At 37.8% G+C, this 223,159-nt stretch overlaps 8 protein-coding genes and 1 non-coding gene across 18 annotated transcripts; 6 read left to right on the top strand and 3 right to left on the bottom strand.

Annotated features, from left to right (window-relative positions):
- Window positions 1-1,055: 1,055 nt before the first annotated feature.
- Window positions 1,056-81,849, bottom strand: EVI5 (ecotropic viral integration site 5). 8 transcript variants are annotated; one of them, XM_068406980.1, is made up of 20 exons: window positions 81,720-81,849; window positions 68,979-69,208; window positions 64,654-64,846; window positions 61,439-61,663; window positions 60,435-60,509; window positions 59,656-59,781; window positions 58,681-58,824; window positions 57,574-57,663; window positions 57,369-57,466; window positions 55,864-55,924; window positions 53,905-53,958; window positions 51,449-51,481; window positions 50,736-50,882; window positions 43,795-43,929; window positions 41,490-41,630; window positions 40,811-40,969; window positions 38,935-39,081; window positions 35,514-35,609; window positions 23,689-23,784; window positions 1,056-2,314 (listed from the first exon to the last, which is right to left on the bottom strand). In XM_068406980.1, the coding sequence occupies exons 2-20, from the start codon at window positions 69,125-69,127 to the stop codon at window positions 2,009-2,011; spliced, it is 2,475 nt and encodes an 824-aa protein (XP_068263081.1). In that variant the 5' UTR covers window positions 69,128-69,208; window positions 81,720-81,849; the 3' UTR covers window positions 1,056-2,008. The 8 variants fall into 8 exon arrangements, 7 of the variants coding, with proteins under 7 accessions (XP_068263081.1, XP_068263082.1, XP_068263084.1 ...); XM_068406981.1 differs by having other exon boundaries at window positions 64,657-64,846; XM_068406978.1 differs by lacking the exon at window positions 81,720-81,849 and adding an exon at window positions 4,644-4,690 and having other exon boundaries at window positions 2,232-2,314; window positions 68,979-69,204.
- A 2,771-nt stretch (window positions 81,850-84,620) lies between these two features.
- On the top strand, window positions 84,621-92,242 carry RPL5 (ribosomal protein L5). Its single transcript, XM_068406987.1, has 8 exons — window positions 84,621-84,740; window positions 85,656-85,725; window positions 85,821-85,936; window positions 87,445-87,579; window positions 88,168-88,370; window positions 89,318-89,495; window positions 91,342-91,430; window positions 92,079-92,242. The coding sequence occupies exons 1-8, from the start codon at window positions 84,738-84,740 to the stop codon at window positions 92,176-92,178; spliced, it is 894 nt and encodes a 297-aa protein (XP_068263088.1). The 5' UTR covers window positions 84,621-84,737; the 3' UTR covers window positions 92,179-92,242.
- Window positions 89,044-89,138, top strand: LOC137666892 (small nucleolar RNA SNORD21). The gene has a single exon (XR_011048709.1). It is a non-coding gene; the product is annotated as a small nucleolar RNA SNORD21 (small nucleolar RNA).
- Window positions 91,418-111,684, bottom strand: DIPK1A (divergent protein kinase domain 1A). 3 transcript variants are annotated; one of them, XM_068406984.1, is made up of 6 exons: window positions 111,408-111,684; window positions 110,002-110,097; window positions 98,337-98,471; window positions 97,942-98,049; window positions 97,079-97,255; window positions 91,418-95,730 (listed from the first exon to the last, which is right to left on the bottom strand). In XM_068406984.1, the coding sequence occupies exons 1-6, from the start codon at window positions 111,459-111,461 to the stop codon at window positions 94,918-94,920; spliced, it is 1,383 nt and encodes a 460-aa protein (XP_068263085.1). In that variant the 5' UTR covers window positions 111,462-111,684; the 3' UTR covers window positions 91,418-94,917. The 3 variants fall into 3 exon arrangements, with proteins under 3 accessions (XP_068263085.1, XP_068263087.1, XP_068263086.1); XM_068406986.1 differs by lacking the exon at window positions 110,002-110,097 and adding an exon at window positions 99,869-99,911 and having other exon boundaries at window positions 111,408-111,462; XM_068406985.1 differs by lacking the exon at window positions 110,002-110,097.
- Window positions 111,685-128,975: 17,291 nt separating this feature from the next.
- MTF2 (metal response element binding transcription factor 2) lies at window positions 128,976-156,433 on the top strand. The gene is made up of 15 exons (XM_068406043.1): window positions 128,976-129,333; window positions 139,450-139,648; window positions 139,792-139,873; window positions 141,379-141,474; window positions 141,850-141,950; window positions 142,300-142,448; window positions 143,698-143,793; window positions 144,897-144,965; window positions 145,798-145,921; window positions 149,204-149,271; window positions 149,666-149,836; window positions 150,494-150,602; window positions 150,798-150,856; window positions 150,994-151,098; window positions 153,239-156,433. Exons 1-15 carry the CDS (start codon window positions 129,329-129,331, stop codon window positions 153,591-153,593), a joined length of 1,788 nt encoding a protein of 595 aa, XP_068262144.1. The 5' UTR covers window positions 128,976-129,328; the 3' UTR covers window positions 153,594-156,433.
- Window positions 156,434-161,805: 5,372 nt separating this feature from the next.
- On the bottom strand, window positions 161,806-171,014 carry TMED5 (transmembrane p24 trafficking protein 5). Its single transcript, XM_068406859.1, has 4 exons — window positions 170,759-171,014; window positions 168,178-168,275; window positions 167,304-167,487; window positions 161,806-164,849 (listed from the first exon to the last, which is right to left on the bottom strand). The coding sequence occupies exons 1-4, from the start codon at window positions 170,948-170,950 to the stop codon at window positions 164,631-164,633; spliced, it is 693 nt and encodes a 230-aa protein (XP_068262960.1). The 5' UTR covers window positions 170,951-171,014; the 3' UTR covers window positions 161,806-164,630.
- Window positions 171,015-171,229: 215 nt separating this feature from the next.
- CCDC18 (coiled-coil domain containing 18) lies at window positions 171,230-194,935 on the top strand. Its single transcript, XM_068407117.1, is given in 26 exon segments — window positions 171,230-171,296; window positions 172,060-172,121; window positions 172,360-172,424; window positions 172,615-172,771; window positions 173,014-173,151; window positions 173,153-173,182; window positions 174,155-174,264; window positions 175,140-175,268; window positions 178,200-178,296; window positions 179,070-179,191; window positions 180,732-181,041; window positions 182,327-182,430; window positions 182,540-182,700; window positions 183,347-183,567; window positions 184,342-184,452; window positions 185,283-185,411; window positions 186,192-186,326; window positions 186,890-186,967; window positions 188,442-188,558; window positions 189,910-190,077; window positions 190,547-190,689; window positions 191,145-191,308; window positions 192,142-192,355; window positions 192,981-193,080; window positions 194,177-194,293; window positions 194,750-194,935. Coding segments are annotated over 26 exon segments (3,435 nt in total).
- Window positions 194,936-200,885: 5,950 nt separating this feature from the next.
- LOC137666650 (retinol dehydrogenase 8-like) lies at window positions 200,886-207,934 on the top strand. The gene is made up of 6 exons (XM_068406783.1): window positions 200,886-200,982; window positions 202,124-202,285; window positions 203,532-203,711; window positions 204,811-204,904; window positions 206,599-206,782; window positions 207,701-207,934. The coding sequence occupies exons 1-6, from the start codon at window positions 200,886-200,888 to the stop codon at window positions 207,932-207,934; spliced, it is 951 nt and encodes a 316-aa protein (XP_068262884.1).
- A 2,180-nt stretch (window positions 207,935-210,114) lies between these two features.
- On the top strand, window positions 210,115-221,429 carry DR1 (down-regulator of transcription 1). The gene is made up of 3 exons (XM_068406784.1): window positions 210,115-210,798; window positions 216,317-216,480; window positions 219,276-221,429. Exons 1-3 carry the CDS (start codon window positions 210,579-210,581, stop codon window positions 219,420-219,422), a joined length of 531 nt encoding a protein of 176 aa, XP_068262885.1. The 5' UTR covers window positions 210,115-210,578; the 3' UTR covers window positions 219,423-221,429.
- Window positions 221,430-223,159: the final 1,730 nt, after the last annotated feature.

Here is a 223,159-nt window from a genome sequence, read left to right as displayed (position 1 = left end):
CAGATGCTCATTGGCAGGAAAAAAGGCAACCGTTACTTGTTAGGGAACAAAAGCGCTCCTGATTTGGTTTTGCATCCATGAAATTTCCAGCAGGGATCAGAATCAAAGTCGGCTAACCTGCCTCAGAGATGACAATTTCCACAGGCTATACTGGGAACTACGTATTCACTAGTATGATGTGGGGAAATTTTGCAGAAATACTGAAACAAGTTCAGTAGGAGCTGAAGAAATCAGTAACCTGGAATTTGTGACCTTTACAATTTAAATTAGATTGCACCTGAGCAGATAACACTGTTGAGAGCCCCAGAATGTGCTTCTTCCATGCAGCCTTCCCTATCATTCTTTGAACATGTTATCTCCTCAGTTGTGCTGTTTGTTTCTGAGGACACATTCAAAATAAAAGCAAAGGAAATGCCTAACAGGACTAGCAGATGCACTCAGCAGTATGCTTCCACACTTCTGCATTTTTAAGTAACTACACTGCTGCTCATGAGTAGCAAGATGGTTAACATGTGCTGAGTATCAATACCAACTTGTGCACAGCTTTTTTTTTTTTTTTATTAATAGAACAGTTGCAAACATTGCTAGAAAAGAGGTCTTAAGGATTGTTTAATTGCATAAGATGCCAATAATAGCTGCCATAAGAATATTCTTGACTAGAATGTGTCTGAGAGGGCAAGTGAGTGTTCATATGACAACAGCAGAATATCTTGCTCTGTTCAAGAAGGTAGGGGTGTTTTACTGGATCTCAGTTTTCAGGAGAAATGTTGAAGCTCATCAGAAGCAGAACACTCAGCCCAGCTCTTATTGCTTCAGTGAATCACAGCTATTTGGTGACAGGACCAATAGCTTATTTCCTAGATAGCTCTGCAATATAAAATGGTAAGACGACTGAACTTACATATTTTTACTGCACTGACCATGCCTTCATTAGAACTAAGACATGAATAATTTTTCACCTTATTTGAACTACCACTCTGACCTAGAGCCAGCAAGTAACTAGGCGGTAACCAAGGGCTGTAAGCTTAGAAGTGACTGAACAGTAAATGCTGCAACCTTGTTAAATCATGAAAAATTTATTTTCATTACATATATATGAAGGTAAAAGATTTCAGTCAATAGTGTTTTGAACAAGCATTTCCAACACGAACCTGTTAGTGTAGCTAGGCTGAAACTTAATGTAAAGTTAGTGTTTTGCATTTATTTAGTAATTCATTTCTAGTGTGTATATACAGAATTCATTTTCCTGTTAGAATACCAGAGACAGTAATATTGCAACATTTACATTCCTCATATAAAATGGTGTAATGTACATTTTCAGCTTGGTGTTGACATATAAATATGTACAAAATAAACATTATTGTAATTAATATATTCAGACAAGGTATTATTTAGCAACATCAAAAGCAGATGCACAAGTGAAATTGGTGAAAAACACCTTTATGACATTAGTGACCATTAGTTGCATATATGAAGTAGTACAGATAAAGGCTCCTCTTTCAAGCCTTCTGTGTGCATCCAATAACTTTAGTAAAAACAAAAGTAATCAAGAAGCATAAGATAATTATGTATGTGTCATGATCAGATGGTTTACTACAGTCCACCTTGATCACAAATGGATAACAATGTAAAACATACACATTTGTTCAGAGCATAAAATATTGCACAAGAGCAATTTCTTTTGAGGAAAATAATTCCTGTGTTTGTGAACAGCAAAAATGGTTCTTATGCATTAAAGAAATTATATATTTGCAGTTTCTAAACCAAGGAACATTCAGTAATACTGTCAGAACTGTCATCCATCAACTTCTTCCCAGCCTGTTTTATGGCAATGGCATGTCACTAGCAAGATTTGGCAAAGAGAGAAGGCAGACAGTACATGTGTATATTTATCACAGGCCAGACCAGATCCACTAGTTACCTAAACCAACTGCTGGATAGTTTCAGTTTTCTGACAATTTCACCCTTAAAGAAGTATGAAAGTCTTCAATGCTAGTCACAGTGATAATCACACAGTAGTAGAATAAGATTCCTTTCTTCTCTGCTTGGAAACCCTTTTGTCTGAATTCCCAGTCTGAAGGGCTCTTTCCTCAGTATCACTGTCACTGCTGTCTACAACTCTGTGATCCAAAGCCATCTGACCAGTCCTCCTGTGTAGATGAAAGTTCACCCCACTCTCCTGTATGGAGTTAGTTATAAAATCTTCATCAGAAGAATGAAATGATTCATCATCTCCTGTGAAATGGTTGACAATATGAATCCCATCAAAAGTGGGTCGGTCTGAGAAGTCTCTCTGGCCTTTTAGACATCTGATCTGTTAGAAAAAGCAGAAGTTAACAGTTAATCAGAGCTGAAGAGTCCAGCAGTAAAAACCCCCACATTTCTAAGAAATGTCTCACTGAACCCTTACTGGATTAAATTAAATGCTAGATCTAGAAGTAGCACATTCAATGATCACTTTGAAACTCAGCTGGAATCAGAACACAATGTTTTCTCACTTCTGGCTGCCCAAGCAGAAACCTTGAAACAATGTCTTAAATAGTATTTGGAATTTTCCAAAATTCTCCTTCCACCCCCAGAGCGTTTCAGTTTTAAGGCTTAATAATCAAGGTACTTAGAATCACTAATGACAGATTCCTCCAGGCTATTTACTTTCATATCCCCATTCTAGAGTGGCCTATTTGTTTTGACAGCACTTTTGGCCTTCACATCTTACTTTTACAGCTCTGTTCTTTCCCTTATCACCTAACTTCTCACTTAAGAAAAGTCCTCCCTCAATCCCAAAGAGCAGGGTCCCAAGTGAATATTGCCAGTTTCACACAGCCACATAAAAAAACCCCAAAAAACAAAAAACAAAAAAACCCCAGAGAATGTGCTTAGTTCTGTCTACACTGCAAGATCAAGTGTTTTTACATTATCTAGTTCAGACCCAATGAGATTTCAGATCAAGAAGCATGAAAGAAACTTCTCTTTGTACGGCATAAATAGGTTGTAGTTTCAGTTTTAAGAAAACATCAAACAACACAAAAGTGATTGTCAGACCATGGACAGATACAATAACATTTTAATTCAAAATGCACCGTGCAGTGATAAACTATTAGGACCATGCATTCAAGCTATTAAAAAGTAAAACCTAAAGCTCTGAAGTCTGTCAAGTCCCCTGTTAATTTAGTGAAAATAACTGCAACTCATTGAAGACATTCCTGAGGTTGTTTTTTTTTAGAATTTCACTTTTGCTAGCTTTTAGTAGCAACTACCTCAGGGTCTACTTAAAACCTGAGAGTATTAACATAAAAAATCCTAAGGATACAGAAAAACATTAAAAATGCATTACAGAAACTTCCTAATGTCACTCTGGAAGCTTAAAAAGGAAGATGCACCAAGTGCTATTTTGTAAGTGACTTTTCACAGTAAGAGACCTGGAAAATAGAAAGAAGAAAAAGCCTGAAGAGCTTCTTTACACAAATCTATTTGATGTTTCAGAAATCTGAAGCAATATTCACTTTTATGATAAATAAAAAGTGCATATAGGTCCTTGCTATTGACACCAATAGAAGATTTTACCTGTCCATTTGGGGAAGAAGGAATCTCTGTACTTACCACGGGCTTGTGCAAAAGATGAGAATAAAAATAAAGGGGTTGAAAAAAGATCAGAAGAGTCATAATCATGCTAGAAGCTATCAAATTGGATGTTAACAGCATGTAAAAGTTCCAGCTTTTAATATATAGCAAAACATTCCTGGTAGGAATATGGGTACATGCTGTAGATCTAAACCTTAGCTGTAACTACACGTGCTAATGTTAGTTTTTTGCATTTTCTTCACATACACATAGGCTGCAGGTGTTTCATGAGGAACTTGCTTGTGTAAAGGCAAGCAAAACACAGTTACACACTTGCACAGCATAATTCATGATGTAAGCTAAATCAGCTTATGTCAAATATTAGATACTGGACAGTAACATGTATCTGAAATAAATAATTTTTACTAGCTTATATACCTAGATACAGAAAGCCTGATACAGAGATTCTTGTGTTATTCAGAAATATTATCCCTAAGAATATCCTGCAAAACAATCAGATTAGCTGCCAGATGAAGTTTCCAAAACAGCTATCAATTTTAGTCACTAAGAAAATAAACCATAGAAAAACAAAACAAAACCCAACAATTTCTCTCCACCCTCACCACAGAAAAAAAGCTCCGCTGTACAAGTGACTACAAATTTCACATGAGAGTTAGAAATTATATGCTTTTAGGTCTGCTCACAGTTAAGCCATTGGTTCACCTTAAATTATAAAGCTGATACTCAATGTTAGTTGTTTTGAACATTCAGAAAGCCAAGTCAATGACCCCAACTGTTTTCCTGACGACTTCAACATGATACCTTTAGAAGAATGTATTTAGGTAACATGACAAAATCATGGCTTCATGGTTTTAGGCTGTGAAGTAGCCTTTCCAAACACCAAATGAGAGTCTGTGGAAAATGCTGTTGGTGAAAAAATCATGAATAGACACAGCCTTTGCCAATTCCTAAAGTGAGTCTGGGAAAACAGTGTGTTCATTATCTTTTGTTATTGTAATGAAAGGATGCACAATCCGTGACCTTGCAGAAACACTTCTTTTCACCTGCAGCTTTACACTTGCCTGCCCTTTTTCTCAAGTACTTCTCACATCCAAGGGGAACCAGACTGCTAGGAAGAAACAAGAACATACTGTAGAGAATATATGTGACAAGTCTATTGATGGTCATATATTTCCGTAACTTCTCTGTCTGCTTGAAAGATTGCCATCTCAGCCAGAAGCACAGATAAACTGTAGCACAGAATTTCTTTGTGTTAGGGGGATCGACAGGCTGGATAGCAACACTGCTGAAAACTACATGGGGGTCCTGACACAGAGAAGGCTAAACGTGAATCAGCAGTGTCCCCAAGCAGTGATGAAGGCTAACAGCATACTAGGCTGTCTTGACAGGGGCCCAGCCAGTACATCATGGGAACCGATTCTTTGCATCTGTCCTATTCTGCACTTGCTCCCTCACTCCTTCTGCAGTACAAGATATTAATGAGTAGATTCAGTGGAGAGGCACCAAGACAGTTAAGGGGCAAAAGCTTATGCCTTAAGATAACAGAGAACTGGTTCTTTACTGAAATGCATGGTGGGAGAAGAGACGTTCGTCCTAACACAAAACACAAGGTTATGTTTGAATATGAAGGGAAAATAATTGCTACAAGGTTAGTTAAGAATTAGAACAGCTTGTTCAGAGACTGTGGACTCTCCATCCTCGGTGGGTTTCAACACCCAACTGACAAAGCCCTAAGCAACCTGCTTTGAATTCAGTGTTGATCCTGTTTTGAGCAGGCACTTGGACTAGAGGCCTCCCAGGGTCCCTTGCAACCTGAAAGGCAGATTACAATTCAGTAACGTGTGAAAAGCATGGGCAGTGGGATGCATGTTACTGTTCTTAGAGCAGCCATTTTGAGTTTGAAAAATTGAAATGCTTTGTACCTGCCAAAATTACTAAACTTGTTAAAAATGTAAATGCTGTCATTTGAATCCAAATGCCTTTACATTAAATGTCAGTACATTAATTTATCACAAAACCTAGTCTTCAACAGAATGTTACTTTTATTTTACAGTTAGAAATCTGTCACTTCAATCTTGAAAATACTTCAAACAAGTTGTTTTTCAATTGAAGGTAGAATCTGATTTGCATCTTAATTTTTTTTTTAAACATGACCATTGATGAAAGCAACTAATCTTCAAGAAATTAAAAGTATCCAACAGAACAGGTTGGGAACAGCTGTGTACTATTTTCAGTTTTGTGCAGTTTCAGAGTTGAAGATACTTTAGGGGCATCTCAATCTAATGAAGGAACCTGACTTTCTGCAGTTTCTGTTGCAGCAGAAAGGCTTTGTAAGGCTTCTCAAAACATTTGGAACAACTTGTAGACAGCATGTGCTCCAATGCAATTAGATACCAGTGGCTAACGCCAGCTTAAGGCTCTAAAATAGAGGTTTCTTAAAATGAAGAGTTTTGTACTCTCATGTAACTTTACAGTCTAGCAAGTGAGGTTCTGCACTTCCAATAGAAAAAACAGTATCTTTTTTTTCAAGATGGGAACATAAGTGTCTTACTGGTTCAGGGCAATGGTCCATCAGCCTAATATTCTGTCTCCAACAGTGGCAACAGGACTTTTATGTTTTGTTTTTAAGGGAAAGCATGTGAATATGACCCAATTTTTGCAATCCATTCCCTTCATATTCCCAAGCCCCCACTCACTTCTCCAGAAACTGTTGTAACAGATCGAGAGTGCATCTCTTCCTAGCTGTTTCAGCATCCATTCATAGACCAGTTGTTCATGACTGAATTTTTTTTTTTTGTTTGCTACCTCCACAGCTTCCTGTAGCAGTAAGTTCCAGAAATTCCTTTATTTGCTTTAAACTAATCTACTTGTTTCAGGAATTGCCCACAAATTCTAGTAATGCAGGAACAAGTGGTAAAAAGCAGTTCTGCAGTCATGATTCTGAAACTTAACGTTATAATGCCTCTCTCAGCCTTTCTCTAAAACAGATGAGTTTCAAGACTTTTTAGCCTCTCACAAACATGCAGTGCTCAAGACCGCTGATAATTTTATTTGCCCTTTAACTTCCCTACAGACCTTCTTTAAACTCTCTACACCCATCTTGAGGTGTAGAGACCAGTCCTGCACCAAGGTTTTGTAGTGGCAATATAAACCCCTTTAATTTGTTTTTAATACACTTCCTATTGATGCCCAACATTGTCTTGTCTGTTTTGGCTGCTGCTGCACACTGAGCCAATGATGTCAGAGGACTCTCAGCAACAACTCAAAAGTATCTTTCCTGATTTATAACTACCAATTCTGTGTTTGCCATCGTGTAGGTGTGGCTTAGATTTTTGCAATTCGTGAATTACCTTATTCACATTGAAGCTCATCTGTCACCTTTTTAAGAGAGACTTCTTGAGATTCTTGCTGTCAGTGTTTTATTTAAACATAAAAAAAAGAGTTTAAAGTAGGAAGTAAAGCATTATGCCAAGATCTTGTCATTCATGTAGCCAAGCATATCAAGATAACAGGAAATCCGACTGAGGACTCGGGGGGGGGGGGAGGGGGGCATGTGGACCCAAGTCCCCCCGCTCCAAGTTCTTATCATTTCACCTGCAGGGAAAAGGACAGCCATTTTTCTTGCAGCCATGTTGAGCAAACTATGGACTTACACCCCAGAGTCCGTCACTTCTGTTCTCTTCTGTACAAAGAGCCAGTATTGGTTAAAGCCTTTCAGTTTTGGGTCTGGCCCTCCCTCATGGGAAGGGAACTAGACCTCTGTCACCCCAACAAGTGACATTCAAATGAACCTTGGCCATTTCTTACTGCTTCAGTTTTACAAGAATCTCAAATCTGATCACATCTGTAAACAAAACAGGTCTGGTAAAACCACATGTTTTAATTCTCAAATCCAGGTCATATTGTCTAGATGACTGCAGCTTCAACTCAGTTTTCACTACAGCACATTCACCTGGTCTTTAGGACATTTCAAAGGGTTAATAACATTATGTGACCAAAATGTATGTCATCATTATCCTTTCAAAAGCCAGCTAAATCAAGAACAGAATCTTAATAATAATGTTTGCATTTATATACCTCCTTGTGCCTAAAAAATTCAGCATATTAAAGACAAACTATATGTCCTACTGGTCAACGTATAAAAAGACTTTAATTGTACATACTCTTAACAGGTAACAGTGTACTTTCACAAATTCAGAAGAGCTGAAAAAAGCCTAACTTTCTTACCTGATGCTGACTGCCTCATCAAGCCAGGCATGAAGGAGAGACAGTAAAGAAAAATTTAGAAGTTTTAGTACAATTCAAAAGTTCTTCCATGTTACACATAGAATACTTTGAAGGGTGCTAGTCAGTTGGCAAGCAAGTTATATTTCTAAGCCCCATTGTTTTTTTAAGTAGAGAACATAGGTCAAATTTCCAAGTGGGACTTTGTGAGAGTTCTGCTTAAGCTCTGGGAGACATTTTTAATTTGTAACATGTGAAGTTTTTTTAAAGCTAGGAATTCAGCGATGGAAAGAAGTCAAACTAAAATGTTACTTTCTGCTCCCTTTAAAGGGCTTCAGTGACTAATTCTTGAAATTTACTCAATTCTGAAGTAGTAAATAGTTTTAACAACCTTGCCAATAAATATTCAATCACTTACAGTAGGATAAAAAAGCAATACACAAGTGTGATCAAAATATAATAAAAATATGACCACTGCCTTTGGTGAGTGGTCAAAAAATTGGTTTTGTCAGAAGGTAGTATGTTAAATTTTTATTTAAAGAATAAAGATACTGAATTCACAGTGTGTTTACTTATAGCAAGAGGAATCTAAAAATCAGAGTTCCCTCTATTTGTCTTCACCTTAGTAACAGTAGGAAGTCTTAGTAAGATTTCCTGCTTAAAAACCAAACATGATTCAAAAGAGAACTAGAATGTTACTGAAAGTATGTTCTAACCATGTTTAGCTGAAGAGAAACAAGTCATAAGCGTTTTCAAATACCTTTCCTATAATTCAAAAAAAATTGTCAACTTGGCAACATAAGAGAGATTTAGAAGTCAAAGTCTAATTACAAGCCAATTAAAAATATCAGTTATGATCTATTAAGTTATAATCACATTTAACATGAATAAAAGCAATTTAATTGGAGTTCTTAAAAATTCCTGAGACTAATGGTCCACAGCATCTAATGGGACCCTTATCATACTTAACAGTTGACTCTTACTTATTGCTGACTCTCTCCCATTGTGATGAGATCACTCCAGTTTAAGGCATACACTAGTACACTATCACTTCTTTAAAAAAAGCTCCCAGTAACTTCTTTTGGAAAAATGCTTATCTCAGAAAATGAAGTAGTCACAGCATCTCAGACTGAATTAATGGAAAATACGTTGTAATTTGGGAGACGAGTATCAGTCCAGACAAATACTATGTCCAGTAGCTACTACAATGCAGAAGCATTTCTGCACATGCACACAAAAAGAATGAATAACGTTAAGGTTGCAGGCCTTTTCGTGCTACTTTTTCACTTCCATGAACACAAGCAACTCCTTCGATATCTTAAGCTTTCTGAAGCCCATTTTTAAATATACGGTTGAACTTCCACAGTGAGCCACATTCATACTGAAACTATCGCAACATGAACACTGCACAAATGGAGACATCATGAGCTAAATGAATAGTTGCAGAAACTAATACTAGCAATCCATCATCTAAAACAATTCTCAGCAAGTTTAATGGCTGTACAGCTACAATGCAAATGGAGTTTCTGAAGTTCCCCAACAGAATCAGCTTCCTTATATGAAAGGGACTGCTAGGCATGCATTGTGACAGAACTGTATCAGAGCATTTTAATGAAAGCCATTGTTTATTGATCTTTGAAAAGTCTGAGATTTAAGAAAAGCTTATGTATGGTTTAATATATCCTGTAATAAAGAAAAAAGTTTAATGCAAAAACAAACCAACTTTAAAGACATTCTTCATTTTCCTCAAGCATGGGACAGTTTTTACCCAAATATGTGGATCATATGCAAAAGACAGAGGATAGTCTTTTGAGAGCTTCCTGACAACTTGTATAGCTCTCAAGATTATATGTAAAATAAGATTATGTGTAAAAATAAGTCAACAACACATACTGCAGAAGATACAACATTCTTTGTTTTGAAACAGTGACACATTCTCTAACAAATTTTAAAATAAATTTGAAAAAGATATGTTAAATTAGAAATGTGCTATCATTGTAACTGTATTAGGACAAAGCTCAAAGTTGTGGCTTTTATTTCAGTGTCAGTGAATTTCCTGTTCCACTTCAGTTAATTTTTTTTTTTTCTAAAGCCACAGCTATAAATGCAGCCATAATTAGGATTATTAACTTGTAAATAACAGCCACAAGCAATGCAGACAAGGGTCATTCTTGGAAATTACTGATGATTCAAGAAGCCCAAACCAACCAGACCAAACAGATACCGAATCCAGGAACTCCTGTTTACTCTGCTTGCTCCCATTACCTGATCACCTGTTGTCCCTCCTGAGGAAGAGGCCCTAATACCATGGACTCACAGTTAGAAAGATAACAGCTGAGAGGGACTGTACAGGCTTCTCATCCCTGAAATCCATATGAAAAGCTGCAGAGATGGCCACTCCCATATCTGTTACTGAAGTCATTTTGGTTTCTCCAATGCCATATCTACCTCTAGAGATTTAAAAACTGAATTAGAATACATTTTATAGACCTCAAAAGATATGTAAGGAGTATGTGGAAAAAAAAAAAAGGGTAGGGGGGTGGCCAGAAAAATCACAATGAACTGTTTTTTCCTTTCACTGTGAGGCAGACATGGAAGAGACCTGCAACAATCAGAGATATCCTTAGTAGAGAAATTCAGGAAATAAGTTACATCTTCATTTACTGCTTTCACACAGTTGTCTTTTTTTTTTTTTTTTTACAATAGACAATTATATTCTCAAATAGGAAGCGTTACTATGCTGTTCTCTTTACTGGTTCTTTTGTGTCAAAATTCAAAAAAATCCCAGCCAATTAGCTAGATTTTGTTGAAATCAAGTTGTTCAACACATTCTAATGGGTTGTTGAAGAGTCATGGACATAAGGAGGAAAGTGAATACATTTAAAATGCATTTTAAAACTCTGGAAAACTATTTCAGGGAAGTTTTACTACAACACTAACATGGACAAAAATATTTTTTCCCCTTTTAGTTCACCTAAACTACAAATATTAAAGTTAGCCTAAATTGCTTGGGGTGGGGGTTTGACATAAATTTGGGGTTTAGCAGACTGGAATCACCATTACATAGCTTTATGATTTGTCTTTGCTTTTGCCTTCTCCCCATACCTAAAAGAGATGTTTGTAAGGCAGTACTCAAGATTCTAATCAGTTAAGCAAAATCAAGCAAACTGAAATTGCTGTTTAAAAAAATTCCAGTGCATTAGGTACCGTGACTTAAGAAAGCAGGAAATGTCTTGATCATGCTTACAAATAACATGCAGTGAGAGCATTTCAAGATCTGTTTGCAAAATTGCTTCTTTTGCTTAATAGTTAATAAATCATAATTGAACATTTAATTTATAATGGAGACTTTTTTTTTTTAAGACTTAGTTTTGTCTTTGATATCCTTTAAATGTGGAAATTTCCTTGTCTAAAAATTTTCATGCAGCAGAAGTTTCAGTCAGATAAACACAATGCTGATTTTTAGGGAGTCTAGCAATGACCTTTTAAATGAAGTTAGCCAGTCCTTGTAGGATGAGCCAAGCTGCACTCCGCTATACTCAAGACTGTCTGGGATCCTCCTGAGCACATTTGGCCATTTATTTGGGACTGAGTTTAGCATGACTAGAACAGGAAAAATGCACAATCAACAACGAACCCCTATAAGAGTTAATGATTCTAGAATAGTACAAGTTTAGTGTTTTCCATAAAATAGTATTTCTAAAGTATATAAAACTATAAAATAGTTTCCTAAAGAAAATTAACTCTGCTTTGTATGGATGAGTTCAGAGCTGTATTTGCTTCCTCATAGCATTACCTCATCTGCCCACCCAAACAATTTTATAATGCTCATACCAAGATAAAAATCAGTTGACAAAAATTCTTGGAGGACTTGGTAGAGTATTTGGCTCATTTTGAAGTGTAATAAAATGAATTTTGGAGAAAAGTTCATTTGATTTGTTAGGCGTTTTAGGACAAGCAAAAAGAAGCAGATAGAGAAAATTAATTTTATATTACTTTCAGATGGGTTCAAAGGCAGCCGATTTGCAGCATAACTCAATGGTAGGAAGACAGCATCTGTCCCTACCCAGTTGTCTCCAGGGTCTCGTGTCTGAACTTCTTGATCCACACTATCTCAAAACAGTACAACTGTTTCTGGAGTTCATAAATTGAATTCAATCTAATATAGTTGCAGTATGATCTATCCACTTGTTACAGCAATCCCAGCAAAACACCTTGAAACTGGCACCAACAGAAGCTGATCAGATGTCAGAGCAAGTATTAAACTCCAGGCTTGATAAGCCTGTTGTGGGCCCAAATCAGAACAGCAGTGAATGACAATATTATATACCCAAACAGACCTAGGCTGCTTTTTTCGGTTGTACCAATATGGCTGCTATTCTTAAAAGATAAAAACCCAAAGAGTCTCTGGACTGAGATTTTTTTTTTTTTTGGTGTCGTCTATAGTGGGATTAAAAGCAAGTCATGAGATACTAAAACATTAGATGAATCTGCCCCACTCATCATTAACTCTTTGGAATCTAAGCTCATGTATGTGATTAACTACTAAATTCTCCTGTTTAAGGAAAGAACTACCTTTGTTTTTGAAACTCGTACTTTCAAAAGGATGACCCGGAGTAACACACTTGTATACAACCTAAAATATTTCTCTCAAATCAACTTTGCTGACCATATCACTAGACAGAGTTCAAACCCATTGCAGTGTGTCGTAAGTGAAAAGCAAAAGAGCAGCAAGAAATTTCCAAGACTGAGTCACTTCAGGCTTCTGGGTTTTTTAACAGCACTTAAATATTTGGCCTCTGTTTTAAACTGCCAGCTTCTGTAAGTTATATCCAGTCTCACAGTAATATAAAATGCTTTACTAAATCCCTATAGATGTCAGGAAGTTTAAATAAAATCTATGAAATAGTTTTAATTCATTAAAAGAAAGCTCATCTCCAGTTGTCCTGGTATTTATTTCATATTGCTCTGAATGTACTCTTACATTCCCTGACTTAAGCTTTTATAAAAAGTGGTTTTTCATCATTATCAGTTAAAGCACACTTGAGCCAAAAGGAAATATGATGTTAAATGTATGTTGTATATCAGTTTTACAATAGACGAGTCTGCTGTATTGTAAACGTGACAAAGATTAAAACTAGAAACAAGCGTTCAGACCAGAAGGTTTCCAGTGAATCAGAACAGGAAACCAATAAAGCGATCAATGGGAGGTCATGACTTTTTGATCACTGCACTATATGGTTAAAGAATCTGGTTTTGATCTAGTGCCATGTAATCAAATTAAACTTTGAAGTTCTTTATCAAATATGCAATTGAAATAGCAACAGCACTAAGGAAGTACCCAACTTTTAAACTATTTTCAAAAGAATTCAGTCTTTGGTAACTGTAAGTCAGATTTTATCTATTGAGGGAATTTTACTCAGATCTGACAAGTTTGTTGTAGTGAGCCTGTATGCAATTCCAAAAAAAGTTCTAAGCTGACTTAGCCCTGGGAAGTTTCTATAAATAGCTAGTTGGTAGGTGGAAAGAAAGTTCCCAGAAACTCTTCCTACAAGAAGTTCTAATGAAAGTGTTTATTTGGACTTAAGACATGGCAACAAAAATATTTTAAAACAGCAGCATAGTCACACTGAATGTACTGCAATTATTATATCCAAGGAACTACCTAAATCTCAATGCTCCTTCTTCCTAGAGCATGCATCTATAAATACAAAAAAGTTACTGAAACCTCAAGCATTAACTAGAATGTACTGGCTGATACAGAGACTGAAAATGTACCCATTATAGGCAACAGTTACAGGAAATGATCATTTCACACTTTTACTCTGTCATTTTAAAGCAAGAGTTAAACACAGCATTTTTAAATGGACTAAGTAACATTTATTTTTGCCTCTGATTGCAGAAACTACTTCTCACTACCCTTTGAGGACAGACTACATCACTGTCCTGGTTACACCGATTTAGAGGTTTCCTTCATTCTCATGAGAGATGGAAGATACTTTGTTGATGGTGGTGTTACTGGGGGGAAGGGAGAGGAATTGACCTTACCTGATGCAAAGATGAAGATGGAGTTTGTGGCCAAAGATTTGTGGAACAGAGTACCACCATTATGGAATTAATGCTACCTTTTTGGGCAAAGGTAACATGTCTGTGTTAATTACACCAATTCAAAATTAATTGAATTTAACAACTGATGTTCATAAAATATACAGAGATTCCATTGTGCAATAACATTTCTGCCTGTTGATTGCTTAGCTAAGCCACACAGTTTCTAAAGTTCATTGTTTTATTAAGGGCAGTGTAACTAAATTGGAGAAAGTTATTGGAGAATTAAGACTCCCAATCTGTTCAGTCTCACACTTCTGTAACAATCTTGGTATTACCAAGCCAGTATAGCATCTCTGACTCTCAAAAGACAAGCTGAATTAAAGGAATAAAGCAATTTACTTTTCTAAAGCATACAGTATATATTTAACTATCCTGTGTAGACAAAGCTGCTACATTAGATTGGGTGTTTGCAAACCACATGACCTCACAAACGCTATCTTATCACATCACAGGTTCCTCAAACTGACCACAACCACTTAAATCAGACTCTGCCAGCACAGAAGCTCTGTAACTTTGACACGTACTAGTAAAGCAACTACATTTTTAGCTGTCCAGCAGCCTTGCAAGAACTTTACTTGTGGGGAGGGAAAAATCTGATGGTCTCTTGTCCAACTGTGCTTGCAAGATATGGTAAAAGAAAAGCACATGATTTATTGTGCTATAAACTTCCACCACAAGTTGAAATGCTTACTTCGTAAATCTGAGGGCTAACATATTTCCTTTCGGGGACAACATCTCTTATCAAGAAAGAAAACATTTATAGAGCCACATATTTTGAAAGCATTTGTCTAGTAAAACAAACTATTAGGAGGTGTTTGTGTGATTCTAGTTAGTATTGAGAAACAAGGGCTTTGCAAGAGTTAATACAGTACTTTTAAACATTACAGTTTTAATGAGAACTATGAAGTGAGAACAATGTAAAAACTGACTGAAATAAATCCCACAAAGATTAGCTGGTTTTATGAAAGTAAGTAAAATGACAATTGCCAAGAAACATATACACATCTGCCTGTACTACACTGGAAGCATGTAGTACACTCCTTCCAGAAGAAAGGGGGGAAAAATAAGTTGGCAAGAGACTGAGTGGAAGAGCATTACATCTAATTATAAATTTTACAGGAAGAGTACTAGGCCTTTTTGGACTTGCTGTTCTCTCCTTAGTTCCGATGAAAAATGTTACCTGTTTCTGTTTCCAAGATATATAAATGCTGATAAATCTAATCTTCCCTCATTCTCATTTGGCCACGTGATCTGATCCACAGCTAGCCATCACCCTATAAATGTCTTCAGAGGCAAAGTTCAAAAAAATTCTAGTAGGTTGAACTTTAACTAGAATTCACTTTCCCCAGTTAATCCTCCTATCTCCATCACGCAAACCTATGTACAACTCATTCATAGCTTTAAAGTTACTAGAAGATGTGCCCACACTGCAGTCATGACTGCAACACAGAATAGGCACATCCAAACCAAGTAGCTGGACACCAGCAGTCCAAGTACAGCAGGATGAAGCTCAGAGTTATTTACCCTACTTCTGAATGTAGCCTAGTGGTGCTTCAGATAAGAGAACATTTGATTTGGTAAGCGTTGAATTTAACTCAAAGGAAGCCTAGTACCAAAATTAACAGAGGAAAGGAATAATGCCCAGGAGCTAGGAATGCTTCTAGAAGCAGCCAACCCATCTTGTGCTACTCCAGTGGGCCACAAGCAGCAGCATGATTCTGTGCTCATCTATGACTGATGCAGGAGTCATCATTTAGCTGCTTGTAAAGATACTCTCTCATCTCCTCAGGGGACAACCTGGACTAAACCATGCTGGGGACCAGAACCATTCACTGTACCATACTGATTTAAGATTATTAGCTAATAATAAAAAAACAAGGGGGAAATAATTTGGCAGTTTCTAAACACAGCTTACCTACCATACAAGTTTATGGTATTTAAGACCAAAGGAACTGTTAATGTGGTTTAAACTTTGCTCCTGCGTACTAGAGTGCATTTAATTTTATTTAGGTGTTGTATTATGTGGCCTATATAGGTGTTTTTTTAATCCTTCACACTGATGGCTGTTTACTTTCCCTTCTTCATTTTAGTTTCAGCAGTGAAAGCCTAGAAAGCTCACCTAAGTTGCAAAATATATCCTTAATTCAACCATATTACCAATTACTCCTTTGGTCATAACTTATAAATTATTTATCCTCAAAGTAATTACTTAAAGTGTCTTGAATTTTATTTACACAAGCAAAATCTTTTAAAAGCACAGTATTTAATCTCCAACTTTTATATCTCTTTTCATTAAGCCAATCTTAAAATGTTAGCTCACCAGGAGCAAGATCAGACCACAAGATAACACCTATATCAGAACCTTACTGACTGCATTAGGTTCTTAAAACATAATATCAGATCCATTCCTAGATAAACTATATACATGTTGGGAATGGAAGAGTAGTAAGCTAGTGGTCACTACTTGTTTGAATAGCCATCAAGTTTTCAGATACTGAAAATGGGAAACACTTCAAAAAAATTCCCTCCTTTTCTGCATTGTTAATATGCAAGAATTTAATCATCAGAATTTCACTTGAAGTTACTATCATAGCCTTTTAAAAGCCTCAAAAAATTCTTTCAGCAGAATGATAATGCTCCAGTCATCTGTCATCTTGTTCTTTTCCATCAGCCATGCTGAAATACTGTTAACATGGGCAGTTTGCAGAGGGTTTTCTGTTGGGCCACACTAATATAAGGATTTTGTTCTTCATTCAAATACCAAAAACACATGCATAACATTTGCACATTAGACAACAATCTCATCCTTGTTTCTTCTCAAAGTATTTCAGGTAATTATTTAAGAGTGTATCTCATTACAGAGGAACAACTAGGAGAAAACTAGCTCCGTATTCTGTTTCTGACGTTGGTCAATAGCAGATGCCTGGGCAAGAATGTAACAATAGGCAAATATGTAGTGGTGCTTTCCCAGAATGTTCTTCCCAGCCTCCAGCAAGTAGCACATTTTTCAATTATACATGTGACATCTGTACATCTCCAGGGATTATTCCCCCACCCCTCCATGAATTTAGGCAGTTATTTTTTTCCAATCTGTATTAACATGGATTTTATTATGTGGAATGATTTTGGATCTAAAGGAATGTAATCTTTTAAATTTGCAAAAATCATATTCTCTAGTGTTTTTTCAATAACTCCAGTTTCATTTGAAGATCCTATCCTTGCATTAAGAGAAGTGAAAAATGCTCCCTACCCATCTTCATCCCACTTACAGTTTGAATATTTTACATCCCACCTTCAAAATTCCTTGGATAAAAAAACCACAACCATTTACTAATGTTATCTAGACAGCAAAAGTAGGTGAGTAGGAATTAGCTGATCCTCCTCCTTAGGGTCACAAATTGCACTGGCTGCTGAAGGTGACTAGACAACACTTAGAACAGTATGAGAAGAAAAAGCAAGGGCACAAAGAAACAAGTCACTTTATTTCAAAACTTGCTATTTTGCTTCAGTTATCTTACCTGGTAACTTTGTATTTATTATGCTTTTAGCATTAGTTCAGTCAAGTCCTAATTCAGTCAGGTTTTTGTATCCTCTGGGAACAGCAAGAGATATAGGAAAGAAACATCCCAGTATCTTTTGAAAGCTCTACTCAAATCTAAGACAAAAATTGCAGATACATTCCCAGAAACCACCTTCTCTCCTCCACAAGTCTGCCTTACTGTATAGAGGTCTGAAACCTTTTATCTGGAAATCATTTTTACCTAAGAATATAGATCAAGAGCAAAAGGTGCCAGGATTATAAAGAATACTTTGTATGTCAAAAATGCCAAATAATTTGTCAAAAAAAAAAAAAAGCATCACTAAGCTTTGAGTATTCATCAGGTCCTTCCGAGCTAAAAGCAACTACTGGATCCCTCAAGTACAGGAAAACGTTGTTAAAAACGGATTTTAAAGAGCTGTCTTCATATTCCTGCTTTATAAGGAAAAAATGTATGCTAAGTGAAGGAAGCACTAAGTTTCTGTATGTTGCTGCTGCCCTTCATAAAGCTGTCAGCCAATGCAGATAGCCAATACACAGCAGAATCATAGCCTTATGGAATAACGCTCCACAATCCCAAATTGTAGAGGCTACTTGCTTTTGTAGACTTGAATATATATTAGGCAGAATTTAGCTTTTAATATGAAAACTGTCATAAGATTAAAACAAACCTACATTTGAAATACTGTAGTAATATAAATAAGAAACTGAAATTTAACAGGGAAACAAACTCATTAAAGCATTCCAGGAGACACAAAAATCAACTACCAGTATGACAAAGACAAACTTTACAAAGTTTCACTGGAAATACAATTTAAACTGAAGCACTTCAGTCCTAAATCACAAAGTCGGTAAGACTGGAAACCACTTGCTTTTGTCTCCAAAGGTGTCTTGTGGTCTGCCAGCGTAGTTTGTGGGTAAGCATGTCAATTCTAATCTTTTGTACCACTCCTGTAATCGAGGTAACACATACAAGCCTTGCAACATCCAACAGGAAGCAGAGACAGCTGCTGTGTAATATATACAAAGTGACTGCATGAACAGAGGGGTAGTGCATGAAATGCAGAACTTCAGTTTATAAATCATTTAATTCCATTCAGTTTGAATTAAAAGTAAAGAGTGGCAAACTACAAAGAACCTCCTCCTTTTTTCCCCCCGGATGTTATTTAAGTTGAAATGAGTAAGGATTAGTTCAAGACTTACCTGAGTGGGTTTTTCTTAAACCTTCAACTTCACTTAATGGAAACTCGTAACAGTCCAAACTGTCTATGTATTCTTTTCCACATACAGCAACTGCTTTACTTCAGTACTACCTACTGAAGTGGGATACTCTCTTGAATAGTAAAAATGTTTCACAAAAGTTGCTTTCACTTAACTTTTCAGTGTTTAATCAAAGGGAACTTCTATGAGGTACTAGCACTCCTTGTGCAGCCTGAGAGTATATAACCCACCGTACAAATCTTGCAGTGCCTGTATACTCATCCCGTGTATGTTACATCAGTTAAAGCACATAAGCTGTAAGGTCAAGTGACAGACTACAGAGCTCACCAGACCTTATTTCTCTTGTGCCAAAGACAGGACAACCAAGCTTGTTACTGACAAGAGTAACAAAGTTGCTTCACAGAAGCTGCAGCCTGTCAGGACTGCACAATGGAAAAGCATTTTAAGTTAAAAAACTACCAAGACAGAAGAAGTCAAGAATGCTGTAGAGAGCGCTTTAAAAATGGAAGGAAAATGGAGGAAGAAATAAAATGCTAGGTGGAAAGATTTCAATTAATGAAAAGAATAAATGGCAATAGGACACAAATTTCTGAAAAGGCAAGCAGAGTGTCTACGTCTAGTGCATATTAAAAGCTCTGAAAGTAGTTTATATCATGACTTCCTGTTTGAATCTGTGACAATCCTCAAAATTTCAGGTTTTCACACTTGTTTCAGCATTCAACAATAAAGCCATAAGGCATAAGCATCTAACAACTTTGTGCCCAATAAAGCAACTCAGCCAATCTGAGGAAATGAAGCGCAGCACTAATCTGACACTAAATATACATAACTTTTTGCAGGATTAGCTATTGACTAACTAGAAATACTGCAGTCTCTGAGTGTCCTTTCATTATGCACCAGCTGTTCTTCAAATGTTGATAGGTTGTGTAAAAGATTAAAGGATAGCTGTCAGTACCTTTCTAGGGAAGGAACATAAAAATGACTGACATAACATTTACTGAAGTTACAGTTGCAAGTTAATAATAATTGATTTACATGTATGTGAACTCTGAGTGAAGTTATGGTTGCACTGAGGAATTTAAGTATGAATTCAGCATTTTACATAGTAATGTAAATTATGTTAAATATTTTTATTCTAACCCATATTTGGTTACTCAGGTTAGTGCAAAGAGCTGCATGTGAGCAGATCTAACACAGTGTGCATAGAGCAGAAGTCTACAACATAAGTCTTGTTACAACGTTCTCAAAGCTCGAGCTTTTGTCTGTTTGCTCTCCTGAAGTGTTCAAATACAAGTTTAAGACCTACTGTGAAGTAGTCAATATACAATCCATCTTACCATACTACAGAAATCCACTAGTTAGGTGTAAGAGGAATCAGGCTGGTATCTTGTTAGAACAAACTAAAAATCCAATACAGTAATTACATTTATAGTTATTTTACGTTATTTGAAAGGTAAGAAAAAAGGCATTGCCTTTTTCTATGTAATTTACCTTGTACATTTAATAGCAGTATGCCTAACTGATTCAGTTTTGGATGCCATACTACCAGTTTCCAGTATTGTGCAGTTTTACTCCATAAGAGAAACACAACAACTTGAATTTACTATGAATAAGTCTTCTTATAATATGATTTGAAGACTGACTGTAGCAGTACTATTCCCACATGAGTAAGAAGAGCAGCTGAAATTCATACTTTAGGCTGCAAGCTGCGCCATATTTAAGACGCATGCAAAATTTTGAGCTCAGAAAGGAAGACCAAAATTAATCAATGGACTAAGATTATGACAAAGGGCAATTGGCTGGAAGTGTTTAAATGTATAAACAAAACTTTTTAAAAATAATCATCTTAAATTGTAAGCAGAGCTCTGATATGTAGCTGATTTAGGTTACCACACTGGAATGGGCGAGAGAATTATCTGAAATCTGAGTGTCAAACTTTCCTCCACTACAAAGTCAAGAGGTGTCACAGCAGCAGCCTGTTGCACCTGTGCCATAGTAACTACCTCCCCTTTTAGTGGAGAGGATTCAGCTTTAGGCCCTGGGCAGCAATAGTGAGCTCTCTTGGCCATTCTCTGGTGTTTCTTATTGGTGTTCCAGCTTTGCGCTGCCCCTGGCTACTAGCCTGGCTTGCAAACACTGATGGAACAGTAGACCTTTCACTAGAACTCTGCAATTAGGACAGATAGTGCTGTTGCCACATCTTGGTACCATCACCGTCTGACGGATCATATCGCAGAACAGAATTACATTATCTACCTCCTGCAGGTTCCACTGATACAGGAACACATGCATTCAGATTGCTGGCCAAATACATGAAATAGTGTTTATCAGAAGGCCAGAATATAGACTTAGCTTGCAGTTACTTATATTAAATATAGGATCTGTTCATTATTTTGTTCCATCCTTCAGATGGAGAACCTGCAGTTCTTCTGATGTAAACTTCTGTAAAAACGCAGTACTGGAGAGGAGAAAAAGAATGTTCAGTAAGCAGAATCAACATTGATGGCCATGCCAAGACATTTAATAGTGTTTCACATCCATCCTACTCCTACTTTAAACTATAAATCTTACATTAATTTATGTCCAGTTTAAAGTTCTGCAATTACAATATATGAGATGGCAACCATGCAGTCACCAAGGACTCTGTTCCTTTACCAGTGCCTTTTACGTGTTAACCAGTTGGGAGATTGCGGTCAGCATGTCACATACACCATCACCCTATCTTCAGGAAGATGAATTTGCAAATTTGCAACGTTTCTTTTAACTTTTGCAGAAGTAGAATCAAAAAGCAGCTAGCCAAAAAGCAAAGAGCATGGTCATTAATGGATCTGCACATGAAGACACTTCAGTGCAGATGTAAAAAAGTTAGTTTATTTAATTGGTATTGACTAAAGTATACTAATCCTAACATTTCGCACTTGAGGGCAAACATTTTTGCCTCTTCCTATTGCCATTTTATTCAGGTTTTGCTGTTTCAGGAAACACTGCAAGCAAAATTCTTTACTTAGCAGCTATGTTAATCCAAGATTTAATTATTATTTATTAGCACCAACTTGCCTATAAATACTATGTACATTTCAGACGACCTTACATAACCTCAAAATCAGCCCAGCCGGTTATGCTCAAAGTAAAGGATTGTGCATGAAGTATTACTTTCCCTCCAAAGTTTTTATTTAAAAACTAGACAAGTAGATATGCAACAGTAAGGGGAAAAAAGTAAACAAGGACTTACAGGCTTTAAGAAACTGTACGGAAGCATTCAGAAATGCTGCCAAAGTAGAACTTGTCTACTACATACAGAGTTTCTTCCTACTGTTTCTATCTATCCTAGAATGAGATACTTTGTTCCTATAGCGTCTACCTAGTTTGGAAATTAAAAATGAAGCCATAACAACACACACATCTGGAAGAGGAGTGCTCTTCTACAAGGAATTACTCAAACTGTACTATTGTTGAAATTCATATTCTCCCTAGCTGAGATTTTCTTTCAATCGAATTGTAGTGCTCATAAAGATTTATCTAGACTTAACTGGATAGACTAGGATTCATTGGTATTACTCAGAATTATCATTGCTCTGTGAGCTAACGAACCTCATCTTCATTCCAACCTGTTCACATAAACTTATACACATTAAACACGTACACAATTGTATGCTTTCATGACAATTGATTTGCTCAGCCAGGCATATGACAGATGCTTGTGTAGAGAAGATTATGCAACAGTAATTCTACTTTTCCCCCAAAGCAGTGGTTTCTTACCTTTTAAACCTACACTGAGCAGAGGAAAAAGTCAGTACATTGCCTTATTTATTCATGATGCAAAATATCTGGCTTTCTGGGAATTCTACAAGCCATTTACCTTCTCATAAGGAACAAAGCAAGCTAGTTATAGTCCTTTAATGGAAAATGACAGGTTATTGATTTTTAAATTTGTTTTTAAGTGAGCTTAATGATTGGTAAAGGTGCTGGACTGATGGCCCTAGAGACTATCCTCAATCTATAGCATAGACACCATTCCAAGATCCTCCACTATGTTATAACTCTCAAGGGATTGGTCCTAAAAGGTTGAATCCACTAAGATTGTTATGAAAACACGACCTACACTTAAATAAGGAAAAGATGTGTTTATTTATCAAAAGCAAAAAGGCATCAAACAAATAATTAGTTTGTATTGCTCTATGATACTATGGTTTTAAGCAACACTATCAGAGCTGTGTATTAGAAGGCATATGGAAACAGAAGCAGACTACAATGCAAAGATGACTGGGCATTTTGCACACAGTGCAGTATTAGGTAAAGATATTTCTTCACAATGCAGGATGAACTGAAATGAGCCAGTGAGCACAATAGTTACATAAGCCTGAAATATAAGGTTTCAGGACCTTCTGATCTTTTTAACTAACAGAAAGTTACTACAACTATTAAAGCAAGGAAGTTTGAAGACAGATATTTCATAGGTTGAAGGTTTCGGCCGTTTAAAACTTTGAAAATCTGTTAACTGGTATTAAGCAAGCATCCTTTTTCTTTTTAAGCAATCTCAATACACTACCACATAAAATTCATCCTCACAACAGCAAGAACCAAAAAAATCTACACATGGACTCTTCTACTTGTACAAATGCAGTTTAGTTTCTAACCAAATTAGCCTTAAAAGTTGTAGCACATAAAGACATAAAGGGGCTTATTTTCATGCACACAGCTCCAAATGCAGTAAATACAACACAGTGAAACATGATCAGCTCATGAAATTAAGGAAAAAACCAAGACGCAACATAAATGCTGATCTCATTTAATGTCAAATTATGTAACTAAGCAATTTTTTATCCTCTTACATCCCAGGATAAGGGCAAGATTCAGGTATAAGAATTAGTTTTATTGCATTGATTTAAAATAACATAGGTTGGCAAAATCGGGTACTGAAGCTGTAATAACTATTAGATAAGCAAAACCTGCTACAAATGAAAGACAGAACAAAAGATGCAAGTGATCAGAGACAGTAGTATTTTATCACTTACCTCATGATGCAGCTCAGCTATCTGATCTTTCAGTTCTCTGATGTACTGGTTAGAATCAGATTTATTAAGCTGCCCTTGAATTTTTCCTTCTTCTTTCTGTTTTGGTTAAAAAAAGAATCTTATTCAAATTATTCACAGATATACTATATTAAAAATCTTATTTTAACTGTCTGCATATTTTTGTCGTGAACAGAAGCTGTTCACAGACACCATCCAGCACTTTTCATCTGGTCAAAGTTACAGCAGGTATCTAGGGGCATCAGTAGCTCAGACCAAGTTGACCCTCTCAATACTAACCATAGTACAGGCAGATTCTATGGAGGAGCATGAAGAATTAACAAAGCTTCACAGATGGAATTCACATCCAATGTACATAAGGTAGCATATGCAATGTAGTAAAGCATCCCTACAGAATACTATCAATATATGGAGCATACCTTAGTGTAAATTATTTTCACTAATGTAAAGTTTTCATTTAGTAACAAGGAACTTCCCTTTGTCTCCAAATGACAAGTAAATAAAACATGTTCGTTCTTTGCATTGTAGGACATGCACTGGGGAACACTACATATGACAAGCTTTTTTCTCCCCTAAAAAAAAAGGTGTACCATGTAAAATATTGTGGTATTTATCATATAGGAGTTCCAGAGAGCATACGTGAAGAGAGGTATGTCCCCCTAGCACCGATACTGTGAGAAGTGTGGAGAAAAACTGGCAAGTAAAGAAAGCCAGAGATGAACAGGAATGTGATATTTCCCTCATTTGTCAACCAAATGCAGCTCTTAAGTTTCAAGGTGCTCAAGAAGGTGTAATCTGTACTCAAATGCCTGCAACACTAACTTTCAGCTTGTCTCTAAAGAGAATCCTAATGTGACTGAACCAAACGTGGCAGATCTGAGATAAATAACCACCCCTGATGGAGAAGACAGCCTATGTCTTCAGTTTGCTACTAGTAGGTCAAGAGCAGCACTGTTTGGGGTTTTTTTTTCCATCTGAGTAATTTCTGAAGCAACCACCATCTTTAGAGGACAGAAGCACCTTGATTTTATATCAGTCTTTACCTCGACTGTAAGTCACATACAACCAATATATTACAGAAATACAAATACAATGGCAATATCTGTTTTTTCTACCTGTAGCTCAGTTTGCTGAAGTCTTAATTATATTTGAAGAAAGCAAACAGTTAATTTCAACAACAGGCAAGTTCAAAGTAATTTGCAAACAGAATTTAAATACCTTTTAAAATGAAAGGTGTCAACTGTTCTTCAAAATACAAGACAAAAAGCTTTAATGGAGAGGTTCTTTTAAAGCATCCCTCTGAAATATCAACACCAGGACAGAATATGTACCAGGACATTAGGCGGAAGGACAACATACCACCTTCGAAACCCTGTTGCTACAGTAAGAGAATAACCTTGAGCACTGTCAGTGTTGGCAATCTCAAAGCCATTTCTCCAATTTCAGACTTTGTTTTTCTTGCAGCAATGTATGCACTACAATATTACTCAAAAAATAACTTTGCCATATTCACTATTAATTCACAGAATCTGCAACAGAGGCACAAGATCCTTTAGTCCATAGTTCAATATTGAAACTAGTATCCAAGGCAACTTATGGCTCAAATTCACAAAAAAATTGATTATTAACAACATTACTAATCATTCCTGTCTGTCCTAAATAGGTTAAAAAAACCCCCAAACCCGTCATCTCTCTTTGCAAGGATAATTATTGGTATTGGAGAAACCAAACCATAAGCAACATAACCTGCTGACCAAAAATAATGCTCTTTACATCTGTATATAGAAAAAGCTTCACAGCTGTCAGAAACTGATTCCAGACAATGAGAATGACCTGATCTCTTGTGGTAGCAGGAATATATGGGAGAAATGCTCGTCTGAGTCCTTTCCCTCTGTTTGAAACCCTGACTTTTCCATTTAAGCCTCTTGTTCTATGGACTCCAAATTTCTATGTAACCATACATTATAGTATCAAAAAGCAAGAGTAAAGCAAGGTTTTACCATAAATAGAAGATAGGTGCCATAGCCCTTTTAAAATGAAAGTGTAATAAACAGCTGAGCTTACATTCAGACTGGGTTCACAAGAGGGCGTGAAACAGGCGTTCCCAAGTTAAGTCAGTATAAACTAAGAGAAGAAGCAATAACATTTACTAGCTTAAGTTTGGCACTGCACAAAAGCTGTTAGTGTATACATATAGAGTATACCATATTGGGAGTTACACACTACCATTACATTTAAGTGGCTTTATTGTTACTTTGTATGCCATAAATAACACTGTAAATTTAATGCAGATATCAGAATAATTTGACATGTAAATTTGCTCATGGAAGAACTGACTCTAGCTCCAGTCAGTTGGAGCTGAATGTAGGGCATAAGCCTGGCTTACAAGATCCTCCTTAGTGAAGGGCAAATAAGTTTCAGTTTTCCTTTCAGAACTTACAGATTTTATAAAGCTAACAATTCACAAAAATGCATTTAGCACAAAAAAGGAACCCTGCAATGTCATTTTCTACAAACATACTTTTCAAAGAAAAGTCATGCTGTAACTTCCTCTTGCAACATTCAAAAGATTAGAGGTCACAAGCTGATCTTTTTAACTGGCTGCAACAGAAATCAGATATTTCTAGCTAACTAAATAAGCCAATGTTCTATAAGCTACAAAGTCTTGTCTACAGTGTGTAAATTGGAAGGATGACATAGGAGAAATTTTAGGACAAGGTATCAGAGTCTTCTTCATAGCTGCTGTTCATCTCTCTAAGCAACAGCAAAGATATATTCTACTTCTTTTTTTAATAAGCAAAATTGATCATGCCATTAATTTAGTTACTTAAAAGACACTCATGTAGGTGCAAGTAGCAAACCCCTGGAAAACACGCAGGTGTCAGACACTATAGCATTACAATATTTTTAAATTCTTATCAAAATCATCTAATTTATAGAATAAATAAGTAGACAGCTGAAACTTTATATATTTCAAATGAACCAAAACACTGTTTTTATATAAAGTAGTTTTATCTGTCAGATTATGATCTTTAAGTTACAAAGCATTCTTTAAAACCATAAGAAGAGATTGATATTTCTCATTAATACATATATTTATTTTCATACAAGTACAAAATACTACTGTGATCTGCAAAAGTGTTTAACTTTCTAGTCACATTCCATATTTGCATTAAGTTCAGATTACTTTCTAGCAATTTCCAGCTTCTGACAAGCATTTGTTAATCAAAGGCAAATTTTAATGTGAGCAACTAAACTTTGGTAGTAATATTCTTTAACACTAGTTTTTCATTAGGGCAGCTTGGCAGAAGTCAAAAAGAAAAAACTGCTGACAGGAAAAACTTCAACATGGCAGTTCCTTTAACATTAGAGAAAGCAATATAACCAGCTTTCCCTACTCCCTGTTAGAATATTTTCTCCTAAAAATTCTGTAGTTCTAGATTTGCTTCTCAACCTACCCTAGATTATATAAAACATTATCTATTACTTCCTTATTACCATAAAAACCTATTTCTTACTTTTTTTATCAAGTGATCTTAATATCATCTCAGAGTCTCTTTTAACGAGTATGGTCAGTGTGTGTGCATCTTGAGATAGTGAAAACCTCCACCACTGTAAAACAAACCCTACATTCTGCCCCCATGCAGGTTAGATTCCCGCTTGTACATCATAATTCTAGATGACATTAGCTGTACTTTGGCACTAATCTATATGCCACTGCAATTGATGAAAGCCCCAGAGACAGCAAGCACACCCATGCTCCAAACATTTATTGACACACACAGAAACTGCACAAAAGATTTTTATGTTCATGTTTCATTTAGTAGCTTAATTAAGAAAGCTTGAGCAGCTTCAGCTTGGATTTTTCAATTTCAAATAGAATACCATATTATATAGATATAATTTCTAACTCTTGAGACTGACCTAGTCAGGAGGCAACTGAGAGTGTTACCAGAGTTACCATTTGTTCTTAGTTCAGAATCTGAATTAAACTTGGCCAAGAAATAGAGGGGCAGGGAATTAGCTAGGTTGCAAGCGGCATGAAAGTGGGACAGAAATTGAAAAGTGCAGATACAACGGGTACTGAATGGAACTGAAACAAAAGGTAAGGACCTTAGACAATACCACTAATGGATTCTTGCAGATTTCATCTTCAGCCCACTATCTGCAGGATATGGTTGTTGTATTTATTTAGTTAGCTGATGTAGTGCAGGGCAACTGAAAATAATAATCTTCCAGGAATAACTACTAGCCCTCTATCATTCATTTGCTTCTCTGCAAGGCATGTTTTCCATTTTTCCTGTTCTGCTGCTGCCATGCTTCATTTTGCTTCCAGGTATCATAACCCTCTGAAGAACAGATTAATTCATTTCTCCTCCAGAGGGTTCAACAGTTTATATCAAAAAGGTTTCTAGGCTCAGGCAGGAAGAAATCAGTCTTGTATGGATTAAGCCTTGCCTGGCCTCAGCCACCTCAGCCTAAGAACCAACTATGGCAGATGGAAACTCAACTATTGAGATCAAAGGATAACTTGGATTGAGGAACAGAGGGCTACTTGCCCAAAGGACAGAAGCCTGCACTCTCCCATGGTCCAACCCCAGCAGCCAGGGAGGTCAGAGCCCACATTCAGGACATTCTTGATATCCTTATTTCTTGTCAATCCTAATTTTATTACTACTAGCTTCTTGCTTCAAGTGTTGAGCCATGCAGACGTGCTGGAAAACATAAGCTATCAGGATGGATTGATTTGGCAAGTCTTTCACAGCTAGCACAAATTAATCTCAACTCTCTTAAACAGGAAGGGTGCTCAAGGGCAAAGGATGTAAAACCTGTCTTCTGTAAAACCACCAAGAAAAAAAAGGAGCTGACTGCCCGGCTCAGTGCCCTTCTATATCCTGAATCTGGCTTTAACTTTCCATTTTTAAAAATACCTAAAATCTCAGGGTTTCTGTTTCCATTAAATTACATTTTCATATGCTCTGGCTGTAAACTGGTCCATCTTCCTCCTAAGTTACTAAACAGCCCCACTGGCATACGAAAAATTAAATTGCTTTCACATAACTTGAGTTAATTTATTGAAGGCTTCCTATTGTAGCATTTACTTCAATAGGAACCAGGCATTTCACTCTGAATTGGTTTTATACTGTGCTTGAATAGTTCTGTACTACTGTGCTTGAGTAGTTTTGTAATTCTGAAGAAAACACTCACATCAACCGTACTGGTTCAAAAGTGAACGTTAAGACACCACCTACAATTTAAAAGTCTTTAAGGTCTGAACATCACACCTTTTAAAAGGAAACGGCATAAGCAATTAGTAACCTCTCCATGTTTTTTTTAAAAAAAAAAAATCTAAGATTATACACATAGGATGTAGGTTGTTGGTTTGTTTTTTTGGGGGGAGCACTATTACAGAAAATCTGTGGTATTTGGGGAGGTCACAACACAAAGAAGAATAGCTGGTGTCTAGGCAAATACTAGCCATTTTAAGTTTAAAAATGAATATACAACAAAAAAGCCAGATAACATATCAATAAACAAAGTATGAGTATTATCAGAATAGCAAAATAATGAAAGCTAGCCAATTCTGGAATCTAAGAATTTTCTTTAAAAGAATCTTGCAGTCATACGTGAATGAATCCCTACGTCAATTTCCCTGGGGTACCGCTTCTGCATATTGGCACCGAGTGCCTACCTTTTCTTCCCAGAAATGTTTTTAGAAAAGTAATGCCAGTTGGTGTCACATTGTACTTAAAGATCCATCATCTCGATTTTACTGCTTTAGAAGACTAATAACTCCCCCTAGTCTTACCATCTCTTCCAAGAGAACAGCTCCATCAGCACTAACAGGGTTAGAAAACCCTGTATCAGGGAAACAAACACCCTACTGGCCACCTATCACCTCCACTCAAGGAAAAGGTACTTGTAACAGTGTAAGCAGCCAGTATGCAATCCAACCTCCTGCCTCAGAGTCCGTGTGTAGAGAGGGCGTAGCACGAGCAGTGGAGCAGGAAATGCGCCCTACAGATCAAAAAAGCAGCTGCTAAACCAGAACTCACTTAGGCTCCTTCAGTCTTGGAAGCTCTCACCTCTCATCCTGCTCTGAAGTACTAGAGTTACTGTACTTGTGTGCATATCAAGAGCTACTCTGAGAGCTCCTGAGAAGAAAAATCTGTTCCCCAAAAATTTGCTTCTTAGAATGAGGAAAAATTCTGCCCACCAAAAAGTATCAGTTGAAATTTGTGGTTGTACTATCGTACTTAAATCCTCCTTTGTCTGGCTTTCTAAGAGAAAAACAGCTTTTCTGTACCTTCAAAAGAAGTAGCAGCTAGTCTCAAGAAACACACCTGATGCCTACTGAGAACTGCTGAGCATGTGGAGACCTTCCAAACTCAATCAGCATAGGACCAGGATGCACAGCTGGCAACACAAGAGTGCAGGGATAGACTGCTTCAAAGAATTCTGATCTTAAATACCTGAAACCATTACTGCATAGTACCCCCCCAAAATCAAGTATAGCAGTCATGATAAAACAAACTTTAAATAATAAATAAATCATTGGAAACCACCTGGAACACACTGGAGGCCTTAAGCCTGCTTTTGCCGCTCGACCAAGAAAGGTCTAAGATACAGAAGATTCCTGTAATTAAGTTTCAGTTGCAGGTGTTTCATACCAAGAGAAGCACAAGAAAAGTTTTCTAAAACACTCTTGATGATCACATCAGAAGTAGGAAACGAAATGCAAGTCAACAAGAAATTAGACCATTTTAAATAACAAGAAATTGTCTGGAGTTGTCTTCACTTTAATAACTGCGAACTTAAAAATACAGAAAAACAAAAGCAATGGTTTTATAGGCAGCTAAAATCCAGGCACACCAGACAGCTGTTGATCCTCAGATAACGGTGTTTCATCTTTACTAAAAAAGTGTCCAGGGTAGCACATTTCCCTAACACCCTTACTTCGAGCTTTTCTGACTTAAGAAATATTTACTTGGTAACAATCTGTCTCAGCCTCTTTTCAGGGCAGGCTTTTAAATTCTTATTCTGTGGCAAAAGACACTGCATTAAAAATGTAAATGAAGTTTATTCAGAAGGGTAAATGTGGTAACTAGTGTCCTTTCAGTGACTTTACAGTGACTCATTCTAGACTTTCAAAAAACACATCACTAACATTACACACCACTATTGATAAGAGTAAAAAAAAGTTTCCTGTAATTTGAAAAGATGGAAACAATTTCTTTACTCAACAGTCAGTACTTGGAAAAGTTATTAAACAGAGGTCATAGAAAGGCTTCATTCTAACGAAATAGTGCTAAAAGTTTAAGCTGTGGGGGAGAGAACTAGCACAATCATGGATTTCCTTTACAGTTGTTCTCAAAGCAGCTTTGACATGGTTAGAGATAGGGTAAATGTGACAAAATTCTCTGAATATGCCAGGAAACAGATCAGGAGGAAGTGATCAACCTAACAAAGAGAAGAATGAATTCTTATAGTTTTTGCTTTAAGATTACTCAGACCTAAAACCAGTTTTCTATATTACAAGTGTGCTCTGTACCTCCCCAACCCAAAGCAGCCATGGGTAATTTTAAGAGGATGCTACAAGTCTGAATAGAAATGGAGGGAGAGGGATTAAACTGCGGAGCAGAGATTGCAGCTGACCCAGCTCTGCTTTGAGGGAGCTGGGGTTGTTTAGCCTGGAGAAGAGGAGGCTCAAAGGTGACCTTATTGCAGTCTACAACTACCTGAAGGGAGGTTGTAGTGGAGTGGGAGTCAGCCTCTTCTCCTGGGCAACTAGCGATAGGAGAAGAGGACACAGCCTCAAGCTTCGCCAGGGGAGGTTCAGGTTGGACATTAGGAAGAATTTCTTTTCAGAAAGGGTTATTAGACATTGGAATGGGCTGCCCAGGGAGGTGGTGGAGTCACCATCTCTGGATGTGTTTAAGAAAAGACTGGACATGGCACTTAGTGCCATGGTCTAGTTGACAGGGCGGTGTCAGGGCAATGGTTGGACTCGATGATCCCAGAGGTCTCTTCCAACCTGATTGATTCTGTGATTCTGTGATTCCTCAGTCTGTCTAGACTTTCACTGGCCTAGTGCTCCTTACCCTAGCCAGCTGATTGACTCTAGCTTGTAACTGATTTAACCTTGACTGAATTTCTCTAAAGTCTCTTTTTCTCTCATTTAGTCTATTCTTCTTTCAACTATTGCAGGGAAAGATTTTTTTTTTAAAAAAAAAAGAAACCAAAACACCACCAAGGGACCAGCAGGACTGCCTATATGCGATCAGAAGGAACACTTGCTATTAGGCCAGAAGTGTAGTGAAGCTTGGTAGGCTTTTCTTGGCAGCTTTAGGAAAGCACACACAAGCTAAAAGCAATAGAGTTTTAAAGGCTTATATTAAGAAGTTAAAAGCATTTGCTTGTTGCAGTTTGAAGCTATCAGACCAGTTCAGCTGAAAACAAGAAAGACTAATTCCCTGAGGAGACAAACCTGAGCTTTTGCTGATTGGCTATGGACATAAAGGGAGACAATATCCATTCCTTAGTCGTGGCTGTCGATATCTTACAAAAGGATGGGACAAAAGGGATCAGACAGTGCATGTAGCTTGGCCAAAACAAGTCATATAGTTATAGGAGGTGACCCTCTAACCTTTGTGAAAAAGCAGAACGTATCATATTGAAGAGAACAGCTTCTCCCCAGTGTGGAGGTACAAAAAATAGCAGCCCACCCATCCAAAATCCATTCTTCATTTACATCTACTATTAAATGATAGAACTCTCTCTGTCTCCCTCTCTGTCATTACTACTAACAAAAACTAAGAGTGACCCAGAAACTGTGATTTAAATCTAGCATTTGTGTGTGTAATGTCAGATCAGTTCTTATGTGGGAGTAGTGATACTCTGCGTTGCAAATTTAACACCAGAGTCTTGCACCTACACCTACATGAATATTTAAAAGAAAACGGCACAATTTAGATGAAGCATTGCTATGGACCATGTGGACCTTGCACTGAATCCCTAGAGCTTCTTAGAAAAGCACCATCCCCTTCAAAAAAAGGAAGGTTATGTGGTAAGTTAGCTTCCTCTCTTCATCAGCTTTGAAACGGTATGACAAGCAGACCTATTTGTGATGCTCCATATCAAAAGCACAATTACTTTGAGACTGACACCTACGTTTCGAGACTGGCTACATATATTTATGGTATTAAATATTGCCTAATAATTAAAAATAATCAAGTCGTTAAGGCAAGCCCAGATTAAAAGGCCCTCTGCTCCCCACATCAGGTCGCAGCAATTCCACTGAGAAGCTGAATGGAAGAGAATGGGAGGCAGCTCTTTCTCCAATGAGGAAGAAGTTACTTAGATTTTAAATTTCCTTAAGAAGCGGCTTTTGTTTAAGCTCTATTATCAGTTGCATGTTTTATAGTTTACAGGCTTTGGGAGTTAAGGCTTTCCAACTCCGTTATTACTTTTTTTTTTTGGTGCAGGTGTTTCTGAGGCCTTTGAGCATGAGTACCCAAAAAGGAAGTTTTGATGGTAAGTTTCATATTTGCTGGCAAAACACACTGGTCAAAAATACCTATTTGCTTACAGACTCTTACAAAAAAAAAATCTGTCACAGGCCAATAAAGGCATTTCAAATCACATCTAGAGTGTCAAAAATAAATAAATTGACATTAGAGGAACTTATTTCTACTATATCACTTTTGTTTTAAATGTCTTAATACAGTTCACACTCAAAACCTGTATTTCACAACTGAAGCAGCTATACTTCAGGCTAGTATAAGCCTGAGATCAATAGTTCACCAAAAGCCTAGCAGGGCAAACTCATTAAATTAGAAACATGAATCACTGCCACAGAATGACTTCATACTCCAGACTATATACAAAGAAAGCACAGCCATTCTCATTTGTGCAGAAAATCAAGAATCTTACTAAGAGACTACAGATCAATAAATCATTAATAGGTGATCATCTAAGAACACCAAAATATTGGAACTTGAAATGCACTTCAGTAGGAAACAAAAAACAAGGCCACCTAGAATATGAGAAAAACGGAAAACATAACTAAAGATTGCATCATGCAAAGTAGTAATTGTGAAAAGGAAGGAGAGATGATGTGGATAAACAACCGAACTGAGACAGTGCAATATCGTGATAAAACAGGGACAGTGTAATCTTTGGATGTATTAGCCAGAGTCACAAAATAGATTACGTCCTGCACTTAACTACTTTACCTGTTTCATGACAAGATATTATAAAATTCTGCATGCAATTCTGGCACCCACAGCTTAAGCAGAAATACGGAAAGGTAATAGGAGAGCACTATAAAATGATTGAGCACTGATGATTTGATCAGTCAAACAACAGAAAACCAAGTCAGATGTATTTACATTTAAAAATTAGCTCAATTCTAATTGGCTATCAGAAAAGACAACTGATCATTACGGGATTCACCATTTCTTCATTTCATAAAATCAAGACTAGAGTACTTTTTGGGAGACTCCTATTAGTCAAACAATGGAAGCAGGATGGCATTTAAAGTCTGTGCTAAAGTAAAAATAATGCAAAATGAGTACTGGCTCCTCACCTACAAAATCACATTGTTTGAAGTAACCTTTAAACTTTTTTTTTTTTCTTAGTAAAATGCTAACACATGAGTAGAAGATTGATCTAAACTCAGCTATTCTGTTGTTATCTTACTAGATAATAAATGATTCATATGCAATTCTTACTGTACTTATCTAAGTATTTCTAATGTACTGATCACAGCATTATCTAAGCATTATGTGATCAAAAGAAATGATTGCTTTATCTTTTAATAAATTTAGTGCCTGCTGCACTAGAGGAAAAATATTCAAAGTGAAAATTCTTTATTTAAGCTCCATTAAATTTATTCGTACATTTCATACATGAGATGAAAAAGATGCAAGGAGTTGAGAAATCATAGGGAAAAGAAGGCTTTGACACAATACAGTAAAATCACCACCTTGAAGTAAAGACTTCAGAGGGAAGATACACTATCAATGTCAGTTAAAAAAAAAAAAAGGTAAACTAGAGAGTAACCAGCTTGTAACTTAGGAATAAAAACCAAGAAAACCTTTGCAGATAGGTGCAGCAGAATTCAGACAGGACAGTATAGGAGTATAGGATGGACAGACTACAGTAAGACATCACAATTTCTCAAAGCCAAGAAAATACAAAGAACAGTCATTTCTAGTTCTCTCATCAAGGGAGCAGTGAGTTCATGGGACAGGAAAGCTCCAAAAGGAACTGAAAGCATAAGGAACAACACCAAGGCCAAAGGACGCAACTTCAGATCCTACAGTGACATGGTAGCAGTAAATAACATTTCTGGTTTCAAGACTCACATATAGGGAGTAAGAGTTTTACAACAAATCCTCCAACACTGATGACAGCAGAAGAGTAAGCATGGAAAAGAATGGTTGCTGGAATCAAAATGTGTGCATTTTTTGGACAGAGGATGTTTTCAATCTCATCTATTAATTGATAAAAATTACCAATTACAAGACAAAAAACAAAAACGTAAGTCAGAGTTTAAAAGTGTTGCCTGTAGCACGGTGCTTGCACAGAAGCAATTATTAACAGTCACAAGTATGCCTCTAAGATAGATTTAAGGCCTTTGCTTATAAAGGCGGCACGTTCAGCGATATAGCATTATCCCACTTCGCAAAGCAGTGCCTTGTATTCACAGTAGGTTAATAAGGAAAGAAGGTGGAGGAAGAAAACAACCAAAGTACAAAAAGTAATCAGTATCAAGTTACACATTTAATATCATCACTTGTTACCTGGATTTCTAATTCAGCAATATGCTGTTGGAGTTCAGCCACAGCTGCAATGCGGTCTGCCTCACGGAGCCGTACTGCCATCACTTCTTCTTTACTCTGAAAGAAGTAATAGATTGAAGCTAACAAATAATATCAGTTTCAGGTGATTAAAGACTGTGCACTGCTTTTACCCAAAAGCACGTAAATAAAGACGATTTAATACACTGCTGTGTGAAATATCATACCTATTGATAAGGCATATTCTAAAGAACCCAAATTTATTTTTAACCCATAGAATTGTGTAATCATCTAGTATCAATTCTAAACTATAATAATCTAAAAAAAAACCTACGTAGTTTTGAAAACATGCGGTTATCAAATTTTCAGGTCCAGAAAACAGCTGTCTTGTGTTCCAGAAATGTTATATTGTAAATTAACAAAAAGTATCAACATAAAAAAAAGCTCATGCTTCAAGTTTTTACTTTATATATAAAGAACCAACAAAGCAACACAAGTTACTTACTTCATCATTCTGTCTAAAAAAATAAATTTAAAAAAACCCCCACAAAACCACAGATATTGTCAACCTTATCTTAGTCACAGTATATAAAAAAGATTTGCAAGGCAGTTTAGCATAAAATTCTAATGCCCATAACCTACAATCAGACTCATGGTGTAAGTTTAACCTGTAAGTTTGCCTATAAATGACAGACAATTTGAGTTTGGACAAGAGAGAAGGAAATCTTATTTCTCTTTTATGAGGCAAGTCCTCAAGACTTTAGAGCACAAAACAGTAACTATTATGTTGTCAGCAGCTTGGTATAACCACAGAGAGAAAACAGTGATAGATATTGAGTGAGCAATACTTTCTGCTAGAGTGCAAATAATTCCAGGGATGAGACAGACTAGGCTCAGGTACACCTATTTTTTGGCAGACTGCTGTAACTCTGCAAACTGTAGTTACTGTAAATCAGTTCCAGTATTTCAGTTACTTTAATGTGTGCTTCAAACTCACAGTACTTAACCACCCGTCATTAGACAGTTTGGTTAAGACTGAATTGAACATGCCAAAGCTTATCTATAGTAGCTCCTTGAAAACATGCTGTTCGTTTTACAAAAGATTCCTGTAGTGAAGGTACATCATCTACAAGATCCAATTAACAGCATTTGTAATCAGTGGAGTCAATTTCAGAGGAATCCATCAAGCGCTAGCCAAAGTTTAGCCATTATTGCTAAATTCTGCTGTGTGATTGCTCGCAGACTGGCTTTGTTTGACTTTGGTATCTGAGATGAGTCAATAGCGTTGCTCTAGATGGCACTGATGCTTTATCTCTGAAACAGAGCATGTTCTCAATAATTACCACAAAAGCTGATATGGTAGGAAAGAAAAGACTGGGATGGGGGCACAAATCTTACGTTGTAAACTCTTTAGGGAAACTGATTAGAAAGATCAGTGCTGTGTTTCAAGAAACAATTTGAAATTAAGTCTTTGCTGTAGAAGCAGTAGTCAGATAAAAAGGGAAAAACATAACAGTACACACCAGTGACAGAAAACAGTTGCCGTATAGGTGGTATGAGATGCAACTTGCCACAAAAAGATTAATTTCTGCTTATGTATTTTAAGCTTTCCTTTAAAGAAAAATACAAGCTCTGGAAATAATGTACCAGTTCTTTCTGCATAGAAAAAACAATTGGGGAGTTGAAAATCCAAATACATCTTTTTTTGATACACCTATTAAAGTAGACATATTGCTGCCTGGCCAAGATGTAGTGACAGAAATAAAACTTGAGCATGTTTTCAGATGACTTGAAAAAATAGGAAGAAAAATCAAACATCAGTTTCTAATGGAATCGGGATTTTGTCTGCATTGCTCCATGACATTATTACCTGAAAGGTTACTGAAACTTCCTTGATCAGTTTTTAACACAAAGTTGTTATATCAGTAACATTAAATAGCTTAAAGACCTATAACTATGGCAAAACTAGCAAAAATTGCCAATTACAAATTACACACTATGGCTTTGAGTAATGAACACAAGATCAGAGGTTACTACACAACTAAATTGCCTAGATTTATGCATTACCTTGGAGAAAAGAAATTACAAGAAGAAATGAAAATCTGTAAAAACAGAATAGTGTGATATTACAGCAAAACTATGCATATTAATAAGAATGTAATTTCATCTCCAGGCTATGTGACAATGATCAACCACTCCAACTACACTCCTGATGCATATTGTCCACAGAAGCATTTGATGGAATTGCAGCTAATGCAGTCTTTGGGGTACGTATGGTGTTACAAGCAACATGCCTGTATATTGGATAAAACTGAAACACAAACACTCAGTAACAGTGTTCTGCATGAAGGAGAATGGAAACAAGTAGTGCACATAAAAAAAGGTTTAGTTACATTGAAGGCAAAACTAAGATGTGATCATTAACAACAAAAAATAACAGCATCTGCTCTCGAGTCAGCAATTCACAGCCACAGTTTAATAAACAGTATTCTGATTATTCATCTCATATTACAGAACTATTTTTAACATACTAATAAGTATCCTATTTAGAAATTACTGACTGTTCAGCACTAGCTGATTTCATAAAGGACTATTCATATGTCTTATTTCCAAAAGATTTAAGTAAAAAATTGTTTTCATGTCTCTAGCAAATTATATCTTAACTGTAGTAATTTGTCAGCTAACACTGCCCTTTTTTGACGTAAATATCAGTGGCAATTTCAGGAAAAATTTCATCCAAGTTAAGAGAAAAGAGCTTGTAAGACTTGTCCTTTATTTCTTGTCCATATTACATGTGCACAAGTTAAAGACATAAGTTACTAGTAAATGGTTATGGATTTAGTTACAAAATTAACCAATTAAATCCAAGAATCAAATATCAGATTGGGCTCTCTTTTGTGCATTGACAGTAATAAAACAACTCTTTTGCCCAGTGTTCTTGGGCTGTCCCCTTACAGTCTGGTTACGATTAGGCAATAATTACTGTAACACTCCCTTCTGTAGACCTCTCCATTCAAATACTACTTTTACTCCCTTTTTTTTGAACAAAAACTAATTCTGCAGTAATAGTCAGTGTTGAAGTCATGAACCTCTTCTGTCACTAAAGACAACCAGAGTACACAGAGATCAGAATCTGTTGTGTAAGAGTGTCTTTTGGTATATTATACAGACACTTTTCTGAGTAGAACCACACTTTAAAGTAAAAGTTTATCTTTGCGGGACCACAAAGCAGCAGCTGTGTCAAAACCTCAGGTGATTTTTGTGAGATGGTAAATTCAAGATGATATTGTTGAATCAGTTAAAGAAAGTTTTGGTTTTGCGATTTCTACTTCTCAATTAAGACAATTCTATCCAACAATAGCAGACAAGACTAAAACGTACATATACATTAGCACACGAATAGTCTGTTCATGATGTTGTTTACCTTGCATTCAATCTCTGCTTGTCTACGTTTTGCTTCATTCAACTGAGAAAGAAGTCCTTTGTTCTGTGCAGAAAGATACTGTACCTTCCCCTGTAGGTTGGAAACCTCTTGCTCTGCCCTTTGTAAATGGTTACTATTGATCTGATTCTGAAATTTATGACAAAAAAAAAAAAAAGGAAAGAAAATGCATGTTAAGGAAAGATCTTTGATATTAATTTAACTCCCTGAAGCCTGACAAAAAGACTTATAGATCATTTACTACAAAAAACTTCTGATGAAAAAGCATTCAGAATTTTCTAAGTGTAAACAGAAAAGTTTGCATGACATTTGGTTTATGACCAGGATATTCAAATTGTTCTTAAACAACAGATGACTCATTGTAAGAACATTACTGCAAAGCTCCTGTACATCTGTTTTTCTCAATCTCTTGCTTAGGTAAGGCAAAGATTTTGTGAACTTGTATCCCAACTACAGCAACAAGCTGATGCATCCAAGAAACATCAGGTATGTCAAAAATACTATGTGCACATTTCTCTGTTCAGTGAATTCCTGAAAGTAACATGGCACCTTATTTAAGATCAGTGCGTTGGTACAAGTCATACCATTTTTATGTGAAGCTATGCATAGACCAGTACACAACATGAGAACCACTGCACTTCTGTCAAATGATAGCTAAACAGCACAAGCATATACAAAGACTCGATGTGTAACACTGAAGTGAGAAGTACCTAAAGGTCTTGTGACTTAATACGCGTAGTCCAGACAGCAGGATACCTATGCCCTCTACTGACTAAAATAAATACACAAATAGGGGAAAAGCAACAAAACAAAAGCACACATTAACTGTAGTGAAACAGTATTAACACTTCAATGAAAATTTTAAAAGTTAAGGCAAGAGGAAACTTTTATTCAGTTGGTATAGAAAAAGTGGTGCCTCTGTCAGAAATAAGCCACCATGTGCCTTGCAGTTAGGTCATCCCTCTTCAGTAGCACATCCTTACGGGCTCTCCTTGTTTCTAGGATTGCTGAAGCTTGTAAAGTTTGTTTGTTTGTTTGTTTAGCTTTTTAGGATGTACAGGTCTCCTTTAAGTAACAGGTACATTTAGCAGGTATTTCATGGGAAGACTTCTGAAAAGCCTGATACAAATCCTTCTCAATCAACAGCACATTGTGCTTATTGATTCAGTTGAGAGTTCACTAATATAATATGAACTCACCAACTTTAGTACACTTTCGTTTCAGATTTGTTTGCTTAATAACAACTTATTCCCTAGTTACACAAAAAAGATCTTGGCAGACAAGTTATTTTTGTCTTTTCTGCACAAATCTCAGCAATGGTGAATTATGCTTTTCTGGCACATGAAAGGTAAAGCTTCTGCTAAAAAAAACCTGACAACATGCAGCTGTTTTGCTGAGAGTCCACAGTTTAGTAACCAGATTCATGACCTCAACAGATAATCTAGTATAGGCAACTTCACCAGAAGAAAGACAACACTGCCATTTAAAGAACCAGAACTACTATCATCAGAATCATCAATTAGGTTTGTGAAATTTAAAACACCTTAAACATACATTTGTTGTTACACCAGTTAGAATTTAATGAATTAAGATTCACACACATTCAGAAAGTCTACCAGTTAGTCCAAATGAGAAATTCAGAAAGCTTAGTCCTGGAAAAGACTAAAGAAGAGACGTAAAAGTAAGTTGGATTGTATGCACTAGATTCTCCCCGCTAGTCTAACAGCATTTAAAAAGTGCATTTTGGAACTAAACTCATGCCTGTAGATGGTAAAATATCATCATCCGCTATCTACCATTTGACACCAATTTGGCAGCATGCAGCTCAATTCACACATGCTAGTGTTCAATAACATACCTGTGTTTCCATCTCCATCATTCTTTGTTTGGTCTCTTTCAGTTCAGCCTGAGTTTCTGCTTCTCTTAATCTTACTGTCATCAGCTCATCCTGTAGCTCATTCACTGTGTTTTTTCTGGGAGGATCTCTCCATCTTCCAGTGGTACGAGCTAGATGACGCTAAAAAAATAGCATGCCGTTGCTCATAATGCCTAATCTTTCCTGGTGTTCCCTTATTTCATTTAAGGTCTCATATGTGGACAAGTTGCTATAGTGCTCTTGTTTATCCTAAAAACTAGAAACCCATACAAACTTAGAATAGATGATTAAAAAGCTGAAGACAGTCATTCCCAACTACAGTAAGTCAGCGAATTGCAAGTATATCCTGAGCCTTTTGCCTATTTCTAGCCTTATTAACACTTAGTGAAGTAGGACTACTGATCAGGTACTTCCTTTCTACCAGAATGGTTAGCTGGTAGCATGGGCCCTCTGCCACCTTTAACAACTAGGGACCAATCTCTAACATACTTTTGAAGTAAAGTTTCTGGTGGCAGCTGTATTCAAAGACTTTCTCACCTCCACAGCTTGATCAACAATCACTAGTTTCTACTTGATCTCTACATCTCAAAATTTAGTAGTCCTTTGCTTTATCATCATTCATTGAAAATAAAAATTGTTAAAAGTGTATTGGTGCCCATACCTGCCAGTGTTCATCCAAATCTTTGACTTGCTGCCTTAGCTCTTTGAGACCCATCAGAGCTTCTGCTTCTCTTAATTTTACTGCAATCAGTTCTTCTTGTAGTCTAGCAACATTTTCCTCATCAGGGAGAGAGCTGTTCCTCTGCAACAAGGACCATCCTCTTAAGTATGTATTTAAATAAAATTGTGCTTAGTGAAACCCACTCCAAGAATACAGACATGGAATGATAACTCTTATTACTAACCAAACTTTCTTAATTACACATCCCTTGCAAAATAAAATCCCTCAGAAATCTAAGTTCCTGGATATAGTAAGTGTGAATAAATATCTTCCAACTGCCAACTACATAAAAAAATTGACATGATAGTTTTAGGTATTCTGCCTTCCCCAGATGGTATCCCTAACAAAGCATTATTTACACTATTTTTTGCATATCATCAAGAATATGGAGAGAAGTCTGAAAGATTGAGCTAGCTGATAAAAGTAAAGCAAATGAGGAACTGAAATTACACCTTTAGAGTTACAACTTTTATTTAGACTTACAGGAAAAATAATAAATGGAAATTTTGGGGGGGGAAGCAGCTCATCTGCCTTTGAAAAGAATACATATGTCAACAAAGGAACCATCCATTAATACTTATAAACAACAACCAGTCAATAAAAGGTCTTACAGATGAAAGTGCATGGATGTTTTTCAAAAACACACGAGGAAAAAGCAGAAAGACTAGAGGAAGCTAAACAGAAAACAGGAAAACACGTGTCAGGAGTGACCTAGGGAAAGTAAAACAGTGATGAAAGTATAATAATGGAAGTCTGGGAAAGAAACAGAGGAGAAGACAAAGGACATAGTCTGCCTAACTACAATATCCCCACACTGAATCATTGCTCACCAGATACTCAAAGTCAAACTGTGCTTCATCACTTTCTACTGTATTTCTCAGTAGTAATTTTCAGTCAAATCAAGTATTTTTGTAGATATGTAATACTGTGAGCGTTACCAGGTTGAAAGTAAAGTACATTAACAGAACACAGCACAACAGCCATTTATTGGCATCTCTGTGTTTCAAATCATGGGATCCAAGTATTGGCAAATATAGGAAGCGATAGGGTGTGTTTCTGAATGTTTACATTACTGTCAGTATAGCCATGCAAGTCTTGGGTTATTGAGCAGAATTTTCCCAGATTACATGACACACCACTAACAGCAGTAAAGAGCTGCATGGGTAGGAATTTGAGGGAGTTAACTTCGGTCACTTTCTCATGTGCCTAAGTTTATTATGGACAGACTGAAATACTACTTTACATCTGGGTTTGTCTGGTACACTGGAATTTCCCCCACTGCTCCAGTTTTCCTTCACATTTAAGTTTTCAGTGTATGCTGTCTTTATGCTGATGAAGGTTAAGTAAGGAAGTAGTCTCTTTTTGAACTTTGAAAAATACCTTAGATCCTGAATTCTTACCAATGTTCAGTACAGTAAAAACTACCACGCTACTAGCCTGTCAGACTCTCATCAAGCCCCTCAGATAATTCAGAGTAAACTCGACTGCAGTGGGTGAATCTAATTAGCCAGTAAGTTCTGGCCACGTTCCTGAGTATACAGCTCTTCAAAATTTCCATGAGGAAACAACTTCCAAAGCCAATACAACAGGATCTGAATCGCATGCTTTATGTTAGGTCAATTAGTGGGTTTTTTCTTTCCTTTTTTTTTTTCCTATTTTATTTTGCAGTTAGGTTTTTCTTCAAAGAAAGGTAAATGTTTGACAGTTGGTTTGAGTACAGCTCAAATTCTGGCATCAGTAAGTTGGAAGCTGGGATGGCACTCAAAAAAACAGTAGAGATTTTGATAGTAAACAGTGGAGGTATTCTTTCCCTGCCCATAATGGGATGAAGTGGGAGACACTCAAGAACTCCAGACCTGGGAACGATAATGTTGAACTCTTTCCTGCTCCCCTCCCAAACTATTTAGTTTCACATCACCTCAATGCTCACCCTAAGCCTACTGCTTTTGTTGCAGGATATCATTTTGAAACAATTGATGTTTACTGTAAATACTCCGCCAGAATCCAAGTTTTACACTGCAGTGGGCTTCAGGAACAGGAGAAAAGCGATCTGTTCTTCACAAACCTTTCCCAGTGCAAACACATCTTAGTGGTTTTTTTTGCTGTATTAACTTCAGGTTTGAAAAGCATCTTGCAGTCATGGAAACATAGAAGAGAAGATTCTAGAGCAGTTACGCAAAGAATTACAGGGACCTGTATTCTGTTTCTAGTGCTATTTTATACAGAGGGTCCTGGTTTGGTTTACCTTTTCCATCTCTAGAACTTTATCTTGCATCTCCTTCAGGGCACAATGGGATTCTGCTTCACTCAGCCTGGCTTGGACCAGCTCTTTTTCCAGCTGTAGCACAAAGTCTTCACTGTATCGTGAACTGCATTTATGCTACAAAGTTTGCAGAAATATGTTTAGTATGAAGCACAGATGGTTGGAAAGGGGTCTTATATGCTAGATCTGGAGTGAAAAGTACATTCAAATGCTTAACATTAGGAATACTAGCTTCAGAACAACAGAAGTGCTTACCTTATACAGATCTACTAACATGTCCACCCAGACCGCTAACAATAAAAACCCTAATGTGATGCCTCTCAAACAACTACATCTCCACACAGCCAAATGTGTAAGACCAAACTGAGACCCCTGTTAGTACTGATGAGCAACAACTCACACTTTTCTCTCATTGCTGCCCAAACTGAAAAATTATCAAAGGATCTGTGATTATTTTGTGATATGCAGAAAAAGATGCTTAGGAAAGACTAGCTAATTACAGAGTTAACACCACTATCTCTTGATCCCTACTCGCTTAAACTCAGATTCAAAAGAAGCCTTCCATAATCTTGGATTTAAAATAAAGTATGCTTCAATGCACTTTGGTTTGCCCCTTTCTTCCACTCCAACCCTTGGCTCCCATTTTCTCACACAGTTCTGCTCGAGTAAGTTAATTCACCATTAACGTATTTCTTGACTGTTGGTTAGCTGCAGTTAAAAGTGAGATCTAGCCTTTCACTTGCTAAAGCACAATTTCATGAAACTGCATCTTTCAACAGATACATCCAACTGAAGTCATACTAAGCATTTGTATTCAAAAGCCCCACTTAACTTTTTCCTCCAGTCAACAGTTACAAAACACACTTTCTTTCTTTCTTGGGTCACACTAAAATTACTCGAGATTCACCACAGGTTGTCAGACTTGCTTGACAGGCCACGCCATCCTAAATCAGCATTTAGATTTCTGGTTTACAAAAAAATATGGGTGCTGAAATCCCCAAAGCGTAGTTGCCCAGTCACTGTGTATGCATAGCTACCCTGAAAATTAAGCTTAAAGGGAAATTTAATACATCTTTGGTGCCATAACTACATTGTGAAAAATAAATACTATACTTGGATTCATAGATGAAATTTTATTCAATTAACAATGCAACTTTAAAATCCACAGAGTATTAACTGTACTAAAGATACAACTATTTCTTTACGTTTGCAAACAATTTACTTTTCTGTATCTAAAAACATTTTTCATTTATTTTTATACTTCTGCATGCCAACTAAGCATTTCATCATGACTTACAGTACAATCCAAATTCAAAATCTACACTAACCTTAGTGTTAAAATTTATTGTATTTCTTCTATATATATCTACAGGGAGCTATAACGGAGGGGATATATACAAAGCATTAAAAGGCAAATATAGCTGATGCAGGCAGTCTTCAGTGTCACTGAGACTATCCATTTAAGTGCTCATCCTACTTAACTATGCAGTTGAACACACACAGAATGCTTAATGTACAAAGATCATAGTATATTTAATATTAATTTTCCCTTATACGATACTAATTTAATTCATATTATTTCCAACCCACACAGTGTCTTTGCCTCAGCAAGCAGTGGAGGTAGCCCTGATTTGAGTGTAAGGAGAGGATGGGTGGATAATGCTGATGCATTTCTACAATTGTTCCACATGATAGGGGAGCATGAGTAGCATACATAACACTGTGCAGACACAGAGAACAGGCAACAGCTCTTTATTATTCCCTGGCTGTTCATTACAAGTTCATCAAATGATACACACAGCAACTTAAGTGGACTCTACATTTCTTGTTCCAGATTCTGCTTACGATACATACGGAACAAGAACGAATGCAGTGTGCTTTCCTCAGGTGCGAAGTCCTCTTGTACTTTCCAGGAAATTGAGAGAAAACAGCAGATTTGAAGAGCTGAATACATCCAGATTTTGCAACAATATGTAAGTGTACTCTAAATAATTTTGGACTACAAAAATCTAACTGATGTTTGTCAAATAATAAGTAATGGAGAGTACAAGAAAAGTTACACATCCAGTTTCAGGCACAAGTCATGCCTTCTTTAAATCTGTGTTTAGATTTCACCTGCTTAAGGAATATGTTAGGAGTACTTATCTATTTAGCCACAACAAACTTTAAATCTGGTCTTGATAGACTGGAAAAAAAATACAGCTAAGATCAAAAGAGATTTAAAAAACAATATTCAGAGTTGTGATTTTGCTCCTTAAAAAAGCAACACACAATTTTAATAATTTAGTATGTAAAAGTAACACAAGTTTATAGTCAAAACAATGTTTGAAAACTTCAAGACTGACTTTAGGAAAAAAAAAAAAAAAATGTATTTGCCTTAAGCCCTAGAATTTGTGACAAAACACACAATGTGGATCCAAATTTCCAGGCACCAGCCAAATGATTTAACCACAGTAACACTGTTTTTTTTGGCTGTGTTGAAAAGATGTCTGTAATATGAAGTGCTAAAAATGTAGTTCTATAGCTATTTACTTCTGAAAGAAAGTAGTCCTTGCTTGGCTTCACACAACTGGATCTATTTTCCTGCAACTTTTCTTAAAATCTCAGAAATATTAAAATTGCAGAGACTGACACAACCATTCCTAATATTATTTTGGCTGATGACAGATTATTAAACATAATTATCTACATTACAGAATGCTTTTCCAGTACTCTGTAGTGAAGGGCACCTAACAGATTGTTCAGCAGCTGCCCAGCTAACTTTGTTTACACATTTAAGCACTAACTGCAGTACTTCACTAAATACAGTATTTTTTTTCCTGCTTTTTGGTTGCAAATCAGAACATAATATAAAAAAAAATATATTGTAAAATCAAGTGAAGCCTTCCATAAGATTGCAACACTCATTTACAAGCATATATTCCCTATATCATTTATTATGTTCTTAATTATTATCAGACATTTTAGCATGAGTTCCTGAAAAGAAACTACGCATGATGGAGTTGCTGTAACGATAACCAAATACACAGCTATAAATTACCTTGCAAAATGCATATGCTTCCATCTGAACATTTAGTCAATTAAAATTCTATCTTCACATAATACAGTTGAAGAGCCTTCTTAAAAATAAGATGTGAAGCAATTTTAGCTTGAACTGCCTCTCATTTCTCAGATTCAACTTTCAATCAGACTGATGAACTGGGTAATCACTGAAAATTACAGTATCCCCGGGAAAGACCAAGATCTGTGTTCTGGAGGTGTATTTAACCAGCAGAAATCGTTACATTATTCATTTTTATACATCCAGCAGAAGCTACCTTTCTCATTTAGAAACCATAGGAGAAAAAGAACAGCAAAAAAACCTTCAGCACATAATTATCAGGAGTAGGTTAGAACAGGCTGATTACTCTCACCCCTAACTCCTCAAATACCATCCCTCTTAGCATGCCTCAAAAGAAAACCTTTTGTATTCTGTTGAAGTCAGGCACAACTTCCTCTGTGCAGTTCTTGATTTACTAGCAGTATGAGGAAGGAACCACCTTCCTCTTAATCTTTTGGTTACCCACCACATCTAGAAGCCTTTGGCAAGTTTCTATATTTAAAGATTAGACATGCCAAAGACAGATTAGTACCATTCTCTTCAAAACCATTCAGGCAAATGTTCAGGTAGCTGAAGCACTGAACTCCAAGAGCATCAGAATATTATTAGCTTTACAATTCTTTTTTCCTAGTTACCAATATAAAAACCTGTACGGGTTATTACACTGTTTTTAAAACCTTACACTGACAGCATTGCTCCCTACTAAGATGTAAAAATTCACATCCAGAGTAAAATATCTCAAACATTATTTTCCACTTACTTTTCCCCTTCCAAATGACCTTAAATATATTCAGAAATACGTAGAATATATTTGATGACAATATGTGATTTTTCTCAATGATCATTAGTACTATTTTCAGGTCGTCTGGGAGAAGTACTATAGCAGAACTTCTCTTCCTTTCACTAAGAAACAATGGTAAAAAGAACCTCTCTAAGTAGACTCAACACTTTGTAATAAAGTAATTCTGGTTCAACTAAAAAGTCCCTATAAATACTTCAGCACAGGAAAAATCAAAGTTGCATGTGATTTGGGCTTCTGTGTGTTGGACTTCAGGAAAAAGAATACTCCTCTACCCATCTCTGTAGTCAGCCTTACAAGGAAGTGCTGCAATAGAGAATTTCTTCATACACACACACATCCTGTAGGCCCCTTCAATACTTACCTTTAAGCCATCCAACTTGTGATATCAAATCTCATAGAACAGATAGAATAAACCCTAGATTATATTTAAATACAAACGCATAACCTTTTTACAAAGGATATGTTAGCCTTCTTAGAAATACTATGGTTTAGATAATATTTTTGCTACCAACAAACCAGAAAACCCTACTCTTATTTCTCCTGCATCATGATTTGCAAGTAAAAGTGGGTTGTGCTTTGTTTTTTTTTTTTTAAATCCCATGGAGTTGTTCAGAAGAGGCAGCTGCAAGTATCCTTAGGCAGTTCTTTTTCATACATTCCTACTCAGAAATTCATACCTGAACTTTACAGTTTCTGTCATGCTGGAACAGACAACTCAAGATTGGAAAAGATGTAGATTATAAAATATGTAGGATAGATGCCATACCTTTAAATAAGTACAGATAAACTATGTAGCCATTTATAAGTTCACTGTGCAATCATTTTTGCTAATCTTAAACAAAACTGAAATAATTGGAGGAAAAAGAAAACATTAAAGCAAATATTCATAAGACAATACTGAAGAAGAGTATGGCCAAAAGCAAAGCTACTGGCACTAGGAAGTGGCAAAAACATCTGTGTATTCTAAAGTGAAATGCCAAAATGCAAGAGCAACTGATATATTTCCAGTAGGTGGTGCCCTAAGTGCACGCAGCTGTTCACAGTTGTTGCTTCTATTTCCATGCTTCGAAACAAAATTAAAAGCCTGTTCAATTACAAATATTACTAATGCAGCAGAATCTAGGGAACTACTAATTGAAACCATCTTAACACTTTCACCACGCTGTCCAAGTTAATCCAAACAGTCCTCAAAACCACAGTACTACTCCTTACACTTCAAAATCAGTCAGTTACTAGGCACAAATCCCTCTATAACCACATGGGTTTACAGCCTCAGTTCCAAGCATACTCAGACTATTTCCTATAGTCATGTTCACACTTAAGTGGAGGAAAACAAGGCTGCAAGCATGCAGGGTAGGAAGCGCAGCTCTTAAATTAACTGCCCATTCTCACATTTTACTTACTGTCCACTCGTGCAGCACCTGTCCAATCTTCTGCCCTCACAGCTCCAATCCAGCCAATTTTGCAATCCACAGTTACCTATAGTTTTGCTCAGGACCAGTTCCCATGCCTAGACAACCTGCCAGGCTTCCCCATCATTGCTACTTAATAAGGTCCCCAGCTTTAACAGTCATATTACCCATCAACTAACAAATACATCAATATAGCATTTTAGTCTCTTAACTTTTAATTAAGTACAGGTAAGTAACATGGATGCCTCCAAAAACACATTCCAAAAGCAAGTGTACTATTGTAATCAGACAGTTGGCTACCAAGTCTATAGAAATTTCTCATTTTATTTCACTTGAAAGATCATAATATATCTAAAATTTTGGAAAGCATCGCTAGAACATCCCCATCTTCCTAATCATCGTTTCTTCATTTTTTTCCCCTAAAGAAATTGCTAAAGTTAAATAAAAAGCAGCATTACACATAACAGAGTAACCGCTCATTACTAACTCCTTACAACTATTCTAAAAGATGTACCTTTTTTACACTGAAATGCATTAAACAGACAAATAAACTATTTCTAGAATGTTACATTTAAGTTATGATTCAGTAAATTTCATCTCCACCTTCCAAGAGAAGATACAAGTATTTCCAGAGCTTTGGTGGATGATGCATAGAACAAACTGCCATATTGCCTGTAAGGGATCTGGTAAGCACCTGCAGTTCTAAAAAGTTGTATATCATACACCTGAAATGCCCAGGGCTTCATACACGTACTTGGATACCACTTACTTAAAACAATTATGAGCATATTCACATCAACACTGCTAGTGCACGGTTTATTCAGCAAGTAAAGATGCTGAAGCTGCTTCCCTTCCTCTCTCAAGAGAGGATACTGAGCACTTTGTAACTTGCTTAGAGAAAGTAACTTCAGTCTCATAGTAACAGTCTGAAGTCTTGCACATTATATTACCTAAAACACATAGTACATACACAGTACTACATACAGCTGCTAGAAGTTATTTTCCTGCTCTATCTGCACATAAATCCACACCTTTTAATAAAGTCCTGCAGTTCCAAACTCAGGGACAATACCCTTCTATTTTTGAAAGCAGCAAATTTAAGCATGCTAGAAAAAAAAAAAATATATATATAGGTACACAGAAGAAACATTAACACAGAAGAGACTGACTTAAATGAGAAGCCAGGTAAAGGCATTACGAATCAACTCTCAAATTTGAGTAGTCAGAGTGACACCATTTGCAATGGCTAGATCCTTAGCATTAGAAGCTACCAAAGGTTTTGTGTGTGTTTTTTTGTTAGCATTTCTTTGATGGTAGGGGGGTTTAGGGTTGGGTTTTTTTGTTGTTGGCTTGGTGTGTTTTGTTGTGTTTTGGGGTTTGTTTGTTTTTTTTTTTTTAAAACTAATAACTTACATCTATCCAGGGTTATGAATCTCATCTATCAGTAAGAACAGATCAAAATATCACTTAGTCCTATTTGTGTAATTTTAAGAATGCAAATCACAATGAACAAGCATTTACAAGGACAGCACAGAGACCATGTCATGATGAGGAAAAATAAACACAAGTGGGTGAAAATGATGAGATGATGTGCTGCCAGGCTCCTTACCCATTGCTGCTGCTGTTGGAGCTCCCTGATGGTATTCTCAGCTTGCTCCAGCTTAGTAATGGCCTCATCACTCTGCTGTTTGATGGTGGCCAGCTCCCGTTTTATGAGGTAGTTTTCCTCAGCCTCCTGGGCCCTTGTCACTTGTCCCTTAGGACATAATTTTTTTTTTTTTTTAAAGCAATTGAATACAAATCCAAGACAGACTGCCTTTGTGATGCTTAGCTGCTTATTTCATCAGATTGGTTTTGCAAACAGCATGGAGTACAATTGGTAGAAATTTTAGGACAAGGTACTACTAAACAGCTGCTGTAGTACTTTATTACAGAATTCAGCACCGTTTAGCAAGCACAATTGCGTACCTGCATTCAATGAAATTCCTTTCATGCAATATTACTCAGTTACATGCACAGATTTAAGTTTGCAATATTCAATTTCAGTGTTAATACAGTGTCATAGAATCCATTTGTCACAGGAATTTGTACCAAAAAATTACATTAGGTTAGGAAAAATATTATAACGTGCAGGTATTTGGTTTATATATATTTTAGTAAACAAAATTAAACAAGTTTCTAGCACGAGATTAGCTCTATATTTATTCCAAATCAGCAAGGCAGGGATAGAGTACAGCATGCAAATATGCATGCATTAAAGCAGTTTGGGGTTTTTTTGAGAGTAGGAAGAGAGTCATACAGTAAAACACTAAAAGACTATACCTGTATCAATCTATCTGCCAAGGAAGCACTTTCCTACAAAGGAAAAATTCAGATAGGAATGAGGAAAAGGAAAACCAAAACACAAAGGGGTGATAATAGTGACAAAAAAAGACAAGAGCTAAGAGAAAGAAAATGCCCAAATTCTACCCATTTTATGTACAAACACTTTTTTGCAAAATTAACAACTCTTCATATAAATTAAGGCAACTCAGCCTGAAAGTCCCAGGAAGCAGCCTTTTCTGCAACAGATTTAACACAGTCCATCTTTGATACAAAAAGGTCTCAAAGCCAGATTTCCGTAACACCGAAAGTTCACCTACAGGAGACTGTGTATTTTTATCTGAATAGCTTGCTTCCCTAATTAACAAAAGCTACTGACACGTGGTCTGATACGATCTAGCAGATGGATGCAAGAGGTGGTCTATGGTCCCTCCACAACATGAAAGGAAGGCATCATTTGAGCACAAAGGAAACTCCACTAAGCACTGAGGCACTCATGCGGAACTAAAGCTTCCAAGATGTCGAAGCAGGAAAGTTAAATGGTGCAAACTGACAGACACAAGTAGAAAATTTCAACTATGACAGCTAATATTTTGTTTTACTGAACACTTGTAGTAACTCAATTGAGCAGTTCATAGATTCTCTTTCCTTGCCAAAGTTTTTCCAGAAAGAAATTTTCATTTATGCACACTGATAAGCACTACATTTCCTCCCCCTCAAGTTACACATTTAATTAATTTCTGCTCTATCACCCTTGAAAGCAGTCAATTTTTTCAGATTTTACAACAGAGAACACACCTATTTGCAGACCATTTTCTCCTTGGAACTTTTATTAAAATTAAAGTTTGAACTGTTTGATAAGAGCTATTACTCAGAAGTTAAGGTAAGCTGTTTGTCATTAAGGTACACTAAGGAAATCACAAATAAATCATATAGGTTAGGATGACGAAAAACTTTTAAAATAAAAATAAGTTTCCAACAGAAGAACTGAATGTGTTTGTTCACACTGTATGATCTGTTTTCCAGACACTGTGATGATAATGACCTTCAGAAATTATTAATAGATAGTATTTTCCCATTTTGAAATGTTTTAATTCCAGTCAGAATGGAATACTCTGAAAGCGAATTCTGAAATTTTAAGTACAGAATTCGCAAAAGCACCAGCGTCTGGCAGTTCATTGTGGACTTCCTAATAAAGAAAAAAAAAAAAAAAATCTGATTTCAAACCTCTGCAAGTTAAGTATAAAACAGGGGTATTTACTATTATAAATTTGCCAGAAGAGCACTGAAGTGATTCACTACAGCTTTAAGCTTCTTAAACAGAGTCTGCTCTTTTCAGTTAATTTTATCAGTACTTCAACATTAGAAACAAAGATGTTTATAAAATTGTATTTTTGGTCACAACTTTCACTACATCCTCATTATGTGCGTTTTTCCAAACTAAATTCAGAAATCAATTAATTAGAGTTTGACTCAGATTGACTGTTTTTCCAAGAAACTGTAACGGATTTAACATCTGAAGTGTGACATCTTTCAATTATGTCACTCTAAATTCAGTCTTTACCATTTTCTTCCCTGTGAAACATCAACAACTGTTTGAAACTCATAAGAGCATTCAATTTAATTTGTTGAAAGATAGTTGCTATTTATGGGTAAGATGGACAAGAATGTGCTTATTCTAGAGCAGATCCACTCGGATGCAATCTGTCACAGGAAGCATGATACCAGAATATAGGAGAGGCCATTGGAGAACAATGCCTGCATGTTGGCAATGTATTGACAACAGTTATCACCCATACTTTTAAAGTTACATCCAGTTACAAAGAAGCCTAACAAAACTCTATTCCAGACTAAATCTGTGAGAAATAAGTCTTAAAAGATATTCCCCCCGCCATGTACCCAAAATTGCTACAACAATCAAAACTGTGTAAAACAAATTAATGGCAGCAGACTTCCTGTACTGAATGTGAATGCTGCAACCCCCTCTACTGCTGTATTTGCTAGCGATGAAATAATCTGCCTTCATCTCCATCTCTCTCTGGTCATTGGTAGGTCTGTCATTTTGCTCCTATGTAAAAACACTCAGCAACATCAGATTTTCAAAACTGAGGATTCTCTCACAATAACCTCTCTTCCACCCAAGCAGTCCACTATTTCATGTAGTCTTCTGCACTTTGAACAGATGCTTCTAATTCAGAAAGAAAACAGTACAACAAAAGTTGGGTATGTCAAAAGGCTTGATTTCATATTCACTAAGAGCCAGACATAACCTTAAACATTTACAAGCACTGACCCTAATTGCTTTGTTATTGCCATGCTATTTGGCTAAGTAAACACCATAGATTAGCAGGAAAAACAGTAACCTCTAATTCTGAGATTCCCACTTCATGTAATAAAATTGCTATCAATTTAATTATAAATTAACACAGATTAAATCTAATCACCAACATACTTACCTTTTCTAATGTTTCAATGCGCTGTTTTAGGAGTCTGTTTTCAGTTCGTAACCTCTGGAAGGTAAACAGTTCAGAATTGTATTTCTCAAGTAACGAACTGGAAGTCTGATAAAAGCCAAGCAAGCTAACAATGTTTATATCACATCTATGAAAATCAATATAAATACAAAAATAACTAGTGACCTTTTTAACATCCTTTTATATGATGTACTAACTCAAAAGATTAAACAGCTTGATACAGCAAAGATGAGAAGAAGCCTTGTGTTATATGAAAGCATCTGTGTTGCATTAGATGAAAGCAGCATTTCTGCAGGTGAACCACAGGGCTTAACCACACATCAGACCTGACAGTCTCCTCTTCATCAACAGAGCTAGACACAGTCTTCATGGTTAAAGGACATGAAAGAGCACTCCCTGCACTAGGACAGGCTAGTGAGATAGCTGCAAGGTTTCCTTCCTTTTCCTCCCAATGATTTATGTCAAATTATATAATATTTATTTAATCTGTAAGGTTTTACTGAGAGTTATTTACCTCAGATGACCCAGACATGAGAAAGGATTGTACTGAATTACGTATTTTACCAGTACATTTCCTATAAATTTTAGGAGTCAGCATTCAAATAGAAGAGATCTGTATCCCTAAGAATAGAGCCACAGATATCAGTTCAGTAATGCTTTACTCAGCCAGGCTAAGATGCAGGCTCAAGGTGCTTGTTTTTCCATCTCCCTAAAATAGCAGAGCTTCTTAGCAGAAGAGAGTAAGTTAGAAATGGTTTATATAAGGTCCCAAAGCAGTGCCTAGAAACAGACAGCTCTGGGTTATTGGGTTTGGTTGGTTGAGGTGTTTTGTTTTGGTTTTTTTTGTTTGTGTGGTTTTTTTGTTTGGTTGGGTTTTTTTTGGGGGGTGGGGGGAGGGCAGAACAGAGAAAGATTTGAAATAAGTTAAAATATTAGAATCTGAAGTTACAGTTGTCTTTCAAATTATTTTATTCTGTCCTATTCTGCAGAGAGCTGTCATTTGAGTCCTGCAAATCTTCTGATTTGAGTTGCCATTACAGCTAACTGCCTTACTGCGTGTTCAAACAATAACAAACTGCCCAAAAAAGTTTGGAACACCTTTGTTCCCAGGTGCAGTCACTGAATTTTTCTGAAAGAACCAATGCCTTAGAAACTCATATTGAAAGGCAAAATGATGAGCAGTGGACAGGAAGAAGGCAGGCTGTACCTTGCTCCCTCTACTAAGCTTTGTGTACTACACTTGCCCATCATTTCTCCCATTGCCTTTTCTCATGGAACTGGCTAAAAACATGACACAAAGAAGCAAATCCAGATCAAACACCATGCTGTAAAAAAAAATGTGGAAAAAAAAAAGCAGCAAAAGCCTATTTATGTCACAAAAGCAAAAAGATGCAGTGATTAAGTACATACAGGAAGTAGGTCAGTTAGGAAAAGGGAAAGATAAACTGCACTTGCAGGTGGTTTTTTTTCCACATTATGTATCAACTGGAACAGCTCCAAAAGAAAAAGTGACTGCAGACAGAAGACACTCAATCTTGGGTCCAATGCATAAGAAAAATCAAGATCTCAAAATCAATGATAAACCACTCAAGTGCATTCTATAACTCTATCTTAACATGTGGTTTACAAACCTCCTGTGTGGAACATCTACATCCAAACCAGCAGATTTGGAACCTCTGGTAAATGAGGCCATCTGTAATCAAGCTTTAGTCAGCAGAAAACAATGAAAACTAAGTACAGCAGTTGTCCAAAGATTTTTCTTCAAATGCCCAAAGTCTCAATTTCACTATAAGTGTCCTTTATGAACAGGCATCCCAAATACAAATGCTGAAAGAAAAGAATCTGTGGGCCTCAGTTACATGTCCTGCTACAGATCGAATATGTAAACCTACATCTAGGAATAAAACTAATCCATAAATAAAGTTGTTGAGGCTCTCTTACTTTAATTTCAACTTGTTCTTCCATTTCTTTTGTCTTTATTGTAGTATATTCCTTTTCTAACCTAAAAATTAGAAATAGTGAATTATGATTAGAAAAATTGTGGATAACTTACTTGTTGGTGTAATACCTAACGAACAACAGTAGAACAGAGATACAAATTATTGATATTTCCTCCATGTAAGTGGCCACTTGAAATGCACACCTGTGAATATTTAGACTGGACATTAGAACTAAATTTAAACACAAAGACTTCTGTAGGTATGAACAGACTCTGAACCAGCATTCTGAAGTGCAGGTTTGCTTGTATACATTTACAGCAGCAATGATTTGGAGCTACTCTGTAATAACCACTCAATGTAATTATACAATAATCAATTCAATGGGTTCAGCCAAAAGAAAACAGAGCTTGGAAAGCTTGGAAGACAGAAAGACACAATGAGATTTGAGACAAAGATCTTACACATATAAAACAATTTTGGTTCCTCTCCAGCAAACCACAGAATTGTCCCAGTTGAAAAAGGTGGCAACAGGAAGAAACAAGCTGAGATATACAAGGCCTCTACAGAAGGCAACCAAGGAAGTTTAGACTCGGAATGGTAGGATTTTAAACTACATACATTTATATTGGCTTTCAGAGAAAATATTTTTCCTGAAAGCTTTGTTACTAGTTCTGTTTTAGAGAAGACTGCTCATGCTACAGCACTGATCATAGGCTGCTGACAGAAGGATTGGCAAATTCCACTTGAAAGACCCTAGCACAATCTGCAGTGCAAGAACAGTGAATGTACAATATATTACAACCACCTGGAGAATTGCCACACTTAACCCTGGAAAAGCACAGTATGTGCAGCTTGGCTTATCAAAACATAATTTACCAAAGGCAGAAAAGAGAAGACATGCAACTAACCTTAAAAAAAAAAAAAGTAGTTTATGCTCAGGATTTTGAACCCCAAATGAAAGTTCTTTTACAATTATCAATGATATTACAAAGTTTCACCAATTTATATTTTAAACAGCACTAAACTTGACCACACATGCACTCTTCAGCACTGTGAATACTTTTGCAATTCCCGAGAACTAAAGTCTTAAGAATTTAGGCCACATCACCAAGTTTAACCTCCTTTCCCTACTTCACCGTCAAAAAAACAAACAGTCCCTCCCCCTAAAAAAAACACACACACACACCCCCCCACTGCTTTTTTCTATTCAGATCCTGTTTACAGAAGTGCTGTAATTCCCCATAACTTGCACCTTTCTTCAAAAGCTTTTTAGGTTATTTTTATAAATGTGTTATAGCTTTATTACATTTAAGAAAAATGGCAAATACTGCTTTAGAAGAATTTTCTTGCAGACAGAACATCAGTTTTAACTGTTTATAGTATAAAACACCAAAAAAATTAAAGATGGAAAATTCAAAATGATATACTGAATAACTAGTTTTAAAGTTAAACAAACAGTAGCTCTTAGCAACAGTATAATCTATTTTCTCAAAATGTTATACCTACTTTTTCATCTTTTTTGCATTGTATTTGACTTGGTAAGATGCTTGGATTAATTTGTCTGGACCACTGTCAAACTGATGTGGAATGACCTTTTGAAAGTGCTAAAAGCAATCAGAGCACAAGATTACATATAATTAATAGCTGCAAGGAAATACACACACATTACACATTTCAGACATCTCTTACAATTATTATAATCTTAGTTTACCTGTAACATTCCTTCCATGTCAAGTTGCAGTAATTCTGCTTGGTTCATCTGAAGTACTGCTAAACCTACTCGAAATACTATCTCTAAACCCTGAAAACAGAAGTTAAGAAATATCCAGTTATTCATGGCATTGTCAACAGGACAGAACGATTCTACCACTTACTAACGTTGGAAATCTCACCCAGTTTCTCCAACAATCAAAGGGGCTACTGAAAAAATCTCTCAATAAATTGGTTCTGGGTTTCTTATTTTGTCCCAAGAACAAGTAGTCTGGTTATTTGTCCCGATGCCAGACCTGCCCCCTCAGAGAGGCTAGTGCTGAGGTAAAAACTCTTGAGTGACAGGTGTTCTCTATGTCAGCTTTATCAAGTGTTAAATATACATAGCACAAGAAAACCCAGGTACTTCTCAAAAAAGCCATTTTAATTTCAGACACGGTACAATGCAGTTCAACTATTTAAACAGATACAAGGGAATGTCTCACTCACATATACTCTCTTGGACACTCTTGAGTGTAAGAGGAAAGGATCCACCTTTGACTTACTTGATTGCAGAGAAAGACCATAAATGGACCATAAGCTTTGGTTTGTTACCAGTTACAACCACGCAAAGCTCTAATCCTGAACACCACTTAGCTGTCTTCATGATAGTGACACTGTGTAGTTCCATAAATTTATTTGGCTATTGCTCATCATCTGGAGAGTAGAAGATGCCAACACTCCCTCCTCTTGGCCTGCATATCCCCATGGAGCTTTAACTTTGGCCTGAAAGCAGCATTACTTTCCATTCCAAACTTACTGTAATACTGAGAAACTGATGTCCCTGCTGTACACAATGCTATTGCATTGCATCCAGAACTGACAGATGTGGTACCTCTTCAATAGGCTTAGAGTACAAAGTTGCATACAGTATCTACATACAAAGATTTTGTTGCTCTTCCTTGACAAAACTACATGCACAGACATCTTCCCCTACAAAACAACCTGATAAGCATAAGGACGAAAAAGCAAGAGTATTTACCCATCATAATGGGATTTATACCATTACCTAAATAACTGCTTTTAACAGCTACTCTTTAAATGGATCATATGAGTATTGAGGAGTTACCTCAGACATAAAGATATCAAATATTCTTGTTGCAATTGGTAATGGAAAAGTTGTAAGGAATATAGTTAAAAACCATGACGACGCATACATAGAAGTGTGGAAACTCTGAGACTGAAAGTGCACATAAAGCTCTGGAAGATGCTCCTGGAAAAGAAGAGAAAAAAGAAATACACATTAAGATTCTCCTGGTAGTTTTAGTGTGTCCATGTTTTTGACAAATTTTGAATAAAAGAAGAAAATAATTGCTGTTTAGTACAGACAGCAGCTTCGTAACACAGGACTAGAAAGGATATTACTCATCATTATGAAGAGCCATGCAACAGCAGTCCCAGTATAGAATGCTCTACAGCAGTTCGCCCCTGCAAAGCACAGATTACAAAAATACTTCCTAATCATAATAGGAAGTCCCAAGCTTGTGAATCCCTAAGTCACATCTAGAGTGGGCTACAAAAAAAGAGCTGCAAAGATCTAGGGTATGGACAGAGACCTCTGTCTTACTTGCCACCTAACATCCCACCCCTGTTAGGAACTGGATCACAAAACACAAACCTATTTGTCTCTATCAGCCTGACCAGGAAGAAAGTTTTCTGTGCCCCAAATCTGAACACAATTTTAATTCTAATGTATGATGGTATCTCCCAGTTTCCATTTTTGAAAATAGCTGTAAATTGATTATGGAGACATTGACTTTCAGAATCTTCAATCCAAACAGAATAAGACATTCGTATGCTTAAAACTATAGCAATACACATCCTCATGCTTCTGTGTTTAAAGCCAGTCACTGTCTGTCAAAGGTTAAGTAAAAAGTACTTTAAAAAGTAGACCAGCCACATGCATTTACTTCTGAAGTTCTGAAACTAGCTACTGTCAAGAGAACAGCCTATTAGCCAACAGACATGCCTGCTCTTGAACTGTAATTCCCAAGCTCCTTATCAATAGTTACTGAAGATAAAGTTTGATAGATTTTGTATGTACCTGTATCATGCATTCAAACTGGTACATACAAAGTCCCAGTTCAGCCATGCTTGGTTTAAAGAGTTCTCGTAGTCTGTAATCTTGCATTAATTTAACAAACACACAAAATGCCTCTTCTTCTGGCATCTATAATTAAAAATAAAAAAGCACAATAAAAACTCTGGATAAATGTAAGGATATATCAGAGTAAGTGCCTAGGAGGGTTTAGGGTTGGGTTTTTTTGTGTGTGTGGTGAGGTTTTTTTTTGGTTTTGAGTTGTTTGTTGTTTTTGTTTTAAGGGATTTATAACCAATTACTGTAATGAACTTTTGTATATATTGAATTCTATCAAGTGATTTCTAAACTGAAATGGAGGCCTGCAAGTTTCTTAGAATATACCCTACTTTGTCATAAAACAAAAGGCAGTAATTCAAAGGCAGCTTTAAGATTACCAAAATCAGCTGTGAAGTTCCACTTGGACTCTGAGGCAATTCAGTGTAACAGAATTGAAATGAGAAGTTCATTAATAGTTGAAACAACATTCACCAAAATAGCTTGCAAGTCTGCAATCCTACCTTAGCTCTGAGAAATAAAGTATTCTCCCACTCATCGATAGCATCTTCTTGACAAAGAGAACCACAGAGAATAAATCTCATTTGATTTGCAGAGTAAACAGCTGCCCTTGACAATTCCATTGTAACAAAATGACGAAGGAAAACCATTATAAAAATTCCCAATAAACCACCATGATATATTACGCAGGGATTTTAAGTGTTCACGTATTTTAATACCATGTTTACCTGCATAAGCAGTAATCCAACTATAAAAGCGCTTCCTTGACAGTATCCAACCTCACGATCCACCAAAGAATAAGCCTGGGAAATAAAGTTTTAAGACTCTCAATTAAAACCTCATTATCAATAAAAAGTGATCATAGTTCATGCTGTTATTTTGCTAATAACTTACTCTTCCTCTCCCAAGTCCAGCGAGGACAGATATTCTATTCAGAAGTTTTAGCCAGATATTCTAGTTGCTACCTGCTGCTAGCAAGGGGTATGCCAAAACATAACAGACAGCTGGCATGCAAACCGCACAAGGCCGCTACTTGCGTAGGAGATAGACCAAAGAAACAACAGTTCTTCTCAGAAAAATTATGTGCTGCAGTTTTATGTACAGGTGGAGGAAATGGGGTGACCTCCATGCATGTTGCATTTCTCTTCATTTCAGAGTTATGGAAGTTACTATGATTTGGAAATCTGCCAACAGTTGAAACTATGTTGTATAGAAAAGTCTGTCTTTCAAAATTTAAGCTCTAGTGCAATGAAGACAAAATAATGCAAACTTAATTTTACAGTGGCGCTCTCATTTTGTGCTTGGGCACTGTAACAACTGCACATTAGCTTGTACCTGCTATTTCCTGCTCCCACTTGCAGGTTCAGAACACTTGAAAACTGAATGCTAGTTCTGATTTACAGTGTTCTTGTCTTGGTCAACATGGTTTACTTCACAGCACACTTTATTCCATTATACTATCAGCAGTTAGCATGTGACTGTTCTAATGCAAACTTCATAAGTTTTTTAAATGTCTTATAAAGTAAAATCACTAACTATAGGAATACCACATTTGAAAGCTATCTTTGAAACTGGAATGTAATTTGTTAAACTATTCGTGTCAAGCAGACTAATTTTAAAAACATGAACACATGAAACTGATGCAATTTCAGTATGTACAAGGCAAATTATTTTCCAAACTTTAGTGCACATTCTTGCTAATGGATTTTCAAGGGCCAAAATACTGACTCACCTTCATTACATTGAACAAGACCTCCTGTCCAAGGCTGTCTTTTTCTTTAAAAAAATCATGTTCGGGGTATGTTCTAGCAATGTCCCTTCTTATTAATTTCTCACAAGGAGATGTCATTTTCAAAAGCTCTGAATACTGATCCTTAATTGGCATGCTTTGAGCACTGCATAAGAGTTGCCAAACAATTGCTCTGAAATGATGAGGTATCCCTTTTCGAACAAGCTCCTAAAGCACAAAAAAGACACAAATTCATTTATATTTCCTGAAAATATAAACATCAGCCTGAAGAACAAAACACTTCAGCATATTAAGTTCCTCACAACTTCAGATACAAACCAATCGTATAGTTTATGATGCGTAAACCTCAATTTTAGCCTAATAGATTGTCAGCTAACAAAAGCAAGCAGAGTCAATCATTTTTAGTGGCTAAATTAGCTAATGAAGTAGTCCTCTATTCATAGTCAGCTACTTCAAAAATGGAATATTCAAGTAATTTTAAACAAGAACTCCCATGAGCCAGAATTTAATACAGTTATTTTTATATTTCACAAAAGATTACTGAAGGTAACATCCTTAATTACATTTGTAGTGATTGAGAAATAAGAAATCACCAATTAAAAATTATTTCCAAGACAGGTAAATGATAAAAAGTGGAAATAACTGCAGCACAGCCAACTGCAACAGTAAGTATGGCACAGAAGTCATTTGACAAACTTAACAAGTTGTTTCTAATTTCTCTGGTGTGCCAGTATTTCCAAGTTCTCTTTTAAGAAAGTATTCAAATGTAGGTTCAGACACTGGACCAAGAAAGCATTACATTTACAGCTACTGAATTTACTTTATCTTCCCTGAAAAAAAATCATCTAGGTATTACACAATTCAAACCTTCCCAGATCAACAGATCCAAGAACCTGGTACTTGTCTTTTCAGAAAGCACAAGCAGAAAGTAGTCTTGTTGCTTGATCTGAAAACTGAGAAAAAAAAGTATAAGTCAGGAAGTTTACAGACTGTCTTCGTGGTACTTTCTGCAACTTGGATCAGTCTGACCTAGAAGATCGTCTCTTCAAGACAAGAGTGTTCCTTTAATAATTTTTTGTACCTTAAGAACTGTTATCAAGCATTCTGTCTCCTAAAGGATAGTTTCTTTCACCAGTATTTATTCTGAAGCAACAGTAATCTCCTGTTCTGCAAAGCATCCTCTTTCTCCTGTTCTTTCCAAATCTCTCTCCTACTTCTCCAAACTAAGATTAATGAACGCAACAGTGATAACTTTTAAAGAGACTCCTGCTTTCAAGTTTTGTTTTTGCTAAGCTTGAACTCCACTGCAGGAGTTTTGCATCACTGACCTCAATTTTCTATTATACCTACAATCTCCAGCCTTCTTCAGAACCACCCTAGTAATGTCATTCCAACTATTTGTCCCATCTACGACACAACTACGATGCCCTGTGTTATTTCAGAAAAGATTTCCAACTCCAAGACAACCACCCTAACACATCAGCTTTCCACATCTGTCTCTAGCTATCATTTGTCAACAACACACTACCAGACTGCAGATCAGTCATCCTAAAGCCTCCAGGGCTGCCAATAATGAAGCATTAGCAAGTGGTTTCTTGCTTTAAGTTACCATGGACCTGCTTGACAGAATAACAGGGTTAATCCCTCTGAGAATCCTAAAGAAATGGCAGGAAAACACACCTACTAAGCAGCACTAAAATGGTGCTATTCTACACAGTATTATGCACACTGAAAGGCAGGACTTACGTCATCCTTCAGAATCCCTCCATGAACAGGAAGCGAGTTCTGAAGTGGATCAGAAGACATAAGGATAGAAAACATCACCTGTGCAGGAAGGTATATATACACCTATGTCTAAAACTTAAAAAACTTACCAGATACCTAGAAACTTAAGACCAGCTTTTACAGCTGTACCTACTGGCACAATCAGGAAATAGGTATGGATGTCCTGGTGTTCCATCGTAAATGCAGAATGACACAGTTTAGGCTGACTTTCGACAAACAAAAAAATATTGAGAATTATTTAACCAGCAAAGGAAAACTCACTAGCAATATAATTAGATATTTACTGAAAGTTAGTCAAATACTCCCCAAATTATACTTGGCCAGCTGTAAAAAACAAGTGACACTTGTGACACTTGAAAATGTTCAAATGCAGGCAGTTCAAATGAACTCTATCCAACCATATCTACTTATTACCATCTCACTTCTGCTTTCTCTTGCCAGGTTCATGTGCCCTTCTTTTCACAGTCTTTCGGGAACACCTGTCCAGAAACTGTTTTCCCTATGCAAGCAGGAAGTCCTGAATTCATTTTCTTCCCTTGTTTCCTCTCTCAAGTAATTTTCTCTCTTCATAACTGCTTCACATAAAAGATACTTTACTTTAGCCCATTGTTCTGCCTTCCCACAACCTATTCATACACACACATTTCAAACTGCTCAAAAGACCCTGAAATTTGTATTCTGCACATAAAACTACAGACTAGAGTCAATAAAGAACTAAAGCAGAACAGACTTGCCTACAAACAAAAAATCCCACGCTGCTGTACTTGCTGCCTTTGAAGCATGGATATGCTCAAATGCCCTAGATACTTTTTAGTTTGAATTTAAAGTATAATTGAATGCCACTCTGTACGTGCCCACGACTAACCCAGCCTGGACACACACTGCTCAAAGTTTGTCCGATCCCCTCGGAATTTAAAAAACTACGTGTTCTTCTGCTTAAGGTCATCCCTGGAGCCAACACACTTGGCATGCACAAAAAACTAAACTCATCAGAGCCTCTTGCAGTAGAATTATCAGCTCTTCTAACAAGAATGCTTTAAAAAGACAGCTGCTCAGTGGGAAAACAGTCATCGCATCCAGCCATCAGATGCCCTTAAGTGGGTTTTCAGTAATTCCATTTTGGAAACATGAAGCCTGTGTTCATGGGAATCTCTCATTAGAGGGAGACTGAAAGCTTTGGTATTCAAGATACAGTACATGCACCTAGTTTTGAATAAGAGACATTTGCTTGGCAAAACTGTTACCAAAGTCTGGTAACAGTTACACAGGAAGCACTAAGGCTTAGGGATGGAAGAAGATTCAACTGGAAGCTTCCATTACATATTTATTAAAAAAAACAAGGCCAACAGGAAGATAAAACAGTATCACTTATATCACATTACAAATATATCCTAAAAAAGTGTCTTTACTACTACCTTAACTTGCTTTTCTTTCTTTTTCCGTACATCTTCCCATTCATTCACAATTCTCCCCCACAGGATCCATGAGTCTTCTTCAAGATGGCTGAGATTGCTAGAAGCTGATGAACTAGATACAAGAGAAGATCCACTATTTCTTCTTGACCCATTTACTGATCGCAAGGATTTGCTGTCTGTTTCCAAGAGTCTGCAAAGAAAGCACACAAAAAACCAAATTGAAGCTCTTCTAATCACAGGACCACACTATTAATTGTTTGTTCAGAAGTCCATTCTTCCAACCTCTTTACAAAAGAATGCACCCAAAGGTTCAGTGGAACAGTTTTTCCAACATCCATTTGTACTAAATTTGAAAAGAAGAACTGGTCAATGTTACTGTTTCTTCTTGAGATCTCAAGTAATTCTGCAGACAGAAGCACTGCTCACATTGCAGCCATTTAAGAAAGGGATAAAAATGTCACATCATGCATCAACAGCACTAAGAGAAGTGAGATTTTAATACAAGCGTTTTGCGGTCTCGTGAACTAGATCTTAACACATAAAGATAACAAACTAGAGAAAGTACAGAAGCACTGCAAGTCCAATGCTCTTTTCCACATTCATCAATTGGAGATCAATAGCCCTACAGGGAAGATGTGCAGATTTTGTTTTGCGGCATAAGTACCAGCAAGAGCAATGTGATTTTACTAGCAACAAAAAACCCACAGCTGTTGTGCATTGGACTGACAAAGAGAACATAAGGAAGTTAAATATCCTTAATGATAGTGTCAAATGTTAAAGTGCTGCAAAAGAGACAGTAATTTTCAAGAAAAGACAAAAGATTAGCCTCCTAGAAGTCTACTTGATTACACTTTTTTTTTAATTGACAGTGTAAATGCAGACAGAATAATTAAAACCTGGAGCAATTTTAAAACACCTGACATTTGCTGACAACTGTTCACAAACCAACATGGTGTTTTAGAAATGCATGGGAAAAATCTCAGATCTAAAGAATGAGGATCAGGCAACACAAGTGGTTACTACAGCTCATGAATGCATAATTAAAGCCTGGAGTTCAGATGTGAGACCCTCTGGGGTTATCAGGGAGCAAGGTGTACATAAAGATATGCCAAGTGGTGGACAAGTTGCTGAAGACACTTCCCTGTTAGCTGGTTGCTATGGCCATCAATTTTGCAAGGAACTGGGGACTCTGGGCCAAAAGGCATGCTTTGGTTATCCTCAACTAATATGGAGCCCCATAAGCAGGGGGAAATTTTTTAGACCACATGTTAGGTAAGAGCAGGAATTCAGACTAACCTGAAAAAGTGTTTTGCTATATCAGGAGTTTCATTTGTGCTTTAATTTCCAAGAATTCCAACATCTGTAAATCAGAGTGATCTGGCTTAGTAATTTCTCAATGCACCTGCACAAAAGCTAACATCTCCCCACCGCCCAGCATTTCATCAAGATCAGGTTAGGTTTTCAATATTTAATAAATTATAACCTGAGTTATATTGTACCTGAGATTGTACAAAAGTCTCAGCATACCTACAATGTTTAAGCTCTCTGCTACGACAGAGATTTATGCCAGCTTTCCCTGTTCCCTGCTTTCACCTACTGGTGTTTACAGAAGTTAGGGAAAAAAATAATGTAATTCATGAAGACAAGTACAGTCTCTGCAACAGTATTTTGTTTGGAAAAGGGTTAAATAGTAGTGCCTGGGGGGGGGGGGGGGGGGCAGGGGGTGGAAATCAAGCTTTTTCAAGACCAATTTTAATTTAGTCCATATTAAGAGAAGGCAGAAAATCTTGTTTTGAGGAAAAAAATAAAAAAAAAATCCATTTTTAATGTTTAGAAACCCAGTCTATACTGATCCATAATGAAAATCTACAGTTTGGAACTCCTCCTCTCAATCTGAGACAGTGCCCAAAGATCAAATTCAAAGTAATCACACAAGCACAGAATAAACATTAAGATTATAAAAATAAGGCTCTCACTAGTAACTTTCAGTTTTCACAGCTTTCTCTAGAAGTTATGCTAAGTTTCTGTAATTTGACCTTACCTGGATAAACTCATTGTCCTTAGATTTGAAAACGGGAAGTTCTTTTTACAGTAAGTAGTGAGCTCTGTAGCGTTTAGTCACTGCTTTCTTTCACCTAAAACTTTTATAAATGATTTACTAATGCCAAATAGCTCCACCAGGACTCTGGACTGAGCTACCTCATCGTTCTGGGGGGACTTTCAGTATAATTGGATTACAGAATGCTACAAGACATAGCCTGATACAATTTGAGCTCTTTCCATTTCTACCTGTTTAACTAATTCGTAGTGTCCTTGACACTATTGACATAAAAGTCAGGAATGAAAAGGAAACCTTTAAAAAATCTCCATCAGCAGCAATTCTTCCAGCAAGAAGAAAGAAGAATAGTTCCCTGTGTTCAGAGTACAATTCCTTGTCAACAAAGTGCCACTGTGCTAAAATGCAGATTCAAACTGTTCTGAAACTATGGTGCACCCAGCATAATAAGAGCATCAAATTTCTGTATTGAAGTGTTGTATCTCAGGAGAAAAGGTACACTTGACAGGATAGCCTCTAATTCGAATTCACACAGAAGACTACTGTGGGATTGAACAGGTCTGGCTAAAATTAAATAAAACCAGACCAGATTTGCTATCTTATTTACTGAATGAAGAAAGACAACTTGAAAAAGAAAGGCTGGCAAGCCCAAGCTCACATTCTTCTTTCAACACACAAACTAGTTTAACCACAGGGCTTAATGAGATGACTCTACATGTAAAGACATTACGCTCTCACAGAGATAAGCAGTCCAAAGAACAGATATGACTGCTTTTCAAATAAAAGTTAGTCACTTAGTTGTGAACAGAGCTGAATGCCTCAGATTAAATGCAAATTAGCTTTCTTAAAAGCACTCTCTTTTTCTTCTTTTGATAAATTTTCATTTGCTACTAGCATAGCAAAAATCACGTATGTGATTCCAGAAGCTGCCTTCCATTCTCAGTCAAGAACTAGACACATATAACAAATTCCCCGTACATTGTATCGCTATTAGGCTGCAGAATGCCAACATGAGAGAAGATATGCCAGGTGACAATGGCATTAGCCCTTCCTCCTCCCAGTTACTCTTTTCCTCTACTGAAAGTTACTACCCTCATAACTGAATCAGCAGAGTAAAAAAAACACGAGTTCCTCAGCTGCCCCAGTGCAAAGCCCAGCGTGCTCGCAGAGGCTGGAACAGAAGCTAGTTTGAGCTAAACTATCAAACTCTGTGCTTCGCTACAACAAAAGGGATAGCAGTCTTCAGTAGGTATCAAAGCCCTGCAGCTGTCTGATGAGCCTAAAATCTATCTGGAGCTCAAATTCTCCTTTAAACTCAACCTCTCATGAACTACTGAAGCACACTTGTCAAATACAACCAAATTTTGCAAGAGGTCAGATGACTTTAAAGTCCTGCCTCGAGAGTGCAAATAAGTACGGGTTCTGGAAATCCGACATTAAGAAATCATACAGTCCAGTTTTATTTCCTAGTGAGACTGCAGATTTGCAATCACTGTGCATGTCAAGAGCAACTGATCCAACTGAAAGTTTAATCTTGAACTGTAGATGGTGCAGATAAATCCACACTCAGGGAAAGGCTGCCAAGAAAGCAGTTGCTTACTATACAAAAGAAAAGCCAGGATGAACAGAAAAGACTGATTAGGAATTTACTTTTTATGAAATTAAGACATGATACATCTGCCGCCACTAGCATAACAGCAGGATGCATCTACTATTTCTTGTAAATAAAGATGTCTGAACACTGTTCCATCTCTGAAGAGAGCAGGTTATATAGTGGAAAGCAAGAACTCAGTAAAAGTGGGAAAAAAATAGAGAAAATGGAATTCAGAAATCTTTAACATTTCAAAAAGCTAATACAAATTATAGTTTTTCTCTAAGAAGGTGAGAAGGTTATATGGAAGTTTCATCCCTGAGATACTCTATTTTAAATATGGTTGGACTTGATCTTAAAGGTCTTTTCCAACCTAGATGATTCTATGAAATTGGACACTAAAAATCACACGGCTCCAGTGTAAATTCTCAGGATCAGAGGCAGCTATAAACACTCCTGTAAAACCAGGAGAGAAACACCTTTTAGAGTTCCACAAAAAAAGAACTTTTAAAAACGGCAGCACAAAAATCCAAGTGCTTAAACCTTGGGGCCTTGAAATTGAAATGTGCCATGAAGTTTTACCTAGCCCCCTTTAACAGCCTCTATGCTGGAATTGCAATAAACCAATTTTAGTCTCATTACTATACTTTGAAGACCAAAAGGTTTTCCATTCACCTGTTCTGTTCCTCAAGCTTAGCGAGTAATTCTAAGTCATCTGGACTCAGCTGTGCTGGTGAGGATGGTGATAACGCAGGTGTAGACAGAGTGGTAGAGGAGGATGTAGTGTGTAACGAGGCAGATGGACTTGCCACCTGACTGGCCATTTGACTGACGGTGTGCGATACAGTGTTCTTCACCCATGAGAGAGTAGACCTCAGCTTTCCTGCAACCTTGTCTGTCGCCACCTGTGATGACAAAAAGAGGATGCAATAGTTGTCTTTTTTAAATACTTTTTTCCATAAACCTGCTGTCACTCATGAGAGGAAAAAGAAAAAATATACAATACGCATGAAGTGACATTGGGATTATTTCTCCAGAACACCCAAGGCTGTCAGAAGCAACACAAGCATCAACAGCAATACAATTACAGAAGTAGTAACATGCAAGTATGCTGCTAATCCACAGACGCAGAGGAATTCCTGACATATACTCACAGAGCTCATTTCTGCAGTACAGAAATACCACAGGATCCAGGATCAGCTCAGACTTCCCATTCCAAAAATAAATAGAAATAAAAGCTTATTTTAAAACATCTTGATAAGATAATAATGGCACAGAAACTGTAGAAAAACAGATACAGAAACAGTCAACTACGTTACTGATGGACACTGGAGCAGTACAAGTATATATCAGTGTAAACACTCCAGACCACCCACTGCTCACCTTCGTTAACCCCTACAGTGGCAGGACAGAGGAGCAGCGGCACCACATTTGTAATCTACACCAAAGCAAGGGATCCTCTAGTATCTGCCTGCCAGCATGCAGAAAACGGTCACAAAAAATTTATGCCCATGAACCTACAGCAGCTCCCGAACCTCTCACATTAAAGGCCTCATGCTGCCAGCTTTTTTCCTTCCTCACTTTGTCTTCAGGTCACTCCTATACCAAGTGTCCTTGACCCCTGATCCCACTGCCAGTGCCTGGACGATCCTGGGGTTTGAGAGGGGTCCTGGACAAAAAGCGAGAGGTGCTATTAGAGCAGAAGGGAGCTCTGACCAGACAGGCACGGAAAATACAGGTCCAGGAATGAGGAGGTTAATTGGGGCTGATCATAATCTGCTGCTACTTCTTGACCAGTGTTATGGGGTAATGCAGCCTAACAGAGTCACTGATCACTAGAGAAGAAAGAACAGCAGCCCGGGAGGGATTTTATAATGAACCCCTCACTAGAGCTTCCTTTAGCAACTGAAAATGTAAGAGGCTGTGACCTGCACCGATTCACAACAGAGTTCAATTCCTCCCCTGGCCAAACTCAGAGAAAACCTAGAAGCACCTTAAAGAGCTAGCTGCCTAGTGAAAGGTTAGAACTTTTCAAAACCAAGGTGGAAGAGGAACTTCCTTTGAAGCAGTGCTGCTGGTGACTATTTATTTTGATCTTTGCCAACTTCCTCAAAACACTGGGAAGTCAATGGTTGTCACAAACAATTCTGCAGTATAGCCTGCACAATAACTGCTAAGATATTAAAGACACTGAGCTACAGGAAAAAAAAACACTTTACCTAATAGGTCCTCTAATAGACGTTAATTAAAGCAGAATTTCAACTGGAAAATTAACTCCATCTCAGCACACTGTGTATTTATCTGAAGCACAGTATACAGACTGAGTGACTGGTTGCTAAAGCAGAAGCTGTTATTTAGATACAATGCTACAATAAACTTTTGTGAATCAAATCCAACAGTATTTTATTTTCACGTCATATCAAAAGGAAGACACACTGAATGCTTTCAGAAAACAAGAGGAACACTACAGACCAAACACAAAACACTGGTACTCAATCTCCCCACTTCCTCTCCACCAGCAATATGATACTTAAGAGCTCTCCTAGAGGACTGCAAAAAGGTTTTCAATTTCCATATGTTTAACATTCATTCTGGAAACAGTAACAGATTTTGCTAGACATGTTCAGTTGTGGGGATACAAACCACAGGCAGGAATAGTAAGGTCCCAACCTAAGCATCAGAAAGGTTCCAGTTGGCTGCTTATGTCACTCATGGTCAGAAAAGCTCAGGTATATCAATGTTTTTTAAAAAAAAACAATACATGATCTTTTAAAGATAATCTTTGAAAAAATCACTTCCAGTACTAGCACTTGACACCATCTTTTATACATGAAAGGAATAAAAATTGCTAGAGGTTTCAAAATCTTAAGTTTAATACATGCATTAATATTTCACTCAGTCAATATCCTTTATTCTCTACTGCTATGAAAGAATAAGTTATTGCTGTTTCACTTTGAATAAAATAGCATTATGATAAAGGTAACTCCTACATCCCACTTAAGACTGATTATTTTCTTAAAGGCTTTAAACTGCTTAAAATATGACAAGTAATGCAACTATTCCAAAAATACATGCTGGCAGAAACAGGGCCAGTCTTAAGAACACAGCACACATGACTGCCACACGCAGCAGGTTTTAAGAGTCGCCCATTCTAAGAATCTTACGTAGAAATATTAGAAAAGCAGTGACTTTGAGTAATACCCTATGTGACAGAAACAGGAAGAGAAAGTATACAATTAATTTTTGTCCCTTTACAAAGTAAAGTAACTAGGAAGACTTACGGTGAAAAAGTAAATCCAAGCTGAGCCTGGCTTATGCATTATGAGGCTCATACTCCACGTTAAGACAGCTGAAAGCAGAAGGTGGGGTGGGGGACAGAAATCTGGAATCTTACTAACATTCATTCACCAACACATCCCTAGGCCTGCAAAGGTTTGTAGATTTCACCAATTATGTGAAGAATACTAAGAAAAAGTATGGCCAAGAAAACCATGCAAGACAGCACTTAAATGAGAACAATGGGTCTAACAATACTCCTGTTTCTCAAAGCAGTTCAGAGTTTCATTAGAATGTGTTCAGAGAATTAGTACCAAAAAAATTCCTGGTCTGAAAGCATTAACTCCTGTAACAAGCAAAATGCACAGTTGCAAAGAGCAAATGTTTGAAGATCAAAAGGCTCACAGTGAAGTTTGTATCAAAAACACATGAAGAATTCGTTTGGGGAAAACAGTACGGCAGTCATCCAGGGCCAAGCTAATTTAAGAAAAAAAAATCGTGATATAATAGGTAACTAGTCAAACCTACACCCCTTTTGCCAGGCTTTTCCAGGGTTTCCTAAAAATCTAAAGCCAGCTCTCAAATTGTCAGCAACAGTGTAGACTCCTGGACCTGGACATGAAGGCATTTAGCTATCAGTTCATTATCCCTTTCCCTAAATAGGGCAGAGTAACAGGATTTTAATATTTCTTCATTTCATCTATGTTAATTTCAAAATTTGTATTCAGTGACAGAAGATTTCATAGAGTTATTCTTTAACAAGTGACTTAAGGCCTTCCAGAAAACAGGTCACTGGAATTTGAAAATGAGAAAACCTTTTAGGAGCAACACACCAGCATTCCTATCAACACGCACACAGTGCTCCTACGCTTGCCCTGCCAACTCTTTACCCATCTCTTAATAAAGAATGAAAATCCCTGCTATGTGTTGCAAGCTTTTCAGCTCTGCGTACACCATTCAATCTAACAGGGTAGCTGTACTTACCCATCACTAAACCACAGACCACTGCTACTTCCCACCTTCCTGCTGACAATCCCTGCAACAAGAAATCCGTGTCCCACTACTAAGACAATACGTATACATAGCACAGAAATGAATCCTACTGACTCCCAAGAGATACGCACCTCTTTCGCCTGGCAGCGCAAAGGAAAGAGCTGAAGGTTTCACTCTAGCCCCTTCAGAGAAACTGGGGCTCCCCAATTAAAACTCACAGAGCTATCAAGTTGTTGAAATTAGTCCTTCTGCTTTTAATTACACCAATGAGAATAAATTCAGTATGAATGATGGCAGATACTTTCACTGGGTATCACCAACTCCAGGAAACACAGGAAAATCTGGATGAGCGTTTGTTTTAACACCTCCCTGCTTTAGAGATGGGATTTCGTTTAATACAGCATTCTGGAAAGACTCAAGAAAGCCAGTATCGTTAAACCTTTAATTTTTTCTTTCTATTTTTGACAGTCTCCTCAAGGCTTTCCTAAACAAATGTTTCTTTTAAAAAACTGGTTATTATTTAACCAGTGATACTTCTGCAAGCCTACAGCAGCGTCTCCCTTTTGGCTACAACAATAATGCTCTGCAGTTATGAAGTGTCCTTCACTTTGCTGCTCTTGATTACTGTGTAAAAGAGATCATAGTCACACGCTCAGCTGTTTGTAGCAGTAAGAAGGACAGCCAGACACACCACAGTGCCTGTCCCGAAATCTTAGCTAGGTCACAGTGATAAGTCTATGCGACAGGACTTTTGCCTTTGCCACCATCTTCTCTATGCGTATACACCTGTGCTGCTTCCACTCTGCTCGGCCTTACCTCACCGCTGAAGCACTCGCACTTGTACAGCTGCTCTACCTGGCGCCCTCCTGTGCTACACCGGGTACCGCAGGCAGCTCCAGCCCAGCCTCTGCTCCCTAAGCCCCAGCCCTTACCAGGTCTATGCCAGCTCTCCATCCCTTCGGCTAACCGGCTCTGGCTGGAAGCCCCCAGTTAACAGCTCAGCTCACCTCAGCCAGTTTTTCAACTATGCAGAGAGAATCGGTTTCCTTCTTACTCCTCGCACTTTTCAGATGCTGAAATTCAAGTTACATTTGAAGAGTACAAAAGGTAACCTACATTGCCTGGGAAGCATGCCAAATCATTGAGAGCACCATCAGGATGGTGCTTTATTAATTATTATTAATGTGTGACCAAAACCAGAGTCAAACCATTTTAAAACGTGCTTTTTGCCCCAAAGGGGTCTCACTCAAGAACCTGCCAATTAATCAGACTTTGAACTCAAATGCTGCTCCCTGCCCACTCCCGGGGACACCAGCACTTCCCACAGAAGATGGCCAGGTCTGGAGACAAGCAGGCAGGGGTACACAGGGAACCAAGCAGGCACCATCCAGCTCCAAACCAGGTATACTCATTCAGGCTCCAAGCCATGTTAACAGCTACACTGCTCTCAGTTTGCCAACAGACCAACAGCACAGGAAGAGTTTGTTTGCATCTGCCTGCCTAAGACCATGTAGCTATCTCCTAAACAAACATGTGAATTTTGAGTTTTAAAACACTGATCTTTAAAAAGATGTGGGGGACAAGACTTAATTACTAAAGGCTTTCTACTCTGCTGCAGTTTCCAGTGAGCAAAACAGAACTACCAGCAATTCTCACCCATCCGGCCAGTCATCAGGCAAGGCGCAGACCTGTCTGCTGTGTACTTTAAGCTACTGCAAAGATAATAAGTGTTTATATTGATATTATACACAACACATTGATGTGCAGTTTATATATGCCAATTAAAATACATAAAATTCAGTATCTCAACTTTGTTTAGTATCTTTAATTAGCTGCTAATTACAGCGCTTTATTACCAAGAGGAAGTACAACACTCTGTTTAGATTTTTGAGTTACTCAGAGGAACACTGCAGTGGAGCAGCACATGAAATATTTTAAGTAAGGCTAGCTGAAGGCAGACTGCAGCATCCCATGTTACAACAATTATATAAATCCCTTTCCTGAGAACCCCAAGGTATTGTGCAGCGCCTTACAGTAAGCTCAGAAATGTTACCACCACATATTTTTGCATTTGCCAGACAGACAATATTTTTTTCTCTAAAAAAGTCTATTTAGATTTCTTTTAAAAGGGTATTTCACTGTATACACTGAATTAGCTTAATACCTATATTCTGCATTTCCCTGAGGAAAATCTGTACTAAAATTAGATATCTTGATTACCCAAAATACTGTCTCAACTATTCTTACCATATGACAAAGTAAAAATAACTGGAAGCCTTACACAAACACTACTGTATATATTATATGCTCTGTACTCTTTGTTCTCTTCCTGAAAAGAGAAAGAAATGAGAACATCCAGAATATAGGAAGTAATCCTCATACTATTCTACATATAAAAAGAAGTCTCACATAATTGGGGTTGAAATTATATATGTGGTTTTCAAGCCAGTAATATAGCATTCCATGGACCCAGTCTCCTGCTTGCTTCAAAAAAGTTAATAACATTCTAATTTCTGAAGAATAAATCAAACTGACTCAGTCAATGACATATGCAGGAGAGGCAGCTGGTGACTCAGCCTGTTATCATGCTTCCTGACAAGCTAAAATCCTAATTTAGCTCTCAAACATGGTTTCACTATAAGCTTCATCTATATCTTGTACACTACAAATTCATGTAACTGACTTCTGCTGAAGTCTGAGGAAAGAGTCCTGATTTACTCTCATATTGCTGATTTTTCTTGTAATATCATGTATATTGTATATAACAATGGTCAGGAATATCACAGCTAGCATTCACCAGCTTCCATTTCACTTGATATTCACTAGCTCTCCAAGTCTTCCTGATATAAAGAATAAAGCAGTCTAACATATTAAGCTATCAGAAAGCTTTCTGTAGTATCATTTAGTAAATACACATTCATTAAAAGCTGTCTTCACTCTCACGTGCTGCAGTTTTGATGGTCCCGAAACCTTTGAAAGAACCTTGAACATACACAACATAACAACCTAATACATAAGATGTAACATTAGTAACATTTCTACTTCCTTAGAAATGTTGTAGTGATCCACTAAAGGCCAAAACCACTGCTCAAAGTCACATGAACAACATTTCAATCACTGACCAAATTGCACTGAATTCTATTTATTTCCAAGAACAATTCCAGGTTTTTCATCACCTCTGAAGTGCAGTGTGGTTCACAACCTGTCAAGCATTGTCCCAGTACGCTAGCTGAGAAGACAAACCACTGTGCTTTTGCAGACACTATCTCCTGTCCATCTAGAGATGGTCCTTTATCAAACAAGTTTCAAATCTCACATAGGAAGGTAACAACCCTCAGGAAACCATCGAGACTTTCTTTCAAGGGGAAAAGAATCAGAATCAGATACACTGCTTTTGTACAAAAGATAGCTGAGAGCTCCTCAGAGCTGCAAGAGAAAATACTGAAGGACTACAGTAAAAAACCTTTAACAGGGAACTTCCTTTGTTTCTTTGTTCTCTTAGACCTCGGTTTGGAAAACATCTTTGTATCTGAAGTTCAGCATGCCAAGTTACACACACATATACTTGAAGGACCATCCCCTTGGCTCACAAAACAGGGAAGAATCAGATTAATCAGCTAAAATAAAGAACAACTGCAAAGTCAGTTTGTTTCTACACTAGATGGGAAGATTTTTTTTTCTTTTCAATAAAATGGAACTCAATCATTTCACTGGAGTTAAGTATCATCAGGCATTTACAAAAAAGTAACACACACTGCAGGACACATCTGTTTATCATTAAAGCTCCTTTCTACAATTTTTACTCTCCTACTCATTCCCCAAAGCCTAGCTTCCTTAATGTTACTTTTAGCCAACTTCCTCCTGGAAAGGAGCCAGAACTAGCATCTAAAGTACATTAGGGCAAAACCAAAGTATATGAAGGCAGTTAAATATACTAAAGCCTCAGGTCCATATTTTAGAAGTGAGAAACAACTAAGTCGTATTTTTAAATGTTCAATGAGCCTTAATTAAAATCAATGTTTTTAATACAACTCTTCATTAAAAAAGTACACAAAATTTGCAGAGTTAAATTGGTAAGTTTAAAAGGATCCAATATCTGACAACATGAAAACACACCATCCCATGCAACATTTGTTTTTATGTACTAGCGGCTGAAGTATTTTCTAGGTGTAATTCTCCTTGTTTACAGAGATTAGATAAACTTACACCACAATCTACAGGCTAGACCCAAAATGCTCATCTCCCATTTACCAAGTTGTGCATGGTTCCCTTTCCAAAGAAATGTATGAAATGGAGGAACATAAGCATGGCCGTATGGAATATGGTAACACTGGAAACTTTATTACTCACTAGAATTCCAAACCAATCAGGTGACAGAGGTTGGGGAGAGCCTACCTTCAGGATATTACTCTTCTTTCCTTTAAATGATCAGCTAAAAGGTCAACTTTCTATCAATTACACCCAAATTCAAGAGAGTAAACCAGTTTCTAAATGACCAGCTGATAACCAGCTTTACTTGTGAGCTACAAATTCACTGCAACCTGCAGCTGCTGACAGAGAACAAGAAATAAAAGGCAAAAGTTTTAGAAGTGAGAAGTGTGACCAATTTAGTAATTTCCACATAGGAAAGTTGTCTAAGCTGTTCAGTAAACATAGCAGATTTAAACCCAAGTGCATACATCAACAGTCAATTCTTCTAACACAACCCATGCCAACATCTGTGGTCTTGCAGTAACGTTTAATTTTGCCCACCAATTTCCTCAGTATATCCGTGACTTGTCTTCACAAGCACTTACAGTGTGACTTGAAGCAAGCACATTCTTGTGCCTATAGAAGGGTCTTCCTCCATGCTGTTAAGGCCTGCAACAGTGATCCTGCAGCCTTTTCTGAGCACAGCACTTAGAGAAAACTAATTTTCCTCAGTTATTGACTAAAGAAAAGGGAGATGGCTTTTCAGAGAGATGACATACCTACTTATCATCAAACAAAACCAGTTATTTTCTGATTAGTTGACCACTGACTTTACACTCTCATTTGGAAATAAGGGCCTATTTACCTCTTTCAAAAAGACCTACTAGTAGAAAAAGGCAAGGAAGACCAATGAAACACAGATGATTTTTAGTGCCAGTCTGACACCAAAAAGATTATGTAAAAATCCCAAACCCATTCTATCATGGGTCTGTAAGTGTCTGATTAGGGAATTTTAACTCACCTCTGTCATTTTGTCTTTAGAAGGACTGATCACAATTCTTTTTCCAAAGGGCTGAGAAATACTTACTAAAGCTTCAGCCAAATGCATAACATTCCACCACTAATGCATTCCAAGGGAGAAAAAAATATTACTTTGCTTAATAAATACTGGTTTTTAGCTCTGCTGTTTCAGAAAGCATGGAAGTTGGAATCTCTTTTTACTATGCCTCAAAGTAGTTCACTGTTTGAACTATATATATAATCAAGAAATATACCTGAAAAATGAGAGATGTAAAATTAACTTATTCTATGCAATGTCACTCCCCATAGTGATGTGGACAGTACATGTCTAAAATGTTAGGTTTTGGCTAGCTACTAGTTTTTGACACCCATTTTAAGCGACATTTGGTAGTTTTACCCTTCTATAACAAAAATAACAGTAAACTCTTCTAACATCCTCTTAGTTACAAGTGCACAGTCAACTTCTGGCAACAGCAATCCACTACTAAAAGACTGGCCCCATCTGCCAGTCTGATGAAACCAAAGAAAAAGATACATAATTAATACAGTATAAGATACTGGTGAGTCAGAATTCTGTACCATCACAAGATAATTACACTTTTTGAATTAAAAAAAAGATCAACAATATGTTATGATGTCATCAAACAGGTATTTAATGCTATGCTAAGAATCACTAAGACTTAATCATGACAGTAGGGCATAAGAAAAGTCAGGAGTTTGAGAAGTTCAATAGCTTACCACGTAGCAGAACACATTATAACAACCTGTTACCAAAACATTAAGTTTGGGGTTTTTTTGGGTTGTTTTTTTTTTTTTTAAGGATTAAACTCTGGAAGTAAAAATAAATCAGAAGTTACTTGCAAAACAATACAGCTCAGACAAGATGACAGATTTTGGTAATAAAACCCATCAGAGACAGAAAAATTTGTTCAGACAAAAGAAAATAAAGATATTTGGTGGTGGCTTTTGGCTGCTTCCCAAGTTGGAAACTTAATACAAAAAGGTTGTGTCCCCAGTCATTCTATCACACCATCTTACTTTTTGTCCAGAATAAAGCCCAACCCCAAATGTGCTTCAACCCCAAATACACAGTTATGCAGTCTGAAATAACACAAAGACCACAGCATGATCCCTGCCAGCATGACCAAAAGGAGATCCCACTCTTCATTGCCTGAATCCTATAGCAGGCTCAACTCCTCTAGGCCCTCCCTGAAACACCACTTTATAGCTAACTGAATAGTTTCCAGAGTTCACAAAAAGTTTAACAATATTATAAGCAATTAAGGAAAAGCTACTATTCACTAAATCACTGCTGCTACCTTGTGAGAATACAGTTTCTGCGTACATACATACAACAAAAACACAGTGCAACTGCGTATAAAATGAGCAAAGCAAGACAAGAGCCCCTGCACTATTAATAACCCACTACCCATTTATTCCAGTCACCACTTGCTGGAGAAGGAAAGGACGCACCTCAACTACAGACACTTAAGCAGACAAGACTACAGCGAAAGCAAGACAGTATTCACAACTTAAAGGAATCAAAAGCTTACCAACAGATGATATTAGTTGTTACAAATACGGAAGACATAAGGCTTTAATTCAGTGTGCTGTCTACAAACTTAAGTGATGGATATTCAAGAGCTTCAGAGAATATATCTAACAACTCAAAACTACAAACTCCTATAATATTTACTATTTGCTGTTTTTTTTTTTCTAAATAATAACTGTTTTAATTGGGTCTTGGGAAAAAGTAAATTGAGTATGTAATCAAGGCAAATATAGGTTGTTTGAAAAAACAACCTTCATAAAGTCAGGATTTGGGGTTTTTTATTGTTCCTTTTCTCAGACTACCAGAAAAATTTTTCTTTTAAACTATGCATTTGACACTTAAAATGATACCTAAAATACGAAATTCTACTATATCTCTTCCTTAAGCATTACAAATGTTTGGTTTTTTTTTTCTACAAGAAAACAAACCAAGAAGAGTAAGAAAATGCAAACATAATATTAGGTATGCATACCCCAACTTAGATGTTTTCCCCCTTCTAAATCGTGATATTAGAACCTTGAATTAGTAAGGTAAACAATTTTGTTTTCCAAAATTCACTGACAAAGGACTTCTCTTCCAATTTTTATTACTACTCCATTTATTATCAGTCCTACCCAGAGAACAAACTGACAGTAACTGTTTAGGCACGTCACTTCCCCCACCCCTCCTCTACTTATAAACTTCGAAAGGCTTTTCTCCCATCTCTTCCTTTCCATGAACCCCAATTTCAACCCTTCCACTCTCCAACCCTCTCCTGCTTCGTGTTCAAAAGCAGTCAAACAAGTCCAGAGAAGACAAACATATGAAGAGCAATGGGGAAAAAAACCAAAACAAAAACCACAAAACCAAACCAAAAAATCCAAACCACCAGGCTGTAGCTCAGGAAGTCCCTAAGCCTCAGCCTGCAGGATGCTAGGAAGAGATACCAGGAAGAAGTAGGGCTTCTGCTGAAACTTTCTTCTCCAAATATCTACTCCTCTCAGAGGTACTGTTGGGCTGGGTGGACATTCAGGGACAATCACTACAGCTGCTCTCACCCCAGTTTATCAAATTCAGGCAATGCTGGTACATAATACTAAGTGCTTTCCTCCTGCTCATGCTCCTTTTTCACTGGCCATCTCTATTCCCTCTCCTCATCCTTACCTGAAAAAGAATTCGCATCTACCTATTTCAAAATAAGCCTTAAATCTTTATAAGTGTAAATATAGAGCTGTGCAATCATGATCAAAGCAGAAGCCACACATTGAAAGAAGGGAAGAGAAATAAACAGGCACATTTATGCAAAACACTTTTTAATACTATCTACCAGGAAAACAAACAAGATCCAGCTACCTTCTCCTTCAGGCATGTGAAGTGAAGCAAATTAAAAAAAATAGGAAGAGAGTTTTGAATTCTTTTTACAAACACTTTTCGAGAGAAGTAAAACATATTGCATATTGTCAGTTTTTCTCCGTATGAATCTGCCTCCTTTCTGCATCTTTTGTATGTGATCTTTGGGGGCGAAAAAAAGAAATGTCCCAGGTTGACACGAAACACTGTTTTTGATACAGTCAGCGTTAATGCTAGCTCATGCTGGAAATTCAAAATGGTATATCAACTTCACGTTTGCTACAAAATTGCACTGATTAGCAACGCTGAAAATTAGCACGAATTAGATGGAACTACAGACAAACGACACTAGGAATTACAGCTGGAATACATACAAGTAGCCAGAACATTAATATTGACTTTTTACCCTTATTATATAATCCCGTTCATGCAGCTGCAGCAGGAGGTGGCAGTAAACGCGATCTCCGAAGCAGCACTTGAAAATTCTCTCTCTCTCAAGAACGAGACACCCACAGGGCCCTGGTTTAACTTTACTTCCATAGCACCAAGGAAGCGGCCACCCTCTGCAGACAGACCCGCTTAAGCCTCCCCCGGGCCGACAGCCCTCCCCACCGCCATGCGCGGCTGGCGCCACAGGGCACTTCCATCACCGAGTTGCCAACTACCCACTCGCGCCCCCGCGGCGGCCGAGCCGCCGCCGTAGACTGAGGCACGCCGGCTCCGCAGCCGCCAAGCCGGCGGCAGGGCCGCGTACCGCGGCCTCACCCCCAACCCCGCGGAGGGAAGCGGGCTTTCCCTGCCCGGCAGCGGCGCGACGCCGCCCGCTTCCCCGCTCCGCCGCCCACCACGGCGGGAGGGCCCCGGGCCGCGGGCGCTGGGCGGGGGCAGCCGGCGGTGCCCGCGGGGTGGCGACGCCCCGCCACTGCCCGGCCCGGCCGTGGCCCGACGGGAGGGGACGGGACGGCGCGGCCGGGGTCGCCGCGCCCCGCCTAGGCCCGGCCGCGCACCGCCCCCGGCCCCTCAGCGGCAGGGGCGCGGGCCCGGCCGCGCCTCACCTTGGAAGCGTTGCCCGCGGCAGGGAGGTGAGAGCATCGGCGTCCGCCGCAGCCCACCGCCGGCCTCCGCGAGGCTCCCCGCTCCCCTCGGCGGCTCGCCGCGCTCCGCCGGCCCCGGCAGCCGGGCCACGTCCCTGCCCGCGCCGCGCGCAGGCGCAGTCTGCGCGCAGCCGCCGCCGCGCGAGGCACCCCGAGCCCCCACAGCCGCTGCCCGCCGCGGGGAGACCCGCGAGCCCAGGAGGGGCGAGGGGCGGCGGGCGGCCGCCGGTAGCGGGCCCGGCCGTGCTTCGGGGGGCCGGGGGCCGGGGGCCGGGCCTGCCGGCGAGGGAGCTGCGGCTCCCCTGGTTCACGGCGGCGTTCCGCGCTCGGTGCGTTACCCGTGTGCGGGGAAGCCGGGCAGCAAGCTGCCCTTACAGGCGTGCCGGGTCACTTACATGCTCCTTCCTTGCAGGTGCCCCATTACGGCATCACTACTGTAACAGCAAAAACCCCCACAAGCCAAGCCCCCACCTCGCCCCAAGCCCCAGCGCCTCTGCCAGCCCTGCGTGCCCCCCGCGGCACTCCCAGCCCTGCCCTCGCCGTTCACAGAACGGCTGAGCAACAACGCTGCCGCGTCACCTCGACACAAGGCAAAGACGCATCGCACCTGCTCTGTTAAGAGTGAGGTTCCTTGGCGTAGACGGAGCATCTGCCTAGGGATTTCCATAATGCCATCTGTATGTTGGGAGTTGCATATAATAACACGTTTTCCGGGAGCACCAAACAGCCTCAGGCTAGATGGGCCCTTCCTCACAAGCATGTGTTAGACACGTTTCAGCCAGACGCCAATGAGGTTACACAAACAGTTGAGAGGCTGTCTGCCCAGAGCAGCTCCCCATCTCATAATGAGCCCATTTGCCATTGTGCTTCTACAATGAAGAATAGAGACTCCTAGACAAAACCATACATAACTTTTCATTTGTCAGGATTCTAATAAAAGCTTAATTAAAAAAAAAATTCCAACACTACCAGGACACATACACTACTCTCTACTACTTTATAGCCAAATACACAAAGAATATACGCTTAGTAAGTGGCAATTGCAGGAATAGGTTATAGACAGGCCTCCAGCATAACTGTTTTTGCTTCACTAAGGCTATCAACTGTTGCAAATGACAGCAGAACGAGTACAGTTGCTCCAAGGAACCACAGAGGTGGGCCCAGTCACAGACAACAGCCTTACTGCCTTGGTCTGCAGACACAGGGAGAGGGTCCCTGCTCACAGAAGCCATTTCATCAGTCTAAGAGACTTCTTCCAAATACAGGACACTGCTCTAAAAGACCTGTGTGATACTTTGCTCTCCAGAAAATACGCAAATAAAACCACCACATACAACATAACAAAAATTGAGGAATAGCATCAAAGAAAAAATGCAAATATACTTTTTTCTATCAATAAGTGGTATCAATAAAAAGCACTTTATTAAAGCATTAAAAATCTTAGCCTTTACCTCAACAATTTCAGTGCCTCTATGAATAGCAGTCACCCTTTCAACAAACATTGTTACTGAAAGTAAGAGTAGAGATTTGCCCTGAATTTGTAAGCAATTCAGGGGTGGGGCTAATAAGTTCAGCTGGAGCCACCCTGTTTTGCAGGGTGACAACAAGCAAGAGAGCATGTGGAGGTGTGCTGGGATAACAGGCTGATTTTTGCTATGGTGATCTATTCTAGGAGCAAAAAGTTTTCTTACAGAGAAGAAAAAGAAATTGATTTTATTTTTTCTTGTTTGACAAGACTAATGGAGTCGTGCTTATGATACCATCGACCATGAGGTGTTACTCATCAAAGCAAGTAATTGCCCAGCAGTTGCCAGCAGACCCTTATCGGAGAGCATGCATTTATCTGCTAGAGAGCAGCTAAGGCAATATGCTCCCCTAGAGTTACTTTATGTAAAAATTGGAAAGTATGTGGAATTCTAAACTTCCTAAAATTCGGACTTAGATTGTTAAATAATTTCTGAAGCTAGCAGGTACCCACCTGGTAGGAACCATGCTGGTACTTGCCTGATGTAGGAAATGTTTATTATTTCTTTCATTCTTTTGTGGTTATTTATATCAAATTAATTACTTTTAAAATATTGGTCGATGTATAACAGTCAGTGTGGTGGGGTTTTTTTTGTAAAGTGAAGGAGGATAACCAGACAAATGCGTCCGGTACAAAGACGCTGCTGGCTTTGCATGCTTTTCTCTGACAATGTAAAGAAATCTGATGCCGCCTGACCTGTTTGTCCCAGTACAGGTGTGTATATATATACACAAATATATATTCTTGCTCTATTTCATCAAATATCGATTATCCCAAGCAGCTATAGTTTATTTTAGGAACAGCATTAAATTGGATTTTGGTTGGCTTAATGTTCTCATTATTTGCCATTCAATCAATCGTGAGAATTTTCCCTAGAAAATGAAGGGAATTAAAATCCTATATCGTTTCCATAATTGGTGATTTTTAAGATCAAATCTACTGATTTTTCTGTTGCAAGAATCCCTTTGCTGTGATATACCCCTTGCTAATAACTGCTTAGGCAGTTAACGAAGGAAGACTTGGAAGCGACCACCCGTCACGCGTAGGCATTGGACGGCAGCAACGGTTTTCTTCCCTAGAATTGTATTTCTCGGATCCGTTCAGAGAACTGACCCGCTGCCTGCAGACCTGCCCACAGGCAGAAGGGAGCCCATCCCGCTGCGACACCACCCGACCCCACCGCGAACGAGCCCGTGCCCGGCCGCGGCCCCGGGGCGCGGAGGGTCTGCACCGCGCGGAGAAGCCGCGGCAGCGCCGTGCGGGCGCTCCCCCACGCCGGCAGGGAGCAGCACGGCGGGCGCCGGGGACAGGCCCGCCGGCGGCGCCCCGCCTCGCCAGCCGGCCTAGGAGCTGCGGCTGCGCAGTGGGCGCGGCCTTTTCCCCCCTGCTGCGGAGCGCAGTCGTTGTGCGGAGCGGGCCCCGGCCTAGGCCTAGACCGGACAGTACCTGGCACGATGGTCAGTACCGGCCCCCGCGGGACCCGTGCGGCGGTGGGGGGGGCTCTGCCCGCCGCTCTGCGCCCGCCGCGCGGCTCTGCCCGCCCGGATGGAGCTCGATTGGCCCAGGGCCGCGGTCGGCTCCGGCGGCTCCAGCGTGGCAATGGCTGCCATCAGTGCCGAGGCCGTGCTGTAGGGTGGCTTGGGGCCCCTTGGTGGGGCCCGGCACGGTCTGGCCCGGCCCGGCCCCGCTACCGTCCGCGCTGCCGCCCTGGGCCGCGGCCTACCGGCCCGGTGCGGCAACAGGCTGGGTCGGGCCCGGGCCGCAGGCGCGTGGCGGCGGGACGGCGTGGGAGGGGGCGGGAGGTGGGCGGCGGGGCCGGGTGTGACAGAGCCCCCCCTGCCCCGCGGCAGCTGGCGCCTGGCTGGGGGGCCGGGGGGTGCGGGTGTCTGACGGACCGCCCGCCTACCTGCCGCGGGACTGCGTGTCTGAAACGCTGGCAGGGGTTGGGGAGCGATGTCAGCAAAGCTCGTGGTCTTTGCTGCATGGCGGGGGGCGGCAGGAGAAGCCGGCTCCGTGGCAGAACTCGCCAGAGAAATAACTGGCTGCGGGGCAGTGACTGGGAATGACCACGGGTACTGCTTCGGTCCGTGCAGACAGACGTTCCCTTAGCAAATACCATTGCTGGTTTTCTTTGGAAACTATGAAGTTATGGGGAGAAGCGTGCATTAGTTGCTGTGGGAAGGATAGGAATTCTGGAGTTTGGGTGGGGTTTATTTTATTTTTATGATGCTTTTTTAGTCTAAATGGATAAGTAAACATATTTTATTCCTGATTTCACTGGGGTGTTATTCATAGCAGGTTTAATTTAGTTAGAATGGTCTTGGCTTACATGGTTATATGTTAATAACATCTAGTTATACTTCTTATTCAAGGGGTTTGTGAAAGTTGTCAAGAATAAGGCGTACTTCAAGAGATACCAAGTGAAATTCAGGAGAAGGAGAGGTATTGTTAAGTTCCCTGTAACATATAATTAAATGTCATTGATGAATATTCCTACTTTTTTCATGTTTTCCACACTATAACTTATTGTTTTTCAGAGGGAAAAACCGATTACTATGCCCGCAAACGTTTGGTAATTCAAGATAAAAACAAGTACAACACCCCTAAATATAGGATGATTGTGCGTGTTACCAACAGAGACATCATTTGCCAGGTATGGTCTGTGGCACTTGCTGCCTACTTACCAGCCTTCCCAGAGTGAAATAAACAGAGGGGGATGGCTGAAGCAGCTGGGGATTCTTAGGCTTGATCTGAGCAGTTTTTATATTGTAAAATAGTTTCTTAGAGGAGAACAATCTTTAAGGTTGACACAACTTCAGTAATAAACCGTATTTATGATACAAAATAAGTTTTACGATGTTCTTCAGCAAGGTTATTCATAATGTAAGATTGTACTGTTTTAACAATGCTGAGATAAGTAGATTTTAGGGAGAGGGAAGATTTATCTGTTTTTTTTCTGCGGTATTTAAAGTGCTCTGAAAAGAGGGCCTTTTTGCTTGACTGAAGACAACAAAGTTGACTATGTGACCTGTCAGCCTGCATTGATTATTGGACTGTACCTAAAGGTGCCTTCTCTTCTGAGAGTGTTTTTTCTGTGCTGTTATGTGGATCATATGAAGCAGGTAGGCCTTATGATGGCTTTCCTGTGAGATTAAAGGAGACTGGGAAATAAGAATAGTAGGTGCTTTTTCATGCTTATTAAGTGTGCAGTTGTGTGTTGCATCACAATGCACTTCCTCACTGTGGTTCACTTTCTTGTTTCATTTTCTCAATGTTTTGACTAATTTTGAAGTTAAAAACTTAGATATATTTGTTCTATCATAAATACATGTTGTTAAGCTCAAAAAGAAGTAGCTAGAGAAGTTTAACTGTCTTGTCTTTCTTCATAGAATAATTATCTGTTGAGAACAGCAGAGAGTGCTGTTTTTACAGTCAGTTCGGATGAAACTATATGACCTTGACAAGGTTATTTTATCTTTGAAACTCAAAACAAAAATCAGTGGTGGCAAGTGCTTACATCCGACTGTGATAGTGCCTTTCCAGTGTGTAGGAATCCTGCAAAAAGGGGACAATTTTTGGATGTAGAAAGGAGGTGTGGGAGTCAAAAGGAGAAGGTTCTGGATGTGAAACGAACAGTAGAAACATTATCTGGTAGTACTGCTTGTCTCACAGGAGACCCCTGAGATTATGAAAATCTCAGACCCATTAATAAAATCATTCCATGAGGTTAGTAACAATGTTATCACAAACTCTGCATCAGATGCTTTTGCATTTTTCTGAGGAGCGTTTTATACTGTGTTACATGAGAACTACATGCAGAAGTGGGACAGCATCCATCCACACCTATAATGATTCTTTGAAAGTTTGCTTTTGTAGGCAGTTTCCTGGCCTCTTGATGTATGTGGAGAGGTAAACAAAAGTTGTTGCTGACATACATTTTCTCTGGCCTAATACAAATTTGAATTCTTTGCGTCTGTACTTGAGGAGTTAATTATGCCTTTAAAAGAAATGAAAAACACAACCCACTGAGCTTGCATGCAAAGCTCAGCAGGTTGCTGGACGTTTGTATACAGAATTCCTATTGGCTTAAAGAGATGTCAAAGAAACAATAAATCGAGCCCAGAATAACTGTGAGAACAGTAACAGTTGTTTTGTTGTCAGATTGCCTATGCCAGAATCGAAGGCGACATGATTGTCTGTGCTGCTTATGCCCATGAGCTGCCAAAGTACGGCGTGAAGGTTGGCCTGACCAATTACGCAGCAGCGTACTGTACGGGTCTGCTCTTGGCACGCAGGGTAAGTATCTATCAGGTTGTCTGGAAGTTGCTGCTCTGTTTTTCTGGTTTTCTTACAAAAGGGAAAGCCTGCTTTCTTAAGGGGCGTGTTAGTATAGATACCTGACTCTGTGGGCTTCTCTAAAGATTAATTTTTGCTCTTTACCATATAGATTTGATGGCCTCTTGTGACTGTCAAATCACAGTGAGAAGCGTGACAGCATGCAGTTTCAACTCCAGCAGCCCACTTTTAAGTCTCGGCACTTAAGTTTGGTGGAGGGAGGGAGTCAGGATAAAAATGTAAGAAATGTACCTTGAAGAGTTTGAAAACATGTAAACAGCATCCATCCATTTTCCATATGAGCTCATGAGTAAGTCTTAAGTTCACTGGTGTACCTGTTGGAACAAAAGGTTAAACTTAACAGACATGCTTACCATGATGGTTGTTAAAAGCTTTGTTATTAGTATGCAGTGCATAATTTTTGTAAAGAAATTTGTTAAAAACATGAAGATTCTACTGCAAATTCGTGTTGTAAGGTGGTGGTGATTTTCATTTTGTCAATAAATGGAAAGAATTTCAGAAGTGGTTTTTTTTTTTTCTTCCCCACAGCTTCTGAATAAATTTGGTCTTGATAAGATCTATGAAGGCCAAGTTGAAGTGACTGGTGATGAATACAACGTGGAAAGCGTGGATGGAAAGCCTGGTGCTTTCACATGCTACCTGGATGCGGGTCTTGCCAGAACTACCACTGGAAACAAAGTCTTTGGTGCTCTGAAGGGTGCAGTGGATGGTGGTCTGTCAATCCCTCATAGGTAATCTAATCTGGTCTGTTGGGAAGAATTCCTTTAGAATTAACCTGAGATGCTTCTGCATGTCATAGTCTACTTATACTGTCACTTTATGTTGAAATAATTGTGTTATGACATGGTAATGATTATGTAGCATAGGTTCTTGGGTGAGGGTTTTTTTGGTTGGTTCATTGGTTGTTTTTTAATCCAGAAGTGCAATTCTGATAGTGCTGTGGGGAATCTTGCACCTATGAAGAGATGCTATTAATTTTTTTAGCAATTAAAGAGCCATCTTGTTGCCTTTACTTAAAATCATTGATTGAATGCACTTAAGTAAATATCCTTTAGTATTCTGTTAAGTCTTTAGCAAACTGTGTGTATGTATTAATTTTACTATGAAGAGCTGTGCATACCAGGTACAAAACTATTGACATTTGCTACAGCTGTCAATACAATAGTAGGTCTGAGCAGTCCACCTGCACTTGAAATTTCCACGTGGAAGTTTTGACAATTCCTGGCATAGACTATGAATGACTGAATCAAGATTTTTGGTAGTGTTACCTAACACTGATACTACAGTTGACCGCTTCTTTCTGCTAGCAGCAGTGGGGAAAAAAACCTGAGATCTGTTGTGTATTTTCCTACCCTTTCCCCTCTATTCATTCTTGTCTAATTGTCCAGTTTTTCTGACTTGGCTGCTACATGATGATACTCCCAATGACTGAACACTGTAGTTGGTCCACAGGGTGTTCATGATGTACTGCACTGTTTCAAGACGGGACTGATGGCAGCTGAGATGAACTTAAAACTTCTATTTATTCATTTTCTGTATCTCCATTTTTAATTAGGGGGTCCTATCCCTCAGTTATCTGTAGGAGAATCTGATGTATCAGCCATCTCTTTGTGGAACCTAGCCTCTGAATTAGAGGATTTGGCAGTATGGCTTAATCTGACTAACTGCTGTTTCACAGTACCAAACGTTTCCCTGGTTATGACTCGGAAAGCAAAGAATTCAATGCAGAGGTTCACCGCAAGCATATCATGGGCCAAAATGTTGCAGATTATATGCGTTACTTGATGGAGGAGGATGAAGATGCTTACAAAAAACAGTTCTCCCAATACATAAAGAACAACGTAACACCTGATGGGGTAAGATTTATCTGGCTGGCTCCTGTGCATTAATAGAGATGCTGATGTCTTACTTAGGGCCTTCTCTAGTAATGCAAATAAGCTTGATCTGTAAAATAATGTGATTCATGTTGTATGTTATCCATGCAAAAAAAAAAAAAATTCCGTCCTTAAGGCCTCTGTAGTATATTGTAGATCTTTTGAAAGTGAGATCTCTTTTCCTGCTGTGAAGCTTAACATTCTACCTATAAATCTAAGCTTACAGGACTGCATTCTAAGCTAGACTACTTTTTTTTTCCTGATAGGGAAATTAACTCGAAGTTTCTATACACGCTACTCACTCATTCCTAATCCTGCAGCTGTGGTGGTTGCAACTGTGAGGATGTGCTGTAGGTCAAATCTGTTTTATGATTTGTGTGACCCAATAGGTTGTTCTGGGTCACAGGTGAATACAGAGTAGCCCAAGCTAGCTCTGTTGTAGAAGCTAGCATCTCATGAAACTACAGAGAGCATAATATGTCTTATTTTAGTACTACTTGGAAATTTTAGAGTATTTTGTACAGAACACTAGAAGATCTGTAAGGTTACCAAGGTGCTTCTTTCAAGTGTTACACTCCTGTCAGATGGCTTGTCTTGCTGCTTGTAATGTTCTTGCTTGGTTTCCCCAGTTAGTGCTCCTGAAGCTTGAAACAAATGTTCTCATGTCCCCTTTCTAGGCTATGGAAAACTTAACTTCATTCTTTATCCCTTTATTTCTATAGGGTTTTGTTTTTTTTGTAAACTTAACTAATTGCTAATTTTTGTAACTTAGTCTTTACTAAAAAGTAAGTAACGTTGTATTGTAAGGGACAGCTTCATCTATTTTACTAAACAAACAATATTTATAGCTTGTATTGCAATGAAGTGGGTCCAGTTATTCTTTGTACATCTGGAAAATTTTTCACAGCTGGGGTCTAGTGGTTCTTAATTAACTACCAGCAAAGGTATTCTTAAAATGGGTGCCATTATGGAGCCATAGTTGTCTTTGGGACAGAGCAGCAGATGATGGGGATCTTCTGGTACCTTCTGCTACTGATATATGTAACTGGACAGATCACTTCCATTTTCCTGTCTTATGTGTTAGAAGAATAGTCACTCAAGTACAATGACCTGCTATATGAGCTGTCAGAAATTGCTGTTTGGGTGTAGCCTCTGCTAATTTATTTCTGTTACTGCATCCTTGCGGATGATGCAGGGACTGTCATGGTTCTTGCAAGACTTGTTAATCTGTGGCTGCTTTCATAACTACTTCTACTCTTTCCCTCTTACTAAACAGCTTCGTAACGTGTAATAGAGCAGGGTCTGAAAAATGGTAAGATTACATGTCTGGTGACAGAGTTTGTGTGGAGTAATTTTGGTTTAATAAGTAAACATGAAGTATTTTATTCTAGGCAGAAGTAGAATAACTTTATAGGCTGTCTTTTAATTTAAATGTAGGGAAGCTATGGCACTGAAAGTAGACTTCAGCAGAAGTAGTATTTCAACTGCAAGATGCTAGCCTGTATTTATGAGACTTGTAAGTAGTCTGTAGTTACTCTATAGCCTTGGTTCCCTAACTGTAAAATAAGGATAAAATTACTTTCTCCCTTTAGTGTCTAAGTTGTGGGTTTGGCTATGTATTACAGTGATAGTAGGAATTTCAGTATGCTGTGGCAGTGATCTTCTGTATGAAGAAAGTGTTTTAAAGGCAACCACACAAAATTACAAGCTGTATTGTGATGAAACCTGTTTCTAGTGCATGCTCGGGTAAGGGTGTCTTGGATTTTTGATACAATCCTACATCTCAACCACTACAGAGAATTTAACAATTTTTTTTTTTTTTTTTAAGATGGAAGAAATGTATAAAAAAGCCCATGCTGCTATACGGGATAATCCTGTCCATGAAAAGAAACCCAAGAGAGAAGTCAAGAAAAAGAGGTAAAACTCTCGTACTCTTTAATATGAATGTGACTTCTCTGTTTAGGTTAAAACAAGTACTGTGATTCACATTGCAGTTGTGTCAAAACTCACATGTGTGTTAGATCAGATTAAGATACAAGCATTTCTGTAAAAATTTGTTAGGAGTTAACATTAGCAGTAGGAATCTAAAATTTAAGAGCCCTCAACTGTATAAAAAAAAGTAAAAAGTAGAGCATGCTTGTGGCCTGAACAGCTGTAACTCTTACGTCTGTATCTTCAGGTCTTAGTATTTTCAGTGTGAAAGCTGCTTCTCTTCAGGAGAGGACAGGCTCATTAATCTGTCAGTACTAACCTATTTTGATTTTTCAGGGGTCTGGGAGAAAAGAAATAAAGGCACAGCTATTGAATTGGGCTTGATACTGTCTATACTCTAAAGAGTACTGAGCTTACCCCTTGAGGAATGACACTGCTGCAATCTAACCATGCCTTTTTGTGGTGCCCTAACTACAGCCTTAAATAGTTACAAGGAAATACAGCGTGTTACAGATGTGGGATTATGTTTTAGCGTAGCACTCTTAATCACAGTTCTGGTGCACTGCAGCTTTCTTAACGACCTTTTTGCTTATTTCTGCCTTGGATATATCATACATTGTGCTTACATTGCAGATGGAACTGTCCGAAGATGTCCCTCGCCCAGAGGAAAGATCGTGTTGCTCAGAAGAAGGCTAGCTTTCTTAGGGCCCAGGAGCGTGCAGCTGATAGTTAAGACAACTTCCACAATTTTCTATGAAGCTTTGGAAAAAGTGGCAATAAATTTATTGAGTAAGCAACTGTGTGAGACTGGCTTATTAATACATCTTATAAAGATGCAGAATATTTTTTATGATCTGGATATTCTATCGCCTTAAGTTTTTTTTTCCCCCTTCGAAGTACTGTATGAATTGAACTCCTTCACAGAGGAGAAGAGAGGTGACAGACCTCAAAATCAATTCGATTAATTTTTGGCATGACTAGTATCAAAAGCCTAGATCTAAGAACTTGCTGCTTCTAATTACAATAAGATTTTAAATTTTTAGGAATACAAATGGCAACACTTTCCCTACTGTGAGTTAACTGTAGCTGATACAGGAATACATGTCTAATTGAAGTATTTTAGCTTCCTCCAGTAACTGAAGAACCATTTCCACACACTCAGCTCCAAGCTCTGGCTGCTACTGAAACAAGTACTTTCTTAAGCTAAATACTTCAGATTATTTAGTGATCACACAAGAGAATTAACTTTTAAGTTGCATATACATGCTCAGTTACAGAGGCCTTGACTTGCCCCTATCCCTTATTTTCTCCTACACCTCTGTTTCACAGGCACTTCTTATTTGTTTCCCATTAGACTTTAGTTGCTTGCACAGTTAGAACAGGAGTCAAGTAGGCTACATAGAGGAATGTTTTGCTTTAAGATCTTATAGAAGGTAAGTACTGCTATTGAAAGAGAAAAGGAGGCCTGTGATTTATTGTAAACAAAAGTGTGCGGTTTTTTTCCAATAAAAGCTCCAAGTTGATGCAACAGCAATAAAAATGAACATTCTGTACAGCAAACTGCACAATTAAACATGTTTTCCATTTGTTTAAAATACCCAGCATCATTTTGGATTCGATGATCTTTTCTGCCCCAAAACCTAGTAGCAATTACAGTCAGATTTTTCCACCAAGAACATGACCACTTTACATTTGAGTGCATTGCTTGCTACAACTAATTAGCTCGTAGTTGGAGGACATTATCAAGTTAGAGACAATAATTAGCATTAGCATAGTAATTGTTAAACTAAAAAGCTGATGTTTACAAAACACTACACTCTTAACCCAAGCTGCATACTATTACAGATGGTATGGCAAAATGACTTCATGTTGGTCCTGTACTTCGGTTTAGTCATTCAAGGAATGCATTTAATACAGGATACCTAAAGCAATTAACCACCTTTCAAATATTTAAATAAATCTTGTCCTTCTTACCTATACTGAAAACGAATTAAGGGGACAGGATTTAGACGTATATGGATGACTGCCATTAAAATCATTAAGGATTGAACTACTTCACACCTTAAGCATTTATAAATTAAACATTAACAGATAAGTATTGACCACAGTATTAAGGCGTTTTATGGTCATCCAATTCTGCATAATTGTGAACATACATGTAAATCTGAGAAACAGCAGGGATGCAGATTAAATGTGGTACAGTGGTCATGCCATGGGGAGTGCCAGGATCAGATGTTTTTTATTTACTCGAGACTTAACAACTCATAAATGCTACTAGAAAACTGACGCACTACAGGTCACTTACATTCCACCTCGTTCCTAGCTGTTACTATCTCATAGGCTTCCATTTAAGCAATATTCCATGATCCTGAACAATCCAGCTTCTGTCCTACAGTTCAGGTCTAGCTCTGGCTTACATCCTGCAATAGTTCAAGACGATTTAAGTAGCTAAATTTGGAGGAACAGTAAAGAGTCAAGACTTCATCTGCAACTATTACTCATTTCACATGTCATACAGCAGATTCATACACTATGCAAGCTTCCTTTTTAACTGATAGGACATTTCTGCTATCAGTATTTTTAAAAATTAATTAACTTCAGTTCTTATAAAATGGCTTGGTCCACAAACACCTTCCTTTTCAATATTTGCTACACCTTAATTTGTGTTAAATGGTTCAACTGACGTACAATAATAATCTACAGTTTTTGAAATGAATGTTGACATCGCTGCTAGACTGTATACATGATTTTAAGAAATGACATATTCTAAAATTCTTGGCTCCCAACATGGTTCATCTTATCAGGATTTAATTAAAAAGCACTGAGCTACTTAAACATTCAAGATGTAAGCATGAGGTAACAAGGTGTAAACAGAATCTGATTTAAGTCTCATATTACAACCTGTCAGTTCTAGAATAAAATTCTAGTTTTCCATAGTTTAAAAATTATTAATGTGCAAATTCTGCCATGCCAAGGTATTAGTAAACTTCAGTCTCACAGTTCAGTTTATTCACAACAGCAGCTTGGACTCAGACACATTATTTGCAGTAGTGGTGGTTCTTCATAAAACTACTTAGGATAAAAATCTTTTGCAGGTGTTTCACAAGTAAGCAATGATTTTCACAGAATTCTTAAGATGTTCCATCAGTTGATGTGGTGGCACAGTGAATACTTTCATCCTGTTCAAGATCTGACAAAGTGCACAGAACAGTCAAGCATGCAGGGTTTTTGTTTCCATAACACAGCACTGGAACACTATAAGTGCTTCTGGCCTCTGACCAATCATTCAGTGGCATGTTCATTATTTGAGAAGCCCTGTCATAAGGTACTGACTGAAGGGCAAGAGTTAAAGAGCCATTCATGAGATCTGAGTAAAGAAACATCTTTAAAAAATGCTGCAGATCGTTTTTATCAAATGTGGTAGGCCACCTCTAGTGGCAGGCATCAATATTATCTTCTGCTGGTAGAGAAGCTAAGAATCATTTGTATGGGAAATTTTCTTCCACAGTAAAGTTTTTAAGTTATTGAGTATTAAAGAATGCTCCATTTCCATCTGATTTGCTGTGACTTTAAGGGCAATACACAAGTACAGTTGTTTTTCTAGTTCTTCATGGATATCGGAAGGAGCACCACGAAGCAGATAGTCTTTAAGTAGCTGACAGGCTTTTGCTAAGTTTGGCTGAATTACTTCTGTGGTACATCTCATTTTGCTTTGGTCACATAGAGTTCTACAGTCTGTACCATAAATACAGTCCAAATCTGATTCACACTGACGATCTTTAATTATTTCCTTCAAATTTGTTTCTGGCACAATTTTTCTCATGTCCATCATTTTCAAATCATATTTATCATTATATCCCAAGTTTTTGGCACTTGTATCACACATAAGAAAGTTTCCATAGGGTCCATGGAAAATGTCTTCCACAAATTCTAAAAGCCCTATAGCTATTTTTGCCTTTCTTGGCCATGATGGAGTAAACCATTGGTCCATGCTTCTTCTAAAGCCAGAGGGAATGAAAAGTTCTATAATCCAGGGAAGGCTGATTCCATAGAGAGAGGTATATTCAACTCTTTCAGTCACATAGAGATCCCCACAAAAACCCATCAACTTGGGAGTATGTTCTTTATCCTGCAAGATCACCATTAACAGAAACTCCTCTAGCTGCAGAAGTGCCCATGCAGATTTCGCCTCTGGCAAAGAAACTCTACCATCTTTGTTTCCATCAGCAACAGATAGGATGAGATTAACCAGTTCTGAAAGATTTCCTTGTTCACCCAATTTTGCCTAAAAGCAACAAAGAAAAAAGATTAAGTATGATTTCATTAACTGCCACCAATCCACCTGTCATTCTACCTCCTGTTACTCTCCTCCTATGGATAGTATGGTAGGGTATGTTATGTTCTAGTTTTCATTGGTTATAGACATTACAGGACTTGCTACCAGATGCCTGAAGAGCTTCCTTTTTGTTGTTTTCAAAGGCACCAAGAACATGATCTTCTGAAAGTACTAGTGTTCTTTACGTTTCAAAATGCAAACGTTAAAATTCAAACATTGTTCTTGGTCAGATCAGTCTTCAGAAAAATCATATCGAGTAGCTTGTTAAATATTCTCTCAGAAAAAGTATGTAGAATTCAAATGTTTAGATCAGGTTTAGTTTTCAGCTGATTAAACCTTACAGGTGTAGAGAAATTACAATATCAACTACATTTTGGCCAACTATAAAAAGTACCAAGACACACTGGGTGCAAATCCCATACGATAAGCATACTGAAATACTTAATTTTGTTGTTTGATATAACCACTTGCATTGTTTCAATACAGAGAAAGAAGCCATTGCTAGACTCAGAAGTGCTGCATTTCAACTACCACCAGTGCACACAGAAAGTCAGATAAACTTTTTCCCCAAATTTTCCTAAAAACTGCTCTAAAACACCTCCTTCTCACCCATTCTTAGGGACAAAGCTACTGTAATGCATGACAACTGTCATCAGCTTTACATAAATTATATGTGTGTGCATGTGTACACATATGCTCACTTAGCTAGAATAGCATTATTCCTGTCACTGGAGAGATAGGAGCTATGAAAATAGCAAGATAATTTTAAGAAAGAAAACTCCAAATCAGTATTGGCGCAGCATCAAAGTGATGACTCTCTATTATGAAAATTCTGTGGAAGCATTAAAGCAAGAGAAATAAGTATCACATTAATATAACATAGAAAGAACTGGGAGAATGGCTGGTCATTCTGGTTAGAGATACTCCTGCTGCTCCGGTAACATGGTAACTCTTCCCAAGCATGAACAGGTTTCAAATTGTGCTTCAGTCTTTGTACCCGGTTACAATAACCCCAAAAGCAGCAAAACAATCTATATTTTTAATGTATTTCCTATACAAATATAAGTGAAAGCTGTAGACAGGCAAGATGCATACCAGCTTCTATCTGTTAAAAAGTAAGGAATAAAACCTGATAATTAGTTACTTCAAACTTCGAGATAAGCACCTCTGGAAAAAACTATTTTTGTGCTGATTATTTTTCTAACATGCACTTGAAGGCTCATACAACAGGGCATTCTCTCCAGCTGCAGGAAAACAAGCCTTTCTGACAAAATAGAATAAATAAGCATACACGTACTTTAAAAACTCCATATACCATTTCTTTGAATTTCTCAACAGTGGTTCCTCTTGTTGGTTTATCAAATAGGACTATTTCCTTCCTTGGTTCCGGGTCAGTACCAAAATCAAGTTGAGCATCTTCTTCCATCTGGCATTTTATAACACCTTGCAGATTTCCCCAGATTCCTAAATACATCTATGCAGGAAAAGAAGGGAAAAGGTAAAAAACACTGTAGAAGTCCATTACCTAAAGACCACCTGTACTCCAACCACTGCTTCAAGTGTCAAGTAGCAACACAGATTAGAAAACAGAGTCCTGCGTACAGACAATGCACGGAGCACGTTCAAGCAATGGCAACTTCAAGTACAATACACTACTGCCGGTACTTAGGAGACACTGCACTGTCAAAATACGAAGACAGCTCGATAAACAGTATATTGGCATTACTACCATCTTTGCATAGGTTGTTAAAAGGCTGCTGCTTCTATTTGGGAAGCAGGATGGCAGAGTAGTATGCTGTACAAAAGTATAGGTATTCTGTCAAAACATGGAAGGATCTGGTACATTATACAGATGTTTATAAAATATATGTATTGGAAAATAATATACCCCTCTACATATAGAAATGATGTATTATATACAAGTGTATTATATATAGGTACATATTATATATATTACTAATAATATATAGTATACCTATATATTCTCTCTATATAGGTACATTATATATCTAAAGATGCTCTGCATGTCACAACAACCAGAGTTTGAAATAATCTGTATCAAATAGACACAGCTTGCTGGCACTAAGGTCTACTTGGTGTTCTAGAGAATGACATTTCAGTGGAAAATAATAAAACTAGTTTGGATGAGTAAAGCCTTACCTGGTTTTTGGGCTTTGTTGACAAACATTTTCCAAAATACAATGTTTCTTTAGCACAAAGACTGCTACATGCTGACCCATCAATAACTCCAGTCTTGTATTTATCGCACTGAAACAGAGAGAAAAATATATAACAAATTGCCCAAGAAAGGAGGCAACAACTGTATCTCTCCCAACACCTGACTCTTGAAAGAAAAATCTAAGAAAACAATTTTAATAACCCTATACCAGAACAATGTCAAGAAACATAACTGGTTTTATCTGTAATTGGAGATGTAATCGTACTTCAACATGATGGAATATCAGAATTTCATTAATTTACATGCGGCACTGATTGAATTGTCTGTGGAATTAATCAGGACAAACACTTAAGAAAGCTGTGCTAAATATACTTACTATTATTTTCCTACAGTCATGTCCTCTGCATAGTTCTGTGTAGGTGGAGTACTGAACATATATAACCCAGCTGCCAATAAATACTACTAACCAAGAGATAAAGAGATACTTCATCCGCACATATGAGAAACGTACCTAGAGGACACAAAGAGAAAATATTCTTTGTAATTCGTTCAGCAGTAGTCAGAATGATAGAAACAAACATGATCTACTATTTCACCTTTAAAAATTTGACTTCCACTTGGTAAAATAAGCAGACTGCATGACATGGAACATTCACTTCCTTCAGTGAGCAAGACTGACAGGGGAGGTCAGTTTGACTTATGTAGGTGGAAGGAAAATTAAGATATAAATAAATAAAATAAAATGTGACAGACCCTCATAGGGCAAGCTAGGCTGCAAGAACCAATTTGATCAAAATCATAAACTGTCAGAGCTCAACCTACTTGCATTTTTCTCTAAGACCAGTTACTTTACCATGTTCCACTACTCGTAAACCAAATCCAACAGACCAGGAATCTGGTCAAAAAATAATCTGTGTTAATGTATAAATATGCAATATATATCATGAGCAGTGTGGGTATCAGGGACAGGTTCCATGTGCCCAAGTCTCCCACTCCTTCCTTGAAATGATACCATTTAGTTATGCAAGTAAAATTCCTCTGTACTAGCCTCACCTTCAGTGGTCTTTCCCATAAACGTATGCAAGACTTTCCTGTTGTTTCTGTGGCCTCACATTTACATTTTTCAATAGGGACAGAGGAAAAAAGTATTTATAAATTAAGAATTGAGGGAGAGCTAAGCGCCTTCTAAGGGAGGAGGCAGGTTTTGACCTTTTTTTTTTTTTTTCCCCTGAGTCTGGTGTGCGAACAGTTTGATTTTCATACATCAGGATTAGAAAAGAATTAGAAAGTCAGGATCAGCTTTAGCAACAGGATATAATGAAAGTGCATGAGAGCAGCTGTATTGGGTCAGCATGAGATCCACTCCTACTAGTATCCTGATCTTCAGCAATAGCTATAAATAGATGCCACCAAAGAGTAAGAACATATAAGATACATGCCAAATGTGCTCTCATTTTCCTCTAGAAGAACTTGCTAAGACAGATGTGATTTTCTGTGTTTAGTAAATCTCAAACCATTTATCTTTCATGAACTTACCCAGACTCCTTAAAAGACACACAAGCTTTTAGCATCCACAACAGCCTTTAGCAATTAATTCCACAGGTCTACTATCCACTGTACCAGGGTCAGGGACTGGACTTCATTTTGCTTATATCTGGTTCATATTAGCTTTGTTTGAGATCCCCTAGTTCATGTATTGGAAGAAATGAGTTATAAACTCCCGTCCACCCTCTCCACATCTGTCATGATTTTGTGAGCCTCCATCACATGCCTCCCTGCCACATCTCTCTTCCAGATTGACAGGTCCTAACTTAGCCGTTCCTCATAGAGAAACCATTCCGTATGTTTGGAAAAGGTTCCAAGAAAGGTAGTAATGATCAGCAGTTTTGCCATCACATACATACATACCAAGTTAACCCATCTCACACATACTAATTTCAGATGGCTCCACCTGCATGGGAGAAAAAGCACTGAAATAATTCCAAATTACTACAATTTGGTAGTACTTTTCTTAAATCACAGTAAATTGAATACCTGGCTTCAGCTTAAGTATTTTATATTTTAGAAAAAAATAATATTACTAAAGAAAACAATCTTCCACAAATATAGGAAGATCTTCAAAGATGCATTTCCCTTTCTAAATACGTAATTTATTTATTTTTAAGGGAAGTAAGATCAAAGAAGCAGTTCTAATCAGTTGAACGGTAGCTTGGTTTAGCACCTATCACAAGAACTGACTTTTTCAGACCTTAATAAAAGAAGTATAATCCCCAGGTATAGGAGTCCTGTGGTTCTGACTTTTCCACTGTAACTCATCTCATGATTTAGGGTATACTTTCACACAGGCACTCACTGTATCCAAACACTAAAGAGGAAGTGTATCTTGACCCTATATAGATCTGTAAGGAAAATCAAGTCTCGAAGAGAAGCAGGAATGCAAGAAACAATACAGAAAAATTACTAGGAAAGATGATGCATATGGCTAAGCCATTAGTTTTATATCCTATCATATTCCATTTTATAGCGTAACGATTTAAAAAAATAAATGGGTAATTGTGAAGCAAGCGGAAGGTGCACACAAAGTGGTTTAGATTGTTAAAGACAGCAAAATGAATATTCCTTTCTGTAATATACACAGCATATTCATGTACCAAAATGTCACTTAAAAATGAAATCATTGTACCCACCCACAGTAAACCATGTTTATAGAATTCTTGGTCTTCTCTAAACATCCATGAATAAGACTAAATACTAAGGTTTATCATTAAATAATGTAAAGGTATTGTTTATGCTGCCTAATAAGTACTATCAGAATTTTGAAAGGCTGATTGGGGTAGTGTAGATGTCTAACAGTTTAATGAAATTACACATCTTTAATATAAACATAGGTTAAGACCCAAACCCACACTTACTAAAAGGAAAAATTATTTTCAAAGATTTGGGCCACTTTAATAAATGAAGTGCTTGAGTACCCTCTTATTTATACATAACTATAGAAGGAAAGGTAGGAGAGAGCTGTACAGGAACATAGGATTGTCATGCTAGACTACACCAATGGTCCACCAATAAAGATGCTTTGAAGAAAATGGGTAAAAAAAAAAAAACAAACAACTCCCATCAAGGAATTATGAACACAAATTTAGAAACCAAATAATCAAATATTTCATCACAAGTTGTTGATTCAGATCATATTTTCTTTAAAATAAAAAAACCTTCTTAACTGCTGGTGACTGAAAGCTCATCATATGCATCATTGTTTTGCTGCTAGAAGCCTCTGACAGACAAACACAGGAGAAGTAAACTTTCTGTAACCAGGAGCTTGAAATGCCTCATACCCTTGGTCCCTCCAAATCAGGGCTGAGGTTAGCAAGGGGCCAGTGTTAAACAGTTAAATAAATTTGTATCTGATCTATGTTTAAGCAGAGGATTTCTGTTTCTAGGACAGCTAGGTCCTCAACTGATTTAAAATTTCAAACTGTTTTTTAGCTTTTACGAAACTAATCAAATGTTTTGTTGTGAAAAATCAGGAGTTAAGCTGAGAAAAATAAAATGTAAAACCTGCTACTGCTTCAGAGTGAACTCTCAGCCATGAGCTGAAAGCTTGGAAAGCTTATGGAGGGAGACTTGGGAGGGGTGGGAGGAAGTGAGTTCTAGAAGATGGCAACAGGATGAACAATATTACCTAGCTTTAAAACAGAGGGAAAACACAGAACTGCAGCAGATGTAAATAAGTCAGCTTTTTTTTTTTTTTAACTAGAAAGACTACAATAATTTATGAGTACTTATAAAAATATGACAACCAACCAGCATGCATTACACCCTTTTCTCTTGGAAGAAATAATCCAAGAAAGGTCAGTTCCAGAACACCCAAAGGTGATTCCAATCCACGCAGCTGCGGTCCTGCCATGTGCCTCAGCTGTGCAACCCTATTTCTTCACTCCTTCACACACAGTCACCTGACTTGATCTTAAAACTACCTAGTTAAAAGAGACAGATACAACTAACTGTTTTTATTCTGATGATAAATCTTGGACCAGATAGTTTCTTCAGCCAGTTTTTCTTTTATGATATTTTATTGGGAGTGTTGTAAGACAGGAATAATTTCTGCTATTTTCTTCAGAACCACAAAGACCGTAGTTGGAGTAACATGTAATTTCCTCTAAAGCATAGTGTCCACAATATGGATACAAACTGGATGGAGTACAAAAGGAGACTATCAATAATGCTGTGTGATTTACAGCACATTTAGAAACAGCTTAGAAAATGTATGAGGAAGCTGGGGGTAGGGAGGACAGAACGGCCAAGAAAACAAAACTGACATTAAGGGGCTGGGGAGCATCAAAAAACAAAATACCATACACAAGCCTTTCCCATTGAAAGAACACTACTAAAATGACGGAATTGCAAGACCTTTTTAGTGCCATTTCCTAGCTTGGAAAAAAAAAAAAAAAAAAAGGACAAACCACCACACCTACAGGCTTACAACATGAAGAATCACAAACTTTACTGCAAGCTACACTACTTGAACAGACTGTTGAAAAGCAGAAGTCATCCTACATGTGAATCAGCAATAAGTGAGAACTGATACTTTACCAGCGGTTCAGAAATACTTCCCCCACCACCAGCCCCTACAGAAGAGAACTGAAATCTTAGTTCAAGCTCAGGTGGACTCAGCCTCATCTATTCTTTCTTCTGGACCATTTTTTGTATTTAGTAATTTACAATTTTCACTTACTAGTTTTTTCTTTCCAGTACCCATCTCAAGCTGTTTCCTTAGCCAGTCTTAGTGTCCCCCTCTTGAACCACACATTATCTGCTATTCTTCCAGTTATATTTCCAGTCTATTTCCATCTGATTCTGCAACACTGGCCTCAGTTCCAGTCTTCCTCTACTGTCTGTCTTCCATTCTCAAGTAAGTTTCCAGCACTACTCAGTGCTTCATCCACTTCTTCAGTTTCTCCAGCACAACTTCTTTCACAGCTCTGGGAAGCCAGCAGTGGCGGTATGGCAAAGCACTAGGAGAGTGTCTCTCTCCCTGTTCTCACTTCCAGAACGAAAGGAAAGCTGTAAGCAGGGCTGATGAATTCTTTGCATAATTTAGTTCTTAGACCCATACTACACAAAACAAACCAAAACAAACCCAAAGAGATCTATTCTTACCCAGCAGATCTGTCCCAGGATGCCCAGGTTACCAGCCCCGAGGCAGCCCTCCAGCAGAGGTCTCTTGAAACACAGTTTTAAACTGAGGTGAACCAAATCAGTAGATCAAAACCATTTAAGGTACAGGATTGAGGGACCATCTCATCTGGATCAGTTGTGAGAATACAAACAGATTTTTCTCAGTCCATCTAGAGAACACAATGTGCTTTTTCTTTGCTACTTTCATACTTTCTGCTGGTTGAAGGACAGATGATACATAATAGTTTTAGCACTTACAAATAAGAGCTACTATAGTATAGTCATGTGGGTTCAATGTCTTCTGTATTAATTTATTTATTTTTATTTGTTCTTATACCACCTAAAAACTCATGGTTTCATAACCTAGAGGGTTTTTTTTTGCTGGTTTCAACATAGTAATAATTCCAATGAGTGCTCTGTAGTACAGTTCCTGAAATTATCTAACTAGGTGAGTCATTAATCTATTTTTACTTTGGCCTAACATTTCTGTAACTAGATACAGCATCAAACAGAAAGAATGACCTTCTTCGCCTTTGCAAGCACAATGAGATACAGCAGCATCTGAAGAGAGGTACAAATGCTATTTGTAATTAAAGCATGGTATTTTGATAAAATCAGATCATATTCAATTACTGACAACTATGCAATGAAGGCATATTCATTAGTTTTTTGTACTCATCTTTTTGTCAGGATTGACTTCTAGTCAACTGAGCAAACAGCTCCGCATTATTCCCACTTCTACTCCCTTGCCCAAATCCTCTGTCGAAGGTTATCACCATATAGCAGAGTCTGTAGAAGCAAACACACTTGGGCCTCATACTCTGAGAATCGTCCTCTTCATGAAAAAACATTTTCACTGGAAGTTTCCAGTAGTCAAACAAATAATGAGCTGGAGTAGCTAAGGTATGGGTGCATGCTCCCTCTGCCACTTTAGCTGTACGTATAGTAAACTAATAGAGCATGGGGTCAGAGGAGCATCTTGGACTACCCCAGCAACACCCCACAGATCTCAGCTGTTAGTCCCCTTACTAAGTACAACTACGATGTGCCAGGCTGAAATGAGAACAGCTGCGTTAACTTCCTTAACTTCTTGCATGCACACTGTCACAGAGCTAACTTAAGAAATTTTATTTTCCATCTAAAAATATACCACCAGTGTAGTGTTGTGAACCTAATCTCAGACAAAGTTTTGTCATGTATTTCATAAAATAAATAAATCCGAAACACAATCATCACACACACACAGAACTCCAGCAACGAGACTCTTGAGCATCCAAACTGAAAAGGATTTTTTTTTTTTAATATAGTTTTTAAATAGCTTATGATGTTCTACATAAATTTGCTGCCAGAAAAAAAAAAAAAAAAAAAAAAAAAAAAAGGGATCTTGTTTGGTCTTTCAGGTGTGTCCTCTTCCTTCCTACCCAACCTCCCATGCTCTTTACTCAGCCTAGAGCTGCTGAGATATATACACTATGCAGATCAAGAATGATTGGTAGTCTCCTGCTCTCCATCCAGCACTTGGCCTACAGCAGCTGGAAAAGCTGACAGATGACATTCCTATATATAAAAGCTTTTTCCAGAAATGTGGGGGGGGTTTTGTTGTTTTTTCATTGGTTTGTTTGTTTGTTTTTTAAGTAAACAGCACTATAGTACAATCATCATAATTTAAGAATTCAGTAGCAAAGCTGGGTGCTTTCTCTATCATCTCATGTACTTTAATTTTCAAGTGTCTTTCATTTATGAAGTTTAATTACGTTTCTTCAAGTTAACTTTTTTGAATCCTACCAGAAGACACCTCATATCTTGACATACCCTCTGCACATTCTTGAAGGAAACACTTTTCCTAAGAGTCCCATTCTTCAGATAAGTCTAGGTCCTATTTCTTTCAGAAAGTAAATAAAAGCACTAGTTAAAAATAAGCTAATAAAATGTTTCCAATCCAAGCATCATAATTTAATTCCTTTAAACATTTAAGTTCATGGCTTTCTCCTTTTAGCCACAAACGGGCAGGCTGCTACACAAGGCCAGGACCAACTATGCAAACCTTGGGTGGGGGTAATCAAGTTAACACAAAGTGTATTCAATTATAGCGTTTCCTACTATCTTCCTCTTCAAGACTGCTATCTATAAACAAACTGCATCCAGAAGATCTATTCTTGCAATATAAAAGAACCTAACTTGCATCTCAACAACAATAAAATTCTGTGCCAAACACATGCATGAATGTCAATATGTACAATCATGCTGATAAAGGTTCAATGTCAGATTTACTCAGCTTCTTTGGGGCAGGGTATAGGGGATCTATTCATATGGTCCAAGTCCCAGTTTACCCCATATTGCATTCTACAGAGCATTTCAAGTATTTCCTTTACATTCTGTTATCAGAGTTGGGAGACAAGGAACATAAGGGGAAATAATTTTTTTTGGCATAAAATGGATATCGCCCCAAAACAAAGAATCAAATCAAGGCAGAAGCTATAGCAAGACACATCCTTTCTTCTGATAAGCACCAAGCCTTCTGACAACTTTAAGTGCTTTCTCTTAAATGCAATTTTTAGTTTTATTTCTCCAAAGAGAAATATGATTTGCCAGAAACTATCACAATACATTCCATATTTTGATACTCAACACCACGCATAAAAACAATCGATGACAAAAATTACATCAGTACAGAGTTTCTGGGTATGTTTACTTCAACATACCAGCATGTCTTCCAGGGCTTTCTAGCTCACAGAAGCCAAATCTGGATCTCTAACTCCATCACACACTTTCAGAGATACAAAGTAACATGAGAACTTCTTTTATTATGTGGAATTCTACCCACAAACACAAAAAGATACCAAACATAATGGCAGGCAGTTTTCAGTGATTCAAGCAACATCTGTGTGAGACAGGAGCTCATAAAACTTAAAAAAAAAAAAAAAGGGTTGCAGATTATTATGAGCAAGCAACCACAAGAAGGACACAACTGTCACTTACAGATACTAAATGAAAATATATGAAGAATTATTATTCCACAGCTGCATTTAGTCTGGAAAATAAGTCTGCAGAGAACAGGATGCTTGGGGCAGAGTTTGAACAGGAAAGATAAAAAAAAAATTTGCTTTTTTCAAATTGATTTTTGTTTTTAGACATGAACCTTTCATAACTATTTAATTACCCAGTCTTTAATGAAATATTGCAGAACACCCACAGGGTGTTCTAAAAATTATTTTCACATCCTCATTTTTACAGACAATTATGACAATGGTCTTCCTAAAGCCTGTCACAAGACTCTTCTCTATAAAATGTCTTCTGTTAATAGAATTACTGAAAATTCTAATAAATTAACTTTCTTCAGTATTTCCCCACACATACATAAGAGGAAGCTCCTATGAATCAGGAATTATAGCAAGTAAGTGCTAAAGATTATCTTTCATCTATTTTAAAGATAAAATAGAGTGATTTCCTTTAGAGACAGGGCAGTTGTGTTTTTTTTCTTTAAACTATTTCTAATAACCCTAATATTGTAGAACATAAATACTCTAGCACACAAAACTACTGGTAAAAAAAAAAAGATCAATAGAAATAAATCTGTCATGTGTAAAAACTGCTTGGGAACCAAAGCTTCTGGGACAACAAACCCTCTTCATTCCTCAAAGTTTCTTGCCAACCCCTTCCATGCACCTTTGTAATATTAAACTTTAAACCAAAGTGCTATTCAATGCAATTTTGTATTAAATGCATACAATTTAGTACAATCTCTGAGACCAGCAGTGGTCTGCAGGCCTCGGGACCAGTGCAGAGTATTGACCATATTCATAGCACAGGAGAGAATACTGTATATATGGGTTTATCCAAATTTGTCCTCTTTCTCAGGCAGAAAGAAAATTTGTTTGGGACAGAAAATCCTCCCTAAATGCCATCTGACTACATCATATACTTGGCAGGAAGTTCTGGAGAAGCTAGATTTATTTAGGGCTCAGCACTGTGCCAATGCAGTCGTGTAGCTTTTGACTTGCAAGAGACTTACATCCTGCCAGTTCAGAGCATGGACAAGAGCATAAATCTGCTTACGGAGACCACAAGGTTCCACTCTCTTTGATTCAAAGGGAATTACTTTTCTAATAAGGACTTCCTCATCACGTTCAGCAAAAGGCCCTATCAATATTTGGTTTCTTCCCATACATTCCCCCTACCAAATTTCCACTTCCTCCCCAGAATCAGTCTGTGAGCAGACACACTTGGTCCACTTCATCTCAGAAGTGTCAGAACTGATGCGCATGTGCTGTACTAATGCAGCAGGGCCATGGATTTACTGAGCCTGGTTAGGTCACATGTGAACTGCACCCTGAATACAAACGACTTAATGCACATATGCTATGCAGATCGTTTGAATGCCTTTCTGAGCAAGAAGTCCCAGATAGAGATTAGGGAGCAATACATATAGACAGAGTTCCTTTGGAGTCATGACAAACTGCTAGGAAACATTTTTAATAAGAACATATTCAGGGCAACAGAAGGACTGAGAGTTCCAAAATTATCAAAACAGGAAAAAAGTGTTCAAAACCAGGAAACACAATTTCTCTTTTCTGTTCCGCTCTTCCATCAAGACTTTTAAATATGAGCCAGGGAATGCAAGAATGAAGGAAAGTACTTGTAATGCTTAAAAGGATATTATTACAGAGTCGACTTCTTCCCTCACTTGTATATTCTGCTAAGTCATGTGCATTGAATAATAATCAGACATTCATCCTCTGGAACACAACTGGAAAACCACTTCTGGCAAAACTCAAGCCTGGATACACTCCAAAGCATATGAAGAGTAGCAGAGCAAAATGTAACATAACTTGCCAGCTTTTTGGTAAATGTACTTTTTATATAAAACATTTTTATGGTTAAAGAGTATGAAAGTGTTTGTTTAGTAGTACAGAGAGCTTAATTCTGCAAAGTATTCCACACAAACATAGTGCACTAAATTTCTCCAAATCTGAGCTGCTCACTCAGTTTGTTTTACATATTAGCAATAGGAAAGAATAGATAAAAAAAATTGTAGGCTGATCATGTCAGAAATTCCATTTTGTTCTCTGTTCAGGTTGGTTTATGGATCATAGGATGCATTTCAGGTAGGCTGACATGATGTCTGAGAATATTAGCCGACGCTGTCTTGGATGCCATGTACTGGACACATTCACATTTTTAAGAGCAGATAGTGCACGCTTAAGATTATTCTAGTGTCTTCAATTATTTCTATCCCGAGTAATCAAACTGAGTGAACAAGAGTTGGAGATATCTTCTGAAATAAAATAATGACTAAGATGGAAAACAGCATGTTTCCCCTTAAAAGGTTAAGCAAAACAAAACAAAACAAAGGTACCAAAATCTTAGAGGAAATAGATGATACAGGAAATTTCTATTATGTAGGGCTTTAAAACTTGTTTATTCTTTTGCCCTTCAAAGACAGTCTCTTGTACATTACTGAATTCCATGGGACAACTCTAGAGTCTGTAAACTTGGCCCAGAATCTCCAGAGGCCAGAAAGCTTCCAAGCATGCAGGTGTTCTTTACATAATTATTACCATGCGCAATCCTGCTGGCTTGCCCTCAGCCTCATGATACAATTGCTAACTACAGCTATCCGAAAGAACTTCAGGACAATGTCTCCCAAATTTGGGACACTAACCTCTCCTTGTAAAACATAAATCAAATCCCAACAGTGTTAATCACCCAACTGTAAAATCCTATAAATGCAATTACATTTTTTTTCTTGTATTTAGTAGCATCTAAGTTTGTCAGGTTTAAAGGGTTGGGTTTTTTTTGTTTTATTTGTTATACTACTGCTACATGATTTGCAGTCTAAGCAATGGGAAAATTTTGTATTTCAGAGTTACTGTTTTGTGATGATACTTTAACATTGTCTCTGTGGGTCCCTAAACACTACCTTGTGGGCTGAGATAAGAGATCTAAGAGTTCACCCTGCTCCTTTTACATGAGCTGATACTTGGCAGCACATCCCTAGCCAGGAAGATCATCAACTGATTACCTATGGATCTAGCATTCTGCATAAAAGCTAAAGAACATGTAAAATAACAATAGAACATTTGCCGTAGAGTATCATTTGCAAACCAACTCATAGCATCCTGTTCCTATTACAGCTGGAAAGCTAGAGCAGGTATTAAGTTGTGTCTCACAAAACCCAATGTTTTATCAACTCACTTCACAACACAGTTTGCAATAAGTCTGGAACACCAGCCAACAAAATTTGGAAGTCACTCAGCAATACCTTCCATTGTACAACCATCCTCTCAGGTGTGCTACTTGAAATACTGCACAGCAATATTGCAGAAATCTTTCCATCTTGCTCATAGCTACATCTCAGTGAGTTAGAGTCTAGCATTTACTTAGAGAGCATTGGCTTCCTTGGAGACAAATCTCAATAAAGCACCCAGCAATTAATATAGTTAAACCACAACTACATTTGTCATGTATCAACAGTAACATGCAGTGACAAGAAAAGCCAATATATTGATAGCTTGCTGCCATTCTATGGATGCATCAAAAATCAACATACATTCATTGTCTAACACAGAAAAATACGTTAATATTCACAAAGCCACTATTAGATCTCCTAAAACAAAGCTGTAGAATATTCAAATGCAGCTTCCAGTATAAGAAAGTACAGTCAGAATTATTTTTTAATCTGCTATAAAAACAAATATTTCACTTCTCTAGCTTTTCTAATAAATGATCTTGCTGTCCTCCTCTTTGTCAGCGGATTTTAAAATAACATATTTTGCTTGAAAGGCCTTAAAGTAAATGTTGAGACGAAAAATGGAGAAAAATGTTATCAGACATCACCAGATAAAGATCACAAAGAGACTTACCATCGAGGCAAAGGAAGCAAACGATTTGGAGAATCCTAATTTGAAAGGTAGCATACAAATAAAAATTAATTCATCATCCGTATCAGAGGCTTTCTCCTATGGGAATCCAAATGGTGTACAAGTGTCTACTTCAGTAAATAGATTGAGAGCAATCTTTTCTGGTCTAAAATTCAAGTGACACTGACCCAGATACGCAGATACATATCATAAAACAAATACTAAAGAGAGTAAGATTATACCCGTATCTGTACCCTTTTCCTTAAATGTTACATCCCATTTCGGGTACTTCCAAGAAGAGAACAAGACTGGAAAAGTTCCAGACGAGGAAGAATTAAAACATTCGACACTTTAAAATGCATCAGGATGAAGTTTACATTTTTAATCTAATGATCACAAAGCATTTAATAAGAAATAAACAGATGATGAACATCTAAGTAGCATATAAAAGGAAATACTGTATTTATCCCCTCCAACTCAACAAATGCTCATTTTAGTAACAATTTAATTAAAATATAATGCAACAGATAAAAAGGAACCCCCAAGAATAACTCTTAACGTACCACAAGGTCATAACTAAGATTTCACAGTAGAACTTCCTGCTACATGACAGCCACAGCACTTTCAACCAAAACATCCTTACACAGATAGCTTAAGTAATACAAACGTGTACATGTATATGTAAATACAAAAGTGCGTCTATGAACGCATACACAAATGCATGGAGCAACTCGCTACTGGACAGCAAAGAAATGTACCCGGCACTAATTCTTTTAGGACACGTGAGAAAATCGAGTCTGCTCATGCAAGCTCTAGTCCATCCTCTGATTTACACGGCCCCGGCGGCAGGTGTAAAGGAGGGACATGTGGAGAGCCCACATGTGAGCTCACAAGTCTCTTATGAGCCCAAGGGGACCGAGGAAGCCGGCGGGCAGGATGCCGCGTAACAGGTCCTGCCGGCGAGCAGCGCGGGCCGCTCGGGGAGCGCGCTCCGTGGAGCTCGCTGCACCCCGGAGGCGGCAAGAGAGCCCCGATCCGACTGGCGGGAGGGACGGCAACAGCCCCCGCGGCCCCCGAGGCCGCCCGGCACCTGCTCCCGTGCCCCAAGCCCCGCCGCCAAGGGGCCCGCCGGCCGCGGCTAGCGCCTCAGCTCCGGCGCCGCGACCTCCCGCCGGCCGAGCCGCCGAGCAGCAGCGCGGCGCGGCCGAACCCCCGTCCGCCGCCAGGCGCCGGCGGGAGGGAACGACGGCCGCACCCGCGCCGGGCCGGGAGGAGCGGCGAGCCCTGCGGGGGGCGCCCGCTCCTGAGGTAACTTTGCGGGGGAAGGGGGAGCGGGGAGGGAAGCGTGCTGGCACCGGCCTGCCCGGCCCGACACGCCTGCCGCGGGGGACGGCCCGCTGCCGGCCTACCTGCGCGTAGTGGGGTTTCCTGAGCCAGGCCCCCGGGAAGAGCCGCCTCGCCATGGCAATCACACATCCCCGCAGCGGGCGGCGATCGGAGGCGGAGCGGCGAGGAGCGCTTCCCCGCCTGCCGCTGCAGCCGCGCCGCCGGCTCGGCACGGCACGGCACGGCACACGCACGGCGGCGGTGAGGGAAGAGGGAGCGAGCGCGGCGGCGGCGGCCGTCCCTCAGGCACCGGCCGAGCGGCAGCAGCTGTCAGCGGGAGAAAAGGGCGGGCAGCCGTCGCCTCCGCCGACGCCGAAACCCGCGCGCGCCGCCACCCTCTGCTTAAAGGGGAGGATCGCGGCGGCTGTGAGGGAACGAGGCGGGGCTGAGGGGAGAGGGGGCGGGGCGAGGAGGCCTCGCCCCGCCCCCTCTCCCCTCAGCCGCCTCGAGGCCGTGGGGGTGTCAGTGTTCCCGCTCCCGCGCCGTGAGGGGCGGGAATGGCGCTCGTCGAGCCGAGAGGCGCTCCCGAGTTCTCCTCAGCGCTCATGTCTGGCAGAAAGTGCTCGAGCCCTGTCTGGGGACAATTATGAAGAAGTCAGTTAATAAATAACGTGTCTCATTGATTGCGAACAGGCTCCCGTCCTTTACTGGACACGGTATTAAAAAACAGCTGCGGGCCTGTTACAGTCTAAAAAAAAAAGAGTATTTCCTCCAAAATAAGGAAGGAGTGTTTGCCTGGGCCCTTATTAATACAGATTAGGGACATCAGTCTTGTGGGGAAAGAATTATCAATGGCTCCTTCACCGGAGGATCTCTCAACGCTTCATGCACTGTGAGAAGTCCCAGCCCAATTGAAATTAGTGGAAACACCATTAACTTCAGGTAAAATTGTCCTTTCCTACAAAAGTTTTGGTTTTGTTTGGCCTTCTTGTGTTTATGACTTCCTTGTGACTTCTTTTAATGCAATGTGTTAAGCAGAGTCAAAGTCAGAAGCTGGGAGTCTCCCATTCAGATGTTCTTTGTGAGACTTTGGACAAAAAGATTATGCCATGGTGTGGGGATAAAAATAATGAGGAGATGAATGTAGCATGTTATGGCTTTTGGTGTTCAGTACGCTTACCAAAGAACGCTTCTTTGATGAAAAGACAGGTCACAAAAATACCACTGTAAGAATAAGTTACATTTATTTGGCAGGGCTTACTCTTAAGGAAAGATGTGTATCTGGAAACCAAATGTTAGGAGCTCACAAAATATTAAAACCCTGCAGAATTTAAAGAGACTTGTGCTTTAAGATTCAAGAACAGTCTGTGACTGCTTTTTGAATAATATAATCACTGCCAGAATCACTCTGAAGTATAAATCTGAAAATTAATTAGTAAGATTTGGCACTCCTGTAAAAGCAATCCTGGCTTTAATAACAGCCAGCGACTCTCACAGTAAGGGTGTTTTCTTCTCTTCCTATTCAGGCAGGCCCAGATGGCCGTGCTTTCTGCATCACCTCCCTCTACAGTTCAGTGGTTTGCACAAGTTCAGCTAGATTACGGGCCTGCAACAGAAAGGCAACGCAAGAGGAGACCACAGAGCAAACATTTAAACATTTTTGCTGAATAATCTCAAGCCATTACTTCATCCAGTGCTCTATGCCAACCCTTGGAATGACAGGCTGGGAATAATCATGAAATGTGGGTCTCCCATATGGCAGGCAAGGATCTAAATGTTTCATTCCTGATACGTCTGGATCCAAACAGTTCCTGGCATATGTTCATTAGGGGATATATTTTTCACTTAGTACATGAGATCTTAGTCATCTGTGAGAGCAGGTGCTTTATTTCAGCACCAAAGCGTTTAGCTCTTCTTCAAGTACTCTTTGTGCCCAGGCTTTGCTAAATGCTAAAAAGTATAGCCATTTCAGCGTTTTTCAGATACCTGTTAAACACAGAATTCCCAGTTAAGCCTCAGTAGAGGCACCTCCCATGAAAAGCTAGGCCATTTAAGCCAGAACAGTAACAGAAAAAGTGCAACATGCACTGACTTGGCAAAGGAATATTGTAAAAAATGGAAGGCAGATGCAGAAAAGCAACTGAGATAGAACATAAATCATACTGATGTGTTATTTACAGTACAGCCTTTCCATTCACACATGCTTTTCCATTCTGCAGTTCACACATTATTGATTTTTGTATGCCAATGCCAAAACTTTGGTATATCTTAATGCCCAAGCAGTAAAAGTTATGCTGATTTATTGCTACCTGTTAATATTTAAATTTCCTATCCAGCTATATCAACACTGAGTGTTGTTATTATAGTGATGCAGGGTTTGTGTAAGATAGAAATCAACTGCTGATTATACAAATGCAGTATTTGTCATTCATGGTGTCAAAAGGTAAATGTGGTTTTATAATACCCTCTTACCTTCACCTTCAGTTCTCTGACAACTTGGAGCTTATTACATACTAAGAATAACTCAGAAAAACCTAAAAGTGGTTACATGTGCTGAAGCGTCCAGGAATTCTGGATATACAATGAATGAAAACATTAAGACTAATGAGGAGAGGAAAACTACAGAGAAGAACCTGAATTCTTCAAGATACTCAGTATAATGTGCACCTTTATAAATATAATAAAGAATTTTATCCAATTTCTTTTGAAGGAAAGTCTGTGTTAATTGAGCAAGTAATACAGGTTTTAACATTAAACAAAAGCTAAACATTAACTTATTGCAATGGTGCTGGACTCGCTTCTTAGTTATTTGGAGCAGCTGCACCCACATAGCGATGTAACTCAAGTGCTATAAGAGACTCCATGGGAAATCCTCAGGGTTCACACTCTCTCCACCATCCTATTATATGTAGGGAGCCTCTGGCTAATGTTAATAATCACAAGACTTGTCTTCCCAATTTTCAGTCTGCCTAGCATGGCTTCCTGGATTAGTGCTCTTATTCTTTGGATATGCCTAATAAAATTCTGTGATCCCGGGCAGTACCACAGCTTTAAAGTATTACAGCACCAGTAGGAATGGAATGCCTTAGTATTTGCCAGTTACCTTGGTTTGTAATTACTTTTAATAAATGTATTTACACAATATACAGCATGACAATGGTTTAAAACAAAGCCACTTGCATTTCCTTAAATAAAGTCTACAAAAATTTAGAGGTTTCACTCTCTCTTCATATTACTCAGCTATCAAGGTGTTTGCTCAGAGATCTGTCAGGGAGTCTGTTTTTATACAGATCCTACTTCCTTAGGCTTGTCTTTGTGGAAGAGAAAGAAGATCTGGGGACACATACAACCTTTAGACCTAAACTTTCCCTCGTGTTCCCTTCAGAGTGAGATTCTATTTCTGCAAATTTCTGTGAACTCTGATTTAATTAGTGTGTTGACTTTAATTTTATCCTAATAGATTATTTCCTATCACATTCAAATTCTTAAAAATACTAATGCTTCTAGTGCATGAATAGGTGGAGCCATCTTTTACCCAGAAAGCAGACAAAACCTGTTAAGGATTCCCTTGTGGCTTAACTTGTTATAAACAAATCATTACTCTATTTGAGGAAACAGACTCTTCTAGACAGCAGGTTTAATTTCTAAAGCTATATTTATATGGTCACTTCAATCTTGCATAAATCCACCCTGCTGCAGAAGCAGATGGTGTCACCTTCTTCTCTTGCTCCTGCAGTTGGTGCTTACCTTCTCCCTTGGGTTGGCACAACCATTTCTGTTGTTGTATAAAGAACTAGATCAACGATCTGAACTAAAAACTAATCTTAATTCTTTTTTTCCTCTGAGTTAAGCTAGAGACAGTCCAATTCCTTTGATCCGTAGCTTGGATTTATGCCAGAGTAAAGTGGCTGTTTGTAACCACTGAAACTTTTATCTTATTTAAGCATATCTATATAAAAAATCATGTTTTAATACAGTCAGATAAATTACATAAATGTATGTGACTCATTTCTAGCTCTTGACTGAGATTAGATCCAACTATTATTTAACATTTAGAGATGCTGATTAATTTGGGGTACCAGTCTTTGCTTTAAGAGACACAATATCTACGGGTTTTTCTGGTATATTGTTTAAAATCCAAAATGTACTAGAAAATATTACAGTTAATAGGTCTTAATAACATAACATGTTTAGAGTAAATAGGTCTTCATAAATTCGGAATAGAAAGCTTTATATATTACAGTCCTTTGTACGTTAGAGGACTGAGGAAACTCCAAAAAGACATTGCTCAGAAGAAAAGATTGGAAGGTAGTCATTAGCTCATTAATGGTCAATTGTAAGCAAATGCTCAACAAGAGTTTGCATTTGTGTTCTCATTGTTTCAAAGTCTACAAAGACAACACAGTTCAGATTCAATCAACCAATAAAATTAAGTTTCCTTTGTACATACTTGTCCTTTCAAGTCTATTTCCTTTATTAATTGCTGGAGTTACGAGGTTCAAGAATTTTACTCAAGATTAATTGAGGTTATATGTTAAAATGCATGGTCAGAGTACCCTTGCTAGCCTTAATCTATTTCTGGTTTGGAAATAATTTTATAATTCTCAGACAACTTATTTTTGCCTAATGATTTTTAAAATGTACCCAGCTTTCAACATGGTTATTTTGCTTAATATCGAGGCTGTTTCCTTCTTTGAGTTAGTGGCAAAATAACATTATAATCTACTACGAACTTCTGTTGACACTACTTGAAGTAAAATACTTGTTTGTTCTGTTTATCTTACGCTCATGGTAGTCATCTGTTAAAAAACCCAAACATTTTTATAGTCAGAATGTTAGAGTCTTAATTCCTATTTATGGACTTTCCCATAAAGATAAATAGTCTAGCTGGCATTTTCTTAATGTCCTACTGCCATTTCCCGAAACTTCTTACCCTGAATTAGTATTTCCACCTTCCTTCTTACTTTATAAGGTAGCTCAGAGACCTAGGAAACATCCAAGTTCTAGCCCACACTCTTTAAAAGATCCTATTTAGGTTCTAAATACTGAATTCCAGTACTGAAGCTAGTAGATGCTGACATAAGAAGGTCAATGATGAGAAGGAGATGTCAGCAGAATTCAGTTCAGAAAGATGATGTTCATTTTTAACTCCTAAGGAAGTTTAGTATTGGAACAAATTACCTAACAGGGTAGTACATTTTTCAACACGTGGTGTACTTAATTAAGAGCTCTGACTTAAGTGCAATGAGGAAAACAGCTGCAATGATTTAATGCATTGCTACCCCCAGCTGTCCTGCCATCCCCTCTGCCGGAAGACATTTCCACAACAGAACTGTTTCAGTTCACAGTCCAGCATATTTGCTCTAATTGCCTGTGAATGTCAGTTCACACTAAAATGCTGGATTGTGAACCTCAGCTAGTGAGGTACAGATACGCCATACCTTCTGCCAGCAATGGTACAAAAATGTGCAGAAGAGCAACTAGAGATAACAGAGCTGCTACGTGAAGCCCTTTCCTCTCTTGTCCTCTACTACTTACACCTACTCCCATGCTGTCCTTTCTCTTCTGCCATGCAACTGTTTGTGTAGCTGAATGGTGAACTGTTTGCTGAACCTAAATTAAAAATAACCCAGAAAAAGAAAAAAGCCACATCAGTTCTCCAGTTTGATTCCGCATGCCACTCAAAAGACTGTCATATTCAGAAATGCAGGAATAGCTTGGCATTTGGAAGAAGCGTCAGAAACAGGAACTGCTTAAATTGGAGTAAGAAGAAAAGCTCTTCAAATCTGCCCTAAAACTGATGTCTCCTTAAAACATATACCCCAGTGCAGTGACTTGTTGGGCAAAGTGAATGAATCATTGTGTTATGCAGGAATTTGAACTGAACTAATCATTCCTTCAGGCCTTAAATCATACATAAGTAAATCTGCTTCCGTTCACAGGCTTTAATGAATCGAAGAATCTGGCCCTGTATGCAAGAATTAATACAATGTACCGGCATATCTTATCAAACAGTCTTCGTGATATTGGCAAAAAATTACTCAAAACATAACACTTTGTCTTACTTGTTTTGCTACATTCAAAATCTCTATACGTGAAATGCAGAAATTTTGTACTCAATTGTTAGAGGATTCTGACAACACACTGGAAAAGCAGTAACAATTAGCAGAAATCTTTAGGAAATATTTCCTTTACGAAACCTCTAATTATAAGGATTATAGATTTGTTAGGTCTAAATCCTTTTGTGCTTTTTTTTTCTTTTGGTATTATTTTATTAAAGTTGGTAATTCTGAGGTAATTTGTAATACATGAACTTTCTTAAATAGCTTATCACCCCTTATGAAGGAAGCAGCAATATACTGCTTAAATTCCAAGCTGTTAACTAACTATATGTACAGTTGATCTACTTACGTATTCACCATTGTTTTTTCTAGATAAAACAGTTTCACTTCCCTTTAAATAAACAACAAAACAAACAGACAGACAGTCAAGTATATTCCTGGCACAGAGCAGATGCCTTTTTCGATCCCTAGAGTAGGCAGTTTATTGATTGTATATTAATTAATTCCTGTAGCCTACTTTATAGAAAGTACTGTGGGATTGTTGACATAAAATATCCCAAGAGGCATAAGGAATTAATTGAATTATTTTACATTTGGCAACATCTAAATTTCTACAGTACTTAGCAGCAATTCCCACTATAAACAAAAATACTTGAATAAAGTAAAAGTATTTTATACTTAGAATGATTTTTTGAGAAGAAAAAGTGCTGTTTTAAGCAAAGTAGGGAACTGCAATGGATCAAAAACACAATAACTACTAGGTTACAGTATTTCTAAAGGTGTTTTTTTCCCTAATTGAATGTCAAAAGGCAATCTGGAGCAGTAGCAGTTTAAAACTCTCTAAGGAAATGATCAAGCTTATGCTAATATAGTATACAGTATTATATTTATCTATATGCTTCATTTAACTTCGGGGAGATAGGTATCACTGCTGTCATAGATTGACTACATCATATCAATATACTATAAAAGTATCTTGTCAAATTAGGTTTACACCTGGTTCCTGCAAGGCTCTGCGCAGCGCTGCAGCTCTCACTGACCAGTTCTGCCACAGGCTTTTTCAGCAACACTGATGTTCACAACAGAAGTTATTTTTCCTCTGCCCCCTCCCAGCTCATTTTATTTCTGTGTCACAGTCATTCCTGCTCCCACCACCTCCCCCCGCCCCCCAATCTGGATAAAACTGTTTTGAGATGGTTTTATAACCTAGACCATCAATATTATTCAATTATTTGTAATTAGAGGTTATTTTTAACTCGGATTGTTTCTGTGACGAAATTCACAGCACAGCTGAACAAACAGGTTTTTGCCTGCACTAAGGGAAGGGTGCGTGGAGAACTCCTGAGAAGGAGGTTGTGGTAGGAACTACTTAAACCAGCCCGACTGCTAATGAAAATGTATCATGGAAGTGCAACTAAAGTAATTTTGTTATTTGACGATATGATATCTGTAAGAACACAGGCCTCAAAGACGTATTTTAAGATTGCTCTGTAGGAATCTACATCAGGAAATATGCTATTTGATTCCTTGTCTTTCATTTAAAAGAAACCAAAGCTGCATTTTATATACAATTAAGTCTATTAAAAATAGCTATAATTCATCTAAATGTATAAACTATTGCAGTTAATTGAAGCATTCATTATCTCAGAAGAAACACATTGAAAATATATCTTTTGTGATAAACTGAATATATTCAGTGCTATTATGGTGAACAGTGAAACTGTTGTGCATGCCCTGAGTTCTCATTGTACGTAAGCTCAGAGCCCTCTTTCCAAACAGAGCATTCAAATGACAACATCATCACACCCAGACAGAAGTTGTGGCAGATAAAGCATTTTCTTTTGACGGAGCAGGCAATCAGACCCTTTCTAGATCTTTTGTATTACAAAGTAGCTGCACAAAAGGAGATTTAATCCACAAACCTGCATTTTCAACCCACAAAACCAATTTGGGCTTGGGATTTGGGAGTATACGTGCAAAAATATTAGTAGTGGGTAAGGTAAACTGAACAGTTCTTTGAAGACATAGAGAGTCTTTGTTAGACTTTTACATCTCTAATAAGGGTTAACAGGTAGCTGGTCAATGCAGTCATTGTACTTGACACAGGTAGTGCCACTTCTTTGAAAATATTTCAGATGACTACAGATATTTATTTTCTATTTTGTCTAGATATGTACTAAATAACTTGTTATAGTTTAGGTCAACTTTGATGTGAGATTTGTAGAGTTTTCAATCACCTTACTTTGTGACTGCCTCTATGTACACAAACAGACTTATTGTGTGCTGACATCCAAGCTGACCTCCTTTTACCTATGTTTTATCCCAGCTTCCTGTTGACATCCTGCAAATGTCCACATAAAACCCTTCTGCACAGTATTATTTGAACATAGACTCATTTACACAACCGAGGATACAGGTTTATGTCCAGTTTTACTTCAAGTCAAACTCTAACCACAACTATTGTTTCATACATGTCAGTAATTGATGGTTACAATTTGTTTTAATTTAAAAGCAGAACAAAGTGGAAACCACACAGCCAGCTTTTCCATCTCTTTTTTTCCCCATCCCTCTTCCCAGCCATCATGTATGATTTGAAGTGGATTCTAAACAGAAAGAAATTACATATTCAACCAGGGATTAATTCATACTAAATTTGCTATTTCTGTTAAAAAATGTTTTTAAATATGACCTGGATTTACAGGTCTGGCAAATAAGGGTGCCCTTTTCACCACAGGCTATCCGCTGCTAATTAAATCACACCAGTAATCTAATACAGCATTATATCTTTACTAGTATGATAGCACTGTCACAGACATTTTACATCCTAGAACCTGCAGTAAATTAAAAAGTCCTTGGAGGCCAGCACTACTTGACCTCTTGGTCTGTTTGCTGAATTCCAGGCAGGGCAAAAGACAATCAGTTCTACTTTTAGAAACCACCTGCACGCTAGCACGGTGTCTTGTTAACGCTTGCCTGCATTTCCTCCAGTCCTTGGCAAGTACGGCTCCAGAATTGTTCCTACCTGAGAAATCTGAGACAGTTGGTAAAGGTCCTGGGAGAGGCAAACTGATAGACAGTTGTAATTTGAAGGAGAACTAAACTATAGTAAACTGACTTCTGAATTAGATAATCCTCACACATACTTGGTATGCTTTCCCTTTTGTGCATTGTCTTTGTAAGTTTAATTTGTCTCAGCTTTTTAGGGTGTTTTCATGTAGGCAAGCCCTTTGAATGTAGCCTTCCTTGTCCTGAAGTTGTCTTCACACCTGCTTATGGCAGGTCTGGATATTCCCCTTTGCCTTCCTCATGGGCAGGAGGGTGGACTTTGATTTGCTGTAATGGAACACAGCAGAGCCATCAAGCCCCTGTACAGCCACCACTGCTGCCCAGGTTGGGAAGGCATGTGATCCTCAATTCCCTTGGGGATAAGGCCATCACATGATGCTTTTCAGTATCAGTGAATTCACGGGGTCAGCATGTCTACCTGGGAGTTCTGCTTGGCACACTTCTGCTTTCCTGACTGAAGAAGCAGCTCACTTGTTCCATAATCAGAAGTATTTCAGTTGTCACTTCATGAGCTGCCCATGACCATGAAACATGCAGTTGACCATCTGAAAGAGAGATGGCAGTCCATGGGGTCAAACTGAAGGTCAGTTTATGTTTCCCTGCCAGCTTATTGTAGATGTTTCATTCAGATGGAACAAAGGAAGAAATAAGCCTTTTCTCTTTGCATTATCACCTCTTCTGCTACCTTGGTTCTGTACTCCCTCCTCAATGTATACATACTGTCAGCTCCTAGGCTCCTGAAGTTACTGCTAGCTGACCTGGCTGAAAACGAACCCATTTTTATACATACATATATGTGTTATGTATACATAGATGCATAAAAGTAATGTTTTTCAGCTGGAGCACTTCACTGACCTGCCAGACCTGCGTGGCTCCTGGCACAGGGGACAGCCACCATGGCAGTGATGTCAGCAGCCCCCTGAGCAGGAGTGAGTGCAGCCTTAGATGGCAGCAGCTGCCAGGCAAGTTTGGCTGGGTCAGGAAACTGTAACCTCAGCTACAACTGCAGAGAAGAGCCAGACTCGCAGCCCCTCACTGGGGCTCGCCCCCCCACCTCCTCCGTCGGGCCAGGCCTCCCCTGCCTCTGTGAGGAGTAGGCTCAGGGGACTGAACCAGCAGAAAACGATTTACCACTGTTGTGGGGTTAGTTTATACTACTTAGTGCTATGAAGCAGGTCACTGTCATGTCAGAGGAGCACGCAAGTGGGCTCAGGGGGAGCCCTGGCAGCATGCCGGGAGGGAAGCAGCGGGACTGCCAGCCCTTAGCTCACATTAGCTGCTTTGCAAAATTCACACTTCCACCTGGCTGCAAAAGCTAGGGCAGGGGACCGCTCGGCCAGCTGTGCACATGTGCCACGTTCCCAAACCCGTCTGGGACTTCTTTGGACTTCTTCCAAACCCGTCTTTAAGTTTAGCTATCTGGTCACTACATCCATGCTATGACAACTTCAGATTGTACTGTTTGAACTACATCAATCTAGTAGAAATATAGTTCCTCTGTGTTGAAAAGGCCGTTTTTTTCTAATATTTTATTGATATGTTATAAGAATTTTACTAGCTCACTGAGGCACAATCTGGCTTACAGTATGCTTTTGCAGCCTGATGATGTTGCAAGTGAACGTACTGTTGCTTTGGGTTTACGTTGATATTTAACTAATGTTTTTAACTCATCACAAAGCATATAGCGTGAAAAAGAAAAAAAATATTGTCTGTCCTGGCAGCCCCAGATTTTAGGGACAGAGTCAGGACTGTATAGATGGGGATGTCAGTGCTGATGTGAAGGATGTCAAAACACAGAACGAATGACTGATGTAATAAGAATTTATTTTGATCCTGTTTCTGTATTATTTATTTAGCTGAATGTAGATAAGCAATCTTAGAACAGAATCTGGGCTTTCAGGCTGAGATGACATGGCATCAATGTGGAAAGATTGAAATATACGTGGGACAATAGCTATTACATTTGGATTAGCCAAAACAATGATACTTAGATTGCACCTTTTACTTAAGTATATAAAAGTTAACAAATGTAACAGTATCACTATTTTATAAGCAGCGAAAAAATGAAGTATCGAATTGATGACTTGGGTAGTGTGTTGGCCTGGGACCACTTATGGTTCTTTCTGTGCAGCCCTCTTGGACTGGCAGCAGCTACAGAAAGGGCTACTGCCTCATCTTCAGCCCCTGCAGCTGAATTTACTGGACTGCAAACAGCTGTGTTAGCAGGATCCTGTCATGCTGCACTGTTAAAAAGTATTTTGTCTCCATCTTCATCAGATAAAGACAAACAATCAAAAAAAAAAAAAAGAACATAAGAGAAGTGAGTGACTTTCTATCTGAGTGGGACTTGGCAGGTCTGCTGAAAGCTTGTGAGAAGGCCCATACTGCATTCCAGGTGGTGGGAGAGCAGAAGGAATGCTGTACTAATTCTCCCTCCGGACAGACTGATGTCCAGAACAGATTTTTCACCGCAGATGAAATGGCAATATTCATATTCTGCCATGTAACTGTGTCCTGAGGGGCTGTTAAACATTTTTTTTACTTCAGTTTAGAGTTAAGTCTGGTCTGTACTGTTACAAAATTTAACCACACAAGAGCTGGAAATTCTGCTCAGCAGACATTTTTACAGTACACAAAGGAGCATAGATGCTGACGGACAAAACCTTTCCATAAAACTGTATGATGCCACAGTCTTCAAGAACTTATGATACCACCCATCACGATGTAAAATATTTGAGACTGCAATTAGTTTTGCAAATCTGCAGAACAGAGCTGAAGTGAACGAATAAAATGCTTGCTTAGGCTTTAACTCTGAAATGCTGACTATGCATTTTAACTTTATTCACTAGAGCTTCAGTAACTGCTTTCAGATCTGTGCTTAGCGAGTAGCGGAAGGAATGCGTCACACTGGTGCATGACTGAATTCTCAGGGAGTTTGGGAACTGGAACCTCTTTCTGATCCAGGCAATTAACCAAAACTTCAAGTCTTGGCAGCTGTTTATTGTCTGAAAGAAGGTGATTATATGACCACGGCAGCAGAATGACAGTGCAGAGAGAGTAGTAAACCTCTCTTAAATTCCAACTCTGAGTAATGAGCTCATATTTTTATGCACTGGTCTCACAAGAAAAAGACAGGAAGAAAGATTACTCAGGACTACGCTTGCCTACCTTCACAAAATTCCCACTAGCTAGAATAGTAATAAGCTGCAGTTCTCTCTCAGCTGTTTTCTGGAGCTAAAATAACGCTACATATCCTCATAAGTCTTCAATACAGAAAAGACAGTATTACCAGTAGGAACACAGTAACTCATACGTAAGCACCCTCAGCAAGGCCAAACCTAGTCAAGCACTTATTTTTAACACTTCAGACCTCACTGACTGTCTTTAGGTACAAAAAAAGTATTTAATATAACTAAGATAAATGCCAGACCCATACTTTCTCTCAATAAAAGCCCTTCCCAGTCTTTAGTGAGCATACTCAAAGAAGTTGTAAATAATGTAGAGACACTATGTCTCAAGCTCTTACTATTTCAGTCCTTGAATATCTCATTCTCTCACAAGTTTTATTTTTTTCACTGTTATACATATGTGAACTGAGGGATTGCTTCTTATTCAGCCACTTCCAGCAAACAGAGAGATTTCAGCCATGGTGGGGTATGAACTGCAAATCAGGAATAACTAAGGTCTTATATTAGAATTATATCAACATTTAATAGCTTGTAAGTGCTTTGAATTGTGAACTATAGAGCACCTGAAGAACTATCTATACACCTACCAAAGACCACTCAGACATACAAAATCCTGACTTATGTTTTAAAAGCAATTTCAGAAAGGTTACACATCTGGAATAAAATTTTAAGTGAATCAAGTATTAAGGACTTTTTAATTTGCAGCTTGTTTTACATTTTTTCAAGCATCTGAAGTGTCTGCTATCAGATGCGGAGCTAACATCTGTAGTTGGTTTGGTGTTTTTTTAAGTCTTTGGTGCTTTGAGTAATAGTGCCAGGGAAGGATTTAAAGAACAGAGTTAGATTGCTAAATGTTACTTTTTAGAAGGTAAACAACCTTCTAATGGTTTCCAAGTTTAAATGTGGCTTAGCTCAAAGGCTAATAAAGATTGTGATACCAACAGATTGTATACTGACCCACACAGTAATTGCTGTTTAATGCATGTGTTGCAGAAGCACTTCAGAGACTTACAGTCAAAAATAGGACTGCAATACTCTCATTATATTCTATCTTCAAAAGTTACAAGCAGTAGATTGTTAAATATTAAGGAGATAAGAATGAAGAAATAATTACTTAGGACTAGTGGGGCAAATATGTTGTTTTTCTATACATTGAATTTAACAGAAAAAATAGTATTTGACTGGCTAAATTAGGTCAACAATGACCATGATAGTGAACACATTTAAAAGGATATTTACAGTTTAAGTTTTATCAAGCAAGTCCCAACATTCACAAGAAGGTGACGGAGTACAGGACAAGTTTTTTCAGGATTTCCTGATCTCTGAGAAGATATACCTCTATAAAAAAGACGGGAATGATAAAGTGCTTGTACTAGAAAAAAAGTGTTTGTGTGTGAAGACCAATATCAGGGTACCTTACAGCTGGTAATATTAATTTATTTTCCTCTGTATGGTTGATATATGAGGATGAAAAATTATTCATATTCTTGTCTATCTAGAAAAATATTTAAAGCTGTCTATTTTTAAATATTTTCAGTGCTATTTTTATATCTTTAATGTAAAGATAGAATAATTACTGTAATTTTATTATAACAATTGTTAGCTGGTTGTAAGACAATTAATACAAAATTCTTTATATCTTACAAAATCACGTGCCTATTTTTTAAATTTTGAAATTGAAGGTTCTTTTCTGAGTTAAGCCATAATAAATGCAGCATACGTGCATTGTCTCACTAATTATTATGTTTATGTAAAAATAGATGTACCCTGTTTATCTTGATTTAAGATAGGAAGATCCCAGGTGAGCTTCCTTGCTGTTCCCATGCTTAAACAATGCAGAGAAAACGGTCTGGGATCTAATTTTCCCTCCTTACTGAATTGTGGTCATGACAACCATCTGTACAAGGATAAGCTTTACAGTATTGTCTTGTTCAAGGGTATCATTTTGACGTTGTGTTGTGTGATACAATAAGGTAATGGAAAATAATACTGTGCAGCAGTTGGTGCTCCCATCTACATATACTGCTGACTTACACTTTTGGTTTTTGTGTGTTTTGGTTTGCTTGTTTAGTGTTTATGTGGCCATTGTGGCAAGGAAAGTATATAACAAAACATGAGCCTTTAAAAAATACGTTAATATGTGAGAGAAAGGGCCATTGGCTAAGGGGAATACTACTGTTTCTGACTTCAAATTTATCCATCTGTACTGGATACTAGGGAATTTACATTTTGAATATGACATTTAATTTTAATTTTATTTTAAAAAGCCGAGACTTTGCTTTTGCATGTCTTTATGACAAGAGCTTGCCTAACAGGATATGGACAAAAATAAATGGAGGTAAAGACAGTGCCAGGTTGTTATTCTTTAGCTCCTGTCTGAAATAGAGCTATTTATAAGATGAGATGGAATAAAGCTGAACAGATCTATTGTTAAGCAGAATCTGATAGATAATCAAAGGCTATTATTTTCCTGAAACTTCTACACAAGAAAGCCTTACTGACATTGGAGGGAATGTAATTTAATCAGGCTTTGGTCACTCTGTGCCTCAGAGTACATATATCATATGTCTGGAGTTGAAAACACAACAGGAGAGATTGCTTAAACTGTATGTTCAAATGCTTTTGAGGTATTAGTGGAAGGCAAAAAAGAAAGTAAGGCAGGAAAGTTCATTATAAAATCATGACATACAGTCCTGCCATATGTTAACACAAGAAATAACTGGTTGTTTTACTACTAGCACTGAATAGAAACCAAAGATTCTAGCTTGCTCCAAATCAAATTAATCATATATGTCTCATAGTATAGTAATTGTGGAATTGTGGAAAGAGCATTTAAACTAGGTTTTTTACACCTGCTGTTGATTTCTTTGCCCCACGTATGCCAGTGATAATAAGGATCCTCCTGCTGCTGCAAATACAGATTTGGTGATTTGAGCATTTTAACTTGAAAACCATTTGTAAAGGATCATTTGCACTTTCCAGTAAGATCTCCAACCCTGTAATAATCTGGTCAGGCTGGGCAAAGGAACAATGCAAGTGGCTCTTCCAGTGCAAATTTCTCCTCCTAGAGTACAAATTGTTGAACTTAAGTTGCCTGTGTCTACATATGCCTCAGCCATTTGATGTACTTGGTCTAGCAGATGGATTGGATGGGTAGGAGTCACACAGTCACTGCTCTAGAAAGGGGTTTCCTGTCGGATGAAGATTGAGTGACCTGCTAAATTGATTAAAAAAGGATGTTATAGTATGAGTTACTAAATTAAGGTGGGGGGGGGCAAGGTGTGTATGTGGGAGATATATGGCTTGTAATTTTTCCAGCTATCAGTAATAGCTGGCCTTAAAGGATACGGAGTTTAAAATGGTTTTATTTGGTGTTTGGCTATAAGCTCATATTGTACTTCTCGGATATTACGGGAGAAAGATATTATGTGGAATCTAGGTTGTGGGAAAATATTGATATGGTCTGCTGTTTGTAGTAATAAAGCTAATGGTAACAAGCTTTGGGAGGTACATTCTGACCTAACTAGTGCAATCCCTGAAATAGCAAACTAATCAGTTTATCAAACCCTAATTATTATTATACAACATAGGGATTTTTTTTGTGCTGCCCTCAGATAATGTGACGAGTGATGCTTTATGGATAGGATAGGGCCATGCAGCTCTGGAACTCTGCGGTGGGGTTATGCAAACTGCGTTTGGGGGCAATATTCTAAGAACAAGAAGGGTAGAGCTAGCATGTGTCTTGTTGGTCAGGAGCTTTCAGTTGGGTTTGTGGGTTTTTTTTGGTGTTGGTGCTGGCAGTTAAACAAACAATTTACATTATAGGGGAGCGATTCTACTTTGAGAAGTTTTAAGTTGTTTCAAAGGTAAAGCACGACAAGGCTGGTTAAGACCCCCCACGTATGACACTAAAAAAATGTAAGTTGTGAGGGAGCCTATTATTATTGATGTTTAATCATGTTTATTCTGTTGCTGACTAGAAAGTTTGCTTTTTAACTTAGCTAAACACTGGTTCTCACATCACTGTTGTGACTTAAAAATAGAAACTTGTATGCAGGTATATCTCAGACTGAGTGCAATTATTTTTCTCCTGCTGATGACCCTTTGCCTTTAGCGCTAGTGGTACCTGACTGCTGTTTGCTGTACGTGGAGATCTGTGAAGAGCAGCCAGGGGCCTCTGTGTCGTGCAAGTCTGTTTTTAGCAGTAGACCATCATGATTACTCAACAGGGTCTCATTAGCACATCCAGGGTAGAACTGTCCCCTAAAACTTGTATTTAAAACAACTGTGAACAAGATATTTCAATCATAAATACTGCTTTATTCTGATGTAACTAGGAGTTGGCCAGACTAAGCTGTACTCTGGTGCTCTGCCCAGGCTTCCCTCCCTGTGCCGCTTCCTGGGATGGCAAACTGATCCAGTGTCTTATTTTCAGTGGCTTATCCGGGGAGGGAAGAAGGCTTTGAGAACTCAGGCAGCGTTAAGCACAACGGAACCAGGAATCGGAAATTCATGCTCCAGTCCACCGAATTCAGCTGTTTCCCAAGCATCTGTTACGCCAGTTGGTGAGATCTGATCCAGTAAATATTTGCATTTCAGTATTGTGCAGAGGCCCGAGCAGCACAGAGCAACTGCCCGTACGGGGCTAGGGCAATCTTTGTAACGTGTCACCACTGTATTGGGCAACTGCTGCATTTAATCACAGGCACTACAGAGACTGGTCCAAGACTACAGTCTGAAAAGCTGTTCACAAAACCAAGCTGTTCTCGGGGACAGAAAGCAAAAAGCCTATTTGGCTTTGCTGACACAGCTACTGCTAAAAACAGAAACAGAGGTTCAGCTCCTCTCCTAAAATGGCAGTATCCCGATGACTGGCACTGCCGAGGAGCACCCTGTTCAGCCGGCTGCCCCCTGCCCTTGGCACCAACGACCCGGCCGCTGCAGCCTCCGGTACCCGGGCCGGGCGCTGGCCAGGCCTCGCCTCGCCTCGCCTCGCGGGCCACCCGCGCACGAAGCCGGGCTCCCCTCCTGCCCTCCCTGGGCCATTCTAAATGCCAGGGCCGGCCCTCACCGATGCGGGGAGCTGCACCACGACCCCGAGCCCGGGCAGGGGACCCCTCGGGCCGCCAGGCGGTGGGTGCGGTGGGGCGGGCGGCGCGTCCCGGTCCCGGGCCGCCTCCCCGCAGGTGCGGTGGGGAACAATAGGGGGCGGCTGGCGGAGCAGCGCGCACCCCGCGGCACTGCCGCAACGAGTCCCGGGCGGTGGGCAGGGATCTCTCCTTCGGCAAGCACGCCGAAAGTAGTTCCTCTTTGTTCCCCAGCGGCAAAGGTTCGGCTTCACCTGTGTCCTTCCGCCGCGGCGCTCTTCCTCCCCGCCCCCTGGCCCAGGAGCTGCCTGTCGGCGCAGGCGGGGCCCGCCGGGGCGGGGCCGAGGCCCTTTGTGCTCCCAGAATGCACCAGCTTCTCCTCCGCGGGAAACAAAAATGGCGAGGGGCTACGGTGGAGCCGGGCTGTCTGTGAAGCGGGTCTGACCCCTCCCCCGCCGCCTTTCCTCCGCTGCGCCGCGGGGTCCGTGCTCGGGGGGGTCCCGCTGCGCACCGAGGGCCCGGCCGCACAGGGGCGCCGGGGGAGGCTCCTGAGCTCGCTGATTTCCCTGTATGAGGCGGTTGGCACCACTGGAGAGACCGAATGAGGTGAGGGGAGGGGTGGGGTGGGGTGGGGTGGGGGCGGGCCGGGGCGGAGGGAGGGCCGGCCGGGCCCCGCGCGGGGGGGGGCAGCGCGGGGAGGGGGGCGGTCGTGCCCCGCAGCCTGGGCCGCCGGTGCCGCATCGCACCCCCCCGCGGCGGCCGCGCCACCCGTCGGGGAGAGGGTGCGAGGGGCCCCGCTGCTGCGTGGGGGGCCCCGGAGGCCTTTGGGGGAGGGGAGGGCAGCTCCCTCCGCGACGGAGGCTGGCAGGCAAGTGAGGGGTCAGCGGTGCTGTTCGGAGACCAAAACAAAGGGAAGGGAGGCAGGCCGTCCGAGCGGGTCCGTGGAGGTGCCGCAGCGGTGAGGCTGCGGGTAGGCTTGCGCCAGCTGTGTTTTTATCTTCTCGTTTAGGGATATTGTCCGAGTAGGCTGCGTTTGCTCGAGGGCGAAGGGAGCTGCACAAAAGAGGTGGTGGTGTTCGCTGGTAACTTTGTTTTTGGCTTCTTTTTTTTGTTTGCAACGCCTCACCTCTTAGTCTCTGTCAAACTAGGCAATTTGAATGCGCTTAGAAGCTTACATTTTTAGTGCACCGAAATATTTAACTGTTGCTGGCTGAAAGGATGTGCAATAATGCATTTTCTTTGGCATTCGAATTGTGTAGGAAAAATGGGTTGATACTTTTGTTAGTCGAAGAGAACAATATGATACTGTGCTGGATGCTCTGGGCACTGATATTAGTGTTGAAATATTAGGGGTTATCATCCACCCATGAAGTATCTGGGTGCTATTTAAAGGAGAGGGCCTGCATAATTAAATGAAAGGGCCTGCAAGGGAAGCAGTGTAGCGTTATGCTTGTTTCTTGAATTTCTGATAGTTAGGCCCTGCTCATGACTTTAAAAGGCCAAATACAGTCATGGATAATAGCATGATTTTCTCCTGACATAGTGTAAGGGAAAGTGATCGATGCTTTATATCTGAACTGTCAAAAGCATGGGATAATAAGAAAACAGTTTCGCTGTTTCTTTTTTTGGTCTGTAATCAGGTTGGTAAAAGTTAATAAGTTTGCCCTTTTCTTGAGAACTCAAATTACAATTAATTTGAAAGCATTTGAGGGTAAAAGAAGGAAAAAAGCTTAGTTCCTATAGTCTTAGAATATGGGTTTATAGGTTCATAGCTTTTTAGTGGAAGGCGAATAAGGGAAAACAAAGACTGCAAATGTGAAAGAATGTGTGTAATAAAGTAGCGAAAGTGAGAAGGATCTTTGCGAGGAGCTCCCAGCTGGTGAAATGTGGATCTATATTGAGGGTATAATGTAGTAATGGTTTCCACAATTAACTCTTATTTTGTTAAGTATAGATGTGTGGCTTCTCAACAACTTATCTTTTCTACTCTGGGAGGAATTTTAAATCAGATGTAGGTTGCTTCTCAATGGCTTAATATGGCTAGTTACCAGTTGTTGAGGTATACATATTTTTTTTAAATAGGTGAAAGACATACGCGCTGGCAGTTAGATTCAAGGCTGGCCTTGGATATGGTTATGCTTGTCCTTCCCTGCATTAGGAGATCAGGTAAAGTGTATGAGAAGAGCAGCTGTAAGAAATAAGTTGCAGTTCATTTCCTAGTGGAGAGTGGACTTCTGTATTCCCTGGAGATAGATGTGAATGAATATAGTACTAGAAGCACCTAAAATGGCTTTAGAGCATATTTTATGCTCCTCATGCTAGTTGTGGAGGGAAGAAACATGTGTGACTAGAAGCCAATATGAATCTCCTCTTCGTTTGTGAATTGACAGTACTTATTGTGTGACTGACCTCTGAGCTTGCTGCGGAGTTGGTTTCACCTTCTTTACAGGCCTTCCTTGCAGGAAATGGAGGGGAAGTGTGTCTTTGAGTAAAACACACTAGGAGAAGAATTATAAAACCACAGGTATTGTTGGAGGGTCGTTGAGCAGGGTGATATCTGTTACTGAAAGCACTGAAACTAGTTGAATTAACACTTTTAACAATATAGACTTTGAGCTGATTGTCTCTTCCTAGAAGATAGAATCTCTATGGAGGAGTGGAATCAAGAGGCTTAGTTTTCTTTGAGGGGACAAGAGCTGATGATGAGAGCATTCCTGATGAGTCTGGACATATTTCATTCACTAAATATCTTGGAGGGTAATAGTACTTCATGTTTTAGATTGATTTATTTTTAATTTATTTCTGTGGAATGCTCATGAAGGTTGCTGTTCTTGTAGACTAGCCTTAAAGACATTTATCTTCATGGGGTTTTGATCACCTCTGAAATCCTTTTTCTCCTTGACCCCCGCCCCGTGAAAGTCAGCATGTTGTCTGTTATCCCATTCACTGCTTGGGTGCATGCTCATACTGCACTCCTTTCGGAATGTTGCTGGGCATCCTGTATTTGGATGCTGTAGAAACCCAAAAGGCAGTTGCTGTGTTCAAGGAGGTGCTAAGTATACAATTAAGGGAAGACCTGATCTGAAAAGGTGTGTTGTTCATGCTCTGATACTACTTTCTGCCTCGCCTCTTTATGTACAAACACATGATCAATCCCAAACAAATGGCTCTTATAGTACAGGACTGCCCTACCCTATTTCTCTGCATACTAAGGATGTAAGGAAATATGTTATTCTGTAATGATCTTTTAGAAACTAATACTTCCACTTTGCATATCAAACAGAATTAAAACCCTTCTAGTTATTTCTTGAGGGTAAATGTGAGCAAGTAAAACCAAAATCACAAATGATTGTAGTATTATGGACATGAGAATGCACTTGTCCTGGTGGCTGCCTCTTTTTAATAGTATGAATCAATCTTATTAAGGACAGTCATACTTCACAGTGTCAAAAGATGAATCAGGTTAGAAGGGATCTTAGGAGTTCTCTAGTCCTGCTTGGTGTAACGTCAGCCATGAGGCCAGACCAGATGGCTTTATCCAGTCAGCTCTTGAAAGCCTTCAGTGATGGAGGCCACACAACCACCCTGGGCCCCCGTTCCACTGCTGAACTGTTCTCATGGGGAGGGGAAACCCACCAAAACATGGCCCACCCCTGCCATACCCATCAGAATCTCTTATTTTAACATGTGTATTACCTCTTGTCCTGCCATGCACTACTGTGAAGAGACTAATTCCATCTTGTTAGTCTTCTCATAGGAGCTGGAAGGCTGCTGTTAGGCCTCACTGAAGCCTTTTGTTCTCCAGGCTGAATGAGCCTGGTTCCTTCAGCCTCATCTCATAGGGCAAATGTTCCAGTCTCTGACTGCATTGGTGGCCCTCTGCCAAATTTGTCTAGTTTGATGTTTGTCTTGCACTGGGAGAACCAAAACACAGTATTCTAGATGCCATCTAGAGAGTTCTGTGTAGAAGGAAATAATCACTTCCCCTCGGTCTTCTGGTTCTGTTCCTGTTAATATAGCCCAGAATACCACTTGCCTTTGCTCACGTTGTGCTTTCCTTGGCTGAGGGATGCCTAGGTTAGAGTCCCTTTATCCTCCTTCAGTACAGTTTATGATGTGGTTTAGGCTTTTGATTGTACCAAAATACAAAATAGTGTAAAGATAAGGAGCTCAAAGTATGTCTTGTAGATGTTCTATGACATGGCACATTGGAAGCTCCATATTTGGCTACATGAAGTAGCATAAAAGGGTAGACTATAATCTATATTTGTACTGGATCCTCTATTTGAAAGAAATTCATGGCAATTTACTAATGTAATGGCCTGTTCATTTATAATTGGAACAGTGACTGTTGCAACAAATTTGCCATTATGAAAAGCAAAATGAACTTTTTCTTTTTTGAATCAGACTGATACTAAGTTGCGGCCTGGGTTGGGGTGGAGGAAGTATCCTGTTAAGTCTGTCCGTCGGGCTCAGCAGGATCTTTTGATTTGGGGGAAGAAGGTATGGTTGACACAGTGAACGGATGATGTTTGGCATGAGGTCTCATAAATGGCAAAGAAGATGCAAGGAAGATGGGAAGAAACATGTGATTGGGATCTAGTATCTCTGCAGCTGCTGACAGAGGTACTGGCTCCCAGTCACAGGTTAGCAGCTATGATGGAAGCATGGCTTGGGCTTGGTTGTGCAGTGCTGGGTAAACCAGCTAAGATTGTGTCGCTCAGAAAAGATTCATTTCCCTTTTCTGCTGCCTTCTGGCTGTGAGCGATTGCTGCTTACCTGGCTTGTCTAGTCACCAGACCTTTCTGTGAGGTAATTTAATTTGTTTAAAATGTCAGAAAATTAATCCATATTAAGGGAAAGAAAACTGAATACAAAACTTATGGAGAAGTCAGTTTGTCATTCCAGAGCTGGTGGGAGGGGAGCAAGCTACTGTATTGGATAAGCCATGTGTGAAACTGCCCTCAGTTTTGTGTGTTCTGGGCCCTTGCTAGACCTCCACCCCCTGCCCCATTCCCTGTGAGATGTTAACTGTCCTGTTTTAAGGAGAGCAGAACAGACTTCTGGTATTTTGCAACCATTCTTCATAGTTCAGCTTTCCTTAAAGTTTAATAAAAGTGTAGTTTGCCTGAACTTCAGACACAACAATTGTGGTTAATCAGCAGTAATGTCACACTTCCAGAATTTAAGCTGATTAACTCTAGTTATCGTAAGTTCTTTCACTAGATCTTCCTCTCCTGTATGATACCGTATTTTCCAGTTTTGAGATAGATCCTAAACCTATGTGAGTTGTCTTAGTAGGATGCTCTGTGGGGGGGGGGATTTCTAGTCTGAATTCACTACTCTCTGCTAAATCTGCTGGGCTTTTTAAACTCGTCTTCCCTTCAGTGTGATTTGTATTTACTGGGAATAAATGAATTTTCTGTAGGTCCCACTTCTATGAGTTGTCTCAATGGATTAAAATTTTCTCTTAATATGCTTTGAGCACTTAGTTGTTAAAATTTAGTATGTTTAAATTGGCTTCCAAAAACTATTTGTACTCATAGGGTACCTGTCGTGTGTTACTGTTGCAGTATTTGTGAATCACATAGCCATTCTGGAAGGAATTTCCTGAAACTGCATGGATTGTCAATGAAACTGCAGTCTGGCAGTGACAGTTGAGGGAGTTTGTGTCTTGAGTTGCTTGTTTGCATTTGTTCTGTTGTGCTGACAAACCATTCTGTGAAACCAATCAATGAACTGAGGTGGCTAAAAAAATAACTCTCAAGGGAGTTTTTCTTAAGAGGAGTTGTTTCACAGCTGTTGTTACAACTGAAAGAGTACAGGAGTATGAATGACCTTAACCTGGCAGTGCTGCTGAGGAAAAAGACACTTGGAAACAAGAGGGAGAGTGCTCAGTCTTTTAAATCCTCCAGCCTTTTCATATCTTTCTCCTTTTTTTCTGCTCCTTCCTTTTGTAGGGTTGCTGTGGAGATACAGGAGTCAAAGGCATCAAATGAACGTTGAAATTTTCTAACCTCTAATAAGGAGGTTAGAAAGAGTTACAAACAAGTCAGAACTAACAGAAGTCTAATTTTGATTTTGATAAATACAATGCTATGCATAGTAAGTTGTCATGGTTCACTAATCAGACTGATTTATGTAGCTTACCTTCAGAGGGAGTTTACCATTCCTGTTGACAAAGAGTGACAGCTATCTCCTGCTGCTGCAGCGTATTATAAACTAATTCATTAAGTAGATGCCTGTCTTGCTTGAGAATATCTATGGTTATGATCTAGACCCCACGGTGAAAAATCAATGAGCATTTTCAGTATTTTACAAGACCAACTTCTCAAGAAATGGTGAAAGTGCACTTCTGTTTTGAAGCCTATTTCAACATGCAAACACATTTTATTGACTTCCCTCACTAATTTCTGAAAGATTGTAGGGGTGCGTAAGTACTTTCTCTGCATTTTAAGTGCTCGAGTAAGAATACAACCACAACATAGTTGTGTTGTATTGAGTAAAGGATGTAAAGGCAAGGTAAGTTGGACATGCTGTATGACATGCAGTGTAGCTTAGTTGTGCAAGTTAAATGAGATAAAGTAGACTTTTATCTTGGATAAGTTTTTCTGAAAAGCAAGACATCTGTTGGATATTTTGGAATGAGAAGTTCTTGGGGAGAAGCTTTTAGGATGGTGGGGAAATTTTTATTTAAAGGTTACTAATTTTTTTGGTAACTGTAAAGGGTATGGTAGGAAGGTGCTGTGGAGCTAAACTTTAGGGAAGACTTGAAGCAGTTCTGGAAAATGTGGAACCTTTAAATTAATTCCAAAATTGGCAAGCAAGAGTTAACCTCCGTTTCCATTTTCACTTAACTTCCAACAGAAATTTATTTAATGGTTAGTGTGACTTTTGGTACTCCACTACAGTGGAGACAGCTGTGGCAAGACAGACGAGAAAGTTATTAACATTTTAGGCATATAGTTTTTACACTGGTCTGTGCTGAATTTCTTGTGATTTCTTGTACAGTGTTTCCAGAAGGCACTTCAGAGACACTTACGGCTTGCTAATTAAAGTCAGCTTGTTAAAACAGTAGCTCTTCCCCCTTAATCTCCATCAAAAACGTTGAGGGAATGTTTCCCTGAAGATGAACTTCTCATCCATGTGGAAAGCAACTGTTAAGCTAGCTCCAAGTGTCAGCCTATTGTGATAACTAACCCTATTTTCAGTCTATGTGTTAGATAAGCCATAAACTGCCACAGCAGGAGCTACTTCATGAGCTGTTTAGTCATGACTTCAGCAGTGCTGTCTCCCACAAAAAGAGCAATGAGGTCATTGGAGAAGTGTCTGATTTATTGGCTCAGACCTTTACTGTGTGTCAAGATCCTTCAGTGTCTGAAGTAGCTATTGTGAATTTAGGCTGTTATCTCAGTCAATGTATAGACTCATAAGTGCTTTTGTGCCAGAAAATGATGCATAACGCATTTTTATTGTACTCTGAATGGAGTTATGGGACAAACTTCTGTACTTAAAATAATGTGATATGCTTTTGAAGACTTTTTAAAAATATTAAAACTCATAAAAATAGTTGTTGATTTTTAAAATGGAAATCTGTACTAGATTATGTATAATAAATGATTAGATTGTATCTTTTTGCTTATTCTGTACAAGGTCTTTCACACAGTTTTTTCAAGAACTGGAAAAGAAGAGCCAACATCCCTGCCTTTTTAGCTGCTTTCTCTAGTTTCTTAAACCAGATAAAAAACTGGAAAGAAAATCTGTGAACCTCTAGAAGAGAGTAGTCCTGTCAAAACACTTGTTAAACTGTTTCAAGGTGCACTAGTGAATTTGCTTTAGGTGCTTTGAACTACACACAGCAACTTATTGAGCCATTTAATATGCTAAATCAAGTTCATAGATGTAATTTGAAGTATCTGAATACTTTAATACTTTGTAATGATGATTTATTGGCTGAGAATAGGTTATAGTTTCACAACTATTTCTAGGCTGTTTTGATCAAGCCTTGGCTAGCCTTTAAACATTGCTTGCTTTGTGCTAAGTTGGACATGTGTGTAGTCAGAAAGGTTGAAGGAACTGATGAAGGTAAAAGCTTTTTTTCTGCTCTTGACTGGCTGACTTCAGACACATTTGTTTCTGGCCATGTTTGGTACTTGGGTGTGTAAATGGTTGCACAGATAGATACAAGGGAGGGAGTAGAATGTGGTTGCAAGAAGTGCTAAGGGCTGGGGCCCTGCCTCAGAGGCCCTTGCAAAAATTTAAGCTACTGTACAAGACAAGGGGCAAAATCTTGCAGTGACGTACAAAAGATGGTAAGTTTTTAAATGATGAAATATTCTAAGGGTATGATGTTAATCACAATAATGTAGAAAGTGTACAAGGACTTCAAGCTACTGAGTGACTGGATAATGAGGTGGCAAATTAAATTGGTGCAAACAGAAGTAATACACAGTGGGAAGAGAAACAGTAGTCTGGGAGCAGTTAGAATGAGAACCTGCCGTTTCTAATCATTCTTTGAAATTTCTAACTCAGTGCCTGATTGCAGTGGTTTGGGGGAAGGCTACAAGTGTTATTAGTTGGAAAGGAGCAAAGAATGAAAAATGGCCTGGGCTACCGTGCTATTATCCTGTTATTGTGAACTTATTTTGAATGCCGCATGCATCCTGTCCCTTTTATCAGAGGCTAGAGTAGAACGGGGGAAAAGCAGTGGTAACTTTAAACAGCTTTCACATGAAAAGCAGCAGAATTGGTAGGATTATTTATCTGGGAAATATGGCTGGGTGGGTCTAAACATCGTTACTGGGATGTGAAGGGAGAAGATGGAAAATGACAGTTTAGTTTTCTGATGCAATGATGAAGGGTGTCAAATGAAGTGACAAGGTGCCAGCTGTGAAACAAGCCAAAATAAGTGCTGCTTTACAGGTTCAACAAAACATGTAGGAAAACTTGCAGAAGAAAATTCCATTAAGGACTAAAATATAAAAGACATAACTGCTTGACACCTTTGGATCCACAGCCTGTAAGAGACTTACACTATTTGGGAGAGGAGTGCTATTCTAAGTTTTCTGTTCCTCTGGTCTTCCCTAGTCACCTGTCTGAATATTTGTGTATTTGGGATCAGGCAGGACTTAAAGTGGTGACCCAGTTGTGCATGCGGGTGACAGAGTTATCGGGCGAGGTGGAACACTCGTCTGGCCCATTATGGCTGCTCTTACTGTCATGTCTTTGTTTAGACTTAACAGTGATTATGCTTAAAACAGTTGTCTAATTTTCTTGTGTCCAACCTTCTTGGTTTAAATTTAGTACAAAAAAATTGTTGATTGCTCTCTAGAATATTAACTTCTGCATTTTTGTTTTAAGCTATTATAATTCCAGTTTTATTTTCATATTGAACATAAATAGTAAACTTTTTAGGGAGAAGGGATTCCCTTCTCTTTGAAACTCTAGGATAACATCTCTAACATCTGAATGGTAATTATCATCAAACCATATAGGACACTGATTCATTTACTGGTTTTGTTGGTGCTTTGTGATCAATTCAAATGTTTCTGGTGCTGATAATGTACCTAAGCTATCTTGAGTGAGGTGAAACTTTGCTCTTTAAATTGACTCTATCCTATTTAACTCTATGATCTGTTCTTGTGTTTGCATCATACATTTAGTTTCTAAAGAGAAAACACATTTGAATATAGGAATGGTAACTTTGTTTTATAGTCTCAAATTCTACCTGTTACTTATTAATATTCTTCTTTGTGCATTATCTGGTCCTATTTTATAATTTTCTATATTTTACTCCTTTACTTGGAGTGATAGCTAGTCTGACATAAAAGCATATTCACACATATATAAGTAGGCTATATATTGTGGAATTGTATAAGGAAAAAATGATTGTTGATTCAAGTAATTTATGATTTTGAGTTTCATGTGTGAAGAAAGGTTGCAAGGTCTTTTGTTTTCCTTCCTTATTGTTTTCCTCTCTGATTCTAACAGATAAGAAAACTTACTTTACATGAGAAATGTAACATGTAGAAATTCTTCCTGTGCTGGAAACCTACAGCTATGCTTAGTGGCAAAGCATGATGCTGTGTTGGAGGTACCTGAGTCAGTATAGACCTTGAGTTAGCATAGTGCTCAGCCTGGTTTCTTCCCCCCCGCCCCGTGTTTGTGGGTGTTTGTGTATGTGTGTGTATTTTTTTGTTTGTTTGGGGTTTTTTTGCATTCTGAGTGAGCAACTGCAGAGTATGACGTTAATTGTCAACTACTACTCTCCCTACCAAGGTAACATAGTTAGAATTTGCTTAGGACCTTTTTAGCTTCCTTGGAATTTTGGAAAACTGCCAGCCACTGGAGTGACTAACGTTTTGCATAAGTAATCCTGCATTGAATATTTTTGATGCATTCTTTGATGCTTCTGGTGACTTCATGAAGAGTCTCTGAGATGGAAAGTTTGTGTTTCCTCATCTTCATTTACATTAGTTGATTTCATAGAAGATTTTTCTTCATATAAACTTGTCTCTTGCAAATTTTGTAGACTCTTATAGTAGCAGAGGCACTGCTGCTAAAGGTGTGTAAAGTCTGAAAACATGACCAAGTTTTTAGTTACCTGAAGTTCTGGAGTTAGCTAAGTGATTTCTAGCTGCGAATCATCTTAATATTTAAAATATATGATTTCTTACTTTAACCTAATTGTAATTACCGTTTCTCTTGCTTCCCTTTCTTCAGAGACTCTACAGCGGTGGGTAATTCACTGGTCCATAAGCGGTCTCCTTTACGTCGAAGCCATAAGACCTCAGCATCTCTGTCCAAGCTGTCGTTACGTGATGGACAGAAAGCCAAAAAGCCACTGTGTAAATTTGAAGAAGGTCAGGATGTCCTAGCTAGATGGTCAGATGGCTTGTTTTATCTTGGAACTATCAAAAAGGTAAACAATTTTTTAACTTCACTGGAGTTTTACAGTATCATATGTTGGCTAAATATTACAGTATTATTGTCTCACTTAGTATTAAATACATGCTTCTGTTTAGTCCTTTTACTCATGTCTTCTACTGTATTTTTGGTTTTCAGATAAACAAACTGAAACAGAACTGCTTCATTATATTTGAAGACAGTTCCAAATCCTGGGTTCTCTGGAAGGACATACAAACAGGCAAGAACTTCAGTGAAGTAGTCATTGTTTGGTATTTTATTTGTTTAGATTACTATATCTGTTACAATAATATAATGTAATAATTTATTTTATCCCAAAGAGCGATATAGTTTGATGGGACCCAGGATCATGAATTAAGCAAATTAAAAAAAAAAAAAAATCATTGCAGTTACTTTTTTGTTGGTTCTTTTTTTTTTGTTTTCACATGAGTGTGCATGGAGGGGAGAACACTTCTAGAAATCACATTTGAGTTTATTTGGATGGGGATAGAGTATAATACTCTGTCTTAACAGAAAACTCCAGGCCCTAATTTACACCAAGTTTATGTCCTCCTATTGTTTTCAGTTGAAACAACAAGACGTGGAAAGAAACCAAAGACTGGAAAATCCTAGGTTTGAATGGAGTTTTCACGTTTAAAAGTAACACCATAACTGTTGCACATAAGAAACCATTACAGATTTGGGAGTATTCATGTGATATAAAGAAATGTGCAATTATCAAGTGAGACATCTATTGTATATTAGCTTTGATTTTTCAGATACTTGGGGAGTAGCTAGTATTTTGATAATCTAATGCTAATGAAGCATGGATGACAATTTCAGTGGCAATTTCTTCTGAAAATTAGTTACAACTTCCTCATCATATAAAGGCAACGGAAATCTGATCTGACTCTTGGTGATTCGTGATGTTTAAACTAAACACTTCATCTGCTAACAGGAGAAACTTTGTATTCATAGTAACAAAAAAATCACCTGCTTTATTTCTGAGAAGCTTTTAAAACACTGCTGTTCTGCTTCTGTATTGTACTAGTTTATGATCTTTGATTCATTTATCCTATCAAACTTTAGTGCATGAGTATGATAATGTAGTTTAAGTAATTTGTATTTTAATCCAGATTTTTACATTGATACATGGTATAATTGGAGCAAGATGTAGTTCTGTTTCCAGTTTGCAAGCTAACATTTTTTTTCTTCCTTATACTGTGTCCTTTTGTATACTTGCAGATATGTATAAGAAGTAATAACATATTTTCTGAGTGTTGGATTTTAATGTTAAAGCACCTTGGGCAGATCTGTCAAAAAGATATGCACCAAAATGTGCATGTATTTACATGAAAAGAAGCACAAACTACTGTAAATACAAAACATATCTATCAGTTGTCCAGATAAGATTTGTTTATGCGTATTTTTTAGCCTGTATTTACATTCTTTATTCAGTTATTTAGTTTTTATTGTTGATATTAAGGAACCATGGACTGCATAGTAAATAGGCAGTATATAGCCTATAAATATCTGATAGCCTATGATAAGTAATATAAATATTTGTAACACATACAGTCTGTACAAAATGTCTGAATTCATTCTTGTTAGGAAGTTAGGTTCTGTAACAATGTTTCTACAATGCATGCATCTGTAACTGAAACTACGAAAAAAGCTATATGTGTGGTAACCATTCCAACTGCAGATGCAATCTGAAAAAAAAATCACACTTTCATCTTTGTCTAGGAGCCACTGAAAGTGGGGAAATGGTCTGTACAATATGTCAGGAAGAGTATTCAGAAGCACCGAATGAAATGGTTATATGTGATAAATGTGGGCAAGGTAACTAGATTTTTTTTTTTCCTATTTACTGCATTTTAAAAGATGTTTTGATTTGTTTTATGAAGGAGGATATTTGCCTGGCTATGACTGCTCAACTGATCTTAAATTTTATAGCCCTTACTGGCTATTAACAGCTCAGTGAATAATGATAATCCATGTTAAAGTGACTAACATCTGTTCTGTAAGTAAAGTTTATTTTTTCCACTAAGAAAAATTAAAAGACCGTTTTGAATGTGTTACCAATCTTTTTGATCAGGTTTTTGGCACTTAATAATGGATAATGCCTTACAGTTGCATTAAAATTATATATAGTTAATTCTGTGTAAGCTACTTCCGCCATTTTAATAACACTTTGGTTGATAATTTTTTATACAGGTTATCATCAGCTGTGTCACACACCAAATATTGATTCCAGCGTGATTGATTCAGATGATAAATGGCTCTGTCGACAGTGTGTTTTTGCAACAACAACAAAGGTGTTTCTAGAAAAACATTTCTTAATGCATCCCATATTGCATGCACACTTTGTTTTTTGATGTTGAAACAAAAAAATAAAAGAAATAGAATTTTTTTTCAATGATTTCTTTTTTTGTTAACTTTGATCTAAATGGAAGTTTTACATGTTGGGAATTAATATTTATTTTACTAATAGATGACATTTGTCTTTCAATTTATTTTTAAACAAATATACTAGTATTACAACATAAATACAGGTGAAACTATTTTACTTGATTATAGACAAATTTTTGTAACTTTCAAATTAAAGGATTTGAAAGTTTCAGAAATATATTGTTTTTGTAAACTAATGTATTTGTTTTGGCACAGAGGGGTGGTGCGCTTAAGAAAGGACCAAATGCCAAAGCACTGCAAGTCATGAAACAAACATTACCATATAATGCAACAGACCTTGAGTGGGATGCGGGTCATAAAACCAATGTCCAGCAGTGTTACTGCTATTGTGGAGGACCTGGAGAGTAAGTAAACATATGATATATCATAAGAACTTGTCTCCGTAATGCAGCTGTAAACTTTGGTGCTGATCCTGTAGACTTTTACTTGTGATCTTGTTAGTTTCTGTTTCTATTGTGTGTAGGTATTAAACTCGATGCAAAATAGAATTTTGAATTTTAGATATATTGGTTTTAAATATCTCATGGGAAATACATTATTAATGGCTTTCCTTCTCCCATCATATCTTTTGGTTTGTTTTCATTTTGTCATGTGACCATCGCATAACATCATAGTCCATTCTACAACAAGCAAGAACATATTTTTTTCATTGCTACTGTTAATGTGTTGAGATTGGGTGGAGCTGTTTGATCTTCTTGCAATTCTAGGCAGTGTTTTTCTGATGTTAACTCAGCTCTGTCATTAGTCACAAATACAAATTTATCTAGAGATTAGTTTATTAAATTTTGTTGGAATAGACAGCTGTCCGATTCTACCATAACATCATACCCTGGATTGCAATTATTGGCAGGGGAAAAGACTTTCTTTCCTTTTATGGCATTACAGAGTCCTCTGCTGGTCCTTTCTTACAAGAAAGGCAAAAAGAGGACTCCTTAAGCAGGTAGAGATAAATACTCTGGTGTCTGCATGGATGAGTGAATGAATAGAATAGCATTGAAGATTTGAAGTCAAGCCAAGTCAAGAGTCCCACAAAGAAGTGAAGCTTTTGTGTTTATAGTCACAGGACAGAGCTCTGGCTTGAGAATTTTGCAGACTTGGACAAACACTGCCTTCAATTTTGCATGGTTCCTTTTCTCAAAGGAGAAGCTGAAAAAGTGTAAACTGTGAGGTTCATTTTGAGGATTCAAGTAGTTGAATCCTCAGAACAAATATTTGTGACTTAATGTGACTGTGCTGTGCTCTGGAAAATAACAAGGAAGCTAATCTGGTATGTGAGAAAGAGCTTATATGGAGTTACTGGATTCTTACTATTGGGAATTAAAAGGTAGTTGGCAGAGGGAATTAAATTTTTATTTTCTTCATTTAATAACTTAAGCCTTTTACTAGGCTATCTTTTTATTGTTCTCAGTCACTCTTTTCTGGTAATGATTCATTATGGAACTTTGTTACTGAAATATCACTACAGATGACTATTTTATAAACTGTAAAAATCAGTTTGGGTCAGAAGATGCATTGCTAGTTAATTTAAACGTAATGAAGAACAACTCTCAGCAACTTTTTTAACACATTTTGTTTTTCTTTATGTTGGTGAAGCTGGTATCTAAAGATGTTGCAGTGCTGCAAATGTAAACAGTGGTTTCATGAGGCTTGCGTGCAGTGCCTCCAAAAGCCAATGCTTTTTGGTGACAGGTAAGAAACCAGCTATACTTTATGGTTGTCTTTATTTAAAATGTGGAGAGAATCTCACCTATGAGCTTTCATTAAGGCATCCCTAATACAACAGCATTTTCCAAAAATGGGGTGAGTTTTGTGTAGAAGATCATATGAAATAAAGTATCTGTTCAGGTGTCAGGAAAATGCAGTTCTTCATATCAGTTTAATGAAGGGGGGGGCAGTGAAGAGGTAACCAATGGATAGTTAAATTCAAGCTTTTACTGACTCCACTTCGGGTGGAAGTCCATTATACTATAGGTGCTGGCTACTGGGAGATTGGAAGCTTTAAAGCACACCACTTTGGGCCTATAAGTTAGATAAGGGTTTTCAAGTTCACGTTGCGTAGGTGACTAATCTCTTGTATGCAACAGGCACCATGCTTCAAGGTAGGCTGTCAGCGTGTGTGTGTGTGTGCAGTAGTAGTTCCCTGTGCTAACAGTAGGTACAGGGAACTGGAGAAAGCTGCAAGGATAGTTAGACTGAGGGGAACTCTGTACGTCCTCTGTTCATGTGTGATGAGTCGGGACGAAAGGAAATGAAAAAGAGTGCTGGTCTGTGCTTTCACTTTAAGAGGAACTTGGAGCAGTTGGAGCAGATAAGAGGAAACTGGAGAAGGGAATCAAGGAGTATCTCGTTCATTATCTGTTACATTTTCTTTTTAGCTGTTGGTTGTGCTGGAATGTATGAAGGAATTGAGTTAGGACCCAGGTCCTTTAAATGCATACTTAAACCGGTGCACAAGTTTCTGCATTTCGGAGAGTGGAGTGGGGACATTAGGGAGCACCTTCACTGATATAGTCACAGGTTGAGGGACTTTCTTAGGGAGTGTGAAACAGTGGTACCAGGATAAAATTGAGGAAGTACCTTGTATCTGGCCTGGTAGGTACCAGCACAGATTGTGGAAATTGATAAAGGAAGGTGGAGGATGAAGGGACTCTCAAATATCATATGGCTGGGTTTCTAGCCTGCTTAACTTTAATTTTTTCATAACTGGAGTGTTAAAACATTAAGAGAGTGTATGTCTGTACAGACACCCACTACCCAGACATGTGTACATATATGTATGTATATATTTTTAGGTTTTATACGTTCATTTGCTCAGTTTGCAGTTCTGGACCAGAATACCTCAAACGTTTACCCTTGAGATGGTAAGTATGAATTAAAAAAAAAGGTTGACTTGAATACATGCTCTGCTTTTCTTTTTAGTATTTTGATTCTCCATGCAAAAAAGGGAATACACTTGCTGTCTTGAGTTTCCTGAGTTGTTCTTACTGCTTGTATGAAGAGGGACAACTCTTCCTTCAAAATTTATCCTTAAATGTAGAGATATACTGCAATTGCATGCTCTTGGAATTTATTCCTGGGATTGTTCAGTAAAGTAGCAAGCAAGTACTCACTTGTATACGTGAAGATTGAGATATCTGAACAAAGTCTTTTTTGCAGGTTTAGGATCCTGCCATTAGATAAGCCAAATGTAGCAGGTACTAGAGTACACATCTTGACACGTTTTATAATAGTTTCCTTGATGAGACTTAATGTTAGTTGTAGTTTGAGATCTATGAACTAACCCGTATTAGAAATTATAGCAAATTTAGTGTATGTATATATATATATGCCAACAAATATATGGTGAAAATTACCTTGTCAAATGTTAATTCAGCAAAATACTTCCATGAATTCAGAATTGATGCATTCAAGTATGAACTTGGACTTACTTAAATAAGTTTTGGAATTTAAAAGAGCATCATGACAATGAGATGAGGCAGAGATAAAAGTAAGATTCAAAACAGAAGGAATCACTTGAGGAAGAGAAATGACAGGAGACTGCATAATGTTGTTCCCTGGATTGAGTGTTTTAAGTTGTGCTTTGTGTTCCTCTAAGTATATTGTGCTAATATCTTTTCTACTAAATTATTTCAAAGAAAAGCAATTGGAAGAAAGACTTAAATCTGTTTTTATTCAAATATTTCTGAATTCTAGGGTAGATATAGCACATCTATGCCTTTACAACCTAAGTGTTATTCATAAGAAGAAATACTTTGATTCGGAGCTTGAACTCATGGCCTATATTAATGAAAACTGGGATAGATTGCATCCTGGTGAGGTAAGTAATTGGAATTCTTTTTCTTGTTTTTCCTCAAAGTGCATACGTATGTCCTGAAAGTTAGCGACCTACAAACCGTTTTATTCTGGATGTTAAATCCTTTATTACCTTAAAATCTGGTAATTCCAAATAATGAGAGGACCATCGTTAATTTCCTTGCAGAAATAGAATGCTTTTTAAGTGGTGTATGTTTTTTCTGAGCTGTAAAATTTCTCAAGTGGTCTATGTAACTATTATTTTATTATTTCCATGGCAACTTTATTTATACTGAACTGTTTTTATTTCGTTGCATAGATATATTTTCCTTTTCTTTCATTTTATAATTGTTTCATAGTTCTCTGATATTTTCATGTGCACAAACCAGAAAATGTAAATGTAGAACTGAATGCAGAGTATATTGTGTATGAAGACACCTTCAAAGTCTCTAAGGTGTAACACATAACAAATTACTGTATACAAACACTTTCTCTTTCTTCCCTCTTCCAAACTTGAGGGTGATCAGGTCATGTCCAGGTCTAAAGATTTTGATCCTTTTCCAGGATCTGCTACTTGTTAAGGCATCTTGGTTTTAGTTCACTACTATACTAGTTATTTTTCCAGCTATTTGGTTTACTGGGCAGTTATCTTAGCATTAAAGAAATCCATTTCCTCAAGCAGACTGACTTCATATTTAACTAAGAGGAGCAGTGTAAATATTTTTTTTCTGCATGTAAGGTTGGATGCAAAATTTATGTCTAAATTCAAATTGGCATACTTTTATTAGAATATGCACTTTTTTTGTACATGAAATTTGTTCAGGGTTTTGGAGTTTTTCAATACAGGTGGCATATAACTGGTTTGAAATTTTCTTATCACGAGTACATCCTACTTTTTTTTCAGTAAATTCATACATCTGTAATCCATTTTTACTATCAGACACAATTTGAGAATAAAATGTATGTTCCTGGTTTAAATGAGTACCTACTTTTCATAAATGATGGAAAACAGTTTAAAATACTTATGTTTAGACTATGAGTGTCAATAGTTTGTTAGAAAGACAAGCAAGCACTCAAGCACTACTAAAAAACAACAATTAGTGTCATTATGAATTGACATCTGGTTTACTTTGGGATGTATGGCATCTCTTAGCTAAGTCATATCAAGTCAATAATCCTGTCATATCAAGTCTCAAGCTTTAATTAAAAAAAAGGCTGCACAAAATGTGGTAATTCTCACACCATCTTTTCAATAGAATGAAATGTTCTGGCTGTCTGACTGTGTAGTTTAACAAATATGTAAGTGGTGTTTAATTTTAACTTTTGTTTCCCTTAGTATTGAGGGAAATGTAGAAGAAATTAATATTTATTTCACATAATATAATTTTTTTTTAGATTTAACATAATTTCATGTCAGAATGACCAATCAGAGCAGCTGTGGTGTGGATGAGGAGAGTAGAGCTATCTAGCTGCCATTGACTTGGAGCACACATGCCATTTTGAAGAAGTTGAAAGGCTACAGTCCTCATCGTGATGCTCTTCCCCCTTTCCACTTTCCATCCATGCTCGATCTATGTGAAAAACACATAACTAAGGGGGAAGAAGGAGAGGGGAGATCCAAAATAAGGGAACTCACCTCTCTGTTAAGTGGTACTTTCAATTCCTCAATCAATATTTCTATACCTTCAAGGAAACTACTTCTTTTAAGTCTGAAGACTACATTTTTTAAGGGGTAGATTTTTGAATAAATGCATAAAAGCTGTGTTGAGGAAATGTTCAAGACTGTATTCTGAAAAGATTCTAAATGTCTCTCACTAAGTTGGGAAAAAATTAAGGAAAAAATTACTTCTTTGGTTCATCTGGTTTCTTTATTAAACAGAAATTAGTCACAGAAATAATAACATCTACAATATAATGGTTTTAGGGTTTTTGTAATATTCTTAACTTGCCACTGTTAGAAACGGCACTTTGGTTTCTCTCTAGCTGCTTACCAGACCGCCTAAGCCAGTAACTTTTAGCATGTTATTATTTAGGATGCAGTAAACATACGGCAGTTTTCTATAGTTAAGTGCTATAGAGTTGCACGGCCTCTGGATGGCAATGGATTGTACTGAATGCGAATGGTAAAGGTGTGTAAACACAGTTGTTACTTACTTTGGCTAAAATCGGTTGAATACCTCCCTTAATTTTGGTAGTCAGGTAGAGTGACTGTGAATCTTGCCCAAAATTGTGTTAAAAGGTTGTTTTTTATGAGTATATTTACTCATCTATGTAGCTGTTAGCACATTTAATCTTTTGAGCATTTCTATCTGTCTTCTTTGGTCAGAATTGTATTCTTTAGAAAGTATTTGAAGGTGTGGGTTGGTTTTTTTTTGAGCTGCAAATGTTGTACAGTCTGCTCTGTAGTATTCATACTAATAGTGAAACTTATAAACTGTTTGTCAGCTCTATAATTAAAGATAAAATAAGTGCAGAGCCAATTGGATATAAGTTCTGGAAATTTTGGCACGGCAACTGGAAACATGGTAGCTTCCCTGGAATTTAAAAATAGCTGTCTAAATATAAAAATAATTTTATTTTAAATTCTATTACATAAATGTTGTGTCAGCTTCTTTATAGTCACCACCATACATACTCCGCTTTATGTCTCCAATTCATAAGTATGCAATTTTTCAGAGAGAAGATTCCATGTTTTGGTAGCTTGATAGGGACTAGCTACTTCAGGCTTTGGTGCAAGAAGGGAGGTTAGACTGGGTTTTAGCAAAAGGGGCATGAAAATGGTTTTACTTTTTTTTTTTAAACTCATAACTTTTCTGGGCCTCTTTCATTTTTTTTGTATCATGTTGGCAAAAATGAGAATTAGGTCCTGTGGTAGGATTTTGGTTAATAGGATCACCAATAAAATAACTAAGTTCTTTTGTCATATAGTTATCTTCTGCTTGCAATTGCAATTAATTTGTGAGTACATAACGCCACAGGAGACTTCTTGTTAGCAGTCTTGGGAGGGCAAGCTAGTGTTATGTTCTTTGAGAATATTAACAGTCTTTGAGATATTTTTCTTGCAATTCTTTTAAGTGAAACTCAAATTCTTTGGCCTGAGCTTGAGCCTGGCATAAATTCTGTGGATGTAAATCACAGAATATATGGGATAATGATTAATATCCTTTGGGGTTAGGTAGTTTTTCACAGCTAATACTTCATAAATGTACTTCATATCCAAATCTGTAGTTACAGTAACTCAAAGTAACTGGAATCTTTCCATTACTAAAGAATTTGACAGGTTAAATGATTTCTTAATACTTCACAGCTGGCAGATACACCAAAATCTGAAAGATATGAGCATGTACTGGAGGCATTAAATGATTACAAGACCATGTAAGTTATTGGTACTTTTTGTTTTAAATGTTGTTTGCCTGTTCAATCTGATGTAGATTACAGTCCTCAGTCTCCTTTGCTCAGTCTATCTGATAATCGCTTTGGCTTCAGATAACATTTAGATTTTAAATACTGTTTCTATTTCAAACTATAACATTACATAACTATTTGAGTGGAACCCAGATCATGAGAAAAAATTTGTTTTAACTTCCATCCTTCTTCTGCTTCTCATTCTGTATTTGAGAGTGAGGATTGCATTAGGGGAAAGAGGGGAATAAAATAGCATTAGAATGAATATTTGAATTTGCATAGTTTTGTTTTGCGTGTACACTGTTATTTTAAAAGTTGCTTTTCCTGGGGTCAGAATTTTAACAATTAATTTTAAATCATCTAGGTTTATGTCTGGAAAAGAAATAAAGAAAAAGAAGCATTTGTTTGGCTTAAGAATTCGTGTTCCTCCTGTGCCACCAAATGCTGCTTTGAAGGCTGAGAAAGAACCAGAAGGAACTTCTCATGAGTTCAAAATTAAAGGCAGAAAATCATCTAAACCAATCCCTGATGTGAGGTAAAATAACCCAGTAATTCTAACAATGTTGTAGTAAATTGGGGGCTACTTTGGGTATATTTTGGTGCCTACAAAAAGACCTTTTCATTGTATAATGTATTTTTTAAAATAACTATAAAGGTGGACTATTTGGGAGAACAAGGTCTTTGAACAAATTTAATTAGCCTTCTATTAGCAGCCTTCAAAAAAAAAAAAACCAAACCAAAAACCCAAGATGAAATTTAGCAGTAAGAACAACAGAAAATATCCCAACTTTGCTGCCATTTGAGAAACAAAATCTTTTTCTTTTCTTGAGCTCTTATGCAATAATCTAACTAGAATTCTAAATGGGAGGTATGATGTGAAGTTGTGACTTGTATTAGTAAATGTACCATCTTTTTTACCAAGTGGGATCGTATGAATAAACAGCATTCAACACTTGTTCATTCCTCCTCAACATTAGAAAATCAGTAATATCACTAGAAAGATCTTGTATCTGTTTTTCTAGAGGCGAAATATGTAGCTTTCTACCTGACAATTTTGATTTACCAAATTTAACCTCATTTAGCGCAGTGTTTTACAATAGACATCTAATAGTGTATTCATTGGCAAAGGAAAACATGTATTCAATGAAAATTATCTTCAGTAATACAGAGCAAAATACGAATTTTCTTCTAGGGAATTAAGTAATGGTATAGAAAGGAAGGGGAAAAAAAAATCAGTAGGTCGTCCACCTGGTCCCTATACAAGAAAAATGATTCACAAAACTCCAGAGTCGTCTCCTCTGGTAAGGTTTTGGGTATTTTTGTTTTTCCCCCTTTTTCCCTTTAACTGGATTATCATCTTTGAAGAAAAACATAACCAGTTAATCTGAGTCATGATGTTCCCCCATTCACCCTCAAATAAAATTGATACAGCAATTAAAACTTAATTTGAAGTACTATTTTCTTTTTTTTTTTCTTTTTTTTTTTTTTTTCCTTAGGATAATGAACCTGTTCCAGTGATAGAGAACCCAGCCTTGGAATTACCCTGCACTGTTGGGTAAATTAAAAAAAAAAAAAAAAATCCCTGTAAAACACTATAATACCATGTCATTTATCTGTTTGCTTCTGAAATGTCAGCTCAGTTTTTAATATAAGATTTTCATTACATGGCAACCCTGTTATCTTGCATATCAGGAAATCTGATGGAACTGCACATTCATCCAATACCTCAGATGTGGAATCCACAGGTGCTGCCAGTATGAAAGAAACTACCTCATCTAGCATTTCCAGACATTATAGGTAATTATTCAATTACTCTATCTGCTAGAAAGTTTAAGATTTGCAATACATTAGTTTTAATAAAGTTTTCTGAAAGGGGGGACAGGAAACAATTGGTTCAGCAATACTTCACCCTTAATAAACAGAAGTTGCAGGGATTCTACAAGAGATACCTTGCCAAAGCATGACATGTGATGTTCTAAGTCTGGTTTCTTAAAACCTAAGGTTCTATTGTACTTCAGTCAGTTCTGAACCTTTTAGTTGACTTCCATGAAATCTGATCCAGGTAGCTCCAAAGAAATTACAGTCTAACAAGATTCATGAAGATAGATGCTTGGATGAGAGAGACCCAAACCAGCAATCCACACTTACAGAAAGGCAGACCATTTTCTAATAATCTGTGGCCTAGTCATTACCTGTGCTGTGCTGTTTTGTTGTGGGTGTGTTTGTTTTTTCCTAGTTGAAGCTTAAGCAAAACAAAGGTAGAAGATAAGGCAGGAGGTTGACTTAAGTTATGAGGCAGCTGTAGTAGAAGTGAAATGGAGGTAAGGATATTGCAGAACTGGTGGGAAAATAAATAGAGAAAAATGAGGATATTGCAGAGGGGTATAACATTGAGGATGTGGTAATTCACTGGGATTTGGAATAATGAGCAACTGAGACTTGGAGTAGAGCTATAAATTGCATGGGGGAATCTAAAGAAATAGGACAAAAGAAAAATAGCCTTTATTAGTTCTGCTTAAAACACACAGGGTGAGTTTTTTTTTGTGCTCACTAACTACTGTTCTTTGTTGATGTAAAATATGTAGTTAAATTACATTTACTGAAAAGAATTAAACTCCATAAACGCTTCCTGAGCTTAGTTTTCTAATAAAGGCCACAAAAGAGCTGATGTGTACCGTGAATTAATTTTAGCAGCTTTTGGTTTTGTAGGTTTGAGTATTCATATTAAAGAATAGTAAGTATGCTGTGATTTTCTACAGGCAATAGAGTATGAAAAATTTTTGGCACAGTCTTCATAAATAAATTATTAACTACAATCAACTTCTGCAAATAAATTTACTTGAACTTTGCCCTCTCTCAAGTTCAGCAAACAAGTTTCTCTTTTATTGAGGTACACGGATCCTCAGTCTACTTATTTTGTCTTCTCTGTTTGTGGTTCACACTACCAAGTGCTTTCACGAGTCATTTTTGTGTGCATTACTGCTACAAATAGTAAGTTAAACATGAGTTTTTGAAAACAGACAGACTTCTGAAATTGCTACCTAAGGACTTCAGTCACTGTTTTGTATTTCTGCCCTTTATTCCATTCTTTTTTTTAATGTTAAAAAGATGTGCTTTTTTTCCTCAGTATGTTACATAGGAGTCTTGAACATCAAAGTTTGCATACCATTTAATTTAGGACTCACCAAGCATGTTTTAGTATGTGCAAATTATAGATGTAGGTTTTTACATAAGGATTTGTATCTCGAACACTTTTAATATTTGGATGATGTCAGAAGCTTCTTTTTTCATTACCAGATACAAATCTGTGTGAGTTTTGGACATGCATATTTTTCTGGCCACATATAATAAATCTTTAGAAAATGTGTACTATAGGTAGAAAGTAATGATGTAGAATGGATTTTGCAATATCTTCTTTATATTTCAGTTTTACTTTATTGAGAAATTCAGCTTGAAAAAAATAACTGCGTGAATTCCTTTTTTATTTGCAGTCTTAACTGATATCAAGTCTCAAACTCTTTTATAGTATAGCTTTTGTAATTGAGGCCTACATGTGTGATACAGCTGTATTTTTAATTTGCAAATTTAAGCACATTTGGTGCAGACTTTTCAGAAGACAACTTTAAAAAATTTGCTCAAGAATGGGATTAAGCTGTATCAAAATAGTACTCTTAACATATCTAGGCATAAGTTAATATCATTTAGCTAACCTTTCTGGCATTTTGTTAAATTAATAAAACTTTCCTTATGTAAATAGTCTTTATTTTGTAAGTGCCATATTTATAGTCATCTATCTATAGGCAACAAGTATTTTTATCAGTGAAAAATAGAACAAAGAAGTTATGATATGAGTTGCATGGAAATAACTGATGCTAAAGCATACATTTTGAATAAGTTCCTTGAGATAATGCTGTTTTTTTTTTTTATTTTTTAATAGTCTATCTGACTCGAGAAAAAGGACTCGTACAGGAAGAACTTGGCCTGCTGCAATACCACATTTGAGAAGAAGAGGTCGCTTTCCACGAAAAGCACTCCAGACTCAAAATTCAGAAATTGTAAAAGATGATGAGAGCAAGGAAGATTACCAGTATGATGAACTCAATACAGAGATACTTAACAACTTAGCAGATCAGGAGTTACAGCTCAATCATCTAAAGAACTCGATTACTAGTTATTTTGGTGCAGCGGGTAGAATAGCTTGTGGGGAAAAATACCGTGTGTTGGCTCGTCGGGTGACACTTGATGGAAAGGTGCAGTATCTTGTGGAGTGGGAAGGAGCAACTGCATCCTGACTGTAGGACTGAACATTATGTTCACTGCACTGTCATCTGTAAGTACAGTTCATAATGCAGAGCCACGAGAGAAATGTGTCTTTAAATGTGTTTCTAAAAACAAAACAAAACCAGTTTAGCCTTAACATGTAATTGTTGTCATTACAGCTCTTGTGATAAAGACTTATCTTTTTAAAATCTGATCTGAAATTTAAATTTTTTAATCTGAACATTGTTAGATTGTTTTAGGTTGGGATATTTTGGGTTATGATTGCTTAAAAATGTGCATGGTGTTTTTTAAAAAAAAAAAAAAGACATTTTCTAGAGAACATTCCATGGATACAGTTATTGTGATTTAGAGAAAATATTATGTAGATAGCACAAATCTTTGAAAAATTTTGGTTTGTTTTCTTACCCAAATGTTTGCAGAAATGTATTTCTATTTCAATACTTTCTAGATTTCATAAGTGCAGTGTATATAATGCCTACTGAAGACTGTAAAATACTGAAGTTTTCTTTCAAAGTGTAAAAAAAAAAAAAAAAAAAAGAAAAAAGAAAAAAATATATTGAGCCTGTAAATTGCTCTGTGACCAGACTTCATTGTCGTCTTAATATATTCTTTGTGTGTGTGTGTGCGTGTGTGCATGTGTGTGTGTATATACGTATGTATGTACGCACACACATACTTGTGCGTGTATATATATGTGTGATTGTGACCTATGCAATACAAATTATGGGATTGGGCAGCTTCTGAGAATACATCCCATAATTCTTTTTTCAGGAATAGTTGCCAGTATTTACACAGCAGCATTTCTTCTCAGGCTTATTGGGTGCTGTTGCTTTCTGCGTACTAAGGAAAAGTGTCAAACCAGTGCAGTGTGTTCTGGCAATGGGTGCAGTCATTGATGTTCATATGCTCTAGGTAACATATTCCATTATTTTCCATGTGAATTAACTGTTACAAAATAATGCAGGATCTGAACATGTTGAAATTAACTCTACTAGAAATAACAATTTTGAAAGTTATTGTGGCACACTGATTGTAAATTTTGTGTCCCAGTTATAAACTAAGTTGACAGGAGTCACACACAAGATTCCTACATATCTGTAAAAACAGTGGTATTTTGATAGATGTAGTATGAACAAAGTCTATTATTGCACAGGGTCAACAAACGGTTTGTTGCCATTTGAAGTAATGTTACTGATTTTATTACCACATTACCTCTTTTGTTTTTATAAAATATACCAGGTTTTAAATTGATAAGTTTATTTTACTTTTTAAAAAAAAAAAGTCAAAAAGTCTCTTGCCAGTATTAGATGTTTTTTCTTTGTCTGCTACTTTTGAGGGGGTTTTAGCCAAAGAGTAAACAGAAGAATATTTTTACTTTGGTGGTTATTCACTGTACTGCATAAGGTTAGTTTTCTTACATGCTTACAGTTTACCACCAAAATAAAATTATGTAACACTTACAAATGACAGAGTGGTTTAAACTGTTCTGCCTGGCTTGTACTTAATTATTCCATTACTTGATTATTTGACTTTTTCTGCTCATCTTGAACATCTTGAAAAGGTGATGGGTTTTTTGTGGGTTTGTGTGGTGTTTTTTGTTTGTTTGTTTTGGTTTGTTGTTGTTGGTTTTTTTTGTTTTTTCCCCCCTGTCACTTTATAGCCAAAGGAAGCAGAGAAAGCTTTTTATCCTGTGCTTGGTTTATGGCTGGCCAGGTAATATTAGCTTTATAAAAATGCTAATTAAAAACTGCCACTTCTGTTTACCTTCACTAAAATGTGTGGTTTTTTTTTCTCACACCCTCAGCTATTAATTTAATGTTGCCTTGCCTATAGCTGCAATATTTTGATAACACAGCAACTTCATGTTAATTTTTGAATGTTTATATCTTGGGATAATGCAAAATGTAAAGCCTTTGTAACCTTACTCACACCATCGGTATCTGTCTTTATTGTTTCACTGTATCCAAGTCCTTTAATTCTAACTGAACACCAGCAGTATTTTTTGTAAAGTTTCATTTAAAGATAAATATTGGAATGTACTTGGGGACTTTAGTGGATGGGGAGAAGATATTTGTCAAACTTAAGCTGTTCATAGACTTAACTATTGTGAATGTCAATGTTTCACTTTATTATGGTGGTTGTCTTGACTCTGATGTTCAGTTTGTATTTTTGGAATTGCTTTTTTCTTAGAATTAAAAGACCAACATTAAATGTGTGTATTTTTTGAGAGAGAAGAATGAGTTTTGAATCTGTATTCTTGTGAAGTACATACTTGGTGGTATCCTCCCATCCATTGTTTCTCTATCTCTAGCTTTCCTGTTACTGTCCTGGAGACACTTGCCCTGCACATAGACTTACTAGTGTTCCAGCTATGCTTGAGGGATGCTTTGTTACTAGGTGTCACGTACTGGAAAATGCTGCAATAGTGCTGCTGAAGATACAGCTAGAGTAGTAATTAAAGCACACTTACAAATGCCTTTCTCTCATTTTATGTGAGTTTCATTGTATGTAGTAATGGAATGTCTAAAGGAAAAATACAAATGTTGCTGTATGTAATGATTTCATTTTGGTATGACTTGATCACTGTATGTATGCATGTGTGTAAATATATGTAATTCAAGTTTGTTGTGGTCACTGATTTAGAACCATTTCTATGTGTATCAGATTTAATATTTTTTCCATTATATATTATTTGTATTACAGTAGTATTTAGGTAGGTGAAGCCTCTCTTGAGGCCATTCTAAAAATGTAGGCATCACATGAACAAGACAGCAAAGAAATAACAGCATGTTACTGGTCAGAATTGTAAAATAATCATCATAGCAAACTACTTGTTAAATCATTGTTCTCAACAAAAACTTCAAGAAGAATTTTGAATAAAAATTATGCTTTTCTATGCATACAGGCATTTTGAGTGAGATTACAAAGGAATTTTTGAAAAAATCTCTCAGCATATGTGAAATGAAAGTCAATGTTTTGATTTAACATGAATACAAAAATAAACCAAAAAAGGCCTTGAAGGTGAAGACAAACAGTTGTTTAGGGAGTGGGGGGGAAAGATAAGTGTATAAACAGAAAAATGGTCATGTCTTTGGAACATCCTATTAAAGTGATCTTTAGTGTTATATTTTAAAAGGAAAATGGTGAATTGAGATGGAATATGCCAAGGCTGGAGATGGAGCAATAGTCAGTACACAGTGATAAGAATGAACTGGACAGGAGCATCAGTTCTGTGCACAGAGGGAAGAGGATGAATCTGGGAAATGCTATGCAGGTAATATTTTCAGGCTTTAAATTGTGTCACCTCTCTAGTTCCTTTACGTCTGCCTGAATGAAAAGTAACACTGAAGTTAAGAGTATGATGGCAGAGAATTAAGTTTTCTAGAAACGGAGAAAAGGGTTTAGGATAGTGAGGTGTGTTTGGTCAATGCTGAACTTAAGCTGATGGCTAAACACACAGGAGGAGGTGTCAGATCTGTTGAGATCCCAGTTTGGTCAGAAAACATAGTAATGCGTGAGAAAAGAAAATCCAAGTTGTAAACCTGGTTTGTAGAAAAGTTGATTTTGTTTTTTTGTAAATTGGATCATCTATAGGTGAGGTATAAGGAAGAGAAAGACAGGGGAAAAGAGACTCCTTTGGAGTCCCTGAAGAAAGTTGAAAGGGGAATGACCATCTTCTAGAAAAGACAGAACAATAGAAAGAAAAGCAAAAATGAGTACAAGTAGAAGCTGTGCGCAGTCCGAGAATGAGCTTGGAATTTGATGCTTTTGCTAGTCTTTCATTCCTATCGTTCAGCAATAATGAAACACAAGCTTTTGTATTGTCATGATGTTTTTGTTTCGCATTTCTGAATCCCTTAATGTTCCTCTCAGCTAGCTCATCTCTGCTATTTTTTTTTAATCAGCTTTTTTCATATTCCAGCATTGAGATCCGTATACCATAACATCAACAGTTGTTCTGGTTTTCATTGATACCAAAATATTTTGCCTTGCAGATACTAGTTTTTCAAATACAGCTGTGGCTTATACAGTTCTTTTCATGTCATCTTTCTCTTAATCTGTTCACTGATATTATTTCACTAGTGTGTATTTCCTTTTCACTTGTTCTAATTTATGTTTCCAGCTTCTGAATTTAACAATATCCTGTTCTCTTCCCATTATTAGCTATTTTGTGTTTGGCATTGACTTCCATGTGGTTTTGGTTTCCTAGTTTTCCGTTTACTTAATGTCCAGTGTGGTAGCATTAACTTGCAATCTTGACATTTGCGGCCTTACTCTAATAAGCTCATTTGCTTCAAAACCTATTTATAGCAAGAAGCTAATTAATAGTTCTGTCTTGCTCTAAATAAAGTTTGTTCTTCTGTAAGCGCCATTTCAAAATACTTCATTTGTGCTCTGCTATTCCCTAATGAATACTCACAAAACTTTTATTATTGTATTCACTCGTGTCATCCTCCAATGTGATAGTTATTGCTTTGCTCTGTACATGTTTCTCTTTCATAAACATTACTAAGGTTGCTGACTTTGTGCTTTTCACCTGTTTGCTCTAACTTGATATTTATAACTTCACAAATTAGTTGCATAACAGAGATTGGAAACCAGGAAGATAGTAAAATTCTAGAGATTATCAACAATGGTTGGAAATTCAGGGGAAAGGAAATAATGAACAATTGGGAAGGTTTTCAGGCTGTAGAATGTTAAAATACATTTGTAGTAGTAGCCAGAGGAAAAGGTAAGCCTAAAATGGGGAAGAATATAAGGTAGAGCTAAGAATTGATCAAGATAATTCAGAATTCCTTGGTTAGGGAAAGTGATGCTTTTTGTACAAAATCCACACTCAGAACTGTCTTTCTGACAAACTGACGAGGGAGGCTAACTGGCTTGTTGCAAAAAAGTATGTATATGTAAGTGTATGTAATACGTATACTTATGTATAGAAATACACAAGTCCGAGTAATACAATGAGAAATAATGTGAATGTATTTAATTACAATAGGAATTTATTATTTTTAAGGAAGTTTTTAAGTGGGCTGTGAAATGCTTGTTAAAAAGACAGCCTTCGATGGAGTGTTAAAAAAAAAATGCTAATTCAATCCTTGCCTTCTTTCCTCCCATGCTTTTTCTTCTCTGCTTGAGGTAATGAGCCCAGGTATAGTAGGTGCTCGCTCACCTGTCCCACAGTCACTCAAAGGTATGCACTGAAGCTTTGGAATGGGAACTCCTATTTTTTTGGCCACTTGGTGCCTGGGCCTGCTTCCTTCTTGCTAGTCTTGTGTGATCTTGTGGGAGAGAAGTGACTGGGAAGAATGATTTCAGGAGGGGCAGCATAACAGAACAACGGCTGAAGCATGCTCAGGGCTTTGGAGGGAGGGGGTGTGGTGGGGTCTGGTTCTGCCCTTTTCCTGTCCAGAGAATGTAATCAAGAGTCTTCTCAGTAACTGGTTGGAACTGGGATTAATTGAACTGTCAGAAGCTTTTTGTATGGACAGTAATGGGTATCTTTTAACTTTGATTTTTACCACTCCCTGAAATTCTCCAGCAAAACAGAAAAATTTACCTTAGTTAGATAGTTAAATGTCAGGTCCTTTAACATAACATTGAAATAAAGATACAGACTATAGATACATGCTTCTGCAACTTTTCTCTTGGCAACTCTATGCCTTCCTCATACACCTGTATTTCGATTTGGCAGGTACCAGATGGCGATTGAAGAAGGATATCTTGTTTCCAGAAACTTGGTACACACTAAGGGTAGAAAGGGACTTGTGAGCTGTATGGGTTCCAAGTCTCAACTGTCCTCAACTATAGCAACTGATAGTATGAGAGAAGATGATGTAATTCAGATGCTTCTGGTGAAGCTTCAGCAGTGTAAGTGTGTTTAATTTTTAAAAATTATTTTAATTATTATTTTATTATCTTTACCTGTGATAAAAATCAACAGTTACCTTAAGTAAATTATTGGTTTTGAAAACAAAATCGTACAATAAGGCATATAGCTTTTGATCTGCTCTGCAGTAATATATGAATATGGTGCTCACCTCTGTACTGTTCATTCCTCCTGTATGAACAGTGAGTTTCTGTGATAGGGTGCTACTGGAGCAGGGGGAAAGCAGGGAAAAGGAAGGGCTTAATGTAAGCCTTTTCTCAGCAGTAACTAAGAGTTGTATGTTTCCTGTCTGCACCAAAAGTTCATAAGTTCTAAAATTAAACAGTCTCAAATAGAATTGTTCTTTGAAACCAGGGAAGGCACAGAACTCTTAATTTTTAAAGACATCCAATATAGCTCAATCTACTTAGTTGCAGGCTGTCTCAATTAACTGTTGGGGATAATGAGTCTTTAGGACAGATTGCCATGTAAATATTTATTTTAAAAAGACTCGGAAAAGAAAAAAAAAAACAAACAATTGCTGTGGCTGGTTGAATAACATTTTTAACACGGTAGTCTAACCACTGTACCACATGGTCATGGACTCTGAGGATAGTGCTGCAACCTGACAAACAAGCTGCCTTAAACAAGGGAGCGCTGCACTGCTGAGTATGTGAGATGCAACGGGCCTGTGCCAGTCTGAGGTACAAGAGTTTTGGGTTGTACATAGGAAGAAGACTGAAGGTGTCATTTCTCACAGTGCGCACTTTGAGAGACTGGGAAAAGGAACTTTTGCATGTGTTTCTGATGTCTTTGTCCAAAATGGCTTTTGATAATTTTCACTGTGCGTGTACCTTTTCAAGTCAAACCGCTGTTCCTTCTAGCATTAATTACCCAATCGCAACATAACATTGTACCTTAGTACTTTATGATATCTACTTCATAGATCCAAAACGCAGTACAAAAAAGTTCCTGTTTCATTATTTGAACAATGTGGTTAGCAGGCTTCCGGACAGGCTGAGGTTTCTTGGGAGTCTTACGAAACGGTAAACAAGCTCGGACTTGTCATGTGTATTACTTGATTAAGCTGAAAAAACTGTTCTAAAATTTTGAGCTTTTAGTCTCAGTATCTTACATATTCTCTTACAAATAATGTGAAATTATTACATTATTAATAACTACTAGTAATTTATATTATGGGATTCCTAATTGCTACAGTTTGATATTCTGTGATACTACTTCCCTGTTTTCCTATTTTTCCCTAGGTGTTTATTTTTAATGTTGACTATACCTAATCAGAAATTAAAATACTTATATTGTGAAATAAATTGTTTCTTTAGAGGAGGAAAATATAAGAATTAATGGAAGCACTCAAGAGGTCATCAGATGATGTCAGCTGATGTTTGCTGCTGAAAAATATTTTTAAAAATTCTTCTCATAGTTTCATGTGACTTATGTACTGCTGTTAATTGGAAATACACAAGCATGCACCCAAGTTAGAACAACTTACCAAGACAAAGTACCTTCTGTAAAATCCTTTCTAAAAAAGGGGTTTATGAGGACAGATGGCCATTGGGTTAGAGCAGTAAAGTATTTTTTGAGTTCAAGTGTCAGTTTGCTGCTCTTTCTGTGGTATCACAAGCTTCCAAATTTCCATCATCTGTTCCTTGGGCTATGTCCTCACTTTTTTTTTTTGAGGTGAGAAACCTGGGACTTGGTTTAGTTACTAACAAGTAACACTCAACTAGAAACAGTTTCCCAAAGTCACAGATGCTGATTTAATACCAAGCTAGCTTGACTTAGACTGGCCTGAAGGTCTGACTGTCGTTGGCTGTGAACACAGAACTTTACTAGTCTCCGTATTATTGACCTCTACTATAACTTTGCGCAAGACAGTACCCACTGTTATTCCCAGAATTGCTCCTAACCTTATTGCCTGTGTAACTGGAAACTATGCTGTTCTGTGGGTGGGTGTGTGTGTAATAAACTGCAGGTGCAATATGGAATGTAAGTATTAATTAAGGTGCAAATACTGGAAAAAAAAAACCCCCTAAGGTTCATACCTGACGCGCATCTGATTAACTTCAAAGCTAAATGTATTTTCTGTTACAAAGATCAGAGGTTGGTGTCATTCTGATCTGACACCTATGTAAATCTTATGTTATTTGCATTGATAAAGTTGATTTTGGGTTACAGTGAATAAGAACAAAATTTGAACACTGCATGAGGAAGAAATGAAAAAACTGCATTACTAAAAACAAAGTTCTTGTTAGCTTAGCATCCTTTATCTTTTGCAGCATTCATAGGTAAAGCATTCTTCCTTCATTATAAAACAAAGAACACAAACACGTTTAAACTTTATTGAAAATGTCAGTTTTGCATAATTTTATTCAACACCTGCAAATCTTAAAACATTAAATTCTGAATAAAAAGTCCATTAAGAAAAAAATTTATTTATATTCTCCTTTGTAAATTTTATACAATCAAAAGCAATCTACTCTTCAAAATCAAAATGAAATTTTATTTAGCTGCAAGTTTAAATGCCAAATCCTTCACTTATGATAAAACATATTCCAGCTGCCAAAGTCAAAGCACAGTTACCTTTATGGTTATTCCCTATTTTGTTTTCTGTAATGAACCTTGAATGGGGAGAAAATACAGTCAGAGGTCTTTCAGTTCCAAAATAGTAATTTCTTCCAGATGAACTCTGCTGACAATTGTTGCATTATTTTCTTTCTACTAGAGACTGCTATTTGTAATCAGAGAAACAGCTGCAATTCAGTCCTGTGTCTTTGATCAGAGAAGTCTGCATTCAGTAGCAGCTTAAGCTAATACACCATACTGTTTTGCCACTGGATATATAACCGCTGTCAGAGAGGCACAGCAGAACAGCTGGAGAACCTGTTTACTCGAGGTGCCCTTGGAAGACTTGGCAGAGCTCATCTGTTGGAGGTCTAAGCTGGAATCTAGAATTTAGTAGCATTGATATAAGAGGTAGGTGTCTTAGCTGCAGCTTCCCAGAGCTGGTTGAGCATTTTGCAGATGGCTTGTAGCATGACACTCGTGGTGATGCAAGCAAAGACAGATCTCCTTTTCTAGCAAAAGGGGCAGAGCCCTAAGAATCTTATTTGCCTGTCCTGAAGGGACCTGATCAAAAGCTTGGAAGTTGATGTCGGTGAGCTTTGGCTTATGCCCTGATGTAGATACATGGTACACTGGTACTGGGAGATGTACATGGAAATGGCATAAAAATTTATTTGCCACTCTAGCAGAAAGAATTAACTTCCTAGAGTCTTGACCTGATCACAGAAATAAGCTTTCTAATTCCAGGCAGTTTAGAACAGAAAGCATCATGTGGAAGAAGAAGATACGCAGAACCCTAAAGGGAAACAATCTTATTTTGGACACAGCTTTGCATAAAGAAAAAGCTCAACAGCCTTTGGAGCCCTCTATAACAAGTTCTGTAAGGAATAATACTTTTGCTTATAAAAACTATTTAAAAATGTTATTGCTAGGTCCCATTGCCTGAAGTTAAAGCGCTGTTTCTATCTACTGTAGCCCTTGCTAGCATCTGCTTCATTTGAACAGTGTTTCTTCATGCATCTACTGACCCTGTTTCATATTTTCCTGTTTTTTAATCATAGAAAGTATCAAAGTTGCAATTCTGCTGTTCACACCCAGATGACCCAACAGGCAGAACACCAATACATACACTTTTTTTAAAACACTTTTTTTAAAGTGTTTTTTTAAGGAAGTGTTTTTCAAAATGCATTTCATCACAGAAGTGTTTTTAACACATTTGTACAGGAAGTTTCAGTGACTTGGCACACTGTAAAAATGACTAACTTTGAACTATTAAAAAAAGTTAATTCTCACGCACCAGGGGTTTTGGCAAAACTCCTCCATACTCTTACTTCACTGTTAAAAGCCACTTCATCTTGAAATTACTGATTGCAGGATAGCTTTGCCTTAGTTAAGTGATTATTACATATTCAGTTGATCCTAAAATTTGAAGCCTTTACTTATTGCTCATGTAATTCATGCCTTACTCATAAATAGATACAGAAACACCGCTCATATGAACTGAGTGTACTTGCACAGCTAAGAGACTTGTGAAGGTGAGCAAAAAGGGAAAGTTTAGGTGAACAGCTTTGTTTTTTCGTGCCGATGTAAGTCATCCTATTAACTGCTACATTAGTCATAGATGCAGTAGACAAAAACTAATAAAAAATAAATTTGCAAATAAGAGGAATTTTGAGACTACAGAAATTAATGTTAAGGTAACGTTTTAACATACTGTGACACCCCCCCCCCTTTATTAAAGGGAAAGAATAATATGAGAAATGACTTCTTGAAAATTATCTGTTACATGAGGTTACAGTAAGTAAGAGTTCGCAAACCATACTTCAACGTGTGTATGCATTTGTTTGTATACCATATAGTCACTTGTTTCTTGAATCTCTTGCAACAGCCAAAAAGGAAAATAGGGTTGTACAACTACAGGACAGAATGATTTATGAATGGGAATTGCACCTATTTTCTCCAATTCTTTTCAACACTGAATCAATTTCACAGTGATGGTGCTTTATTTTAAAGTGCTGATGTTAGTCATCTGTATATAAAGAGAGTTCTCCATTTGTTCTCAATGTTAGCCCAGTGTTTCTCCATGGTGCCATACAACAAAAGCTGAGGATTTTAAAAAACACATAACTTTGAAGATAAATGACAGTAACTACAGACTACCCCTGTGGGCCCCAATCCTGTAAACATTTAGGCACATATGTAAATTCACTCCATGTTTAACAGCAAATAAACCAATGTCTAAGTTACCATTTAAAGTTTTAAGTGAACATGAAAAAAATGACAGTATTAACACTACTTTGCATATGCACCGAGTATCCTGTGTGCTATGCATAAGTTAGCATTGGTTAATGGTTGTTAACTACCACAAGTACAAAAAAAGTAGTTAGTAGCACTTGCAAACATGGAAGAGCTTGGGGCAAGGCATTCTGTTGATGTTAAAAAAAAAAAAAGCCCAAAATTAATTGAAAACCTGATGTCTTCTGCCTGTTCAAAAGAGCCTGAAAGGTCATGTTTTTCTTTTTTTAATTTTTTTTACTGTAGTAGTTTATTGTTCTACCCTCCCCCCATACCAGTAATATTGTTATGATCATACTGAATATCAAGTTCTACTTTTCCTCTTGTCTTCAAAGAGACTTTTCAACATGTAAACCTGAACAGCTGATACCACCACCATTACTCCCAAGTTGACCATGGACCAGAAATTCACTCTGTCAAAGTTGCTTTCTTGTATATTTCGGTCACGAGCCTCAAATGCTCTGAGCAGGGTCTGAATCTGGGCACTTTTGCTTAATCTGTTTTTGACGCTGTTGATGGATTCCTGGTAAGTAACAAAAGAGTATTCTTAAAAGAAAAAAGAACACTTGAATTAAACTTATAGCTTGCAACATATACAAAATATTAATACTGTATTGCCACCTGAAATCTTAATTTCTTGCCAAGTAGACAGTTAATTTCACTTTAAAATATATACCTTGTCACAGAGTTTTCATTAATTTGTCTAGCCTGTTTATATCACCTAAAAAGGCTTAATTAATATAGCATTAAGGTTCTATAGTAATCTGTTCTTTCACTTTTACAGGCTAGGGAGGTAAGAGAGAAATCAAACCTAAAATAAGTTTTTAAATATTCCATGTATCTTGGGAAACTGAGATTCCAGATATTCAGAAAACTAAAAAACAGTGATCTCTACAGAACTAGTCTTAAGTTATGTAGTAGTAGACAAACATAGTTTTTTCTTCTGCTGTATAATCAACTTAAGGCACTTTTTAATGCAAATTACCATCAGGACTATAGATGTAGCAAAAGAAGTACAGTAATGCTATATTCCCATCTTCTTTTTATGCTTTCACTGTAGTGTCTATAACCTGCTGCTTTAGCTTTGATATTAAAGCAGAATTTTGACAACAGATTGTGAATAGGGCCACTGGAGGTCTTACAAAGGACACACAGTGCATCTCAGGGAACCAGAGGAAGTACATGAACACTCTGGCCGTAACAACAGCAGCTCAAGATCCACTCCTTATTCTGCATTTACAAAGTAAACACCTGGTCCTATAATCTGTAAAAGTTTCATCCACAACATAATAGATAGTCACAACCTAAAAGCTGTTCTCATGAAGTGCTGATTTACATTCTTGGTATAATTATGGGATCCTTTTTAGTAACTTTTAGTGAGAAGAGTAATGTGTGCAGTAACAGAAGGCTGTAAGTTTAAAAAAAAAGTGAAACCCAGTAGCAACATTTTCTCTATGGACATTTTCTCTGTTGCATATTTAACAAATATTTCAAAAGAGCTATTTTTGGAAGCCAAATAATTTTATGATGATACTAAAGTTCATATGTTACACAATGAGGAATATCAAAACCGTAAGAGAGCCTTAAAAATAAAACAATTCCCCATTTTCCCCAGCAAATACGTTGTCTTTAAAAAGTTAAACTACTAAGTGTTTATGTAAATCTTCACAGAACTTGCAAGTAAAGTAATAACTTAACATTAGTACTTGACGCCGTTGTTTACTTAGTCAACTTTACAAAAATTACCTACTTGGTAAGATCTGCAAGGGCCTCAAACAAAGACAAGTTCTGCATTTTTTTTTTTATTTTTGGAAGAGATACCAGTATATACACAAGTAGCTATCAAATCCATCCACCTACTGCTTGTGATTAGTGTGAGAAGGATTTTCTTCACAATTTCCCCTATAAACTTTGTTTTTTCTAATTGTCTTGATCACCAGTTTTAAAAAGGATCTGGCCAGTTTTTCAGATACCGTGTTTGGTTTTAACTATTTAAAAGTGTATCGTACACCTATAAAAGATCTTAAACATTGTTTGTTGTTTAAAAATCTGCATTTTGTTTACTGCAATAAATAGAACACAATGTCCTTCTCTACATCAGTGTATTCAGTAAGTGTTTGTGGATGTTGGTTTGGTGTGTGGGGGTTTTTTTGGTGTTTTTTTTAAGATACTTGTTGTCTGTAGCTACGAGCAAATGAACAATGGCTTACTGCATTCTACCAAGCACTAAAGAACAGTGGTACAGAAACACCAAACTATCCCCTGCTTCTAGAGTAATTTCAACATTTAATGATCATGAAAGGAAATAAAAGCTTTGACTCAGCAGTAGTGTTCATCCCACATCAAACAGGGTCAGTGTACACTTTAAGCAAGCGTTACCATTCATAGAATGTCTGCAAAGGTAAATCTCTGGTGTAGTACAGATTTGACTCTTGTCCTGTTTATTAGTTTGAAAATATGGAAATAATTTTTTTGGGGAAAAAAGATAATAAAGTAATATATAAATTATTGCAGATGGAAATATTAATCCATACACTGGTTGGGGCACTTCTGCAAAGATGGGAAGAGGCTGACCCAGTACTTAATTTTCAAACACTGATAAAAATCTATGCAGTGATTCCAACTACATCATTTGGATTAAGCAATACCTTAATACTATAGATGTTAATTTCATTGCTGCTAGGGAAAAATGTCCCATTTTAGCAGTAGGAAGAAAGGAAGCTGAATTGGAAACAGAGTCTCTTTGAGTGCTAGGTAGTTGCTTCTTGCTGATTAAGGATCTATTCTGAAAATATTCCCAGGCTTCTGTGTGGAAGCAAGAGGTCCATGGTGCTAGGCTTCATGTGTCAGTAAAAGCAATATATGGAACTGGAATAGTTTCCAGGATGATGCACCAGACCAAGGCAGAATGGCTAAATGACACTGAGTTTTTTTCCAAATGTTCTTACATTCGAAAGAATAAAGATCAAATACTAACCAGAATGTCTTCCAATTTCATATCTAGGAGATCTGTGCCTGTAACATACTTCTTCCAGTCTTCCTGATCTTGTCCATCTTCTCCCATATTGTCCAGGATCAGTTCAAAGAAAATCACCTTTTCAGAAATGGTACTGAATGTGTTGTCAAAGCAGAACATGTAATCCCCATCTTCTGTTTCCACCCTGTGTATATAAGCAAAATGTCATTAAATTAACCACACTTTTTGTGCTGGTTCTCAAAAGGTGAGTTTTTGTAAGCAAACTTTCCTCTTTAAGACTGACAATCATGCACTTAGAGATAACTGAATATGCTTTTTATATAAAAAGAAGAACTCTAAATTAGACACATTACAAATTGCACATTCACAGCAAAACAATCCCACTGACTCTAAAGGCTTAAAATGATGGAGACAGCAGCTTTCATTCTCCTTTATTGGGATTTTGAATAATTGTTAATCATTACAAAAAAGATATGAGTGGAATTATTATACTCTAAAATTATGATAATTACTACATATTTTGATAAAAGGACTGGAAAAATGGGAGACTTTTCAACTTATTATTTATATGACTGACAAGATCTTTTGATATTAGATGCAGAGACCTTTTTCAACTCCACAATAATTATTTTTGTTCACTGACCATTAACAGCTATCATTAGAACAACAATATCCTTCACTTCATGGTAAGATCCATGTAAAAAGCATTCAGTGTTTATAAAAAGGTAACTGGTATTCTCAAACTGTCCGATTAAAAAGTATTTTGTAATACTAAGGAATAAAAAGTACTCAACCTTTATTTTAGTTATATTTGTTAAGGAAACTAGAAAAGTACTTTATATAACACTTCTAAGTTTGAAGATTTTAAACTTACGTATGAACTCCATCTGATTTTCTTTCATCAAAAACTAGAGTTTCACCTTTTGGAGACAGCAGATGAAAATCAACATCTAATCCTGCTCCATCCAGAACCTGTGAAACAAAGAAAAAACCCTCCAGCCAGTGGAATTCCTGTTTGCATTGCTGATGGAAACATTTTTAGGGAAGACAAACATTTTTAGGTAAGGAAACTGACACAGAAAGAATCTGAAAGCTGAATCTGTCTGTATGAGTTCACACCAAGTTAACTGGAAACAGATTAAAAATTGGTTCAACCCAAAAGCATTTTAACCATTTCAAATCTTAAACTAAATATGATCTAATTGTGCTAGGCTGGGCTTATATTGAACCTTTCCCTAATAATTTCTAAGAATGCATACGATTTTGTCAGTGGGCAGGGTTAGACAACCTGTAAGAATACCAACAGATGGCTAAATCTAGCATTTCTATGGCAGACATCATTGATGGGTAAGTACCAGTGCTAGTTCAGTGGTAGAAAAGAAATTTTTATAACAAAGATTTGTCACTTTTGTGTGTATACACATATATATTTGTAGAAGAACACAGTCTATGCAGTTTCATCCCTAAGATCTCTTTGGTCGGTGAATTAACAGTGTAGAAGACAGGACAAGACTTCTTATGCCAATCAAAGCTGTAACACAGACCTTCACACCTTTTATTGCAGATTTAAGGTCTGAATTCTCCCAGGGCATTCTGATTTCCCAAAGGTAGAAGGAATTGAAGGCATTTAGCTTCCTAAGCTCATAACAAGTGTATACACAGTATTACAAAGCTGTGCTGCTTTAACTGTATAACATGGCTACAGTTGTATCGCCACATCTGTTGTGTTGTAGAAATTCTCTATAGGGAAGGCAGTAACTGCATAAGGGGGCAGAGCAGGATCATTTTTATGACATTACTTAGGTCCATGCTAGGGCTTTTTTTGTTTGCTTGTCTTCTAGAGAGCTATTTGAGTATAGCAGTCTGCTCCTGCTGAAATTGAGGGCAAAGTTTACACTGACTTAAAGTGACACTCGAGACTTACCAAAAAAAGAGAAAGAACAAGGAAAATTAGTAGCTAACAGCTGATCGAATTGAAAACCATACATAGTGATAGACCTTTAGGGCTATGATACAATCTAAACAACCAGAACAAAACTTCGTATCAGCATAGTGTCTTTGGAGAATGACCTCCATCTCTACATTAAATACTCCTATGCTTCAGCCACCAACAATTCAGGATAATTAAGTACAAAATAAATCTCTTTCCAATGACATACAGAGCTTCTTTTCTACACATTCAAATAGAAAGATGAATCATTACTGTTAGCAGTAGTGCGGAGAAATTTATGCCTGAGTAGAAATAAATTCAGTTGTACACATTTGTTCTCTCTAAAATAAAATTGCACTACTTTGTCAGTTCAAAATAAACTTCTGTTTTGCTTAGCCAGGGCTCTGAACAAAGCTTGAACACCCCAATCTTTCATTCTTGTTGAGTTCTGCATGTAACAATAATTGGAAAATAATGAGGAGTTTCAGCTTTGTATTTTCAGTTGGGAAGTAGAGGAAAAAAAAAGGGGGGGGTGGACAGATCCCACCCAATTCTGAGGCACAGTTAGATGGGAAAATATTCACTGCAGCTTCCCTCACTGTGCCTGTTCTACTGAAAAGAGTCTTTATTTTAAGGAAAGAAAAAAAAAGAAAAAAGCCTGAGATCTTTCCCAGAGATATCTGGGGAACTCAACTCTTCCCAAGAAGGGCATCAAGACCTTAATGTCAGTCTAGTTAAACAAGACTGGTTTTGAAAAGCTTTCGTCATTGAGATAAAAGGTGTTTAATATCAACACAAAGATGGGTAAGTAAGGGTTTTGTGCATGAGCAACAATTTAGTTATGCTTTAGCTACTATGCAAGCTCACAGCCGTTAACTTCCTACATTTTCCCCGTTTTAAAGGATGGCAACTCGAGATCTTGAAAAATTAAAACAAAAAAAGTATATTAGAATATTTTTTAAAAGGCTGTAAAAGTATTTCTTTCTCCCAAAGATGCACCTTTTAATAGCGTATAATTACAACGTGGATCCGCGGGCGCTACACGAGGCCAGCAGAGCCCAGCACGGCGGGGCGGCGGCGAGCCGCGGGCAGGGCGCGCACCCCGCCCGGCCCGGGACGTGCGGGCAGCAGGGGCACCCGCGCCGCCGCTCGGGGAAGGGCACCGGGACTGCTCTGCCGCCCCCGGCACCGCCCGCTTGCAGGGCCGCGCTGGGGAGGAGAGCGAGGCGGCTCCAGCCGCGGCCCGGGGCGAGGCGTGGGGAACCCCCCGGAAGGCGTGAATCAGCTCCCGGCAGCAGGGGCGGGCGGTGCAGCCGCCGCCAGCGAAGCCTCCCCTCTGTAACAGGGAACCGGCAGCCGAACCGCCCAGCACCGCCCACGGCCCAGGGACGGCACCGACGCCGTCGCGGCAGGATGCGGGACCGCCCGGCTCCCTTCAGGGCTACCTGGCGGTGAGGCCCCTCGCCCGCCGGGGACGACCCCGGCCGGCCCCGCAGCCGGGCCACCCTGCCGTGCCCTGCCCGACCTGGTACTCGAGCTCCAGCGAGGCCTCCTTGCGCATGGGCTGGTAGAAGCACTCCTTGCGGCCGGCGGGAAGCGTGAAGGTGAAGTCGCTGTCCAGGGAGGGGCTAAACTCAGCGGCGCCGGGCGGCGGCAGGAGCAGCGCGAAGCACCCGAGCGGCACCAGCAGCAGCCGGAGCCACGGCCACGGCCCCATCCCGGCGGCGGCGGCGGCGCCCTCCGTGCGCGGAGCCCACCCGCCGTCGCGCAGCGAGCGAGGGGCGGGGCCGGCCCCCGGGGGCGTGGGGGGCTGGCCCCGCCCCTCGCGCCGCTCCCCCAATAGCAGCCACCGCAGCACAGCTCTCCACCCGCCCACAGTGCACCGCGGCAGAGAGACGCGGGGCGCCGGGTTTACCTCTACTGGTGACGCGCTTCCCTCTCCCAGGTACAATAGCGGCGGCTGCGCACAGTGCGCAGAGGGCGGAGGGGGCTGCGCATGCGCCATGAGGGCCTCGCGGAGAAGGCGGGCCTTGTCTCCAATGGCCCGCGCTGTTTGAAGTGGGGTGAGGACCGGGCCCTGGGGGCTCCTGTGGAGAGGGGTGCTCGGAGGTGGCTCTGAGGCGGTGCTGTTGCCTATATGAATCTCCCCGGAGCCGAGGGACAGCCCCTTTCCGCCTCTCTCTTCTGGCGGCCTCGGGGCGCTGGTCGGAGAGCACTGAGGCAGGGGTGCACCCGATGCCGCCAGCTCTCGGCTAACCTAGGCCTCATCGCTCGGGGTCCAGCCCCTCCGCCGCCGTGTGCCCCGTAGGAGCGGCGACTGCCGTCGCTAAGCCGCGCCGGCGCTGGTCCCCGCGACGGGGGCTCGCCGCCCGGTACTTCCCGTCTGCCCGGGGCAGCCGTGGCTGGGGGCGGGCGGAGCGGCGCGAAGGCAGAGGACGGACGGCAGCCGGGCCGCGTGCTGGCCAGCTCCGGCCTATGAAGCCGGGCGGCGGATATCTTAAGCCCGATATACGAAGTCTTATTTGCTGCGGTAAAGGCTCCCCCCGCAGCCTACTAGCTCGCGTCCTCTGTGCTGTCAAGTCCTCGCTGCTCTGATTTAAATTTTGCTGGTCATTGGACAGCGGGGCTAGTTTTGTGTATTCGCTGTGTATGTGCTGTTACCTTTTTAGGCTCCCTGCCAGTTGCATGGGACTTCTGAAGTAACGGAGCTGTGTTGTACAAGAGACTTTGGGCAACTAATATATAGCAGGTTTTTCCAGTTTTCATAAGTGGCAATTTATGAGGTTTCTCATGCTTCATGAACCCATGTGGATTCTTTTTCTCAAAAAAGACAATTTGTACAGAGTAATTTTTATCTAGTGAATGTGGGAAGAGGCAGTGTGCGAATTGTATGTTTACATTTGGAAATTCAGTATTTCCTTTTTCATATTTTTTTCTCCTTTCCTTTTTTTTCTACTTGCCTTATTTCTGTATCTTTAAAAGTATCTTTGCAAATAGTATTCATATACATTTAACATTGTTTTCATATTAGATATTATTTTAGCCATCTGTGTGGTTCCAAAGGAATATAGTATGTGGACTTGCTCTAAAAGTGCTACTGATGAAAACCTGCTTGCAAATTTACAGTCATTACGGAATCAGCTGAGGAGAACTGAAAAAAACCTACAAACTGTAGAGGAAGAGCTTTCTAGGTATGAGTGTGTTTGGGAATGAGAACAGCCTGTCTCTTGTAGTCTAAATCTGTCATATTCAGTGTAATGGATTATTGCAAGTACCTCCTTTTGTGCTTTTCTTTTGAATACTCCTTATGAGCAATTTTTAAATAAAAAAAATGGATGTATTGTTGTATTGTTTGTAGCAACTTTTTACTCTCCCTTCTAGCACTAGTACAAATGAACATTATGGCCACTGCTTCGATGAGGCTGTAGACGTCTCTCTGGAGGACCTTGTTCAGCCTGATTGCAACTATCAAGGCTTTTCCAACTGTAAGAAGAATGCTGGTAAAACATCTTGCCAGGATTTTCAAAGAAAATCCGAAGTAAATATTGCACTTCATTACTTATTTTTATTACTTTGGTTTTCTATTCTTTGCTATGTTTATGAATATTTTTCTTGCTTTTAGGGCTTGGAGTTGATACAAGCAACTTGGAGCACTCTTAAACATAATATGATTTAAATACATGTGTTCTGCAGAGTTTCCATTGATGTATATATTGCTTACATATGCATATATAAGTGTTTGTGTGGATATATATATAAAAAAACTTTTTTTATGTCTAGTCTTACTCAGTATCCACAACTTCTGATAAAACTGTGGAAGAAAATGAACGTCTTAAGGAGCAGCTGGATGCCCTTCATGAGCAAAATGCATCTTTGACTTCTCAGAACCACTACCTAAAGAACAGAGTGGAAACAATTGAACTCTGAATTGATGCAGTCAAAAACAAGAGTATGTATCTTTAGTGTATTCCTTAAAAAGAAAAACTCCAAACCCAAAAAAACACCCCAGTGGCCATGACTTTTGCGTCTGTAATTCCAAGCAGAACATGCTATTTTTTTGTCTTGTCTTAATCTATCTAAATTTAATATTTAAACTTTGAAGTCTAACATCCTGTTTTTTCATAATATTCAGCATTAATCATGGAACAGAATAGTTAAGCATCTGTTTCTCCATGAGCAGAACAACTATATTAATTACAAATTCTGTCTAGTCATGTTCCAAAGTTTAATCTAAAGCCAGTAAGTCACAGAATTAAGAATACATATGTAAGAAAATAGTTAAAAAATGTATTTAGTACTGTACATTCACATGTGTGAGCCGCATTAAGATTAATGCGAATAATAATGGCGTGGTAGTTGTTTGTCTAGGAAATGAAAATGTTGACCTTTCAGGTTGGATTAATATTGCTATTTGAAAAAGTGAGGGTGAGTTAGAAGGAAATAGTGTCTAGTAAATCATTACTGATTTAATAATACACTTGTATGTACAGTTTTTTTTCAGGAGGACTATATTCTTGTATGTGATTTATATTAACATTGATAAAAACATAACTGTGCTTAATGCTTTTTGTTTGAGAAATGTTATCTCCAAGACAGTACAAATAAGTAGATAAACAAAACGTTTGTCTAGCATGGAAAGAACAAATAGCAGAATATAAGCTTTTGAGGAAAAGCAAGAGACAAGATCAAGATATAAAGAAATCACTCTGCTAGAGAGCATGTCGCACTGGAATGGTGCTAGGGAACTGGAAGGATGTTAAATGAGCAGAAAATTGGAGGTCAGTTTGTGTACATGAAGAAGCATCTTCTACAGTAAGGTTAAGAGCACTGTGTCATTCAGTAAGCAGATTGTATCTTATGCAATCTCACCTGAAAGTATATACGCAAGTGTTAATGAAACCTGAAATGTGTTGTATTTCAGATTTCTTATCTTGAATCAACTTTAAGGACACATTTAGTCAGCATTCCGAAGTTGAAAGAACAGATTGTAAACTTGGAAGCAGAAGTTTCAGCTCAAGATAAAATTCTGAGGTAATAAGTGTACTTTTACATCAACATTTTATTGTGGTCTGCTTGTTAGTCCAGTCTCTTTTTCAGGATGACATAATTACTGGTACTGTGTGGGTCACGTAATCTGGGGCTTGAAACTTTCATTTTGGAGCCATATATAGGAGGAGGGAGGTGTTTTATTTTGTACTGAATGTACTTCAAGAAATGGAGAAAAAATAATAAAGGCTGGTAGAAGAAACCAGTTTATAATGTAAGCTAAATATGAATGTGCCCTTATAACTGACTAGAGTGATGGTATGCTATGTGACTGCATAGCTTCTGTAATAAACAAGCATACATATTTTCAAATATGACTGTGTAGCATGTAGTGTAAAGGATTCTTTCTTCATGATACATTAATCAAGGCAAATGGCCAAATAATGTAAACAGTGTCCAGAGGCTGTCAGGAAGACATATCTGGCTGTCAGTTTATCTTACAACCTCATGCTATATAATATTCAATTAATATCTCAATAGTCCGTCTTCACAGAATAAGTAAAAATACTTATATTTAATTTATATTTTAATGTTGTTTCCCATGTGTGTATCCTGACCAGTCATATCTATTTCCATTAAAATGGTGATTTCTATGTGCCGATCTCATGACACAAAGTCAGCCATCTAGGTCCTTGGCAGTCATGACACCTGATGCCTATTGATGATGTTTGGACACTGCTCCAGCCTGCAGACATACTTCTGGGGAGTCTGGAGACTATGGGTGTTCCAAACCTAGTTTTGAGAGTTACAGCGTGTTTCACTAGTGCTTCTCAAACATCGTGTGCAGAAAAGAACAACAAAAATCTAGTTTCTTCACAAAACAGTTCCTATTTTTTAATTATGCTTTGTTTATTCACTAGAGATGCAGAAGATAAACTAGATCAAAGCCGGAAAACAGGAATGGAAAGAGAAAACGTGTTGCAAAGATATAAAAAGGATTATAAAAATCTGAAAGTGGAGTTAATTGAACGAAGCAAGCAAGGAAAGAGGTAGCCATGTAATTTTAATAAATTGAATACAGACTAATAGCACATAAGTGTTTATTTCCATTAGCAGATGTTTACTTTGTGGAATCAAGTTATTTCTCTGCATTAAGGATTTTTTAAAAAGAAGGGAAAATTCTGTGTGAAGGTACGTATTATTTAAATAGGCACTTTTTAAATCTTGAAATTTGCTGGTAGTTGCAGGCTCACACTGTACACTAGTAACCAGTTTATCACCTGTTTTTTGCCTTCAGAATAGATGTACTGAAGTGGAGAGCTGAAATGTGTCCAGACTATATTTCTCCCAAATTATTTTTGACTTTGTCTTGCAAGAACCTACAGTGTATGCTCAGTACTCAGTATTTAACAGTACCAAGTGCCATATTTTTGGGGTTGGTGTGAGGAGAGTGATAGAAGCACAATTTAATCAAGAGAACATTTTTATGGTGCTGTTCAATATCTTTATAGATGATCTAGATGTAGGGATTGAGTGCACCCTCAGCAAATTTGCAGATGACACCAAGCTGGGTGGGAGTGTCGATCTGCTGGAGGGTAGGAAGGCCCTACAGAGGGATCTGGACAGGTTAGATAGATGGGCCGAGACCAACGGCATGAGGTTCAACAAGAACAAGTGCCGGGTCTTACACTTCGGCCCCAACAACCCCATGCAGCTCTACAGGCTGGGGGAAGAGTGGTTAGAAAGCAGCCTGGCGGAAAGAGACCTGGGGGTGCTGATCGACAGCCAGCTAAACATGAGCCAGCAGTGTGCCCAGGTGGCCAAGAAGGCCAATGGCATCCTGGCCTCTATTAGGAATAGTGTAGCCAGCCGGTCTAGGGAAGTGATCGTCCCTCTGTACTCGGCACTGGTGAGGCCGCACCTTGAATACTGTGTCCAGTTCTGGGCCCCGCACTTCAAGAAAGATGTTGAGGTGTTGGAGCGATTCCAGAGGAGGGCGACCAAGCTGGTGAAGGGTCTGGAGGGTCTGACCTATGAGGAACGGCTGAGGGAGCTGGGGTTGTTTAGCCTGGAGAAGAGGAGGCTCAGAGGTGACCTTATTGCAGTCTACAACTACCTGAAGGGAGGTTGTAGTGAAGTGGGAATCAGCCTCTTCTCCCACGCAACTAGCGATAGGACAAGAGGACACAGCCTCAAGCTTCGCCAGGGGAGGTTCAGGTTGGACATTAGGAAGAATTTCTTTTCAGAAAGGGTTATTAGACATTGGAATGGGCTGCCCAGGGAGGTGGTGGAGTCACCATCTCTGGATGTGTTTAAGAAAAGACTGGACATGGCACTTAGTGCCATGGTCTAGTTGACAGGGTGGTGTCAGGGCAACGGTTGAACTTGATGATCCCAGAGGTCTCTTCCAACCTGGTTGATTCTGTGATTTTGTGATTCTATGTTATCCTTAATCTTACCTGTTTATATGGTACCGTTGAAAAGGGTGTGGCATTTCCATCCCAGTCCTCATTTCCCTTTCCTATTGCCTCCTTTAGCCTAGTGGTTGTGCGGCTACTGGGAGGGTTAGGCAATTTCTTTCGACTGTTGGAAGTTATCATATACAATCCCATCACCTGCAAAATGTAATTTTAAAGAAATGAGAAGAATAAATAAAAAGATTCCTACCTGTCCGGTTCATTTAACTGCATTACCTGGGGCAAGAATTAACTGAATTAATGACTTAGGATAGCATTTCTTGATCCTTTTGCACGCAGAATGCTTGTTTGGCTTGTCTATCTACCCATGAAATTACTTCTAACCTTGCTATAGCTGGACAAATGGAAATACTGTGGGGCTTGCGCTGCTGGTGAAGAAATGTGTTGATTTATGTTCACTGTGCCTTCAGAGCATGTGGAGTTGGAACTAGCTGTACTTAGTTACTAGTTGCAAATGTAAATATTTTGGTACCTTAGAAAAACTGAGCTTCTGCCAGGTGTTAAAGGCAACATACAGTGTTACGGTTAGTATTAACAATTATTGCAGTTTGCTTTTAATCAGTAATTACAACTACTTACTATTCTTTGGCCAAGCAAACTGAAGTGCTTCAGACTTACACTTTTTTGTTTGTTATTCTGAAATCCCTTTATCCTCTTCTCTGAATACTTTTGCCATCTCCAAATGGGCAGTGGTCCTCAGGCTGAGAAACACCAATCTGAGGGTAGGCTGTACTTAGATGAGGCGCTTGCCCTGTCCCCACAGTCCCCTTAGTGGAAGATAAACAAACGTGATTGAGCAGCGGTAATTCTTGTGTGCCTGTGGGTGTCCTGAACAGACTGCATACCTGAGCTGTCCTGAGGTTACTGTTCCAACTTCTTCCCTAGTGAGTAACGATAAGGGAAACTAAGAAAGGGGCAGGGGCACAGAGTAATAGAGTAAAATAGGCCGTCTGGGTTGCTGCTTTGAACCGTTGCTCACCTGATATCCCCATCTCAGCTTCCTTTACTGTTATTGATGCCATCTCTAGTATCCTCCAAATAATTTATCCTTTGATCAGTTCCTGTCAGTCTCACCATAATTCAGTCACAAGAGCTCCCTTCAGTATCAAAATCTTTTCTAGTTCCCCTTAAGCAGTTTGAATTTTAAGGAGCACTGCTATCTTCTGCTTCCTTATCATGCACGCTATCCCAGTCCCTGAAATGAGCTTTTGCTGATAGGGACAGGAGGATGATGTGAATCAAACTCTTTTTGAAGGGGAATTAAAAGTGTTTATTTTTAGATTCTTAGTCTTATTGGAATTTTGTTTATGTTAATATGCCAAAATGATATTTAAAATTAATTTATGCCTCGTGAAACTTTTTTTATTTAGGGCTTGGAAAGTTGGAAGAAGAAAGGAAGTTACCTGGAGCAATTAATTTAGTAGTTGTTTTTAGTAACTGGAGGAGATAGTTACATAATGACTGGAATTTGTGATTTTTTAAAATTGTTATGCTTCTTTGTAGAGCAGAACAGCAAAGAAATGACGCTTTGTTGAATGTGGAGGAGCTGACAAGAGCTTTCAAAAAGTATAAAGAGAAAATAACTGAAAAATTAGAAAAGGTAAGAATTCTGTTTTCACTTGGTTTTGCCATGCTGTTAGGATTTTGCTTCTTTGCATAAGCTAGGCAGCAAACAGCAATGGGTTCACCAGTGGGTCAATTGTTTCTGCGTGTTGGTGGCAAAGTCCTAAGAGAGGTGGGACAGGGTAAGCAACTGTTTGCGGTGATAACTTCAGTTATCCAGATTTAAACTGTCTTTGCACAGTCTGGCCAGTCTGCATCTTTGAGGTATCCTAACACTGCTGCTGTTTTTTTCTGTCTCTTGCTTGCCAGGTGGGAATTTTACATTTTAGAAGTATATGATCCTTTTAAAAGAACTCTTTTGACTCTATCTGTATAACCTGTTCAATGAAACATGAGCTAGCGAAGAGCTAAGATGAAAATGAAGTCATCTCCCAAAGTTCCAGTGGTCAAAATTGTTAATGCTTTCTGCCTTGTGGGAGGAGAATATACAGGCCTGAGACAGTTAGCTCTTACAGAGAGTTTTTATTTGATTAGACTTCTTTCCCTGTGGAAGGAGATTACCAGCCACAAATACAGCCTAAAATACGAAGCCAAAATAACATTACTTTTTTTTTCCAAATGACAGAAGAAAAGAAAACTTCTTTGCCCCCCCTCCTTTTCTTCACAACAGTGAGCAACAGAATTATCTACAGGCTTACCAGAAAGAAAAACAGAAACAGCATAGTGGTTGTAGCATTCTTTTAAAAATACCCGTTAGCCATGGAAGCTTAGATTATTGTTGTACAGTAATGAAAAAAATTGCTTTTTAAGGTTAAAGCTGAAGAAGTAGTCTTGGGAAGACGTTTGATTAATTGTGAAAAAGAAAAAGAGAAGTTGAATGAAAAGTGTGTCGGCTACAGAAAGGATCTAGACATCTTAGAAGAGCAATTGAGGTAATGCAAAGGCTTTTAAAAATCTCTACAGTTATTTGAGAAGAAATTGCATGTTACAACTGTCACTGTGAACATGCCGCTCAATTCGCATAGTTGAAACCAAGTCAGGATCAGCATCAGAGAACACTTAAGATCAGTATCAGCAATACAACAGACAACATGATACTAAACAGGTAAAAAATGTTAGCATACATTACAAATTTCTAAACTGTTTTCTGTAACTAATCCTTAGAAGTTCTAATCCCACATGCTGCCACATATTCACAGTAACAAGCAACACCCCACCAAGCCTTCTGGGAGCATAGATTCCCTTGCTCGCATGCTGCTTCTGTGGGAGATGTGGCTACTCTAGTTTTATGTATAATTGTTCTGCAGCCTGCAGTCTGCTAATGTACATGCCAATGAGAAAGCACCCTATGAGTTAACTTACACTGCCAGGTGCGAGTCCCTGCTTGTTGCACACCATATTGTCAGTCCCTAGCTAGAATGAAGGATACTCTTGGCATCCCATGGGAGGCTGCACTCAGGCCTGAACAGAGGTTGTGATGCTGGCTGCAACTTCTGGAAGTGTCAAACCAGGTTTTGACTGCTACTCTGTTCCCACTCCAAGGTCCTTTCCCACAGTTACAAATTTTTATGCTCCTGGTATGTTTCTTTTCAAGCTGGACCCCTCTTTGTTTTAGAAGTCTTTTGGTAATTCCTTCATTACTTTAATGTAGTTAATTCCTACATTATTAGGTTTGGACAAACACCTTCTTAGACAGTTTTGGTTATCCCATTCACATCTGCTGTCCACACTCACATTCCTGTCTTAACAATTGTTCTTTAGGTCATTTTGGTAAGAGTGGGCAGTGTGTGAGCACACTTATACTGGCTTGAGCCTGTTTAGTAGCTTGCTGCTGCTGCTGCTGAGGGTCTTTGCTCTAGACTGCCTTCTTTTCACTGCTAACTTGCACTGGGTTTGGCACTCCTCAGGTCCTTTGCCGACCTAATTCAGTTTGCTAAATCAACAGATACCTAAAAAAGTAAATAACTTGTGGTGGGCTAAAAATAAAATTGGCTTACTGTGCAGTCAGATATGGGGGGAGAGAAGAAACAGGACCCCTCCCTTTCTTCTTAGTAGCAGAATGCTACACTAGCTCAGTCTTAGTGTGTTATCTTCATCCATTGTGATTTTAGTTATCATTATATAGTTATTTTATCCTGTTCTTAAATTTCCTTGGCTTCAGCACAGTTATAGCCACCTTGATCTATTTCCTACCAGTGACTCTCTTGATAGCACTTAAAACTTTATTAAGTTGCTTAAGAATGAGAAGTAGTTTATTCTGTTGCTGATAGCAGTTTGCATCTTGGTCCTTAGAAACAGTGAAAGCTTAGTAAAGCAGTGAAAACTTTTCCGTCCTTTGTATAGAGCTAATCCTAGATTTTGAGAGGGAGGAAACTAGTAAAAGAGTATAGTTATGGCTTGTTCTTCTAGTACTTTTAATAATGAAAATCCTCTATGTTGAGCTATACCGTTTAAATGGATATACTTTTTTAGGCAATTAAAGGAAAAGAATCATAGCACAAAAGAAGAAATTAAGATTCTAGAGGCAAAGAACACTGAAATGGTATCAATGCTGACTCTGTCTGATCAGAAGATCATTGAGCTTGAGAGTGAACTTACTGAAAAAGAAATAGTACTTAAAGAGAAAAATGCTCTAACAATTGAAAATGCAGAGCTGAGAGCACTGACTGCACAGCAACATAACCGCTTGAAATTATGCAATCAAGAAATTGAAGATTCAAGGGAAGAGCTCAACATACTAGAAACCATTATTTCCCATTTGTCTCTAAGTACATCTGAAGAGGTACAGTAACTGATACGTCCTTAAAAATTGTATTATGCGTCTTAAACAATTCTAACTGACATTGCATGGAAATCTTGTGACGTTCTTGAGAAATAACCTGAGTAAAATATCTTTGGTTTTCAAGGTGCATAGATAACATGTTTTCTTAATTTAAATATTTTACTTTTATCTTCTTATTCAAGAACAAGGAATAGGTGCTTTGGAATTGATTAATCAGCAGGTGTTTAAAATCACACTTTCCATTCCTCTATAGGAATGCAGTTGACATTTCCCATACGGCAGACACATTGTGTCACACAGCCAGAGTCAATGTGTCAACCTCAGCAATGGAGAAATTAGAGCAGGAGAGATGTTTGTAGGAACTTTTTTTTTCCTGGGAAAGAGAAGGCACACCTTCCCTGACTGTGAATGAACTTTTGTTTTACCAGGATGAACCCTGGTTTATGAGCCTGAAGCTTGTACTGGTGAAGTTTATCATTAAACTGGTTGAGATTAGTAGAGTCATGTAAAAAAAAAAGAAATTGTTACCTGACTGGGGTTACTGGAGGAACTGTTTGGGAAGTCAGGAAGGGCTAGAGAGACATATGAGGTCAGGAGTACAGATTGCACCAGATATCTTTATTTTTGAAATATAAAAGTGAGTGGCTGTAATAAAAACAAAATCAAAAGTATGTTTTCTGTATGATTTTGGAATTGCCAAAGTGATCTCTGCTGAAGAGAATGTAAGAATTTTGTATCAAAATGATGTTTTGGGATGTTGTGAACATAGACGTTTATTTGGAAGAGCCTTAAAATTGGTTTAGGGCCCTTTTTGGAAAAATAAATTTACATTTTCTGGAAAAATTTAGGATTATTCTAGTAATTTAATGAAATATTCAGAAGTCCTCTGTAACTTGAGGAAAAAATGGTATTAAATGCATTCATCAAAATCTGAAAGAAAGCATGATGTAAGAAGTTCAAAATGTGGAATTAATGATAGCATCTCCATTTATGTAATTTTTCACTGGAAAAATGTTCATGCTTCAGTAACTTTACAAGATATCTAAAGGAATGGCCTCAGTTTCAGAGGGCCTTAATGCCTTTAATTTCTGCTAATGTGAGACAAACCTGCAGAGCTGTGTAAGAACTTACTTAGGAGAATAATTTCAACAATCAAGTTATCAAAAATTTTAACATCCTGGTCGTTGTGTCTTAAAATTTATGTGCTAGTATAACACATGTTATCACGCTGTGAAGCAAAAAAAAGTTGATTTTGCATTGATCTTGGTTTTCCCTTAACTTTTAGTTTAAATGGCACCACTTGAAACACCAGCTATCCAGTTTCTCAGCAAAAGCAGCTTTTTCTGAATCTTCTTGTGAATCGAATAAACCTTTGATTGCAGACCTAAGGTATATCTTTCTGGTTACTGAATTATGGTAAGAATAGGCAGATAATAAGGTGGTATTAGAACTAGCATGTAGAAAGAATGTTAAATAACTGTCTTCTCCTTTATAATAGCATTAAACTGGCAATGAAAGAAGCAGAAATTCAAAACCCTCTTGCAAACTTAACTAGCTGTACTGGAGCTGAGCATCCTTCTAATGATAATGAAGGACAAGAAAATAGCAGGTTATGTGGCCTGGAAACAGAGCCTGTCAAATTGATCAGAAGTCAAGGAGGTAAACTTACCAAAATAGCTGTGCAGTTCTGTCTGATTAATCCACAGAATAGGAATTTTTTGGTGGGATTTAAATTGTTTTTATAGTGTTTCTTAAATATATCTCTGTGAGCTAACAAATATGGTTTGTTTGAAGGTGGAGCATTTTGCCACCTTGAAATTCTGGAAATTGTCATGTTCACAATATTCTTAATTTTGCTAGTTAGGTTACTTGTTCAGCAATATCTAAGCTACGAGTTGTGTTGAAATAGAACCATGTATTTTTTGTTTATGCGGGTTATGCTAAGGTCTCCATATTTTGATTCTTTTCTCTGTATCCTGCTGTTGCAGAATTTCTGCAATTGCTTCTGCAATTACTATTAGGACTGCTCCATGAAATGACTTCAGGGCACCTATTAATGATGCTCTAATTTTTTTGTTTGTTTGTTTATTTGTTGGGGGCTTTTTTGTTTGTTTTCATGAGTCACAGCTTTCAGTTACATTAGGGGAAAAAAATAAACAGTCTTGTTTCTGAATGCTGTATGTTAGTTCAACATGCTGTCATTAAATTATATTTCTGCTCTATTTGGTTTGTATGATTATTTGCTTGAGTGCTGGTTTGTATGTTCTTTTATAAATCAATCTTAAATTTTTTTTTCTACTTTGAGAGAGGAGAAAATGTCAACAGTTGGAACTTATCAGCAACCAATTTGAAAAGGAGAGGCAAAGATTCCAGAAAGAGACAGAAGAGTTACGTACTAAACTGACAAAAGCAAATGATGAGAATTCTTCTTTGAAGACCAGCATGGCTCAGAGAGCCAGTCAGTTTCAAATCATACAGGAAGACCTATTGAAGAAGGCTTCAAAAACTGGTAGCTTAGAGAAAGAAGTAAGTTTTTAGCAGCACTGAAAAAATATGCCACTTTTTGTTTAGTTTGGTAATCAAAGATAGTTAAGACAATAGTTATGGAAAAACTGCTAATGCCATATTAATTTTAAAATGTGGCTTATTTAAGAAAAATTGGAAATAAACTTTTGAGCAAGCAGAAAATCTTAAAGATAGCAGCTTTAATTTGTTAGTTGTCAGGAATCTCGGTTTAAAGCTGATGTAGTTAGTGGGCTTTACTACTACTATTTTGATTTGTTATGTGGAAAATATGTACAGTCTTGTTGCTTTGGTATTGTTGAATTAATGTGTAATCTTAAGAAACAGATGTTGAAGGAACAGTTGTATTTTTCCTCATTAAATGTTAATACAGTTGTCAGGGATTAACATCATTACTGGAGAGTCACAGAAGAAAGAAATTAAGCTTTAGCTTCTCTGGTTGAATAAGTTAAAATGCTGATGTTTACATTCTGGTGCTAATGTGTTCATAGAATTCCAGCATAATGGGATTTGCAGTATTTCCTAAAAATGGCCTTAGATGTTATAAATCTGTAATAGCTATTTCACTCATATGGCACTGATAACTATCATGAATTTGTGGCAAATTGTCCTGAATTCTTCTTGTAAGTTTAATAGATCATTCAAAAATAAACAAGTAATTAAAAATACTAGGAAATAGTAGCTAAAATGGAATTGGTGGTAAGAAAGTATATACAAATACTTGAATAAACCTGAAACAGTTGTCTTCATGATGTTTTGTGCCATATTTAATTTCAGATAACAAAGAAATCTTCTCAACTTTCTGCACTTGAGAAACAGCTGGAAGAAAAGACTATTGCTTATTCCGCTGCTGCAGCAAGAAATACTGAGTTGGAAAAGGAACTCATGGTAAAATGTTCTCAGTGAGAAACTACATTTATGTAAAAAGACATAAATGGAGATTAAAGTTTAAGTAAAAACAGTATTATTCCACGTATTCAAAATGGATAGACTTTCATATCCGCTCAATAATCTGTGCAGTTTTTAGACAGTGCAGTTTTTAAAAACTGAATCTTTCTGCAAATAAAACATCCCTTTTTTCCTGCTTTTGAACTTTGTAACTTATAATGGACGTGTTACTTTTTCCTTGTGATGATATGTGCAATTAATATCTCGTCCTGTGAAATCAATTGTAGCATTGCTATTTGTTTCAGTGAAATACATGTAGACCTGTGAATAAAAGTGTCTTCTAAATGGTAATAAGTGAAGAATGTGATCTAACACTTGGAGATGTAAATTCTGGTCTGGGTATTGTTATACACACTTTTTTAGTTTTGGGAAGGGTCTAGGTTTGCTAGAAAAGGAAACTGTTTATGTAGTCCCTTTCAAAGGAAAGCCTGTATTTTAAAGATTTCATCTATCCACGTGAACATAGAATTTCTTTTTGTCATCCTAAGTTCCTTGCTTCCATTGCTATAATCTGTGCCAGTAGTCCACCTCGGCAGACACCTTGTCTCTGTGTAGTGGCTGCATTTAGTGGCATTCTATACCTTTGTTATAAGTGTGACATCCTTTGATGATGAAAACATGCTGTGTTTCATCTGTACTGATACTGTAATGTCATTATTTTCTGTGTTGTTCTTTTATGAAATCTAGGAACTTGATCATCAAATAAAACACCATTTAATATCACAGCTAAGTATTTTTATTAAGTCCTTTTTGTTGTTGCTGTTTCCCAGGGCAAAAACAGACGTATTCATGAGTTGGAAACTATCAGCAAAGAACACGAACAGATAACTTCTGCTTTTGAAAAAGCAAAGTTGGTTCACCTTGAGCAGCACAAAGAGATGGAGAAACAGATTGAACTAGTAAGACCTTCCTTGTGTGCTAGTATGTATGAGTGATATACTTTGTAACTTTTTTCCTGTGTTAATTTCTTTGCATTTTTAGTAATTCTGAGGCAGATGTCCAATTAAAAAGTTATATCAAAAAGCTATCTCTTCTCCCTACATTTCCTGATTTTTAGTTCATTTTCTAACACTACACAATTCCATGATTTTCCTCTGAGATATTTGTACTCCCTTTTCTGCTGAACTGAAGAGAAACAGGGACTTAGGAAGAATACAGTTGTTCTTTTCTCCAAACACTTAGCATAAAAAAAAAAGTATAGCAGTTTTGCCTACTGGGGTTAAACGTGACAGCTTCTAACAATATTCTTTCGTTTGCTGAACCCCTGCCAGCCTGAGCCTTATGAACATCTGTGTTCAGGGAGAACTGTGGGTAGATTTTTCAGTGTGTAGAGAAGAATTCTGTTGCTTCATGTGGTTAGAAATATAACCATGGCTATTTCTAGCTGTTCAAGAAGCTTGTCATCTTTTACTAAGAAACGTATGCATGTCTTAACTGTCTTGGCTAATGACAATTACACTCTGCCTGCCCTCATTCTCTTGATTCTCCTGTTGCTTTAAAATATTAAGAGTTTGGGATTTCTTGATATTTTTAAGACTATGCAATATTGCTGATTGCAGGAATGTATTTACTTTTCATTCTTAAAGTGATGGGTGAATAGAATTGAATGACATATTTACATGCACAAATTCTCTGAAAAAGTTTATTAAAATAATAAACTGTGATTTACTTATGGACAGCTTCAGACACAGCTGGAGAAGAAACATCAACAATTCACTGACCAAGAGAAAATAATATCTATTTTGCAACAAGATGTTATACATAAACAGCATCACATTGAATCATTGGATGGGCTGCTGATAGAAAGCAGAGTGGTAAGGTTGGCTCTTTCTTTAAATGCAAATCAAACAAGTGACTAATGATGAAAAGCATATCCATAAACACATGGAAACATTGGAGAAAATGAAAGATACTTATGTTTTTGCTTCTTAATTCTTGTTTGAGTAACTGACTGAATCTAGGGTAGTCTCCAGCTACTACTACTACTATATATTTTACAAACTTCAATGACCTTTCATTATTGTCCATCTCAGCGTTCTGTTTGTGCCTCTGGTTTGCCCCTTGGGCTTCTCGCTCTAATCAAAGAAAAGAGATTTGGATAAAGAGCAATTGCATATATTCTGCACTAAGTGGAAAACCAAGAATGTTCTATCATGGCAATGTTTTAGTCCTTTTAATAATTCCTGCTGCTGCAGAATATGAAGGGGCACCTGTCAGGAACCAAATTCACTTCAGAGTATGATGTATACAAGCAATTGTGTTTTAAATACTCTGATGTATTTTTTTTTCCTGATTCTTAGTATGAGTTTTTATTAGTTAAATTACTGCTACTATATTTACATTTTGATCTCTTGAATAAAAATATGTGTACAAACAGGAAATGGAAAATCAAAATGTCAAGAAAGATCAAGGATTGAAGATGCTGAAAAGTCAGCTAACAGAAGAAACAATCAAAGTTAGTAAGCTCTTTGTAATTTTCAATTAATAGTTTTGAAGTTTGCAGTAATGGTGTATTTCCTTTTGTCATCTATAGAAAAACTATATTAAGGCTGCTTTATAGAAATTTGTCTCATGTAAATTTTTCAGAAGTTATTAACCTGAAGTCTTTCCTTTTTTTTTTTTATTAAAAGTATGGTGAAACCTGCAGTAAGAGATTATGCAATGCATAATTGCTTTATAAAATTACTGTAGTTACGAAAAGGGTAGATTTGTGCTTGTTGTACTCTTAAAGTAAAATGTTGTCTAACAGAGATAATGTTAGGTAGGCTTTTGCTCTAGATATGACATACATTTTAAACATATGTGATATTATAATATTGGTCATGTTTTTAGCCATCTATACCTCTTCCTAGTGTTTGCCTGATAAATATTTTCCATGCAGCACTTGCAACGGTATTTTAATAAACCATTGCCATATGGTGATTTACCACAGCTGGGTTTCAAACAATATTAAATCTTCAGGATATCACTAAGAGAAGATACTGGGTACTTAGCTGGTAGCATGTTCTTTCTGAACTTGTGTTGACCAGTTTTCTATCCAAGTGGCTTTGCAGTATTTGGGATATTTTCCAGAGATTTAAATTAAGACCCATTATCACTTCTCTTCAAAAACCTCTTGATTCAGGCGGGGAGAGAGGTATACAATCCAATATGGTTTAGAAAACTGGTAGCATTGAAAGCATTAGCCAATCTGCAGCTAAATTCAGCACAATTTCTGTTGATGAGAAAAGTCTTCTTAGCATTGAAACCTAACAGTTAAGAAAAGTTTAATTACTATGGCTTAAGACCTCTGGGGATTTGTTCATTATAATTTTTATCTGTTTGAGGTTATAAGGTATTTGTTAGAGATTACTCAAATCCAAATTAATAGGAAAAGGGTAAAATAGGTTAACAGTGTTGACATTGCTAAAAGCTTTTCCTTTCCCTTTTGGCAGAACTCAGGCACTGTCTCTCAGTGCAGAAAGGAAAAAAAAATGCTGTTTAGTAGCTTTCTGAGAGGAATTGTATTAAGATCTGAATGTTAGTTTTGAAAAAGATTTGTCACAACTCACATATGATGATCATTCCAAATTTCTTTATACAATTCTATATGTAATAAAACATGTTGGATTAATGATTTGGTATTGGGCATGTGTTTGCTTTACATTCTAGCTACTGACAAATACTGGAATATCTTCTCATAACTGATAGTCTCATCTGATTTAAACACAGTCTAAAGTATTGTAATTTAATTTCACAAATAATTTTAATTTCTGAATACTATTTAAGTTTTAAAGTTTATCGTAATCTTCCATGCCTGTATCAATACTCTTTAGATAAAAATGTAGCTTTTCAGACATTTTACACAAAGATGTTTTTTAACACTTTTTTTGGACTAGTTCATGAAAACCATGCCATACAATTTCAAGTAATCTGTTACATTCAACTAGGTGAGACAACTTGAGTCAGCACTAGATGTATGTAAGGAAGAAGTTGCACTGTATTTGTCTCAGTCACAAGAAAATAAGGAGATATTTGAAAATCAGCTGAAAAAAAAGTCTGAAGAGGTAACAGCGTGTTTTAACAACTCTTCTGTATTGCAGAGAACACTTGTTATGAATGATTTAATCTAAAAGTTTGTCTGTGAAATAAGAGACAAAACATTTGCAGCAGGAACTGTGACTAGGAAGTAAGCTGGGAAAAGTCTATAAGTTTTGTGAGGGTAAAAGAGAAAATCATAACTAAGAAACACTGGATAAGCTTAGGGAAAAGAAGTACCAAGATAAATGAATTGTTGAAAGTAGTAACAAAATCAGAATTAAGTGAAAGAAAGCATTATCTTGGAAAAAAATGGAGAGCGCACTATTGCAATATAAACTTAGATGCACATAACTGATTTGTGTTTCAAGTATCTTAATGGGGAAGAAGTCTTGGGCATAAGAAAATTTTTACTTCAAGACCCTGAATTTTATCATACTTTCCACTACTACATGAAAGCAAGAAATAATTAAGTTTAAATATTATTAGTATGAATTTTTATTTGTGGGGATGCCTAACCACATGAATTAATTATCACAGTAGGCTGTTCATGTCAGTGCTGCCCTACCTGTGGAGGTTTTAGTCAACTGGACATTACTAGACCCTGTACAAGAGTAACTGGATGGAAATCTATGGTCTGTGTTACACATAAGCCTGTGATATTTACTGCTGCTTTCTAAGCCCTAAAATCTGTTGCTCTTATACTGCACATGAAGAGACTGGATGCTGTGTGAAACTCAAAGGTAGCAAGTGAGGCTTTGTAATTGTGACCAATGTTTTCATAAGTAAGTGACAGAGTCACTACTTCCACTTTGGGGTGAGCAGTTAGTGATTTTTTTTTTTCTTTTAAAGAATGTCTCCTTTTTTATTTTTTTTTTTTCAGAAAATTCTTGGCATTCATCACTGAGAAATCAGACCATTCAACACGTGACAAGTTAGGCACTCAGAATTCCCATTTTTTATTGGAATCACTGTTGTCATAGAGGCAGGAAGAAATAAAGGGCAGGACTGAGAACAAAATCTCAAGGGGAAACAAGGACTTTGTGAGAAAGAAAGAGTGACAGAAAGAAGAGTAGTTCAGTAATTTAGAAATGAAAAATCTTTGTTTCATATTTTTTTGAAATATTGACCAGTTTAGGTATATTTAGAAAGCAAGTAGTCAAAAACTGGGGCTGATAAGTTACTTCTTTCCTCACTTTATAAAGCATAACTCAGTGATGAATTATGAGATGTTATGTACTATTGAAACTGTAATGCAACTAAATTTAGAACCAGAAGTTTTATTGAATCATAGGTGTGATTCTGTGCTCATTAAGAATGAAGCTGATGCAAGTGCAAATAAAAATGTTCTATTGTAATAGAAAATAAATGTGTTTTCAGATTTGTTATTTACAGAAAGAAATGAAACTAAAAGATCAGAATATTCAGGACACAAATGAACAAAATTTTCTTCTACAACAAACTTTGCATCATCAGCAGCAAATGTTACAGCAAGAAACTATTAGAAACGAGGAGCTGGAAGATAATCAAATTAAACTTGAAAAACAGGTATAGTGTGATGAGAAATGTCTACATAAAGACAGATAATTTAATGCTTTTATATATGTTTTTGTAATACCTTTAAAATCTGAATGTTTCTTTGAGAAGTAAGTTGATAGTTATTATTTTAGATATTCTAAAATAGAGTTTAGTGGTTTGTTCTGTCCTAAATCACGTTCTTGCTATCAGAAACTCTAGCTAGCATTAGAGTGGCTAAGTACTTGGAAAATCAAACCCTAGACTGCAATTAAGGTGAGGTGTATTGAAATTCAGAAAGTTGAATCTTGTTACACTTACTAGAAACTATTTGTCTCTCAAATGTGACTGCAAGTTCCAGTCTTAAATTATATACAAGTTTAGACTATAAAGAAATCTCTTGTGTTAAAACTCTGGCTATGTGAGTTGCAAGACAAGGATGTATATTTCTTTGGTATGTAACTTAAAAGTACTAACGTTTCCTTAATACCATTTTAAATAGGTAGCCAATTTGGAACAAGAGCTTCAGAAACAGAAAGCATATGCAGAAGATGAGTTGAGAAAGGTAGAGGAGAAACTTCGCCTAGCTGCTCAGGAAGCAGATTTAAATAGACAGAAGGTGGATGAACTGAATAGTGCCATCAGGTAGGTTTAGAATAATGAGAGGTATATTCTGCAGATAGACATACTATTAAGAAAAATCACTGTCTGAAATGGTATTCCGCTATGTAGTCATACAGTTCAGTCTCCATGTGAGCATAGACTGGAAACCAGAAGGGAAGTTTCTAACTAGCAGAGGCATGAGTTTCTGGAACAGTCTTCAAATGGAATTAATGTGTTTCCCAGCAACCTATTTAGCCTTCATAATGCAATTCAATTCATAAATATATCAAGTTGCTTGTAATTCTAGATAGTAGATTCTAGGAGAGCTTGGTAGTCTTAAAGAATATGGTTTTGATTGTGAGAAAAGCCTTCTTAACATGACTTCTTTATTCCTATTTTATTCATAAATGTTTGTCTACTTAGAGCATGTGAGGGCATACATATGTTGCTTTTGTTATTACAAGGTTCATTTTGTTCTGCTTGCTTTTTCTATTTAGACAAATTAAATTGGAGATGGATCAGTGCAAGAATGAACTTACTGATAGGGAAAAAGAAGTAGTGCAATTGAAACAAGATAGTGAAAACAAAGCAATGCAGATAAATCAGTTGGATATTACTTTGGAAGAAGCACAATCAGAGCTCAATAAAAAGGCAAATGAGGGTAATTTTGCTATTTTGTTTCTCAGGCTTCCTTTCATCATGCTATTTCTCTGTATGTATTAGATTAGACATTTTTCCTTTTTCCCCTGTTTTATGATCAAGTACATGAGAGTCAAAATATGATAATTTTTTTAATGCGTTGGTAATTCCATGGTTAAAAAAAAAAAAAGCTTAAAAAAACCCCAAACAAACAAACATCCCCTCAAACCCAAAAAACCCACCAATTTTTTTTAACGTACCTTTGCAAATTCTCACTTTTGTGGGATGTACCTTTACCTCGGGTGAAATGAATAAGTAGTTTTCCCTGTAAATTGATAATGCAGATTCTTAATGTGGTAATCAAACAAGACACAAAGATTTAATAAAGGCATATGCTATTCACAAAAATTCAGCTCTTTAAAACAAATGGAAAACCCCACAAGACAGTCTATAGAAATAACAAATTTTCCAACCCCCCCTCCTCCGTTTAATTTCATTTTACCATTCTTTTAAACTGATGGCTTACTAGCAATTCTGCTTGCATTTTTCATAGCACTACATATTCAGTTACTATGTTGTCTCTGTACTTTCTCCTTGGCCAAATGTTTTTAGATACATTCTCATATTTCAAGTCAATTATAGATTATGAGCTGAATAAAAACAGCAGAGACTTAGGTGCCATGAAAAGGTTCTCGTATAACCTCAGAAGTCACTGTTTTTCTAGGTTTTCCTAAAAATAGCGATACTGAAGATCGATTATGACCACAAGTGCTAGTAGGCAGCAGTGTTGCATAAAGACTCTGACTTACTGATGATTAAACATTTTGTTTTGTGTTGTGTGTGCATGTAAAATAGTCAGCGATTTAGAAGATAAGCTGCTTCAAAGTGAGACTTGCCACAGGGAAGCCTTACAGAAAACAGAAGAACTTGAATCTGCATTACAGAATGCCCATGGACAATTAAAAATCACTTTAACACAGCTTCAGGAATTGCAAGATGCATTACAGAATGTGCAGTCCTCTCTAGAGGAGAAGCACATTGCTATCATGGATCTAACAACTGAGCTCAGGTAAGCTGATATCTTTTCCATCATGAAAACTTAGTTGTGTTAGTTTTTTGTTAGGAATAGCAAGTAGTTTGGATGGTCTTTTTTTATATTCTTAGCAGCTCTATAATTTTTAGGTGGTTTGTAGCTGTAAGATAACTTGATACAGTAACTCTTCAGCTTACTTTTAATTTCTAGAAGTGGTGTTGAATTCTTTTTTGAGAATTCTGTTTTAAAATCTGCTAAAATTATTTTCTGAATCCCAAGGCTGTGCAATAATTGTAAGAGGAATTACTTTCTTTTATAGGGAAATTGTCCTGTTTCCTTTCTGACCATAAATTAACGACACTTTCTTCTGTACTATTCTTTTTTAAGAATATGTTGTCCTGATAACCAATTAAATAACTTGAATAATGAAGTTATCGGGAAATCTCCACGTGGAATTTTTAAAATAGTTAAAAGAATTACTCCGTTTGGGTTTGTTTCTTTGCAATCAATTAGTTGATTCACGTTTTAGAGTAATTTTGCTTAGAGTAATTTTGCTTAGAGTAATTTTGCTTTAAGTAACAGATCTCATGATCTTCAAGCTGGATACTTGATGCTAAGCAACTGAATGTGCATTAAGCAATTAAACATATGAGAATTTCAGGTATTGCAAGGGAGAAATTGAAGACAAAAAACAAGAACTCCTTGACATGGACCAAGCATTGAAAGAAAGGAATTGGGAACTGAAACAAAGAGCAGCTCAGGTCAGATCATTTTAAGTATGTTACTGACAACTACTCCTGTTATGTAGTAGATAACTTATAAAAAGCCTGCTAGGTTTATTTGCCATCGTATATCATTCCAAACAGTACTGTTAATATAGCCACAGTGTCAACCTCAAAAACAGCTGTGTATTACTGAAGCCTTATGGTACCAGGAAAATCAGGTTGTGCTCCCCTAAGGGACCAGAGACTACTGTTTTGATAGAAAAGAAGCCTTGTGCAAACCTGTCCCATAATTCTTCCTTAGTGATAAAGTTACTGGACAACTGTTGTCATCTTGATGTTTGATAAAATGAAGGAAAGATCTGCACTGAAGTGTGCTTGGAGATGATAGATTCCTTTCCTTGTTTGCACTGGAGCATATTTGATTAGCTGTAAAGCAGCCTCTAAATATGAAACAGTACCTTTGTTGTGAATAAATTTCTGTAGCTCGCTTGAAATATTTTCAGTCTTTTGGTCTGGCTTCAGGATTTGATATTCATGGAAAAACTATTCTTCTGTCACTTATTATTAGCTTTCTAATAGCTACTGCCTGCAGGAGTTACTAGCCTTTGTATTCAAGAATATTTGAGGTTCAGAGAGAAGGAGGTGTGGGGATTTAAGGAAAAAAAAAAAAAATCAGTTCAAGGAACTGACACTGTAAGGAGGCCAGACCTTCCAATATATTCTTGCCCCAGTACCCTGTGAGCTGCTCTGGGAATTAATCAAAGCAATAGGATTTTTTTTTTTTTTTCCTTTGGCAAAATTTGGCACTTTCTAACAAGATGGATTAGTATAATAAGCTACTCATTACATTCTGTTTAAAATGAGAACTAGGTTGTATTCTATGTATCTGAGGACCAAACATATTCACTTATGGGCTTTTCCCCAATTTTCCCCTTTTCTGTTTGTATTTGGCCTCAATTTTTAAAATGAGATAGCTAGGGTGCATTTTTATATTGACTACTTGAGAGCATATTCTTGAGACTACAAAGGATTAGTTTCATTCCTTTTGCTGTCATATTTTGTAATATTACTTCTTAAAGTCTGCATAGTAGTTAAAAATAAAAATTTCCTTTTCTTCCTTTCGTACCTTTAGATTACACAGTTGGATATGACAGTTCGTGAACATAGGGGAGAAATGGAACAACAAATAATTCAATTAGAGTGCAATTTAGAGAAGTCAGAGTTAGAAATTAAGGAATGCAGTAAACAGGTAATTCTTGCTTAAATTAAAAACCCAGTTTCCCTAACAAAGGGCATCTAATTCTATGAGACAGTCTGGTCCTGGAACACGATAGTTGGCCAGATTTAATCTGGAAGAGTAAAACTGGTTCCCTATTGTAGGGAGAGGGAACCAAGTACCTTAATAATGTACCAGCAAAAATATTTATATTTGTCAGTTAAAACTAAAAATTTTGCAGGATATACCAGTATAAAAATGAATGCATTTTTTACTTGTTATGATATAGCTCCCAAACAGCTCTTTTAATAAAGGAATATGGTGACAAAATAAAAATAAAATAAAAAATTCAGAAGGGAATCCAAAGTCGGAGGTAACACTGACAGTATTCGTGAGTTTTGTTTGGGTTTGTTTTGTTTGTTTGTTTGTTTTTAAATTGTTCTGATTTAGTAAAATATCTGTTCTGATTTAATTGCATTTTCTGTTCAGATTGAGAGCTTAGAGAAGAAACTCCAGTGTTCTAAAGATGAGCTTCGTGAAAAAGAGTTTGAATTGCTCCAGAGAGATCAAGAAATAAATCAGCTGAAGAAAAAAATGGAAAGAAAACAACAGAGCCTAGAAGCTCTTGAAAAGGTAAAATGTTGCTTGGATACACAACAAATTATAAATTTTTAATGCCATTGCTGTAACTGTCTAGAAAGAACAATACAGTGTCTGTTTAGAATAAGTGTCATTACTTCTCCCCAAGTAATTGTATTTTATATCCTGGTGTTCGCTGAATCTTAATCCCCTAAAGTTAAACCAGTTTAATGATTTAAAAATTACAAATTTAATGGCACACTCTTATCTGCTTTGTGGAGAAATTTGAATATTGATTATCTTTAGTAACCCTATGTTCTGGCTATGGACATGGTCTTCCTTGAAATGAAATGAAACAATACACTGTATGATGAGACCTTCCTATGACTTAGGTATCTATCTTGTGAACATAATTGCATCAAAAGAGCACTGAGACCTAGCATGTTTAAAGGAACAAGAGGAGAGATTTTTTTTTGGCATAGTGAATGGGAACATACAGCTAGAATAGAGAAGACAGCTAATTTTACTTCATGAATGATACAAATCTTTGGTTTGGGGCATGAATCAGTCACTGCAAGTACAAATGCAGTCTGAGAAAACAGGCTTTCAAAGTTCATTCAAAGATGCTTGCCAGCTAGAGGAAAACACCCAAACTGAAATGGCTCCTGCCATTTTGATTATGCTGCATTTATGTGTTATTTCTTTCACTAAGATAAGATATTGGAGAAGATTTCTTTCTGTGTAGTCACCAAAGCCATTTGATCTGTATTCTAGATCATGAGGGCTTGGCTGTGTAGCAGCTGAATATGAAGGTTCTTTCACTGCAACGTAAAGCAATGTCAGCTCTTTCGTCTTTATTTCTGTTAAAGGTTATTTATGACAGTCAAGAATGGGACAGTGCCTGCTGCTACCCTTCACACATATCATTAACATATTTCCAACTTTTCCTAAGACTTTGGGGATGATTCTGAAGGAAAGGATTTCCTAGTTAGCCCCTGTACAATTGCTGACTAGACCCTTCCTTTCCAGACAAATTGCCTTGTTATTATTTTTGCTAGGGAATACCAGGTGGCGGGAGACCCAAGAATGATATACGAAAGGCTTTGAAAATAGATTTACCCCTGTCATGTTCCTTTAGAGACTTAGGATGAAAGAAATTAAATTTCAAGTTTATTTTCATTGTAGTGAAGTAGATAAAACACTGGATTTCAGAAGCATTCTGCATAAAATATTAAATACATTGCAGAGGGGTTCTGGCTCCACTTAGGATATGATATGGTTGCTTCTTTGTTTAAAAAGTGTGTATATTAACATGATGTAAAAAAAGACTTTCTCCATTAGTAACACACTGCAGACTGACCCACCAGTCTTCCACAGAAACTTTCTGTCCTAGTTCTAAAAACTCAATTACCTAATCTATCTGGGGAAAAGGGGTCGGGTGTGTGTGTTTTGCCTGGGGGTATAGTCTGTCTCATTCTTTTTCCCCTTAATACACTACCTGCCTTGCTTATTACAGGAACTATATTAGTTCAGGGAAGGAATTGTTAGATAGGGTCGATTTTCATCCTGGTCCACTCTGCCCTTTTGGGGCTCATGAAATAACCAGGTCACAGATTTTTCAGTTGAATCATTCTTTGTTCTTACTCTGCTTTAATCTGTAGTGAAGATCTTATAACAATACAGCACTCTGCTGCCCTTAGAAATTTTAAGTATTCCAAATAAAGGAACTGGGAATATCTTACTGAACATTCAGAATGGCTTTTTCATTTTCCTGGGAAATTGAAGTAATTTCCTTTATTTAAACAAAAAATAGCAGATTTGACTTATAGCAAATTAATCTTTTGTGGCCACAGTTCCTTACTGAAATGAGAAATAAAATTGTGTTAAAAATGGTGAGTGGAGTAAGAAAAAAAATCAGTGCTTACAAAGATTGATTTTTTTTTTAAGAGTAATTTTTACAATGTTTTTGTAAAAGTATACATAGTATAAAAATAATTAGAAGTTATTGTAATAGTCTTTCATTCATTAGCTGTAAGCTTATTATGTGCTACTTATAGATGTCTGTGTACTCTATTTATAGCATTCCTCGTAAAGAATAAGCATGTAGCTAAACATGAATAGATACAACATAATCACTTTTATATTTGTAATTAACAAGAGCCATAGTATAATGTGATGTTATGAAATATTAGTGGCTGATATGGCCTCTGTTGTGCCACAGTACTGGCTAACGTAAATATAGCTCCTGTGTATCATATACTAGAGAGACCGTTTTGTTGATCACCTAATCTGTTTGGTTTTTTCTATAAATGAACTGTCAAATAATTAGGTCCAGCATGTATGCCTGTTTTTTAAAGGGGGGGAGCTAAACCTCTAGAAATTAACAAAAAACACCCCCAAACCCAAACATACTGTGTTTGCCTGCATTTATTTCGGTATACTGTAGAAAATACAGAATGCTTACATTAACGTTGATCAGATTTTCCTCACTTTGTATTGGTAGAAATCATAGGCTTTTTTCCTCTTGATACTTGATACCTTGATACTGTTGATAGGGTTTTTACAAACACTTCCTGAATTGTTAGAAACTTAAGTTGTTAGGAAGTTAAACGCAATAATGCAGATCAACGTGAAACTGTAAGCCTTACACAGATGAGTTATTTAAAAAGACAGTGGTCCTTTAAACTGTACGAAATTTTTACAGTGATTTGTATATGAAGCTTTCTTCTCAAAATATTCTGCTTAACGTTTTCCTACTTATCTGCTAGAACTTAATATATGTTGAAAAATTTGTAAATTATGCTCATTTTGAAAGCAAATGCACTGCACTTACAAGAACAGTGAACAAAAATGCATTAATAGCTTCAGTCTAGGGGGCAGAATTTCAGAAAAGTGCCATGGACTTGAGACCTGCAAGTAGTTTTCTTGCATTTGTAAGGTAAATCTTAATAGTGAAAAGTAACATTTTGGATACAAATGGATTTAGGTATGGTAAATTCAGTGCAGAAGTTTAAAGGAGGTTCTGATTAGAGATATTTTGTTTCAGGGGCAAGAATTGTGAACGAAGGAATGTTGCCCATTGGACAAGCAGCAACCCAGGAATGCTGTTACTAGCAACATAATCATGCATTCAAAGAGGAAATTTTAACATTGTATTTGTAAATAATGAATGTCATTATTTGTACTGATGCAAATGACAACCTTTTTATTTTTCCAACTGTTTTTGAGATTATTGCCTTCATATATAACATCCTAATTTATTTTTGGGAAATAAATTTTATTTTTTAAGTATCTTGAGTTACAGAAATGAATTTCAGCTGTCATTTTTTTCCAAGGATTTTAAACTGTGTGCTTGTGTTTCACATCTAACTTGTAATTAAGAGCTCAATGGTATTACCTTATTAACAATTTTTGTTTGAGAATATTTTCTTTTTTTTTTTTTTTGTACACATACAATGTTGCAGACACAATATCTTATTAAAATCTACCTGTTTGTAAGATGTTTTAGGACACTGATTTGATCACAGACATTGGCAAAACCTGCTTGCTTTACTCCAAGCGATATCTTTCAGATGCAAAGGACTGTGGGACAGGGCCATAAAGCTTGAACTTTTGTGGTTTTTTTCCCCCCTCCGAAACAAAATCCATCCAAAAATTACCATTGATTAAAATGGCATCATAACTATGTATTCTAAAATATATTTATTTACAGTTTTCCAGAAGTAATACATGATTTACCTAGTACAAATGGCTAGTAGCCCCAGTTTCTAACACTTTTATATTTACATATGCGTCAGAAACTGCAAATGTGGTTATGAGGCCTAAATCTGAGTTTGATTAATGCGAACATGATTTATGTGCTTTAAGACATGTGATTCATACTTCAGAAAATCAAGTTAGTGAAGTTATTTGATATAAAGCAGAGGAACAGAATCGAATGTATTGCAATTTAAAGATTAGGCCTAAGTTAAAAGTGTCACTTGGCCGACAAACCTATCTTGTATTTCAGCAACTCTGCAGGTGGAAGTGTGCTAAACTCCTTGGGTAGGAGGTAGGTTTATGCAAACATGTTCCACAAATGCAACTGTTCTACTTTAAATGGTTATACAAAACCAGGCACACATTTTGCTACCACTGACAAGGTCAAGGTACACTCATCTAAAATATTTCTGCAGTGTCAGATTATTTATTTTTCTATTAAGTTATAGCAAAAAAAGTACTGTTTACTTATGGAAATAAATATGTTGTGTGTTTTAAATCAATCTATTTGTTTCTCTACATAATAGTAAATAAAAAACATTAGAGTTAGGTTGACCAGTGTAATAATTGAAAAATATTAAACTACTTTAATTTTTTTCCTCTCTTTAGGCAGATCAATTTGCCTTCAGGCTAGAAACCTATGCATCAAATTTCAGACAGATTTTTTTTTTTTTAAAGCAAAGGAACATGTACACCCTTCAAACCAGCATTTCAAGTGGAAAATATAACCAATCTGTAATTACAGTTGCATCACAACACTAGTGGAATTCCACTAACGTAGTGTTGCATAAAGCCTCACTTGCTCCTCCTACATGCACTAAATATAAATGTGCATGAGCAGCAAAAGCAATTTGCCTAATATCTGAATCAGCTAAATAGCATTTGTACTAAAATTGTGTATCTGGATACTAACTTCTCTAGTAAAACTGTGGGTCAAACCTGATGAATAGGTAGAATCATAATTACATTTTCTCTTTTAACTTTAGATGCTGTCTTGCTATTTTGTTGCTTACTTGAGAAGTTAATGATTCCACTTGTTATACTGTTCAAGTGAATTTATTTGTTTTGGAAAGGAGGAACTTTTTTTTCTAACATAGTTTCAGTTAAAATGTTTCCGTAGATTCCTACTTCTCTGGAGTTACTAACCAATTTACATCTATGCAAATCCTGGAACACTAAGTTCATTCTTCTGAACTGCATTTCGTAGGGTTATTGAATCGTGGAAAACACTTTTCTGTGTATAATGGCATTGCAATTAGCTGAATGCTGTTCGGAAGGCTGATCGATTATTAAGGTGATTCTTTTTCTGTCAGTCAGAATGGGTTATAAATTTCACAAGAGACTGATTTTCTTTCTGAATGTAGTATGCCTACAGTTACTGTATGTTAAACACAAATTGCACCAAATTGCCGGTCCAAATGTCCCTCTGCTTAATTCAGAGTTTATATGCAAAGTTGGTGGAATATTTTCTCCAAACCTAAAACTGAGTCAGACATCATGCTAGTCCTGATTTTTTTAAAAATTTTTTTTCCCAACTTGTCAATTGGAGAATAGAAAGTGTTCAAAGAGATTTTAGTGTTAGCAATGATGTAGTGAAGTTTGTCTTCCTGGCTGTTCTCCGCTGCCAGCATACTTGCTTACTTTCTCTATTCTTGGTTGGGAACAGTGCCAAAAAGAAATGTGAGGAAATCTGTCTAAACAACTTGTCTCCTTCCAAATCCACATCCCATTTTTCAATGTACTTTTTCTGTAAAACCTATTAGGACTCGTATAATAGTAAGGCATCAGGGAAGAAATCAATTTGTTATTCTGTTGCAGAAGAATGAGGAGGGTGCTGTAAATGTAGCAAGTCTGAACACCTTTAGCAGAGGGATCCCATTTTGGGTGCACTTTACTTTCCATGGATGTGAGTGGAGGACTTGACACTACAGACCGATTGCAATTGTGACAAGGCTTTTCCTGCCAGTAGTATGCAAACTGATTACTCCACTATTAAAAAAATCCCTGTAGCTTACAACTGTCTCATTTTAAAATTAATCAAATTTTGTATTAAATATAGTCCATGTTGATAATGCAGATTATAAGCTCATGCAGGAGCATCTGCTTCTGGTTTTGTCTAGATGGAGATTATCCCTTAATCATGCAGGGTCCAGGTGTGCATTTTCAGATTTGTTGACTCAGGAAAGCTGGAGATAGCATTAAAAGGCCAATGACGTTATACTATAGCTACATTTAGGCTGTTGCTCCTCTGAACAAGAACTCTTGCTTGAACCACCCAGTGAAAAGAATGGCAAGAAAAACTGTCCTCATTACAGGATGCTCCTCAGGAATTGGACTGGCATTAGCTGTAAAAATGGCAAAAGATGAACAGAAAAGATTTAAAGGTAAAAGTGTATCTGTTATTTATCTTTATAAAAAGATATTCTTCAAGGCAGTACTATTTTTTTTTCTCTATGATTTAACAGGTGATTGTATTCAGTTTGGTGACTTGTTTCTTGTTAGTTTCCCCCTGCTCCTGCTGTCAAGAAAATACAATACAGTGAAAATATACTGCTTTCTGTAAGCAGATTGTATTTCTGTACCTCTGTTGGAGCTGAACAGCTACTTGAACTGAATAGTTTACCAAAAAAACAAAACAAAACAAAACAGTAGTATAAAAACAAATAGCTAAAAATGTCTGTAGTATGCTACCTTGGATATACATTCACAGTTGTAGTTAGCTTTGCTTCTGGCTACTAAAATCTTTGTTGAATGAATCGTACACGCCCATTTGAAGACCAAAGAAATTAATTTAGAAAAAACAGTTCTTAAATTTGCAATTTTTTCCTTAAAGCATGTTGCATTATTCCAACCCTGTGTAGGCATAAGAGGGGGTGGGATTTGTTTTTCTGCTGCAAAATGGGATGTTTGCTATGATTGAAAATGGATGGCAAGGCGAATATAGCAATCTGTGGTAATTCAGTTTCTCACACTTATTCTCACAGTATTTTACTGCTGACTGGATGCAGATTCATAGTTTTCTGGGCAATTAGGCCACAATAATGGTAAAGCTAATTCCTATTTTGAGAAGTAGCTTGCCAAAATAGACATTTTTGCAACCTAAGAAGCATCTGTCTTCCACTTTATTAATAAAATTAAGGTTGTTCTGCTAAACATGTTGATAGTGATTTAAAAAAAAAAAGGATATCTGGAATCCAAATTTAGGTTTTAGGTACCTAAAATGATTCAACGGCATAACTTGATACCCATTGTTTAAAGTTTTGGTGATAATATTTTCTTCATATGCTCCACATTCTTCACTCTGCATAGTGGCTTAATTCTCCTTTTGAATTTCTTGAAGATTTCGGAACCAGACTCTGGGAAATCAATGGCAATATATGTTGAAAATAGATTCTTTCTACTTTAAGCTTTTATCTGGGTTCTCTTAAGACATGGATGTAAAAGCAATATTCTTTAATATGTCTCAGTAAGACTGCCACAGAAAAGGTTTTATTTCTGATAACTGTTGCTTCTGGTGTGTTGCAGTGTATGCCACAATGCGGAATCTGGCCAAGAAAGAGCCACTCGAGGAAGCTGTAGGTCGCAGACTGGGCAGAACCCTCGAAATTAAACAATTGGATGTCTGTGATGAACAGTCTATTAAAGCCTGTGTGAATAGTATCCCTGACAGAAGGATTGATGTCCTAGGCAAGTACAGGATGTGTATGCTATGAACAGTTACCAGTTTTCTATTTAACATCATCTCAAATACCCTGGAGAAATTTCATTAGTGTATTTTTAAATGATCGAAGTAATAATTATATAGTGTATTCTGTTCAAGATTCTTAAGGCTTCATGCAGACATGAGTGGATTAAATCTCACCATGCTTCTATGAAGTAGGGAAGCTTGTTTTCCCTGTTTACAAAGGAGAAACTTGATCACAGAGAAGTGTCTTGGATAAGATGATAGAGTTTTTAGTAAATATGAGGAGAGAACTTTTGCCTAAATTGGCATCTTCATGTACAAGACTTTCTGCCCTATCGATGAATCATAGCCCTATTTACAATGAAGGCAACATCTCTGTGTACTAAGAAAGCAACAACATTTGGGAATTAGCAAATAAAAGAACAAATGTAAAGAAACTAAGGGTACTTCCATTTTGTACTGAGAATTGTAATGGTACTTTACAAATCATTCAACAAGAAGTGTTTTCATACTGTTTTGCTAAAAATAAATATTAATATCTTAGATGGAAATTGCTTACACCATCAACTATTAAATCTTCTCTAATAGAAAATTATGGACCTGCCTTTATTTTGATTAATTATTAAAGCACTGCTTAACAAGCTGCTTCTGCAAACTGTATTATACTCTAATTTGACATACTAGTTGTAGTGCAGAGTGCCAGTTCTATCAATCATTCCCCACTTACAAATATCCAGGAGGCAAATAAAAATCAATGGAAGTGTGTGGTTTGGTTTTGTTTTCCTGAAGATGTGAATGTTAACAAAACAAAAAGCAGGCACAAATATGGCCTGGTCTATCGCCTTTTGAAATAAATTGAAGACTTCTGTTCATTCCTGTGGGTATTGACTGTAGCCTCTACTTCTTAATAGTGAATTATAAACAAATATATATGATTATTGGCTCATTTTCCTGTAATCCTTTTATAATTTAAAGAAAAAGGACTAATCAGAAATAAATTAATTAAAATGCTAAATATCAGATAATTTAAATTGGATTGAAAGCATAATTAAAAATAAAAAACTGTGGAAACATCAAGTGTATTTGCAAAGCTTTAGTGACAGAATAACATTTTAATCCTTTCTTTAAGGATTATTTAAGGACCATTAAATCCTTAATCCTCATTTTACTTTCAAATGCTTTCCAGTAAAGATTACAAGTTCGTGTTTATGGCGGTTGTTGCTCATTCTTGTCTTCCATTTTGTGCAGTTAGCAATGCTGGAATGGGACTCATTGGACCTATTGAATGTCAGACCATAGATGAAATGAAAACTGTGATGGATACCAACTTCTTTGGACTGGTTCGACTCCTGAAGGAGATTTTGCCTGACATGAAGAGGAGAAAGAGCGGGCATATAGTTATAATAAGCAGTGTTATGGGAATACAAGGCAAAGTTGTTGGTTTTTTTTTTTGTTATTTTGTTTGAACTGTTCAGTATTCAAAATCTAAAGCTTACCTCTTTTTATCTGACTAAAAAAAAAAAAGTAGGAGCTAGAATATCTAATTATTGTGCTTTGTAATGCTGAAGTTCCAACTACAAAAAGCACAGCACTGAGACATGATGGTTTTAACGCATCTAGGTAGTATGTTACTACACAACTACTCTCAAGACACTTTAACAACCTGCAGAGTGAGTTGTTTTGGGTTTTTTTTAGTTCTTACTCAAATTTTTTTTTAAAAATTTACTATTTTATTTTTATTATCTGGAAAACGGGTCTTAGCATTACTTTTCTCTTTCCTATTGAAAAAGATTATGGGGACAGGCAAACATACTTACTACACTGCGCAATAATAATGGAATAAACTCCAGTCGTGTCCTGGACAATTGTACCACCTTTTTGTAAAAGTTTTTCCTCTCATAAAACTCCACAGAGTCTAATTTTAGCGACAGATAATGATGTTCCTACTCTCGTGGTCCATCTGGTCTAGCTGTATTTGTTTCAATTAGTACAACAGTGGCATTGATCTTACTTGGATTATTCTGGTAAGCAAGGATCTTAAGTCAAACTGCAGGAGTTGTTATTGTTTAATACAATACTTACCATCACCTAAATGGATTGATGTAGTGCTTTTTCTCAGTCACTCAGATGCAAGCTGGATCTCTTGCGTAATCGTATCTCCTGCATTGCACTCAGCTTCTGTGTTCATCTATAGCCTATTAAAGTCTTGCTGATAAATAATGTAGATGGTCTTGTATGTACAGACACTTTCATATCTTAGACTACAAAATATTTAATATCATCCAAAGAGATCACAGCATCAGCTAGGAGGAGGAAAAGCATTAGTCAAGCATCCTTTCCTAGAATGAGGAATTTTGAGAACATAGGCAAAAAATCAGTATTTAGATTCAGTATACACAAGGATTTTTCTAATGTTTTCCCAGCAAGACTGTATAAAGATTTTTGGAAAATATAAGAGTTTTTAAGATGAAACCATTAGTATGTTGAATACAATCACATTCTCAGGATGTTTTGTTTGTACCATCAGGTATCTTATTTAATGATGTTTATGCTGCATCTAAGTTTGCCGTGGAAGGATTCTGCGAAAGTTTAGCTATACAAGCACTCAAGTTCAAACTGCAGTAAGTATTGATCTACTGGTGTAAACTGTATTTTAGATAGTTTTAAATATATTCAGAGCTAGCAAACAAATCTTTAAAGCTTTCTGCTATCTAGGAGAAACAGATTGAGGAACCCATGGAAATCATACATCACAAAAGGCACAGAAATGTCCACATTCTTCACACTACATAAGCAAATAAAAAGATCTAGATGCTAAAGTAAACATGGTCTCTTGAACAGTTAAAGGCTGTTTAGCTTTGGAAAAAATACAATTTATGTAACACTTCTGAAAACAGATTCTTGCATACAATATCATAGGAATAAAATTATAATATCAGCCTGTAATATTTTCCTTTAGAAAGGATAACAGACTTCTTAGACAGTTCACAGATAAAAAAGTTCAAGGGTTCATCATAGAGAGAGAGCAAGTGGAAATCCATCAGAATGGAACACAGGGCAAGATACCTATAATGACAGAAGGTGGGACGAAAGTGAGAAGAATGTGGTGTACTATTTCTTAATGTTTAAGACAGTATTTAAGAGAATGGTCCTGTTTCTCATCTGTGAGACTTTGGGGTTCAACTTGTCACATGTATATTCACATTAATGTAATTCTGCTACTATTCTTTATGTGAAGTCCAACAATTGTTAAATATCCAGTGCATCTCTGTGTGCCTAAGCATTTAGCCCTTGTGATATGGGAGAAGAGACAGCTGCTGTCATAGGATTCCAGAGACAAAGTGGCATCAAAACTGTGATTTTGCATACCACTCTGAAAAGCTTGGAGGGGTTTAAAATAAATATATTGTAATGATACACAGGATATACCAGAATTCATAATAAGATTTCAAGAGTATAAGACAGAATAAAAAGGAGGTTAAAAAAAATAAAGTAAAATGGGAAAAGTTCAAGATCCAATGTGAAGAGTAACGCACGAGAAAAGGCTTTAATTCCAGCAGCAGCTGGAATTCTGCTGTCAAGGTCAATAGCTTGATTTAGTTCTAAAGAAGAGCCTGATCAGAACTCAAGTCTAGGAAGAGGTCCTCTCTGAGTGTTTTGGTAAACATAGTGGCTGGGAGAAATTACTGCCTGAGAAAAGAAACGGGAAAGGCCTGACCAGTAACTGTATTTCACTGATTTGCTGCAATATGCTACTGAGCAAAATAAAATTTTCCAGATTTGGCAGCAGCCAAAATCTGTCCACCCACAGCAAAATTCTTTGTATTGTATTTTATTATAGTATTGTGGAAGGATCTTGAATTATGTAACACTGACAGCTTGACAAAGAAAATCCATGTTTGGGCACTTCCCCCATCTCCTTCAGCTATTTCTGGTGTTATCATGGGAAAGCTATAACAAAGAAATCTATGTAGGATTTTGTCCAGAAAGTAATGAATTTTGTTATCATCCTTTAATTATTTTTCTTAATATTTGATAAGTTCTTGTGGATGAATCATCCTTAGATTACACAGCTGCAAGACAGCAGGTAACAACTCCACTCACTTCTGCCATGAATTAAGTTACAGCACTTCCCTGAAATTTAAGCTACACAGATTTCTACTGCTACCTGTGGATGGGTAGGAGCATGAGAGCAATAATGTGGTATGGATTGCCTTTACAGGCAACTCTTCAATATTCTTTTTTGAGATGGATAGAGAGGGGTATTTTCTGTGGAGGATAGTCAATAATCAGTATATCTTGGCTTTTTGAACAGTTTAAGTTTGATTGAACCTGGCCCAGTGGTTACAGAGTTTGAAAGAAAAGTGTATGAAGATGGAATGAAAATGGATCTTTCAGCTGCAGATGCAGAAACAGCTGAGATGTTTACTAATATTTACCTTAAAAATTACAAACAAATTTTCCAGAGCCTGGGACAAAGTGCTGAAGATGTTGCAGAGGTAACTCATCAATAATTCTCCTTTTTTCTTGATTTTTGTTGTTTCTTTGTAATTTACGAATGCATTGGTTGGTTGGTGGGTTTTTTTGGTAGAAGCATTAGATTTAATTAAATGTAATTTACACAATTTAAAATTATTTTTAAAAACACAAGAGAATCTCAAGAGTTTTCAACAAAACCCTTTAGAATATTACAAGAATGTTCATTTTGAAGTATAGAAGGCAACTATGAATTGTAATTTAAATACCACTGAGGTATTAGATGCACTTATACATCATCTGGTTAAGTCTGAGCATTCTGCAGTGTTACCATACATCTACACAGGGTTCCCACCATTCGTTAAAGCTGCTCTCCTCTCCATCTCACTAGTAATCCCCCCGCTAATGTGAAGTTCACTCAGCTACCCCAGACCACCAAGGCACAACAGAAGATACACGGACGTAGTTTCTGGTGCTTGGGGCTTCCTGCAGGAAGAAAAGTTTAGGCAAGCTGTGGAAGGGGACAATGATTTCAGGTGCTTACAGCTAAAGAATAGCTTCAGTGTCAACTGAAGGGTCCCAGATCTTGCTGCAAAGTGCACTGTTCCAATCCTTTCCCAGTGAACCGTAGAAGAAAGGATCTACCTATAGTGGGCATATAGGCATAATTTTGGAGGACTATGCAGGATACTTAGGTGTAAGGTGCTATCACCATGGTATAGATAAACAGAAATCGGACTAAGAATAAATAAGAAGTACTTCTTATGGCCTTAAAAATAGTTTAAGAAAAACTTCAAATGAAATTCTAATAAAACTACATACAGGGTTTTACATAATTCTAGCACTTTATTCTTCCACTTTTCCTCTGCTTAACTGAAGACTAGGTTTTTACTTTATTTTGGTAAAGGTTCTTTAACAATTCTATTTCTCATTCTTGACAGCATACAGTAAAGATAATTCTTGCAGAAAATCCACCTTTTCGCCATCAGACCAACACCTTGTATACTCCGATGACAACTCTGAAATATGCAGATCCAAATGGAGATCTACCCATTGATATTTTCTACAAAATGGTTTTTCATCATGACAAAATCTTCAGTGCAAGTCTTAACTTTATCAAATTGCTAAGGTGGAGAAGTAGAAAGAGCTTTGACCTGGGAAAACCTGCAGAATAAGTATGAGATTATATAGTGCAAATTGGAATTACATGTTGTAGCTACTGATAATGCAGTATATGTTATTCAAATGCCTTTGCTCTGTAATTGTGAAAAGGCATCCAAGAAGTTTACTTGAGCTTAGCTAAGTTATTTGGCTCAATCTGTTTATCTTGAACTTTACAGTTTGCAGAACCTTGAAATTAAAATCTTCTAACTATGGGTTTATGCTGTTTAGTGTTTGCTTTTTAGAGAGATCTGTTTTCATGGGAACATGAACACTGATACTTGCATATTCAATATTAACCCAATTCCCTTCACTTATTAGAATATAATACATACTGAGATGTGTACTGTATGTAAATTATTTAGATTCTTAATATCATAAAAATATTTTATCTTTTTACTTATTAGAATAGAATTAGTATAGTAATCCCTCAATCACAGTGACATTCTCATTTTCAGAAATCAGGTCTAATTACCAGTAACATAAGAGAAAGCCTCATCAATCTTAAAATGTCACAACTAGAATATTTATTATTCATATATATGTTATAATAATCTGAATGCTTCCTTTATATGCAGTGGTTACTGGCATACTCGACAAAATGTTTTTTAAAAGCATCTTAAAATAAAATATCTTCTTACTGTCTGGGTCCTATTTTTTGCAAAAATAACAAAATATTATCAGTAAGAAGTAATTTAAATCCGTTAAATGCCTTCAGTGCCTTGAGTAGCTGAAGCTGAGCCACAGACTCTCCTTTTCCAAGCCATCCTAATAAGTACATAGTAAACCAAAATTCTAGCATGAGGAGAAGGTTTTTTCCCCTTTCTTTCTCTCACCCTAGTCCTACAAGTCAGCTGAGGTTAAGCTGCGTTTGAGTGCTGTTCCTGCATGGCATTCTTGTTCTCTGGCCTCCAGCCTTGCCTTGGCGCTGCCCTGGGCTGAGACAACAAACACAAAGCTGGAGCTCACTGAGGATAGAGGAACTGGCTTTCTCTTTCCCGCAGTACTTTCTTACTAAGCCTAAATCTAACTCCGTGCTGGGACTTGCAGTGGCCCTGCCCTGCCTCTCCCCCAAGGCTAGCTGAGAGGAGCCAAGCAGCAGCCCCCACGTAGGCAGCTTCTGCGGATACCAAGCACTTCAGGTAACGCTTGGCTTGCTTTGCAGTCATGACCCTTTTGGTGGGGCCCAAGGTGTGAGGGTGTGCAGGGACCTCCCTAGGACCACAGGCAGAGGAGTACTGGGAGGACTGTGCCTGCAGCAGCCCGTGTACAGCTTGAGGCCTCATCTATGTTCCACTTTAACTCACATCTTCAAAATACCAGGCTGGTGCCTGCACCCCAACATCAGTGTGTGGATGGGGCGGAGGTGGGAATAGCAGCTAGGCTCCAAATGGGAAGGCAGGAATTAAATGAGTGCTGCCAGGGCTGAGAGGCGCATGGCCAGTCGCCCCTCTGCACCCCAAGGTGCAGCCAGAGAGACCCCATTGCCATTCGTTGAGGGTTAGGGTTCAGTGCAGGGTTACAGCTTGGACCGAGAGATCCAAAGATGAGCAGGGCCTGCAAGGGGCGAGGGCTGCAGCTGGAGCATCTTGGCATCGCTTAGGTGTGGTTGTCTCTGGCCTGCAGCTCGGCGCTGGGCTGCTTTATGGTGTGTTTTCCTTTTGCAGCACAAAGAAGCGAGGAGCTGCCAGGACGGCAGGCTTTAATGGGCCTCCCACAACTGCCAGCATGGTTTGGTTAATTCTGTTTCACACAGCCCTTATGCTACTGCTTATGGAGTGGGTGAAAGCAGAAAACGCAGCTTCTTAGATGGATCCTGAGTAAATCCAGCAATGACCGCAGCTCCTGGATAAACCATGGATGACGAGCCGAGCACTGGCCGCTCGTCCTGCTCCGGGAACGAGCTGGCCGGGGGGGTGAAGTCCGCTGCTACTACAGACACCAGGGAAGGCCGGGCGGGGCCTGGGGGAGCCCAGGCGGGGACAGAGAGCAGCCCTCGAAGGGACGTCGGGCCCAGCCAGGCCGAGGCGCCCGCGCAGAGGCCCCAGCCCGACGCCGGGATGGCGGCGTGACCCTCGCCGCTGCCGCCCGCACGTGGCGCCGCCTCTCGGGCCGCGCGCCGCCAGCCCTTCCGGCGCTCCCCCCGCGGGTGGGGCCCGGCGCCGGAAGCGTGTCCCCACTTCCGGCGGAAGCGACGTCCCTCGCAGGTCGAGCCCGTAGTCAGAGCGTTTCCGCCTCGCGGCCGCCTTCACCGTTGGGCCGGACGCCGCCGCCGGGGGAGGAGGGCGCGGAGCCCAGCCGAGCCGAGCTGTGCTGTGCTGTGCTGCGCGCGGGTCATTTGGCGGCTCGCCTTCCCTCAGGCTGTTCATAAGGCGGCGGCGCCAGCGCCCGAAGGATGTGGCGGAGGCGGCAGTGGCAGGCGCCGTGGCCGAGGGAGCCCTGAGCCCGAGCAGCGCTTCCCGGCCCCGCGCGCCGGCGGCAGCCCCCAGCCCGGCCCGCTCGTCCGGCGGCGGCAGCGCCGCCCCTCCGCAGCGTCGCTTCCCGCGGCACCGCCCGCCCCTCGCCGGCTCCCCGCGCGCTGGAGCCCCGCGCGGGAGCTGAGGGGGAGCCCGTGAGCGCGGGAGCCCAGCGCCTCTCGGGGAGCGAGCGGCAGCCAGGATGGCCTCGTCGTCGGGCAACGACGACGACCTCACCATCCCCAGGGCTGCCATCAACAAGATGATCAAAGAAACGCTCCCCAACGTCCGCGTGGCGAATGATGCCCGGGAGCTGGTGGTGAACTGCTGCACTGAATTCATCCACCTCATCTCCTCCGAGGCCAACGAGATCTGCAACAAATCGGAGAAGAAAACCATCTCCCCGGAGCATGTCATACAAGGTGAGCTTCCGGAGGCGGGGTGCCTCTGCCCGGTGCGCCACGGGTCAGCCAGGCTTTGAGCCACTCCTGTGCCCTGGCGACTTTTTCTTCTGTGCTTTCTTGTGGCTATATAAAGACAAAAGGCAGGGGCCTCTTTAGGGTCTGGAGGAAGAGTATGTGTTGTCTGGCTTGTCAGTCGCATTGCAAGGGAAGGTTGTCTTTGTGTGGTTAGAGCGACTGTTGGGTGTGCTCAGGACCAGCTCTCATTTTGTGGTTCAGAGAAGTCTGTGATGCTTTGGAGTGAAGTCACCAAATCCATTCGTCTTTTTCGTACCTCTGAAACGAGGTCTGCTTTTTCGAGTGGCTATGCAGATTTCTTTTACAGTGTGCTTTAAGTTCCTGAACTTATTAAATGTCTTTCTAATTGGAGACTGACAAAAGATATATGATCGAGTATGTGGGGCCCAGGCTTTCATCCAGAGTCGTCCTGTCTGGATCCTGGAAAGAGTAAAACATTCCTCTAGGGCTATCCTTGGAGCCTGATTGTTTAAAATTAAGTATTTGTATTTGTTGTAGAAAGCATTTAAACGTGATCTATGCCCTTGCATCTTTTTCTGCTGTTGTCTTCCACTTCCCCTTGCTTGAATAAAAGGAGAATTCTCTCTCTGCCTCTCATTTGCTTTTCTTTAAATTCTGCTACAAACAGGGATTTTCCGTGCCTCATCCGTAAGTCTACAACAGGCATCTTTTGTCGGGAATCATTCACTTTGCTACTTAAGGATAGGTTGTTGATACCGGTGTGTGTTGCAAACAGATTTATAGCAGTACCAGTGAAAGAGTACTTTATTCTGCGGCCTCGTAGAGATATTAACTGTAGCATTTGCAGTAGAGCTATTTTCAGGACTGTGATGGTATCAAGTTCAAAAATTGTTACAGTTTTTTGGTGACAGTTCTCTGTTTGAAACAGCAACAACAAAAATCTGATTCCTTTGGATTGCTCACCAGAAGAGTTTCAAATACTTGACTGGATTATGAACAGCAAAAGAAAATATGTAGCATGTATGAGCTTTAATAGTAAATAAAACACATGTAAATCTGGAAGTTTAGCAAAGCAACTCCATCACAGAAGCTCAGGATGTAAAGAATAAAACTTATAGTTGCATGTGGAAGTATACTTTGGGTATGATGCTTTGAAATACATGGATAGTTTCTTCAAGGGACCACCAAAATGTATGAGCTCAGTTCTTAACACAGGAATAGACATGATCTTTTAAGGTTGAGGACAATAAAGACTTCATGTATGAAAGTATTTTGTTGCCCTGTAGTGGTGGTCCGTAGAAAATATTTCACCTATTACTGCCCTAGGGTTAGTCTGGGTTTTTCACAAAACAAATTGAAACCAAAATATGTGTGTGTGTGTGCGCACGCATGCGCACGTGTGTGTATCTATACACATGTGCCTGTGCATGTCATCATCAGGTGGTCCCAAACCAAGTATTTCGCTGGGTTCTATGTCTTTGTGTTACCAGATTTTAGACTTAGGAGAAATTATTTTCAAATTAGATATGTACTTTTTAGTTGAATATTGCTGAGGAAAACTTTGGAGATGTATCCATTTTTGTAATGCTCCAGAGATGGAAGGAGTTGTTCTTGGATTTTCTGCTGTTCTTATCTTGAGGGAGGTGTATGTGCTATTAGCTGTTTCCAGATGCTGGTCAGTTGGCAGATGTTCCCCCTGTGAGGTATAAGGGCTTAGATTGCTAATTTTAGAAACGGTGGTTATGTGTATATAGGCATAGCATTTCAGCATTTTCATCTGTATTCATACATTCTAGATACTGGCTATGTTGACTGCCTGTTAATGTATCTCTATGACAATGATGCTAACAAAGTAAGTAATGGAAATATAGTTGTTGTGGTCATCCATCTTGTTCCTTTTAAATGCTTAAACCAGTTCATTTAGAAGTAAAATGAGGCTAATGGCCATCACATCACACCTGGTCCAGTCTAAACACAGGCTGTTGCCAAGAGGAATCTTTTTGTACCCTCCCTAGAGACGGATCTAGCAAGCGCTGATCCAACTGACCATGTTGCTTTTTGAGAATCTAGGGGGGAGCACAGTTTTCTGTGAGGCGAGTTTGCTGATCTGACTGCTCCTGTAAACAAGAAGTTACTAGATTGGAAGCAAGGAGCAGTAAAGGTGTTTCACTGGGAAGGAAGAAGGGGAAAGATGCTCTGCAGTTGGTGACACCCTGCCATTGAACTGTATTAGAGGTAATGTGAAACTGCACTTTGTCTCTGTGCTTAGGTGTTTGGCAGCAGTGGTGCTTAAGACTATTAAAATGATTGTGTGGCCACGTGCTGAGCTAGAACTCTTTCCCTCTACCACTGGGTTATGCTTCAGATAGATAACATCCCTGCTGTGTTTCATTGTGTGGTAGCACAAACGCTTGACTGGCACAGTGCTGTCAACAGCATAGGGAAAGGAAAGCAGAGGCTTCTTGCATCCCATGAGAGATCTGATTTGGCAGATGTACTCAGACTATGCTAAGCACTCGCCGCTAGCGATAAAACACAAAGCAGCTTCCCTGGAGAGTACCCAAAGGCATCAAGGCTACCTAATAGTCGTAAGTGGAGATAGTCTCCATGTTTATTGTTGAATCCCACCATTAGGAACCCAGTTGTGAGTCTGAGACTTTAATAAACAAATGAATATCTTTCCACCCTGGAACAGAAAATAGCCGCATTTGATAGTTATGCACGACAAAGGAGGCTTTTTATGAGAAATTAAACTTCCATTGAATTCTGAAAATGTTAAATCACCATTTTTATGAAGTTGATTACTATGAATACTTTGTCTACATAGAACTGTTGTGTAGTAAGGTAGGCTGTGGATCAATGGCAAATCCTGTAGCTGCTTTTGATGGGCTGTTGGGATACTGACGGTGTTTACGCTAGCATTTAATGTTAAAAAACCCCGAACAACTGTTAATGTTTGGGATTTTAATTTTGAAGTTATTTTTCTTTGAAAGGAGCATAAAAAGTTAAACATCTCAGAGATGAATGACTTGATTGTATGAAAAACAAATGTAGAACTAATTATACTTAACTGATTAATAAAAGGCTGCACCTTCATGCGGTCTTTAAGAGCAGGAGGAAACTGGGGAAAGGATAGTTATGATTTTGTGTTTGTAAACATGAGAACGGCCCCTCCCCTTAAAGATGCTGTGTCTTCAGATTCAGTGGTTTAAATTTGATGTGATCATTCTGACCTCAGTAAGATACTGAATTTTCATCAGTCTGGGTAGACATGTAGATTTCGGACTCCAGAAATAAAAGACTCTGAATGTTGGTGCAACAGTAGCTCTGCTAAAGTAGTAATCACTTGTCCCACATTTTAGCACCATGCTGGTATAATGGGATTCGTATTCCTTCCATGTATGTGTTCTGTAAAGCCTTGATGTGTTTCAAGAAGTTAGTAAATTTGTTAAGTCATTTCACAGCCAGCAGAATACGCTAGACCTATGGTGTGTATATGGTTCTTCATAGCTTTATTATGTTGAACAATTGTACAGATTTGTCTTGGTTATATCACACGTTTTCTTTTGGATATTTTTTTAGTGTGCTATATTCAATAGATAACTGTACGTTCTTTCCATTAATTTATTTTCTTTTAAGGGCCATTCAAAATTTCTGTAAAAACATCTTGCTGTTGACTTCAGATTGGGCTGTTGTTCATACTCTGCAGCAGATTGCCAACCCTGATCACTGTGAGTGTTCTTTTGACGAACACCTGTGTATTTGCTATGATGGTTTGTCTAAGTGATGTTAGACTTGTAGAGTTCTTAAAATTTTATACTTCGGTTAAAAAAAAATATGACTTTGGATAGTTTACTGTATATACTGTTTACATTTTAAAATTGAATTAGTTCTTAAATATTGATAGACTACTTAGCTAACCAGTTCTGAACCATGAGACGTGGATTTGCCTCCTATCTGCTGAGGCTGGATTAAGCAGGTTTCTGAAGGTTTTTGGAAATTCTTGTAGAAACTGTGGGCTAATTGATAAAAGTGTTTCCAGTGTCTGTGTGTGGTCTGAGGCTGAACAGGCAGGTCTCTGAAGTAATTTTATTATCTCTAAATCAGTTTGTCTTTTAACTTTATTTTCCTTGAGAAGTAGGTATTATGTAAATTCATTTGCCAAATGTTATCTGTTAAAGGAACAGTAGTCCTGCATGAGTAGACAGCTGCACTGTACTGCCCTATTGAAGGCAGTGTATTAATTGTCTTCTTGAGTACAGGTTGGAAGCTGAAAACTTACAGAATGCCTTTGGGTTAGTGTTTAGGTGTATGATACAATGGCATGCTGCCATAATCATGGGTAGGAAAAGAGCTTGTTTAGAACAAGTTGTTGATGTTTGCTGTAGTGTAGTTTCTTTTAGTGATATTTCTTGAACAGCTTGTGACATAACCTGTATCTTCCTTTATTTCAGCTTTAAGCCAACTATCACTCCATAAGGAAAACTGCGATTTGTATAAATACTGGAAATGAACCAAGTGTTTTATTAAACGGAGACTTGTTTCTAGTATAATTGGTGTTTATGTAATATTTCTAGCATATTCTGCAATAGGTTTGACTTTGGGGTGTGTATGTGTGGGGACATACTGAAGTAAATGGTGAATCAGGAAACTGTGTGTGCCTTTTGTCACATGTTCTACCTGGTTTTTCTATAATCCTTCCTGTTACTTTTGCATTTTTTAAAGATCTATTGTTGCAGGATATAGCTGCATTTCAAATTTCTTTGGGCAGATAAAAATGCAAGATTTTAGTTTCTGAATACATTTTCACGTAGAGAAAAAGGGTTTCTGTTGAGAAATAAAACAATAAAGAGCTCATACATAATTTTATATAACTTTGTGTGTGTGAACTATACATTTTTAGCTTCTTAGCACTTGAAACATGAATTTAGATATTAGGAGACAAAAGCTAAAAGTCATACTTCTAAGGTAATATTGATTATTTCTCTCTCAATGGAAGATCTGTGATCATTTTACATGCATCATTTTTGCTCTTATAGGTTGCTAATTTACCTTCTGCTGAAGACTTGCAACAAAACTGGAAAGATAGAATCCCATAGAGATTAAAGGTTAACAATTCATCTGGGAAGTACTACTTAGTTGTATAAATTCTGCTTGATTCTGATGCGTAGAAGATGGGAGAAAGATGTCTTTTGAAGAACAATGCCTATCTCTAGCAAAATGTATCTGAAAGCCCTGAATCCTCTGCAAGTGCAGACTTTTTGGGTTGTACTTGACTAACCTAAATTTTTCTAGCATGAAAACATGTACTCTTAAATGGCATAGAAGAAGAGACAGAAAATAGCTGTCAGATCTTCTTATGAACACAAATTTTCATTACCAGATGACAGAAAAGTGATCATACTATACACTTTTTTAAAAAACATCTTTTATGTAATCAAATCAATATCTATTATCAAAAATTTGTAAAAGACAATGTATTTTCTTTCTTTCTTTCTAGCACTAGAAAGTTTGGGGTTTGGCTCCTATATCAGTGAAGTAAAAGAAGTTTTACAAGAATGCAAAACAGTAGCACTAAAGAGAAGAAAGGCCAGTTCACGCTTGGAGAACCTTGGCATTCCGGAAGAAGAGCTTCTAAGGCAACAGCAGGAATTATTTGCAAAAGTAAGTGAAGCAATACTTCTACTGATGAGGTAGGGATAATTAATGCTGCAGATCTAGTACCACAAAAACATGTGCACACCTCAAGAATTATCCTGTTCCTTGTTAATTGCTGTGGCAGCTAAGATGCTTTTGACCTTGGCCTGTTTGGACTGGGGAAAGTCAAGTCAACAGAGAAGATGCTACTACTTGTTACTTCTGTGATTTGACATATAGGATTTTGTATACAAACAAATTTTGTACTCTAGTTTTAAAAAGCATGGGTTTTTGCTGCTACTTGGGTATTTTCATTCTACTGTAGAGAATATATTAAGAATTACTTGGCTGAGGAAATAAAAGAATGACAGCTGGTGTTCTAGGAAATTACCAGTTTTGATGCATTAAAAAGTGAAAATATCTTTTCTGTTTCTGGCCATCAGTGCATAAATGTTATATCTTAGGCTTCAAAAGAAACATTTAATCGTTCAAAATTTCTAATTTGTCCTTTCTCATCTTCCTTTACTCTTGGCAAGACTCTAATTGAATGAAATCATGCATAAATTTTTAAAGAGGCAATTCAGGCATAGGAAAAGTATTTGCCTGCAAATACTCTGTGTGCGCACACATACACACACGCACTCTCTTTCTCTCCCTTCCCTCCCCCCCCCCCCTCTCTTTCTCCCCCCCCCCCCCCCCCCTCTTCATTCCAGCCTTCTCCCCTCCTGGGTTTTCCAGATAGTTTGTGAACATCTCCCACTTTCAATGCCTAAAAGCCAATTTTATTTATTTATCTTTCTACACCATCTTTCTACTATTCTCTTAGTTTGACAGGAAGACCATTCTCTAAACTAAGTGATGTGAAAATTATCTTGGATTTATCTTTACTCGTACCCAAGGCATGAGTCTTATTTTCTCAATTTGCTTACTTTAATTCCCTCTGGTAAAAATGCTTATTCAGTTACATGTTATCATGTCTGATTACTGCGACCTTCTCTCCCCTTTGCTATACTTGTATCTTGCTAAAACAATAACTATTGTTTTTCATATTACAACATGCCAACTATTTTAATCATAATCGCACGATGAATTTTAAGGCATTTAAAATTTCAGCATACCACCTAGCTATTGGCAGCATGCAGTGAACTAGTTATGATAAATTCATGTGTGCCTAACTTTTGACTACTAGCACTAGGAAGACCAATATGGCTGCTTCTGGATTAAGGGTGAGATTTACAAATAATAGTCCGTTTGATACCTGTTTTTTTCTTATTATTTTGTTCAAATGACTTAGCATGGTGTACAAAATAAAAAAGCAGCAAAGGTAAGGTGTATTAAGGGAGTATTAGCTTCTGAGTAACATTTTTTTTTAAATGCTGAAACCATTGCCACCTTATGTAAGCCACACTTTATGTAAGGAATGACCCCTTGAGGTATGTTCTTTTTTTAATTCTATAATACTGTGCCTTAATGTCTAAATTAAGGCAATGCATGCAAGTTTGACAAGATTGTATGAATGATTTTGAAGAAGTCTTTGGTAATATGGAAAATCTTTGCTTAGATTCAAAGATGGCAGTCTCAGTTTTCAAAAATACTAGTTGTGATATGCTGTTGGAGGTACTGTAATTATTCTTAAAAATAGTTACACAAGTGCATGTTTTTTTTGTGCTAATCTTGCTAATATTCTAGAGCATGACAGTAATGCTGACTTCTTGCTCCAGTTTTGACATACTTGCCTGTTAATGTTATGAATGTTTGATGCCTATGCCTCTGTAAAAGTATTTTCTTTTAATGCTAGAACAGACTGAGAAAATGTGACACTTCTTATAATAAGGGAGGACTCCCATTTTTTCACTTCGCTAAGTATATAAACTGGTTTTCATCATTTTCCAAAGCATCATCTTTTGGAATCTTGAAGTTTGCAAAACTATAAAATTTGTTGATGCTTTGGAAAAAAATAGGAAAATTCAATGAGTGCAATGGGATTAGAAAGGAAATCATTACAGTCTTAGTGATGACTTGTAAAAGTAGAAAAGTAAAGAAGACTGAAGATTTTTAATTTTAAGAACTTTTTCCTAATGTTCACTGAAAATAGAAATTGAAGTTTTAACCTTAACACAATTGACTAATATACTGTTGAAATCAAACGTAGTTGCTGAAAAACAAGTGAAAACCCTGGATAGAAAAATGAGAGGTCACCAGCTGAACTATTTGAAATGTTTTTTTAGAACGTCTTGTACCTTTCAGTAAAGGACTGTACCTTTCTGTAGCAAAGTCATCCTCAATCTGCATACCCGAATTTGAGAAGGTCTTACATTGCTCTGTTTTCCAAAGATTGCTTAGCTAAGTAAGCTAATGGCTTCCTTTGTTTTTGTAATAGTGTGTGTCTTTGTGGTACAATTAGATGATTTCATAATTGCAAGTTTTAGTATTTGTAATCAATAAAGTAGGGCTGTTCTTATCTCTGAACTGTGATTAAATGTTAAGATCCCTTGAAATTGAAGCCTAAAATTTCCATTGCTTTGTTAGGAAGTGGTTCAGCACAATCTTTACAATGGAATTTAAGTACACTAGCTCCTCCTTCTTGTTTTTTGTAACTGTAAATCCTACAAATGATGGCCTCTTAAGAGGAAGAGAAAATATAGCTAAACATCTCGGTACAAATAATTAAGGTACTTCTAGATGTGTTTTTATATGTACAATTAATAAGAATTATACAAAAGGAATCTGCAGGTGCAGATAAAACTGCTTTTGAAGATAAGATGCTCTAGAGATTCTTCACAAGCTGTGTATGGCCTTAACAATTAAATTAATGTCTTTAGGCTAGACAACAGCAAGCAGAACTGGCGCAGCAGGAATGGCTACAGATGCAACAAGCAGCTCAACAGGCACAGCTTGCTGCTGCCTCAGCCAGTGCATCCAATCAGGCAGGATCCTCTCAGGATGAAGATGATGAAGATGATATCTGAAATTCACCAGCTGAGTTTGTCTTTAAGAAATATTTTTCCTGCACAATGAAAACAGTGAAATGAATGCTTACCTGTAAGTTTGTATGCATCATGGACTGGCAGTTGGTATTCTAGGGGTGTCTGCTGTTGTGTGCTGTACATGTATAAACTGTCTTTTTTTGAACTCTTGAAGATTTAAGGTTCAGTATCATATCAACTTTGGATTTTTAATGGTGTATATGGAAATTTTAGATAGCAGTGCGTCATTTATTTGATCAGTAAACAGTGTTACAATAAACAATGCGTTTATAAAATATAGTGAGATTTGTACAAAAAGCTCTAAATCTACATTTGCATTTCTTCCCTTTTAACTAAACTATAAAATCTTACGTAGAATTTTAAATTGTTTTTGGGGGAGTGGTACATAATCTGTTAATGGGAAAAAAGCAGAGTTCAGCATAGTAGAGTCTGAATTCTTCTTTTTAAAATGAGGATGTATATGGCAATAAATATTATATATGCTCAAATACCACACTTGTTAAAATTTGAAAATTATACATTTTCACCAAGCTAGGAAAAGGTATGTTTAATAGGAGTTGTACAAATTCAGTCATTTTTTTTGTATAAGGGTGAAAAAAATAAACCCATGGTTTTATTATGACATCCTTTGACAGTCCTAACTGAATATTTCACTTCAAAGACTGCCTGGTTTGAAGAAATAACTCTTCTATTATTTCACTCCAGTTTAATGTTAACTATTGTTGATGGTATTTCGTAGTCCAGATCTATTCATGTTGTTGAAATATAAAGCTGGAACTTGATGAAACAGAATTGTCTTAGTTCCACAGATGTAACTGGGAATGATTTAAGTATTCAAGCCTAAGAAGGCAAAAGCTGAAGCTAAGAGCATGCTTACCATAAAAGAGGGAATTTATTTAACCTTGATTAGTCATTGTTGTCAGCATAATGCTAACATTTTCCAGACTAGATTGCCACTGGATTACTAAAATACCTTGTTGAAAGATAACATTTTCTTCATTCATATTGGTTCGTAGGTAAGTCCAGGTTTTTGAAAACTATTCCCCAGGAGTGATCAGCAATACATGGAACAGAAATGATGTAGTCCTTTTGATAGTTCATTTGAAAATTCTGTTGATTAATGGATGAGCAGCTGTTCTTTGTGTTGAAATAAAGCACAGTAGTGTCTATTGCTGAGTTTTAATGTGTTACTTGAAGTAATACTGGCATATCTTCTGGTACACTAATCTGAGCAGACTAGAAAAGCCACTTGCATGCTGCTGTAGATGATCCCATAGCTCTCTAACAACGTGGGCTGTTTTATTAACTTAGGTCCTCAGCAAGTTGCTCTAGTTCGAATTCTTGAAGAGGGCTACAGCAGTCTGTTTACATAAGGATGGAAACAGAAGATGGTGTTCCCATTTTTACATAAAGATCTGAACAAGGTACAATTGGCATACATTCAGATCTCAATCACATAGTGACTTTTGATTTAAATTTGAGATACATTAAGTTGCGTATTGAATAAATGTGAACACTTCCTTAAATGCATTAATGCAGTAAAAATTCAGAAAAGTATTTGTTTGAATGTTTAAGTTTAAAAAAGAAAAACAAAATGAAAAATCTTTCATGGATACTATATGAAATATGTTAGGCAAGGTTTGACCAAGGAAGTGGTTTTCTGTAAAGGTTTAAGTACCAAAGGTAGAAAATCTAGTCTAGTGATACAATGTTAATGTGCAGTGTTGGCTTTTCTAATTTGTACTGTAACACCTTCACACTTTCTATTTTAAATGAGTCTTTTCCTTTTAAATAATATTAGGTATATTTTCACACCTTTATTTTCTGATGCAGAATTCAGGTTAACATTTTACTGCATCGGGTATGTATGGTGTAGTATGTTTGGATCTTTGTGACCTTTCTTTTGGACATTCTTGTGCTTTTTCATATGCTGTATTCTTCAAGCAATAAAATTCTGATGTGTTTTTATAAAATTGCTTTTATATTTAATTAATAGTCTGACGTATTCATTGCATTTATAAAGAAAAAAGTTAAGACTACTTAACCTCTGCTGTTACTTTGACCCAGTGAACACTTCTTGTGACCAAAGTCTTTGCATCCTGAGTGCTGTTGGATGGCATTGCTCTTCACTGGGGTTGTTAATGCTTGCAAACAATATTTCTGGGCTTGACTTGCTCTCTTTCCTCTTGGGAATTGCATTTTGTGTATGTGCATTTTTATAACCTGACCTTCTTAACTTGAAAAGTTGGACAAAACCCCTGTAGATCAGGTATAACCTACTGAAATACTTTGTTTAACAAAGTGAAAGATCACAGGCAGTGGCTGGGGAAATAAGAATGTATGTTAGTCTCCTGTTGAATTGATTTCACGTAGATAGTCTTGTTTAGAGACTACTTTTTCAGCCATTCCACCACAAGTACAAAAAAAGTAAACTCTGGCAGTTGCAGGGGGAGAATCTTCACTGATCTTTCAACAAACTAAGAATTTTGTATTACTTTTCTATTGTGCTTTCATGTACTAGCTGTTCAGTGAAGACGAGGGATTTCTGAATTTGTGGTACCCATGATTTTTTGGTACACCAGATACATACAATGTAAAGTTTGGTTAGTGAACTGTATTGTTACTTTGCCTGAGAAGAAACATGTATAAGGATGTGTCTGTTTCTTAAATATTGAGTTGATGAGATTGTCTGTGGGTTTTCCATAATTATTCTGAAAGTATGTTTCCGAGTGCTTTCACTAAGTGACTTTCTTGCGAAATCTTTCTTTTCTGTTACTTTAATAAAGCATATGTCTGCATGACATTCTGGGTAATGAATATAGTTGTATTTACTACACTGAGATACTTTAAAAGGAAGTGTCTTAAGGATTCTAAACATCAAATACTTAAAATGGTGTTTGAATTTCACTATTTAAATGTGGCTAGTTGAGTTTGGTATTGAAAACTGGAAAGGAATTTCTGCAAGAATGGAAAAAGTCTCCGAAAGCCACAATTATAAACGGTGCTCTTCAGATTTTGTAGAAGTAGCTCCATTAAGGAGCACTCTGTGTCATAATGCCTGTGTTGATCTTTTCATAATTTTGAAACACTGCCAAGTCAAGGGCATAAAGTGACTTAATGATCGTTGTGGAGCAGCAAACCCTTACTCTGGAATGTACGCCTCCTTTTAGTCTCCCGGTGTTGGATTGCGATTTTGTGTAAACCGTGCACAAAACAATGTGGAAGGAGGAGTGTAATATGAAAGGTTAAGAATGCTGCGGTTAAATTTACTTTCGGTATTACGCTATTAATCTAAGATGGAAGCGTTTTACTTTGCAGGTTACACAGTGGGAGCACGTCAGTGGGATACTGGCCAGTGTTAAGATGGATTTTGCTTACAGATAAATTAGACAGTCTAGCCATCTGTGACTAGGGTATGCCGGGTCTAACTCAGTGATGAAAAAGGGTGTCAGTGAGGCTTAGTGTAGGCTGGTTAAGGTTTGCTGGCAATCAGGAATGATAGGTTCCTTTTCAAAAGATTTAGTTTTAATATTTTTTTTCCTCATTTAAATGTGTGTTTTTCTGTTTGGTTCCATGCAAACATAGCTATGGAAATGAGTAATTTTGAGAATTTGATAATGGCATTGGAAGTAGTTATCCCAGTTCTTGGGTACATGAGGCAGCAAGTACACTAGAGCTGTGCATTCCTGGAAAGAAATGGAACTGGTGAATGCTTGAAT

Source organism: Nyctibius grandis, chromosome 8 (assembly GCF_013368605.1).
Source record: "Nyctibius grandis isolate bNycGra1 chromosome 8, bNycGra1.pri, whole genome shotgun sequence".
Taxonomy (NCBI): Eukaryota; Metazoa; Chordata; class Aves; order Nyctibiiformes; family Nyctibiidae; genus Nyctibius; species Nyctibius grandis.
The sequence above is the reverse complement of the archived record's forward strand: the minus strand, read 5'-3'. Positions and strand labels throughout refer to the sequence as shown.

Bases quoted from the DNA above. Each gene is read 5' to 3' on its own strand.
- DR1 (XM_068406784.1), top strand. From the start codon at position 210,579: ATGGCCTCGTCGTCGGGCAACGACGACGACCTCACCATCCCCAGGGCT. The intron at 210,799-216,316 runs GTGAGCTTCCGG...CTTTCTTTCTAG, and splicing joins CCCGGAGCATGTCATACAAG to CACTAGAAAGTTTGGGGTTT. The intron at 216,481-219,275 runs GTAAGTGAAGCA...TAATGTCTTTAG, and splicing joins AGCAGGAATTATTTGCAAAA to GCTAGACAACAGCAAGCAGA.
- RPL5 (XM_068406987.1), top strand. The intron at 85,937-87,444 runs GTATGGTCTGTG...TTTTGTTGTCAG, and splicing joins ACAGAGACATCATTTGCCAG to ATTGCCTATGCCAGAATCGA. The intron at 87,580-88,167 runs GTAAGTATCTAT...TCTTCCCCACAG, and splicing joins GTCTGCTCTTGGCACGCAGG to CTTCTGAATAAATTTGGTCT.
- DIPK1A (XM_068406984.1), bottom strand. From the start codon at position 111,461: ATGGCGAGGCGGCTCTTCCCGGGGGCCTGGCTCAGGAAACCCCACTAC. The intron at 98,472-110,001 runs GTAAGTCTCTTT...TGTGTCCTCTAG, and splicing joins TTGCTTCCTTTGCCTCGATG to GTACGTTTCTCATATGTGCG. The intron at 95,731-97,078 runs GTACGTGTATGC...TGTTGCTTTTAG, and splicing joins TGGTATATGGAGTTTTTAAA to GCAAAATTGGGTGAACAAGG.
- LOC137666650 (XM_068406783.1), top strand. From the start codon at position 200,886: ATGGCAAGAAAAACTGTCCTCATTACAGGATGCTCCTCAGGAATTGGA. The intron at 203,712-204,810 runs GCAAAGTTGTTG...TTGTACCATCAG, and splicing joins CAGTGTTATGGGAATACAAG to GTATCTTATTTAATGATGTT. The intron at 204,905-206,598 runs GTAAGTATTGAT...CTTTTTGAACAG, and splicing joins GCACTCAAGTTCAAACTGCA to TTTAAGTTTGATTGAACCTG.
- MTF2 (XM_068406043.1), top strand. The intron at 139,649-139,791 runs GTAAACAATTTT...TTTGGTTTTCAG, and splicing joins ATCTTGGAACTATCAAAAAG to ATAAACAAACTGAAACAGAA. The intron at 149,837-150,493 runs GTAAAATAACCC...ATTTTCTTCTAG, and splicing joins AAACCAATCCCTGATGTGAG to GGAATTAAGTAATGGTATAG.
- EVI5 (XM_068406980.1), bottom strand. From the start codon at position 69,127: ATGGCCAGTCAGGTGGCAAGTCCATCTGCCTCGTTACACACTACATCC. The intron at 60,510-61,438 runs GTGAGTCAGTAT...TTTATTTCCCAG, and splicing joins TCTTGTTCAATGTAATGAAG to GCTTATTCTTTGGTGGATCG. The intron at 2,315-23,688 runs GTAAGTGATAAA...TTTTTCTAACAG, and splicing joins TAGCTGAGCTGCATCATGAG to ATCAGATGTCTAAAAGGCCA.
- TMED5 (XM_068406859.1), bottom strand. From the start codon at position 170,950: ATGGGGCCGTGGCCGTGGCTCCGGCTGCTGCTGGTGCCGCTCGGGTGC. The intron at 167,488-168,177 runs GTAAGTTTAAAA...TTATATACACAG, and splicing joins AAATCAGATGGAGTTCATAC to GGTGGAAACAGAAGATGGGG. The intron at 164,850-167,303 runs GTTAGTATTTGA...GTTACTTACCAG, and splicing joins TGAAATTGGAAGACATTCTG to GAATCCATCAACAGCGTCAA.